This window comes from Melozone crissalis, unplaced genomic scaffold (genome assembly GCF_028551555.1).
Source record: "Melozone crissalis strain CALT ecotype California unplaced genomic scaffold, PUWL_Pcris_2 ptg000068l_1, whole genome shotgun sequence".
In the NCBI taxonomy this organism is placed as follows: Eukaryota; Metazoa; Chordata; class Aves; order Passeriformes; family Passerellidae; genus Melozone; species Melozone crissalis.
The window spans coordinates 15,503,245-15,791,602 of NW_026535846.1; the positions used below are offsets into that span (position 1 = coordinate 15,503,245).

The window sequence follows — 288,358 nt, forward strand, 5'->3', positions numbered from 1 at the left end:
TAATAAACAGATCAAATTGATCTATTTATCCAGCACTAAGACCAGCTGGAATAAAAACTGGCTTTGGACCATCTGAATATGGAGCAAGTATTGAAAAATTGAATTTTTCCCATGTTCCCCACTGAAGCTTCAACAGCCAAAGAGCTAAAAGATGTTTTTGCATGAAACTTGACTTTCCTGCACAAACAAGCCCCAATGAAAAAGTAGATGGGCCAGGTGCTGTAAGACTTCAAAATGACACATGCTGTAAATAGAGCATCATGAATAATTTTGGTCAGATCCTTTCATCCATCTCCACCTATAAAACAGTTTGCAGCAGCTCCTTCTGTAACTTCTGCAAATGGTCCCCAGGTAAAATCCCACATCCCTGGCCCAAGGATGCTGTTTGGCCTTGAAACACAATTTAAAGTCTCCTGTTGATTGACTACCCTAAATTTTCAGTGCTAGTGTGGGACTCTGAGCCCCAACCTCCTCCATGGGGAGGCTTCTGAGCAGAGCTGGTGTCTCCAGGCAGCCAAGGCCCAGCCCATCCCACATCTCCATAAAATGCATCACTTGAAAGCCCCTGTCTCCATCCTGCATGGAAAGAAAGCCAGACCAAAGCTATCAATAGAAATTATGAGTAACCATTCAGGAAGGATCCCATGCTTCCACATCAACTGCCTAGAAAAGTTTCAGTTCCACTTTTTTTTGATCTTAGAAACAATTCAGACATTTAACTGTGCCATGAGATGAGGCAGGAGTCATTTATAGAAGAAAGCTCTAAGTGGCCTTGACACACAAATAGAGTCAATTAACCTGCAAAGAGAAGTCAGGGGAACAGGCTGATGAAAAAGCAGCAGTTACATAATTTGTCCTGGGCTCGGTCTGTCTGTTCTCAAAGTCAGCAGCTTGTCCTACTGAGCAGTGTCTGCCCAGCCTCCCCTGGCCACCACTCCTGCCCCAAGCAGCTCTACTGCGCCCACATCCCCTGAAACACATCCTCAAACTCCCAATCCTCCCAGGAGTCAGATTCTTAAACTCCTTTGGGAAAATAGCCAAGGATCCCTCCCCTGCTGAGGAGACTCCCTTGTGCTGCGCCAGACCCCTCTGGCTGCACCACCCAGGCTCACCCGGCACAGCCGTGTCCCGTCACGGCCACCCGGGTGCTGAGGCTGCACCGCCACTGACATCTGCATGTCACAGGGGCAGTTACATCTGGGGGCACTTACATCCTCGGGGCAGTTACTCATATCACCAGGGCGGTTACTCACATCCTCAGGGCAGTTACTCACATCCTTGGGGTAGTTACTCACATCCTTGGGGCAGTTACTCCCATCCTCGGGGCAGTTACTCACATCCTCGGGGCAGTTACTCACATCCTTGGGGCAGTTACATCACCAGGGCAGTTACTCAAATCCTTGAGGCAGTTACTCACATCCTTGGGGCAGTTACTCACATCTCCAGGGCAGTTACTCACATCCTTGGGGCTCCGCCGTTGTCCTCTGCCGCCTGTGAGCCAGGTGACGCTGTTGGCTGGCATGCTGTGGGCTGGCACAGCCATGTGTCCTGGCCCAGGTGACGCTGTGGCCTGGCCCAGCCAGGTGTCCTGGCCCGGAGCCTCCAGCTTTAAGCCTTGGTGGAGCACGTGGTGACTGTGAGGCAGTCGAGGGGTGAAAGCCCCTCTGATGCAGCGCTATTGGTTAAGAAGGTGGTGACCAGGGTGGCCTCACTGCTGAGCACTTTTCTTACATCTAAATCTACATAATGTTACAGAAAGCACAAACAAGCTCATCAAGAAGCAATTTTCGCTTGCAGCAGCCCGGACCCAGCTCAGCCAGGGTGGCTCCAGACCATGGTGAGAGGCAGCCCCAGTTTGTGCTGGCCAGGCAGCCTGGCACGTGCTGGGCACTTGGAAGAGAGCTGGGGAATCCAGGCTGCTGCCAAAGGGGAGCTCACTGCTGTATTATTGCACTGGGACATTCAAAATGGCATCTGACACGAATGCTGAAAGAGAAAAATTAATACACACACCACTGTTCTCCAAAAGCTGCAGGCCTTTGAATGGGAGTTGATTCATTCTTCATGGTTATCTTCAAATGCACAGCTCTGATCTCCTCTCTAATCGCATCACAGACAGGGTCAGAAAGGAAGCATGGAAAAACACAAGCCAAGCAGACCACATCACATGTGTCTCCAAAGGTCTAAGGCACGAGAGAAACCAAAAGGCAGCATCTGGAAAGTTTTACTTTTTATTTTTCTAAAATACAAATGTCTGTCTTGTGTTAGTAACTTTAATATGAGAGGCCAAATGCATCCAGTAAAAAGGAGGCACTGGCTACAGAATTCAAAATACTGAATGTATTTTCTGGAAAGAAATTTATTCTGTTGATCTACACTTCAGATATAACATTGATTCAAATTCATTAGTTATTATTTTTACATCAGAATCTTTGAAGTTTGGGACTAATAAACTGGAACTTGAAAAGTTTTTAAAGTAAACTCCTATTAATGTGTAGATATGGATCCATAAAAAACATAACCAAGAATTTTATACACTTTATTAAAAGATCAAAAAATAAACAATAACAATATAGAAGTAACATACTAAAATGAGTAGCATTATGCACATTTCTAAAGCACGTACAAGCACTACAGCAATATAATGTGGCAAAAAGAAACATAAATTCAAAGCGTACACCCTGTTGGTAGCAGTTGAGGGAATGAACTATCCTGTTATGGAACTGAAATACTGCATTAACCTACGCCTGTCTGGATCCAATGATATTTTAATTTCTTACAATTCCACAGGGCTAAGTGTAATCATTTGTATATATTTTCTAAACTATTCCATTAAATTGATATCTAATGTTTCCCTTACATTGTTTTACCAGAAATGCCTATGAAAAGAAGAATGTGCTTCAAAGATCTACTTTACACAGTACAGTATAAATGTTTTTATATATTTAAATTAAAAATTGACAATTTAGGAGAACATTCTCTCTTTGATTTAGTGATTGCCTAAAATACAATTCTCTATTTATAAAAAAAAATAGTGATCTTTTGTCAGGTGATGTAATAAAGGGTGAGGAGTTGGTTCATTTTCATGATCTAAAAAAAAATAAATAAAACAAAGCTAATTGGAAAGAAAAAAAAATCCCATAATCCAATCTAAGAATGGTCTTATCATCCCCTCATCTGCTAGGATACAAAAGCCATGGCAACAAAATCATTTGGCTTCCACCACTATCAAATAGCATCTGTGTACAGTAATAAAGAACTGGAACCTTGTAATTCGGTGTCAGGTAATTCTCTCTGTTGTGTGTTTGGAAAAATAACTTCATTTTATTTAACAGTTGTGTTATTTTGCATGTTTAAATATCTCCTTTGAGAGGCATATAGAGTTATTTTTGATGATAGAGGATGTCAGTAAAGATCACTAGCAAAGATTTTAGCAGTGTTGTCATGATCATGCTCATACCCCGACAAAGTTTGACCAGCTATGATTCATTTCACATAGTGCAAAATATTTTTTCTCTCATAATCCTAGAAATGAGAAAGAACTTGATTATAGAAACTGATGATGGCAAAGGGAAGCCATAATCGTGTGGTGGCTTGAACTAGCTGATTATTTTGTATTAAAATCTAGGTTATTACATAACACCACGGAGAGAAGCAACATCTGATTTTTCCTCATTTTAAAGACCCTGGGGCTGTTCCAATTCAGCAAACCACCACTTGCACAGCCCGGTGGTGCAGAGTGGGCTGGCTGGGCACACGCTGGCATTGCCAGGGGTTGGGAATGCTGGCCAAGGAACAGCTCTTGTGCTTGGCAGCAGCAGCTCAGCCCCCAGCCCTGGGGCATCCAGCAAAATATGACAGTCACACTGGGTGCCACCCCCCACCATTCTGCTCTGGAGGACTTGCCCCTCACTGCTCGAGTCAGGACCAGACTCATGGCAAAACCAGTTACTTTTCTGAAGCAAAACTGGGGCTTGGGTTTTACAGAAAAAAAACCAAAAAAGAACGTAAAAAAAATCCAACAAAAACCGAAACTTGTTCCAATCAAAAATAAATGGGTCAACACAGGCACTTCAGCTGCTCCAAAATCCCCCAGCACTGCAGAGTCCCAGCAGTACCAACACAAACAGGAGCAAGAGGCTGCTCACTGAGGACCCACAGCTTTGCTCTCCTTTGGTGGCACTCAAAGGGGCTTGTTAGTCCCAGCCTGGAGCACCCAGCCGGCCACACTGCCACCAGCCTCCACCTCCCTGTCCCAGCAGCACTACCTTGTGCCTCTCAAATCACACCATGGCTGTCACACAGCACAGAGAACTGGTCCCAGACAATCCCAACCCATCCCTGCCCATCTATGGTTCACCAGCTCCTTCCGTTTTGTTACCTTGCCCCAAAAGGTTAAAAAAAAATAAAAATCAAGAAGTTGTGACATTTCAAATTCACTCTGGGATTTAAAACACTCACCACAATGACAGTCACCTCCCACAGATAAACACTTCAAGACAGAAATAGGATTAGGTGCTAGGAAAAATGTGTGTGTGCTGCCACGGACCTACCAGTCCTAATAGGATTCACCGAGAACACAACCTATCAGAAACATGACCTGGGGTGTGTTTGAAAATGTAGGCTGATTAAAAAAAGTAATTTGAATCTTTGCTAGTGACCTTACTAATTAATTCCACACCGTTTCCCATTCTCTGTGCTGCAGGTTGGAGCTGACCTGTTATCAGTCTGCTGTATAATAAGCTATGGCAAACTACAAAGCTTTTACAACAGCAAAGCAACATCATGCTTTCAGATAAGTTTTATAGCAAAAAACTCCTCCTTTTCAAAGCCTTAGTAATACCTATCTCTTTTACAAACTTTTCCTGTATTATTACAGACTTTTTATATTCAAAATAAGTTCCAAGGATTTCTTTCGTGGACTATGTACATAAGTGCAAAAAAGGTGTGTCTCACACATTCGTACACTAACTGAATCAGTTTAACTGCAGCATATTTGTATCTTCAACACTGTTACGGGGTCATTCCACAATATTTTTTTTCTTATGTACAGTTTTTGCTAATATAAATTAGTATTAAAATAGCTATATGCTTAATTATTTAGCCCTGATCGTAACGTAATCGTGTGAGTGTTCAATTTCTGGAGAAAAGAAAATTGCAGGCAAAGCTACAGTACTGAAACTGATTAATTCTGAATTGCCACCGCGTGAATGGATGTGAAATGAAAGCAAGACCGGTCACTACGCTGTAAATACAGGCTGCTGTGTTCCCCAAGTGAAAATACTGTGGAATAACCCTTGCCACACAACAATTTCTACAAGCTATAAAACCTGACTCTAAATCCATGTGTTGTAAACTTCTTGACTGAAAAAGTGACCTTAAAGACACAAATTCAGCGTTCACATGGGACTTTGGGATTTTAAAAATATTCAATCATATCTTTATCTGACAGTATCGAACTGTACCTTTAACAAGCTCATACTGTTACACATCACTTTTAATTTACATGTGAAAATTTCACAAATAATGTATACAAAGGTAGCCATGTTGTAGTTTTGTTGCCATAGCAACAACAACTTAATATAATTAGTTAACAATGAATCTATCATTGTAGGAGTTACATACAAAGTTAATTTTGTTCTTAAACTGTAAACTATACAAACTAGTTATGGACTGTATTCTATACCTTACCATGCTTCAGTGTTGGTTTAGAATATAACTAAATGGGCTGAATACATGTATTAAAAATTTTAAACTTTCTCTAACTCTCCTTCAAAATTAAATTCATTAGTTACTAAAGATATCAAAAAAAGCAATAATGAAAACCTTAAAAACTAATGGTAGAGAAATGAAAATATATGACATGAATTAATGCGTTGTAGCCTAGTAACAATGAGTTGTAGCTCTATTTACATTTGGATTAGGCTATCAACTATTTTTTTTTTAAAGTTATTACAGTCTTTAACATACAGTATATACTCTAAGGCCTTCAACAGGCACATGGTAAAATCAGGTCAATATCAAACTAAATCCATTCAACAGGAATGGGAAATTAGATTTTCCTCATAAATTTCACCTTTTTCAATTCTCATGTCTGTGAAATGTACAAGGGATAAACAAAACGAGGACTCCAGTTTCTCAATCCTTGTGTACCCGGCGTGTCCTAGAGCTACTCCTACCGCGTGCCAGCGCCAGCCCCGGCCGGGCCAGGGGACGTCACCGTGTCCTGCTCCGGCCGCCTGTGCCACCGAGGTGCCCCCGGGCTGCGGTGCCAGCCCCGCGGGGTCCCCGCTGCAGGGGACAGCGGGAGGAGCAGCGGGAGGAGCAGCGGGACCCCAGCCCAGCCCCAGCGCCGCGGGAGGAGCGCGTCGGGAAGCGGCGCGGGCTGCCCGGGGAGGTAACGGCTTCTAGAACGTTGCGATGCAAAAATACACAGTCAAAAATCATCAGCTAAAAATTTCCAACTAAAAAACACGGCTGATTGTGAAATCATGTTCCAAATTACTAAAAACACTGTATTTAACAAAAATAATCTTAATAGTTTTATGAATCCATTTTATTTTAAATCCCTCTTTTATTGTCTGCTTATGTTACAGTTTAGTAGTAGTACTTTTTATTGAAACTACTAACAACCTTTTTTCGTGAAAATGATCAATCTCAGCTTTCATTTTCCCTCTGCATGACCCGTTTTATCCAAGTTTCAGCATTTCTTGCATATTGTTTGCATAAGGCTGAGAGAAATGGACAAAGAGAAATAACTTTGGATAAATAAAAAATATAGGTTCATGGAAAGTGGGAAGCTTATAAAAATGTCACTAAAATTATATTGATTTAAACAAACTTACATACATCTCTTGTCAAATAAAGGATGATATTCATGCTTTTATGACATTTGTTTAGAGTCACTAACTAGCTCGGTGACTTTGTAATAGTCTATTTAGGAAATTTATAGTCTGGCGACTGGTTTTTTTTTCTTTTCTTTCTTGAACAAAGAAAATTAGAGCAAGTCATTGCACAACTAGTTTAAATAGTGCTACCTCAAAATGGCATTTTTGCCGAGATTGTTTTGAATTTGGTGAAGTTTAGTGCTTCAAGCTTTTCTTTCCTTAAACTCATTTACAAATTAACTCTAAATTTGCCAGCAATATAAAAACTGTTGTGGCACCTAATATAACTACCCTGAACATCCCTCATTGGACCTCTTTAATAAAAAATAATCCTTAAACGCCTTTTTTTTTTTTCAGTGCTTTAAATGTGACATGAAAACAGCTGTATTCTAGGTTTACATTCTATGCACATCTATGCCAGATGTTTAAGTCGATAAATAAAATAGGAGGTTACATCAAAGTTTCAAGATATACAAAAATCCATTTAGCACTGAAAAAATTTCAACCTCCTTGAACTCATAAAGCCATACAAGCTTGAATGCATCCTTTCTGGCTTAAGAAGATCAGCTCTGTTCTTTGTTGAGGCACTGGCACAGGTTGTGCAAAACCCATTTTTGATACACAAATAATTTCAAACAGGAAGTACTCAAATCCACTTTTTCCACTAACAATGTTATGGTTTTGGGAAACAGAAACACAGTGGTGAAAAGAACAGGTATGTGGTCACCAATACAAATGAGAGTCACTGATTTCACCCCTCTGCTTGTGAGCACAGATGGCTGGGGAACATCCACGGACACAAGCGACCGTCAAAACTCAGGGTCCATAAAAGAGGTCTTGGGGGGATGTTTTTTTCCCCTTTCTATCAGGGTTTGCTTCAAAGTCTGCTGAATTGAACAAAAAGATTCCTCAAAGCCTTAATGAGCTGGGCTCCTCAAAGATTCATGCTATGAGTGAGTCTCCATGGGCAGATGGTCAGAGCCTGCCCTGGGCTCACAGGCTGCGCCCTGGGTGTGCCACCATCACTCGTGGCCCATGGAGACACACACCCAGCAAACTGTCTGTGCTCATACTGCAGGAGGGGGAACAAGGAATATCTAACCAAGGCCAAGGAACTGGGAAAAGAGAAGAAAATCTGGTGTCTGAATTTGGCACTCTACAGGACCACTCTGAGCTCAGGGTGGTCACCCCTTCAGACACTGTGAGCTGGCCTCTTGCTTGATTCTCTCTGTATGGAGTTTGTGGATTTACAGCAGCAAATCCACCTCTTCCATAATGCCAATGATACTGTAGAGCTATGATAGGGATGAATTTGGCGGGATCCTCAACCCAAATGCATTTCTGCAGCCAGATTGTTCAGCAACGCAGCATAACGACAGGCGGGGCTGTCCAGGGTGCACGGGCTGAAATGGTTTTATTCGTGCGTATGAAAAGGAGGTATTGAGAACTAGCCCTTGTTGTGCAACAAACATTGCTCTTGATCAAGTAGAAGGTGCCAAAATAAATCCACTGACCGACAGGAACTCCATTAAGACAAATGTTTATCTTCAGCAGAAAGCTTATGCTGAGCTTTTTGCTGCTTTGTTACTGCTGTGTTTGCTTTAAAGGGCCAGAGATCACAGGGATGGGGGAAATAATCACCCACTTATGGAAAATGGTGATTAAATAAATGGGGCATGCTGACAAAATTTCAACAAGAGACACATATAAGATTTCAGGCCAAAATGTTTCAGCATGCTTGGTGGAGACAAGCCCAGGGCTCGGTGCTGCCCAGCCTGGGCTGAGCCACGGCCCCGGGCCCTCCCCAGCCAAGGGCTGGCACCTGCTCCTCTCCAATGCAATGAGTTTTTGCCCAACTGAAGGCGTCTCACTCCACCACCATTTTTTTGTTGTTTGTTTCAACTGCACCATGAGAACAGCGAGAGAGATTGTGCGCCGTTTGCAGCTGAGAATGCACTTCAATGGACAACAGAGCTGCAGAAATCCCTTGATGCTTACCCCTGTCTGAGCAAATTGTTCCTGTCCCCTTACTGAGCCTGGGCTTTTGTGTTTGTTTTTTTTCCCCAAAAGTTTCCAGAATCAGCTCATTGTATTGAAAGAAGAACCCTGAACTGGACTAAAATGATAGCTGTCTTTTCACATCACTTGTACTAAAAATTTGGAGACTATCTGAAGGCAAGTTTTAAATGATAAAAGGAGCATTTAACATAAGCAACTTTAGCTGACATTAACAGCAAAATCCAGCAAAGGGCAGAACATTCTGTGTCGTGTTTTTCAAGCACATAATTCCTGTTTCCCACAATAACATTTTTAGTAAAAAACAAACAAAACCCCATAAAACCTACAGTATATGAAAACTTAAGACATAACAATAATGAAAAAATGGTATTGAGTATACTTGATAATGATGTACACTTTAAAACAAATCAATAGACTATGATGTAAACAAAACAGTAAGATAACACTTTAAAAACAAGACAAACATTTATCCATCGATAGTATACAGTAAACCAACAGTCCGCTGTGCAGATGCACTTATCATGATGGTAGTCATAAAATGATTAAGTGTGTTAAAGTAATGTGTTATAAAAGTCTATTATAATTTCCTACTTGTATATCTCATATAACAGAGCGCTGTTTGTTAATTGTTTCTATAGTGCTTTTTTTTTTTTCTTTTTTTTTTGACATTCCCATTGATCAGTTTTTGGTTAACATGTAGGCTGCAACAGGCTTACTGTAGAGGTGGTAGAGAATGATAGAGGGAAGAGGGGAATATATACAGAAAGGCCATGCGCAGCTTCCCACCAAGAAGTCCTGGTGCTCCATAATTTTACTGTTCAGAATTTCAACATGGTCTGCTGCAGGGGAAAGAAAACAACAACAAAGAAATAGTGACAAGTTAATACATCTATATTTTAAAAGTCATTCTAATACATTTACATCCTCAATATGTTGCCCAAGAAGTTGTCATTAGTGTGTTGCAGACAGACATTTTATTCCATTAATTTTCTCATGTAGGGAGAAATTGTCAGTAACATACTTGGCATCCTCTTAATCTGCACTTCTCTCTCTTTCACACAATGACAGGGCAAATAGTGAAAGAGAGAGGTGAACACATAATAGTCTTGATTTTTGGATGGGATGCCAAGTAGAGGGTGGCTAAGGAGAGGGCCAAAGGAATCTCTGATCTGTGTTAGCTCTTGTTTCCTTTAGACAGTCACATTAAATCTGATCCTAAGGATTTAGGCGACTGAGCCCAGAGATCAAACACTGACACAGAAACCCTGTGCTCAGGGCCCCTCTTCTGGGAGCAAATTGCGTCTTTGTGATGTATCCATGAAAATCCTCCACTGAAGGACCCAACAACTTATCTCCTGCAGGGCTAGACCAATCAGCCTGGCTACCAGGACTACTTCAACCATGGAGGAAAAGAAAAACATCTGTCAGAGCAGCAAGGGCTTCAGTTACCAAAGCCCCACTAAGGGAAAGTCTCCTGAAAAAATGCTGAAAACAAACTTAAAGACTTCAAGATGAAGCTCTTCCAATCAAATGATCTCCTTATTGGGTGGAACAGGCTGTTTTACACGTTATGGAAATGGGATAACATGTCATGTCCATCTGCCATTTGGAACAGCAGTGCAGTCTAAGCTGAACATTTTCACTAATGTGGACAAGCTTGGTGTCACCCCTCATGAACAGGGTCCACAGCCACAGTCAGCAGGTCATGTATACACATGGTATTTAATTAAGGTCAGCAGAGATAAGGGCCGCCACGGAGAAAGTATCTTCTGTTGATTGCTAATAGATATCATTACTGAATTGATTGCTAAATTAATTTCCAGTATTTAAGGACTTGCCTGTAATATGTGACCGAAGGAAGAAATGGGTTTGCATATCTGCATATACAAAATGGCTGCTTTGAGAAAGACCTCTTGTTAAATTGGCTGAAGTCTCTTGAGGTAAAAAAACACAGCCAAGAACTGAAACTACCCAGAGGTTTTAGCTCATGAACATCAGCTAAAATTCACAAAGAAAAGCAATGGAAAAATGACACTGCTGCTATGGCTGTGAAATAGTACTCTGTAACTCCAAGGACAAATTCCTCCACCACTCCCCTCAGAGAAAACTATCATCCTAGGGAAGCCAAGGATCTGCAGGTGGGGTGAAGACTATGTTGTTCATGACATTCATTCTGGTCTCCAACCCACCATGAGCCAGGCCCTCTCTGCAGCTGACCAGCAGAGTTCTGCCCAGACTGAGCCAGCCTTGCAGATGCACAGCAGCTGCTGCTGACCCAATCCTGCTTAGCCCAGGAAAGAAAATATGTCACTAACAGCAAAAGAGAAGTTACACCTTTTCAGCTGACTCATTACCAGAGCAGTCTTTGCCATCAGCACTGCAAATCCCTGAGGTATCTGCAGGCAGCTGGGAGCTGTGCAGAACCATGTAAACCTGTAAACAGAGCCATGGGGCTGGGGGATGCACAGGGAGGCTGTGACCACAACACAGGGACCTGAGACACAGGAAACTCATTATACACCACAGGGCTAGTCTGTGTCTGTGCTGCAGCAGCTGAATTCCTGTTGAGTCAGCAGAGCATGAAGCCAATGGGGTCCCACGGGCTCAGTCCCTCTGCCTGAGCCAGCCCTGTGCTTAGGGGATGCAGTGCCCATGTACAAATCAATTCACCATAAAGAGAAATACCAAAAAGGAACTTACTGTTCTATCGGGAACTTCTACATCTGTGAAACAAACATGCTGCTACTCAGTTCATCTACTGATAACTGGGATATCTACAGCAAAAAAAACAAAGAACACAACACATTAAAACATTGCCTTGAGATCAGGCTGTTCATTCTGTCTTCAGCATTAGATTAATATGTACATCAGTGTCTTATAAAACAGGATCCACTCCCAAGTCTTTATTTTGCTACACTTAAAGAACAATGTAGCTGCACCACTACTGATGCCTTGTGGAGTACCTGGTGATTGTACTGGGATTTTAACTCCATAGACTACAAGTAAAACAGAAATGCCCTGAAACTATCTGGCTCAAACAGGACTCACACAGCCACAGAGCAATGCTGCACAGCAATTTCTGCTTTCCTCTCATGACCAATACAAGTCTGAGTAAGACCTGCTCTACCTGAAAATAACAACAAAGCACAGAAAAAGACTGGCAATTCCTACTGCAAGCAGTAAAACACTGCCTAGGACTTATGCAGGCAAAACTCCTACTGAAATCCTCATGACCTCACACCAGCAAAAGCCTAGAAGATGCCCCCAGAGATATTACTGGTATTCAGCATGGATAACAGCCTCCTATGGAGCAAAGTGACACCCCAATTCCTTTGCAATAGCTCTAAACCTAAGAGCATGACAAATAAAAATGCTAAAATTAGTCTTGGGGGAAAAATTTTTTGAAAAGTGTTTGAAATGTCTCTGGTCTAACTGGGAGAAGCTGTGTCACACCAAATTATCAGGACGCATCACTAGGACAGGTTGTGCATATACAGTTCAGGACTGGTGCAGAAGCAGCCATCACACTCAGTATCTTCAGAGGAAAGTTTTGGAGAGAATTATGGCTTGGCACACATGCATGGAATCCTGTACACTTATGGCAGTGCTACAATGGCACGTACTGCACATCCAGAGTCCTCTCTGTAGGGATGGGTGACATGCTATTGGCATAAAAAAAACTTTTCACAGTCTCACCCCCGATTTTTGGTTTTTAGTTGTTTGGGGATTTTTTGGTAGTTTTTAGAGTCCAATTTTGTGGTGGTGGGGGAAAGCCACTTTATATTTCCACTTCCACTTTCCAGCCCAGAGAGAACAAGCCAAAATACCACAGGGAAGGATGCTCGGGGTGGTATTTCTGCTTGAGACTGAAAGCAGAAGCGCTGCAGGTCTTGCGTGACTCCACACTCGGCAGGTTGTGTTTGGAGGAGCCGGGGGGAGGTGTGGTTTTGGAGGAGAGCCCGCGGCCCTGCCAATCGCCCATCCCTACGCCCCGGCCGGGCAGGCGGGAGCGGCCCCTCTCCATCCCCGGCCTCACGCTCGCACACACACGCACACGCTGCCTCGGCGGGACGGACCCCGCGCGGGATCCAGCCCTCGCCCGGTCCTCAAGATCTGAACACGTGAAAGAAAGCCATTGAAAGGGCCAAACCTGATTGGCGGTAGCTGTTGCAGCGAAGGGGACGCTGGTGGCAGGAGTTGTTGCTGCAGACACAGTGGTGGGCGTAGCACCGTGCATCATGGGCACTTTCGGAAGGGAACCATGGAAGCGACATACAGGAGGGTGGAGCGTATATATATTTTGTTTGTTTGGTTGGTTTTATGTAACCATGGCAACATGTGGTGGATTTGGGGGCGTGGCAGGAATCACAGCAACAAGCCATGTGACATCGTCATGAAGGACACATCGGGGCGCAGCATGCAATCACAGTGCAAAGCAAGACAGCGTTGGGAAAAAAAATAAACAAGAGAGAAGGGGAAAAGCCAATTACAATTATAATTAAGGAAAAAACCAAAACATTCTCAACACTTAGTACATTTATAAGCAGAACAATGATGTATTAGACTCCGAGGGCCAAATTTCCAAAGGGGGGAGAGGATGGGTGTGCTAGCAAAAGCCCACGTCAGCTCGCACCCGTGGGGAGTTAGACACAGCCAGTGCACGTTCCTTTGGGTGGGGACATTTTGGCAAGCGCACCCTCCCGCCCGCCTGGGAAAGCTTGTCCCCTTCCCTCCCCACCCCGTCCCCGCCAGCAACCAGAGGTACATGATGCACTTTGCAGCGGCTGCCGCAGCCCTTTCACCAGGTTTTCTCGCCTCTCTCTAGCAGGGACAATGTTTTGGCACGGGACAGAGCTGGAGGCACGGCAAACGAGCGGCTGGCAGACTGAGCTCTCTCCGTACAAATTCAGCATGCTCCCTTTCCACCCTAATTCTATCGGATTTGGCAAAACTCCTCTCTTGCAGGGTGGGGGGATGGAGAGGGGAAGGGACAGAGAGGGGGAAAATACACAAATGCATCTGAACAGCTACAATTCGCAGGAAGAGCATCCGAAAGGACAACACGGCAGCAGGGAGCTTGGCAGCCTCCTGAAGCTGCACGTCCCACAGAGCGCAGTGCTGGAAGGGATGCTCTGGTGCACACACGGGCATCCCCCACACCCAAGGGGGATTTGTGGGGTTGAGGAGCCCAGAGGAAGGCCCAGCCATCCCCACAAACATGCGGTGGGGAAGCAGACTTGCCTTCCCCTCCACCCCAGCAGCACGGCCAGCCCCAGCAGGGAAGGAGCGTGTGCCTGTGGCTGGGAACGCTCCGGCCACGAGATGTTGGAACGTGTGGGTTGGGGTTTCCTACAGGCAGAGGTGCATTTGAGGGACTCAGCTCCCCATCATGCAAGCAATGTGTCCTCCCTGTACTACAGGGATAGACAAGTTCAAGAGCAGAGTGTTTAGCCATTCATGCCAGAGCTTCCAGACCTGCTCTCGGAAAGCCTTGCACCCCCCAGGGCTCCTGCCTCTCTCCCTCTGGCTAAAGCAGGCACACACCTGGATGCTGGTAGTCTTGCATAACCTTGGCTAGAGGATGAAAGCTCAGCTTTCACCCGCCCTCCTGTGCCCAGCAGCTGTAGACAAGAGGGGAAGGTCCTCAAAGGCCTGCAGAGGTTTCATCAAGACCCAGATGCTGAGCCTGAACAGAGTGGATCCCTGCAGCACTAATGAGCACATACTGCCTCCCTTTATCCCACGTGCACCTGCAGTGGTACCTCCCTATGATCTCCTGTGCCTGCACACCTAACACTGTCCTACAGAGATGACTCTCCAGCCAGTCCATGGTCCAAACCCTGCTTCTCTTGCTGTACAAGCAGCACCCTGCTCTGGCAGAGGGGCTGACCCCAGATGTGCTCCTCCTTAGCACATTGTTAAATCAGTCTCCTAAAATATCCTCAGAAGGACAACTAAAAATCCAAACTTAAGTCCGCCTGTTGCTTGATACAAAATAAAACAAAAATAAGCCAACAGGACCCTCCCACTTCTATTTCCTTGTGTCAGATGACTTTAATGGGTTGTAAAGACATTTAAGTGACAGATTCTTGTCTCTGAAGCGGAACTAAATAGGGGTGGGAACACATCACCTTGGATTCTCTTATTGTAAGTCACATGAAACACTGCACTGCACAGAAATTAAAAGGGATACAACCATTTAAGCCTCAAAGAAGACAGTGGATAGACAGTCACACCATTCAGCCACCCAGGTTCTCACTGATGCATACTAACTTGCAGTCTCTTTCAGATTAGGAAAAGTTGAGAAGTTTGTGTAGAAAAACCTACCAACGCTTGCAGTGGGTGTCATGCACAGAACTGACCCTGCACACCATGCATTGAAGCGTGGAAAGATGAACAAAAGGGATATTTCATTAGTGAAGCTTCAGTGTTAGATATCACTTTAACTAAAAAGCAGGTATTCTCTTTGCAGCATTCAGTATTTAAGCACATGCAACCAGATTCTGCATATCGGTATATCAACAGTTTAAACTCAGTTTAAAGAGATCATAGCAAACCAAATTAATTCTTTAATTCTTGCGTAGTAGAGAAAAAACTCCTCCCACCTTGGTATTAAATGATATGATTGATCCCAGAAATCAGGGTTGTTTGGGATTTTTTGGGTATTGGGTATGATGATTTCTTTCTGATCGTGTCAACAGAAAACAAATTGCCCTTAGAAGAATGTCACACTCATGTTAAAATTGACTTTCCAAAAGCAATTTACTCCCGCAACCAGGGATCGTGATTCAAAGTCTCTAGTTTAAGCTGAAAGAGGCATTTATTTTTCTGGACTTGAAAAAATTGCAGTGGTGATGCAATTTTCAAGAGACAGCCTGACTCCCCCCTGCCATAGCAACCCATGATGCTGATCTCTCAACAACTGAACAGGAGATACTAAGAAAAGCAACAGCTCCCTTCCCCTCCCCACAGCGAGAGCTGCGACGTGCCATCTCTCTGCTTTGCTCCCTGAGCACTGCCAAGGCTGAGCCCAGAGCTGGAGCCTGATGTGTAACATAAATTCATCACAGACCCTTCTCTGACTGGAAATTTGCTGCTCTGCCCAGCATTAATGTCTTCAGACAGAGCAGGTGCCAGTAAGCAGCCCTGTTATGCATCAGCCCTGTGTGTAATTTCATTGCCATGATCTCAGTACCCAGCGCAGCGAGGGCAGGCACAGCTGATTTATGGTGCTCCATCAGAAATTCCTGTCCTAATGTCAACCTTGGCAACTGTGACCTTGAGGAGGAGCAGTGTGTAGCCAGCTGGGGACTTGGCATTCCCCAAGGTGTCCGTGTTTCCTGAAGAAGTATTTCACTTGGCACCTGCCAGAGCTGTGCTAAGGTCAGCTCAGCCCAGCCTTTCCAAGGTTTTGCAGAGCACAAGGTAAAAGGCTACTACTCCATCTCTCTGCATGAGATTCTGCTTCCCTAGATGAACATCTTGGTAGCTGCTGAGTCCTGAATGTTTCCAAGGGCTCTCATAACAGAAAGGCTACATGAGCCTACAGGGTTTAGGTCCCTGCCCCCTGGACCCACACTCCACCTTGTTCTCAGGACCAGACTGTCTCTAAAGCTTTTCCCCTGACCCCAAAGAACAACAGTGCCAAGGTGCAAGTCCACTGTGTGTTCACCTCCAGGGGTCAGCCCAGAGAAACACTGTGTATTTTTGTACAAGTAAATACAGCATTAAACATTAAAAACACAGGGCATTAATTTTCCTAGATACTCTGAACAATAATAATGATACTAAAATATGAGCTATCTGGAATATTCCTAATTCAGCCACTTATAATACTTTCCACTCTAAGCAGGTTTTGTTTTCCATTTGGCTGCAGTTAATTGGCCAGTCAGAAGACAGTCACATCTGCCACATTAATAGTTCCAGTTCTATAAGAATTACTGAACTGCATCTTTCAATTTAACTCTGAGACCTTAAAGGTACAATAAAAGCTGGGAGTTAAATTGCTTTTAAAAAGCTTAGGGTATTGTACTAGTCAAAAGACAAGGAAGAGGGAAATATATGCCTTTAAAGAGGATTATATAATTTGTATTTACTAAAGACTAACCATTCCCTCTATAAACATCACAGCTGCTGCAATATGTAGGTCAGTGAGATACAAGCTCAGGGAGGTGCCTACAGCCTCAAAAGAGCAGCCATAGAGGTCTATAGACATTTTAACATGAGTCCAAAAGAGCACTACACAAGATTCAAAGAATTAATTTGGGATTAACCAGTTGAACCATAAGGAGGAAAAACGGAAAGTATGAATTCAAGAAACATGCAGACATTTTTCTTAGTTTGACTGCTTAAAAAAAACCCCAAACCACACAAAAAGGGCTAAGAAGGATCTTTACATGTGAAAAGCTCTAAATTGTAGTAGGTGAAGGGAAAAAAGTCAAACAACAGATGTTAATTTTTCATCCATTTTTAACATGAAACTACACACCAATATTCTTTTGCTAAAGACTCTTACAAAAAACTGCTCATTAGCTGAACACCGAGGTCATAAAATAAACAACCATGATGATGGGAAAGCAAGGAGACACTTACCTGTAGGGATGAATGTAGGCTGTTGCAACTGCATGTTGGCTAGAGCCTGTTGGTAGTGGAAAACGCTTGGGTTAAAGACTGTGGTGGCACCATTGTTTTTTTCAAGTGCTGGCCTCTTTGGTAAAGGTTGAAGTGCACCAGGCGGCAGGGCCTGTGGATAAGGGAGTCATTAAAGACAAGTGGAGTAAATAAAGGGGCCCAGATGTAGGTCAAGCATGCAATAAATAACAGGGGGTCTTGGCTGCAAATCACCTGCAACTCTATCAACTTAGCGAGATAGGAGAGAGAAGAGCAGCTAAGTCACAGTACGAGTAGGAGGTGAAACAACAGCTTCACTAGGTAAGCAGTTAGTGAATGCACCAGGAGGAGGGGCAGAGTCCAGAAAGAGGAGGGATGCTAAGGAGCTTTTCAGCAGGACTGACTTGGGTACAGAGGGAGAAAAAAGCACTGGGAAGAGGAAGGGGAGAGGTGGTCACCTGGACAGGATGCTACAAAGAGCAGTTGCAGGCAACAAGCATTAAAAACCCCAAAAGAAACAGGAAAAATATAGTAGATGACTATTGAAAACCCAAGAAGATTAGCATAAGCAACAAATACCATGGAAAAAAAAAGCATGCTTGCCTCTGGTTCAACACCTGCCTACATGTATGTGTGCATGTGTGGAAGTGTGCACACTGTGCAGCCAACCCATGTGTCCAGATGGTAAAGCTGTAGCTGTTGCCAATTACACACATAACTTTACATTCACAGTAAAATGCATTTCCACTTGTTAGCAGAGAGGCTGAGCAACATGGTCCAGACCAGGCCTGATTCTCCACCGCTCACACCAGAGGCACAGCCCACCACCAGCAGATTTGGACCAGATCCCGCTTTACAGAAGGTGGCCTCCATCAGTCAAATACTGCTCACTCATTATTAACAGTGGAAAAAGCCATTGACAAACCCCTTCTTTTCATTCTATCACACCACCGGGCTTCTTCCAGCCCGTCAAACCTGTTTCATGATCAGACTTGGTAAAAAGCATTAACCCAACTCAGGAACTTTTCTCAGTGAGTTACTCATCATTCATCCAAGCATGTCTCAACAGCAAAGTAGTATGTCAGGTTCTTAAGAGACAGGAATGTTTCTAACGATTTACAGCTTTTCATTGTACCCAAGTAAGAAACCACACTTTTTTCTCCACATTGTGATAGAAAAGGGTCCTTTTTAATTATGCCCCGCAGTCCTTTTGCACGTAACACTCCCATTGACGTCAATGAGATTTACGCACGTGGAAGTCATGCAGAATCAGGTCATTTCTGACTAGTTGTTAGTCTGTATCATGTAGCAAAGCAATGGCTGAAAAACAGGGTTATCACTCCTACTTTTATTTTAATAGGTCACAAATGAATGGTAGGCAATGGAGAAGGTTTGGCTAATGAAGGGTTAAAGCTAAAAACACACAATACTCAGAAGGAAGGACACAAGTAAAGAGATTTTAAAGCATTATGAAGTTCAACACACAACAGAATGTGAGAGCTTGCAACAGTTTGTCGCCATCTAGAAACAGGTTTCACTTTAATTTGCTATAGGAGACTGCTCATCTGAGAAATGTTAAGCAACATACTTCCAGGCAAAACATTACTCCATCCTATCTCTACTCACATGGTTGCTTTTGGGTGGTTTTAATATTAAAAAAGAAAATGAGAAGAAATTGCATTTGCAAAACTGCCCTCAGATATGCACACATCCTTTGCCTGTGCTGGTGGGCATCCACTCTCAGCACCAGGATTTAATTTTCCCAGATTTCTTCTGGCTGCTACCAAAAGACAGAAGTCAAAGATGGGACAATATTCTCAGACACAGACACCAAAATCTTTCACTTAAGATCCATATTTTAGGATGATGTATGAGTTTTCATATCTAGGTAAGCTTTCATTGGTAGCTGTGTTAAATCTGCCTGTTATCTACAACTTGTCTATTTAATAATGGCTACGTGAACGTTCCTCCAGGCACAGGACAGAGCTGCAGCTTACACAGTCTGGAGTAGTTTCATGTACATCACAGAGGTTTTACAGCTTTAGAACAACTCAAGAACTTGCTACTTAAATTCATGCTCCTTATGGTACCCAATTGCTAAATAACCCTTTTCAGACACTTCCAAAATCTGCCTCAGAAGAAGAATGTACTAATTATATCAAAGCAACTGCACCAGGCACATAATGGACTTTTGACTCCCTGCTTCTTGGCCAAAGGCTGTCACCACCCCAAACCCCATAATGGCAGTGCCAAGAGCAGAACAGCTGAAGGCTTTGAGACCTTGCTGTCTTGTCCTGGCACATCACAGGACAACTCCAAAGCACAGCACTGCAGTCAGAGGAGATACCAGCAGGCCCCAGGGAAGTCAAGACACACCAGACAACCCTATCACCCTCCCTCCTAACCTGCTACAGCCCCTTGGGAGCAAGGGAAAGAAAGGAACTATGGCAGCCTCACTGTTGCTCCCTGAACAGCAGCCAGGTGGAGAAACACAAATAAATGCAATATTTCCAGAGTGTTCCAAAGAAACAAGCACTCTGCAGCAGCTCCTGTGCCATGGGATGTCCAGCTCTCACATGGGCTCTGTGGGCAGGGGAGTGAGGAACCCACCCTGATCTGCTGCTGGTTTGAAGCAGATCCCCTCCACCCCAGCAGCTGCAGGAGGGTTCCCACAGGACACAGGAAGATGTATGGGCTCCTCCTGTTGCCAGCCGATCTTATTTTAGATACCAAGGTGTAGGAGGGCCCAAGGACACAGAACAATCTGGCTCCAGCCCTTTTCCAGCCTGTGTGCTGAGGTAAGAGCCTCAGGAACATGCTCACTGAAAGGTCCATCTATAATGCCTTGAAGAGGCATCTAAAACTGCACACGATGAAGCTGGGTCCATACAGCTCCAGCACGGGAAGCTGGCAGGGACACAGCACAAAACAAATGTGTCTCATTTGACACAGGCTACAATTTTTGTATCACCCACGACCTGCAGGAATTGTAGCAGCTTCAGGGGATACAACATTTCTTTCTTGCACCATGTCCTAGTTCTGAAGGAATCCTACAAGCAGGATATACAAAAGACAACAGACACTCCTCACCACCAAATTCTGTAGCCAGTGTCACACTCCGGCAGAGGAATTAGACTAAACCCTCCTAGTAAAGAACTTGATGAGTTTACCTCATCCAGCTGCTTGTGCTTTCCCTCTGGACAAGCTCTGATTACCACAGCTACAGCAGCAGCTCCTGGACAGTAACTTTTCCTGACTTTATTTTTCCCTGTGTGTTTGTGTGCACACATGGGTACACAACCTTTGCAGCAGGATCTGGCCATCTGCACCAGTGAAAGGGTTAATTCAGTCCAGAATCCATGTGATAGTCCTGCACCGATCCAAACTAACAATTTCCACCAATTAAATGCCAGGCAGCCTCCCATTTTTAGGCTGGGAAAGCCACATTCCTGCTCAAATGAGAATCTGAACAAAGAGGCTTGTGCCACTGCTCTGCATGGCATGGAAAGCAACTCTTCAGCAAGACTGACAGATAAAAACACACTTCATGCTAAAGTCAGAATTTCCCACGTGCTGGTTAACAAACCTCTCATTATTTTTCACAAGACAAGAACTGGATTAAGTCTTTGCAACAAACAATTTAATTGCACCTCAAAGTTCCCCTCAGATCTCTATCTCCTGGGACCAGATCACACTTTCACCCTTCTGCACTCAGCAAAGAGGGGCTGGATCTGCTGCCAGTCACGACAAACAGAATTATCTGAGAGAGGGCAGAGGTAGCACCCGTTCCCTGGCAAGCAGCAGAAGCCAAGTGAGCAGTTTCCTCTGAAGACCAAACATGCTCTTATCACCCATGAAGGGTTCAGAGGAGGTGACATATCCTAACAAGTGGCTGCCAACCTTTGATGGGTCAGAGCAGGAAGGCTCATACAAAGCAGCTTCCCTCAGAGGGTTTGTTCAGTGGGGGAGCAGTTATGGGCTCTCCCACTCTCTGCCAGACTGTGTCTCCTCAGAGTGGTGGCCCTTGGAGAGGGCAGCTGTGCAGGTCCTGTGTCAGCTGTGAGCAGAGCAAGTGAGAAGCTGTGATGCCATTCACATCATCATTCCACCACTGCTGCCAGAAGCTGGGCCCTAGCAGGGCTTCCTACTGCTGCTGCCTAAAACTCTGATAAGGAAGCCTCTTGACTACTTTAACCCAAAATTAAGTCTTTGGAGAGGAAGGGGAGAAGATCAGCTTCTCCTCCTTACCTCTACGAATGAGAAGCAACATCAGCTTGATGGTTTCACAGCTCCTATGTGTCCACTCTTCCCTCTCCCTGCTATAGCTGGGCAACAGGAGCTCTTTCTTTTAAAATGTATTGTGTCCCTTATTCTTTGGGAAAACAGGAATGCATTGTCTTCTATGGAGCCAGGACTGACAGCACTGTGAGGAGGATAGCTTTTGCCTCACTATGAGCATCATAAAGCCAAGTAAAACATATTATTTGAGTCATAAAACAACCAAAGCCAGCATATATGAGGACAGCTTGCAGGCAGAAGCTCAGGGAGCAGATTTCATGCTTGAGACTGAAGCAAAAGGCACCCAGAGCAAGGTCCCTTTGGTGACACTATCCCAGTGGGGAATGGGGGATAACCACAGACAGAGCCAGCTGAAGGGACAGCCAAGTCCCACACTGCACCTGCTTCAGTTCCCAGCACAGATCCCCAAGGATGCTGTTTAGCCCTCTTCCCCCTAAATCTCAGTAGTGTTCACTACACAGAATGCTCTTGTGCAGGGCAGTAACCAGCAAGGCACTGCCAGGCAAGGCTGTGAAGTTGGGAACACAAAGAAAAGTTACTGGATCTGTCCTGTAACCACCCAGTTCTCTGGCATTTAGAGCACACTGCAGACCTTATGAGCTAAATGCTTAAATTCTCCCTCAAACATTGCATCTTGTGACTTCCAAAGCTGCCAGCGTTTGGAAAAACACTTCAAAAGCCAGAGCTGCCTCCCCCCGAGATTATTCACTGTCTCCAAAACACATCTAGGCTTCGGGAGGCAAAGCTCAGACGTTAATGGATGGTATGTGGGGCACAGGATTGGCATGTCTGAACGCACACTGAACATTTCTGGCTGGGATGGGCAGTCTCCCCAGGCACTAACACCACAGACAAGAGCAGAAGGCTTTCATGCAGATTAAGATGGTTACGTGCAAAGCGAGAAGGTGAAAGGTCCAAGTACCAGGTCAAAGGTTGCCTCGAGCGGTCGCTTCAGTGATCTGACAGCTGGCTGAGTCTTAATTAGCAGGCAGCGAGCACATGATGGACATGGGCCGGGGAGGGGGATCAAGCACAGTAACAAAAACAGCAAGCAGAGGTGTGTCAAGAGAGAGCAACAATTTGGGAAGGCGAAGAGAAAAAAAAAATTAAAAAGTGAATGCGTTATACAATCTATTAAAAAGACGAGGCATGCACAACATGGGGTGGCTGGGTAAATACCTGGCCTAGTGGCAAGTCAGTTATTTTGCCTCGGTAAGGTTTAAAAGCAAAGAAATGTCATCACAGGACACGTGCTTTGGAGCTTTGTCACATCAGCTGGCACGGCAGGGCAGGAGCGCTCAGGGATCGGCACCTGCACAGGGACTGGGCTCCAGCCCTCATGCTGCAGCTACACACCATGCAGAGGCCAGCAGAGCACTCGTGGAGGGGGAAGGACCACTGGAAAAGGAGGGAGCTTCAAGCACATGCTTAAGTGCTGTTCTGAACTGGGGACAGAGCCTTACCCAGTTCATCCAGTGCTGCACTGACTTCAGCCAAGCAGGAGTGAGTAAAGCTGCTACCTGTGCACATCAAGTAACTGCAGGATTGGGTCCCTCAGAAATGCTCAATTTAGATTTGAAGTCATTCTAAATCTGTTTTACAGCACAGACCCATAGCCTGGCATCTGTTTTTCCCTCCAAGAAAATAGAGCACCTTTCTCCCCTTTAATAAAGTCTTACACCTCAACAGGTACAGTAAATGCATCAAACCTTGAAAAGTCAATGAATAATGTAGGCTGTTTTGGTAGCAGGGGTGATGCAACAAGCCATCAATAAATATTTTAAAGGTTCTCGTTAACAGCATACAAATAGGGTTAATTACATTTTTAAGAGAAGCCAGCTGGATGAATAAAACATGCATTGGCTTTGGTTAAGTAGCAGTGTCCTAGATAATTAGTGAAAAAGTAAAGATTCAATTGTGAAGAACACAAGAGTTTCATTTCAGAAGGTTATTTTTCAACAGAGCTGGACTCTTATTTCAACAACAATAAAAACAGTAAAGAAACTAATAAATAAACTCTGCAGGACAAATAAATACTGCAGTATAAATTAATTGCTCAAATTGCATTCCAGGTAATATTGATGCTACAAGGAGGGCACTTGTTTAATTTCTAGAACTGCCTTGGCTCTGCATTAAATTTCATTATGAATTAAAAGCAACCAACCTTAAAAAAATGAAAAGGTATTTAGAAACATTTTAGTGGCCTTAATTCTAAATCAAAGAGGAAGCAAGAGTCTTTTTAATATTAATTAGAAAAATTTTAAAAAATCATAGAAGAGACAGAAGGGACCTCTAGAGATCAGCTAGACCAACACCCTGCTCAAAGCAGGGTCAACTACAGCAGCTTGCTTGAGACTCCATTCAGGTTCAGATACAGGTTCTCAGTATCTACTAGGATGGAGAATCCTGTCATAGTGCTAGATCTTTCTTTGGTAAATAAGTTTTTCCTTATGTTTAAATGGAATGTCCTGAATTTCAATTTGTACCCATTGCTTCTTATCTTTTCATTGGGCACCACAGGGAAGAGCTTCCCTTTACCTTCTTTACCTCCCACATCAGGAATTAATGCATATGGATAAGATCCCTTGGGCCTCTTCTTCCCTCCCCAGCTCTCTTATCTCTGGAATTAACAGGTCCCATTAAACCCAACTCAACAGAATGGCAAACATTTATATGAGCTAGGAGCCACCTGGTGAGACTTCCTTGACTCATGTACAGAAATGTAGATATAAGTAGCCACAATTCAATTTAAAATGCAAGTGGGACCATCTCTACAATGTCCAAAGCATTAAACAGGTCAGGAAGTCACCCTTGTTTTGTGTCTTGTAATTTCACTAAGTCTTGGCAAAGGTATTGGACACAAGTTTGCTAAGCTCAGGCAACTGACACCATCTGCTTTCTGCAGAGAACAGGCCAGGTTCTCCCTGAAAAGGATATATTGTGTATTGAGGAAGCTGAACTGACCCCTATGACTCAGCCAGGGAAGGTGTTGGGTGCTGCTGCACTTGCATTCCCTACCTGGTGAGATGTACTGTGCCACTGAGGGCTTCATGCTGTGGTGAGCACAGAGACAGGATGAAGAGATGGAATGCATTTTGCACATGCTCTCAGCTCTCTAGTCAGCCATTTACAAAGCTCTCTACTTTTCCACAAATGACACATATGACACATGGAATCTCTTAGCAATGGAAATGCAGCTTGAGAGGAGCTCTACTTACCATTGCAGCTGCAGCTGTCTGGTTCACCTGGTGTTGAGCTGCCTTGATTTTGGCTTGCAGGTGTGCAGGGGGATGAAAGTACTTGCATTTCTCCCTAGAGCATCGACCTTTGATGTAATCCATGCAAACTGTAACAGTATTTTCATTTGTGTCTATCATTGCAATATCTATAGGGTGAGCATAGCGGCAATCATTCTCACCACGTGTGCAATTTCCACGCTGAAACTCTCGACAAACCTTAAAAGAAAGTCACATTGTTGAGCAGAACATGAAGTTACTTTTCATTCAGTATTTTCAGCACAGAATATCAGTTCAGTTGGCCACATTAAGCCATGTGTATATTCTAAATCCATGCTCATCTGGGGTAGCACATATATCAACACACACAGGGGCAAGTGGTTCTACTCACAACTGCTTCAGGAGGTGAAAAGAACCACAACATTAATAAGGCCAATTACCAAATGCAAGTGAAGTACAGAATTTGTGCAGAATGGAAAGTGACCCCAGAAAATCAATGCCATTTGGACAAAACTTTTGCAGCTCAGGATTCCTCCCCTGCCTCTAAAGCTTAAATGTTAATAACTCTGCCATTTGTGTCTCACCTGGATTATGTATTTGTTATGGAGCATACTCTTAGGCAAGACATTTAATTTTAAATGTTACATGCTACTGCTATTTGCAACAAGTACTTTTTCTTAGTGCCTCTTTCACATAAATAGCCTCCCTGCCCTTCACAATAAATCCCCGACCCTGGCATTACGTGACAGCACATTTGGTTACACAGCAATGTGTTTGAAGGTGCTGCCAAAATTACTAGTTGTACTAGGATCTCGCAGATCCTCCTAAGTTATGACCACTGAAGCATCAGAGACAGACAAAAATGTTTCACAAAAAATCTGCAAGGTTTCTTGTCTGAGAGAAGTTGTTGAATAATACAGCAAGGGGCGTAGCTCACGTACCAATATGCAATCAGACTGAGTGTGGGGAAAGGTGAGACATCAGCAGAGCAAGATAAAGTACATAACACAAAACAATGTGTTTTGAAATTACACCCTTCTCTGCTATCTTCCTGTGTTATAATTTATACCTGCAGGGGCCTCTGAATTCAGGTCCTCAGCCCTTATCTCCTGCAGAGTCTCTGCTTAGGCTTTGAAAGACATTTACAACTCCTCCACTGTTAAGTCCCAGCATGTCCAGCCAACTGGGAAGGGAGAGATGTCTTCCCAACACCACACACTCTCCACTCCCACCAGTGTATTGCTTAAAGTTTTCTGTAAAAGCTCAATAAGCCCATCTCTAGAAAAGGGAAACATCTATTATCTCCAAAACATCTCCCACCCAACAGAATTTAAGAGCAGACCATCTACTTGGCTTTTTGGGGTTTTTTTAAGCATGGCAGATCACATATAAAAAACAATCCTAACCCTGCTCTAAAACCCACTGATACCAGAGGAGTGAGTTTTCCCAGATTGTCATTTGGGATGGATTTGGGAAAAGGCCCCGCAAAAGCGTCTGCTCTGGCAGAGAGCAGCAGCCCTGTGCTAGCAAAGCTGCAAGTTCAACTCTGTACTGTGCTGCATCAGGTCATTTTAGCAGAGAGCAACAGCTGGGAGCACATGTCCTGTTCATGCCTGTCAGCAGTATTGTATCAGATGTCCAAATACCTCCAGTTTATCCGTACGCATCAGTTTCTGCCCAGCAGAGCCTCCCGGTACTGTAACAGTAGGATTTCCAGAAACCAGGACAGGAGTATTTGGTAAAAGCTCTGCAGGAACTAAGCCCATCCCAGGAGAAACATGACTCAGGTAGGGACTAAAAGCCATTGTGGGGCTTGTTGCAAGCGATGGAGTCACAGGAAATGTTGTCTGTGTACAGAAAGAAGAAAAACAAAGTATTAGTTAAAAAGCTCCGTCTTGGATTTCCCATCAAAGCCTTGCATCACACTTCAATCCTTTTAGACAATTTGATTAGTCACATCAAAATGCTGTGCTCTCCAATCTATTCATTTATTGCCATTTATTTGCCATCCATTCGCTTCTCCTGACTCACAGATTTGTGACTCATCCTGAATACAAGGCATCTTTATTTGTCAGATCAAAGCATATTGATGATCTTTATAGTTTAATGACACAATTAAGGATTTCATGCCAGCAATTAGGGCAGGCCCAAATTAAACAGACTTCTCATTCCCAAATACACATCTCAGCTTCCTTATGCCTACACCGCAATGCTGTAGAGAGACTCCAAGGTAAACTGCAGCTTCAGGTAACCCCATTAGCTGCACTGCTATGGTAACCCCATTAGCAGGTAACCCCATTAGCTGCACTGCTGCACCACCATCAGCCTGCCCTGAGCTCCATGTTGGCATGGCCAACAGTGGGCACCATTCAGTCAGGTGAGGCAGCTCTGCTGCAGTACACTCAGTTGGTCAGGCATGCTGCACATCAGAGGCTGGTTTCAGAGTGCCAACAGAGTTCAGGCAAAAGCCATTTTGGAGAAGGATCTAAGCCTGTGCTCCATGTGAACAGCACCAAGAGGACACCAAACTCATTAATACCACAACATGATTATGTCACAACAGATGAGATGGCTCAGGTGGACTAGTGTGAGGTCCAAAACCCTACCTGTGCCACAAGGAGCCATGTTCTCTTTGGGACAGAACAACAGGCCATAAAGATCTCAACCACTTCAGGTCTCTCCATTGTGTTAGGCAGGTCCTCTGAGTGCAGCAGAGCTTCAGTGCTGAGGGCCAGAAGCTCTTCCCTGACCTGAGCTGATCCAGCAGTGCTCATGTGGAAAAGGAGCTGCTGTGCTGGCAGGCAGGTGAGCACAAGGCTCCTAAGCAGATGCTCAGTTTAAAGTCTGGGACTAGCCCCTGTAGCCAGGGGAGTTTGTGAGGTTTTAAAGCACCACATCCAAAGTATTCTTGGGAATAAAACCAATTCTAACTTGATGAAAATCTCCAACTGATCTCACTGAAGACGGCAGCATGCATGGCAGCACTCCTGCTCCTGTAGCAGGGGCTCGAGCATCTCCCAGGGAACGCAGCCTGAAAACTGGACCTTTTTTATTTTCCCTCCTGTCACCTGCTCCACTGTGAACTCTGGGTTCCAGTTAAAGCTGCTCATATTGGCAGGTGTCTATGACACCATCCTTGGAAGCTACAGCCTCTATTTGGCAATAAATACAAGTGTGCTTACACAATTGCCTGGGGCAGTTTTTTGGCCACACACATCATTCCCTCCTTTCTTTTGGTTTGGTACTTCTAGTCCTGTGAACTTCTAAAAGAAGCCACATATGGTCAGTGTGTTCCTCAACAGCACCTTCACCCTGGTACTTCCATACTTTGCTTGTTGCAATGTGGAAGAAGTTTACCCACAGTAACACCAGCCAACTGTCCTAACCCAGCTTAGCTCAACAATGCCCCTCCCTAAGGTCAGTGCCAGCAAGCAGCTCCCCAGCCCATGGGAAAGGGAATCATTGACAGAATATTTCCCATTTTCTGCTCCTCAGTGAGGAGACAGCTTCCTGAATCAATGGTCCTGGATGCTTTAAGTGCAGCAGAACCAAATGATTCTTTTTCTGGGACAGATTTCCAATTTTCCTTCTTGTGAGCCTTAGTCAAGCACTGCTTCAGCTGTTGGGAGACTTCAGTCACTAAAGCCAGAGATCCCCCAATCCACAGCCTTTTATTAAATAATTTTCTTGTCTCTTTCAATTCCCTGGTGGCTCCCAGATATTTTACATCTTTTGCTGCTAAAAAGGTTCTTTAGGATTTTCAAATCTGTGACTCCCTGAACACTTTAGTGAGGAAGCAGCATCCATTAGGTTGTTTTCTTTTATGCAAGTACCAGTAATTACAGTGGTATCTGCTGAACTTCCATCACCATTTGCATCATAAATGCTGTTTTAAGGAGCTTCTCCTGCCTGGCCAGTCTGCACAGGTTATATTGGGGCCTGACATGTTGTCAGCATTTGTTTTATGTACCCATAGTAACCCAAACCTTGCAGTACAAGTGGCTTGCACAAATGTGTGGGCAAACCTACCCTATGTTTTTCAGCACCTAATACAGCAGAAGTATCCTGACTGAGCAGGTGTGGCACAAACACTGCTCCAAAATGCCAGGGCACCCTTTAAAGCAAGCTTCTCCTGCTTGGTTGGGTTCAAACACAACCAGCAGCCAGGCCAAGGACCTCGCTGGTTTCTGAGACAAAGGGAAGATGTTCTCCCATTGCTGAAGGAAGGATTTGTGCAGACTGGGAATGCTGGGGGCTTGCAACACCTCACACTGAGTGAATTCACCTGAAACATTCACTAAGAGATGGTATACCAGCCTCTTCACCAAAGCTGCTACAAAGGTGGAAGCAGGACCTGCTCACCAAAACACAATCCCCAACTCCCTCAAAAGCAGTCCCTCTTCTCACTGGGAGCAATCAGCAAGGGTTAATGGATCCAAACCCAAGCTGAAGTGAGTGGAGGAAAGATGTGCATGAGGAACAACTGATTTGCAGGGATAACATCAGTGATCTCTTGATCACTGAGTAGCACGATCCACTTGCGGTCCTGGAGACCCACAGAGGGATGCTCGTAGGAGCAGGAGGAGTTTTTATTGCTGCTGCTGTTTGCTCACCCCTTTCTGTGCCCTGACATCTGCTGCTGCCTCCCCAAGGTTTCCCAAGGCTCCTTCTGCCTGCCTGCACTGTGTGCCTGCTGCCCTGATGGGAAGTGCCAGTTGTGCTCCACACCCTGCCCGCAGGCTGGGGCTGCACTTGCAGCCAAGCGGGTGCACAGCCAGGGAACAAGCAGACCTCACTCAACAGATTCAACCTACAAGAGCTGGGGTTTAAGTCTGGAGTGTGTGAAGCACTCTGAGAACTGTGCCTTTGTGAGCTGGCACCAGGGAGCTCTGTATTTATTGTGGCTGATGAGGGGAAAAGATGGGCTGTGCTCACTGCCAGACCCGGCTGCCTGTCTTGGATTGGGAAATCCAGTCTGGCTCATGCATCAGCACCAGTAATAGGGATGCTGCCAGCCAATGCTTCCCTCTACGTCTGTGCAGGTCCCCCATGTCCTCAGGGAATGAGAGCAAATTTCCTCCTTGCAGCCAGAACCCAAATGTAATTTTCACTCCAAACAGCACTGCCCTCCTCAACGTGCCTCCTGTCCACCTCCTGTGACAGCTTTTGGCTGGGATACAGTTAATTTTCTCCACAGTAGCTGGTATAGGGCTGTGCTTTGGATTTGTACTGGAAACAGTGTAGATAATTCAGGGATGCTTTTGCTGTTTCTGAGCACTGCTTACACAGGGCCAAGGGTTTTTCTGCCTCTCATCCCACCCAACCAGTGAGGCGACCATGGGGGGCAGCACAAGGAGTCAGGAGGGGACAGAGGACAGCTGACCCCAACTGAACCAAAGGATATCCCAGACCAAATGGCATCATGGTCCTGATATAAAACTGTGGGAGGAAGAGGAACAGAGGGACAGGAGACTTGACAGAGCAATGTTATGGCTGTACACTAAAAAAATCATACTGTCAATTTAACTGCTGATATGCTCTAGGGCAAAACAGAGGGATAGAAAGTATCAGAACTTACTCCTGCTGCCCTCCTTCAAGCTCTTGCTAATTCAGGAAATACAGAGACAGGTTTGCTAATTCCTTGCAAATTAGCTTTTATAAATCATAGCATAGAGACACTACCAGTAACTCCTGTGCAGAGGGAAACAGGTTACAGTGCAGCAGCAAAGGGTTCAGGCTGGTAGCAGCTCACAAGACTGGTTTACTGAGTATTAAAATGCTTGTAAGAATGGTAATAATTTAAAAAAGTTGAAATGGCTGTTGTGAGAACACATCTCAGGGTGAGGGTTGCCAAAGGCTTGGACAGCTCTGAGCTCCTCCCAGACCTCAAGCATGGAAGCTGTTGGGTTGAAGGTGTGAGCAGAGAGAAGGAACCGTCCCAGGGAGGGGCATTTGTCACCACTGGTGACAGCAGAACCTGGAACAGCTGATTTTGTTAACAATCTAGGAGTTGCATTGGATTTGGCTAGCAGAAATTGTGCTAAAGCTAGAGAAGAAACACAGAGTGGGTGTGAAGAGGAAGGCAGAAGAGCGGTTGGTGTTTTGTCAAACACAAGCACTGTCTCAGCCAGGAAGTGTTGATTCTGAGTTACCTCAGACCCTAAAAAAGGGAAAGCCTGAAAATGAGAAGCCCACTGTAAATACAGAGGTGTTGATAGCCTGAAGGAGGGGAGACAGGTCACTGCTAAGCAGCTATATATGGAAAGCACACAAAAAACAATGGCAGCTTACAGTCTGGGGTTAGAAACTGAAGATAAAGATCTCATACTGACGAGACTGAAAACCTTGATATTAAAAACATACTTGATGTTGTCAGAAAACCAAAAATCTGCCTTCTCTCCAGTGTAACTTCATGGGGCTGGGCTGGCTGCAAAACCACCCTCCAACATGAGGGCTGAGCATGCTGGAGTGAATCCAATGGGCCAAAGCATCCAGCTACCTACCACCACAGATGCTCATTTCCCCAACCAGACTGCAAAGACACATTCCTAGCTCAAAGAATATCTCATTTGTGGGCTGTTGTAGTGTAAAAGACAGGTGTTAACACCCCACAGCACTGTCTCTTGGCAGATACCAGCTCCTGGGTGGGCCAGGATACCTGCATTTATTCATTCCTAGCCTATCTTTGACTAGAGTTGAGATATACATCAGGTTTTTGCTGCATGGAAAAAATGCCTGTGCAAAGCACCTGTTGAAATCAGCTCTAGCACTTGCTCCAAGCATCACTGGCCAAGCAAGTTGCTCACCCTCTACTTTAACCCCTCCATCAGCACCAAGGAGTGGCAGCAGGATCCTGCTGCCCCAGGAGGGGACCAAGGGCTGGGTTAAAGTCTGGGCTGCCTTCAGGGGCATGGGTGACTCAGAACTATCAAGATAGTCCTGTCTACAAAGATCTTGGCATGAAGAAAAGACAAAGAGCTTGAAAACAAAGAGAGGAAATAGCTTCCCTAGGCAGCAGCAGAGGCAGCTGCAGGGCAGGAGTGGTGGCAGGTGTGTCACCACTGCCATGCTCCATCAACAGTTTGTTCAGGCACTGGGCAAACCAATGCCCTGCTCCACCATGTCACCAGGACCTGGGGGTGAAGCACCTCCATGGTCAGCTCCAAAAGTCTGCCCCACACTGCTGCAAAGCGATAAAGCAGGATGGAGAGGGTGGGCACTAGGCCCAAGGTGCAGCACTGGCACACACAGGACACAAAGAGACCATATCTGAGAAACCAGACATAAACAACATTGACCAAAGCAGCTCTTCCTATCAATGCCAGAGCCCAGCTCACAGACAGACACCATTTCAGGAAGCCTGGTGAAAAACTGCTCTCTCAAGTGCTGGTTTGGTTTAGATTTGGTGGGGTTTTTTTGGTGGTGTTTTGGTTTTTTTTAACTCAGTAGCTTTTCTGGTGAAACTGCACTTTAAAATGTCTAAGCATTCAGCTGCTGTTTGGAGCTATTAAGTGTGCTGTTTCAAATCTCATCTCTGGCAAGCATCCCAATTAAGCAGGCATCCTGTTGATCAGCTTTCTGATCACATGGGATTTGTTCTGCTGCTGCATCACATACAATACCTTCTGCTTTGGCGAATTTCATGTGTACCCAGAAGGAGGCCCCACCCTTCTCATTTAGAGAGAAAAAAAATCTCAAAGCCAGTTTCCACTGACAGCATCTTCGGGAAATCAAAGGCAGTTGAAAGAGCAATCTCTTGTCTGTCCTGAAATTGGTGTGGAGCAAGTTGGGCAGCAGGAATCAGACCAAGAGCTTGTTTAGTCTGAGTAAAGCGTGGGAAAGCATGAAGGGAGCAGTCACTGCAGAACAAATTTTTATTTTTCTTCTTTGCCCATGTCTCCCTCATGGCACAATTTAGAAACCAGGGGCCTTTCTCATCAGATAAGGTTACTTCTGAAATGAGAGCACCAACTAGACAAACCAACATGTTCAGTCTCAGAGGCAATTTAAAAGGCAGGAGTAAAATTCAGGAGCGTACTGGACCTGCAAGATTGCAAAGTGGGAAGATGGGAACTTTCCAAAAAGGAAATCCCAAAGATGCTTTGAATAGCCAGCAAGAGAACATCCACTGTGAATTCCTCACAGAAGAGGAAGGGTTTGCTTTTGGTACAGGGTTTGGAAACCAATGTCACTATTTTGAGGGAACTCAGGATTCCTTCTGATTTGGACATACTTTCAAGCTCCACAAAAAAGAGGTGCAAGACTACAGCAGATAAGAGTCTAAGGTACAGCAAAACTAAAGACCCTCTCTGTGGCCAATTTTCTGTATCAACTTTCCATCTTCAGAATGGGAAGAATAAACAGCATTTTCTTAGCTTATAGGGCAGGATAAAGCTACTAGCAGACACACAAGATTATCAGAGTGATGGCAAACACAGAAAATCCCCCAAAACACAGGAGGAATATGCCAGACTGAGGAAATAGCCCAGCTGGGTGGCAGACCACCATCATGAAGGGACACTGACCAGCTTCCCCTGTTGAAACACAGAAACCTCCATCACAAGTTCTCACACCAAACACCACAACAGCCTCTAATGAGGAGAAATCCTTCACTGTTCTCTGGTGAGAATAAAGCAGAAACACCTGAGCTTTTCAGCTGGGGTGACAGATGCTGTGTCCCACATGGGTAGACAGGCCAGGCACTGTAGGTGGGACACCAGGAGGCCAAGTTCAGGCTGGTTCACAGACTTGACCCCTTCAGGCTAGAAGAGCTTGCCCAAAGGATCTGGCCAGTCCTTCCATGTGGCTTAGCACAAGGAGCCTCACCCAGCTACAGCTCACTAAGTGTACACTGCCCCAGGAAAGACACTCAGTCCCAGCTTCAAACTGAGAACTCCTAATTAACTCTCAGTGCAGCTTATTCACATCAGCATTGAAGAGCTACTTCAAGACCTCTGACAGCTCTTAAAATAGAGATTGTGACAGACTAAAACTCAGCTGACAAGTGTCATCCCCTCCCAGATACACCAACCAGCAGACACAAGCCATTCTCTCCCTGGCGTAACAGGGCTCTCCAGCCTGAAACCTGTTTTAAATGACAGGCAAAAGCAGGGACAGGCAGTGAAGGCTTCTCTGAACTACCTGTTCTGCAAACATCCATCTCCCACAGGCTCCCCTTCCTACCTGAAAAGAAGCAAATCCTTCCTGCTCTAACTCTAAATCAGCATTACTGTGATAAACAAGTGACAGGGCTGTGACATTAGTACAATTCTCTGCTGGGACAACTGCAGTGAAATGGTCTCACTCCCAGACATTAAAACAAATTTAAGTCCAGGTAGGATTCATCTTCCCCAGTTTTAGTCCAACAGTGCCACACAGCTAGTCCAAGGGAGTCAGCATCATCCAAAACAACAATCCCAAACAGGATCCACTGGAATTGAGCCACTGAGAACTCCTGGGATGTACATCAATCAGCTGGTCAAAGAAACACCTGTGGCAAGACCCTTCCACCTGAAGCCCTGAATCTCACAACTCCTCAGTTATCAGAGGAAAAGAGAGACACAGCTTTCAAGGAGATGCAAAAGTAGCATCAGACACCCCTCTGGAAGATCCTGCCCAGATCTGTGCAGCACAGACAATGGCCTGAGCTCAGGCACAGGGCTGGGACCTCTGTGAACAAACAGGGAGGGACAGGGAGCAGTGTGATCCCAACAGGCTCAGGGCTGTAACTCCCAATTGGCTGCAGGTACAGGGAGCAGGGCTGTAACTCCCAATTGGCTGTAGGGACAGGGAGCAGGGCTGTAACTCCCAATTGGCTGTAGGGACAGGGAGCAGGGCTGTGACTCACAATTGGCTGTAGCTGTGCTCCTGGGAGCATGAACTGCATCTGCTGAGCAAACATGGCTGCGGCCGTCTTCTGCTGGATCAGGTTGTTGCGTCCATTTATTTCAAGTTGTGTTTTTAAATGTGGGGGAGGGTGGAGATATTTGCAGTTCTCTCGGGTACACCGGCCCTAAAAAACATAATGGAACAGCATTTCAGTGAATGTAACACCCAGGGCAGCCAGAGAAATTTAATTAAGGATTGTTTGGGTTACTGGAACAACACAATCATCGAGGCGGAGGCGGCTTGGTAGCTACTGTGCCTCTTTTGTGATTTTTCTATAGTAGGTGAAGAGAAGAGCAACATGACTTCTCCTGCAGTAACACTAACTGAGTACTATCAAGCTAAACCAAAAAGTCAGGCTTCCTGATGTTAAAATGATTGTTGTAAGAAAAAATCCCAAACAATCTAACACAAACACCAAGACTTTCAGAAACTAGTGGCAACAGTTCCAGAAACAACAACAAAAATTCCCAGTTTCCTTGCGTGGGTTGCTTTTCCCCTCCTTCCCAACACCAGACCACTTAATTGGCCCTGACAACCAGACAGAAGAAACAAAACTGTCTCTACCACTTCCCCAGCTGCACTGGATAAAACTTTAAGAGAACAGCTCTGTAAGGCAGCACCTCTGATCCACAACTGGCAAATACCCCAAAATGCTGAATGATTTTCCCCCTTCACACTTTCATTTGTCAAAAGTGAAGTGTGTTGCATCACTGACTCATTCCCTCCTGCAATAAACATGTGGCTCCTAAAAGTCAAGAGATCACTGATGTTATCCCTGCAAATCAACTGAGATCATCACTTCAAAAACATGCATAAACTGTGTCTTACTTTAATAGTGTTTGCAAGTAGACATAAGAAGATAAATATCACTAAATAAGAAAGTTAGTAACAAATGTTGTCATTAAGATGAAACAGTTCTTGAAAAATAAGGTTTTCTCTCTCCCCCCCTTTCTTTTTGAATTTCTCCAAGAAACAAGAAGCATACAGAAAACATGAAATACTTAATCTAACTTTATGCAAAAATTGTGACTTTTTTGAGGAACAAATTCCTTTGAGCTATTCAAAGCTTATTATAATAAGGCCAGACCTGGAGGCAACAGTGCTGTTCCATGACAGATAATTAATAACAGCTCCTGTAGCCAGCAAAGGCACAGGACCATCCATTACCCAGCCTATCCCAGGCACAGTCATCAAGGGCTGGACACAGAGTTCTCAGTCTCAGTGTCATTAAATTTGCTTTCCAAAAGGGGCACATCAGATGACCCCATGTACCTGCCCCTGTCAGCAGAGCTGTAACCCCATAACCAGGTCCACAAGGATATCACTGTTACACACCACTCACCCAAGGCTCAGGTGGGAGCCTCCTGGGATCAGCCCCTGATGCATCCAGGATTCTCCCCTGGCGGTTCTTTAAGGCTTTTGCAAACATTCAGGTGAAATCACCGGACAGTCCAAGTACCACTGCCAAAAGCCAACACCATGAGCCACTGCAGGGGCTGGGTTTGAATCCCCAGCCAGGCTCCCCAGCATGCCAGGCTGCTGTAGAGCAGCCTGAAACTTCCAAGCTTTACTCTGCCTCCCTTCCTTGTGGGATAGCTTCAGTGGAGAGAGGGCTGCAGAGCTTGACTGCAGCTTAAAAGGGGCTGTTTGACATGTGCCATAGGAACAGCCTCCTCTCTTATCTGCTCCAGGGAGATCAGAGTTAAACAAAAGGCAAATAATTAAATGCAAGAAGTGATGGGCTAAAGCCAGTGGGACAGGAAAAAGAACTACTTCCAAACTTTAGCAGCCTGGCTTCCTGGAATGAAACTCTGCCCTGCTCCTAAAAGAGCCCAGTGGCTCCCACAACCCAACTCAAAGGGAAAGAGGCTTTTTAATGCTATTGTTTTGGCTTCTCAGCAATCCAACAGCCCCAGATCCCCAGCAGCGAGTTAATTGCTCACAGGCCCTGAGGACACGAATCTTCATCACCAGACACTTTCTCACATCTGTGTGAAGCAGGGTAAAATGGCTCCACTGCAGCTGGCTGGTGCTCAGACACCCAGTGCCACTACAAAGGAAATAACTGCACTAATCTGCACGGAGAACACGGGGCAGGTTTGGGTCATCCTTCTCATGCTGCACAGGACCAGGCCTCTCTACAGCCTTTGCCATCACCTGGGACCCAGCAGGAGCCCAGGGTTCAGCCTCAGAGCATTTCTGAGTGTCCCACCTGCACAGCTCCTGCAGGGCTGCTGCTGGCCAGGAGCAGACCCCACGGAACCACGGGCTGCCCATGGCCAGGAGCAGCTCCAGCCTCAGAAACTCCTCCTGACTGTAACTTGGCACAAGTGCTTTGGGTTGGGGAAACACTTATTTCTACCAAATTTGGAATAAATCTGTGTAGATGTTTCTACACTGCAGGAATGGAGAAGATGAAAAAAAGAACTACTATTTTGTGTAAACAATACCTACACAGTTGACTTCAACTTGAGAAGGACTCTGCTATTTCAACTGAAATTATGAATATCATTGATACCAGCAACCCCAGCTTGGTGTGAAGCTTTGTTCTATTTTTTTTTCCCTCAAAGCAGTTTGCTTAATTCCAACAGGGGGTTCTACAAACAGAATATTTTTACTACCAATAAAAAAACCACCATACAGCACGAGGCGTTGGTCTTGCAGACAGTCTGTAAGCCGAAACCAGTGCCCACACAGTGCTACTGGTTTCAAGGACAGGCATTTGTAAAAAACAGAGCTGTGCAGGTGCTGCTGCAGAGCAAAGGCTGTGAAATGCTGTCAGTCAGGCCTTTGAGGGCTCAGACTAAATAAATCACTGCTACACTCAGATTCAAACCCATGCCTTTGGTCTAACTCCTCCTCACCAACATTTCGATCCTGAGCACCACCAACCACTGTGTTTCACTGGGCCATACTGGAAGCCACACTGAGTTGAGCTCCCCTCTACAGCACCACAGTAAGTTCATCTCTCAGACAATGAATTTTAGGAAGTGCTGGTGTGACAGAGTGACACAAAATGTTCCCAGTTTAGACATCTTGCTCTGTAACAACTTTCAAGATCCTGCTCTGTAGTGATGGGCACCACCAATACTCCCTGAACTCCAACACTGGTAGGGGTGAGCCCTTCTTCTACCCTTCCATCACAACACCCAGTCCTTGCTACTTCCCAGAAACACACACAGTCTTCAAGACCAATTTCAGCTCCACAAAAGCTGCCAGAAGAACAGAGGAGATGCCATTTTTAACTCCTCAGTACCAGCTGCAACACAGCAGGGAAAGCAACAGGGAACTGGTAGCAAATCTGCTGTGTGGATACTAGGCTGGGGATAAATAAGGACAACTCCATTTTATACCTGAGTGGCCTAGGAATACAACATGAGAAAATACAACAAGGAGTTAGGCCTCCAATTTTAGAGCATATTTATGCTACAAGGCACAGCTTTCCTGCAGGGATTAGCTGTGGCTCCAGCAGATCAAAAGCTCAGCACAGGGTACAGGACAGTTCCAGAGCTGTGCACAGAAGACCAACTGAGGAATTCTCCAAGCTGAGTGTTGCACCAAAAAGCACCATTACAGCACCTGGAGTGGCCACTGCACATGTTGGCAGGGGGCTGGTGCTCAAAAACTGATCTGTGCTGGCAAGCAGCACACAGAGCCTGCAGGCACCAGTGCACCATCCTCCTGTAACTGGAAATTTGAAATTTGCTGCTGTCAATTTAGGCTCAGTACTGAGTCCAGGACAGGCACATTCCCACCCTGTCCTGGGTGGCACCCAGGGCTGCAGCCAGGGAATCACCACCCAGTAACAGACTGCTGCTGGCCTTGGCAACACGCTAAATATAGCTCTGTCTTCTGGCTCCTCACAAAATGGAAGGAGTCTGAAGGACCACGTTCATCTGCTTCTTTGCCAACTACAACCAGGAGGGAAAAGCATATGGACTGCACTTTTCCAAGGCTTGAAAAATGGATATTAAAAATAAATCATTAAAGGATTTTATAAGAGTATCTTCTCCCCATTTCTTCCCACACACTCCCCCACCCTTACAGTAGGCTGCTGGCATGTGATTGACTCTGTGTTGCCAACTCAAGTCATGCTGTGATGGCGTATACTGTAAATGGCTGGCATCTGACACCAGCTAACGTGACAGCAGCTTGCACTGCAACAAAGCCAGCTGTTTGGAGTGCAGCACTGAAGGCAGCACACTGAAACCCAGTAAAAAACCTCCATTATACCTGGTTGTGTGGAGTTTGCACCTTGTCATCTGCATCCTAGCTCAGCGGGATGCAAATAAGAGCATTCTGGGTACTGCACCAGGCTGGATGAACCTTCCCTAAGCATGTTGCACAAATTCTCTCCTCCCTGGCTGCTGAAGTGAGTGGAACTGTGCTGCAGAAGCAAGGCTCCCAGCACAAGCCCCAAGGCTTGCTCACATGTGCACCAGTAATGCAGTTTGTTACGGTCTCTAATCCCGGACGCCAGTGAGGGGTTCCAGACACACATTTCTGGTTTTAATGACTGCACACTACATCCCATCAATCATGAACAGTTCTCACGTGAAAATCTTCAAGCTAATGCGGCTTTTCACACACTGGAGGCTGCAGTAGGTTGGTGCCTTGACTGTGCAGTCTTTTCCACAGACACTGATGACATGTGCAATGACTGACAGCAAAAAGAATGAAAAGAGACCAGGCAGGAAAGGATTTCCATGTTTTGCACAAAACCAGGCACCAAAACACAGCTTGTCTACATAACTTCTCTCTGCATGAAGCAGCAGATTTCCACCTCCCCAAGAGGAACTCAGTGGGGAGGCACATTCAGAGATGTGCTGGCCCTGCTTACTCAGTGCCTGTCGCTCCAGTGCTGAGGCATGAAATGCTCCCTGCTTTCCATCCCACTCACCACATGCACACAAAGGCTCTCCTGGCCATGGATCCTTGCTCCTGCCACAGCCTTGCATGGCCTTCTCATACACAATACAACCTCAACATCAGGGTGTCTGCTCCACATTTGCAGGGCAGGCTGCAAATTCATGCCATAGAGCATGAATTGTCCTGCAACAGTGAGGCAAAAAGTGGGAGCTCAGGGTTGCATCCCCATGTCCATGCAGCACAACTAAAAACATGTACTGAGCAGCACGTGCTGCTTTAGGTCTACACCTGCTCTCTAAGAAAAGAGATCCTGGAAGGCAGAGTTGGTACCTGGTGCCCAAGCTCTAAGTCCTCCACCCATCCTATAAGGACTTGCAGTTTTGAAGTTACCCTTCCAGGACAGCAAACCACCAGTGCACCACCTCTACTCAACTGCTCACTGCAGTTTGTCCCTAAGCAATCTGTTCCAGGGCTGAGCAAGTTGATGCTGGCTGGATTGAGTGGCTCATCCTGCCTCCTCCAATGCTGCACCACGCTCCTCTTTCCACAGCTGTCCATCTCACTGCTGGATCAAACACCTTCCACTGGCAAACATCAAATAGCATGGAAATAACATGTTTTCAACTGGAAAACAAAGGAGGCTGGAGCTGACAAGTCAGTCTGATCATTAGTGAGTGTTATGTCTCAGATGGGTGTTCATGTAGCCCAGTTGTCACTGCAGTTCAAAGCCAGCCCTGAACATACCTTTATCTGCAACTCCTTTCTACAGGCTAAGGGAATTTCAGAAATTATGCTGCCAACTGAGTCAGTGAGAACTGCAACCTCACAACCTCCCTTGAACATTGACCCTGGCCCAATACATCAAGTAACTTCTGCTGCAGAGCAATGCTTTCCTCCTAGCAGTGTTGGAGCAGCTCACTTTCACAGAGCAGTTTAAAAGTGAAATTATGTAAAAAGCACTCCTTGAATATGTTCTCATGGAAGGCTGTCAGACCCCCCTACAAGCATCCTAAAATCCAGGTCTAGAAGGATATAGTGAAGTGATACATCTCCCAATTGCCCACACAGACCACCTATTTGCTTTGTTCCCTTTACTTGTGTATTTCCCAGATACAGGACTCCAACACATCAGGCTCCTCACAGCTGATTTCCAACTGCAGTTTTGCTCCACTTGCAACAGAAACTTAAAACTTCTGGTTTAGGCCAGAATAGGAATTATTCCTTTCCTCCTTGAGGAAGGGCCCATACTTAAAGGCTGCTGTCACACCTACCCCCCCTTCCTTACTCTCAGCCCCAGACTATGCAAACCATCCTCTTCCAACTCTCCCTGCACAGTCTCCAAGCTTTTCCTGAGGCTACTCCCCCAGTCCCTGCTGGTGTGGGCACCTGCACTGTGCTCCACCTAACCCCTGCTCAGTGCTATGTAGGTACACAGATTGTTTCACAAGTCCTGCAGGTGACACTGCTGCTTTTACATCCCTGCATGGCATTTTCCTTCCTACTACCAATGTAACACTCTTTGATTCACTCTCAACAAGCCTTTCCCAGAACTACTCCAGACCCAGCTATGCTGCTCCCTGTATGAGGCAGCTGATTCACTCCAACTCTGTATTTCATACTGCTTTTATTGAACTCACTCACCTTTTTATGGATTACTTTTCCAACCTGTCAAGACTATCTGCAACTCCACACCTGGCTCTCTAAAGAGTGTCTGTAGTTCCTCCCAGCTCAAAGCACTCTACCAATTTAACAAGCATACTCTCTCTATTCCATCATTCAAGCCATCAGAACAAAACAAAACTGAACAGTCCTGCCAAGCACATCCTTCCAGACTACCACTGAACTCAGCTTTCCAAGCTGTTGTGGATAGTCACATAAAAATTTATCCTATGCTTTGCTCCCTGTCTTGTTTGGAAGTGGATTTGTGCTGCATCAAAGACTCCTAAACCTAACACCAGCACTTCATTCTCCCTCTCTGAAATAACCCATCACAAAGGCTTTCCAGTTCTACTGCTTTTTCTGCTCCTTTTAGGACAGATGTTGGGATTCTGGATAGTCTGTGCTCTGCATCCCTCCTACACCAGCAGCCCTGCTTAGACAGTATTGAGTACAAAGGAGCTGGTGGTCCAAAGTTACTTGTAACAGCAATAAAAAATACAGCACAGCTGGCTGCTGACATTTTTCAAATGCAGGTGTAATACCCATTTACAGAGAGCCCAGAGACTGCTGTTATGGTGAGGATCCTGCTGTGAACAGATCATAGCTGGAAAGCAAAAGCAAAATGTATCTTCTAGTTAGCATTACCAGATGGCAATCAGCCTCCAAGGCAAGGGAAGCAACACAGACTTCCTACCATACAGAAGTTTCAATTTCAATGTGTGTGAATAAAAATGCTACAGTTAAGGTTAATCTGGTGGTTTCCAGCTATGGATGATACAGACCCTGTGAAATTCATGTTCTAGCCAAGAAAGAGTACAGTTCATGAATACAGAATTTGCTGGAAATAGAATTCAACAGCCCATAAAAAGCACAAACCACAGTTTTACAATATCTCTAGGGTGAGTTTTGCCTAACTTTGAAATTCCCACCTCTGAGTATAAAGAGCCACCTCCCTGAGCCTGCACAGGGAAAAAAGAAAAATAGAAGAAAAATGCTAAAAACAGCCCAGGTGTTATTTTGGCCCAACTCAGTTCCCCTGCAGCCACTAGAGAATGGTTTGCAGATTTTGTGCTGTTCTGAACGATGCTCTGAGCTGCAGCAGCAGCATGTCAGCTCTGACCCAGGGCTGCTGAGGTGAACAGGGACATGCCTTTTGTCAGGGTACAGAGGACAAGAGTCAGACCTGCCTTTCCACACAGCTTCAGTGGAAAAACCAGAATAGTTATCACAAGCTCCCAGGGCTACCAATGTTCCCAGCACTCTCAAGGCAGCCCCAGAGCTTGTCACTAAAACAGCAACTGAATTTTGTGGCTTCAATGGATGTTAGGTCAAGCCCTTTCTGAGCAAGCCTAGACTTGATCTTGACTGAAATGAATGAACCTTGATGTTTTGCATGATTCCAAATGAAAGCAGGTGACATTTGGCAGCTACAACAAGAGGTTTGGGTCCTTCTGAACTGAGAGCTCAAAGCAAAGCTCAGTGGCACATGCAAGTGCAAGGCAGCTTGAAAACCCTCAGAGCACACCAAGCAAGCATTCTGTGTTCACCCCACTGAAGGGAGGCTGGTGCACTTTGCACAGTCCCAGTGTACCCAGTTTTCCTCTCCCTACAGCCATGGGGCAGAGTCTTGGGAAGCCAAACAATGCTTGAGCTTAAAAAACCTAAAACACTATATCCCTCTGCAACAGTTCAGTGAAACACAATCACTTCACAGTCCAGGTAGGCTCTAGCTCTGTGTCCAGGGAGTTAGAAAAATGCACAAGGAATGAAAAGCAAACACAACAATCCCTGGCTCTAAGACACTGATGCTGCTCTTCAGCCTCCCCCTGTGACTGTTCTGCAGGGATATTTTTGCTTTGCAGGGAAGATGGAAAGAAGGACACACAAGGTAAAAAAATCCAGCATCACTTCTACAAAAGGTATTCAAGTCCAGAAATAAAGCTGCCAACAGCCAGCTGAGGAGACTGCTGAAGTAACACTGCTAAAGACCCGTAGCACTTCCATCTCTTTGTCAATCCAGCCTTTGTCTGTGAAAGCCAACCTCTACCACAGACACAAACCAGGCTGTAGGGGCTGTGTTGTGTGCCACTGGCTCAGGGGGATATGCTGTGCTTGAAGGCTCTTTCCCATCACAGGACTGGAAAGCTGCCCCTTGCCACCAACACACGATGACCAACCCTGTGGCACGTGGCCAAGCTGACAGGGCTGCAGTCATCTACTTACTGCAGAGCTGGACAGGTCACCACCTGAAGGCGCATAAGGGACAGCAGCACTTCGCCCAAGCAGGGGACACACTCCCCATCAATGGCACAAACAGCTGAGCAGGTGAACAATTTCACCAGGATATTAAAAATGTACCCTGAGCACATCACAGCGCTCCCTCACACCGGGGTAAGAGAGTGATCAGGTGCAAATGCTGGGAACAAACAGATGCACAGCGTGGCCAAGCCCTACTGCACATGCCAGTCCTTTCAAACAGTCTGTATAAACGTGCAAAGCACTTGGGCAGGGGGGTCTGCAAGATCAGATGTGCTCTGCAGGAACTCAAACACGCTTATCTGGGACTCGCTTTAAAATCCGCAGCCTCAAAATGCTTGTCAAGCTTGTTTTTGTTACACAGCTCAAACCAGAGCAGGAGACAAAAACAAAGCAGAAAGCAGCATTTCTATGTCCTCATCTCCCTTTCTGGTAGCACCTTAACTGGTGACAGCCACTCACAGCCATTGCCAATCACTTCAAACCACTGACCTCGGCAAGCAAACCCAGCTCCAGAAAGAAACGATGCCTTGTTACCACAGAGCTCAGTACTATCACCCTGACATTTAAAAATATATTTTAATTAGGAACAGGGGGGACGTGCAACTACTGCATTCCAGTAGATTCTAAGCAGCCACAGGCACTAGCCTAAATTCCCAAATCCTTATTCACCTGGCAATTAGGGAAGCTGAGAGCTGCTGTGAGTGAAGTTTTGCACATTGCTGAATACAGCAATGTTCCACTGAGTTTCCCCAGGACAGCACAAAGAGGTCATGGCTGTCCTCCTGCTCTCACGCAGGATTTTCATTCCAAGCTGTTTGTTATACTTGAAGGTTCTTAAAAACTCAGAGCAGTTATTTTGTTGGGGAAAAGCCCTGTAGCTCCTTCATTATATTTTTACATCTTGACAACTCTTTCCAGCTCTGTTCCCCTGCCAAGCTCTCTTCTTTGAGGCCAATGGCATGCTCTGTTATGCTCAATGAAAAAAGTGTATTGATTTCAATGTTTTTGGTTTGTGGAACATTTAGCTTGCTCCAAGCAATGGACAGTGTTTACCAAGCCCAAGAAATATATATTAAAATAGTATGGCACTGTCAAAGTATGTTTTTTGAGCTGTAGAGCCACAGAGCAGAAAAAAAATGTTTATCTGAGAGATTATAACAGCAATCTCATGTCACAAAAGACAGGAATAAAGACTTGATCAAGCTCTTTTCTTTTGTATCCACCAATATATTTTGATTATGCTACATTTGTGAAACATATCAGTCTGTTACCACCACATATTTGAAATTAGGTTTAAACAGAGTAGAATTATCATCATTTAGAGTTCTGAACTGAGCATTTTTAATGTCTTCCAAGTATTATTCCACTACTCTCCTATGTTCAGGAATGTTAAAATCACAATAAAATAGGCTTTTTAAATACAGTATCAACAACAGGCTCTCTCCAAGACAAGTAAGACTTTACAGACCTGCCTGGTCACAGACCTGCTGAAGGAAATGAGAGATAACAATTACAAAAGAAGGCATTTAGTGTCCAGTAAAGAGAACACGTTTAGGAGCATGTTTAGCCCTGGGATCACTGCAGGTACAGAGCAGGATGTGGAGGAGGTGACATCCACCAAAGTTAATATTCCTGTGGGTTTCAATGTGGGACTATTTCTAAGTAAAAAAAAAAAAAATCAATTCTACCTGGAAGATAGAAACACTGGCAAGTCATTGATTTTTCTTCTATAATAAATTACAAAAAAAGCCCACGCCAGCTCTCTGGAACAATACTGCACAAGTACTGTATTAAAAAAACACCACAAAACCCCAAAGAAAAACAAACTGAATTAAACTTCACATATGTCTTCCACCTTCCATCCCCAGTTGTGTCCCTCCTGATTGCTATTACACCAGACCAGCATTTGAAAACAGCAAGTGCAGTTTCTCTTGTCCCTTAAACCATCTTTTCATTGTAAATCCCATAATCCAATTCTATAACTTTCACCAGCTGAATCTGTCAAAGTCATATGGAAAGTAGATGCTTCTGACCTTCCTCTACCTACAGTGTCTGTTGAATATTACAGTTGCAGCAGGCAAACCACACGTAGACAGAACCAGGCAAAGTACATCAAAGCCCAGGAGAATAAATGTTAAAGTACTGTGCTCATGAATACAAATATTGGACATGTGACCACCTCTGGCAGCCTCATGGCTCAAGTTTACACAAGGGAAAAGGCAAATAGGGAAGAGCAGAGATTGATAACTAAGTGTCTGACCCAAACCCTCCCTCCTGTCCTGCAGAGGGCAAAGTCATGCTCAGAAAACCTCATTCTCACCGTTTCAGAAAGAAAAAATGAAATTGCAAATAAAAAGATATGTGGCTCGGTTTGGTTGGGTTTTTCTAAGAATTTGGCAGAATAACCATTCCCTGAGCAGGAAAGGATGTGGCTGGGCTCTGCCACTCTGGCTTTCCACACTTCAGGTGGAAAAACCAAGATATGTCAGAATATGACATGAGAGTCCCTCTGTGCAACAGCTTAAGCCAACAAAGGAGGCGACTGCAGGGCAAGAGCAGATGCAGCAGCACAGGAGGGTGATGGCCTCAGCTGCCACCACAGGATTTGTCCCCTGCTATCTGTCAGAGCCAGGGGTCTGATGTTCCAAGGCACAGGACACCTTTCTGCTCTTGGCTAGCATTTGCCCCATGGCACAGAGCAAAGCCAGCTTGCCCTGCTCCTCACCCTGATGTCCCACTGATGTCCCCAGCTGCTTTCTCAGGCTATGGTTCAGTTCACCAATGACCAAGCTTTGTCCTCGTGCTCCTGTTTCAGCTACATGTGCCAGGCACATTTGTGCACAGCAGCACCTTTCTCCTCTGCTCTGGCTTTGCAGAGAAGCTACCAAGCCACAGAAAAGGGCTGACTGTGTGCCACCAACTCCACACAGCTCCAAGCAAGGACCCCAAAGCTTTGTGATCCATGCCAGGCCTCAGATTTCATGCCCACAGTATAATGAACTTGCTGTTGGTCAAAGGATTAAAGGTGCAGATACAAAAAGTACCTTTAAGAGAGGTCCTGCAGCCTGCTAGGCACAGCAGGCAAGGACCACACATCTCACATGGACCTTGGCTTCCAAAGAGGACATTCAGGCCAAGTAACATTGAATCACAACCCTCCATCTAGGAGGCAGCAAGGCTTCAAGAGAAAGGAAGAAAGAGAAAAAAAGGAAAAAACCAGGCAAAAATAAAAAGAAAGCCTGCCTTGCCCTAGGCAAGTATTCCACCTTAGTCAGCTTTTGCAGACTGATCTATTTAGTGAGTTGTTTATTACAGCCAGTAACATATGCACATTTAAGTCACAGAGGGGATTTTTCTCTTACAAAACACCTTCAGAAGTGCTCTTTAAAAAGCACCTGGCACTAGAAAGCAGATATGTGACCAGTATTTGCTACCATCTCTAGGGAAAGGGAGGTTAAGGCATTGTAAATGTTTGCTAGGAGCTGAGCCCATGGAGAAGCATAGCAAGCTGTGGCGGCAACAGGACAGGCCTTTTTCCACAGAGGCAAACATGATGGGCTCACAATGCCAAAGATAATACACTGACATCTCTGTGGGCAAAAGGAGAGTTTGGCAATGACAATTCTGGGATAAAACTGCAATTAGTGAGACATATTTAGGTGCAGTTCCCATGCACCAGTCACAAGTGCCACACCAGCAGCCAGCTTTAATGAACATGATGCCCAATTCTGTGCCAACATCTGAAAACCTGCTAATATACAATGGATTTATTACAACAACCTTGGCCAGAGCAAAACTTCTACCTGTTCTAATTACAACACTGCTCTCAGATCCTGGCTCCCACCGTCTGCTCTGCAGTCTCGTGAGGTCTGTGCAGATTCACACTCCCAACCTCAGTCAGCCAAAGCAGATCCATGTTACAAACTAACAAAGCCCTCCCAGGAACAGTAAACCAACACAGATGCTGCAAAGCACACTGCTCAAGGGGGCTTTCTGCTCACCCTGCATTCCATGCTGACCTGGATGGCCAAAATTTGGGGTGTGTAGGTCTCCACACTGACATACAGTGCAAAGACCCCAAAATCCAGCAAGAGTGGTCTGCTTTCTCCATGTGATGCCAGGAATGGGTATTAACTGATAATGCATTTTGCAGAAACCATGATTTCAGCTGCTGAGAGGTTAATTCCATGTAGCCACTGGGATCTGTTCCCTTCTGTGTAACAAGAGCTGCAGGACAGGACACTGAAAAGGTTGTATGCCTAGTTAGGTGGATGTATCCATTTACTCCTGTGGGATGCAACTTTTGGTCTGACCTAAATTCTCCTCTGCAGCACTGGGGTAAGTGCCAGAACAGCTAAGAAAGGAATGTGTCCTGCGTGGGCATACATGTGTGTCTGTCCATCCATCTGTCCCAGCTGACCAAAAGAATGGAACTGATCAGGGCTTTCCTTCCATTTGCCTGGTGCTTTGGAGTTCATGTTTTTAATAACCACCAGATTCACTCACTTAGGTTTGAGAGCACAAGAGAAAAGCTGGGGGAGGCAGAAGCAACTAAAGCATATCCATGTGGATGTGCTTGCTTATTCAGACTTGAGGCACAAAAGCAAACTGATCAAATTACCATGGGGTTTTTCTGTCCTTCCTGTACTGCTGCTATGCTTTCCAAACTCCTGCCCTGAGCTGCTTATCCTTGTCCTGCTCACCAAGTGCAGTACAGACTGCCTGAGATGCTCAACCTTTCACAGATGAGGAGGTATGCAAGGCTTACCTTTTGAAGGCTGTTTTCTATTAGAAAGCAATCTTAAACAACACAACTTCCTTAGGCAGCAGACGCCTGATCTCATGTATTTTGCTTTTGCTACTGACAAGAGATACCTTCAGATGCAGCACCATCCCTTCCTAAAAGGGCAGCAAGAAAAAGACCTTTCACTGCCCTCACCGGGCACAGTCAGGATGAGTCAGCTGCAATGCAAATGTTCATTTGTTTTTAGGTGGGATGGGCCCATATAGATGGGGCTGGGAGGGATTGGAGGGATTTTTTCTGCAAGGAAGAGTGACCTTTCTTGAGGACATCTGCAGTCTCTCTGCCACGTGAGAGGAGTAGCTGCAAAGAAGCTCCAGGGTCATTAGCAAGTCTGGAATGCAGCAGGACCAGTGCCTACGTAAGGGAACACTCCAACACTGCTGAAAAAATGCTCAAACTGCTTTAAACCAAGATAGATGGACTTCAGATAGGGCCCGGCAGAAATCCCTGAACTTCTCTTCAAGTGCCTCTGATACAGGCCACAAAGTAAGAAAAGTGCTAACACTTCTCCCCTGATTGGGCTAAGGACTGAAAGGATGCTTTAAATCATTCTCCAAGAATTAGCATAATCAAAACAGGGTTAAAAAAACAGTTTTGAGTAGGGTTTTTGTCCTACCTAATGTGAGCTCTATTCCAACTAAAGACTTCTAAAGATTTTATATTACTGTGGACTCTTCAAAAACCCATGCAGAGAAACACAAAACAACAATGAAAATCCTCTTAATTCAATCTGTGCTTTATCGCACAAGGCCGCAGCAGGGGATTTCTGGCTGTGGGAATACAAATACTCATCAATGCTACAGCTCAGGGTCCTGCTTCAATTACTACCCAAACACAAAATGAGACAGTCCCAGCCTGAAGAGTTTTCAGTCTAAATACACCAGACTTGGTGGAAAAACCCCAGGCAGCCAGGGGAAGCCTCAGCAACACCCAGACTGCATTCCAGCTGCTCTGTGCTGGGCTGCTGCAGCCGTGATGCCTCTGATGCCTCCCAAGCTCCTTCCTCCCAGCAGCCTGCTTTATCCCACCTCTGCACCACCAGCTAAAAGTGACCTGTCCATTTGTCTCCCAGCTCCCAAGGGATTTCCCCCTCTCCTCTCCCAGCTCTCCCGAGGATGGTGCAGAGCAGTTTGAGTGGGCTCTGGTGACAGGAGTGCCGTGGGCTGTGCAGTGAAGTCCACACCCTGCTGACAGATGCTGGCAGTGATGGGTGGCCAGGTCCCTGCCACATCCCCAAGCTCCCCAGTCCTATGGGAAAGTGGCTTGGGAGCTGCACTGCTCCTCCCCAGAGTCAGCCCCACCTCCTTCCCTTGAGGTTGCCCCTCGCAGCTCAGAGGTTTCAGACATCCCTGCCTTGCTTTTATCAGCCCTGATGGCTTTCCAGCTTCCAGCACCAGAGTCACTCAGCCTGCCTGCCTTGCTCCAGCTCCCACCCTGCAGCACATCGCTGAGGTTTTACAGGCAACAGGATTGACACAGCAGGGAGTCAAAGTCTGCAGGGAGGAAACCATGATTACATCTTCATCTGCAAGGGCACCAGATGCACTGAGAAATAAAAATGACTGCTGAAGCAACAGGAGAGGAGAGCAAGAGACTTCTCAGGCCGCCTTGTACAATCCCTGCAGACACTACAACAGGGACAAAGAGGACAGGGGAGCTGCATAGGGCGTGGGGACAAACAGACCCAGAGGGGAGGAGGAAACAGAGCAGAAAGAAACAGGGCATTAGAATAAGGCTGCAAGTCTTGGACCATCGGAGCAAGATTTGAGAAGGTTTCTGCATAAGCAGGAGCATCTCTACAATGTTTGGGAAGGAGCAACATTCCCTCCAAAAACAACTGTCTTGAAAGTCCACTGGTTTATGAAACAAAATTCCTTCACAGGGAGGAAAGAGCTTTCCTTTATACAGCTGACCTAAAACACTGTTATCTCTGCCATGCCTGGATGATCTTCCAAGCCCTCCTTAAAGGCTCATTTCTATGTCTGCCTTTCAACCCTCCAACCCTGAGCACTAAAGTGCTACAGCATGGGTTGAAATGTCCAACCCCATGAGGCTCTAGCTTTCTCCTGGCAAACTCATCCTGGGTTTGCTATCTGCAGCATCACGTGGAAGGGACTCTGGGAGCAGAGCCCAAGCACTGCACACAGCACAACACTGCACAAACCAACCATTTGGGATCAAGAGCACATAATGGCTGCAAGCCTTACCCATGCTCTGATCCTTTAGGAATGGACAGCAAGAGGAAGAAACACAGACCAGTGGGATCAGCCAATACCATTGGGATTACACACTGAGGTTTTGTATTCAAACTGTGCTCAGCTGAAGCAGGGCTCTTTAAGGACCTAATCTCCGTGTGACTGTTCCCAGCACCAGCCGTGCCCCTGTGGATAACAGGGAAGCACGTCATGGCAGCCACAGTCTGAGGCACACAGGCTGCAGCTCCACTGCATTGCTGCTGCCCTGGCCACCTCTGAACCCCCACATACTCCAGACTTTCCCAAATGCCCCTCTGTTTGAGAGGGGTCTCCTCTCACTATGCACCCCGAGATGATCACAGCACCCAGAGTTCCTAAGGCAAAGAAGAAGTGATGAGACAGAGTTAAAGCACCACCTTGTTTCAGGCTATTGGAATAAATCCCCATCAGAACCTGGTGTGGGTACTGCTGGGCAGAGATGTGGCCATCACTCACACAACTCAACTGGATTCCAACACACTTATCTATAGTGGTTGTTTTGGGTCTTTTTCTGACACCAGTGTAGGAGAACAGCTGAAAGTTAGTGCTGTGTTAATGCAGAGTCAGAGGCAGGATAAAACACAGAGACCACTCAGCAGTCACCTGGGCATGCATTGTGATACCACACCCATTCTGGAGCACTAGCTAAACTGCTCCTGGTTCCCATTCCCAGAATTCAGCAGAATTTGCCTCACTTTTTAATGGTGCTCTGTGCACCTACCTCAGCAAGGGTGGGGGCCAGCAGCACCCCTGCAGCAGTTATGCTGGACTGGGGGGTGGGTCTCTCTCTCTCTCTCTCTCTCCCCACAGTGCAGCCACACTAATAAACAAAGTAGCTTGTTTTAAACATTCACATTCCACTGCTGCAAGAGGAAAACTTCCCAGAGCACAGGCTGCCACCTTCCAAACAAGGTCAGACACTGACCTCCTCCCCCACCACCAATGACCTTATTAGCACTGATCATGGTTCTAATAATATCCCGCATTGTAAGCAGGCCATCTGCTGTAACATTTCACTACAAACTTGGGGAATTGCTTGATTTGAGTGTGCTCATGTCCCAGCACGCCAATTGTACCCTCTCAGGAATATGCTTCTTCCTCACAGCTTTAAGCTAAACCTTGCAGAAAGGCAGCTCCAGGTCTCAGCTTTGCAGCTTGGAGCTGAAGCATGCAGAGAACAGCCCCGAGCCATTCCCACGAGCTGGCTTCAGACAGAGGAGGTAAAAACACAGAGTTAGTGCTTAATAATCCCTGACTCCAGCATCCAGCTCCTCTGACACTGGAGACATCAAGTAACCATGTCACTGCAATCCTAAACCCAGGCCAAACACTAACCAGACGTTCAGAGAGCCAGATGCAAAACCCAGGGCTCCCAAGAGATCAGCATTACTTTTGTGCCATGTACTCTCTGCTGTGTGGACAGCAGAAAGATTTTACTATCCTAACACATTAGCTGTGGTTAAGCTGAATATTTTCACTGCCATTACAGAACAGGGGGCTTTCCTAACAGGCAGGCAAGCTTACAGAACTAAGCATGTTTGATAGCTATTCCTTTGGAAGGAGCCAGGGGTTGAAATGCTTACTCAGTTAGGACACCTGTCTAAAACACCCAGAGTCTTGCTATTACAGCAGCTCAGCTACATTCAGCCTTCAAAGACATTTTTTTATACTGCTCCTGTGAGGTCAAAAAGTGCAATTAGGCACAGAGACCGACATTACAACACTTTGAAGCAGTTTGCATCATCACAAGGCTCTGAAAGGTGGTTTTCCAAATCCTTGGTCTTTCCTCTAATCAAAAGACTGTCATCAGACATGGCACGAGGACTGTAAGGGGTGACGAAGGGGGTCAGTGCCTGGGTCCCTGCTGTTTTATGAACAGCAATAAAACAGTATTAATAAGCCAGAAGTAAAACTGTGCCTGTATGGGGCAACAATCACCCAAGGTCTTCAAAGCATTTATTTTAATACCAGCAAAACAGTATTTATAGGGGCAGAATTTCAAAGAGCTCAGCTCCTCACTTGGAAATCTAACCACTTATTGAAATGCTCTGTGGGAGATGTCAGGCGATGGGCTCTCCAAAAAGCCTGGCACATCTTGTTTATATTTGTTTTAAAGCTTCTAAACAGCTCAATTACATAAAAGCATGTTACTGCACCCTCCTTCAGAAGGGTGAACCAAGTGGCAGAAAGCTATTGTCAGCTAAGGGATTACATCAAACCGATGCTATGCCACCGAGGAAATCCGCCAACTCCACATGCTCGTTCAGTCACTCCCCTTGAAGGCATCTTTCACCACCTTCCCCCCAGCTCACTTTGCTGGCCTAATGCAATCAGGAGCAGGAGAAGTCCCTAGGTGGTTTCACAGCCAAGCATCCTCTTTGCCCCAGACCTGTAGGTTTGGTGCTCCTATTTCAATCCCAGTGTTAGCTACTGCTACACATCAGGGCTGGAAGACGTAATGTTTGAACTTCTTCCCTAGAAGAATTTGGCAGTGCCACATTTTGCAACATGGCACCATTTGAGGTGCCAGAGCTCACTGTACACACACACACACACACCCCCTTTTTGTGCTTCCTTGGCCAACTTCTGACTCACAGCAGGCAGAGCCAGCCATTTGCTACCTGGGCCCAGCACCTCATCTCCCTCCTCCCTGTGCAGAGGAAGCCCCTGGGGCTCACAGAGCATCCCTCTGCGTTATGCTGGGTCACAGAAATGGAGCTTGTGCTTGCAGATCCCAGCAGGCTTGTCAAGACTGCAAACTCAAGGTGTGCATGCAGAGAAACTCCCAAAAGCCAAAGGTGGCAGAGCAAACAGCTCTCCCTCTTTATGGACTGGCTGAGGTGACCACTTCCCATGCTCAAAACTCAATGCCACAGCTCACTCCAGCACAAGGAGCTCTTTGCTGCCCACAGGAACTCTACAGCACTTAAAATCAGGCTTAAGTACTTTGCAGAACCAGAATCTTGGTCTGGAGGGCTTTGCCCTTCAAACAGGAAAGCAAGCCTCAGGAGCAGGAGGTGGCATGCCAGGGCCAGTGGAACATTGCAATATGCCCATAAAAGGTTTCAAAATGTATCTGTTTAAGCACACACAGAAGCTTAGAATGGTTTAGAGTCAACATCCCAAAAGAATTCCTCTCCTGCTTTTTTAGGCAAGTGTGAGCAGCAGTCAGCACTTTACCATCATCCTCCCAACCAGAAAGCCAAGGTTACTCTTGGCTAATATTAATAATGCAAATGCTGCTGGCTTTACCCTTTGAGGATGGTGGTTTGCTCACATCACAGGGAGAAGAGCAAGGCAACATGAGCTGCAGGCAGGAGCAGGGGCCCTGCACTGCCAGGGCTGGCTGGTGAGGAGAGGAGAGGCGAGGCTGGCAGCAAAACCCCACTGCTGAATTTGCTTGGCCCATCTCCCTGAAGAGACTGGCCTCCAAATTGTGGTCTGAGGACCAGTTTGTGGGCACAGCTCTGCTTTCCAACATGTACAAGGGGAAAAGCACATCAGTCTGAGGCCCAAGAAAGGCTGCAATCAATGAATCAGCTGCAAGAAGATGGACAAGGATGGTGTTCCTGTCCTTGCCTCTTGCACTGGGAGAGCTTCCCAACTTACCAGCCTGTGCCTACACCTCTGCCAGCCTCTTGAACCTGTCCCAGAAACATCACACGAGACTGGCACTCACACACAGGCAACAGCATCTGCTCCTGTGTGGGCAAGCCCTCAGGAGAAATGTGGGGTCAGGAGGTCTGGGGCACAGATGGTGCTGTCCACCTACTGCACAGCAAATACCCAATGACCAAATATCCACCCTCTGCAGGAATATGAGCAATGAGCTGAAAGAGAGCATCCCTCCAGGGTAGCACCAGAACTAGACTGTACACCAGGAAACCTACAGGTATCTCACCTTCCTTGCCACGTTACCATGGACAACAGCAAGTTTCACAAAGCACATGTCCTTGTAAATGTAAAGGCCAAGGTAGTGTTCCCTGCTGAGGCTGCTCAGACACAGAAAGACCTGGCAGGGACAAGGACATGGCCAACCTCTTCACTCTCCAGAACACACCTGAAAGATCACCTCCTTGCTTTAGAGCACAGACAAGAATTCCTGTCAAGGACTCTGCCTTACACCTTTGCAAATGGCTGGCAATGAACAAGACCTCCCTGTCCACTGCTGTCCTTGCAGCACAGTCACAGGTAACACCAGCCTGCTCCAGTTCCACGAGTTCATCACCCAGCAACTCTGCAGAGAGCAGGACCAAGGGAACTCCAGCTGCTGGATTTGGTATTCAGTGCCCAAGGCTCTCTGTCCTCCTCCTAACCCTGCCACAGTGGCAGCAACCACTGCTGCAGCAGAGAAACAAGGGGACAGCTCAGAGCAGCAACCTTCTAAACCATGACTGCAAAACCCAGCAGTGCTCATCTGCCACAGTTCAGCTGTCAAAAAGTCACAGATAAATCAAATGAGACTACTGGGCCATCAGAGGAACCATTGGATAACACCAAACAAATCAAACATGCTGTGCACAGACATCTGTCCCACAGAAAGATCAGCTAGGCAGATTAAAGGAAGAAGGTGTATCCTTTCCCTGGAAAGCTGAACACACCTAGGGAGGTCACACATCATCTTCAGGCACCCAGCCCTAACCCCACAGAGAGAATCTGCAGTGCAGACAGTGGGGCAGGCCTGGGAGATGCCCAGCACAGGCAGAGCCAGGTGAGCTTCTCCATCAGTGCTCTCCATGCCAGAGATCTGCCAAAAACCTCTGAAGACACTGGAGAGAGTACAGACAGCAAGTGTGCCAGTTAAATTCAACTGTGAACACATGGAGCTTGTTGTAACCTATAAATGAGAAGGGATCAGGCCTAAATTATTTTTCCCCCACAAGCTCTCCTATTTTCCTTGAAATACCAATTTACTTCAGAAAGAAATACAAAGAGAAATATAGAAATTAACAGAAAAAGACAGAGAAATACAGTGTTAACAGTTTTTATACATAAAATTGAGTCTAAATACATTTTCCCCCACTTTAAGTTGTTTGATTTAAACAGTAGTTTTAAAAACTACTGATGACATGCTGTAAGACACACCAGCACCCAGACTGGACACAAAGCTGCTGCAAATCTGCTGTTGCCACACAGGTAAGTGGCTTAATGACCAAGGAAAAGTGGATGTTTGTCACACAGGTGACTTGGCTCAACACTGTTCCTGTGGAATATTTACATCTCCATTACACTGAGCTGAGACATGGAGTCGGAATGTCTCCAAAATTATCACTATGGCTTTGTTTGCTTTCTTCTTCCTCACTAAAAGTGTAACCATATGCTAAGTTTAGTGGGTGTTTTTAGTTGTTTCTTAATTTGGAGTTTATTTAAATTTAAAAATAAAATAGATTTGATTGCCAACCAGTAAGTCAGAAATAATTCTAGTCAAGTCAGCATAAACCAGGTACAAATTAGCATGAAAACTGTGAGGAACAGCCTCAGGTACATCAGTTTCAAGATCATATAGTACATCCATTGCCCAAGCAGTGTGAACTTTTCAGATTGCCTTGGGATTTTGAATACTATTATGAGAGAATAACACTTCTTTTAGAAAATAGACAATTTAGACAAAATTACTTTTAACTTCTTTTTGTGCCTGTTCAGAGAAAACTTTTCACCTTTTTTTTATAGAGTACTGCTTTGAAATATGCAATAGTTTAACAGTGTTTTTCACATTACACCTCCCAAAGTCAAAATTCATATTACTCAAATTTTTCACCCCACTATTTTTCATCTCAAAATGGTCCCTGAAGCTTCAATTCACATTAAAATTCAAAAAGAAAATTCAAAAACCCCTAAACAGCAAAAAGCGCCAGCCCACACCTCACAAAGCTGCATTTGTAAATTTTTTTAAACCTCAAGTCCTCAGTGCAATACCCAAACTGTGAGCAGTATAAATCAAAGCCTCTGTGAACACTTAACGTGCATTACCTACACGTTTTTATATAACATGTCACCATCTCCTAATGCCCCATCTCTCAGCTCTCTGTTCCATTAGTGACCAAAGATGATGCTTTTTTTTCCTTCCTGACAACACCAGAAACTGAAAACACAACCAATGACTTGCTGGCCAGGAACTAAGAGTCACACAAGCTCACATCCTGCCCTCCTGATCCAGCCTGAATAGCAAAGTAAATGACTTGATGAGCAGCCCACCAAAGTGCCAAAACAAACCTTTGTAGGAATTGCCATGAGGCAGCAAAGCATGTCCCAGTCCTTACAAAAAGCACTGCCTCTGCATGGCCAGTGCACACTGAGCCTGGAGAGAGGCAATGAACAAACCCAGAGGCCACCCCAGCTCACAGGGATGACATGACATTCCTCTCCTTTGCTCACAACATCTCTGAGGTGCCACAGGACCTGCCTAGGAGGTACCAGAGAGCACTGGGCACCGACCAGCAGCCCCCATGGTCCCTTCTGGAAGCAGGGTGGCCCAGCACAGCCAGCTCTTGGGCCTCTGGATTGCCCTGCAATCAAGCAGTGCAGACTCTCCTGCCATTCACACAAATTAATTCAGAGAACACTGCTTCCAGAATAACAAGGAGGGGTGCATGAGTAGAGTGAGAGCTCTCTTGGCATCTGATTCAAATAGCAGATTCTTGCAAGGAACTATTTTTAAGTTTTGTATCAATCTGCTTGAGAAAGGTTCCTTCTGCTGCCTACAAATGTGCAAACTCCCCCTTCGAAGAAATACAGCTCAGGACAGCAAGATCCAGCCTAGCACTCTCAACCTAATCAAGATCAGGTATTTCACAACCAAAGCATTGCACAACACACAACGCTCCTGCAGAGCATGTTCTGGTGACCCCCACCTGAGCATCAATGAGAGCCCCCATTCATTCAATGAGTCCTGTGTGTTCTTCACAAGATTACAGGTAGCACACAGTTAGTTACCCGTGAAACAACCCACACTGAGGCACTCTGACTGCTTCTGGAAGCATCACTGCTTTTTCCACTGCATCAGGCATGGAACTGCTATAGGAGATTAAGAAAAAAGAGGGAAAAGGGCAATTCAGTAAGCTCTGGATGCTGCACATGACCTGACCAGTGAGGTGAAACCATTGTTTGCTGGGTTATCAGAAGTTCCTGTATGAAGGCATTGTTCAAGCTTAAGAGGTCTGTGAGAGAAAAAAAACAAGCAACAGCAGCACACAATGGATGCAGATAAGCAACGTCTGAACAAAGCCCTGGGCGGCTGCAAGACAACGGGAAAACTTATTAGCCACAAGCATCCGATATCCTGCCTCCCATAAAGCAACGCAGACGTTCTGCTAATGCAGGGTGAGAAAAGACAAGAGAGCACTAAGCAGCCATTGAGCCCCCCACAGGAGAGAGGGTCGGTGTTCCACAGCTGTTGGGCACAAAGACATCCTCAGGATGGGCACAAAAAGCCTCTTAAATGGTCTGAGAATGTAACACCTCTCTGGTGACCTGTAAGGGCCACACTCATAGCCCTGAGCCCCTCAAGACCGCTGCAAACAGTGCTTTGCAAGCCCAGCTCTGGCCCAGGAACAGAATGAACATTGTTTGAGGGCTTGGTCCCCAGGGGCGTTATTTCCACTGGGAATGCATGGCCTTAGAGATGACACACTCAGGCTGGAGCATGGGGACCACAGCCCTCCATGGCACAGGGAAACTCTGATCACAGCCCTCCGTGGCACAGGGAAACAGGGCTCTGTCCTGAGAGCTGCTGGGTCCATGGGGCTGAAGGAAGTGCTCCAAGACTCACTGTCTTGTCTGCCCCATCACCTTTGGCCAAGTGCTCTGCACAGTCAGACCTCTCCTCAAGTACTTCCCAAAGACAGAGCTGTCAGCCCTCCACGAGGCTTTCCTAAGTCCAAAAAACCTGTTCTCTGGAAAATTCAGGCCACTTAACCGGCACATATTGGGCATTGCTACTGTGTCATGAGGAAACTGCAACCAGAACGTCATTTACCAGCCAGTTACACAGGAGACACTCTGAGCTGTAGGAGATCACACCCTACTCCTTCCCCTGGGTTTTTTGTCGTTGTTGTTTTCTCAACAAGGGGTTCCCCATCCCATCCCCACAGCTGAAGTGGGAGAAGTGTTTGCTCATTCCAGGGGGTGGGATTTGAACCCAGCTGCCCATGGACTCGGTCCTGCTGTGCAGAGAGGGGCTGGCACAGCTGGGTGTGCTGAGGAACTGCACTGCCAACAGCATCCATGGGCAAGTGTCACACACGGGGTGACAGCACTCAGAGCCCAGCCAAGCTGGGTGGCTGCACAGGGACACCTCCCCAGGATGCTGCAAACACCAGCAAGGAGCACAAAACTACCCTCCACAGCCCTCCTTTCCATTCACAAATATACACTATAAAATATGAACATATTAATCTCTTCATTAAAAGTATCTGCAGTGCCACTGGCTATAATTCAAAAGTTTCAATGGCATAAAGAACAAGATTTTTTCCCCCTTCAATAAAAAAATATTTGTCTCTCGCTGTCAGCAAACCAGCAATGTAAATGAACATTTGAAAGTCACTGTATAAGTAAAGAGTCATTTCACATAATCAGATTAAAAAGAGAAAACCGAATGCAAACAGAAAACTTGAGCTTCTTGGAAAAAGAGAACAGAAATGAAAACATGAAGAAGCCACTAACAGGAACAAAATGGGTAAACCAGTGTTAGTCCAGATCCAGTCCTGGTCTGAACCTCTGCATATATAACTCTACCACTTCTGTTACTCATTATGCTCATAAAAATAAACACAAATCTTTTCAAGCAATAGTTGAAGTTCAAGAGAAAACTTATAAGATTATAAAATTTTCCAGACTCTTTCTAGAAATTTTAACAGGTTGATTACTTTGGTCAAAACATTAAACCACAATGTCAAGAATTCTCATCTGTTATCAGTTATCCATATGGTCTCAGAGTAAAAAATACTTTTGAGGAGTCATACATTTGGGAAAAAGAAAAAAAAGTGGATCTTCCTTTCCCAAGAACCATGGTGAAGTGAGGCCAGAAAGAGATGCCCATATTCCCCTCCTGTGAGCTCCTCCACTCCTCCCTGACTAACAGTCCAGCTCTTTGGTATTTCTGAAAGTCATCCCTGGAACTCCAGCAGGGACAAGCCACCAAGAGCTATTTACTGCCTCCAAATTTGACTCTGTAAGGATTAAGCACCAACCTCAAGGCTCAGCCATAGCTCCAACAGGCCTGGCAGAGCCACTGAGTTTGTGTGTCCAAAGCAGAAAGCACTTCCCCAATGACCATTTCTGGAAATGTTGTTGTCCAAATATTTTGGCTGGTCCTCATCTACAGGATAACCTTGAAGTGCATTTGCAACTCTGTCTCCAGGAAATACATGTAAAGCTGATTCATTATCTTAAAATGCTGCTTTCATTTTTGCTCATTAAAAACACATTTCAGATCCCTGCACTAAATGCACAGCTGACGTGATCCGGACACTCAAACCTGAATTTCAGTTCTCTCTACTTGTCTTATTTCATTTGCTGCCCACAACCTGTGTTCTGTTTCAGGGACAGCTATATCAGACCTGAGCTATCACTGACAAATGCCCTGGATAAAATCCTCTCTCCCTGCAATGCCTGGCACTCCTGGCAATGGCACCCCGAGTCAGACAGCCTAGATTTCAGGAGCAGCATCCTCCCTGCAGACACAGAGCAGCAAACAGCTGTTCTGCACATCCCACACCCCTGCCTGAGCCACTGGGAAGGGAAAGAAAAACAAGGCAGCTAAGGCAATGCACGCGTTCCAGTCCTCACCTTTAGGGAGTCAAAGCAGGCAATAACTCGACCATTTTCCACATGGCAACTCCGTGACGGATGGGCGAACTTGCACTCTGCATCAGACCGAGAACAAGTCCCTCTCTGAAACTCTCGACACACTTCTAACGTCAGCCATTTTGTATCACGAACCAGGGACACGTTTACAGCCATATTAAAAAACAAAAATTAAAATGCAAGCAATCGCACCCTTCCTCAGGGTAATGCTTACTGCTGATCTTCTTTTTTCTTCTTTTTTTTTTTAAAAAAAGGGTAAAAAAGTGAATTCAAGTTAAACGTGAAGAAATAACTAACTTGTTGCTTTGGTAAAACTCCTATTCATCAGCACTTAGGTTTTCATTTAAGTCAAATCGTGTTTCTTTAAACAAGAATTAAACATAAAGCCAATCATAAAATAGAAATCTTATCAGAACAACTGAAAATCAAATTAGAGGCCAGCTCCTAAAAGTGCAATTGTAGAAGTTAAAATACAAGTGTTATATTTTGTGCCACTGCCAAAGTTACTTGCAAATAACTGGCAGACTTTCAAAAGAATTCTGTGCTCTCCAGTTAATGGTTTCAATTATTCTTGCAAAAAGCATATGCTGCTGGCAGCACTTCAGTTTGTGGAATGGTCTCGGTCCTTGGGGAGAAAACTTCGAGTTTGTATTTTTTTTTCCTTCTATTTCTTGCTTCTAAAAATTATGGTTCACGAGCATCAAAACAGGCAAAAGGATGTCTGATTTTTTTTTTCCTCTTTCTTTTCTTTTAAATATTTGCTACATAGTCGGGGGAAGGAAAAAAAATAAAATGGCTGAGCAAACTGCGTGTAAATGGGGAGCAAAAAAAAAAAAAAAAAAAAAAAGGGCAAGGCTGGAGGAGCCGCCGTCAGGGCACGGACTGCAAGCAACGCCGAATTAAACAGAGAGGGGGGCGAGGGGCAGAGAGAGGCAGCCCTAGACAGAAATCCAAGCAGCGGTGGCTTCAGGAAAGGCACTTTTCAGCAACCTGCAGGAAAAAGAGAAATAGAATCAGCCAGGAGCCTGCGGCCCCGCTCGGGCGGGCGGGCGCGGGGCGGCGCCGGCGGCCATTGCGGGCACGGGGGCACTGCCCGCGCCGCGCTGCGCATGGGAGGCGGCGCCGGCCAATAGCGCTCGCCGTTACAGCAGCACTCGCGGGCAGCCGACCAATAGCAGAGCCCGTTTCATAGCGCCACGGTGGGCGCCGCAGCCTCGGGACCCTCAGGGCCGGCCCCGACTCCACAGCGGCGGGGGCTGCGCCCTACGAGCCCTCCCGGGCTGCCGGGGAATACTCTGCTCTACAATATTATTTTTAAATTAACATTAACTAGCCCACCCCTTTTCTGTAGGAAACGTTGAGGCAGGAAGAGCAGCCGGTGGCTGTGTTACATGCCGGGCTCCTGCTCAACCCTTACAAGGTGTTCCATCAAACCATGCCCAGCGCGGGGCTGCTCCTGCGATGGCTCTGGAGACAAATGGCTGGCTCGCAGCCGCTCCTCCATGGATTCAGCGCTACAAAACTAAGAGCAAACCCGACGGGGAAACCTAAGCCACACACACACGGAAAAAATTAACTCATTGCTCACAGCTGTAGTTTTCCACCAGACCAAAGGCAACTCGAATTACTCTGACTCCAGCAACTCGTGTTATACAACAAACAACTTTCAATGCATTCCAGTTGAAGGCTTCCTTGGCATCCACTAAAATGTTAAGCTGTCTCTAGAGTCTCCCATTCTAATATTAGCTGTACCATTGCCGCCTGATAGGATTGGGCTGTTTCCAAATTCCCAAAATCCAGCCCTTTATCTTCCTGAAGTACGAGCGTCCACTTTTGCAACATTTGACAGGCGCGGGATGTTGCCTGTGTGACTGCTATTAAGATTTCAAGCTTTCGTAGGAGAAGAGCCTTCAAGTACAAAAAAAGGAAGCTTAAATTCCTCTTTCATTATTGGTGTGTTATTGCAATTACACTGATCAGTAACTGAAACCTACTGGAGCTGGAAACAATGGAAACAATGCTACCAAGGAAGAAGTGTGGGAAGAGGCTGTCATCGGCAGCAGGGGGTGGGGCACAGAGGCTGTTTGATTCACAGATCGAATTATTTCAATTTAGAAAAAACAACACTCGTTAAACCTACACTGCAAGTACTTTCTAGGCCTAATTAGACTGAAGTTGATTACAAAACCTGCCCAGATCCCTGCAATCCAGCTTGAGGCATCATCACAAAGCTTGGTCTGACCCATGCTTCTGGAAGGACCTTTGCATTTTTGCACATCAGGTGGGGAACAGACATTGCAAGCATCATATTTGTTAAGCGTGTTTTAAACTTCAAAGAGAAGGAAAAAAGGCACACCTAACCATGCTCATGTCTTTTGGGTTTTGTAAAGAAGAGCTGCTCTAAATCAATTCCAATTTTGCAAACAGGGCAAATTTATACAGGAATCCCATTCACTGATATGTGCTCCCTGTTCATATGAGCTCAGAAAGCAAAAGAAACGAAAAGATGGGCAGAAACCTTCTGCAGGGAGCTAAGGACTAGCTGGGTGCAGCTCTTAAGAACGAGCTAGAACAGGTCAGATATGGGTGGGGATTAGAAAGAATGCGCTCTCAGAAGTTCTTCCGAGAAGACTGAAATACAACCATCTTGTGGATTAAGTGCCTATTCCACAGCTTCAGACTCCCAATTGAAGTGAGGGTCTCTTAATGCTGGGGATAGAATATGATGGGTCTGACTTAACACACAGTTACACCGAACACCAAGATGTCCAAACAGTGTAGTAACATTTCAGTGTAGTAACATTTGCCCTTCCCAGCCCCTGAACCTCAGGAAATCCCAGTGTAACAAACCAAATGTTGATCTTGCTCTCAAGCCATGCAGCTCTGGATCACACACTGCCCCACAGGTACACGGCTGCACTAAACTGCTCAGTCCTTAAAATGAAGGGAATCACGTTAATGAAAGCTAAATCAAATGAATTCTACAAAACATTAAACTACAAATATCAAAGCATTCAGATACATGTAACATGGTGGATATTTTTCTTTACAACTCCTGGAGGAAGAAACAAACCAACTGATGGAAACTGCCCCTGCACCACACCCTGCAGAAGGGCACACTCATCTGTGCAACATTCAAGAGACAAGAAATTTTCTGTGCCGTGGAAACAACCCCACCTCCCTGCAGAAGGATTGACTCATCTCAGACCCTGGAACTAGAGATCCTGTACTGGAGGGATCCAAATTAATGAATATATTTTTCATACTGCAATTCTGCAGCCTGCAAGGCACCTGGCAGAGCGCTGCAGCAGCACACACACTGCCCCACCACCTGTTTGCTGGGCACTCAGGAGAGCAGTCAAGCACATGCTTAACTCTGAGCATGCCAACAGTCTTTCTGAAAAGAAAATCTGAAGCATGTACTTAAGTGCTTTGCTGAATCAGGGCCTAAATAAATGAATCTGCTTCCCAGGTTTGTCAGGACTGGGAGGGCAGCAAGCGCAGGCAGCAGCCATCGTGCTTCGGCTTACATGACCACAGCCCAGAGGAGCACGAGTTAGGCTTTTCTGCAAGTCAACAAATACAGTTCTGTCAGTGTTTGGATTGCTGCAAATCCCTCTCCGCGTGGTCACGGGGAAGGCTGGAAACGCGTGCATGCAGGGCTGACATCACAGCGAGCGCTGCACTCTGCTGCAGCGAGGCTCCCACGCACAGCCCAAGGACAGCACACCTCACCAGGAACTGCCACTGACAGCACACAGCCCCAGCTCTCCAGGTTCCAACTCCTGGCAGCAAACAACTGTTCTCACCAGAAGGCACTCTTACAATTCCCTTGTATTACACTTTTTTGGGGATGGAGGGTGTGGGGTGGCTGGCATTTTATTCCCTTTGTTCTCCTGTACATTTCAAATAAAAGGAATTTTTAAAAAAGCATGCATGCCAAAACCAACATACAACCTACAAGGATTAAAAAGTAGCTCCAGAAATCAGGGGCTTCGTTAGCGTGCAGGAAATACAACAAAGGGTAGGTGCTGCCTTTTGAACCCTTCCCAGCAAGCCAGATCTGTCTGGCAGGTCTCAGCTCCTCCACTACCAGATGAGCCAATCTCATTTCAACGGCATCCGCATCAAAGCTGGAGAAAGCAGCACAGCAGAGAGAAAAGCCTGTGGCCTTTATCCCTGTAAAGAAACTACAATATCCCTGAAGCCTCTGCTCCAGGGCCACTTGCTGGGCCAGGCTCTAATTCCCTGAGCTGCAGGAGGATGGGGCTTGCTCCAGATGTCAGCCCAGCCTTACAGACACCAAAGTGCAGGGGAACAAGGGCAGTCTGAGGAGCAAAGGTCACAGCAGGGCTCGCCTCTGGCAGGACTAGCATGCCCTGACTGCTCGAGGTAACACGAGGACGAGCGTATTGCACTTGACGCTTGAATTCCTCCTGCTTGCCACGAAACTGATCCCCTTCCACTGACAGCCCCCATGGATGTCAACTTGTGAGGACACTTCCTGACAGCCGAGTTCAGAAATGGTAATTTATGTGACAGGATGGATTCCAGCAGCTCCCAAGTGTAAATGATGCTATTTAAAAGAGATTTTTTAATTCTTTTTTCTCCTTGTTTTTTATTTAAGAAAAAATTACTCAGTAGAAGTGCCAAGGTGGGTTCCTCATTTTCTGTTTTTCAAGGATTTCTGGGTCACAACTGCTCAATTGGGAAACAGAAGTGCTGTTGCCCTAACTCACAGTCCAGTGAGTAAGAACAGCAGCTATTCCCTTTGCCTGAAGAGGAACAGGGATACTGCAGACACACTAGAGTTTTTCCAAGGTAAGTTCCAGCCATGCCTGTTTTTTATCGTATGTGATGCTGTCCATGCTCCTCTTCCACTCAAACCACAGCAGGTGACCATGGAACTGAGGACTGGCTCTCCTGAGTCCAAGCTCAGCCCTACACTGCCAGGCTGCAGTGTGCTTTACCTGGTTTTGCAAGTTATGGTAAATGAAAATTCAGACGCATCATGGATGGATGGATGGATGGATGCCAGGGCACAGCAATAGAGAAATTGTGCTTGCAACATCAAGATGTCCAAATTTTATGCCAATTCCACTAAAACTAAATATTACTATTAATGTTCACTGAATGTCTAGATACTGTCAGAGCCCAAAAAATACTTTAGTCTCTGGGTTTTCCTCAAAGCACTAAATTCAGCTGGCAGTACAAATGCCACACTCACTCATCAGTCCTTGCACCTTTAAGATGATTCTGTAACTTGGGCTTTTTATTGCACCTTAATGACAATGGAAGAGCTTAGTGTGCCTACCACCACATCCTTGATAAGCCAGAACAGGGAACTCCTCACCCAAACAGCAGTGAGATGTTTCCATTACCAAACAATCCTCCAAATAAACACAGTGTTCTTGGAAACACTGCGAGGCAAAGAGAAATGGGAGCAATGAAAATAGCACACTGAACTGTTTTGTTCTGAAAGAGAAAGAAAACTCTGTGGAGAATACCACCACCCATCCAACAGCCTTGCTTTCTCTTCCACTTTCATAGCAAGTAGTAAAAAACACATGAAACTATATCCTTGCTTATCAAAGGAACGAAAAAGTTATAGTCAAAGGCAAGGTTTTACTGAAAACTGTTCTAGTGTTACATTTATTGGCAGTGAGGCATGAGTTAAGATAATGCACATTTCCAAGTTAGTGAGGAGGTGAAACAAAAAACTTTAAAAATCTTCATCTAGGGTCTACCAAGCCAGGAACACAGTGACATTAGCTGAGTTGGCTGACATCAGAGAGGTTCATTTTGGGCCTCAGAAAAGCCCATGACAAGGTAGGTGCTATCACCATTGGATCACAAGGCTTTACTTAGGACTGATGCAGAAGTGCAGCTTCACGACAGCCAAAGAAACCACAAAAATAACCCCATAAAGTCCAGGCATGGATCCTCCATTGCTGAAGCACCAATGGCAGTGCTCTTTCCCTACCTCACATAAAGCACAGCAGTGCTCAGATTCCCACAGACACGGCTCCTCTGCAGATGGAACAGTGACAGTTTGCACACAGCGGGGCTGAGCGCTGGCACCGGAGCCATCCCAGCAATGGCAGCTTCTCAGGGCTCCTCAGCGCTTGTGCCCTTAATGGGCTGCAGTGTCAGGACCAAAGAAGGTCAATTTATTTTCTGTCACCTGCAAGAGGTATTTTTGCTTTCAAATTAGAAAATAATCTTCTATTTTTTGCTCTGGCCCGCATACTTTAAAACAAACACTTCAGGGACACAGCAGACACTTTGAATATTTCCTTTGTGAACATTCTGTACCTGGACACTTTCTCCCTCAGGGAGCAGTTTACTTAATTTAAGGTAGACCTTTACAGCTAAAAGAAAATAAACCTCCTTTTGTTCTTCTACCAGTTACTCAGAAAAAGAGCAAGTTTCCTCTACCATGGGCATGCATGAAAAGTTTCTGTTCAAGGTCTAATCACAGATGTTGGGGGCCGTGAATCACCAGGGGTCACAACGTGTGCCAAAGAGTCAACTCAGCTCCAAGCACCGTCTGTTCAGAACAGGATGGCAGAACCCAGACAGAAATAATAAACCCACACAAGCAAAACAATCCCCAAAGCTGCTGCAATGGAAAAGCCTCATTTTCAGGACATAAACTCACTACAGAAGTGACAGGGTGGATGTTTGGGCATGCAGGTACCACACAAACCTGTGCTGAAGGAACCACTAACACTTGTCCTTCTCCCCCCACACTCATTCTGCTGGCTTAGGGCAGCAGGGGCCTTGGGAAAATGGATCATGCATCACTGGCGTCTGGGTGCTTCCCACTGCTCTTAGCTGCCCTGACACAACCTCAGCATTCTCTTACATGCTGAGGTGGGCAACTGAAAAAAACAAAGAGGGGAGGAAAGGAAAATATGCAAAATAAAGTAGCATGAGGGAAGGAAGTCCTTCATTGCAGAGAAAAAGAATGTACAAATGCAGGGAACTTTATCCTCCCTTGTGTACATGCAATTCTCCACACTTACACCCTGAAGCAAACAATCACAGGAAAAATTAATGCTGAGTTTAAGGAAGTATGGAAAAAATCCCTTTGTTTTTGAAATCTACCATTCTTCAATGTGCGCTATGGTGCTCCTATTCCCTCAGCCACCTGAAATCTTCAGTCTGTTTTCCTTCTTCCTGAACCTTCAGCTGTTCCTGTCCACCAAAGTTCAGGGAACTCCTCTCCCCTTCACTCCTACAGGATTAGTTCCAAAATGCTTCCACAGGCAAATGGCTGGGAGTTATTTCTCACTATCTGCTGGGGATTTCTAAGCCAAAAACGCACTACAAAAACATTGCAGTTTAAGGAGCTTTTTTGTTTATTTGTTTGTCTTTGAACAAAGTCACAGAAGCTGCTGTGCTGGACCCACACACGTGCCTTGGCAGAACAAATACCTTTCCATAGGGTGTTCCAGGGCAGCATGCACTGCGGTGCTTCAAAGGGAACTTCCCCGTCTTTCACTAAATAGATTTGTTGTTAGAATAACCACACGTGCACAGTTCTGTTCTTTTGGGCTTTTGATTTTCTGCCATCAGCTTATTTGGAGCCAGTTAGAGGTCAAGACCCCTTTCACACTCCAGCTCTCTACTAGCCCTGATAGTGACCCACTGACATCCCACCCTGTGGGATCTGGGGGATGCTCTGCTGATCACAGGCAGCCAAGTGGGAGTTTTGCTTGACTAAAGCCATCACCAGTAAGACACACATGGAGAAAGATGCTCCCTTTTATTAGGACCTGCCTGGCAAATCCCTTCTGGCCTCCTACAGGAGGGAACTTCCCAGTGCAGAGGGCCAGGGACCCGCCCTACAGCGGGTGGCTGACCCAAAGGAGCATTTCCTCTGCAGTGCAGAAGCAGCTACTGCACTTGCTGTGAGACAGTGCTAAAATCCTCTCCAGTGCCAGCACCGCTTGGGAGGGGTTAGGACCACAATTACACCAGCTGCAAACACAAAAGAAAAGGGAAAAAAAAAAATTGTTGGCAGGGATCTCTGGAGGTCAGCTAATCCAAACCCCGTCTCAAAGCACAGCCAGCTTCAGAGGTGGATGCTTCCACATCCAAGCACAAAGAGAGCTGTCTCACACAAAGAGAGCTCAATTGAGTCAAACAAATTTGCAGAGGAGACAGGAAAGGCCAAGGCTCATTAAGGCTTGTTCCCCACCACGTAATCGTAAGAAATAGGATCAAGCAGATGTATCCCACAATCTATCTGATTATCCTACTCAGTGTTCAAGAAACCCCCAAGGTCCTTGCCAATCAGGTGAGTGTCTGCGTGTGTTTGGGACAGCTGAGGGGAGGGAATGCTTTTACCCAACTGCCCTTCCCAGGATTCTGCTGACAGGAATGACCTACAGGTATCTCCTAAGCTCCAAGCATGATCCTAGCCCTCAAGACAGGCAATATACTCTGACAAGCAGGAGAAAAACAGAAACAGGAGCCCAGCTCAGCCATTTACTGTGCTGCAGAGGCAGCCTGGGACTTTCAGGAGATGTGTTCTATACACAGAGGAGACCAACCCAGGTCTGGTGCTTCATAGGTACCTCTGCCCATGCCCACGTACTTGTGCTTGGAAAATTCCCACTCCAGACTTTTCAATCACAAAGCCTTCTGCTCAAAGAGACAGGTTTTTCTCCAAGAAAAAGGCACTTTCCCTGCAGGTCCCATATTATATCTTCTATAAGTACTTATATGCTCCTACAAACACTACAGCTGAAGGCACTTCAGTGTTAACTGCCCTACCTGGTCACCACAGGCCTGCAGAAAGAGGAGACAGCATTTGGACTGTGGTTTGAATTCTTTCTCAGCTGGAAGAATTCAGAGAAAACAAAAAAAGTTTTTCTTTTAACATTCTTTGTACTGAGCGCTTGGATAAGCCATAAGTAAGTTGGCAGCAAACCAGTTTGGTACAAACACAGCACACCAGAACACAATGCAGTCATCACAAAGCCACTGCTCTGGGCCAGACAGTAATTTTCCCCTTTGCACAGGGCAGGGCTCCAAAGTCTTTGTGCTCCTACATTCGAGTCTATCTGAGTTACATGATGTGTTAAAAATGAGACTCATGCACAATAGGGAAAACACCTATCATTTATGGGCTACATGGAAAGGAATACATGAGCACAAAGGTACTCAAAACATTTCTCAAACAATTCAGGACTTGAGAAAGTAAAGCCTTGACTTATTTCTCAACTCAGAACTCTAACAGCATCCTCAGGTTGCAAATCAAATATGCAATGACAGAAGGAGACTGAAAGGCTGGTAACAAAAGCATTCAATGTATTTACAATATTTTCTTTCAGAATTAAAATAAAGAAGTTAGAACATGTAGGAAAGCAGGAAAACCAAACATAGTGGCAACTGAGAGCATATCTTCCACTTCCATATACCAGTGAAAATCCAGACCAGCCTAGTCCTGAACCCCAAAGGCATTATCATTGCACAGGTAGTCATCATTTTGACAGGAAAGATGCTCTACTGGGATCCTGGAAACAGGGGCTCAAACACTGCTGCAGCCACAGGTGCCACAAGTGACAAGTCACTTAATCCCTCTGCAAAGGGGGGTTGTTACTTCCCCATCTCTCAGTGATGTCTGGCAGATAAAACACAGGAACTGCAATCGGGCATTAAGAAACTGCTGCAGTAAAGGCTGCACAAGCAGCAGATGAACAGATCTGTTCCAGACCCCACAGCCATTACAGAATGAAGCAGGATAGAGGAGAGAGAGCAGAAAGCATGCACATGCACAGAGATCTGCCCCATTAATCCAGCAGGCTGCAACAGGATGAAAGGCACGTCCAACAATTCCAATCCTGCTTGCGCAGCAGCAAACACCCTCCCAGTGTGCAAGGGAGGCACTGCTGTCATACTTACAGGGCAGCAGCCAAACCAAAAGGCACCTCAAGGTCTAAGGGCTAGCTCTGGCAGCATACTTTGGCACCGAGCACCACCCACTCTACTCTGTGTCCACTGCCCCTGTGGGAAACAGGGCTTAGGGGTGCATGCAGAGAGAAGCCAGCACAGCTAAGCCCTAAAAAAGGCAAGAGGAAGTCAAAATCACCCTTGAGGCACTTCCCAAGCCATTCAGAGTTAGTGTGTTGGCCTCTCCAGCCTTCCATGCACCCCAAAATCTGTTATTCATTACTCTTCATCTCACTGCCAGGTGGATGAATCAACTTTTCAGGGACTGAATATCCTCTGTTTTCCCTTACATGCCTGAGTCATTGACACCAACTGAAATCCTCAGATCTTCAATTATCTCATTACCCTCTTGCATCTGTAACACCACAACCTGTAACTCCTCTCCCCGGAAGTCTTAGTGACCTGAATTATTTTCAATTTCCCCCTTAATGCCTGTGGGCATGCTTTTCTTCAGAAAGCATCTGAATCAGCATGAAACCTCTGAATCAAAACCAGGAGCCCAAGAAGGTGGGCAGATGTACAGATGAACAGTGTCTTCCATGTGCCCCACTCTTCCTGCCAGCAGTCTGCAGCTCCCAGCCACATGCAAACACACAAGAACCCACCCCCTGCCTGGATGGGTGTCTGTCCAAGCTGAATTTTAAAGCTGGCAAAAAAATCCCAAGCAGGGATATATTCCATTAAACCTTGAGCACACACACTGAACCACCATCCATTAATGTACTTGTGTCCCCTCACCCAAGAGAAGGAGCTTGGGTGATGGCAGAGGGAAGATGGGATAGATGGCAAGTGAAGTCTTTGCTTTAATTGGCTGCTGTTAAGAACATTAGAAGGATGTTTGAAGGAGAATGATTACGGGCAGAGTGCAGAGGAGGTAATCAGAGGTGTCCAACAAACTGAATTTATGATGTGGCTTAGCAATCCATCACCTGGTATCATTCCCATGTCCACGCACATACATAATCCTCAAAATACATTTAGCTCAGAGAGTCTGGAAAAAAGAGGCTTTTCTTGTAACCCCAGCTAACAGTACTTTGCTCCTTATAATATTACAGAAGCAATCTTCTTCCAACAAGAGGGGAAAATCAGATATAAAGGATAAATTGTTTTAAATTCTTCTTAGTGTGAAGACAACTTTGTTTACTAAACGCATACGAGGGAACATATGTGTACAGCACAAACTCAGCAGTGGAAATTTGGCTCCCTGCAAGTCCCTGTTATATAGATGCATTTTTTCCAGAGGAAGTCCAATGGTCTTGTTTGTTTTCACCACTAATAGAGGAGTTCAATGAAATTTTCTATTGGGAAAGTCTAATGAGGTCAGAATAAGAGAACAGAGTAACTAGGAAGGAATGTCATTGCGTTTTATTTTTAGAAGAAGGATAAAGGTGGGGCCTCACAAGAGGCAGGGGATGGGCCTGTTTTGGCACAGAGGGCCAGGCTGGAACACTTGGTCCTGTGAGCCTGAGGGGGTTTAGAGCTTTTTTTGTTTTTCAACAACAAATCCCTTGCCAAAATCAGTGACTGAGTGGAGGGGTCCAGCTGGGAGAAGAGCAGAGTGGTGCCTGGGGGTGCACAGACAGAGGGGTGGCAGCAGCCCTGGGAAATGACTGAGGGGCAGTTCTCAGCCACACTCCCCTCCCCAACCTGATTCCCTGGGAACATGAGCCCCTTCAGCAGCCCCACTGAGCTGTGGATCTCACAGTGCAATTTAAAGGGAATCCAGGCTACAACAGGGTAAACACTGAGGGAATCAAGTGCAAGAAAAGCTCAATGCAGAAGTGCAGAGGGGCACATGGCTCTGCAAAGAGAGCAGTCATGACTATGACAGGAAACAGGACTGACTGTTGTTAAGGCTGGATGTCAAAACCCAGAGAGGCAGCCTCAGGGACACAAGATGGGCCAGAGTAAGGCTGTGAAAATGAAAAGGAAGGAACAAAGCTAAATTAAAGAACCGAGGCAGAGCGGAAAGGGGCTTGACTGGGATAAACAGGTAAGGAGGAAAAAGGGTGCACTGAAGAGCAAGCAGGCTGTGGTCTGTTTCCTGGCATCAGCTAATCTGATTGGCACAGAGATACAAGAAACAGAGGCTTAAATAGCTCATGGGAGCAGACCTTCAGCTGGAGAGAGCCATCATCACTCAGCAATTAACTCCCTCGCAGGCTCTGCCCTCAAACCCGAAGTGCAGAGCTGACCCTGCTGAGCACTGCCAATGCAGAAGGAAGGAGCACAAGAGGAAGTGTCTTTGCAAGGGTTAACAGACAGCAGAGAACAAGCTGTTCCATGCATTCAGGTCACAAAAAACAGAACTGGGACTCGCCACACGCACCATGCAGACGCTGCTCTGCCAGGATCACCAGAGCTCAAGTGCAGGAGCAGCCAACTCTGCCTGCTGGAAATGAGACTGCAAGGAGCTTCACCTTAAAAACGTGCAAGGACAGCATTAACCCAGGGGAGTATTATTTAGGGAACAGTGAGGCATCTGAGAAGACCGAGACTAGAATCTCTGTTCTGCCTCCTGACATTCTGTCTAGGAAAGGAGTAAGGGAAAACTCTTTAGCGGGAATGTGGACCAGGATCAGGCATAAAGCACTCTTTCACCTTCCCTGTGCTGTCAGGTGCTGCAGGCTTCCTACTTGTGCTTGTGCTGAATATATAGGTGGAAACAATCCAGAAGACTGGAATCAGAAGCCCAGGAATGGTTCAGGAAGGACAAGAAAATGTTCCTCGATAGGGAGTCATGAGAGGCTGGACTTTCCCTCCAGCATGCAAGCCCTCAAACATCATGGTTCAGAGTGGTGTGCTGTTTGTGGGTCCTTCCTCTGCTCCTGTCCACAGGCAGGTGTGGGCAAAGAAGGCAGGAGCAGGAGTGTGGAGGAATCCCTCTCCTTCCAGCTGGGCTACAGCTGGGGAAAACCATCCAGCAGCCCCCACAGATGCCCAGGACTAACAGCACAGCAGCCATGCACAATCTCCCACCCTGGTGCTCCCACTCCTTCTGAGGACTCCTTAAGCATGTCACTGTTTCCCTTTTGGCAGGACCTCCAGAGCTCCACCATGACTCATGTGAAGGGAAAGACCTCCTGTAAGTCCCGGGCCACAGGCATGCCCTTGTGATGCCCCTGCCCTTCCCCTGGCTGGCTTTATGATATTTTATGATATGCCAGAGACTGAGCATCAGGCTCTTCCCAGAGACACATGCTTTTTGGGCCTTCCAGTATCAGCAGTGAACTCAAAATCTATGTACAGAGCTTTATTTTCCTGTTAGATAAAGGGAAGGGGCAAAGTGAAACAGAGTAATTGCAGGATGAAATGCCACAATTTCCAACCCTTTCTGGAAGCTTAACACAGCAAGTCTCATTACCAACCCCAGACTTGGGAGAAAGCTTGCAATTAAAAAAATTAACAGTGACCTTGAATACAATGGCTACAGTTTAACTAACCCACATTCAGTCTTTGTGAATCAAGAAGCCCTTCTGTAAACTACAGCACAAAGGCACTTCTCCAAAGATCAGGTTACCTCAGCCCAGCCTCACCACGGTGGAAATTTTAGAGACCTTTATTTAAAAGCTCAAAAGAGTTCTCCACTGCTGAAACCACCCTATTTGCTCTTCAGCCTCTGCTCTGCAAGGAGCAAGGTGAGCAGGAGCCTGGCTCAACCCATGGCTAAGGCAGGGCTTGCAGTTAAGCAATAACAACCGCAAAGCATTTCCAAGGCACTGAAGACCAGCTGGGTGGGGTTACATCACATCCATGCACAGCACCTCAGCCTCTGGAACTGCACAGCAGAGGCTGCACCAGGATTATAAAACAAAATGAGAAGATACTCTTAAAACATGCTCTGGAGAGCCTTACAGCTACAGCTTCACAAACAATCACATCACAGGTAGAGGATAAGGTTAGCAAGGAAGTGCCCAGAGCTAATGAGACAGTTTATCCATTTTATCTAGCAGAGAAGTGGTTTTTACCCTCCATTCCATAGTAATGTTACCTTGACAGGTGCAGTGCCCACAGTAAATACTATGTCTGTCCCATATTCTGAATTATCCCTTTAGGGATGAAAGCAAAAATACATATTCAGGGAATGGATGTTTCCTGCACAGCTTGCAGCATCAGGAAATTAAGATGACTGGAAGAGCAAAGCCTGATGCTGCTCCTAAAGCAGAAGTTATTTGGTATCATTACTCATAGGCCAGTTAAACTAGAGAGCTGGTTACTCTGGACTCTTTTCTACTTTCTATTTTGTGGATTGTAGAGCAAAATAAAAATTTCAAAGAAATGTCCTGGAAATGCCATGTGCCCTAGGACACTAAGCCTAAATTTGCTCCTCTCCTTAAGTTGTTACCCTTAACAAAATATCAACTGCATGCCTTTGCTCTTATTGACCAGCTGGAATACCACTGAAATGTGGTGGCAGTTGGTAATTAGTATTTTTAACTCTTGAGAAGTGTTTTTTATGGCAGTATTTCCTGCTGGGGTTGGTTTTAACATGTTGTCCTCACTCCTCTGGAAGGCTCACCAAGACCACATCAGATGTCAACATCTGTGCATGTGGATGGACCAAGGTCTTAGAAATGTTATCAGACTACAAGAGAACTATGAGGTCCAAATGGTCTTGTTTCCATCCAGGCACATGTTCAGCATTCTAGATTTGTGCAGTTTTCCCATCATTCTCCTCTCTTGGCAGTTTTAATTGCTAGATCAGCACATCCCCCAAGCTCCACACTATTTCTGCCCAGCCTGAGCTCTGCCTGCAGACAGGAGGGCTCTTTTTGTCAGGATCTTTGTTCTTTCAACATAATCTAAATATCACTCCCTTAACACCTGATTTAGTATTTCAACCCCTCTAATTACACACAGCGAGATTTTATCGGAAATCTGATTATTGTTTGAAAGTCTGAGCATTTCATCCCAGCCTCAGAATTGATCTATTGACTGCCTCTAAATCTCACATTTTAATTCAACATTTAACACTTTATATCCGCATTAATTACATTTCCCATGATCAATATCAACAAACACCAACTCTGACCCTCTCCTGATAGAGAGACCTTGGAGACCCTGCTCTGCCAAACACTCAAGACAGCTTTGCTCTTAAACATGGACATTTACAGGGCTGATCCATCCAGTGGAAGAGGAAGAAAAAGGGAAAAGTCATGAGAAACAGCAGCAATGAGTAAGTAGCAAGGTTTAGTAAGCAACACCACTGGAGATGTGCAGGATGCACCTGGCCATGGTGGTGGCACAAGGACTGGATGTAGGGATGTAGGGATGCAGAGACTCCAGCCAGCTCCAACATCCACCTGTCCCACTCCCACCTTGGCTGGAGGGCTCTGAAGCAGGGACCCACCAGGTACAGGCTCTATTCTACTTCCTGTTCACTCCAAACAGTGGGTGAGCCAGGCTTGGCCTGTCCAAGAGCTGCATGCAAACCCTGGGCCACAGGAAATGCCTGCCTGGCTCAGGATCTCCTGGCATTTAACCAGCCTGCAGGTCTAGCCCCCCTGCTTGCCTCCACACAGCACAACAGCAAGAGCAAAGTGCCCCTCTGATCTCCAAATCCAGCAGATCTCTTACTAGCAAACACAAACTGCACAGACTAATTAAGGAGACACCCATCATGCTGCCTTTCTGTCCAGCCACTGCCAGTCTCAAAGGTGGCTGCTCTAAGGCACTGGATCCAGCTTTGCCAGGAGGACAGCACCAAATATCTTTCTCTAGGCCATGGGAAGCAGAACTGGCTGTGCCTGAGGAAGGCCAGGTCCTCCTTGTACCCCATCTGCAATGCTTTTGTGTTTGTGTTGCGACTGGAGATGGAAGATGACATTGTCCCCAGTGCTGCAGAAAACAGGAATATTTGTCCCTGAATCATTTCTCTAGCATATTAAGCACAAGTCATTCTTATGCAAAGACTGCCCTGTACAGCTGCCAAGGTCAGTGAGACCTTGCTTTATTTGCTGCATAAGGGCTGCCTGCGCAACTTTTACCTTGTACATATTTTTCCATGCGTTGTCTTAGATTTCCCTGCTGCTAGTGTCTGTGCATCTTGCTGTCTGTTCAGTAGGTCATGCTACCTTCCCTGGCTGTTAATAATAACTACCCAATACCCAGTGCTCCAGAACAGTCAAAATTCCAGCAAACCAACTCTTACAGTATGTTTAATTCAAAAGACAGCAAGAACAACATTGAATACCAATTTTCAAGGAAAACATGCTCCACAGCTTTTGCTAACAACATCAATATGTTTCTATTTTCAGGGGGTCGTGACCTGCTATCCACTCACACAGACATCACTGTTCACATTCTAGTATCTACATACAGATGATTTTTTTGTGCAAGGATTGCATTCAACCACATGGCACTGCCTGCACACACAGGCTCTGGATTACAATATCAGTGAGGGCAGTCTTCAGGAAGCAGCCAAATACCGAAGAGCCTGCATTTAAATAGATTACAGGATCTGAAAATAATTCCCTATGTTTTTTAAATTGCAGATACATTTTTACAGACTACAGCCAACAGTTACACCTAAACTAAGGATTGTCCCTCTCCCCAGTTTAGTAAATCCTGTAACACTGCAGGTACAACAGTCAAATTTAGATATTCACACAAGGAAGAAAAACAGTATTTTGAAACTATCTGTACGATATCATGATACTGAAAACTCAAAGTTCTTAACATTTAGCCCAAGCAACTCCTTTGCAGAAGAACAGAATTAAGTGATCTACCTGAGGTCAGTGGCCATTTAAGAAAACTTGGCAACAACCTGCAGTGCTCAGGAAGCACCCTGCCTCACCCCAGCCTCTGAACCCAAATCAGTGTGGGTTGGGTGATGAGGAGACGACAAACAGAAATTTCTAACACATCCCCTGATTGCCAGGAGCAGTGCAGCAGAGCCCCCCAGCAACCTTGCTGGTTTATTTCCCCACATCTGATCCACCACAGCAGCATTTGGCACTGAGCTCCAGCTTATCAGTGTGAGGAGATCTGGTGAGAACAGCAAGCCAGGACCCCAAACAATGGATCATACACCCTTCTTCCAGCTCAGAAATCAAGCTGGTTTAACTGTCTCACTTTGCCCCTCAATTTTGTTTGAACCCCATTCCCAATTTACAGCTAATAACACTAATGTCACATCACCCTGAGGGCTACAAGCTCCTCGGGGTAGAAACCCTCTTCCCCTTTACCCTGCAGCAGTTTCTGACCTTGGTAAAGCTCCACAGCCCTACCAGTAACACAAACCATCCTTCAAACTTCAACACATCCTGGTGCCAGCAGTCTCTCAACTGGAGACAGGCAGCACTACAATGGGGCTGCACAGAGGGGTTAAGAAGCACTGCTGAAAAGGGATGCAAACAAGGACTCCAGGCTCTGAGCAAGCACACTCTGCCATACAAAAGGTGAGCATCACTTGTGAGCAAGAACTGTCTGACTGAGTGTACTGCCTTTGTTAACAGAGAAGGCTGCATGATGGAGTGGGCTAATTAACTGCATTTTACTTGGGAAAACCCAGGCTTAAATCCTGGCTCTTGTCACAGTTGAATATGAATTTAGGGACCAGAATAAAGGCCAAGATAATTTATTTTCTAAAAAATTATCAAATAGTTGCCTGTCCCCTGACAGAGAGGCCCAGAATTCTATGTGAGGCCACTACTGCTTATGCAGTTATTTCTCCAAATACAAAAGTTACTAACTGACTGATGTAAGTGGAGATCACAGCTATCCATGCTGCTTAGCTGGACTGAGCACCCCAACATGATGAATCTCACCATCCAACATGGCCTGTGCTTCATGGCGCAGTGCCACAGGGGTTGCAGGTGCTACAGGGAGGGGACATCATGCCTGACAGGATTTAAAATTCAGTTTTCATTTTCAAGGGAGTCATTTATCCCTTAACTTTGAAGAACTAAAGCACAGCTCTGGTGTAACTCTAGTTACTTCACTGGAAAACCACTAGGACTGGTTGTGGTCCAAGGGAGCTGAGGGTGATTTCCCCACTTCCTCCCAGCTGAAGGCTGCCCAGCAGAGCCAGGAGGGAAGCAAGTACTTTCCCCATAAAGTAATTCTCTATTTTTATCATGCTAAGAAAGTTTTTTCACTTGGAAACTAAAACTCCTGCTACAGAAAGAAGCTAAGCACCTTCTTCCTTTCTGATTTATACCACAGAAGTGTTCATCTAATCAAATCAGCCATTTTTTCTGAAAGGAATCATTGTGGAAAAAAATGAGAACAGCAGACCAGCTCCTGAAGGTCTCTGGGCAAGATGTAGAGATAAATCACATTCCTGACCCTGAAGGTGGCATGTTCCTTCATACTACTTTTGCTGTGTCACCTCACCCATCCCAAAGGACAGAGATCCCTGGTGTCAGAGCACTTGTGAGAGCAACATCCTTAATGTGTAAGCAGCAGCTAATGATAACGAAGGACAATTTTGGGCACAATATGCTGTTCTACTACCAAAATATGGGGTTAATGCTTCTGAAGTGCCATCACCCTCCTCTTTCCTTCTCTCAAAAAAGAGACAGCCTCCAACATCCTCAGCTACCTGCACAACTGAATTTGGGCAGGAAGACACAATGGAGGTCAAAAGGAGCACAGAAACATTTTCTGAAGCAGCTTCCAGCACATAATGCTCCAGCATACACCACAGCTCAGCAATAGAGCACCTTTCATCTGCACCAAGCAGGAGACCCAGACACTTAACCCTCCAACACAACAAAGTGAGGGCTGGGTGTTGTCATCACAGCAGGGTTTTATACCAAGCCAAAGGTTTGTGTGGGAGGCTTCCCTTGAACAGCAGAAGAGGAAAGCTTAAGTCAAACTTGTATCCAAAAAGTCAGACTCAGTCAGAAGACTCCCATGAACTGGAGCAGCAGCCACAGAGAACTCAGGGACCAGGAGGTCCCTGCTCCCAGGCACAGCCAGATTCCCACAGCCAGCCCAAATTCTGCAAATAAGGGCCACACATCTCCCTCCACTATTATCTTTAAATCCTCTTTACTCTGCAGAGCTATTCTCCACCCTCCTTCCCTTTTAATCAGCCCTGACCTACAGATGTCAGCCTCATTTCGGCTAAGTCAACACAACTGCCACATCTAGGATGCTGTTACAGGGAAAAAACCTTACACTCCTGGCTGGGCTCCAGAGTCTACTTCTTGGTCTAGACCTGACCTCGTTCCTTTTCTGCAAACTTAATCCTACACCTTAAGGGCATAGGGAACACACAGTGACTCCAATGTGGGCCTGTCTGTGCTGTCTCCCCCTCAGCCTGCAGAGACTCTTTTGATCACCCTACACAAATACCAGCCATTATTGACAGGAGGCTCCCTCAGAACTGATTGTTCTTAAAACCACCCATGTTCAAAAGCCAAAAAGCAAACAAAACACACAGTACTTTCTGAAAGCTGAATCCTTACCCTAGAGCTCACTCAATGAGACATGAACCTTAAATCAATGGTCACCAAAGTTTCCTCAGAAGCAGCTCTGGCCTCACACTGAAACCATTGCCAAGTTTGGTATATCCAGCTTCATCTAAAGGTTAGAATGAAAAAAAATCATTTATTTCCAATGCCTCTGTCATGGGCAGGAATATCTTTCACTAAAACAGGTTGCTCAAAGCCCTATCCAACCTGGCCTTGAGCATTTATTCATCCTTTGTCAGAAACAGAACTCAGGACACCAGCTGAACACCAATGACTTCAGGCAGGTACCACAGCACCTTACCAGGCACAGCTCAGTCACCTGCTGCAGTGCTACAGTCCAAGAGCAGGTGGGGACACCTGGTCCCTGCTGTCCCCACCCCGTGTGGCCAACATGCAGGAGGCACAGCCTAGAGATGGATGGACAACAGCTTGTCCTGCCTTACCCAAACACACCACACAAACAGGGTATCAACACTGAGTGGGATCCAGCTCCTGCACTCCACCTGGTGACCCAAAACCCTCACATAATAGCAGCAGCAGCAGCGGGAATATCAAACCACAAATAAGGTATTAGTAGCTAATTTGTTATCTGCTTATTCCAAGAAGGCAGCTAGCTGTGGATTCCACCTTCAGGCAACAAGGCAGGTTTTTGTTAGCTCTCAAAAACATCTGCACAGTGCTTTGTTAAGTGTTTGTGGGCGATGCTCGAAACCCCAATTATCTGTAGCTGACATGATGCTGAACCAATACTCTCCTAATTCACAGGAGCTGTAAAAGCAAAACTCCATCAAGGCTAAGAAGAGCCTTTGGATCAAATTGTCTGAACTCTGAAACAGTCCTTGACTACGTGCTGCAAGAAATCCTCCATACAAACACACCTTTCATATTGTGGGAGGAGGAGGGGAGGGAAAGAAGAAGAGATTAAAACCAAAAGCCAGATCCTCAGGTAACAGAAAAATCAGAGTTCTCCCTCAGTTTACAGTACCACAGATTTGAGCCAAAGGTGCTTTTCAAGTCCTTTCATGAGATATTTTAATTTTTTTACCTGCTATGTGTGCAAGCTAGGCAGTGCTTTTCAGACAAATTATTTATTCAGCTTTACAGTGACTAACCTGAATTTCCAGACTGCTTCAAAAGAAAAACTGCAGCATTTCTTTACAAAAGGCAAAGAGCATTAGATTTCCTCCCTCCTTGTTTTTCCTTTTCTTTTTTCCTCCATCCCTCAGCTGAAACATCTGTACCTCTCATCTAATAAATAAACAAATTATGTATCTTTCCATAAAAATATGATCTTCTCTTCACCTCTATGCCAAAAATGTGCTGACAATTCTTTTTTCTTTTATTTTTCTTTGCTGATGCCACTTAAAATGGAATAAATTCCTTTCCTATATTTTTAAATTGATTTTTCAGTTTAGCTGCATACATGAAAAAAAACCCAGCAAGTCTTACATCACTGGCTGCAGTGTTTCAACATGGAATAAACTGAACACCATGGGATTACCATGGGCTTGGCATTAGTGGGATACCCTAGGAGAAACAGCCACAGCCAAAAGGAAATTACAGGGTCAGTGAAAGTGGCCACCCTGTTGCATGAACTGCCTCAATGGCACTCCCCAGTAAGTAGCATCACAACACTTATATACAATTAAGGTTTTAATCCAGGCCATGAACTGAAGGACCAGTTCCAAAGGCATGGACTCACCAGGGTCCATTTCCAGGCACTCAGGGTAGGTGTCCTGAGGACAGGGAGCTCAGGGAGCACACACCTCTCTTCACCATGCCCTCACTATGTGCCTGCCACAGAGGAGGCAATGTCACAGGTCTGGTTTAAGGCAAGGTTTAAGGTTCTTTAACTGTATTGCAACAGGAGTAAGCTCCAATTCTGTGATGTGGAGAGTACATTTCCTTGGGTGGAGATGCCCTCTACTCAACCCAGCCTAAGACCTTCACTTACATGGGGCTGTGATTAGGGGATTCAGGTCATAAGCAAGCAGATCTCACGTTTTAGTTCTCTCTCTCTCTGGTTTTGGTTGCCTGGATCTCCAGGATGAGCAACATCACATTCCTACAGAGAGCTGAGCTCGCGTGCAGCAGCTCTCTCCCTCAGAGGAGGGAATGCACGAGGCTGATCATGATAACCTCCCACCCAAAGATGTCTGATGTGCCACAGCACTCCTTCCCCACACTGAAAGCTCCAAACAATCCTAAAGCCAGTCTTGCCTCCTCACCTCCACAATCCAACTAACAATACTGCATCCAATTCATCAATACCATTGCATTTGCACCCCCACTCTGGTAACCATCCAGAAAGTTGTGCATCCAAAACTACAGCAGCCTGCACCCTCTCATTCTTTCAGTTTCCTCCTGAGACCACCCTGCTGAGAAACTCTTTGGCAACACACAGGTTCAAGACCATCCTAAAACCATCCACAAAAGGACACCAGTTTGCAGCCCTTGTTTCACTCTCCTGTAAGCACCTTGCGGGATTAACCCCTTGCTAAATGATCTGGGACTATGGTAACACGATCTCATATTTGCTATTTATTTGTGGCAGCTTTCACTACCTGCAGATGCTGTCCAAAAATACAGGAGAAAAATGTGTGCCCTTGGGAGCTCAAAGTATAAAGGCAGAGGTCAGGAGAAACACTCTGTTCTTATTAATGCAGTTCTACAGAGAGCTGGGGAAAAAAAAGAAGCCATGTCTGTATGCTTCTCAGAAGCAGATTATGGTTAATAATACAAAGATTACTGACATTAAATGAATTTAAATTCATTCTTCTATCATTCAGAATATTAAGGTTTTTTACCTTCCTCCCAGAATCACTCCCATTTGTAGTCAGACTCACTTTCTGCCTATCACAGTTATTATATTTGGACAATAATCACCACAGCGGACTTCTCCCCCTTGACAGTTTTGTTGTATTAGGAGTTTTATAAAAAAAAGTATATGTAGCATTACTTCAACCTAAAAAAAAGGAAGATAGGATGCTTACAATTGCTGCATAAATCTCTGAAGATGTTTCTGCAATCCTAATGGGTTCTTTGCCTATCAACAGGCAAGGGGAAAGTCTCACTTGTGCTGTAGCAGTGTCACTCCTGCAGACAGAACAAGTGGTGCTCAGCCTGGGCTGTGCCAGGGAGAGGGAGCTGGCACTCTGCAGTGTGGAACATGCCCCAACACCAGCACGTGTCACAGGCACACGGGACCAACAAAAAAGTGTCTGTTGCTGGTGACCAAAACTTAATTTTAAATTCCAGTTGCTCCTCACTAATGTTCAGATTCAAACTGAAGACACTGCTCTGCACCACCCCACTAGGAATTTAATGGTTTTACAGCCAGCACCAGCAAACTGAAGATGAAGCACAGTAAGAGCAGCAAAGCCAAACACAGATTTATTTTCATGAGAAAAAACTCCTTTTGAAATTTAAGTTCCAGTTCAACTCTAAAATCCCTCTGTCCCCAGTCATCATGACACTGACAGAAGTATCTGAGGATGCTCAAGAGAAAGCCACCAGTCACGTGTTTGCTGCTGAACACCACGAATGACTGCACTAAAAACGCATCTCACAAGTGTTTGAATCTACATTTTCCTGAGAGAAAGGAAACCTCATGTAAAAACCTGCAAATCACTGCCAGTCAGTCCCAAATCTGGCATGTTTGGCTGGACTGTGGCATTCCCCACTCGCTCTCCTGGTCCCTACATTGGGAAATCAAGCCAACACAAACCAGAATCAGTGGGCAGTTGTCTGAAATGTTGTGTATGGTGAACTGCCACTGCATGGGATCAGTCCAACTCTACTGTCCAGTCCTTTTGTTTCAAAAAGCAAATTACAGCTGCTAAAAGGCACCTGCCTTAGCTCATGGCCTTATGCAATGGATGCTCTAAGCATTTTTTAATTAAATCAGTACATAACTATTAGAGTGTTTTACTGAACCAAAAAAGCCCAGCACCTTGCAAAAGGCTGCTAGAGACTGACTCACCTCACCCATGCAGACGCTGTCCTGCAGCACTGGGCATCCTCCAGCTCTGCTTTCACCACCTTTTCCAGCTGACCCAAGCACAGGCTGCATTGGCCAGGTATCATTCCTGCCCTCTCCCTCAGCCATGACAAGCATTCATGGCACAGCAGAGGAAAGAGGAGAGCAGCAGTGAGGAAAGAACACACCTTTCAGTGCCAAAAAGCATCTGAAGTGTGTGAAGGAGCAGGCTTAGCTCCTCGTGGCACCCATGAAGCCAAGAGCACTGGGCACAGCCTGGGAGCTCAAGCAGCCAATGGCTCTCCCTTGGCCATGTCCCATTGTCAAGAGGTTTCTCCCTCTTGTCCCAAATACACATATTCCCCTCAAGATGTTCCAAGACCTAGGGGAAAGCTTTATCATGTAAGCTGGCATGCAAAATGGTGTCACCACCCAGCCAGGGGCACCTATGACAGTCTCTGCACCTGGGCTGAATTTAGAAATCCAGTATCTCTAGAAAAACAAGTGGGTGGCACTGTACAGAAAATAAATAAATCTGTTATTAAACACATGAGAAGCTTCCCTGTACCTTATTAACAGATCTCAAGGTCTTGTCAGAAGGACAACCTTCCATCTAACACAGGGCACAGAATGAATTTGGCATTTGGCAACAGCACCCTCATTCCAACCTTGGTGCCTGAGCATCAGCTACTGAATGAGTCATATTACAACACAGTCACCAGAACTGGAAAGTCCCCAACCCAGCAGGTCTTCCCCTTCAGCAAGGTTCATAAAACCTCATGCAGAATCCGCCCTACATGCCATATTCATCTCCACAGTCTCAGAAGAAATGTGGATCACAGCTACTCAACCCACTGCTCTGCCTGAAATGACCCTGAAAATCATTATGAAGGTGGTCAATCCCGTGAGAGAGCCACCCAAGAGAGGTGCCCTGGGCAGGCTGGTCCAAGGGAGCGTGCAGGGCAGGCATGGGGAGGAGTGGGGATAACCTGCCTGCACTTGTGAGCAGGGGGGAGAGGCTGGTTGCACCCAGAGGCAGCAGGGGAGGTGTCACCTCACTGAGGAGATGCAGGAGGGAAGGGGCTCCCTGATCATCCTGCAGGAGAGCAGCCCACTCTGGTTTCCTTATTTACATGACCTGAAGTGCAGCTTCCTCAGGCACCTTGTGAAAGGTGCTGCTTCATTAGCCAGACCACGCCTGGGCACTTGGGACAGCGCCAGCCTGAGCTCGTTACCGAGGCTCTGCTTAACGAAGGGCACTGGGGCTGTCACACCAAGTGCTTCACTGAGTAATTAGTCAAGGCAAATTCATCAGTGATGGACTTGGAACAAGCACAGTACACGGAATGGAGGTGTATGTTTGTGGATCCAGGATTCAAGTGCAAACACAAGGTGGAGATGGCAGTGTCAAAACCTGGGCAGTCTGAGGGCATGGAGGTTTCACAAAACACCTCTGCACTCTGACTTCCTCAGTCAGATACAACTCCCGCGTCTGGAGGCTTAAGAGAAAGGAGGATAAACCACCTGTAACCCTGCTACTGTTTCTTTTCTGTGCTACTGTTTCTTTTTTGTACTTCAAAAATAACTTCACTGAAAAGTATCTGAATGCAATACAAGCCCCCCTGGGCCAACACTGCTTATTACTATTTATATAAAAATGTTCAGACTATAAAGGAGCCCACTGATACCTAGTATGGCCATAAAAAGATTTATCCATCCTGACTTGCTGCTCCAGGGTAGGAGATCCTACAACTGAGCAACTTAGGAAGAGTGACCAGCACTGATTAAGAGTTTTAACCAGATTTTGGTGAGAGAAACCCAAACAACTCTGCTGCCCAACCAGGGAAGAGCCTAAAGAGCCTGATTCTTTCTTCTCCATCAGTTTTGCACCCTATGGCCTGTGGTGACATTTTCCATGCTGTGGACTAACCTGGTGCTCTGGAGAACAGCTCCCAGCAGCAGCCATGGCTCAGAGCTTGTCCTTTGCTGGGCAGGATTTTTATCAGTGACACGGGGATGTTTTACAGCTCACCATTCCAGCCTTTAGGACCACTTTAACAACTGGTCCATCAACCCACACAGGCTCCTCCCAGCATCACAGACCTGCATTGCACAACCACACCTCACCACCACACAGCCCCAGAACCTTCCACCAAAACATTAGCAAATGCTTCAGGAGCACTAATGAATTAAATCCAAGCACATCCCAATTAACTCCAGGAGCAGAGAAGCAGGCTGAGGTGTCCCCATCTCCCTGCAAGCCTGCTGAGGAGCCAGGCATGGCAGACAGACCTGCCAGCTCCCTCCCTCTGCTCAGCTACAGACCTGTGAGATATTTCAAAGGCTCTTTCCAAAACAGAGGGAAAAGAGAAAAAAAGAAAAAGCTTTCTGTTTTCCTTGACAAGCAGGTCGTGCAACAAAGAAAGCACTAATAAAGGTTTCACCGTCCAAATTAAAAGTCAAAGGCAGCAATGAAGTGCCTCTGAAATATAAGAAACACGTTGTGCACGGTGTAAAATTTATTGCTGCCTAGCAGAATGAAGCCAAACACCTTAATATGGAAAAACACCGCTTCTTTTGACCCAAACAGATTGGGAACAGGAAGTAAAAACAAATCACCCAGCTGTGGCCTCCCCACACTGAGAGGAGCAGCAGCCAGTGCTTCCTGCCCACCCTCGCCCTGCCAAGGGCTGCACACTGTTTGCTCAGGGGCCAATCCCACCTCAAACAGTCTGGTACTAAAGCTGTTGTAGGCAAGATCAGGCTGTAATTGAAAAGGATTCAGCTGGGAAGAGCCAGGAAAATGGAACTGCAGGAATCACCCCAAATGCTGCATCCATTTGCAAACTGCACAGGAACAGGCTCCCCTGCAAGGAAATTCCCCTTCTTTCAGTGGCTCTCTACATTTTCAGCAGCCAAATTCCTGACTCAGGACAGGCATATTTCAAGAGTTAATTTTGGTTTTACTACATCATCACCAACAAACCCTGAGAAATTAAGTCAAGCCTCAATTGGCTCAAAACATAATTGCATTTCTCTTAAATAATAGCTTTGCATTATTTCTTTTTTTTTTTTTTTGAGCTCGTGCATATTACATTCTAATTATATTTTAAAGCTTTCATTTGCAGCTACAGGAATAACCCAGAAAGACATACAGATGAGCTAATTTTCAAATCATCACTTGACAAAGGACATGAAGCTTTAAAAAAAGTGACACATAGACCAAAGGACTTGGAAAAAAAAATAGAAACATGCAAAACTGAAAGTTCATTATCTCTTTTGTTAAAGCCAGTAACTCAGTGCCAAAGATGGCTTTAAGACCTCAGCAGAGCGAACACTGAATATCACATACGTAATGCAGCAGAAAATGCCATTTACACAAATGCTACACACTGAACAGCAGCTCAGAACCTGGTATTCTGACTAACATTCTGCTTTCAGCAAATCTCATATGTATAATTTTTATCAGCTCAAGAAGATTTTTCCTACAAGATTTTGAAAGATTACATGCCAGGTGTAGAATACTTCATAAAGCAGAATTAGATTTTTGCCTTGCGTGATTTTTAAAAAATATATATATATTTAATAGCAACCAGCAAATTACAGCCATTAGTACAACACTGCCTTCACAGCAGATTTATGACAGCATTACCAAAAGCAGAATTTTATCCAACAACATTTCTGCATAACACAGACATCTGCAGAACCAAGGGGGAAAAACACACATAAGCATGCACAACCACACATTTTGTGCGTTACCATCCAAGACATTTACAAGGATGGGTGCTTTGTGCCACTGTTCTGCAAGACAGTACCCTGAGCACGCACAAGGGTATGGCACACTCTCCTGCACACAGTGACCTCCAGTCCTGCCTCATATTCTTTTAAATCCCTCACCTTCATGCTCATAAATACAGCTTTGGGAGAAGAGCTGCACTGCAAGGAAGGAAACTCACCCCACACTCCTGTTACAGTGCTACATGAAATCCTCCTCCCTCTGCCCCAGCAAAAATATCCAAGTTTATCATGCCGAGGAAAGAACAATAAGTGGGAGTCCGAAAAGGCAGTCAGAAGTACCGCCAAAAAACCAGAGCTCTTTCTCAAAAAAAGGCCCTCCCTTAGGAAGCCTGCCAATCAAACCTGATCACGAGGCTGTTTTCCGAGGGTGAATAGAGTTCTTATTGACACAGCTTATGTCTGCAGCATGCAGCCCTCCACAAGGCTTTCAAGAGCAGATCGGATTACACACACACATTCTCTCTGATTTTATGCATTCAGAAGCCCTCAGACATAAAATACCCGGCTCAGAAGGCCACTGCTTTTTCAGCTTGCTATCGGCCTACGTGCTTTTACAAAAAAAAAAACCCTAAGCAAACACATCCTGGCACCTCTGCTTGGGCTCCCAAAGCCCTCACCCTCACTCAGCAGGGCCTTATAATTTGCAGGCCAAGCCACAGATTTGCTCCATGTGAATAATACAAGACGACTCATTCCCATGGTGAGTACTTAGCATCAAAATGAGAGAAGGGAAAAAACAAATATCTGCTGACACCATTTAAAATGGGAGACGATAACATCGCTCTGGGTAGACAATCCTTCCTGGAAGATGGCATGGAAAAAGGGGAGGATGCACACCTTTTAAAAGAACAACATGCACTGCACAGCTTAGCAGGGAAGAGGTGACCAACTGCAAAAGCATCAGAAGCACAAATTCAGGTAAATCATCTATCCAGGGGCAGCACTTTGCACACATGGAAATCTGGAGAAAACAAACTAAAAGGATCCATTTATACAATTTCTATACTTAGGGGGCACAATAAGGAATCCCATTTCAGCAGCAGACACAGATGGAAAGCCTGGGAAACCCGTGGTGTTGTATTAGAGGTGAACAGAGAATTACAAAATGTTTTATTATAAATGCTCCAGCTTAAAGACTGAATTTCAGCAAAGAGACCAGTCTGCCTAAATCATATGACAAATTAGAACCTGAGCACTGCCCTAGAGATGGATGCATGCACTGCCCAGAGGTCTGGAACTAAAAAGAAGCTCACAGCCCCTCCTCCAAAAACCAGTCTAAAAAGCAAACCAGTACATTACACATGGATAAGTGGATCCCTATCACCTAAAAAGGAACTCCTGCATCAACTCAGCCACACTGAATTGAAACTTCTCACTGAAATATTACATATGGCAAACACAGCAAATCAAGCAAGCTTGAGCTTCAGAGCTTTTAAGGGATTTTAAGAGCAAACACACACACTGTTCAATAAAGACATCCTCTCTTCCCTGCTTCCAGGCTGCAGTTGCTCCCCAGCCAAGATTTTCTAGCATTTTGCAGAAGATTTTTCTCACATTTTCCTGATGGCTGCTAGGAGGCTGGAGCTGGGCAATGGAAATGCAAGATGCCATGTCCGTCTGACATGGCAGTTCTCTGGTTGGATGTCTGCACTGTTCTCAAAGCCCACCAAGAGAGCCATCACTCCTATGACTACCTTTGAATATTGAGATCTAAGCAAACTGTGCTTTGCAGTGCTCAGCCTCCCTCTCAGTGAGCAGCCTCATGTTTCTAGTACTCAGTTTCCACATGTGACTCCTAGTATGTTCATGGTCCAAAAAGCTTGCTCCTATGAATGCTCCATACTCTTTCCCAACACATCTGAGTCATGCAATGGTTCACTCCACCAACAAAGCCAAGTTGTAACCACCAGCACAGGAGGGGTGTCCTGCTGTGGGCATCAGTCACCAAATCCCAGCTGTAGATTCATCATCTTCACGTGTGCCTGCATTAGCCACAAAGAGAATTTTCATTTGCTTTCAGGCTGCTGACTGAGCTGCAGGCACTGGTGACCAGGCCAGCCATGGTTTCACTTGTGCCTTCAGGAAAATCCAGACATTAGCAATGCAGTTCTGCCATGGCCCAGCCTCCTCCTGTCCTGCCTGGGCCCCCCAAGTCCTTGTGCCAACACAACCATTTCTGTGGCCACGTGGAGAAGCCTGAGTGATGGCTAAAATGAGCATCCTTTTTTCCTTGCTATTCTGCAAGATTATTCTTAAATTACAAGGATGAAAGAGACTGGAGGAAAAGGCCAGAAGCAGGACCACTTCCACAACAGCACCAGATTCAAAACTGATTGCAAGCTATGCTGTAAAAAGCAAGAAAGCCATCCTCCCTCTCTGCAGTCACAAGTTTTTGAGTTGCACTTTGAGATTCCCTTAAACAGAACAGCAGAACAGACCCTCAAAACTTCACATGTGATGGCATCATAAGTGCAAAATTCTAAGCTCCACATATTCCTCTTGCCAAGATGGGACAAGCCCAGGAGAAAATTTCTAGGTCTGTAAAATTCTAAGAATAACATGTAAGGCTTATGCCAGTCATTCCCTAACACAGAATAAAAGGGCAGAGAAGGCCCCCATTGATGTGGAACTGGGCACAAAAACCACTATAAAATCCTCTGTGTGGATTCAACATCTCAGAGGGACAACTGCCCAGCACCCCTACTGTGAGTAACCTTCCTGCAGCACATGGTCCAGCACTGGAGGGAGGAATGGCAGGTTTAGATCCAGTCTCTGTTTCCCCATCTGGGTCCCTCACTCCCTCACAGCAGTGGAAAGGATGTGGCACCCTGAATTCTGCTGACCTGGCCACATGCTGCAGGAGGCTGAGCAGGACAATTTACAGCACTGTGGACTTCATTTCCTTGCTGACCACCAGGTCTGCTTTGGGCCCCTGCCAACACATCCCAAAAGGCCCATAAGGCAGCACCAGATCTGCAGCAGCCACACAGCTGTAAACAGGCTGAACCAGGTGCACACATAAAATTCAGCTGCTCCTAGGAAGGCCAAGTGAGCCCAAAGTAGACTGCTCCTCCTGCTATCACCACATCCCATATTACCTGAAGCTTCAGCACAGTCCATTGTCTTTGAAAAAGAAATACTCAAAACACTGAAATAGTTCTCAAAACTTTTCTGGGCCATCTCTACTTTAAAATGACTTCGTTTAAATATGTGCCATGTCTAAATATACACACACACACACCAGGGGAAATCAGCACCCGTGAGCAGAGCTGGTGCCCACACACTGTACCCTGCACAGCCCCCAGGTCTGCCTGTGCAGCTCCACACCAGAACAACCCCACAGCAAACCAGAGGAGCCTGAAGCCACCCCAGGAAGATCCTGCCCCACTGGCAGGAGCACTGAAAACACCACAGTCTGCAGGCTCTACACCAGACTTGCTACCACTCATCTTTCTTGATGTATGGAGAGTAATGGGGGCAGGGAAGTTTTAAAACCAAATTACAGAGTCCTTTAAGTCCTTCACTTCTGCACAAAGCTGAACCTCCAAGTCCCCCCTTCAGGATTTTCCTCCCTCCCAGGACCGAGATGCATGATTTGGATGTTCTTTAGTAAATTAAGCTCCAAGGAGCAGGACTGTGCCATGTAAGGCCTTTCTCCAACCTAGAAAGCAGCACCATTGCAGCCTCCACAATTACCTTAACAGCAAAACACCCGCAAGGAGGACCCATAGGGGGAAAACATCTCTGCAACCCCATGGAAGCTGCTCTGTGGAAACTTTAACTGCATTACTTCTGCTTCTGTATAATCCCAGAATAACTAGCTTAATTCAGACTGATCCAGCGCAGACACCCGATAGTTTCAACATGGTATAGACTATAACCTCACTCTAATTACAGGATCATGTTACATGTCCAACAACTGCTGCAATTTAGTCTTGCCTGATACACTCCAGCTGAAAATTGCTCATCCCACCTCTTACTCTCTTATTTTTTGGCAACCTTTGAATGGAGGCAGGGATACCTCTCAACACCTCAGCATCTAACACTTGCACCCCAAACCCCATAAAGATTAAGTCATTATTTCCTTGCAGTAACAAAGGCAATTACTTCCATCAGTGCAGAATAAACTAGTTTTAGGCAAACAGCACAGACACAACACTACTGTTCATACACTTCTCTATGCAAACGCAATACAGGATTACAGCTACGAGCCACAACACCACGAATTCGCACATTACTCCCCGAGCCCGCTGCTGATCGCACACGGAGCCTATCTGAGCAAAAGGGGAGTTCTCAGAGGCAAAAGCGGCAGGACCAGGCAGCCGGACTTTCACTACCTCAAAGGCAGGGGACATTCCTTACAGCAGCGCACGTCTTGCCTTTGAGCTCAAAGCTGCATCCGCGGCTCCCGCTGCCATGAAACGGGAAGGTTTGTGCCTCGCTCGCCCGCGCCTGAGCCGAATGTTAACAGGTCTGCGCCTCGCGTCAGCTCCGCCAGCGCCTCATGCTCGGCCGGGGAACGCTCCGCTGCCCGGGCGGACGAGCTGTCCGGCCATGGCTGGGCGATGATTCAGCAAGGGGGTGGCTCCCGGTGAGAAGGCACACCTCCTGCGAGCTGTCACACCGCGGGGCCGGGGCAAAATGGGAGAGAGAACTTGCTCTATCATGGCTGCACTTTTCAAAATGCGTAACCTGGCCTGCTAGGGGCGAGGGGGGCCAAGAGGAGAGGCGGGGAGGGTGTGTGTTTCCATCAGCAGGCACATGGGAATAATTGAAGGAAACATCTCGAGGCTTTTACCGATGGCACAAGTAAATGAAGGAAAAGAAGAAGAAAGGGGGGAGGGAAAAAAAAAGCCAGACACTTCGGGAGCCAGCATCAACTTTCGCCAGGCTGTGTTCTTTGTTTCTAGGCAGACTCCAGTGCGGTGGCAAGAATGAACAAATGCGCATGTCTTCATAAGAGTCAAAAAAAAAAAAAAAAAAAAAAAAAAAAAAAAAAAAAAAAAAAGGAAAGAAAAAAATCCCCCCTCCCCTCCGGCCCCTCTCTCGCCGCTGCGGCGGCCGGAGCCCTCCGGAGAGTTTGGTCTGCTTTTCCAGAACTAAAACTCCGCTTCCCGCTACTCCGAGCAGGGCTTTGCCACGCTGCCAGGAGTCCGGGGGTACGGCAGCGCCTGCAACACTTTCGGCTGCAAAAATTAGTTCTGGTGTGGGCTTTGTGATTTTTTTTTTTCCTATTCAAGAACAGAACGCCGCCCCCGCCACGCTCGTACCGCGCCAGCCGCCCTCCGCAGCCGCCCGCCGGAGCGGAGCGGAGCCCGGGCCCGCCGCCGCCGCCAGACAAAGGAGCGATGCGGAGCCGCGCCAGCACCCGCGGCCAGCCCGCCTGAGCTGCTCCCGGGACAGCCGCCCGCGGGACCGGGACCAGAACCAGCCGCCGCCGCGCCCCCTCCCCGGAGCGCGCCCCCCGTTCCCGGGCACCCACGGCTCGGGGGGGGCACCGAGCGCCCCGCGGCCGCCCCGGCCTTACCTCGCAGCGGCGGCGGCGCTCGCAGGCAGCGGCGGCCGCTCCGTGCCACGCGCGGCGGCGCGGGGCGAGCCACGGGGGCCGGTTTAGCGCGGGGGCCGCCTGCGCGCCGCCATTTTAACGCCTCCCGCCCGCCCTCCGCCCCCCTCACCCCCCTCACCCCCCTCTCCCCGCGGCCACGCGCGGCGTGGAAATGCCACCCAGCGTCCCCCCTCGTCCTCCCCGTCCCCGCCGCCCCCCGTCCCCGCCGTTACATTGACGCAGCGGCTCCTGGTCGCCGGGCCCGCCGTGGCGGAGCTATAGCAGCAGGGCAGCAGCAGCAGCCGCCGCCGTCGTGGCCCCTCCGCCGCCGCCTCCCGCCGCCGGGCGCACATGGTACGCTCCGGGGCCGCGCCGCGCCGCGCCCCGCCGGCCGCGCGCGCCGCCCGGCTGCTGTCATGGCAACCGCCCCGCGACCCCCGCCCCGCCGGGACCCGCAGGACGCGCCCGGGGCCGCCGCTCCCGCCACTGCCCGCCGTGCCCGGGCATCTCCCGGCACCCGCACATCTGCCCCGGCACCCGCACCTCTGCCCGGCCGCTGTGCACGGAGCCACCGCACTCCCGCACCGAGCCCACCTGTCCCCAAAGCCGCCGCCACCTGCTGAGCGGCTGCACCGCCACTGTCCCCAAGGCACTGCCATACCTCCCGGCCGTGTCTCCTCCACCCCCATCTGTCATCACGGCTCCCTGGCGCGTCCATGCCATCCCCAAGGCCACCATCGCACCTCCCTGGCATGTCCCCTGTATCCCTGAAGCCACCATCACACCTCCTTGCTGGGGCTCCGCTGTCCCCAAAACCACTGTGACACCCCCCCACTGAGAGGCTGCATCCCTACTGTCCCCACATCGCCATCACGTATTCCTGCTGTGTCCCCTCTGTTCCCAAAGCCACTATCATACATTCCCACTGTATCCACACTGTTCCCAAAGTCACTATCAGTGTCCCCACTGTGTCTTTGCTGTTTCCAAAACTGCCATCACACCTTATTGTTGTGTCCCCACTGTCCCTAAAACCACCATCACATCCACCCTCTAAGGAGCTGTAGTCCCACTGTCCACAAAGCCACCATGATATCTTCCCACTGTGTACCCTCAGTTCCCAAAGCCGCTATCACAGCCCCCTGGTGAGGGGTTGAATCCCTACTGTCCCCAAACCACCGTCGCATATCCCTGCTGTGTCCTCTCTGCCCCCAAAGCCACCATCACACCTTCTTGTGTGTCCCCACTGTCCCCAAAATCACCATCACATCCACCCGCTAAGGGGCTGCATCCCCACGGTTCACAAAGCCATCATCTCATCCCCCCCCCATTGTGTCCCTGCTGTCCCAAAGTCACCATCACATACCCCCCACTGTGTCCTCTCTATTGCCAAAGCCACCATTACACCATCCTGCTCTGCCTTCTCTGTCCCCAAAGCCACCATCATATGCCCCCACGGTGTCCCCACTGTACCCAAAGTCACCATCATGCCTTCCCACTCTGTACCCTCTGTCCCTAAAGCTACTCTTTCATGTCCCCACCATATCCCTGCTGTTCCCAAGGCCACTACTACACCTTCCCTCTCTGTTCCTGCTGTCCCCAAAGCCACCAGCACCTCCCCATCCTTATGTCCAAATCCATCACTGCACCCCCTCACTGAGGGGCCATATCCCCGCTGTCTCCAGGCAATCACCGCATCCCCCAAACACATCTCATTTGTCCTCAAAGCCACCACCACATTCTCCCATCGCCGAAGCTGCTGTCACTCCTTCCCCCCGAGGGGCCGTGTCCCTCACCTGGGCAGCGGCACGGCTCCTCCACGCTGCAGTGCTCATTTTCACTCCTGTTTTGCAACACAAGATTGCGTACGCCAGGACAGTCGCGAGGGAGAGTAGGCGCAATGTGAAGCAGATGAGCGAGTAAATCATGAAGCCGCCGTACATGTTCTGCATACTGCAAACGAGGAGCTAATTTCCTGGCAGCCGGCTTCAGGATGCTTCCAGCCAGTCTCTGCCGATGTGGCCCTCAAAAACCTCTCAAGCTCTGGCTGCAAGCAGCCCTGCTCCTTTCCGACTTTAGCATCTAATTCCCACAAATATAGATAATTGAATTATGTATTTTGTTAGGGTGAGCAGAAAACAACCGGCAACCACTGGATCACCGAGGAAAACAAAGTCAGTCACTTTTTTTTTTTCCTTAATTCAGCATTTTTTGGGGTTTGGTGACATTTTGTCGAGCATGAACTCAACCAGAGGCAGAGAGAAGCAGCTGAGGGTTGTTTATTGCACACAGAGTAGCCCTCCCTGACAGCAGCACTAATGGAAATAACACTGATAAAGCTGTCGTGTTCGTGGTCTGAGCAGCAAAATGTGAGCCCTGCTTTCTGTGCCCTGCTCTGACAACCACTTCCCCAGTGAGCACCAGCAGACCACTTCACCTCCCTTCCTAGTTACCACCACTGATTCATAGTTGAGATCAATTAGTTAATGTTTGCAAAGTCAGTTGAAGATGACAAAGCGTTACACGCTGCTAATAAAACCATAATGATCCCACTGTTAAACATTAAACACACAATGAAGTGTAAAAAAATACCACATTTATAGAAAACTCCTCTTCCTTCAAGGACAAAGGATTAGCTCCTAAAAAAAATAAGGATGAGCACAAATTTGCACCACAGCATTGTGTCTCAAGGGCTTGGCTTCTGCTTGGGTGTTTGCTACTGATTATTTGTGCGTCCATGGGCACGCCACTTGGGCCAGCAGTCGCTGACCCATCTGATCATGGCAACTTAATCCACAGCTAGCCAAAAACCACCAGAAGGTTTTGGAAAGGGATGGTCCTTTCCATTTCATGCCTCTGCTTCCCAGTCTGCTAAACAGGATGAGGACTGCAGCTGTGTAGCCTGATTTTTGCAGGCAACATAATGCAGCAGTTAGCAAACCCTCACAACATGGTCATTAGAAGCCTGGGGAGCTGTGCTGCCTGAGAGACACGTCACACCAGAGTGCAAGGAATAAAAAAGTGAGGGTGTGGGACTTTCTAGGAGATTTTTCTTGGCAATGAGTCTTGCTTTAAATGTGGAACTGGTAGGTGTGCCACTGGTAGGGCCGCAGGTCGCCGCATGCAGAGCAGCGCATGTCTGATGCTCTGACCTACAGGCAAGAAGGGGGAGAGGAACCAGGAAAACCACGTTTGTCTGTAGCTTTGGGCCTGCACAGGGCCAGTTCATGGTGATGAGGCACTGGTGTTTCTGGCAGGGCAGAAGCCATGGGTGGGGGGATTTGCACAGCAGGAGCTCCAGGCAGATTTGGCACAGCGATTTCAGAGAGCAGAGCTCCTCTCCAAAAAGAGCAGCCCTTTGACAGGGCATCCCTCATTTCCTCCATCAAACTGCCCTTTGCAGGGAGCACGCCTCAGCTGCAACAGCCTACTGCATCTTCCTCCTGAAATCTGATGCTGCCCTGCTTTGATGGCGATCAGTTGATGACTGCAGAAAAGCTGAATCACGAAAGAGAGGTTATAAACAAGGTTATTTTTAATGAAGGAAATGGATCCCACATCTTTCAGAAGTCAGGACAAGGGACTCTCAGCTAGGGCTCGCAGGTCTCACTTCTGCCCCGACGTTCTTTATGTCCTGGAGCAAATTAAAATCTCTCTAGCCTTTAATTTACCTCCTTGTAGCATGGACAATGCAGCAGACTCCAGTTGTGCTTTCTTTGTACAGCAAAGCTCCTGGTGTGACAATGAAGCGCTGCTGGGAGCTGTGAGATGCCAAGGGCTGGCTTGCACTGCCACCCGGCACCTTGCAGAGCTATTTTCAGGCATGCAAAATGATCACACGCACTATTTCAACAATATTCATAGGCATTTCAAATGCAGAGAGAGACTAACCAGTCTGATTCCCCTCTTCCATATTTCACAGTCTTACATTTCAATTCCCACATGAAGCCCAGTAACTTCTGCTTCATTTTGCTCACTGCAAACTCAAAATAGACAAGTTTTGCAACCCAGAGGCTCATGCTGTGTCCTTCAGGCACTGGGGTGCTGCTGGTGTGCTGCAGGTAACCAGCCCAGGGGGAAGGAAGATGGGTCTGGTTCACCTACAGCTAACTGGGAAATTTCCTGAGTATGCCACTTTCTCACATTTAAATTCTTCCAAGAAAAGCATATTTCATTTTACCCACAAAAGATAACTCCACTCAGAGAAGCAGGAGATTGAGGCTGGGGCTGGCCAGGCTTCTGCGTACTTCCCAAAAAATATGAACAACTCCACATACAGATCCTTACAAACCTGTCTTCTCTGCTTCATGCCCGAGTTAACAAGTGTTTTGGGTGTGTCTTCCCAACATTACAGAGATGGCTACCAAGGTTAAAGAACTCTAGATTTTTTTTGAAAATATTTTGTAAATATTCGTATTTAAATATATACCCACGTGTATTTACGAAAACTTGAGGAGATTGCAAACTTCCCTGCCATACTTATTTAAAATGCTGTTAAGGGGGACTTTTGCTCCTGGAGGAGCTTACCTTGCTCACTCATTTTCTTTGAGTTAAGCAGGGATTTCCACACAGAAAATATCAGATCGAACCCAAAGCAGAAATGGGTTGGATCCCAAGCGTGTTCTGCTCCCCCTGGCCCACCTTCACTTACCCGCTGTGGAAGCAGACACCAAACCTGCCCTGGCTTGGGGCACACAGCAGAGCCTTGGCACAGGTGCCCAGCAACCTCCAGCCCAGCTGTGAGAAGTGGAACAGGACCAACCTTGCAAGCCAGTTGCCTCTTGCTGGTGCCTGCAAGGACACGTGGCTGCGTGCCAGCAGAGGAATAACCATTGCCCCGTGCTAGTTATGGGGCAGGGATGCTGCAAGGCTGTGCTAATTAGTGCTTGAGACGCCTCTGTGATCTGGAGATGAAAGGTGATTTACAGCTGCTAATTATTGCTCTCCTTCATGTGAAGTCTATTATTTCCTGGTGTCCCTCACTTTGACTCATGCCACATCCCCTATTTGGCACAGGGCAGGTTTGTGGTGCTTTGCATCTCCAGCTGCTTGCACACTGGCCCAGTGTGAGATCTGCTCTCAGCATCCATTCCAGGCAACCTGGCTGTGTCCATGCTTGGGAAACTTGGGCTGGAATTTGCACCAAGTGGCAACATTTGGGCAGGTGGCTCGGCTGGTGGATGCAGAGGGGCTGCATGCAGTGCTGGGTACTCAGCTGGGTTGTGCACTCAGCTCTGTGAGCAGTCAGAGGCCCAGCTGGGTGACCCAGAGAGGAGAAACAGGAATATCCCGAGCTTCTCTGCTGGGGACTGCCCCAGGGAAGGGGAAGAAGCCAGAGAGGACCAGACTGGGGCCTCCTATGGCTTCTCATCTGTGTCCCAAACCTCCTGGGCCGGAATTACAAAGCAGGAGAAGTTCGTGTCTCTGGCAGGTGTCTGGAGGGAAGGGATATTAATGTGGTTTTGTGAACAGCCCATGGATACAGAAGGAACAGGGATATTCAATGTTCTTCCCACGTTATGCCCCATGGCACGTACAGGTTGCAAAAGCAAGTGACATTTTGCTCTTATTGCAAAATAAAACAGCAGAAAGTGACACGTGGCGTAAGGCAGTTGTAACAACAGAGGAAGAAATATCCCTGATACTCTACACCAAAACAATTCTAGCACAGAGTGGGATTTCCTCCCCCCTCCCTCACTGTGCAGCTCTCCAGCTGGGAAGTAAATGGCCACTCACACGAGCTGGCACAAGGCAGTCAGGGATTTTTACAGCTGAAAGAGATCTACCTCCTGCCTAGCCCACAGCAGTTTCCACCTTCTTCCCTGAAGTCCACAAGATTTTAAACCTGCAAATTATGAGACTCCCAGGCAGCTTCATGTACCAGAGAACAAGGAGGACTTGATGGGTTTTCCAGTCCTAGAGCAGCCCTCTCTCCATCACCCCTTGGCTCCACCAAGCCCTCCTGGCAGCTGTTTGCCTGCACACTGAATTGGTCTGGGGCTGCTCTCACTCTCCCCATGGACACAAGAGCCACACTCTAATTCCAGCTTTGGCTTGCTCTCAACAAACCCATTTAAGTCCTGTGCCACCTCCCCAGGAGCCATCGATGGCAAGAGCCCTGCCTGTGCTCTGCCACAGCCCCACTGCTGTGCCCACAGCTGCCCAGGGGAGCGGAACAGGAAGGAACCCCAGAGCTGAGCAGAAAGCAGATTGCAGAGCTGCACCCCAGTGGCAATGCCATGCAGACAGAAAGCAGCACTGCTCCAGAAGGGCTTGTGCCAAGGGGGCTGATGAAGGCTCAGCGGCTCTCAGGGCCAGTGTCACCCTCACACCCACCTGCAGATCCCCTTGTGGGGCCATGACACCCATGGTCCCTGCAGCCCATGCTGGAGGAACTTGGTGCTTCAGGCTGATGTTGTGACACCTTCCCCTGCTCCATAGTCCTGCAGGATTGTGAATCTTCTGAAGTACTAGGAGAGCCACAAGCCAATTCCTTTTCTTGCTACAAGATGATCAATGGAGTGAGCCAAACACTGCTATGGGGAGTGTGGTTACTCATTAGAGGCCCCACCTGTGCTGCAAAGGGAAAACACAGAAAGATCCCCACCATAAAATCTGCCTTCTGCCGTGTTGTATTTGTTTGCTGCAGCATTTTCTTCAGAAGGTTTTGCCCTGAATTCCTCAATGTGTCAGGGCAGAGGGGCCTTGGCTCCCAAGTTGCTTTGAGCATCACTCACCCTCATGGCAGTGAAACCCAGCATTTGCTGGGACATTGTATTCCTGCAATTCTGTATGGATTCTACTGACTATGGGAAATGCTGAAAATAAGTCTTCAAAACCTAACCTCCCTCAAGCAGAAGCTGATTTTAATGGCCACTGCTGAGTATTAACCTTAAATGTGTTACCAAGGAGTGAGCAGATACACAGGCCATGAGCACCTCTTAGAAATTGACATTTTACATAAGAGTTTGACAAACCAGGATCATTTTGACACCTTTGATGAGATAAATCATTGTAGAGTATTAGAATTCTTTTATTTTTAGCAGCTGAATATTCTCAAATAACAGTTTTTAATAACCACAAACGATGACATCAAACTGCCACACCCCTAACTGAAATAATCACTCACTTCTTCTGGCAGGTAGGGAGGGAATTCTCAGCTTTCTTCCTCCCTTTAAACAACCTCTGCAGCAAAGAAACATTAAAAGGTGGAAAAAACACACAATCTTGTGTGGTGGTGACATTGACAGATGTGATGGTGCGAGCTGTACATGACGTTGTGATTTTTTATTAATAACTCTGCACTGCAGAGCTCAGTTAGGAAAAGAAGGAGTGCCTGAGCGCGTGGGGAGGACAGCTTTGTTCTTTGGACTTGCAAGAGAAAGAAGGTAACGTCAAAGGCAGAAACACAGGAGGGGAACAAGGCTCACAAAGGAGGCAATGGGCTGTGGGTGGCTGTGAGCATCAGGCGCATGCAGAAACGAGACCCCAGCCATCAGGCACCCAGGCTTTCAATCAATTGACTTGGATCAGCAACAAGAGGGCAGGAAAAGATGCTCTCGATTTGTGGAGCAGATAAGGGAGGTCCAGTCGTTTTAAACCATAGGGTTTGGGAGTTTTTCTTTGCTGTTATGGTGGATTACCCACAGAAAATTGTTTGGTCCCTTCCTCCAGCAAGGCAGCGTTCTTGTGCCCCCTGGCCCACACAAATCACCCATGAGAGATGAGCAGAGCCAGGCAAGAAGGGGAAGGAGGAATCCCTTCTCCAAAGGCAGCAAAGGCTGCAGCAGCCCCGTTCGCCCCTGTCCCGAGCAGCCAGCGAGGAGCTGCTCTGCAGGAGGACACGGGCGGCTGCAGGAGCAGCAGAGGGCCCGAGTGCCAGCGAGTGATGAACACTCTGTCCCCAGTCACGTCCCTGCACCGCCGAGGGGAAGGAAACCGAGCTTCAAAGGGAGGGAGCAGGAGGGGCCCGAGTTTCCGGGGGCGGCTGCTCCCCAGTGTTTGTCATCATCCGAAAGAGGAGTGAAAGTTTTCGCTCTTGGGATAATTATTAAAGACATTTGGGTCTTGCTTTCACATGCCCTCTTCTTTTTTGTTTTTTTAATTAACCGTAAACCCCATCCCGACTGCTAAACAGGGATCTGTGGAACTGAAGCTTGTATAAATGTGGTGATTTATGTTCCTTTGGAAGCGAACTGGCATTTCTGAGGAACCCCACCCAAGCCTAGCAAATACCATGGGAGCGCACTGACTCACTGGCTGCTGGCGCTCGCTGCTCTCCCTCCACGGCGGGAGCCTGCAGCCAGTTTGGGCACATGCGAGATAGTGCCGGTAAGCGAACCCGGGTCCCCAGAGACATCTTGCACCGAGGAAGCGCCTGCCAGAACCTCGGGCTCCCGGGAGAGGCTGCGAAGGGAAGGAGAGCAGCGCTGCGAGGCTGAGTCAAGCTGTAATCAGCCAGCGATGCTGGAGGAAGCAGCGAGCTGCTGGCACAGCCTCTGCCTGCAGCCAGGGGAAGAGCTGCTGCCAATTAAGGAGCGTTCGAGTCACCCCGAGGCGCAGCAGAGCCCTGCCGAGCGGCCGGCCTGGCAAGCCTTGGCAGAAGCGCCTTTGCTCGGCTGCACCCTGGGAGCAGCCGGGAGGGCAGATGAGCTTGAGGAAGCTGTAACAAAAATCCAGCGCTGCCTGCACAAAGATCGGCCGAGGCAGCAATACCCGCCGAGCACCTGACACGGGGGAGCCTGACTTGCGGAAATCTGTTCAGCCATTTGCAGGTGCGATCTTGGTGAAATAAATAAATAAAAAAAGGCATCACCGCATTGTTAAAATGGCCCCTGCCTACTCAGTGCTCTGCTCCCTCACATTAATGCAATTGCGTTTGATGAATTGCGGGAGAAAAGTCCCTTTTGACTGCAGTGCTCCCAACAGGCTGCAGAGCCACCCTTACAGGCAGGCTCATGGGCATCTCCCAGCTTTTGCATACATCCCATATACGAGAAAGTCCCCTGGGACCACCTCTCACTGCCCCACCCACCCTAAGGAAACCCTTTCCCCATGCACCCAGAGAGAGCAACACAGATCATGGGTGTACCTGGGTGGTGTTTGCCTGCAAGAGATGTGCTGGGCTCCTACAGCTCCCAACGCCATACAGTGAACCAGCTGGGCCGGTCTTCACCTGCTGGATTTTTTTTGTTTGTTTGTTTGTGGTTTTTTTGCTAGCTATCCATCCAATATCAGCTGTAATAAAAAAGGCAAATCAGAAAACAATGCCGTCTGTTTGTGTGTTGTAAACTGGGAGAACAGCTGCTACTCCTGGGCTAAATGGGAAGCCTTTCCTTGAGAGCCATAAAAAGCAGGGTTTCTCCTTTCAGTTGCTGCATCATATCATAAAGAATGGCTTCTGCCAGCCTTGCTGCCTTTTTTTTCTAAATAAAACCAGGTACAATGGTCAGGAACAGCACACAGGACACAACTCTGCCCCTCAGTGCTCAGCTGTGCCTTTGGAGAGCCTGAGGACATCTGAAAAGCAGAAAAATTATTTCCTGACAATGTCCAGCATGCAGGGGAACCTGGACATGCTCTGTCCCTGGTGTGTCCCTCTGAATCATCTCCAAATGCAACCAGCACCATCCCCCTGGAGCCTTTCCCTGCAGATCTCAGCACTGAGAGACACTGTGTCTGCTGTGCATTGCAGATCACTTTGGGATTATATCTCCATCTTAGGTTAAAACAAACCTCCCTGGGTCATTGGGGGACTCAGGATATGATGATCTATGGAGCTATCACCCTTTCCCAAATGGGTTCTCATTTCTTCCTCCAGGGTCACTGCTCCAAGCAGAAGTGTGTGACAGACTTCATCAGAAATTAAAAGCTGCTCTAAATCTGCTCCTGGTAGCCCAGCCTGCACACTCCCCACCGTCCCCAAACACACAGAGGCTTTGTTTAAGTATTACTCAGCTAATATTTCTTTTTCCATGACTTATAAAAGGTGCACTAATCACTGTGGGAGCGCAGGAGAGGCCAGGAAGGATTGCCACTCCTTGCAGCACCATAGCTCCAAGCCCTGACCCTCAAACGTGACCGTGTGTGTATCCCACCCACTGAGCTGTGCATCCAAATCTGTGCCAGGGCTCAGCTGCAACCCTGGAAAGCCTTCCCAGGTAGTTACCCAGTGGCTGCTGCTGGATTTATTTACCTCAGTGACAGGGCTTTTGGGGACTTGCAGCGTCAGGCCTGGAGCCCCTTTGAAACTTTATACAGATGGGAGAACAAAAAGAGCACAGGAGCAAGAGGATATAAATAAATGGGAGATGTCTGCTCTTGGCTGCGAATAACCCTGTTTGATGGGAGAAAACTTTTGTCCTATTTTCTGTTTTATCAGTGGAACAGCACTTGACAAGACCACTGCTCGGCTTTTCTCTTCTTGTCATTCAGAGGGAAACGTTTCTGCCTTAACAGAGCTGATGTTTCCTTGCAGACAGAAGAGCAGCCTGCACCCGAGCTGCAGCAGAGACAGCTCATCAAAGCCCCAACAAAGCTGCTCTTGTGCTGTAAGGCAGCAAAGCAAACAGCCTGCTCCTGTTATCATCTGGGCTTCACACACTCAGAGCTGTGACCATCATTAACAACAGCACGGGCTAAATTCTCTTATCCGTGCTCTCTTTCTGTTCCACCAACAGCCCCACTCTCTCCCATAAAGCAGCCAGGGCAAATAGTCACTATTTGTGAAAATGCAGGGCTTGCAGTGCCTGCATGGCTCCTCCTGGCCTTGCACAGTGCATTAACCTCCTCAAGGATCCATCAGCACTCAGGGACTGCATCACCACCTCCCAACATCAGCTCCCAAAGGAGGCAAAAATGAATATCTGCCATCCTAAAGCATGCCTTATAAACAAGCATCACTTAGCTGAGGAAAATGGGGGCTCAGGAGGCTGCCAGAATGTGGGACTTTGCTGGGACCTCCCTTTCCCTGTTTCCCAAGGCAAAGAGGGCTCAGGCAGAAGGAAAACAGAGGAGCTCCCTCTCCCCCAGCCCCAAGGACTGTCCCCTCTCTGGGAATCAATATTGGGAGCACAGGGGACTTCAAGAAGGGATTAGGTGAATTTGTGGGTGGTGGGCACACAAAAATCTGGGAAGCAGGAGAAATGTGGAATTTCAGAGGAAACAGAGTTGCAATAATAATTTCCTGTCCCTTGAAACGTTTTAATTGACTCCTGGATACCTTCAACAATGGCTGTCCTCCTGAGAGTGGGATACTGTGTAAAAGCATCTCCTGGGTGTACACACAATGTTTCAGAGGGGAGGAGGAACACAGAACAACATCCAAAAGGATCAAGGTCACCTAACCTGGGACCTTCTCAAAAGGCAACATTTATATCTATTGAAATAAATGCCTTTTTTCCTTCTAAAAATTTAACCAACACCAGCATATTCAAGCAACACACTTGAATTTCAACTAACTGCTCCTACAGGGTTTTTTTGCTTGGTGGGTTTTTTTTTTTTTGGTTTTGGTTTGTTTTGGGTTTTTGGGGTGGTTTTTTTTTTTTTTGGGTTTTTCCTAAGGGTTTGCTCCTCAAAGACACCCATTATTTTCCCAGGGGAGAGTCAGGAGCAGGCAGGGCCCGGGGCTTTGGGGAGAATGGCAAGAGCCCGGCAGCAGGCTGGGGATTGGTTTTTTCATGGCTCCCTCTAGTGTGTACAACCCAAAATGGGATTGAACACAGACAATGAATTTCGTGCACTCAACGCAACCTAAAATAGATTTAATACAACAGGCATTTAAAATGTATTTCCAGAGGAGATGTTTGCTCTAGTAGAAATCCTGCCACTCCTGCACAGAAAAACAGCTACTGGGGCTGCAGGAGCAGCTGGCTGAATTTTGCATGCTCACAGTTTGATTTCCTGTGTTTCTGAACCAAAAATTAAAAGGTCAGAAAGACTCTTCTGTAATAGCAGCTCTGGCCTATTTTTCACCTATTGCTTTTTCATTTATTCATATCTTCCTCAGGGACTGATCTACCTTCTAGAATAATAGGGTTATTTTCTGAGACTAATCTAAGAAAATAAATTAGAAAGTCTAAACCTTTCATTAGATCTCAAAGAGACAGAATTTCTCGGTCAAGGAGAGCTGAGACACTCAGGAATAGATGTCCAGCAAATAACATTTATTAATTATGCATATTCATACTCACAGCCATGGACAAAGGCAGCCTCCACCAGCAGACCTGCAGGAGGCTGCCTGCAAACCAATGTGTAAAGTAAACAGCTCCTTTATTGGGCTAAGTGGTCACGTAGTAAAGGAGCTCACATTTCCAAGTAGCTGTGGAACAAAATAATAGAAAAGCTATTAAAGTCCAGAGAAAGATTGCATTATATTGCCTAAATTAAAGCCTAAATCAGCACTGATGCAAATATTACGGTTCCTACTTTTTTCCACTTCTGAATACGAGGCAGAACTTGGCCAGCACATAGAAATCCTTTCAATAAATGCTTCTTTTCCCCCTGGACCTCAGATGGGGCCAGGGAGGGGAGAACTTTGCCCTGAGGGCAGAGATGCTGGCACTGGGAGAGGACCAAGACCAGGCTGGGGTGTGATGTTCAGGCATCTCTGCTGCAGGTGGGAACATCAAATTCTGCTCCCCATGATCAGCAGCAAAGTTTTCCTCCCACAACAGCCTAAGGCAAGGAGCATCCTTGGCTTTGGGGCCTGGGAAATGGGCTCTTCCCTGAGGTCTCACAAGAAAGCCAACCTTGAGATGTGCTCCATAAGTCCCCTCCTATCCTGGCTGCATTTTCTCTGTTCCCCTGCATGCTGAGCCCTCCCTTGAGGAGCTAGGCTGACCATCAGACAAAGCAAAATAAATGAACCACACCCCAACACTTAGGTCAAGCCCTGCCTAATTATTATCTGCCCTGAGAATTAATCCGAACAATTTCCCAGCTATGGTGCTGCAATTGCAGGGGATGCACCCAACTCCCCACACAAGGTCTGTGAGGAAGATGAGCAGTGCCAGGGTCAGATGAGGACCACTGGCCTCTATCATAGCCAATATATAAATGACCAATATATAAAATGGCCACAGGTTGCAGAGCAGGACAGTTCTGTCATGCAGCTGACTGATGGAAGGCAGCTTTGCCACGCTGTCACCCCTAGGGCAGCCTCCATCCCACCCCAATGCAAAGTGCTGCACTCTCCATGCCCAGGGCAGCCTCCATCCCACCCCAATGCAAAGTGCTGCACTCTCCATGCCCAGGGCAGCCTCCATCCCACCCCAATGCAAAGTGCTGCACTCTCCATGCCCAGGGCAGCCTCCATCCCACCCCAATGCAAAGTGCTGCACTCTCCATGCCCGGGTGTCCCTTCCAGGGAAGGCTCTGGGGCTGCACAGAGTGGTCCTGCACAGCATCATCCTGCAGGGGACAGAACCTGGCAGCTCTGGCACCATCCCACAGGCACAGGGGACAGCTCCACTGCCCCAGAAGCGGTGCCAGCTGAGATATTTCTTTAAGGGCACAGAATGAAGTGACCCATGAATATTCAGAGCCCACATAGCAGCAGGACCCTTTCTAAGAGCAGTCACAAGTGTTAAGGGTGGCTGAGATGATTGGATTGTCTACACTTGGCCTTTGCACTTGTTGGGCTCCCTCCACAATCCAGAGTGCAACTTTATCTGGCCCAAGTGTCCCTCAGAGAGCGGCAGCCAGCCTTGATCTGGGGACAGCAGGAGCTGGAGGATCCCCTGCTCCCCTCTGTGGCTTGTTCCAGCAGATAATCACCCTCACTCAGAAATTTGTGCATGAACCAGAAACATAATGATTTCTGTCATCTCCTGCCTTGGCAGCCTGCTTGTTCTACTGACAACAATGATTCAGTAATCTGAAAAACATTGTACTTCATTTACAGTATTAACAACTGAGCCTACCGATACAGAGATTGCAGTTACTCTCATGGAAAGGCTGTCCTGCAGTGTGCAGAATGACTTATCTTTACATTCTAATTTCTATCATTGCCTCTGCAACCTTTGGTTTGGCCTTCTTGCTTGTGCAGAAGTGACAGGAAAGCAGTCAGGTCAAAGGGGTGAGGATTTAGGGCGTGGGTTGCCAGATTCAGCAAAGGAGGAGGAGGCAGGAGTATGTGGACCCCACTCTCCCTTTATCACAGCTCATGGTCTGTGCCTTACAAACCTCCAGCCCAAGCACTGTTGTCTTATCCACCAGCCAGGTGTCTTGGGAGGACAAACTCAGCTGACAGAGTGAGTTCTGTGGGTTCCATCCTGCTCAGGAGCTGAGCACCACTGGGAAAAAGCAGAGAGTCTGACATTTCAGCTCTGATCTTCTCCTCATCTAAAATCTGACCTGCTACTCCCAGAAAATCAATGCAGCCAAACCAGATAATGCCACCCCTCTGCCCTTCCAGAGAAAGGGAGAGATCAGCTATGACAAATGCAGAAGGCCACAAAAAGTGCACTGCCTTAAAGAGCCATCAGAGTAATTTTAAAATCAATGTGATGTGTGACAAAGAGCCAGCACGACTCCTTCCAGACTGGCAGCGCCATCTCGAAATGCCCTGGAAGGGATTGGGAATTCTGCAGGCAGCACTTTGCACACACTGATGCCAATGCAGCATTTTCTCTGCAAGGCCATAAAAGCAAATTTAAAAAAAAAAAAGAAAAAGGCAGCATTGCAATGGTGTGAGCAGCTGGTGAGGGGAAGCGGCACCGTGGGTGAGTCAGAGTGACCCTGCAGGGCCACCCACACCCCATGGGCACAGATGGCCAGGCAGCCACGGGGCAGAATGTGCTCTGAGGGGCACCAGAGGATGGCAGGACGTCCTTAATTATAATCTCTGCTCTCTCCACGATGGAACAGGAGGACAGGATGGAAGGGACTGTTTGGGAAAGCTGCTGCTGCCAACCTTTCCGCCCTGCCTGGGGTGGTCTGGCAGTGCCTCCCTGGCACGTCAGAGCAGGCCCAGCAGGCAGCACTGTCCTGGCAGAACTTGGGGCATTTGGGCTCCCAGGGCAGGATCTGGCTGGGCTGAGGATCTGCGAGCAATCCCAGAATGGATACAGCTGAAACAGAGCAGGGGTACCCAGGGCAGGGCAGAGGGGCACAGGGCTGTGACTGGGACTCACCACGGGCACTGCCCTTCCCCGTGCCCACACTCACCCGCCCTAGCAGCCCCAGGTGAGGTGCCAAATGTGAGGAGGGGATTAGCAGCTCACAGCTCCCAAATCTTAAGTGATTTCCAGAATGATGGTCACATTTCACATTCCAGGCTCCTTGGCCAGGGTAAGAGCTCTCCACCATTTCTCCTGGCAATAGCTGCCCACGTGTCACCTCTTGGCTCACCTGCCTGCCAAAAATGGTGGGACCTGGCACCACCTGGGCCATCTCCAGGTGTGAGTCCTCCCTGTGCAAACTCAGGCACTGGAGCACAAGACCTGAGGGAATCAGTCCTGTGATTCCATCCTCATTATTCCCATACATTTGTACTGTAAGAATATATATTTCTGTATTTTAAAAATTCAGCATATCACTACTTTTTATTCTCAATTCATTACTTCCAGGAAGCACCTGTAACTTTTATATATATAAATAAGCAATACAATACACCCAAACCTGCTCATTGCATCCATCTGTGCACCCCAGGAATTAGCTGCTCTGATATGAGGGGCTAACCATGTGATTTTCTATTGAACCAAAATAAACACATGTCCATAAGAAAACATCAAAGGATTACAACAAATGGGGCAAAGGCAGCAGCAGTAAATGCACTTCCCAGCAGCAGCAGAGGTTATCCCACATCATCATCAGCCCTGGGAACTGAGGAAAGGGAATTCCTGCCCTTCAGTCCAGCAGCAGGAGTTATCCCAGGTGTGGCAGTTCTTCAGAGAACACAAAAATCCTGGTGATGACTGTGAATCTGTGGCTGCTGTCTGCAAACAACCATGGGCACACTGGGCAGCAGGCAGTGGCACCTGGGGCCCATCTGGATGTGGTGGCTTCTGCCCAGACCAGGACACACAGCCTGTGTTCCAAGGGGGGATCTGCACCTTCCCTGCCGGGAGAATTTGGGCTCTTTGTGTATTTACAAACCCATAAAACTGTGAAGCTGCTCCTGGGAGCAGAAGTTCCTGCCTGGCCCAGGCTGTGAGCCCTGAGCAAGCACCAGCTACAGGCAGCCTGGGCTTTGGACAGGAGGGGTTGTGCTGAGCTGATGTTTGGGATGGGAGCTGGTGCTGAGGGCCCCTGCCCAGCTGTGGTTCCTCACCCAGCCATAAAATGGCTTTCTGCACCCTCTCTGTCCCCAGATCCCTGTGGGGCTGGCTCAGGGGCAGCTCTCAGCCACATGCAGAGCACACCTGCACATGCAGGGATGCTCCAGCAGGGCTGGGCCCCCTGTCCCCTGTGTCCCATCTCCCAGGGCATCCCCGGTGGGCTCTCACCGACCCCGGACAGGGACAGGGACCCATTAGCAGGGGATTGACTCCAGAGGCTGCTGCTGCTATCCAGACAGCTTTATTCATTAGCAATTAGGCAGGCGTTGTCTGGCATCTAGATTAATCCCACTTTTAATTATTTTGAAACTGTGTGAGATTTCCCAGGCATTAAAGATTATGTACGCGCTTGCTGATTCCACAGCAATTATTCTAATGTAATGATGTCTATTAATACTCTTCCCAGCTTGCCATGCCCAGAGGGGAAATTCCCATCTCCCCCTGTGGAGATCACATCTCCCACGAGGCATAACCCCCCTATTCACCTGCTTACATGGCACAAAAGAACATTTTCCATGTGCTTCGCCTAATACTAATAACATTACAGAGCTGCTGCTGTATCAAGTACCAAGCAATGATAGCAAAGGGGAGAGAGATCCTTTACAGCCACAGCCCACCCAAAAACCAGCATCTTGTATTTGTGGGATGTTTTGAAAGGTAAAGGTCACAATATTTTTATCCCAAGTCAGGCTAAACCATTTAATCAGAAATCAAAGGTTTCATTCAGCTTCTGCCTCATTTGAGCTCATTACAGATTGCCTTTACAATCTACAGACAGCATTTAAAAGAAGAATGTAGTTTCAAAGAGGGACAATGGAGTGTGAGCTGACAACCTCAAACCATAGAGCTATTCCAAAATCTCACCTTTCCTTTGGTATAAACATCCCCCAAACTCATCAATTTCCCACTATAATTCTCATAATTCCCAAACTTCATGTATCAGAGAGTTTGCTATTCCCTGGCAAAACAAGTATTGTGCCATTGGCCACCAACTGACACTGTGGGGCTGAGACAGTTATCAGAATGAGGGCTCAAGTGAGCGCTGTGCCAGGACCCATTTACATCCCTCTGCCCATGAATGCCCAGCAGAAAATACATATATTTGACATTAATCTCTAGCTTATATAGAGGTTTATGTCCACAACTGCTTGTGCACATCCTATCAAGTGAAAACCTTATTTGCAGTCATATGAGGGAACAGATTAAAATAGCTGAGATACCAAAAGGCAGTGGTTGTAGTGTCCTGAAAATGAACACTCAGCTCTCACTATAACTATTTTGATTATTTTGCATATATATTGTTTCAGCATTTCATTGCTCCCCAAACAAAAAGCGATATAACCTCTCCTGCCTGGCCTAATGTATCCTCACAGAGCTAAACTGCATGACAGAGCTGCTGGGTAGAGACCACGGGTAATTTGGCTGATAGATCCTCTGGAAGCTCAGAGCTAAATTCGATTTCAGGCCCAAACTCGTCAGCCCGTCTCTGGAGATGGCAGAGCAGTGATATTAGCATGATGGCAACGCCGCTCACTCTGAACTCAAGAAATGGATTAAATGAAATTACACTCTTCCCTGATGAGGCTGGTGGAACAGGGAGATTGCTTTAGGAAACCCAGAATTGAATTTCATAGGTAAGAGTTCAGATGCTGGGCTATTTGCTCAGGAAGGTTTGTGCAGGCTGCTCCTCCCTGGAGCCACAGCTGCCAGGAGGGCAGGAAGGACACGGTGCCAGTGCCTCCAGAGCCTGCAGCCACCCTCACTCACACCACTGCTGGCTTTGGCAGTGCTCCATCCACTTTGGAGGCAGGAGATCCCACAACCCCATCCCAGCACCCCCATTCCCACCTGTGAACTCTCCATTTTCCCTTCTCAGGCACTGCCACCCCAGCAGGGTTCAGCAATAACCAAACCACCCCCAGCTCCTCCCAAATGCTCTGGAGACAGGGAGATTTCTATTAATTGGAAGATTTAAACTTATCACCTGCTTGGAAAATACCTCTCCTGCAGAAGATATTTCTGTAAGGATGACCTCTCCACCCAGAGCTGCTCTCTGTGCCTCCCTGCAGTACTGAGCCAGCCCGGCAGCCCAAGGTTTGCATTTGTTTGACAGGTTTCCTCAATTACCTGATAATTCTGGCTCAAATTTAAGAGAGGAGATGGATCAGATTTTCTTCTCCTCTCATCATGAGCAGAAACAGCTGAAACAGCAATTGCACTGGTATCTGTCAGGTGTTACTCATGGCTCTGATATTTTGAATTTTAAAAACTACACAAAAAAGCCCATTAGTTCATTTTCACTCAAAATTAACATCATTGAAAGCAAATGTATTATAGCACACTAAAAGGGATCATTTGCCATATAAAGAGGATGCAAAGGTCATTGACAAAAATCAGCTGAGCAGTTCATGCCCAACAGCCTTTACACACCAGGTACTCTTTAGGAAAGCTTTAGTCTCACACTCTAAGACCCAAATACAGCCCTTTGCAAGGCCACGCAGGTCTCACAGTTATCAACATCCCAAGTTTTTGGAGGGTAAAAGGAACCAATCATGTTAAACTTTCTCTTTAACATGAATTTTAGCACTGCACATCACCATCTCCTTACAGCCCTGGGCTCCACCCTGACTGGCCCAGGTGGGTCTGGCAGTGCCAGTGCTGACATCCCTTTCCATCCTGGAAACTTAAGAGGCATCCCAGTGCTCCAAAGAGTTTTCCTAACGTGTCTCCAGGCTTTTCAAAACTCACCAGAGGCTTTGAGAGCTTCTTGACTCACTGCTGCAGCTCCTCAGCTTCTGAAGTTTGTCTGCCCAAACATCCCCCACTCCCCCATCCTTTCCCTCCCGCTGTCAAATGACTCCCCTCAAACACAACCCCGATTGGTTTAATGCCAGATTTCACTGCTGGGTGCTTTTTTAGCTGCAGGGAAGCCTCTCACACGACCTCCATCCCATCAGCAGCTCCTGCAGCACCCTCTCAGTGCACTAACAGACCTGTCTGTTAAATAAAGCCAGTCAATGCAGATCTGCTGGCAGACCCCTCCACCCCTGCCCCCAGGGCTCAGAAAGCCTCACAGAGGTAGGATGCCCCTGCAGGTACTCACAGGAGAAGGGCGGCTCTGTCCTCACAGGGGAGTTCCAGCAGATCAAGGCAAAGTCTCCCGTGGGCACCTTCATGACAACTGTCCTGCTGCAAGCCTGGCAAACCTGTGGGCCTTTTATAGACACCAAGAAAAAATGCTTCCATCCAAACTGTCAGAAAGTGTCTTTGTGGCATCTCTGGCCAAGAAGATGCTGAGAGGGCTGGAGAACCTCAGCTCTGGAGACAGGCTGCGAGAGCTGGGGGTATCCAGAGCATGGAGAAGGCTCTGGGGAGATCTCAGAACCCCTTCCAGTGCCTAAAGGGGCTCCAAGAGAGCTGAACAGGGAGTCCTTGACAAGGACATAGAGGGATAGGACAAGCAGGAATGGCTTTTAACTGAAAGACAGAAGATATACCTAAGATATCAGGAAGAAATTCCTCTCTTTGGGGTGGTGAGACCCTGGCACAGGTTGCTCTGAGAAGCTGTGGATGCCTGGAAGTGTCCAAGGCCAGGTTGGACAGGGCTCGGAGCAACCTGAGACAGTGGAAAGTGTCCCTGCCAATTTTTTGTGTGTCCCCAGAAGGGATACAGTGGGATGCATGGGAAGTCAGTGGATAGGCAGCACCCTCCAGAGTCAACATAGAGGGTGGGGATCTCATAAAGGATAAAAATAAATCATATACGTACACAAACATATATGTACACACAGAGAAAGAATTCCTTAATGCTTCAGACCACTAACAATCATATTTAAAATCACCAGAAACCACAGCTTGTTTTTCTGAGGGCTGCTCATAAGTTGAAACCTCTGCAGTAAGTCCTGAATCAGACAAAAGCCCAAAGTGGTTTTGCCCTTGAAAGCTGTAGTTTAAATACAATTCAGAAAAGATATGACTTCAAATTCACATACTTGCTGTCAACTGCTATTTCACTCATGTGGGAATTACCAGCCATTCTCAACTGTGCAGCTCTCAGCACATCGTCAGAGAAAGAAATAATCACATGAAAATCAGAAGTCTGTAGTTAAATTTTATTTATCAGTTCTATTGTTAAATGACACAATCAAAGTCAGTGGATTGGCCTGTAAATCTACACAATAAGACAGCGTCTACGGTGGAAATCAGTAGAATTTGATATGGTTATGACAAAATGGTATCCTTATATTCGTACATCCCCTATATACAATAAACAGTATACACAAAGAAAATGCAACTAGTCTCTGTAAACCATGCACACCACAGCATAAAAACAAGATGCACCTCCTGCAACAGGCCTCCAGCTCGCCCACAGTTAAGTCCTGTTTACAGCAGTGCCTTTCAGTTTCAAGAGCAAATTATTTTCCCCCGTGAAAACCAAAATACAACTGAGACATCATATTGGCAACTGCAGTTCTCATTTAAAAAAAAAAATTGCTGTACATGAAGTTATTCTCTTCTCAAAGCTGCTAATGCAGGGTATTGGTTTGCTGCTGCTTTGCTCTCCCCTTGCCCTTGGCAGGGTTGCTGCCCCCAGGCAGCCACACATCATCAGATGTAAAACCACTTCCAGATAACTTAGGCGTGGAGCCCTAAGGTGTTTTAAAGCCTTCTGCCTCATTTCCTGCCCCCCTGCCCTCCTGGTGTATAGAGTATTACAGGTGAAAGGCAACAGTTCAAGTGAGCCTCGTGAGCATCGTGTCCCCGGGGCCACAGAGAGCCCGCCCAGCTCAGTGCCAAGCTCGGCAGCACTGCAGGACAAATGTGCTCAGCTTGCTGAAAGCCTGGCCCAAGCCTTGCAGAGGTTTGTATTTTTTTTTTTTTGCATAGAGATTTGTAGGAGCCCCTCACACCACGTTTGCTGTCCCGTGGGCCTGGGGAGGCTGGAGGGCTGCAGGACCCCGCTCCAGCTCCGACCCTGAGCCCAGCAGAGCCTGCTGGGGAGCGAGCTGTGCCCCCCATGCACCTCACTTCCCTCTCCCCCTCTAACTATGGCTATGGAAAAACTGGCTTCCCTCATTCCCAGTCCTCATCTGTCATCATCGCTATGAAGGGCTCAAGAGCATAGGAAAAAAAAAAAGCCCTGTTCTTATCTGGTGTAGCAAAGATTTACTGGAAGTAAATCCTAATTCAAGTGTAAATCTACTTCCGTTGAGCAATTCTCTTTATAATATTGCTGGGATTAGAGAGTTTTATGACTTCTTAAAGACACTACACAAATATCAGCAACATAATTTCATCTAGTTTATACCACCAATTATTAAGGAATGATAAATTCAGCATTATGTATTCTAATGGGTAAGAAAGACTTAAAATGAGACACTGTCACAGGATTATAACTTGGAGAAGGCTTTATGAAAAAAACATGAGAATGTGCTGTAACTTTTCCAGAATGGTTAAAATCATACTGCCCTGAAAAATTCTGGAAACAGTGTCTTATAACGTTGGCATTGAGTTCAGAAAAGTATGCATGTATTTTTTTTCTTTTTTTTTAAATATGAGATAGACCAAGCTTAAAACTCTAAACAGCAGTAGGTAGAAAAAGTTTAAAATTTTAAATATTTATATAACTAGAGAAATTACTTCTATTCATTTTAAAAGCCAATATTATACATAAAACTAGTCGATAATTTTTCTAGACCTTTACTGTTCCCTTCATCATTCACTCATTAACTTGGTAAATATCATAAGCAGTTGGTGCCCTTGAAAACACATTATTAAAATAAAATTAAGATAAAATCAAAGGAAAAGGATTTGTTCATATACTGTATTGTGAGAGTATGCTAAATGCTCGTTATTAGGAAATGAGTTTGCTTCCCAGATAGATTTCAGCCGAGCATCATAAACATTTTCCAGCATCCCATTTTGTACTCATAACTAATATAAGGATTTTTTTTTCTTTCATTTCTTTTAAATAAATGTCCAAGCAAACATTTCCGATGAGCCGAGACGGCTCCCGTATTTCATAAATAACCCAACAAACCTAAAAAGGACAATTTAATTACACGCTAAGATTAAGTGTTCCACGTACAGTACAACATTTACTGCAAAGGCAACTGCAAAGGCAACATTTTGACCTCTTTTTGCTTCAGACCCTCGAGAAGCATCACTGGGTTTGCAGGCTGGCTCGGGCTCTGCTCATTTTCTGCCCTCAGGTGCGCCCCACTATCGCCGCCAGCGCTCCACGTTCCCCGTGTAGTCAGTGCTGGAGCTGTTCTCCCCCTGCTCCCTCAGGTGCGCCTGCTTGGCCCGCAGGATCTTGCGCTGCTCCTGGCGCTTCCGCCGCGCCTCCTGGTGCTCCTTCTGCCGCATGTACTGGTACCGCTGCAGGAACAGGTCTTTTGCATAATCGTACAATTCCATGTCTAAAAAATTGAGGGCCTCGATGCGCTGCTGAGTCTGCTTGTCTATCTCCACGCTGGAGGCCCTTGTGCTGTTGTACTGCGTGAACGGCGAGATGAAGTTCATGTTGAAAGTCTTCTCAAAGAGATACTGAGTCTTGCGCTGGAACTCGGTCAGGCCGAAGAAGGCCATGCGCTTCAGGTTCTCCTTGGCACTGTCCAGCAGAACCTTATTCCTCTGCTCCTCGGGCATCACCGACAGGTTGTAGCAGCCCACCAGGCTGAGGTCGGAGAGCATGCGCACCTGGCGGTTGTTGGCCAGGTTGTAGGGGCAGTCCATGAACTCCTGCAGGGAGCAGCCCGACCAGTCGTCCCCGCTGTAGCAGCTGGGCAGCTCCTCGGTGGTCGGGGAGCGGCCGTCGCAGACGTGCAGGGACGCCTTCCATGTGGCCCCGCGCTGCACGTGGCGCCACTCGCTCAGGTACCGGGACACGGGGTCACGCAGGATGGTGATGTAGTAGAAATTCCTGCCAAGGGGAGAGGAAAACAGAGCGTTCAGTCCCGTGTGTGTCTCCAGCACACAGCGCATTAACGCTCGCAATCAATACAAACAGGCAGAGGCACTTAAGAGGCTTTCAGCAGCCCTGCTGCACAGGCTCCTCTGTGAGTTCACCTCCACAGGGTGAAGGACGGCTCAATAAATCCCCGGGGGAGTGTGAGGGGGCTGCATCTACCTGCACACACACAGAGCTGTCGCTGTTACCTGGTGGTGTCTCTACAGAGGCCAAGGGAACCCCAGACTCCCCTCTGTGCTGGGCTGTCCCTGTGGTAACACCCTCCTGCTGGTGCTACAACCAACTGATGGTTGCCCCAGACCTTGGGAGAATACTTGGAGTATCTCCCAGGATGTAAGCCATGACCCAAGCAGGACACAGGTAGCTCCGGCTCTTTTAATTTCCTTGTACCAAAGAGCTGCACTGACAGGTTTCCACAGACAGCAAAGAGCTGCCTGTGCTGTGTTCCTGATGAGCAGTTGTGGGTCTCAGCTGCACGAGCCCCAGAGCAGCATAACACCTCTGAGGAAGGCATTTCCTACAGGACCTTTCCTTTTGCAGATCAATGGGGTGAGCCCAGAAGCCCCAAACCACTTCCACTCTAACAAGTACTTTGGCAAAGCCCATATAAAATCCTGTTTTACTCTACTGCCTTCATCTGATACAGGACTGAAATGATGAGAGAGGAGAGCTAAGCGACTAAAAAGAAATTAAAGGATACATTACAGCATTTTGTAAGAGAAAACATTTTTCAAGAGAGGTGCTGGCTTTGGTTTGAAGCAACAGGATAGCAGCACATGTGGGGGTGATGCTGCCACAGGGAATCCATCAGGCCACCAGCTGGAAAAGCTGCAAGTTCAACCACAGAACTCACCCAGAGCTCACTCTGGGCTGCACATTAATATCCACCATCAAACACCATGATATCCACCATCATATCCTGAGGATGGACACAGCTCTTTGAATCTCCACTAACATGACCATGGCCTCACCTGGATGATGCTGGAGGAACACCATCAGGATATCAGCCATCTGCTTAAGCAAATGGAATTAAAGTAGCTCAATAAGCAAATTGTCCTGCCAGGGAAGGCCACTCCTCCAGGAGGAGGACACCAAAGAGTGTGTGCCCAGGAGCCCTGAGCCCCTGGGATGTGACTGCCATGTCCTTGGTGCTGTGCAAGGAGGAGAAGCACATTAATTTGCTTTCTCAAGAGACATTGTGACTGGTCACCTTGAAGTCAAACTTTCGTTCCCTGTTGTTTCCTTTGGCAGAAAAGCCACTAGATGTCAATGTTTTACAGAAAATCGTCTTTGAACGGACTAAAATGTGAATCACAAGCACAAAAAGGATCCAGCTGCACAGGGAAAGAAAACCTAGAGAATCACCATTCTCCTTCCTATTTAGAGCATCCACACTCATGAATAATTAAGTAAGTAGAAAGTACAATAAACGTGCAAAGCCAAATAAAACCAATGAGCCCAGAACAGAATCAGTGGCTGGAAAAAACAGCATTCAACCCTTGGAGCTGGGACACCACAATCACACCACCCCTCTGCTCAGAGGGATTTGGCCACAGATTCACACAAGCAAAGGGAACAAAAGTCCCCACCACAACCCCCAGGAAGGTCCTTATCCACAGAAGTGCCATTCAGTGATTTATTTCACTGTGAGAGCTGGGGGTAAGAGTGAGCAAGAATAAAGCTCACTTTCATGAGTGAGTGGCAGCTGCTAACCCCACACTGTCCCTTGCAGAGATGGGGAGAGTTTTGCTCTGTCTTATCTCAGCAGGTCTCTGGTAGCTTTGGAGAACCCAGCCTGGCAAAGAGGATGCGCCACCTCAACCAGAGCTGTCCCTGACAATGCTTGTGCCTCAGGCTCCTCTGATGCAGCAGCAACCCAGCCTTGTCAGGATCCCCAGCACGGGGAAATGGAACATCTCTGGGACAAACCTAAGCCCTTTCTTTACCTTCTGCCAGGACTCCTGGGCCTTGGATCAAGTTTATTGGGACACTGCACTGAAATAATGACCCAACCATACAGCACTAACCTCTACACTAACTATACATTAACTAACATACAGCAACAAACCTCTGATGACCGTGGGGACAAAAGCAAAGCCCTGCTTGCCCCAGAGCCCCTTGCAGGAGCTGGGCCATGAGCAGCTCAGCTCAGGGGAGAAGGGTGCAGGCACAGGGGGGCTACCAGCTGGAGGAGAAGGCCAAGCAGACTGTGTGCTCTAAGGTCATCACAGAAATCGATGGGGAGTTAATGCAAGAAGGGAAACAAATCCTGAGCCAAGATCGATGCAGCGAGCGTTTTATTACAGCCCAAACTCTTCAGCCACTCTCCCTTTGTGCTCCTTGGTCACAGGCGGTGACAAAGCATCTCCCTTGGCTGCTGTTGTAAAAACAAAAGAATGAATAAAAAACTCAGGCTGGGGGAAGAGGCTGTGCTGTAACAGAGCCCCGCCAGCCTGGGCTGCCTCACCTGGGCAGGTATCTCCATCTGTGCCTGCCAGGGAAATGCTGCAGTCCAGGGACGCTGGGGGGGATGAGGCTGAGCAAAAGTGCTCACTGGACTCTGCAGTGAGCATGGAGCTGTCTGGGCCTCCCCAGCACCCTGAGCTCAGGGTGCCAGGCAGGGACACTGATGGGATGGCCCAGGCAGGGACACTGACGGAATGGCCCAGGCAGGGCCCTTATCCTCCCTGGCCTAAGCACAGCTGGCTGGAACAGGCTCAGAGCTCTTATTTATTCCACCTTGTTATTTCCTAGATGAATCCTGCTTTCAGAAAATGAGAAGACATGTCTTAGAGAGAGATGCTTTGTCAGCTGCTGGGCCAATCTCAGCAGTTTTATGCATTTCTCTCCTGCCTATTAAAATGTTACCAAAAGAGGCACTGCCCCTTTGGGGAACATCAGCTTTTGCCCCAAGCCTCTCCTCTTGAGTTAGGAATCATGGCAGCTCCAGGAAAGCAGCTGTGCTGCTCTGTGCTCATCTGAACTGAGCTTCAGAAAGTCACAAAAGCTTTAATGCATCCTCAACTCAGAGCTGTGCCAGAGATGAATTCGGCCATCAGCACTTTGAGCATCATTCTGCTGCAACTGAGGAAGACTTCAAGCATTGCAATTATTTTTAGCTCTGTAGGTAACAGCTTGTTCTTTCTGCTGCCTTACCAAGGGGGTGCTGAGCTCCTGCCTGCTCCTTGAAGCGTGTGCTTCAGAGCCCAAAACAACACGTTTGCAGGTAGAGCTCCAACTGCTGTGAATCATCCCTCCCAACTCAGAGCTGCACTCACCAGAACGTGGCTTTTCTGATGCACCTGGGGGGCCATGAAGCACAGAGAGGGAGCTCGAGGGCAACTCACAAAGCAGGTTGACCTGGAGGCATCAGGAATGTGGGATAATGTAACAGTGACTTGCTTCAGTCTCTCCCTGAGCACTGCTGTTCCTTGAGGAACACGGGGACTGAACAGTCCCACAATGTTGAGTTTGCTCCCCATGCTGCACCTGTTTGCTTTGAAGGATAATCCTGTGGTCACAGTGTCCATTCCTGCCAGCCCTTTCCCCACCTCTGCCTAACACAGGGACAGAATGAGATTCCCTTTTTTCCCTTTTTTCCAACCTAATCAGTTTTTTAAAGAATCCAATTCAAACTTCGAATTGCAAAAAAAAAAAAAAAAAAGAAGTTCAAGTAAGAAACTGTGAAACCCCAAGGGATGACAACACTGAGTAAAGCCAGAGACTTCAGATTCAGAGTCTGGAGAAGCTGCCAGCGAAGGGATATGCAGGTACTCACACCACAGTGCTCAGGGGGCTCATTGTGTGCAGAACTAAATAGGTGAGGGGCAGGGGACTCTAATTATGCATCAAAATGGGTCAGAATCTCCCAAAGTCAGAGCACAGCTCATCCCAACCCCGCTGCCCCACTGTTTAATGGCCTGCTGAGGTCGAGGGAGGCTGGAGGTCAGATGCTGGCGCTGCCATGGCTTCAGCCTGGAAACCTGAGCCTGGCTTGATGGAACTATGAGGTAAGGACTGGAGAGAGGAGCTGAAAGCTGAACATGCACTCACCATTACATCCATTAGTGGATTAGTAGGTGAGGGACTGAGTGACCTTTTCCCATTGCTGAGAAATGAGGCTGCAGCAAGAAGAGCTTTGCAGGTTACTGAGGGTGAGAAACCTGCAGCCTTTGCACAGGGAGCACTGCAGCCCCAGAAACATCCCCATCTCCCCCACAGGCTGTTCCCAGGGGCAAACTAAGGCAGGAAAACACAGCTTCAGCACAGGGCTGAGGCAGCAGAGCTGTGATTTCCAGGGAAAGTACTGGGGCAGTCCCATTCACCATGCAAAAGTAAAGCCATGCTTTAAGCTGGCTCAAACACACCCATTTGTATCTAGGTCAAGCTCAGCCAGATGGCAAGCCTGGCTAGGACGTTTGGAGTCACAGACTGGGCTCGTGCAGTGAATGGGAGGCAATTTTATACAAGTGCCTCCATCTCTTTGAGTGGAGATGGGGGAGACAAGGAAATTTGTTAAGTTTCCAAATCGGTGTGGGTTTTTTTCCCTAGTTCATGGACTTTGTGGTACGTTAATGGGCCAGTGTGATTCCAAGTTCTGCTCCAGGTGAAAATGGATATTTTGAAAGAAAAGTTCACTCTGAAGGTGCAGGGGCAAACGGATAGACCAGGTTTGTGCCACATCCAGCAGAAATGCAAATAAAACAAACTAAAACCCTGCAGCAGAGATTCTGCATATGATGCAAAGGATTAAGGATGGAGCTACTGGAAAAAGAAAAATAATCATAGGGTTGGCACTTCATCACCAGAAACAATGCACAATCACCAGAGCCAGCAAGCAGCACAAGGACATCCATGTCCTCCCCCCTCCACACAAACTGCTCATGCTGCTGAATAAAAATCTAGAGAGCTTGCTTATAAAAGAGTAGCCACATACTCATTCTTTTAAAGGCTGAGCAATTTGGGATTTTTTTTGAGATGGCAACTTGTCTCAGCTCATCTGACCACAGGAAGATGCTCCCACACTGTGGCACAGATCTGAGATCCCATCTCCTTCTCCTCCACTGCTCCCAGCAGCTGTGGGGAAACTGAGAAACTGTGTCACAGGCACGTCCTGCGCTTCTCCCTCATCCCACACCACCTGGAAAACGTCCCTGCTCAGGATTATTTGACCCTGCTCAGGATTATTTGACAGCAAAGTCACAGACAATGACGGAAGGTCAGGAACACGAATGGTGCGAGTCTCACATTCCTTGTGCTCTGAGGAACCTCCCCGTGGGCTCCAAAGCTGCTGATGGATTTCAATCTCTGGCAGAGGGTCTCCAGCCCATCAATCATGGCCACCACATCTCTCTGAGAAGTCAAACTCAATTACGCCATGCCGGGTGCCGAGTGCTCCGCTCCCAGAAGTTGAGGTTAATTCCCATCAAGAGTGGCCCACTGAGAATTTGATTTGCTAATACCACAAATTGTTCCTCCAAGAGAAATACCACTGCTGCCTAATTTGTTGGAGTCAGGCATCTGTTTGGAGATCACTCAGAGAGAGGCAAAGTGTTCATTTGATACTGTGACTCATCCTGGTTCTTGACAAACTCTGTCACCTACAGACACATTCAGAAGGACAGAGGTGAGCATCCTGTGAGAGCCTCTCCTGCCTCAACCATCCCTGCTTGGAACCTCCCCCTAAAATGAGAACACCTCTTCACTGCCAAGAGCTGCTCCTGCAGCACAACTCAGAGATGAGGCCAAAATATTTGGCAAGTTTAGTGGGCAGTGTTGGAATCAAATGTTTGCATCCACTCAGATTGGTTCCAGATGCTTCCCAGCAGTGATGTGGACGGCAGTGGCAGCAGTGGAGATGCATTCATGGCCCATGGGCTCCCCACAGTGCTGCTCTGCTCCAAGGCCTCCCAGCCCCACAGACAGCAGCAACAAACCCCATCTCAGAGTGGGAGAGGAGCAAGGGGGGCTGTTGAGTTCCCCTGAGCTGCAGGGAGAAGATCTCATGCCCAGTGTTCCATGGCTGCCTCCATGCCCTGGATGTGGATCTGCATGCCAGGGTACCCCCTGGCACTGTCACAGCTCGTGCAAGGAGGTGACCATGGAGCAGGGGCATTGGAACAGGACTGATCCCCTTCTCTCCTCTGCCCAAAGACCTCAGAGCAGCTCAGGCCCAGCTGCACCCTGGGCTGGCTATACTTGCTCCTACGAGACCTCTCTATATTCAGGCATTTAAATAAAACCAAACTTCCAGGTCCACCTCATCCAACATTCAAAGTATAGTGAAATCTAAATGAACAAATCCCTTCTTCATTAAAGAAGTGATGGATAAAGATTATGGGGAGGGAGAGGAGGAGGAACAAACACCCCTTTCCTCTGCAGCAGCCTGCAAGACTACCCAGACTGTATTCCTTTACTCTGGGTCTCAGGGTGGCAGAAGCAAATAGCGCATTAGCTCTGAAAAAGGGCCTGGAAGGAAAGGAGATAAGTATTTCAGGACTGTGAATTAAAGCTGTTAGCAAATGCAAATTTACATTTCCTCTAAGTAATCATTATGTTTTCACTTCTATCAGCACCCAATGAATCACAGAGATGTTTTGTCTAGAAACACTAATGGTGGGGGTAGGAAGCCAGCAGCCTACCCACAGCAACGGCAGCAGGGGAGAAGTGCCAGAGAAACCCATAAAAAGGAGCTGGATTTTTCAAGAACAGCAATTACATCAGCCCATCATTGCCCATGAAATTACCAAAAATGAAAGATCTGCGGGGAAAAAAGCATTTCAGGCACAGAGGAAGGCAGCGATTTAGCAGGTCAAGGTACACATTCATATATGTGCAGGCATGGCATATGCAAACAAAGATAATGAAAATAAGGCTTTAAATAAGTAAAAAATATGCAGCCTCACACACACACATGCTCCCAGCTACCCTCACGCACAAAATAATTGTCCACAGTGTTGCCTGCAGAGGGGAGAGCAGCCCTGCAGATCTGCCAGAGTGGTATTAATTTCATAATTGCCTGTATTATTAAGATCTCTGCAGGACACCCCTGCTCACAACCAATTCAGCAAGAATAGTGACCTTTTAAATTACTTTTTTTTTCAGTAGTGCATAAAAAGAGAAGCAAGTTTCTGTTTTTAGACTCCGCAAACAGAAGAGTGACTCAGCTGCTGGTGCCATTCCCACTCCTCTGCCTCCACCCTGGAGTCTGGCATGGGAAAGGGTGGCAATGGGGCCCAGACCATCCCAGCCACCTGACCTGCTGGATAAAGGACTGAGCTGCCCTCTGGAAACACCCAGCTTCCATCACAGCCTATCTAGAGCAGTAAATCTTCCCACCTCATGAGCTTGGTTATATGACAGAGGCATCAGGATGGAGGCAGCAGTGGTGTGGAGGTAAAACACAAGGAAAGGAGAGAGAAGGTCACAGGAGGATCAGTGTGTGCCATGTCTCCATCGTGCTGGATGACAACCTCAGCACAGGTGACACTGAATTTGTGAGGTCTCAGCAGCAAGGCCTTGGCTTTGGAAAGTGCCTTTCTTGCCTAAGGTGATTATCCCTTAATAAACAGAGGCAGAGCTGAATTTTGCTCTTAATGTACACTAAGAAAACTCAAGGTGTGAGCGATGTCTTTTGAAACACTGAGCTCTGGCACCCACAGAGTGCCAGGAGCACCTTCCTATTCCTGGTGTGAGGAGCTGTCCCTGTCCCCTGGAGCTCCTGGAGCCACATCTCCCACATCTCCCAGGAGTGATACAGCATGGCCCCGATCACAGAGCTGTTGTGGATTCATTAAAAAGCATGGCAGATATCCCAAAGCAAAAAGGAGGCCACTGCAACAGAGCTGCTGAATAACCACAGGATGCTGCTATAAATCAGATCTTTACAACAGTATTTACCCCATTTAAATGCTGCTGCAGGAATTAGTTTCAACGTGTAACTGATATTTCTGCGGTAGCAAAGATCGAGGTTTGCAAAGCCTGCACTCCATAAGCAGCGGGTTACAGAGATGGAATAGTGGCAGTTTTTCATTTTCCAGAGTCCACTCACCCTTCCAAGAATCTTAATGCCTCATTGATTCATAATACAGTACATAAAGATTTCATTTTTTCTTGCACACAGTGATATATTATGGAGGCAATCTATTTTGCCACTGAAAAGTTTGCTTAGTAGAGAAATTTGGAGTTTTGACATTCAGGAAATTACAGTCATCTGTAAAGTGCGATTGATATGCCAAGGCTAACATTTTCATTGCACTTATGGAGCCAGAATAACGATGCTAAAATATTTATTATATTCTAAAAAAAAAAAATCCAACTTCTTGTTTATAAAAAGCATATATTTGGCAATAAAAAAGCTTTACCCTTATATCCATATATATTTTAGCTATGTCTTAAATGGGCAAAGCCACATTCTCTCTGACCAGATTAAAATACTTATAATAATTGAATAAAACCAGTGTTTTAGACAGGCTGTGTGTGCAAGCAGAGGGCATGAGCTGACACGTGGCTGCATGGAGCTGCACAACAACAGAGAAATGAGATAGGGGCTGTCACAGTGAACCTGCCCAAGGTCCCTAAGGGGATGTGGACACTTGTCCTGCCAGCCACCAGCCACCCACAGGAAGCAGGAGATCACTGAACCCTGTGTGCTTAATTTGCCAGTTCTGTGGCTAACACGATCCAGGAGGAAATGGGTGTGGAGAGCTCCAGTCTCAGCTTGGCACGCACACTTGTCTTCTTTATGAACACACCGATGTGTATTTAGAAGTTGTGATTTATCCTATATCCTGAGCACTCACTACAAATTCATAATTGCTGCCTGGACACCCAGCTCCTCTGCACATGAGAGTAGCTGCTATTGAACATCCCTGCCTGGGTGCTGGAGAAACCTTGGAGCTCTCAAGGAAAAGATGACACAATCAGCCCCAACAGCTCTGCATCTCCCACAATGGGAAATTAACTCCAGAGAGGTATTTATAAAATAATTTTTTACTATATCAGAGCTCAATCAATTCTCTTCAATAATACATAAAAGGAGGAGGTTTGGCTCACACGAAAGAACGTAATTCCTTCACAAGCCATTTGCAGATAATCTTCCCTACTCCAGTTAATACATCCCACGATAGGCTACACAAAAGTGCTTTTAAAAACTAAACTGAGGATATATAGCACATGAAAAAGGCACATTAGTGCAACTTACATTTTGCTTATCATGACTATTGCTCATACAGAAATCCAGGGAAAATCCTTCCCAGTCTTTCTAAAATTTTGTCAAAAGCAAGCATCTATTGAAAACATCTTTGCAATGTAATTAATGAACTGATACTAATGAAATTCTCAGCCTGCTGCCAAAAGAGGGTAGAGGAAGGGACAGTGTATTTACAGCTGCAACTTCCACAGTTTTAATTTCAGCTCTCATTGATTCCATTGAGCACCATGAGACTGCATAATGAAGAAATCTGTATCAATTGAAAATACCAAGTGTGCTCCTGCCCCACTAGGGCACTACTGTAATATCATGTAATGGAAGGGGATTCTCATTTAATTGAATTGGAAATGAAACACATATTAGCTAAGAAAACTTAATCAGTGCAATAATATTAAAATGGGCCACTCAGACAAACTATACTGATTAAGTCACTTGCAAACATTTCCGTAATCATCACTGAGACTTGTGGTATTAATGATTTAAACTCACTTTTCTACTCCAGGGAACAAAACTGCAATTTCATAGCAGACAATTAGAATATTTTAAGCCCTGCCTCACACACTACAATACAGTCTCCTGGCAGAAGCACAGGACCTCATCCTGCAAGGATACATCTTGAGCTGTGACATACAAGGTCTGCATGGATGCTGGGATGTTTAAGATGGGAGACAGCCCTGAAAGCACCTGGCTGGCAGGGAAATGTTTCTGAGGCACTGGCTGTGGTTTCTTTGCAGACTTCATCTTTAATCCTGACTTGTTACTGATGGCACACTCTGATGCACTGTAACACTGAGCTCCAAATGGCTCCCAGCAGACCAGGATTTTAAAACTTGTGTTCACACACAGTTGACATAACTGGATTTAAAATTTTCATGGAACAGCAGAGTGCATTTCTAGTAAAACTCCATGGATGCATTTGTTGTGTCAAAACTCAGCTGGGAGGGGTTTTACATCAGCTAGGCAAGCAAGACTAAGTAAACATTACAAGATGTGCAGAACATCTTCTTTCCCTCTGCTAGTTCCACCCCAAACATTTAGTACAAGTATATCTAAGTATATCTTACTCAGTCTGAATCAGTGAGGACAATGCCCTTAGAGGGCCATGTTAAAAGAAAATGACACTTTAGCCTCTCATACAACCCTGAACAAACCCAGGATGTGTGCATTGTGTTGTGCTCAGGACTATCCATACAGTCCAAGCTCGGGGTGTGCCTGGAAACTGGAGACTGAGCTGGCAAAACCTCATCAGATGCTTTACTGGCAGTCAGTGACAGCACATTCAGCACTGACATCAGCTCAGACACATTGCATTTTTCTGCATTTCAGATGCTCCCTATATTTTTAATTAATTTGTAGCATTAAGACATTAAAAACCCTACTTACAGACAGTCAAAAGCAAATTCAATTTTTCCATCTTTTCAGTGCCATGAAGCAAACTCCAGCCAAAGTGGCAGCTGAACAGAGGCCACCACAGAGAGGCAACAACCTGGGCTGGGCAAGGAGAGCAGTCAGCTCCCCTCTGTGCCAGCTGAAGGACTGGCACTGCAAAAGGCACTCAATTCCACTGCCCATGAACAGTGCTACTTGCTTCATCCTTTACTCTGGCTGTCTCACTGTGAGGGTATCACAAGTCTGGGTCAGATCTGACCTTTCTCTGAGCAGCTTCTCACTGCAGCTCTTGAGCCCTGAGCTCCCAGCCCTCACCATCCACAGCCAAACAAGCAGGCAGCACACTGAACCCTCAGCTGGAGGGAAGTCTTGCTTAGGCTAGCTGAGAAACCCTTAAAACCAAGCTGATTTCAGCTGAAGCCAAAGATAACCTACCCCTGCCAGAAGGGACATGATAAACCTGGTATGATAAACCTAAAGCAAAATAAACCACATGACATGTAGGGTTATTCACTAAGGTCACAGCTCCTTCCAAAAGGATCTGCCACTCCCCCAACCTTGTCCTCAAAATATGAAAGAAAAAAAGGAAACAAACAAACTAACAAAAAAGACAAGAAGCAAAACTCTTCTATGAGCAGCAAGAATGGTTCAAAACAGTTTAGTTCCTATCTGTATCTCTTTGAAAGATTTTCAGAAGACACAGTTCTACTCCTCCATGGATTATTCTGGCTAAAAATGTGTGTGACATTTTAATTATCAAGTACAAATGTTACTGCAAGTAAGCAATGAAACAGATGGTGTCCTGAATTTTACAGTACAGCCACATTTTCCAGCTCAAATTTACAGTTCACCAATCATCAGCTTTAAGTTCTGTCTCTACTGCATCTCCCCTACCCATCTGAAACACCATAACCCTCCAACGCTGAGAGCACAGCTTTGGGAAAGTTGGGAAATTTTGGGAAATTCAACCCAAGCTGTCTCCCTCCAGGCAAATGTTTCCAGTGAGGAAACAAAGTGGAGCACAGCCCTGCACATCAGGAAAGCATGGCAGGTAAGGAGGGGGAGAGCACTGAGGAACTGCCCTACTCAAGCAAGCAAAGAGGTGATCCCGATATCTCCATCTCCATGAAGGACCTGATTTATCTCATCCTCTTCCTCAATGAACTCCACTCATATTGGTTATCAGTCCTGAGATTTCCTTCTTTACCCATTTGGAGTACTCAGCAGCCCCCTCAGAGGGTGTCCCCAAAGGGAAGGGACAGGATGGAATGAGTGTCCCTTCAGGATCCACCAGTGCCAAGTCTCACATCACCAGAGAACAAAATAATAGTAAAGCCAGAAGCTTTTCCATTAATTGTTGGTCTATCATCTTTCCAAAACCCCTCAATGCCTAAGATCAGTTGCAGTTTCTCATCTTTGTTTCCCCCTCACACAAAACATGAAATAGAATTCAACACAGGAGCCACACATGTGGATGGGAACAAGGAGGACCTGGGGATACTCATCTCCTGGATTGACAGCACCATGGCAAATGTGGTCCTTGCTTGGAGGAGCTTTATTATCCAGCTCAGACAGCACACTAGGAGAGAGTGAGTCTAGAGATTCCTGGGGAACACATGCAGCAGCATCCCCAAATTCAAGCAGCAAACACAGGGAGTTTTCAGCTATCCCTCTTAGCTGTGTGTGGCCAGGCTGAGCAGCACATGATGCCCTCATTGAACAGGCCCTTGATTTAACAGGCTGTGACCAAACTGAATCCTGGAAAGCTTTCCTGATACTCCACTCCATTCATCTCCACTAAAAGGGAGCTGCTGCTGGGGCTTATGGCATCAGTGCTGCAATTATGACAAGGAAACGTTTTCTGGGAAGGTGTCCCAGAAAGTAATACACTGAACACTTCCTCTCAGCACACACAGTGCTGAGCAGTAACTCCTCTCACCATTAGCATCAGCTCTGAGCCAGGTCTCCAAGGAAGGGCACCCCTGCTGTCATGCCCCTGTGCTGGCACAGGGCTGGGACCACCAGCTCTGCTCTCACCATTCAGCTTCTGCAGACACCCCTGGGACATGGAAGTACTCCTGCCAGGATCAGACAAAGGGAGATGCTGCACAGGCCAAGGCATGCATCTTTTGGACCCCAGACTTTTCCCATTTTGCTTTGAAATGGACTGGAGCTTTGGAGGTGGAGGGGCCAGAGCCAGCTCTGCAGACAGGCAGTGATGCTCAGTCACAAAAGCATTTGCAACATGGGCTCTGCCTCTCGTGTGCAGGTTTGCTCACTGCCACTTAATCCAGCACCACGCTGGCACCAGGGTGAAGGTGCAAGATCTGTGGTGTTCCTCTATGCCCACCTGGGAACCTCTTCCTAAAGGGAACTAAACAGGGTCCTCATGGATCAGAAGGGATTCAAGGACTGAGCTTGTCTTGGAGCACAGCTGCTTTAACAAAACTTTCCAGTGAACCCCTGAACCCCCAGGGAAACACACCTGGGTGTTCTGTCCCCAGGGAGAGAAGCCAAAGCAATGTCCAGTGCCTCAGGGCCAGGGCACGTGGCCTGGCTGGCAGCAGATTGATGCTCCTGCATTTGAACTCAGCAAACAGGAGCTCCAGAGCACGGTGAAGTGCATGGCAGCAGCTCAGGCTCTGCTCTCAGTCACACTGGCAGCTGGATTGCTGCGATAAATAAACCTGAAAATCGACTGTCTGAGCTGCAACAGCTTCTTCTTATGTCTTCATCCCTGGAGGGGTTAATCTAGGATAATCTAATTTATTCCCAAATCGCAGGCAGCAGTGTCTTTCCCCATTTAGCAGATTAAGAAACTCTGCTCTACCAAATTTATCTGAACAATTCATTCCCTCAAAATTACACTGGGCTTTGAACTGAGGTTAATATACTCCATTGTATCTGCAGGCTAAGCAATCCACTGAGGGGCCAGATTAAAGCACAGCTAAACACCACCTGAGTGGGCTTTTCTGGCAAAGCATCTGTGCAGGGATGGGGCAAGAGCAGCAGGTGCAGAAGGGATCCCAGCAGTGACAATCTGGGCCAGGGCTCAGGCACATCAGCAGCATCTTTGGCTGCATCTCACCAATCCTGTCATTAAAATTGCAGCACCCTCATAACTCATTTCAACATACGGCAACTAGGCTCCTCTTCACATTATTTTAAACAAAATGACACTTTCTCTAGACACTTAAATGCATCCTGGTCTCATCACATCAACAGAGGAAGCATATTTTTTCTGTTTATGTGAAAGGTGATATTGGATGCATCACACATTGAAATCGTTTGCTGGCTTCCTCTCTTGACGTAAGTAAGGGGAAAGAAAGTCAGAGAAGACAGATTTTAAAGATGTATGCATATGCATGATCATTTTCTAACCTAGAACATTATTAAATTCTTCCATATATTCATGTGAGAACTGCAAAACATTATGAAAGTAGAGATGCTATCACTCATACTTTCCCAGAGCAAGGATTAGGGAACTTTTCTTCTTAGTATAAGTGATATATTTAAATACTATCTGTTTGGCCAAACCCTAGTTAGTACTGGCCAACAGAGGTACAGCTCACATCCCTGCTTTGCAGAATAAACCTCTCTGCAGGTCCAGCCAAACACAGGGCAAGACTGAGCAAGAGATGTCCCACGGTTGTCAGAGCTTTGACCTTTTTATGGCTACTAAATGCATTTTAATTTCTTCAGTTTCTCAGGTCTAGCACCCTCTACCAAAAATACACCCCACATAGCCCATGCAGCTCCTTCCCAGCCCTTGGAGAGCTGAGCCCTGCCAAACCCTGCCTGAGCCATTTTACCCAAAGGCGTTGCAGAAATCCTCTGGTTTGTAAGTGATGCTAAATTCATCTAAACAGCTTTATTTATGAGTGGTGTTACATCCCACTTCTTGGGGAGACAGATCTGCCACTAGAATTGCCTTTTCCTGCCTGCAGAAACTGTAACTCTGCATCAACATTACACAATTATTTTAAAACCACTATTTAGATAGCTCTATGGTAATGGATATGTACACCAACTCCAGTGCCACAGAATTTGCATAGCAGAATTTTTTATCATGCTTCTTAAAGATTAATAATTTAAAGCAAGTTGTAACTGTGCTGAGATTTAGTCTTATGTTTTCATCACTGCTTTATATTCTCATAAATATCCAACATTCCCAAGTACATAGGAATCTGAGATGGTATTCAAGAGGAAAAACTGCAACCAATATATCTTCCATTTATGGAATTGAATATAAGATCATATTCAAAGTGCTGCATTTACTGACTGATTTTGAATACATAAAATATATAGCCATTGCAAATTCACCTTTCATTGCAAAGCTTTGTTCTTGTAGTGACATAACTTATTGCCAGATTAGAGCCCCAAGTACAGCTGGGTCATTTTTCGTGTTCTCCATTCCCACAAACACGACTGGGAGAGACAGGTCGTGCTCTCTATCAAAGTTGTGCTTACCACACAGCAATATTGCAACACGTCCCATTAGAGTTATGTCTGCTGAGACTGTGAGCACAGACTTGGCTGCAGGCACCTCCTAATGGAATTACATAATTGGAGGCATGTCATCTAAATCTGAACAAATTGGATTCCCTTGTCATGCACTATTGAATCAGAACGGGAAGAACACTCCATGCTGTTATCTATGGTAAACCAACGGTGGCAAATCCAGCGTCACTAATATTTTGATAATGTGATGTTTATTAAAAATGGGGAAGGAAAAAAAAAAAGATAAAAGTTTCATGTAAGGCATGTTAAAATCATGTTGTACGGAAAAATGAGCTCATCTGAGCTTGGTTTCAGACTGGGAATTACGTTAACGGCTTATGACGCTTGTGATGTTAAGAAGATGTAACTGAAGAATCACACGAGGCTGGGTGCCTGTAGCAGGCAGGGAAGTGCAGGCAAGGGTTTGAGACAGGCCCCACCACCAGCTCTGCATCTGGCAGCAGTGACAGCCACCAAGGTGTTTGCTCTGCCCAGCCTGTGGCACATCACGGCATTAACATTCCTATCCTGCAACTGAATTCTCCAGCCCTTGCAATTCACAGGCATGCCCTGCTTTTCGTTTACAAGTATATCAACTTTAATTTGGAATTACTGGAGGAATCATAACGAGGGAGCAATAATTTTGAGCACACTGAACTGCACATTCAGGGCAAATTTTCACTGAGCGCTCAGCTCGACCTCCAGCTCTGCACGTATGAAAGAACAGAGGCATTAATTACATTACCAGAATCACTAATCAGCTCACTGCATCTTTACATTTCATCAGCTAAATGCTGGTGCAAAATGAGAGGCTTTTTCCCCCTGTAATTCAGCTCTTCAAGCCTCACCAGGATACTTCCATGAGCACATGGAATGAATTCATTAACAAAAACAGCAAGAAAAAAAGAAATGAAGAAATTAATTGTGAAGCCTTACAGAATTCATGGTTCTCATAGTTAATTAACTGTGGGCCAGCTCGGGCTCCTGTGTCCACATCAAGCCGTCAGGGCAGCTCATGGATGAGCTGGCCCCCAAGGCAGAAGGGATGAGTTGGAAGGGCAGAGCAGACACCTACTGTCTGGTCCAGGTGATGGCCCAGGGTCTGTGAGGATAAGAGGGGTTGTTTGCAGTATGACTCTCCTGGGGCTGGCACACTGCAGAAATTCAGGTTTCAGCATGCCAGCAGCACCTTGGCTGCACACTAACAGCACTCTCTCCACTGCTCTGCCCAGCAGCACTGCAGTCCTGCAGGACTGTGCCAAATTCTGATTTTTATTCAGCACAAGGGAGAAACGCTGTCAAATCACCAAATTACCTCAAGTTGTGAGAGCACACAGCAGGGGGAAAGTGTGAACTACCCAGTGTGCCTCTGCCTGTAGATCAGCACGGAAAGGAGTCAGGGGAACATGTACTGAGCTCTGGGGTCAGAGCATGCCCCCAGTCACAGCACAGGATCACACCACAGCCCAGTGGGATCACACCACAGGCAGCTCCACTCTCCAGATGCACGGTCCCACCTCGGCAGCTCCTTGCAAAGAGACCAGCAAAAACCTGTCCCCTAAAATCTGCACAAATGCCTGGTCTAAAGGGCCATTAATCTATATGGACAAAAGAACTGCTTGAAGAACTGCTTAATCCAACACCAATCCATTTTTGTTAATCTGCAGCTTCAGCCTCTTCTGCCACCACATTGTGACCTGTCTCCTCACGTGCCCATCTCCACAGGGCTCTCTTCCTTGATGGCAGTGCCTTGCTCTCCTTGACCAAAAGGATCCTCTAAAGCGATGGTCACACATGCAAAAGACCTGAGAGCCTAAATTACATGATACACCCTTTACATCCTCACAGCAAGCGCCAGCCTGTCTTCAAGCCTCAGCACATCTGCTTACACAAATGACCTCAGCCACGTTGCTGAGGCTGAGTCCTTGCAGGGCTGGATGACACTGTGCTGTGTCCTCGAGTGACACCACTGATGCCATCACACCACAAGGACTCCACACAGTCGTGTTGAAGGGAGGCTGCTATTTTGGCAACAAACCTGGAACTGAACTGTGGCCCTTCAGGATGGGCAACAGCAGATCTGTTCTTGGCATTAGAGCAGGAACTGGGGCTGACTCAGGCTTTCAATCTGATAGTGTTTAGAAGGAGCCATGACAAACACCCCCTGGGGCAGTGGTGTGGAGTCAGGACGACTCACCACCTTCTGCAACACCACTTGCAGAGCTGAGCCAGCAGAGCCCTCAAGCCTCATGGGCTCACCACAGCATGACAAACCCCCTGTGCACCACAGCCAGAGAGGGCAGGTGGGAAGGGCACCCCAGGATGCTGAGCAACAGAAATGTCTTCAACACATAGGCAAGAACAACATCCACTGAGCTGGGAGACAGCAGCACAGCTGCTGTGATCCTGTACATACAAACAACATCATTAAAATCAGTATTTTAACTTCTAAATTGTAGGATGCTCCTGCTAGCAGTAATGGACAAAGCCACCTTTGTTACCTGGCAGGCATTTCCAGAACTCTCCAGGGCACCTCTGATATTCAGAAAGAAACCTTTATTCATCCACAGAAAGGTTATGAACCACATTCTTGCATTCAGCCTCCTTTGCTTTAGAAGTATCAGCTCGCAATTAATACGACTAATTAATATCACTAATTAATGAATTGAACCAAGGGCAGGGAGCTAGGAGAACATTGCTTTTGATAGCTATGAAATGGACTAACAAGAGCCAGCTGGATAATTACTCCCCTCTTCAGGAGTTTTTAAAGAGTTTGATTTTTCCATCAAAAAAGCTCCTGTGAATATTTAAAGAAAAAAATTGTAAGGGTAAAGTAAGAAAACTGCTTTCCAGTTTTGCCAGTTTGACTCATCTTTCCCCCCAGAGATGCTGTCAGGTTTTAATGGACATGAGGGAGTCCAGATGGGAAAGGGATGGCATGTGCTCCAATTAGCAATCACACCTCTTTAAAACCAACTGACCATGAGACATCAACCCCCGAGGAGAAGATCCTGTCAGTGCTCATGGGGATGGTCTGCCTGGAAAGGGCTCATGGCACAGGCATGATGCTGAGCTGGGGAAGGAAACACTGAAAACATACCTGGTGTCTCCACAGGACCTCATTTTCCTCCTTCATGGCCAGGGCAGCCTTGGTGTCTCCCTTGGATGCCCATTTGGGGCTGCTGGTCACCCAGCCTACAGTCATGCCATGGCTGGGAGAACACCCAAAACCCACACCTGAGCCAGGGCTGGGTTCTATCTGTGTGGAGGGGTGGGTTACACAGTAATAACAGCTGGCTGGAATAATAAATTAGCACCTAATTAACAGGAGTGTTGGCTGCAAAACACTGAGTTAATGGAATAGAAAAAAAAAAAAAAAGGTAAAGAGCTGGTGCTGTGAAATAGGGAGACTGCTTTAGAAGCTGCTTTGTCAAGGACGTCTTCGAAGTCGAGGGTCTAAAAGCTGAAGGAAGAAAGTGCTTTTGTGGGGGAAAACTTGCCCAGCCCTTATCCAAGGTCGGGATTTTTTTCCCAAGCAGGCATTAGTGGCCAGCACTCACCAGACTCTCCCTGTCAGGCAGAAAAAGGGGCTGTAATGTCTTTAAGTTGCATGCCAGAGGACAAGGTAAGCATTTGGGATGCAGATAATACAGTCAGGACAAATATTTATTGGGTCAGTAGTCACTGGTGAGAAAGAGGAGCTATAAAGTGGAGATAACAGGGAATAATGCTGCCACAATGGGAAACTGCACTAATGACTTAACAGCTCTTTGCACCTCTCCACAAAAACCTCCTAAGGGAAAGCTCCTATTCAGTGCAGAGGAAACAGTGGTATAAATCTGCTTCCTGCTCCATCTGACCCCCTTTGCTCTCGCAGCTGCTGCCAGACCAGCTTCTGCCTTATTTTACTGTGTTTCTCCCCTGGTTTTGCTGCCCTTCTCCACACACAAACCAACATAAATCCTCTCCCCAGCTCCATGGCAGGTCGCAGCAGCCCTGGTGGAGCAGAGCAGGGGGAGAGACCCCTCTCACAATTCTCCCCTGAGCTGGGGGACAGTCCCAGAGGGGACATCGGAGCTGGCACAGCAGCAAGGCTGACCTGCACCCTCCCACACCAGCCCCACTCCCCAAACCCAGCCAGCAATTCAGGGGACTGTGCGTGAAGGCAAATGCAGAGCAAGCCTCTCTTCCAGGGAGGAGACACTAAGGACACAGTTTAAATAAAAGTGCCGTTTAACTGTCTTTAATTAATATTCTGAACTGCACGTAGGCCTTTAACACACAGCAGGATCACGGTGAAAGATTTATGAGATTGGTTCACCTTTTGCAAAGTGCTGCCTTGGGTCATCAGCACAAACTTATCATCAGCCCACACCACACCAGTGGGGAGCTGGAGCGAGAGGGGAAGGGGAACAGCTGCACGAATATGATGTGACCTACTTTCACAGTAATTTGAATGCATATCTGGGAAAAAACCCCACCCTCTAAAATTTTAAGGGAGAATTATAAATCAAAGCACGACAGTAAACAAGTCGTTTGTGAAGCCGTACTGTCTACTCTGTACAAACAAGAGATTCATCAAATAATAAAATACTACTTTAGAAGAAAACAAGCACAATTATTTTATAATTATGGCTGCTCTAGTCTTCTGAGGGCAGGAAACCTTCCTACCTCCATAGAATCATAATCAAGACTCATCAAAGTCCTGTAAAAGCAAATCAATAGCTGCTCTTGGCAGGACGAGTTAATTAATACCAGAGTGCTCTCCTGCCTGGCTGTCAGGCTGATGGTGCTCAGCACAGCTCTGCCAAGATGCTCCATGAAAAGCCACCCAGCACCACTTGGCTGCTAGTGAGAAAGGATGCCATCCCTGAGGGCCTGGGTGCAGGGGCACTGGGGCTGTGCCCTGCTTTGTAAAGGACACAGACACCAGGCTGTTCAAATCTCTAAAATGCAATCGACTCCTCGCTTCTCTGGATCCTTACTTCCATCAAGCAGGAGACTCAGCCAGCACCATATGGCTAATTTTATGAAGGGAACTCAAAGCCATGTCCTTTTCACCACTACTGCACTTGTGGAGTTGGTCCCTGGTTATGTGTGGTGCTCTGGGGTGCTGTGCCACCCCCACATCAGGCGTGCCAGGGGGAGCTGGCTGTTTGTTATCAGGTAACTGGCTCACACCACCAGCACTGGTGCCTTAACACCCTGCCAGAGACTTCTGAGGTGCCACTTCAAATGTTGGCTACCAGAGTGCAAGCTTTCATCTCTCCATGGCAGATTCACTGGAGCTCAATGCCTTTTACTGCATGACTTCCTTCTCTTTTTTTGCTTATTAAGAGACCTTTAAAATGGAAGGTTTGTCTGCCCTCTGTGATTAGCAAAGATCTCACAGCCTCTCTAAAAGTGCAGAGAAAATTACAGCCAAGAACGTGATAGCAGTTAGAAGCCCAGAGCAGGAAGCAGTGAGACACACTCAGCAGATTGCTTTGAAGCAAAAGCTCAGTAAAACATTATTAAACTTATTTTTAGTCTAATTTTCTAAAGAAATCAGCCTCTTACAAGCACACTGTCTACCTCCCTCCTCTCTCACCCCATTCCCCATAATTTTTTAATTGGTTCCTTTATCTGGAGACTCCTCTGTCAAATTGGGGTGGAAGATAAATAAGCATTGAGAAGGGGTTTAGGGGAAAACACCCAGCTGGCTATGGAGAGCAGGAATTGCTGGGAGCTGCAGTTGGCCTGACAGCAGCAGTGTCTCCTGTCACCTGTGCCTGACATGAGATGGACATGCAGTGTGATATTTAGCGTGGAAGGCTGGCAGATGCAGCAGGGGCAGAACACAGAGGTGCTGCTTGATGGCTCTGCTGAAGAGCAGCATTCAGCACGTCCCAAGAGTGCCAGTGACGTTTCACAGACCTCCTGCCAAGAGCAGCTGATGTGTCACCTCAAATCAGGCATAAAAATGGGACAAAGATGCAAAATGCCAGAAGAGAAGGAAAAGCCAGTTCTGCTGAGTGCCACTGCTGATGTACTTTTATTGTTGTTCAATGGCTTTCTTGGGTCAAACAAGGGGGAAGATACAAGTGTGCAGACAGAACTGGCTGTTCCCCGTCACAAGGAAAAGGCATCAAACAGAGAAGGGCTCAGCAACAAAAACACATGGGTCAGAAGAGTACACACACAGGAGAAAGGGGTGAGGAAACTGGCTGCCAGGTAACAGGGGTGCAGGAGTACAGCTGCTAGTCAGCAGAGAGGCTGGAGCCAGGACCAGACTGTGGGTGCCAGCATTTGGCTGGCAGAAACAGTTTTTCTCTGCCCAGTTAGCACAAACTCCACCTGGGTCAGAGTTTTACTAAGAGGATGAGGAGAGATTGCAGGCTATTAGTTTGCCAGAGGGCTAAGTGATGTTAGAATGCATTGCTGGAGCTCAGGTAAGTGGCTGGGTAAACACAGCCCCCTGCCCAGCACTGCCTGTCCATTAGCTGGAGAGCAGCAGGGACAGCAATCCATAGGGATGCTGCTGTTCATAACCCAGCTCTCATTCCAGTGCAGTCTCTGAGCAGACTGAAACAGTGCCAGGAAGTGGATGGTCAGGAAAGGGCTCCATCTATATCCTTTCTTTTCATGTAGCCATTCCTTCAGGGAGCAGACAAGGACAGGCACACTGCATACTCACACTGGTTTCAGCTCATTTTATCCCCTTTCCTCCCATTTCTTAAGTTTTGTTCTGCTCTGGGATTTAAGTAAAAAATAAGTACAACCTCTCCAAACCTTCTGGGACCAGCAAGGGCAGCCAGTCCCCAAGAACACCCAGCACAATCACACACATCCTCAGGCTTTCATTCTTCAGAGCAGGCTCACAGCACTGCCAGTCTGGCTCCCTGCTGCCTTTGGCTGAGGGAGGAATGCAGTGGACATCACTGCACCATTCAACATCTGTTAGGGACTTTGCTTCCAACACTTCTCTGGCAGATGTGGCTGAGAGGCTCACATTATCCATGAGAGAGACACTGAAGGAGCATGGCAAAGAGCCTGGGTGCAATTTGTCTGCAAACAGCCCAGCATCCCACTGCAGAGCTGGCTGGCCCAAGACAGTTTGCTATTTCTGTGTGCTGTTTTCTGTTCCAAATAAACCTCTCCATGCTCTTCTGCATCCAGACAGAGAGTCTGGATACACACCCCACTTTCCTGTGGTGAGCAAAGGGGGCCTCCCCACAGGTACCTGCACCAGGCAGCTTGTGGGGGATAAACCATTCTGTAGGCTCAGGGTTTATTTTAGAAGATGCTCTGTGCATTCGTGACTCTGTGGTGCCCCAGGAGCCAAAGGCAGGAGGAAAGCTGCCCCATCACAGCTCCAGCCTGGTAAACAGAAATCTCCAGCCTCTTCTAGGTCACTGCACACAGAGATGCCCATTTGTTTTTGAAACTAAATTTTGCATGGATCGATACAGTAAAGGCAGCATTTTCTGCTATCTGGGCATCTTCCTTATCTCTGCTTTAGAGAGACAACAGCTAGAGCAAGCTGAAGAAACAGAAAGGCACAGGGCAAGCACACTTCCAGTGAGGTTACCAGAGCAGTGGGGCAGCCCCAGGGTGGGACAAGCCCTGAGGAGGAGCAGGGAAGGAGAACTGCTCCCCTCAGCACCAGTGCAAGCTCCTTGCAAGCTTGGCAGTCAAGCCCTTCCAACCAGACAATCACATCTCAGGTACAGGCTTGGTGTCCTGTGCCAAATCCCACAACAGACCAGTGCCCCACAAAACTGCTCACACGAGAGAAAATGATCTGATTTTTCCAAGATGCAAGTTCTTGGACTTGGCAAGCCAAGCTGCCTTGATGTACACAAAGACCAGACTTTGTATTCTTGCTATTTCAGGCAAAAATACTTCTCAACAATCTAAGCATCTCTCCAAGCACATTACCTTCCTTTGCATCCAGGGCTCCTATCACACTGCTGAAGGAGGTTGTGAGAATGGCAAATACCACAGACATTCCTTTTTTGCAAGTCTCATCTTTCCTGTGGATTTGGCAATTATTGCAAACAACATAGGATGAGTTCAATAGTAGGTGAGTGAAAAATTGGATCTGACAGCCCTAATTGAGCCTGAAGTCCCATTTACTGAAAATGATCTGGCATAATTAAAAATTCACAACTGGAGACCAGTTGTGAACACTATACATTATAGATTCTCTGAATTACTCTGGGAAACATATGCTCTCCAGGCTTTGGTCTTGCAGCCAAAACAGCTCGAGCCACACTGATGGATTCATCTGAGAGGAGTAGCTCTGGATTTCAGGGAGGGAGGGATGGCAAGAGGGTGGCTGTGCTGAACTCACACCAAGTACAGGTTTACAAATATTCCAAATATTACAAAAAATTCCTTCTGCTTCCAAGATTTCTTCTGCAGCAATGTGTTGCCATCCTTACGCCATGGGGAAGTGCTCTTTATTAGCATGGTAAGGCAGTAACAGGACAGCTCCTGCTTTTCTATCCTATTTCAAGTTTCTCCTGTTGTCTCAGTATAAAGCAAAGGGACAAATTTTCCTGTGAGCACTAACAGGAGCAGCTCTGCAAGCTCAAGGGCTCTTGAAACCTCAGCCCTGTGCCTGCTGCTGACACTCAACATCCTCAGTGCCCCAGCACAGACCCACATGCAATTTTCCAATTGCTTTCTCCTTATTAACGTAATTGGGATTTAATTCCAGCACATCATTTGCAAGTCTCACTTAGCCTGAGACAGCTTAGGGGAATGTGACTGAAAACATCTTAATTTCTGCTTTTAACAAACCACCAAGCTATGGCCAATAAACAGAATGTTTGAACAAACACAGGGCAGCCTTCACTAGGGCAGGGTGTGGGACATGAATCCAGTTGCAGGATGTTAGGGAAGTAAAAGCCTCAATAAACAAAGCACATTCTGTTCTGCACACATACATACCAATCACAGCTAAATAACAGGCTTTAGATAATTTATAACAAGACATAACTTTATAAGTGTTTTTAGGAACAGCTCTCAACCAGGAGATTTAACTGAGCTGAACACTGAAGGTACTAATCAAATGCTCTAGTGCTGGATCTCACTTGATAGGCAGGATACATGTGAAGAAAAAAGAGTAATTACCTAACATTAGCATTTTTGAGAGCAAACATATCTAAAACTGTAACTCCATTATATTTTTATCTGGCCTAGTGTAAGAATCACCCCATCCTATACCAAAGGCTGCAATGAACAGAACACGCCATTCAGTTTTCTTCCCTAGCAGGGTTTTGTTGCGGGGTGAACTTTTTTCTCCTTCTCTGTGTCAGCTGCTGAGAGCCAGCATGACAACCAAAACTTTCCAATAAATCACAAGGCAGTGACTCATTGAAAGGCCTCACTTCAGAGGAACAGCAAGGTGTCACCCTCCCAGCAGCGCCGCAGCCGTCAGCGGTGCCGCTTTTCCAGGCACGTCACCTGTGCTGCAATCCAAAAATAGGCAGCCCAAAATAGGCTCCAGAGGCAGGAGAGGGATCTGAGTGGCACACGCAGCTCTTCCAACAGGTAATGCAAAACCTACTGCATGCCCAGGATGGAGAAAAAAGCCAAACACGTTTAAATCCCGGTTAATCCTGCAGAGCATCTGGACCTCTCCGGGCTCGGCTGTGATGCTGATTTGAGCACCGAGGTGTGAGACAAGCATTTATGCACCAACCTGCTCATCTGCTGCCAGAGAAGAGCCCACAGCAGTCACACCTTGTCACCTTCCTGTGCTGGAAGGTGGAATGATGCAGGAGCCAGAGCTGGGCACCTCTCCACATGCTGCTGCAGCAGATACGGGGCCACTGAAGAGAATTCCACTGTGGTGGGGGACAGCAGAGCATTGCCAGAGTCCAACACTCTACTTGGGGCTATGAAACATCAGGATTCAGCTTTATTCCCTCATTTAACCAGAGACAGCTGCAAGTGGGTTCTGCTTCTCTGACAGCACCGTGGGATCAAATGTGTTTTAGTGAGGGAACCTCAAACTCCCCAAAACTCTGTTTCCTGTGCACCAGATTACAAAGGATAAAAGCAGGTGCAAGCCCTCCTGTCAAACTAATGCCCTTTTATATTTCTTTTGCGGCTTTTTGTCATCACCATCTAAGGTCTCCCTAAGACAAATTGCAGAGAGGCAAACTGAAGAGACAGGAACAGGGCTCAGATCAGATACTTCAAGGGCTTGTGAAAGGATTTAGGAAAAGGCAGCAATCTGAACACTGAATTTTCATGAATTTCACCATCTTCTGGGCTATGTACAGGCTCTGGAACAACAGATGAACCAAAAGCACCTACCAAGTCTGCAAAAGCCTGACTTAGCCCATGCTCAAACTGCCTAGGTCCACCAAAGCACAACAGAGTCCAGAAGACTCAAAAAATAGTAATCTGGAAGGAAAAAATGACACCCAGCACAAACTCCTCTGCTGCTTTCAACCACAGAATTTCATTACTTTTGCTGCTGTCTTGCTGATTTTCTGGCACAACACTCAGAACACTGGAACAGACTATTTTGCACAGCATCTGCCATCATCGAGGGACTCTGCAGTCTGCAAACTTGCAGGCAATTTATTGCCCATATTCTTCCCCTGGACAGCCCCTCCTTAAGCTTTATGCAGAAAGCATTTGCAGCAAGCCTGCTTTGATGCTTTCTGTACAAACTATGACCTCTAACCCTGTCCCCAAACAGTGATACTTTGGATGTTCTTATTTTTGTACTAGTTTGGTTAAAAAAGAGGTATCTCAAATCTGCAAAACAAGAATAAAAAAAATCTCCTCATGCCTAGGTTGCTGCTGCCCTTAGCCAAGATTTCCTTCTGTCCTTTAAGGTGTCATCTGATGTTGATAGCAAAATATTCTCCTGAGATCACACACAGCCTGTCCTCATAAATTGCTGGCAAGGATCCTTCTAAGCTTGCCTGAGAAGCATCTTGCCTCAAACAAATCCATATTTATAGGCTCCAGATATGTTTTTCAGCTTGCGTTTATTTATTACAAACAAGGCTAATAAAACAAGAAAATTCAGTTCTATGTGCATGCTGGATTCAATGAAGAGAGCAAAATTTGCATAACTTTGAAGCATAATCTTCCAAAGCAACAGCTAATCTGTGAGTGATTATCTTTCTATTTGTTTATCACTGCCTGTATTGATGGGGAGATGAAACAGGACAGCACTGCATCAATAGAGGGGCATCCACAACAGAGTTCAATAAATATGAAGCTCAGGCAGGTATCTAGGTGTTTGTTTTTAGTAAGGCTAAAAGTTATTCTACCTTATAAATACCTGGCCTTTCCCAAGCTGCTGGATCCCAGAGTGTTCCACAGCCTTGGGAGAGTCTCCAGGGTGTGGGTTCAGCTGCCAAGTGATCAACTTTCTATCTATTAAACATCTGAAACGAGCCCAGATCTGGCCAGCCGCCACTTCACGAGCCCACAGAATAACAAGCTCATTGTGAGTCCTTTTAGCATGGATTAATTGGTGCACAGAGTCGGCAGTGTGAAGAGGGCAAGAAAACAACCACCCAGCTCCCCCTCAGAAAAGGCAGAAGGCTCATCAGATTTCATTTGCTCCGGATCCTGGGTGAGTAAAGACTTCCGTGCTACACGAGCAGGCACAAGCTGTCACCGAGCCCGGCCTCAGCTGTGCAGCACCCTGGCTGTCTGCTGCTATTTCAGCGTTCCCTGCCATTCCAGCGGTTGTTTGGGAAGGGAAATAAAATAAAAAAGCATCTGCAAACACTGCAGCTATCAACACGTAATTAAATGAAGGGAAAACAGCCCAAAGTGCATCGGTGAAGAAAGGAAACCAGAAATGTGAAGTTCTGTTAAGTTCTGGCTAAGCTCTGTGGCTCTGTGTTCTCCAACTCCCTCGCATGTTAAAAAACAGCATTAATAATGTCTTAACATACTGCAGGAGCATGGGAAAGAGGTTTGTTTACACAAGATTAGGATGCTGTCACCAAGGGTTTTTTAAAAATATTTTTGTGGGGCTCTGGCTGTCAATAATCTGTTAAGAATATCCCTGGTGCCAAGTCAAACACATGAATTACAAGGTTTTCTGCAAGTCACCACTGGGTCCCATGTCCTCCAAGATGCACTTGCTGTCTTTCAGCCTGGACTTTGGCCATGTGAGTACCTCAGCTCAGGAGACTGCATCTGTTCTGCCAGGCAGATCTGCACTGCACAACTCTGGGCAGAGGGTTGGCTCACACTTTTTGGGTGCTCAAAAGCCCCCAGAGTGTTACTACCAGCAGTGTACGATGTGTGTGACCCCAGGGAGCATCAGAGAGGAGAAAGAACTGTGACAAGAAACAGGAGGAACATTTTGACATCCCAAGATGCATTTTTCCTGACAGTTCACTGGGCAAAGGACAGCCAAAGGATTGTGTTGTCTAACGAATCAATAATTTTTGGAGAGAATTTCATTAGCTCTGACACCTCTTGCCAATAGAGGGGTAACTGGAAGTCATACAAGTCACTGGACCCCGTGATAGTATCTGCATACTGATGGAGTGCTAATTGTATTTGGGACATCAAAAGGTCATAAATCAAACTGGCTTCTCCCTGGGAATACAATAACTCAATTCATACACAAAGGATTTAAAATTTAAACTTATGATCAAATGGGGAACTACACTTATTAACATTTCTTCCACTGTGCTCCAACCCCTCAGTCAAGTGGCTGAATTGTCCAAACAGGCTTAAAACTACAGTTAATCAATACTGAACGTGTTATTAAGCAGTATGTGGCCAGAAAACTGCCTGCTGGTTTGTGTCAGCCCATTCTTCTTCCAGAGACCAAATGATAGAAGCAGTCCCTTTATTCCCACTAGATGCCTGCAAAAACTCAGACTAAACCTCAGCTGATTTTACACCTCTGCCTGCCTTAACATTTCTCTTCTGGTTGCAACTCAAAGCCTGGCTATGCATCATGTGGCTGAAAGAGCTTGTGATGCTGGCAGCAGGGGGCTGCTGGTGCCACCTTCCCATTCAGAAGGTGTCTGAAAGCGTTGCTCCAGAACCAGTGCACCAGCAATTATTGACACTATAAAAAACTTTTACTTTGTCCAGACGACAATTAAAAGTAGTAGATGCAAAGGAAAACAAAGGGGGAACACTCGAGTGCTAAACAGACTGCAACATGCAGATTTGTGTACTGCACTGCAGTATGAAATCATGGGACAAATTAGCTGCATCATAAAAGAATTGGGCAAGTTAGTGTCAAAGAACATGAATCCGGCAGGAATATATACCCACAGTGGAGCCTGCTTTAGATATAAATGTAAAACCATGCTGACACTTCTGAGGGCTCCAGTGGAGGAATAATGCCATGCCCTTATTTTGCAGTCAGATTCTGACTTAGTTCTCTGCTCACTGATCAGGGCCATGAAGAGGAGTGAGCTTCAAGCAAAGCACAGCACAGAACGATGCCCATGGGCAAGTGTACCACTAACCAGGACACTGACAGATTGCCCAGGGAAGAGGAGGAACTCCTGCTCTTTGCAGTTTTTAAGACACTTCTTACCAACATTGAGGATGGCAAAGGCACAGGAGAGCCTGCCTTGCACAGGAGCACACAGGAGGAAACTTGGATCTCCAGTGAGGCACATACAGCTTTAAAATAAAGCAAAACCCAAGAATAAGGCAGCTTTTGGAGTTTGCAAATCTCCTTGCTCCCGTGCTTTGGGAAGTCCCTCCTGCTGCAAAGCACATCCAGATAATTGGCTTTGCCCAGCACCGGCTCTGCAGCTGCCTCCCTCCCTGCCCCAGGGGTGTTTGCACCGTCAGCAAGGGCTCCTGCCCAGCACAGCTTGTAACGGGGATCAGAGCAGGGTACACAAACCCACTGCATGCTCGGCTGCCCCAGCCGGGCTGAATCAGCTGTCACACACTGTCTGGATCACAGATAAGCACCTTCCCTTGTCTCACAGCAATCTCTTCTTCACTGTGCTGAGCAGCAAATGTGGCTCTAAATACAGCCCCATAAAGGCTCCCAGATCCTTGTTTCAGCTCACAAATCCAAAGGAAAATTCCCACACTAATGACAGCTCGTGCTAGCCACGCTCATGCAGGTGGCAAAGGGGGAGTGAATTAACTCCCCTGGGGTCACACAGAGCAGAGCTTTGCAAGCACAGCCAGCATCATGTCACAGCGAGCCTGACCAAGAACAGAGCACCAGAGCAGACCACCAGGTAGGGCAGGAGCTTTCAGAAGCTTCTGCCCTGGACCAGAGTGTGGGATGCTCCCCTCCTTGCCTAGCACATCGCTGTTCAGCAGGGCAGTCTCCCAGGCTTATTGCTTGAAGAAAGGGGGAAGGAGAAAGGAACTAGCCTTTAGACAACCCCATTCCTTCCCTTTTCTGCAATGGTAGCCTCACTCCAACAGGCTTTAAATTCCACATAATTTTCAGACATCTGAAAGACGGAGGAGATGAACTCCCTCCTGCTGACCCGAGACTGACTCAGCAGTAATCATGTTTAACAGAAGTGAACCTGCAGGCTGAGACTGTGACACCTGCAAGAGGAGCAGGCATAAGAGGGACAGTCTGTGTTTCACCAGCTCAGCCTCCTTCTACAAGCAGGGGGAGCACATGGAGGAGCAACACAGAGCAGAGCAGAGAAGCTGTGTCAGAAAGGTGAATGCCAGAGCTGCTGACCCCAGCGAGTCCCCGAGCTCTTTACCTGCACACTCAGGTTATGGTGCAGCCATGACCCAAGCAATAAAATGCATGGAAACCAACACTCCTGTGTCCATCCAGAGAGGCACCCAGATGTCCATCAGGGACCTCAGCCCGTGGTGCAGGTGGCAGGGTGCACAGCAACACAACATCAGATAAGCCACACCAACAAGGTGTTTTTGCTTCCCCAAGAAACATATTCACATCCAAAGACAGAGTCTGTTCTATGTATGTTGTATAGATTATAATAAAGGCTCTGATAAACATTTTCTCTCAGCTGCTTTATTCCAAAATTTGTGTGATTTTTCTTCCCTCTCTTTGTATTTTTAATTAAACTGAACTCACACAATCTAAATGACAACATAACTTCTTGATCTATGCAACAACAGACCCACTCAAAAGAACATTGTTTGGGTATTCCCAGACTATCCCTCCGGGTTTCTAATAGCCAGGGTGGTCAGTGGAGCATGAGATTATTATATTAATGGGTTCTAAATGTGCAGGTATTTAACTGGAAAACTATGATCAGAGAGAGGGTGGAGAAGCTGCAGGTGCATTTATTTAAATGGCTCATTTCCAACTTCTCCCTCTGCTTCAAGATCTGCACCCTGCTGAATGACTCCTCCATACACTTCTCATAGATTGTGTAGCCAAAAATCAGAACTGGCCTGCATGGCCACCTCTTCCTGCCAGATTATACAGGATACACAGCACAAGGACCATCACTTTCAGTGTGGGCACTCTGATGCTGAGTCTTGCATTTACTACCTGAAACACTGCCTACTTTTATTCCACTGCCTTATTCCTTCTGCTAGCCCCCAAGTCCCATAAGATCAAAGCATCATCCAACATCGATGAGCTACAAGACTCGGGCTCACACAATGCCTTTGGCATCTGTAGACTGATAAGGTTAAAGAATAAATGGTTGGGGTTTTTTGGGCAATCTGCAGAGAGCTCTGCCAAGATGAGACACTGGCTTATGAGGCTCATTATGATCATACTGCAGCAGTGACCTTCAGCACGCAGCAAAGGAAAGCAGGATTTAGTGTTCATGTCAACAGCATAATGAAACAACTCAGGGGAAGGCCAGCCTCAGCCACAACTTTTATCCCACTAAAGAACTTGCAAATCCGCAGCAGTGAGAGGGAGTTTGCAGACAAAAATAAAAGAAAGCCTTCAGCTTTTTCATCCCAGGTTCCTGTGCTACAGAAGTCATAAATAAGGCAACAAAATATTTTTCTGGATAAAAAGCCATTAGAGAAAGCAATTCTCTGCCTTTCACATCTGGAGCTTTCCTGGCAGTGGCCATCTGGGTGAGATCAGCTCCCCAGGGACCGGCGGCTTGTGCTGGTTGGGCACACCAGAAACTCAGCCCTGGTCAGGCAGCATTACACACTGAGGTGAGGTGCCTGAACAGGGCTGGACAGAACCAGCAAAGAGGAGGAGTCCACCAGCATCATCAGCTCCCAGAAAATCCCTTCACCCCCTGGTTTCTTTCAGAGGAGGACTGAGCTACAGTACCTTCTGTAACCTCTCACCCGATCTTCAAAGCAATGTGATCAAACTGGTGCAGCAGTGAAGTCAGCCAGACTTCCCTCAGCAACATTAAAAGAGCCTGCATCCAGCACTCTGAGCCATGCAAACACATCTGAAAATGCAGCAGGCCTTTTAGTTCCCTCTCATTAAATCAAACACATCCCCACTCCCTGGGAACACGCTGACAGGCCAACTACAGCCACAGATGAGGGACAGGCCACAGCTTCAGATGTGCTCCACAGCTTAGCAGCCCTCTGCTCTTGAGCCCTGATGACTTTTCATCCTGCTAGTGACTGAACACTGTGTGACAAAACAAAAGGTACTGGAGAGTCCTTCCCAGCCCTCCTGCACCACATGTGTGCAGCTGGTTCTGCTGTAGTGGCTTAAGCGTCAGATGATAATTTATTTTCCATATGATTTAGCCAGCTTGCAATTATAGAATTGATTGACTTACTGGAAATCCCAGAAGACCACCTGCCTCAGAAGGAGAGTCACCCTCTAAGACTTCAAATTAGTAGCCAAATTAATCAATCCTTACATAGTGATTTCACTAATTTGATGAATTACCATCAACACTGCATTGATGATTTACCCTGGCTTTGATACTTATTTGATAAGCATATTGCTTTGTTGCTGCTTTAACACTGTTGACAGCACTGGGGGGGATATGTCTTTCTCACAAGTGTGTTAAAACACTTTGCCAAGACAGTGGTGCACTTCTGTATTGATAAACTGCACATGAGCTAAGAAGGAGGGACTTGGGCTCACCTCTCCTTATGATCACTGCCACTGCCTTGGGTTAAACCTTGTCTGTTTTGCAGCCCAGAGCAGCCCAGGACCTGAGTTTGGGTGATGGGAATGATCACCCTTGACCTCTCCCAGCCATCAGCTCTGCTGGATGGGGCAGGATCAGGACAGCCTAGGAACCATCTGCAGAGGAAGGAGGGAATTTTCACCAGTTACTTACTCAAGTAGGTCTGCTAATGACCAGACCATTCAGGGTTGAGCAGCAGAAAAAGAAGAGACAGAAGATGACAGCTTTTGTTCTTCTGTCAGGTTATGAATGAAAATAAGATGCAAAAGTTTGTATGATCATGTACAATGGATGGGATGACCAGCCATGACCATGTTTTAGTGTAACTGTGAACAATATTTCCTTTCCCAGGCAAAGCTGAATGCAATAAAAGAATGTTTCAAGCATTGTATTAGTTTTCCTATATATACTCTACTTTTAGGTCACTTTAGTCAATTAACACCGAATTCTAAGTGACTTTCTGGAATGCCTCTTTCAACCCAAGGCAAGTGGTGAATCAAAAATCAAACCCAGCCAATTAGCTGCAAAGGTAAGACAAGGGGACCAAGAGCTACCAAACAATCAGAGCAAAGCTCCCTTCAGGGACACCACCAGCACACATGAACGGAACAAGAAAATGAAACATTGATTATTTAAACCCGAGGTGCTGTTGGCAATGCAAATCACAATTACAATCAGGAATTTAACAACCCCTTTCTATTGAAGAGCAGTGCATTGGGATGGATGATTAATGCTTGTTTACTTGTGGGGTGGCTGTATTGGGGGAAATCAAGCTGCAGCCCCTTCCCTTTGCTGCAAGTCTGTCTGCTGGGGGAGCAGGAGGACCTGTAACACATCAAGGTCAATTCCCTGTGCCAGGTTCAGCATCAGGAAAGATCTTTAAAAATCTGCCAAAGTAGTAGCAGCAATTCTGGAACAGAACAATGACCCAAGCAGTGCTTTTCCATTATACAGATGATGCAGTCCAAATCTCAAGTAGGTTTGAACACTTGCCTTGGCTGTTTCTCCTTTTGCATAATGAGAATCTGCTACTGAAATGAAAAATAGTTTATTGCAAAAAAACCTCCCAGCAGCCCAAAACTGCTGTGTTTGAGCAACTGGTGACAACTGTGCAGCCAACAGTCTTCCCAGAAGACAGGGAGATGTACAAAAAAGCAGCCTGGAAGGCAAATCATTATCATATCACCTGTGGTCCTTTATAACTGATTCCTAGAAAAAGACCCATAGGTCTTTTAACACACTTTTCTCTACATAAAAGTAGTCTTAAAACCTACCAGCATTGTTTCATAAACCTGCAATGATGGCACATTTGTGAGGATGCTCATGTGTTCACAGGCTTAAATTTGCTGTTTCTGCCTGGTGAACTTTTCTGGGAAGAGAGAAAAAGGCATCCATGCCAGGAGAGGCTTGGGAGAAACAGCTTCTAAAACTAGGAAAGCTGATGGACAGGCTCCAGTTTTTCTCTACATGAAAATTTTGTTGCATCTCCCATATTTAAGATGCTCAACATGCCTGAACTCTCAGCTGGTTTGAGCTCAAGTCTCTGGGGACTGGTGGTGCACCAGGCTGGAAGGGATCACAGTGCATGATCCTGCATCCCACAGTTAATTCTCACACCCACAGAATGACACAGGCATCGTCCAGCTCCTTACAAAGAAACCCTGGTTTGATTTCCTCTGTCCTCAGGCACCACCAAACAGGCCCTCATCTTTGCAGAAGGCTCTAAGTGCTGCTGTAGCAGACATGAAAATCAAGTTAACATTCCCTTTCAGTTTGATTAACGTGCCTTAATGCAATCCAATTAACAAAGTATTATGGTTTCTAACATCACAGCTTTTATATCCTTTTCTAACCAGGAAAAATCTATGACATATGATACAGCCATTAGAAAGGAGCAGATAGCTCTCACTCAAAAGGCTCCCTATCACCTGATCCAAAGCCAGATAGGGTCAGCAGAAAGACATCTGCTGACTCCAGCAGGTCACGGCTCAGGCAGTAGAGAGTGAAATCTATAAATGCTCTTTCACTGGGGAAGTCACATTACTGAGGACCATGAATTATGTTGGGGGAAAAAAAAATCCCAGCTAAGAGCTGCAGTATTTACAGCACTGTCTCAGCTGTAAAAACCTTTCCTGGGAATCAGAGGCTGGGCAGTGGAGACTGCAAAGGACTTAGTGAGAATTACGATCAGATGGATTAGCTAAGCACCATCAGGCCAGAACTGTACAGGAACATTAGACAAGGAGTATTTGAAAGCCAGCACAAAGTCTTTCCAGGATTAAGTCTTTCCACTGTTACTCCTTTCAAAATAAGTAAAAGCAAGGTAAGATTAATTCCTTGTCAAGCCCATGAAGAACAGACTCCAGCACAGAAATAAACACAAATTGAATTTACTTTGGTGGCTTCAGATAGGTCACATCAAGCCAGAACTAATGCAGTATTGACCTGCTCTTACTCTAGGACTACATAACAAAGCAGCCAACAGCATTGCAGGCACTGCAAATTCATTTCCTTTAATAATGTCTGGGCAGCAAAGTTAGCCTGGGACACAGGCTGCATTCAATAGGCACCTCCAGCAGCAAGAAGCAGGATGAATACTAAAAATGGGACATTTAGGTGCCATCTGAGACAGACAAGTGCCTGCACTGCTCACCACAGCCCTGGCCACTGAATGGCCACACTGCTGCCCTCACCAGTAACACCCCAAGGCCTGAAGGGCAGCCACAGCCCAAGGGGAAGGCAGCATCTGCAGGCACTCAGTGCACATTCTGAAGCCACACAAAGCTGCCAAATTTTAAGCAGCACAGGCACCAAAAGAACCCCCCATCCTGTGCAGAGCCAGGTTTTGCAGTGCTGTGCTTGACCTCTGCTGTGCATTTCCTGCAGATGCTGCTGGGATTTCATCCATCTCTGCAGCCCCCACTGGAAATCAGCTGCCATCACAACAGCTGGGCTGGGAATCCCTCCCCTCTTAGGCCCCAAGAATCACAGAACCACAGAATGAACTAGGCTGGAAAAGACCTTTGAGATCATCAGCTCCAATCTATGACTTAATAGCTCCTCATCAACCAAACCATGGCACCAAGTGCCACATCCAGTCTTTTTTAAAGATGTTCAGGGACGGTGACTCCACCACCTCCCTGGGCAGACGACTCCATTGCCCAATCACTCTTTCAGTGAAGAATTTTTTTCTGATGCCTAACCTAAACTTTTCCTGGCGCAGCCTGAGACTGTGTCCTCTTGTTCTGTCAGCTGCTGCTCTTCTCTCTGAGAAGAGACTGACCCCACCTGACTACAGCCACCTTTCAGGCAGTTGTAGAGAGTGATAAGGTCACCTCTGAGTCTCCTTTTCTCCAGGCTGAGCACCCCCAGCTCCCTCAGTCGTTCCTCACAGGGTTTGTGTTCTGAGCCCCTCACCAGCCTCGTTGCTTCCTCTGGATCTGCTCAAGCATCTCAACATCCTTCCTAAACTGAGGGCCCAGACCTGGACACAGCACTCAAGGTGTGACCTCACCACTGCCGAGTACAGGGGAAGGACTGGGGGTTCAGGTCTGATGTTTTATTTATTGATTTTCATGCAAGGCAAGGAACATGAAGACAAAGAACAAGAACAAAGCATTATGCAGTACCAAGCTGATGGCTTAAGGAAGTTTTGAACAATCTCCCTGCCCTTGTACTGGATGACCTTACACAGATCACACAAAAACATCTCAGAATAAAATATTTATCACATTCTCCAGTAAAGCAAGCATGCAGCTTTTAATGGAAATGCCACACAAACTTCAGATGGAGCTCAGTGGACACACACCTTCTCTGCCCTTCCATCAAACCAGGGCACTGGCCTCTCCTTTCTGTAATTAAACTATTATCAGCCATGTAACAGAATGGAAACCAGTGTGAAAAGCACAATGCACCAACAAGCACAGCCACACAACACCCAGAACATGCCCATGTCATTGTATACTTTAGAGAGATGCTTATAAATTAATTTCTGCCAGCTATAATTCCACCAAGCAGTCCCTGAGACTTTGGGTTGTTCCCACTCATTAATGAAATGTTGGGAAGCATCAAAGAGTTGCTCCCACAACTTACTCACAACCATGGTTGCTTTCAATGGGAATTGCACAATACATCAAAGGGCAAAATAAATCACACCAATCACACCTGCTTCTGCAAATAAAGGGCAAGTAAGACCAAAGATGCATGTTCCTAAGAAGTTTCCATCAGAAGACTTTTGAAGGAAAACTCAGCTGTTGACAAAACTATTTATCACAAACCGCTTCTGTTCCTCAGGGAGCTTCCACAGATCGGGAAGGTAAACATTTGAGACAAAACAATCAGAAAACTTTCAGCCACAAAGAGAAGCTGTGCTGCCACATCTCAACAGGCAGTCCTAGAGCTGCCTTTTCTCTGCATGTTCTTCTTTCTGAATAAATTGGTTTGGGCTGCATCTCTTACCAGGCTGCAGTAGCAAGAGGGGCTGTGCAGCACATGCTGGGAGTGCTCTTCTGGCCCTTGGGACACAACAAGCAAATGGTGAGAAGAAGGATGTGAAATAAGGATGCAAAGCCTCTATGCAATTCCTGTTTCCTATCTTCTCCTTGATAAAAGCTAGATTTTCAGCAGGAAACACACACACATTTCTCACCTGCCTTAGCTATTGCTATTCCAGAGTTGCTAATTTCTTCCCTTTCTTGAGTCAAGATCTCCCAGTTGGAAACAGAGAACACTCCAATAAACAACTTCTCTCTTGTTCTTATTCAATCTGCAACCCCCTCCAGAGAGAGATCCCTTTGGGAACCCAACTTTGTACAAGAAAATGGCTCCATAAATGGAGAAAAAAATTAAAAAGGAGCAAAGAAGCCCTAAAGATGTCTTCCCTTCTCTCTCTAGTGATTTACGCCCAACTCTTCTCCTCACATGAACATTTATTACTCCTATTACTTGTGTTACCTGATGGCTGAGGAAAGGTGGGAGAGATAGATGAGGGTAAGGGACACTGGAAAACATCACCATAAGTATCTCCAAGATCTCTCTTCCCAGTTGGACTTCTAAGTTCCCAGTGAACAGAGAAACACAGGTGATGCCCCAGAATACCTGTTTCAAACCCATGCAGTCAGAGCAAGACCCTATTTCAGAGGAAATGGTACAAATGCTCCAGAAGAGCATCCTCACAGCCTGATGAATTGAGTTGGTGGCTCATCTGCATTGCAAATAGGCACTGCCTTGCACAGCTCAGCCCCAGGAAGGGCTGAGGGACCCACTCACACAGCTTTACCCTTCATGCCTCTAAGCAAGCATTATTTATAGCCTCACACTCAACCTCTAATAAACGCGGATCAGATTAAAAACCCGTTAATAGTTCATATTTATTAGCAGTGCATGGGAGATGCTCATAAAAATAAGTAAATTACACTGGTGCAGGCCTGCACATTCACTTCTTTAAATGAGATTTTGGGTTCATTGCATATTAAATCACTCTGCTCTTGGATTACACAATATTCTCATTTCAAGCAAGTTCTCCAAAGACATTGTTTTGCCCTTTTAGCCACCATGCAGCAGGGCCACCATTTAAGAGCAGTCTCAACCTCATACTGAGGGCCCCATGATTTCAGTGGCCTGTGCTTCATGGCTCTTGTAGCAGCAGTGGTCCCTTTGCCATGACACTGTAAATGTTTGCTACCACTAAGGACATATGTTCCACAAGTAAGTTACTTTTCTCTAGCATTATTTATACAGAAAAAGCTGCAGCTTAGTACAGGAAAAGATCTTTAGAGGATCCTACATTTCAGGATTGCCACCAAAAGCTTAAAAGGAGCTTCTCATCCAATCACTTTTCTAAGCTGCTCATTTTCTTTCTAACTCTTCACTGCACAGACTCAGCCACAGGCTCTGCAGACCTTCTTGTGATGTAGGCACAAACTTGCTGCCAGCAGGGAGAGATGTGCTCCTTCCTAAATACCAAGGAGAAAGTGGCCATGCAGCCCTACAGCACAAGGCTGGGCAAAAAAAGGACCAGAAAAAACAGAACTTGTGTTTTTGTAAGGATCCAGCAGCTTCCTGAGGAAGAGCCATGTGCTTTTTAAAATTCCCAAATAAAGCCTACTGCAGCTCAGAATTCAGCAGACACTCAAAAATTGGATAATTCCTACAGTTAGGTTCTTTGCCAGCTTATCCTTTACTCCATCTTACTAATCCAGCTCTACGTCAGGCTGTGTGACACAAAACAGAACTCACCCAAGACCTACACTTAAATGGCTTCAAAAGGAAATGCTGCTCACAGAGGTGGATTTCCCAGCTCCCACGATTTCCAGTGTACAGGAGTGCAAATAGAACCATAATTTTGTACAGGGTCAGTCTGGTCCTTCACATGGGCACAATCAACTTTGCACCCCATTTTCCAAAGTCACACCCAGATATGCAAAATTTCTTTTCCAGAGGTATATTTTATCATCTGGAGTGCAGGAGCAGAACAGGTAAAGCCAGAAAAAAAAGCAGGTCTCATCTTCTGGCACTCACTAGGCAGGGATGCTCTGGCAACAAGCAGGTACCCAAGGTATCACTGGTACCTTGGCTGAGCCCTCACTTCTTATGACAACAGCAGATACAAGGATCCATTGTTGAGAGTCTGAAACACAGCCATGGCTACATACATTCACATACATTTCACTGCTCAGACAGAACCTTGGGAAAAGACAAGACTATTGCAAACACAACAAATATAATCTGGTTACAACCGACTGCAGAGCCTATGATACCGCTGGCTGTGGGGAAAAAAAGAGAGAGGTACTCTGAGAATTAATGTTCTTCCAGTCTATAGAGAAACAAATGAGTTCCTGGTGCTGAACAATTAGTACCCCTGTTAATTATGCGTGCGGGTTAGAAATAACACCAAGCATTTGGGACTGCTTCCATTTCGATTGTTTTCTTTCTGCACTGGATAACAAAAATATATTCAGACAGCTAAATAAATCCTTCATAACACTGATGGGACTTCTTGTTCACAGCAAGCAGTTATGCAAATTGCTAATTATGAGGCAGAGATAATCATAATCTAGCACATTTATGCAACCACATGTACAACAGGGATAGCTAAAGCAATAGTTGCCTTATTGTCCTCACTGCATTTTTAAAAGTCATGCCAATGGCTAGCTCACTGCTTGGCAGCACAGCCTGGCACAGTGGGTGCTACAGCCCAGGAGCAGCCATATGCCCCTGGGATGCCACAAAACAGAAGGTTTAATATACTGGAAAATAACACAGTCACAGGAATAAAAACTCCAGGTACCTCCTAGAAAAATAAATCAGACAGTGGGTCTCACAGCATCCCTACTGGTTTTGAATCATCTCTTGAGAACTTGCTGCACCCTAAGCTCAGGTGGGTACTCAGCCACTTTTCAGTGGTGCCAGGCTTCAAATCCTGGGCTCACAGGACACCACTGGGTCAAGTTCCCCCCACTCAAAACCTGTCTGAAATCCAGACCTGGTGTGCCTGGGACAGAAGCACAGGAGATGGCAGGGATCCTCAGTGCTAATTTTGCAGCATGAACTCTCAGGCTTGAAAGGAAAAAGGCTCAGAGCTACCCAAAAAAGTGATCCTCTCACCCCTAATGAAGTAGGCACATGAAATGAAAGCTTGAGTACCTATCCTGAACTGCATTTCATGAAAAGTATTGGCTTCAGGGATGTCCTTTTGCTTCACACTTGGGGAGACTGATTTAAAACACCTAACAGTCATAAAACAAAAACCAAAAACATGAGAAGGAAGGAAGACTGCACACAAACACAAACCTGCCCAGCCTAGAGCAGTTCCTGCTCATTTACTCTCATCCAGCACACACTACCCTTGCTATTTCTGTCCAGTTTCCCAGACCAGTTATTCCAGTTCAATAAAACCAGCAGTGCGTTATCATTTTCACTTAAGGCTCCAAATTCCAAAGTTTACACCACTTACTGCAAAAAAAATGGAGGTAAGAGCACAAAGTACTGCAATGCTGGGGAAAGTGCATGGTGACATCCACAAAAATCCCACAAGGGAACAGTCTGGAAGGTGGCCTGCTCCTGCCCTAATTAGCTATTGTTTTGGCAAACCCAAGGGAAATGCAGTGAAAACAAGCCTGTGACTCCACATACCCAAAACACAGAGAGAAGCTGTGGATGGGCTCTGAACTGGAAATGATGGATGTGGCTCACTTGCACTGTAATTAAAGCTCCTTCCACAAAATAAGAACAGCGATCTGCGTCCTGCCGCAGAAACCTGCTGCATCATGGAAATGGAAAAGACCAGACAGACCTGAGAGGAATTGCCAATGATTTTGTTATGCCTCAAAAAAAGAAAAGTTTGCTCAGACCTGGCTGTCTCCGGTGAGTGAGCAACAAGAGCAGGGATCAGGAAGGAGTCACAGCTGCAGAGTCCCCCCAGCTGGCACTGAGAACGCAGCCACCACACCTGGGTGCAGCAGCTCACTGCTGCTCACTCCTCTGCTGGCAAGGAGCTGGAGGTGAGCAGCTAAAAGAGTAAATTTAAGCAGGGCTGGACCCCACTCATCTCATGCCAGCCAACATGCCCCTTGCCTGGTGGTGCTCATGCATGTGCCAGACCCAGCACACTCACAGCAGGCTGTGCAGGAGAGCATCTCAAAATCAGCAACCAGAGGCAGTCCAGGATCAAGCCTCTGAAACCTGAAAAAACCCCCAAGAATCCTTCAGCTACACAAACACACATCCATGCTCGGTTATTTGTATTTGGCTTTAGCTTGTAGCATTTAGGTTCTTGTCTTCGTGCTGTTCTTATGAGCAGGAGGATTAGAAATTTATTTTGCTCCTTGAAGAAGAATAATGCAAGTAAAATCTTAGTTCCTAGAGAGGACCCATCAAAAAAATAATTTCAAGAGGTTGCATTTGGTAGGTTCCTAAATGTATTATGCTGTGTTTGACATTCACATGGCCCACCAAATTCAGGTTTACCCTGGCTGGTATTTTGCAGCATTAATACCTAATCACTGGGGACAGGATGGGACCTACCACAGACCGTTCCATTTCAATTGCTGACTATTTCCTCTTCAAAATGTAAAGTAAAAGCCAGGTTAGACAAAAGATGCTAATCTGCATGCATTGTGTGATAACAAAGAACTTACCTGCAAGTAGGAATTTCCACAAGAGTTAAGATGAAAACCAGAAGATACCAAATATCCAATCATTTCGAGTGTTTCCAATCATTGCAGGTGAAAGGCATTAGGAGGGAAACAAAAAGACACTGATTAGCATAACAATACAGTGTTTGCAACACATTTTTAACACTCTTAATTGCATTCATAATACCAGTGAGAACCAGGAGCTGTCATGCCAGTTTTCCTTTACAGGATTTGCTTATATTTCAGATTGGATTTTCACCATTTTTCACAACACTGGGCTCCAACGTACACCCCTCACTCAGGTAAAGCTCACACAACAACCACAGAATTGCAGACTAGACAAGGAAAGCTTTGCAAAGCTTGGCCTGAAGGTGCAGGTCCTCTAGCCAAGAAAATACAAAAAAACCCAAAAAGGTCCAGAAAGGAGACAGCTGTAATTTATACCTTATGGCAAGCAGAATTCAAAGTCTGTTCTGCTTTTCCCAAGATTTCTATCTGCAGCTGCATGGTGCATTTCAAATTCCTTCTTTTTCCTTGTGGAAATCAAAACAAAGCCATAAGAACTTCATTCCAGCACCAGTCTGTTGCCCATATAACTTTATGTGATCAAGCCTCACATAACTGTAATAAAAGAACTCTGTAAAACATAGTTTTATAATACTTGAGCATACATTTAAACAGCTGAGGAGTTCCTCCAACCTGATGGAGCACATTGCTTTCCATCTATTCCTGGAGACTGAAAATTTCAGGTGGCTTTCACTGCTCCTCTGTGGCTCACATTCCTGCCCAGCAGCTAGATGGAAACTCACAGGGCAGTTACAACTGACCTGGCTCTTGGACAAGAAGCAATTCTCATTTGAGCAGCAAGAGGAATCTACCTGTGCAGTGAGTGTATCCTTAGGAAAAGACACATTGGGGGTCGCTACACAGAAATTCTGCCTGGAATTTGTATTTCTTTTTCTTGTGTTTATTTGCTGGTTTGGGTTTTTTTTCCCTCCTTCTTTAAAAGTTAAGGAAAATATGTGAACTGGTATCTCAAAGATAAAATAAGAAACACAAGGTAAACAGATAGTTCCTTAAAGTGTTTCTATCTCTTTACATTTGATTACACACCAGACAACCTGAGCTCCTGCAATCATATGAAATCACAATCTGAACTACTGTTAAACACACAAATAGTTTTTACTCCCTGATTACTAGGAAAAACTTGAAAATGTGATCCCCACAGACTGTGGAATAAGCAAATTAAGAAAAACCAAGTTTGGCTGTGATCCTGCAAAGCACTTAACCCAAGCTTAGCTTCGCAAAATCAATGGGACTTTGTGAGCTTCTAGAGAACTTCAAGCTCATGAGAGATTTGTGGGATCAAATCAGGAAAAAAAATCTGAGGGTCTTAAGTCTTAACCTAATGGTATTTCAGTTTCTCTAATGCCTAAAGTTTTAACTTAAATGCTGAGGACTAAGCTTAATATGTTTGCATAAAATTATTTACTCAGCAGTCTTTAAAAAGGTGAAAGGTCTTGGAAGACCTTCAGTGGAGGATGTGACAGAGCACCTATCAACCACCACCCCAGTGCCTCTAGGTGGGATGGCAGCAGACCCAAAAATGTAGAAGACAAAATCCCACTTACATCTATCATAATTACAGCATTTTATCCAGTGCTTTCAACATAAATATTGCTTCCATGCCTGTGTCACTTCAAGTCTGCACAGTTTAAAATAGAAAAAACCCTTCAAAATTGTTATTGCACTTCACTCCAAGCTGTTACAACCTTGAAAAGTAAAATAACAGAAACTGTCTAAATTTTGAAGCATTTGGGAAGAAAAAAATTAAAATGTATAAGGAATTTGCTCAAATGTCTTCCAGGCACTGTGTGGCCCAATGAGTCTTCAATCAACATGTTTGCTCAAATCAGCTAACAAGAAAGTGACTATGAACAAGGGCTCAGAATGAGCTTAACACCGTTTTTTGTGTGGTTTTTTTTGTCTTTTAATTCAAATAATTCAGCCCTTGAAACAGACATCTTTCTGATGGGAATTCACTGGTTTAGCATCTCCCCAAGGGTCACTGCACGCAGTTACTAACAACGGGAAAATAAAAAAATCAATGCCAGACTCAACAGCAACTTCTTCTTTAACTACTGCTGGTTTTAATGAGTCTGAACTAGAAAGTCAGGGGGAGGTACCTATGACAGTGAACAGCCCTGATGGTCCCTGCAACCAAAGGGGGAAGGAGGAGGGAAAGGCAAAGTTCCTCTCCCACCCAAAGCCCCCATTGCAGCATCACGGCTCTTCGTCCAAAGAGCCCAATGAGAAATGTCAGCAGATCATATCAAAGCTGATACTGTACAAGAAAAACCATAAAAGAGTGACTGCATAGAATTCAAGGAGAGGAAATAAATCCTGAACAAAAAAGATATTGTACTGTAAAGCAAGCTGAAGTGCTTTCCAACCAGTATTGAAGTAGACTAAACCTCTGCTATCCTCTTGTTTTAAACCTGACTATTTGCAATCAAAAGAGGATAAAGACTACACTTGAAAGCCATTAGCAAACTACATTTTGAATTATTCCTTTATAGTAGTTGTTAAACCACAAACACACATTTTGCTAATGCTCATTTCTCATGTTTTTCCCCAAATGTTGTTTTTACTGCTGGATTGCAATGATAAACACCAGCAACTCCGATATTTCTTCCACTTTCTTTGAGAATGAAGGCACATTCCCCCAGCAATGTATTCACCAAGGTACCAATCACATTTTTTAAAGTAAGTGGATTTGATGATGAGAACTGCTGAACAAATCTTCAGCAAATGGTGTTTATTGCCTATGCGAACGTTAACCGTGCCACGCCAGCTGATATACTGGTCCTTAAAGCACTCAGCTCCCTGTATTTATAGCAACAGCTCTCCTGATCCAGAGCACGAATTAGCTGAGCAAAGCTTGGCCATTTCCATCCCTCACACACCCTCCAGTGCCACCATGATTTGCATTGCAGACTTCACGCTCATCCCTGCGCATCTTCCCTCTGAAATACATTTCTGCCTGAAGCTCCACAAAGATTAAAGAGTCTTACATCCTGCAGTTGGTTTTCCTAAAGTGCTTCCTGCCTACCTTAGCAAGGGACATTTCTAAGCAAGAGGGTTGAAATAATTTCTTTCTGATGACAGGTTATGTGATGAGTCATTTGTCCAAGTGTGGGGATATCCACGTCCACATGTGCATTTTTGCCCCAAAAGCAGAAATCACCTTGCAATTCCTGCAGGCCACCTGACTTGACTGTGAAGCTGGCTCTGCTACAAGGAAAGGATTGAAAAGGTGGCCAGAGACCCCTTCCAACTTCCCACCTCGTCTGATTCCAAGCAGACAGCAATGCATCCACAGGCAGCCCCTGCCAGCATGCAGAACCCACAGCCCAGAAATGCAGATGTGCAATTCTGTGCCCAAGCACTGTGAACAGCACCAGCCAAAGGCAGCTGCAGGGTGCTTCAATACTGCAAGCAGTGCAATATTCCCAGTTTACAGGCAGGTTCCTCTGACACAGACCAGTTATTCTGCCATCTCTGCAGCCTCTGTAGAATGGCACATCTCCCTAGAATGAACCACAGGCTGGAACAGCTCTGGATGCACATGCGGTCACTCAGTTTGGACAGGACAGAATCTGCACTCACATTCCTCTGTAAAATCAGTCTCTCTAGAAACATAAACTTTGTATGCCACAAGGCCAGGAAAAAATGTTACAATAAAATTGGAATATTAAGAATGATTAAAAGTAAGTCCCTAAATACCTAAAAATCAGCCTAAGCTAAATTTTAATAGCCTGAATACTTCCCAATTTGTCTGTTTTTCTCAGTCAAGAGTTTGCATTTGCAGAGATCTTGAGAAATTGGAGAAACTGTGCACACAGTGAAACAGAGCAAGTCAAGGACAAAGCTACAAACCTTAGCGTCCATTTGGAGTTTGCAAGATTCTTAAGAGATATTTTTTTCCAGTCAGGCTGATTAATGCTGTTTTAATGTGCAATATTTTGTGTTTAATAACCCTGGCCTTGCTTCTGAAAGGAGGAAAAGGTTTTACAGTTCAGCATTTTACAGTCAGTTTTGCAAAGGGCTACCACTAGATTGCATCCATAATTTTTTATGTTGCCACCTCCGACAGCAGATGGCAAACTGCCAAGGTACAGTCCAGCTCCCTGCCTGGAATGGCAATGTTTTGGGGCAGAGGGGGACAAAATGTGGCTGCAAAAAGAAGAAATGCAAAACCAAAAGCAAAGCAATGTAACTTGGCCAAGGCTGCTAAAATTAATTATGCAAGTATATATTTATTTTAGAAGTCTCCATCCCCTGGGAACTCCTCAAAAGACAAAAGAATGGAAAACCATTTTGCTCCTCCCTCAGTCAACGCCCATCCCAGCCTGAGATTATATGCACTAATAAAAGCAGGATGGGAAGAACATCTGGCAAAAAGCACTCAGGGTCAGTGTTGTGCATCACTGCACGGAAGGAGCTGAAGGTGAAGAGGGGAGAGCTGCCCCAGGAGAGCCACTGCCCACCTGCCACTGGTGCTCATGAGAGAGATGCCACTGAGGACAAAAACCCCATGCCAGGGGACAGGCTATTCCTGCTATACATTTCCAAACCATCTCTTGCAGAAGGTTACACCCAGACCCAAAGCCAGACCCAAAACACAACCAAGAAACCTGTGCTGAAGATGATTTGCTTTACTTATAACTTTCCATCCCCACAGAGCAGAAAGCCAGAGTTTTACTACGATAAACTACGACCACAGGAAGGGCTTCACTTTTAATTACACCATTTTAACTTTATATATTGTTTTCTGGCCCTTAGATGTAATTAAATATAGATGTTCTCAGAGCTTAATGTCAGTTTAAATTCCAGGCCGGAGCAAGTAATTTGTTTTCGTGTTCAATGAACAAACCATTTCTCCCATGTTTCAAAGACCTGTGCTCATGTATCATGTATAAAGGTTGCCTTTCTCCAAGCTGAAAGGTCAAACAGACCTGAAATTACACTTGGCCCTCTAAGGAGGAAGCAAGGTCCCTAAAAATCAGAAATCAAGATTTTGATCTTCCTGCCTTGAAAACCTAATAGTTCCAAATCTTCTAGTCTAGTTGGTGCCTGACTTAGTAGTGTGATCTCAAATGCTTCCACACTGGCTTGTGTCAACCAGAGCTGCACACAGCTAAGGGTGCACAGCTACTGGGGTGATTGTGTAAGGGTTTGGGATTATTCTTTCTGGGGTCATCTATCTTGATGTTGATGGTGAGCCACAGTCCAAAACAGACAATCAGATTAGATGTAAAAATGCCCATAAAATAAACACTGGCATCTCCCAGCCTTTGCACCACCAATGTTTGCTCAATTGCAGCGGATTGAAACTGGTAGCTGGAGACTTGTGAGAAATGAGCTGATGAGGACAACTCACAGCAGCAGCCCTGGGGTCCCCTCACCTCAGAGTTCCCAGCTGAGCTCTGTGTGGGACAGATGGCAGCAGGATGGCACACAAACACTGACATCCCACATGTGCAGTCACTCCCCAGCTAAGCCAGGACTACAGCCCTCTATAACTAGGCTTAGCTTGATCAAAACCCTCCTTTTTTGAAAATTTTCTTCTCTGAATGCCTTGCCCACTATTTGTTTATTTATAAAATTTATTTAAGGTTGCTCCTCATAGACGTGTCCGAGTTGCAATGACTCCTGCACACAAGCAGCCACCACCAAAGAGATGTGCACGTCAAGACAGTTTGCCTCACAATTTCAGAGGAAACTTTCCTGCTCTGCAGGGAGCTTCCCTTTTCCAGCATGGGGTCACCATGTACAGAGGCAGCCCCACACGGAGCCGGCTGTGTTCTTCCTGTTCCCATGCCAAAAAGCCTAAGAAAGCTTCTCCCATGAGCCACAATGAGTTACTAATCCCAGGTTTCTCTTATCCACTGTGAATGCATCCTTTTCTAAAAAGCATTGTTCGATCCCCTAAAAAACCACTGGAAAGACACCAAAATCATTGTGTTGCAGTAATTGCTAGCGATTTTGCTCAGCTTACAAGTACAGGGCCTTTATTTCAATACCACTTCAAAAGTCAGCTGGCACAGAAGATTGGCCCATTTCTTGATTTACTTTGCATCACTCTTGGTAAAAAAATGTTTTACAAGTCAAGTTCTCCATTGAGACTGAGTGGTAACTTGTTTGTTCTCAGATGCTTCCTCCACTGGGATCACACTGCTGTCACTAGAATTGGCAGTGAGGGCACTGGGGTGAAATCACACCTTCACAATTCTGAGACTTCCACAGGACTATTATTTAAAGTTGCAAAACTTTATTCACCTAGGGAGGTAGAGGCGCTGTGCAAGCAGACAGATTCATTCCAGTCCCTGGGATCAGCCTCCCCTCTGACACCAGCTGCACAAACCATGTCTGAAAACAATTCAGAATGTCAGAGGTCCCCTTGCACTTGACCCATGCAAGGCTGTGATGCTCCTGTTGATACCAGCAGCTTCCCACCCACAGCAGCACCTTGGAGAGGGAGCCCTTTACAAAACACACAATTCATGACTCCTCCTGGTGCCCACTGCTCATCCTTCCTTGCCATTCTTATATTTCCACCTCTGAAAGCATCTGCAGCACCAGGGGCTCTGCAAACACCACCCGTCCCAGAGCCCACCACATAAAACTGAATTTTAGCTATTTCAAAGCACAAAGAGGAGATCCAGCAGGAAAATCAGGAGCATCCTGGCAACTCTGAGGCTGCATCAGTATTTCTTATCTCCTCTGTTTTGCTACACTTTTTGTACTGAGAGTTAAAGCATGGACATGCAAGGCATCAGGCCCAGGTTATTCAGCTTCTGGCCTCTGGCTCTTGCTATGGATCCTGCACAAGCTTAAAGAGCATTTTAATAGAAGTGATTTTCTCTGCAGGAAGGTATTTAACCACAGTCCCTTGGCCACCTTTGTGGCAATTTGAAAAGCTCAAGGAGGTCTGCATCCCACTCCAGCACTCACTTTTGGGTATCTTTTATAAGGAGGTGGTCCCCATGGCACCCTGATGTGGATGGTGGAACACAGTGGGACAAAGTGCCTCCAGACTGTCCAGGGAGCCCAGGGTGCCACCAGCTCCCACATCATCTACCTTGCATCATCCTTGTCAGGGACACAGACCATGGGGGAAACACTCATGCTGGGGGACAAGGGGGACTTTCACCCTGTGCAAAAACAAACAGGGATTTGGTCAAGTGATTTTCTTCTTCTCACTGAGGGTTTTCTGAGCTAAAATTAATTAATTAAAAAAAAAAAGTCAAATCATCTGATAGGTTGCCTCAACCTATTTACTTTAATTTTTTTTAAAAAGTATTTCCCGATCAGCAGCACAATAAATTATTTGCCATGACATTAAATATGCATTATTTACTTAATACATGGTAATTTATGTTGACAATGGCAATAATTCTCTGTGCTGAAGGTGCTGAATGCTGACTAGTTACCAAGGGAGATGCCACTACCTAGGCTGAACAAAATACTTCACAGTCATTTCAGGCATTGGTAATTTGATACCAGCTTTGAGGAGACAGAAAACAGCAAAAATGTCTAAAACAACCTTCTAAAATTTCCCTCCACTGAGGTATTTCAGCACCTACTTCACCACAGGAGCAACAGGATTTAGCACTACTTGATCATCTGGGGTTAAAAGGGAGAGGATGGAGGAAGGTTAAGTGACAGTGGTACAGGAAACTCCGTATTTTGCTATCAATAGTTAATCTACTGTGTCACATTTCTTAGAGAACTAAATGAAATGCAGCAAGCGCTGTGTAAAATTTGAGCTAGGGAGCAGAATGATTTTGTAGAGCAAATAACTGTCTCATACTGGCTGTTTTATGCCCTATTGAACAACCAGCAGTTTATGAAAACAAAGTTTCATAAATACCGGTGGAGGTTTCCTACTCAGGAAGCGTCTGTGGATTTAGAGGGGTTCAAATCAGAGTTGGAAGAGCAACCTGAGGGCTGAGGAAGGAGTCCCTGGCCAGTGCAATGGATTTGGTGAAGAGAGAGCAGCAAGAAGCACAGGGCAGGGAGGCTCCTTCTGCAGCAGCATCCCTGCTTTGCTCCAGGCTGTCACAGCTGGACAGCTCAGCAGCTGGAGTGGCCCAGGGAGCAAAAGGAAACCCAGTGGTCAGGGTTTTGAGCATCAGATAGATTAAATATCAGGAAGAAATTAGAAATTCTTCCTTCTGAGGGTGAGGCACTGGCACAGGGTGCCCAGAGAAGCTGTGGCTGCCCCATCCCTGGAAGTGCTCCAGGCCAGGTTGGACAGGACTCTGAGCAACCTGGGATAGTGGAAGGTGGCCCTGCCCATGGCAGGGGGGTTGAAATGATTTTTAAGGTCCTTTCCAACCCGAACCATTCCATGATTCTGTTTTAAACCTTGCTGCTGCTGGCTGGGGTCCCTGCACCTCCGACTAAAAAGGGACAGAGCACAGCACTCAGCACAGGGATGCAATTGCAATGGGGGAAAAAAGGGCTGCTTTGAGGGCTCCCCATGTCAATTCCTGGGAACAGGATGGAGGAAAACTTCTGGGAATACCCCTGAGAACTGTGAAAAGTAGTATCTTAATTTTTTTTTTTTTTTCCAAGAGACTGCAGGGAAAACAAAACCCACCCATGCAAATCACATACAGGCTCACTGAGGCTTCTTGCCACATGCCAGGGCTCATCCTGGAGGAGAAAACACACTGAAACTCGTAGAGCATTAAAATCTGAATGGAAAAAGCCTGGTCATTAAATCACCTGGTGTTGTGGTACACATGGCTGTTTGCATTATTGAGTCATTTTCACATACAAGCCCCAAGCCTTTACCCAGAGCTCTGAATCCTCTGTATCATCCATGGCACATGATCTTGGGCCTCAGCATTTGCTGAGAGAACTTGGCAGACACAAAAATGTATTACCTTCATCTCAACTAAAAACCTGTTGCCTCCATGACTCAGCCTCACCTACAGCATAGGAGTAAGTCTGACTTTACTTATAAACCCAGGATTTTTGCCAGATGCTATTGCAATTAGAAATACTATTTTTAATACCTCAAGTGCAGCTAATTTTTTTTTAAGGTTAAATCATGGTGAACCTAAATTAACTTCTACTAAATGAGTCAGGAACAAACACGTAACACTGCAATCAAATATTTTCCTCTATTGCCCTCTTGCCGTCCTCACCTCCAAAAACAACCAACAGCATCAGCACAACATGCAGACACACGCCAGCTTAGTTTATGGGATGCTCCAAGACACACAAAACAACTTTCTGTGTGGATTTCCCAAGGACAAGCAAAATTTAAGAAAAACAAAGAAACCATTATCATGAACCACGTTGGTAAAGCTTCAAAAACCCAGATTGAAGAATTATTGACTGCCTCTGAAAGCCCTTTCACTGTGAGAAAAACACAGCCTGAGCGTCACTGGGTCTGAGGAGAAGTGCTAACTCCCCAAGTATCAAGGCCCTGAAAGCAAAGCAATAAAATGTATGTTTTATGAAGTTTCCCTGCAAGAAGGCTCCATCAGTTACAGCCCCCACGGGAAGCGGCAGGCGGCCAGCACCAAGGGCTGTGTTTTTGCCATAATGTGCTAATGCTGGCTGTATTTTACACCTCTCTGGACACCACCACAGCACCCCAGCTCTGTGCTCTGCAGGACATAAGGCTGAGATTAAGCATACCATCGTTTTCAAGCCTCCCTTCATCTCTCTATTCAAGTTACACCACAAAACCCACCCTGCACCCCTCTCCCCTGCTGCAGCCCTGCTGGGCTCTGCCTTGCCTGCTGGATGCAGTCAGCAGCATGGCTGGTGGGAGAGAGGGCGAGTCAAGGAGAAGGTTGCTGTCGACAGCTAACTCTCCTGGCCTGACCCTCTGATAGCTTTTTTAATGTTTAAATGATGTGATAAAAATCAGCAATGAATTATGCAGCATCACTTGATAAGTCCAACCCCAACAGTTCTTGAAGAATCCCATTTTAAAGTTAAATTGGAGTTTGATCCTTTATCTCAAAGCTTTAATAAACCAAGCAAGCCATGTGCTGTAGTCTTTACTGAATGTTCTTCAGCAGGCTGGGGTGCTCTCTCCCTCCTCATCCACAAATGCACAGGAAGCTCAGGAGCTCTCCCTGACCTGCACAAGAGCAGCTCCTGCAAAACAAAGATCTTGTCCTCCTCCCCTCTGCTGCAAGCAGTTTAATTTGCCAGCCAAGTTCTTCCAGCCTGGTATCCACCAGCTCTCCCTAGGAAACACCCATTACAAGCCATCACTTTGGGAAGTGCAACCATTTTTCCCTGGCCTTTGCTTGGTTTCACCCATTCTTTGAAGACATCTTTGCAGTGTCTGTAAGCCAGCAAGTCTTGCACCTGATCTTTATCTCAGTTTCACAGAATTTAACCTAGAGAGCATCCCTGCTCCTACCCAACACTGCTCTCCCAGTCTGGGAGGGTGATGATTCCTGACTGATTCCAGGACAACTGGTCATTTTCTCCTTTGTGGAATCATCAGCAAGAAAAATGGCTGTAGCCATTAATGGGACAGGTATATTGATGGATGAACTATCACAGCACTGCTTGCTGTAACATTTCATACTGCAGCCAGTTCCTCTCTTGCCAAATGATGGAAGACCAAATCTGCAAAAGTAAGGGTTTCTACTTGTCCATCTGTTTCCCCCACTCTGGGCAGCAATTTTAAAGATTCCATCCATGAGTTCTTTAGTGGAAAGGCTGAACAGGTGCCCTGCTGGAATGTTAACCACAGTTCAGGTTTCCAGACTTCTGGGGCTTCCCTTTGAGCACTTTTTGGAGAGGGGGTGGAGAGGTGTAAGACCCCCAGGATCCCAGCATTCAGCACTGGAGATACAAGCTCAAGTTTCATCTTGTGAAAGCAGAGCAGAGCACTACTGCAGGATCATTTTCCATTAAAGAGGCTGGAAAAAAGGACATTGAGAGTACAAATCCAAATGTCCAGAATAGGAACACCTGCCTTGGCCTCACTGCAGAGCTACAGCATTAATGGAGCCACCACTGAGTGAAAACAACAACATACACCTCTAACAGAAGCCTTTATAAAGCGCTAAAAGGCTGTGTTAGCCTGTGCCACTCCAGGCCCTGACTTCCTGTGCCTCGTCCATGACGTTACCAAAATGGACAATGTAATTAATTAAATTAAAATGCATTAAGCAATCCAGCAGGAAGGCAGAGCTGCCTATTTCAGTTCTCCTGAAGTAGCAATTATTACAGCAGGGGGAAAGAAAACAGCCATCATCACAGCCCTGGTGCCATTAAAAATAAAATCCAGGGGGAAAATAAGCATAAGGAATAGCAAAGCACAATATGCAATTATGGCCCAGTAAAAACTGGGAACAAGAACAGTCACTGCAGAGAAAACCAGGCAGAAACAGGAGTGAAACAGGCCAGCTGCTTGCTCCCTGCATGACTCCAGGGCAGTCCTGAATGAGCAGTGGCCAGTGGCTCATTACACCCACCCACAGACTGTGCTGGACAGCCCAGTCATGAACCCCCAGAAAGGAGGCAAGGCTCTCCATAATTTGAAGCCAAATTACCTTGGTGAAGCAGCCAGGAACAGAACCTGTGCTGGGGAAGGGATCAGTTTCCTCGTTAAGAAAATTCATCTCTACACCAGCAGCATTTTTACAGAGGAGGATACCCCAAGAAATGCCAGAGGATGAGAGTGCCTGCATCCCAGCTGGAACACCCAAGCACCACCACCAAGCCTGCCTGGCTTGGTGACAGACGTGAAAATAAAACACATCCTTGTCAACTGATGCTGCACGTAGAAGGAAATTCACTGTCCTTGCAGGAAACAGCCTTCAAGTTGCAGCCAAGGCTTTGAACAAGCCATTTGTTCCTGTATCTATGGCAGCAGCCTTTGGTGCCTCCACAGGCACTGGGACAGACCAGTGGCTCTGCCTGCTTGGCCACACAGAGCCAGCCTGGAGCCAGCTGAAACCCAGCAGAAGTCTGGAGGATTGTCTGCCAAGGAGGAAGTCTCTTCCTGAGTAATTCTTTTGGGTGCAATTCTTTTGAGCTCTCAGCAAATAAATGGAACAAAATAAACACTAAGATATGCCCCTGGATGTGTGGTTGGAAGCTGGCCCCTGGCTTTGTCCATAGCATGGTGGTCCCTTCCTTGCCCAAACCTGCCTGCACCAAAGCACGGGACCAAGTGATGCCCCCTCAATTCTGATGCATTGTTTGAGCCAATTGTCAGAGAGAGGCTGCAGCATCCATTCATTTGGTTAATTTTTAATTAACCAAATTATTCTGCAATGATGCTGAGATACAGCATCATCCTGAACCCTGATGCAAAAGGAAGAAGCACTGGGGGTCAGCAAAAGAGATTTCCCATGGAGAGCATCCTCCAGTGGGTCTCTCTGCAGCAACACCAAGCTACACTCTCATGCCAAACCTCCTCAGTTTCAGCAGGGCCACCGTAAGGCAGAAGGCTGCATGGATTTTATTAAATCCAGACCTTCCCTGCCATGTCCAGAGATCCTGACACACAGCATCTGCTATTAGAACATTTATCTTCTGGCACGAGGTGTGTCATACATACACCCCCAAGAGCCACAGGCAAGGGATGCAGGCATGAGGTTGGAATAGCTTGCTGATATTTTACTTTAACAAATAAAACCAGAGAAACGATTGCAGGCATGGGATGCCCAGCAGATAGCTGAAAGAACTGATTTGGATCGACAGCTAGAGGCTCCTGCAGCTGCAGGAGAGAGGTTAAGACAGAAAAATGTTCCCATAAAATACCAGTTTATCACAGGCACCTCCACCAGTCCTCCTCCATCTTTCCACAAGAATAACAATAAATGGTTTCTCCATTACTTTGCTATTTCATGCTGCACAGTGCAAGCACCACCACCAAGATCAGAAAGTTCCCACAAGAGATGGCAAGCCTGATTCCTCTGCTTTGTCCTGCAGACTTCTGAGAGAACCTGCAGAGCCATTATCAGGCCTGGCTCCCATCAACAAGCCTTTCATCTGCTAAAGCCTCATATTGACACTTGCTTATTTATAGCAACTGCACTGCACCATTCATTGAAACACATCAGCATTTGTGAATAAAAGATAAAGTGGACTTTGAAGCACTGGCCTCAAAACACACCAGGCAGAAACAGGAGACAAAGCTCTTTAAACGTGGAGATGCAATTGGTTATTGTCCCTCAGCTCCCTGCACCTGACCTGTACCTGCAGAGGATGCACATCCATTCCCCAAACCTCCTTCTTCCCAGCCAATCTGAACAGCACCAAAAGGTTGCAAGGTCACCAGTATTTCTTGGCTTTACCCAACTCACCTTTAAATAACGTGCTCTTAATGACTTCCTTTGATTTAGTACACTCTAGGTACAAAATGCCTGCTACAGAGCTTTGCCATCAATGTTGACTGTTTGCTGTCAACATTTCCATCATCATAATTCTATTTAATCATCACCTCTCATTGAGACTTACCAGCAGAAAAACAAACAGAACTGTTCACAACTTGACTGCAAAGAACAAGCCAGCTGAAGGGAGAGAAGGGCTCTAATCCCCTCCAGCTGCAGCAAACATAGCTAAGACACAAAGGTAATAATAAAATATTGAAAAAATACAGGGATAACATGAAATATTTAGTGACCATGGCATGAAGTGTGTGTGCTTTTCACTTAATATCATGTGCTAGCGAAGCCAATTTTTAATTAACCAAAACCAGCGATAAAACTCCAAGCCTGGATCTCTGAGTGGCAGAAGGGCAAGATCAATGCCAAAGAAACTTGGATGCAGACAGGAGCATCCAAGAGCGTGGCATTTCCAAACCCTGTGCAAACATGAGAGCCCCCCCAGGACTCAAACAGCCTAACTCAGGGCCCATCTCATGCTGGCCTGAGGCAGATGAAGAGGGTTAATTTGGATTTAAGTGAGTAAAGGAGATGAAAATCAATCCTCTAGGATTCAGCACTGATATTCATGTGGTTTCATGACACAACTCACAATATTGTATATTCTTATAGTTTCAGCTTTTGGCATCTGGCTTTCCAGCTATAAAACATTTGGGTCTTTGTCACTCTGGAAATGAAAAATGGAAAAAACAACCAAAAATTCAATGTGATTCAAGTGCATTCAAAGAACTCAGGATACAAAAGAAGTTGCTGCTCCCTCATTCCTATGATTTTAGTATTACAGTCAAACATATTTCACAGGGAGAAGCTGCTGCGTGTGAGCTCAGGTCATGGATGCTGCTATGTGAAGCATCATACACACATTATTAGTCATGCAAATCATGATCCAATTTGAGCTTAAATCCTCACAGAACTCAAATCTCTTTGAGAATAGTCCAAGAGCTCAAATAAGAGACTGAATTTCAACTTGGCTGAGCCCATTAACAGCTGATCAGCAGGCACCTTCAACATGTTCCTGCAATCCCAACTCTGGGTAGATTTTAACTCACAGGAGTCCAGTGGGAGCAGCTCCCACAGCTCCCCAAGTGCAATCAACACTCCAGCATCCAGATGTGCATGAGTGGTATTTATGACCTGGTATTAATATTAGTGATACTTTTCTGGATAACTTCTGAATCACAACAAAGGGAAGCGCATTCCGCAGCAAAGGAAGTTGAGCACTGATTTTTTTAAAATTTTGTCTTGTTACTTTGCTTCTGAAAAAAAGTAAGAAGTACAAGCAGGCAAAAAAGCACAGGCACCATGTGTGAACCATGGGAGCTATTTTTCTCTAGGCACAAAGACCACAGCCTTACACACTGTCTGGCTGCATCACCAAACCTGGGTGAGTGCCACTGATGGGATATAGGAGGAATAGTTGATTAGGATAAATCTTCACACATGAATCTGCATAATGGCAATGTTTATAACCATGGCTTTTCATCAGTCTGGTTTACTCCACACCACGAGCTCGGTGTTGTCAGCTGCCTGCCTTAATTATGTCAAGAGCCTGTGTGGGCCTGAGAATAATTTTTTTCTCCTCTCTCTCCTAACCCCTTTAAGACCATCATATTCTTTTCCGTCACTGGCACCTGGATGCTCTTCTTGGTAGCAGGATGCTCAATTCCTTTTCAAAAAACAGCAAAATCCTGCATTTAGCTGGCCAGTAAAAAGGAGGAAAGCTTGCTTTTTTTTTCCTGCAGCACCACAATATGTGATAAAATGTTATGCTTTTAAAAGCAGAAAGATTTCATTGGAAGCAGCATGTTACCTAGAGCATTGTTTTCAGCAAAGAGACCGCAGGAAAACACTCCTTCACATGGGAAGAGCTCTCTACAGGAATAGGGAAGGTTTGAGATAACCTGCTTTTCTCTTCACCGAGATGAGCAGCACTCTGGCAGCCAGAATGAGAGGCAGCAACATGATGCAGCAGTTCTGATGGTCTTACCAGACACAGAAAAATACACATCTCCCCATTAAAAATCTTCTGAACCCTCTCTCCCACAAGTGAATTGACAGCATGCAGGAAAAAACCTTAGTTTGCTCAACACTAAGTGCACAATTTTGTGCTAATGCACAATTCTGGGTCTGCAGGAGTACCACACTCCTGTGGCCAAGAGCAGCAGGGAACCACTGCTGAAATCAATATTGCTTATCAATGAAGGGGAAAATACATCCAAGTCTTTGAAGACTTCTAAGCTCATTGTAATGAAGCTTCCTGCTCTAATCTAGCCTGTGCACACAACAAAACCAGCCAGAGTTCTGTTTGCAATTCCTGCATTTTAAATAATTCACAAAGAAATCAAGACAGCTTATCACAGCGCACAGGGAATCACGGTGGATGCAGTCTTGCTGCAGTGCTCTTCTCTCTGATGCCTGTTGCTCCTGGTTCTGCAGGACAGCCCTACCCTTTGGTGCCATAAATGTTTTAGGAACAGCCCAGGGCAAAGGACCACCTAGACTCTCTGCTCCAGATGTCCTCTGGAGACTTCTCCCACCACTGAGGGAAACACTGAGATTTTATGCAGCAGACTCCTCTAGCAAATGAGCAGTGCTGGGAAAAAAGGTGAAACCTTCAATAGACAAAAGAGAGGCAAAGGCAGACCTTGCCAAGCCAGGGCTCTGCATCCCTGGGGGAGCATAAAGCCTGTTCAGAGCACAAAGCATGAAGTTCAGAGCAGTGGGATCTGCTACAGGACCTCAGTGCTGAGCAGGATGCAGCCACCCCTGACACTGCTCCCTGCCTGGGGCTGGCCTCCATCGCTGCCCCAGCACAGTCCTGATCTCTGCCAGCAGCCCAGGCAGACAGGGTGGCCAAGGAGAAGCCTTGGAATAACAGAAAGCACAGAACATTGGTGCATGGGGACACGTGTGGGGACACGTGCAGGATGGGAGGGAAGGCCAGGGAAGCCCCCCAGGGAGACCCAGCCTGACACCACAGTGAGAATGCATCTCCAGTGCAACGTTTTCCCCTGCTCTCTTACGCTTCAGCATTTCCACTCAACCATGTCCAGCCAAGCTGTTGTTACTGGCCACAGCACTGCTGCCCCAGGGCTGAATTAGTGCTTCTTCTGCAGCCAGCTCTGCTCTTGCCTGAAGGGCTGCCAGGGAGGGAGTGCAGCAAGGCTCCTTCCAGCAGCCACCCTCGCGCCATGGACGTGCAATTCTTGTATAACTCACTTTGAAGCTCCCTGCCTCCGGGCACGAAGCGGCAACTAACATACACTTGGTCTTGCTCTGTAAACTCCCAGTCAACAGACAGCATTTCTCAGCACTGGTGTCTTCCCTGATGAGTCTGTCAACAGCTCTGCCCCTCTCAAAGAACAGGTTTTTTGGAGGAGAGGAGGCAGCAACCCTGTACCTGGGTTGGATACCAGTGGTCCAGCATCCCTGCCTATTGAGGCAGGGGCAGCTGGGAGTGTCAGGGTGCTTGGCACACACCTACTTGCAGCTTCATCTCTTGCACCTCTATGTTTTGCTTTCCCATGACAAGCACTTACTGCCAGCAGCTATTTTTCTTCTTCCAGTTTTGGTTTTAAAACCAGGAAAAAGTCGGCTTGCTTTCCTGATAAAAATCAGGAAGCCTTAGAAGCAACTTTATCTAAAGAAACTGTTTTTAAATGATGAAGAACTGTGGGAAACTGTTCTCACCACAGTTCACCTGGCTTGGAACCAATTCTCTGATTCTTTTTCCTCCAGAAACCTCCCCAAGTGAGTATATTCATCAGCCAAGTGGCACAAGCCCCATCAAAGATATCTCTGCAGGGACTTGCCTACCCAGATCCTCTTCCCTGGGCCCCCCAGGGCTGCATGTCCTGAGCCCACCTGAAGTCAGCACTGGGCTACAGCCCAGAACCCCTGAGGTACCAGGAACAACTCATTTCTCCCCAAATTGCTTGTGTAGCTGCCTCCAGCTTACAGAGGGCAACATGTTCCTAATGTTCTTCTTGCATTTCTGGAACCTGGAGGATGAAGAGCAGAAGATGCCATGAGGGGACTCCTGGAGCAGACCTGAGCAGGGGAGTGGGACAGGCCAGTATTACCTGCAGGAAGCAGAGCCTCTCCCTGCCATGCCTTGGATAGAGGGACAAGCAAACACCCAGAGAAAGCTGCTGGTACTCTACAGCCTATTTCCTTAAAACTAGTGCATTTCCCCCTCTCCTGACTGAGAGCCACGGTACTTTAGCCCCAGCTTTTTAATCTGATCTCACATTTAAGTGTTCTGCTAATTAAGATTCCATTGCAAAGCTGCTGTTGGATGCCTCCCTCTCCCCTCGCCAGAGCAGGGCAGAACTGTGGAGCAATCTACTCTGGAGCAGCCTGACAGTCCTGATAGCTTTGGGAATAAGATGGCACTGGTCCCAGAGAGCACCAAACCCCCACATCTTGGGGATTATGTTACACTTCAACCTGTCATCCATCAAAACCCAGAAACCAATCTCACCCAGTGGAAGAAAAATCAATAGCTTTCTCTTTCAGCACCAAGGGATGTATTTTGTCTCCTATCCCAGGGTCTTAATCAAGGGACATGATCCCAGATAATTTATCAGTGATGGGTTTGTAGCAGCTAAGGACATCTGGCACATCACAGTGGGTTTTAACCATGGGCCACTTCTCTGGTTCGAAACTCATTCCTGTTAAGAGAGTTTCACCCAAAGCATTAGACAGAGCACTGCAGGTCAAGCCATGCAGGTCCCTGCTAGAGGGAGAACACCACATACACTTCAGGAGCTGAGCTGGAGACAGCACCAATGACAATCTGGATTTCTGAATGGCAGCCCAGCAGCACCCCTGTGCCAGCAGCTCACCTTGCCCTGCACTATCTCTGAGATGAGATGCAGCAGCACTGCAGTACCTGGGAGCACCAGGAGGCTGGGAATGCTGAGTATGACTTGGCAGAAAGTACTCATAACTCTATCACAGAACACCCAAATGGGGCTAACTGCTACATTAGCCATCTGAACAAACAATCACCACATTAAACAATTATAGTTAATGCTGTGCTGATGAGCAGTGCCACACTGCCCTCACCTCCAGTGCCCTGCATGACCACCCCAGCATCAGATCAGCTACAGGGTCTGAACTGCTCCCAATAACTCTGGACATTCCTGCCCACCAAACCCATGGTGGGGTCATTTCCCCTGGCAGCCCAGGAGCAGAGCAGCAGCACACAGCATCAGTGACCTGCTTTCCTTCTTTTGGCATGTCCTTTGCAGAACACAGCTGCAAAGTGGGCAGAGATGTGTTGCTGAGTAGTGGTTTATTTTCAAAACCTTTTGCATTTTGCTTCCTTCTTCTGGAGCAGAAGGGGAATACTCTTTGGAACAGAAGGGTGTTTTAGCACTTTGCTAGCATCTAAGCTCCTGGAGGAAGTGCAGTGACACGGGACAGACAAGGGCATGACTGCTTTTGGTCCTGACACTGCTCACAGAGCTGGATCCTGTTCCCACACCAGTGGTGCCCAAGGCAGTCCCATAACTCTGCTGGGATCAGCCAGCATGACTGAGCCTCCCATTGACCGGGAGACACCAGGGAGAGCTGGACTGTTTTTAGAGCCTCTGGCTGGGCAATGAATTTAATTTCATTTATTTACAGAAACTGCATTTTTGCAGCAAGCCCGGGTTAAAAGCATAAATAAAACATTTTATGTCACACTGGATTTTCACAGAAGGAATCAATAGGGTTTTGATTTAGTAATAATGAGAAGAGAGCCCTGTTTACTACCTGTCAGAAGGGCAACAAAAAGCTCCAAAGAGTCTCCCTCCCTCCTGGCACTTTCAAGCTGCCACTTTGCACTGGCAGTGCAGGGAGCAGCCTGCGGTATCCCACATGGCTGGGAGAACATTCCAAACCAGGCAAAAGCAGACACAGCTCACTCTTACATTTTTCCCCTTTTAACTTTTCCCCATGGCCTCACTGGTTTGAGGTCTCTGGCCCTTTTCCATCAGGGTTTCCAAGTGCTCATATTGAGGGGGTTTGCATTAAAAGTAGCACCTACACCTGAAATATCTTTGCTCCACACACAGGACCTGCAGCCAGGGATGGTAAGGAACAACTTAGTCACTCCTCTGCAGCAAGGGGCCCAAATCCTACAGATTGGGTGTGTTGCACTCTCCCTGCAGATCATCACCACCCTCCATAGCATCTCCAAAGCCCCACATCAAGGGCTGAAGATGATGCTGCCAACTAAAAAGGGGCCTGGAGCACAGCAGAGCAAGAGCACAGAGTTGCTAACCTCTGGGGCTTTTTCCCCCCAAAATCCATCCTGAATTGACCAATGCCAAATCCAATGAAGAAACAAGGCAGCAGCTCTCCAGGAATGCATTACGGGGATGACAAGGTGCCACTGAGCCCTTTCCCACTGAAGCCCCATCCACCCTTGTGCTGCTACTGCTGGATGGAAGCAGGAATGTGGGAGAAGCCAAACCATTCCTGGCTGGAGGCTGTTTTGCTGCTAATTAGGCTGGAAGCACAGCGTTGCCTCTCTGTGGCCCTGGCAGACGTCACTCAGTGTCACCTGGGCACAGGGGAGCAATGGGCCAGGGCAGGCACCACCTCATTAGCACAGACCCACTCCCAGCCCTGCTACATCCTCCTCCCAGGGGTCAGCCACCAGCTCCCACTGGATCCTCGTCACTGGCACTGGAAAACAGGAAGCATGAACTTGTTTGCTAACTCACTCATCCCTGTGTTTCCAGGTGAGGAAAAGGAAAGGTTACAAGCCTAGAACAGCACCAAGCCCTTGCTTGGGCTTGTCCCCTCCATACCTGAGAGAATAAAAGCCCCAGTCCTCTCCACAATATCCAGAGCGATTTTCAAATCAAGTCTGCTCACGTAGTCATCATCAGATACATGGGACTTCCAGTTAATTAGTTTCTAATGTTATTAATTACCTGTCTTGCAAGCATTTTACATCAGACGCACAATGTTTAATTTCATACATAAGAACCCAGAGCACTCAACTACCAGCATTAATTGGGAGGATTGTTTTTAATGCCAGTCTCATTTTCACAGCACAGTACTAGTGCTTACACGAGGAAAGCTCTGCTACATCCCATCATCTGGCACTCGGTTATCACCACGAAGCACAAGAACCACATGCTGTTGTTTAATTAAGTCTCTGCAGCACAAGGGGGGTTGCTGTGTTTTTTGTAAAGAGAAAGACCCCCTGGGTACTCAGCACTGCTCCTGTGGTGCCCTGAGCCCCTCCACAGAGCACAGCCCTGGGGACTCCCCAGGCAGCTTTTGTATTTTCCTCAGATGTTTGCTCTCACTGCCTGCCCCTGAATGGGCTTGCTTCACAGTTTATTTTGGGAGGCTGAATATTGCACTTGGAGCACGTTTCACAGAATGCTTATACCCCACTTTGTCACGGAGTTGACATGCTGCTTCCTTCATCTATCACTCACCCTGAGTGGAGGCAGGGAAGAAAGGGTGGGTGTGGGAAAACCATGGCTTACCACTGTCTGTAAAATAAAACAGGGCATCTCTCCACGGGTCCATTACACAGAGAAAATGCCCAGCCTCATTTGCCCATACTGATAATGACCACAGCCATTAACACTCCAAGCCACAGGCTCTGAGCTCAGTGTTAGGAAGGAGGAGACCGCTCCTTGCAGACAGCAGCCCCATGGGCCAAAGGAGCCATCACCAATCCCAGTTGGTGAGCTGGTACAGCTGAGGGTGGACCAGCAACATCAGGGGGCTCCCAGCCCTTGCCACACTGCACCCTTGTTCCCCAAAGCACCCAGGGGTTCCCCTGTGCTCCAGACTGACTTCAGGCCAGCTGGGTGTTCTCTTTGCTAACTTGCTTGGAAAATCCCCATGATGCTTCAAGCCAAGGGCTCTCAGCTGCTTAAAACAGCTCTACAACTGGGTGAAGTATGAGACAGTATTGGCACAATTCTGATGATGAGGCACTGTACAAACTCTGTTTCTATGGCAACACCACATCACAAAGCTATTTGGATATTCATTATAGTTTTCTAATTCTTATAAACCTACTTAGTCCATAATTCCCATTTATTCCAAGATCCTCTGTGCAATCTGTGTGATTCTCTCCAAGCTGCACAGCAGACCCTTGCTTTGAAACACTCTGCTCACCTGCCCCACCACGGAGGAGACCTTCACTCCAGGTGTGCTGGGGCCAGCATGACTGCAGAGGGAAGTGAAAGATGCTGCTCTGTATCTGGACTAAGAGAGTCAAGAAAACAGTGGCCTTCTGTGATGCTCCTTGAAACTCCTGTCATGGCACATTGAACGATTTAAGCCTTAAAATAGACTGAGAACAAAAGGATAATATCATTAACCAAAAAAAAAAAAGACTAAACAAAAATCAAGGAAAACCCAGACAGCAGAAAGGTTCACAACCATAAATCAAGAGAAGAAAAATGATCACCAAATCAACACCACTGCATTTAGACAATAACCAAAGGACAGAGCACAGCCATCTGCTAGAAAATGGGTCTCATGAAGCAACAGGGCAAGAACCTCACTGCTTATGCAAGGAAAGTCTTTGTTTCAAGAAAAATCACCATCATCAAAGTACTGCCCCTTGCACCATGTCACCCCAAAGGCACAATCTCCTGAACCCTGGGTTCCTCATGAACCTCAGACAGCCACAAAGAGGAAGAAGTCCTTCCCCATCATAACCAGGAAAGGAGAAGTGGCTCAACACGCTAAATAAATCAAAAGAGCAACTAAAACTGGATCCCTCACCCTTAAATGCAGAGATTGCCTTTTTCTACCACCTTTTCCCTTGCAAAGAGAGCAGATTGAAAGAGCAGCCTCAGGGTACTTTCACAGGCATCCAGCTCAGTCTGCAGCACCTCAAGTAATAGCAGCAATGAGGTCAGCTAGGAGCAGCTACAGCCCTGAAATGACAACATACTTTTATTAAACAGTAAAAAAAAAACCCCAAAAAACACCAACAACTTTATTTCTCACCCCAGCATGTAAGGTTAAAGCAGAACTCAATGCTGGAGGCAGAGGGAGGAGGCAAGGATGTCCACAGGTCTGAGAGAGGCATCTGCCACCCCTGGGCATCACCAGCATCTCTGGGCTTGCCACAAAATACAATATTTTTTGGAACAAAGACTGTGGTTTCAGACCTTGCAAGTATCTTATCTTCCTGGGTCTAGGTTATGGTCTGTCTGCACATGGCTCTGAACCACTGTGGATTTGATCCCATTTAGCAATTCTCTGTTTACTGCTGGGCTAGTATGGGGACTGTCCCATTAACACCTTGAAAACAGACAGAAAGCAACTGAAATCTTCAAACATTAAATTATACACCAAAGAAAACCTGCAATGTTATGCTGCAAACACCACAGACAGGAATCAAGACCACTTTGCTGGTTATTCAGGGTGTTCAAGGCTCCATCCCCAGCACTCACTGTCTGCAGTAAGACCCATGGCTGTATCAGCAGCACCATCTGTGGCTCCATCTGAGCTTGTAAGCTAAGCCACACTGGACACAGAGCTCTCAGCTAGAGCAGCAATTCCCTGCTTCCCTGGTGTGCAATGCCAATGACAACAAACTGTGGCTGCCTATTACGTCCCAGAAATGGCCCCACTGCAGCAGCAGAGCTTACTTAAAGTTAAATCTAATGTAACATGCACTTCAATATGCACGTGCAAAAAAATCCACGTGGCACTTAAGGCACAAGTATTACTGAGTCTAGATGTCCACTGCCAATTTAAGGTATTAGTTTAAGAACAGCTATAAAAATCATCTCTGCAAACAAAATGGCCATCTCTAATAATCTTGCCAAAAGTAAAAAATTTATGGTGCACTATAATTACATTTCCAAAGTTAGAGGAATCACCATGTGAAACAAGAGTTCATGAGATGCTACAAAAACGTGTCACCACAGGAACACATCTCTGCTGGAGCAGGGAGTGATGGAAAGCTGTTTGCTTATTCTTAGCCTCTAGAGGTCACAGCCTCACAGTTAAATCCCTGAAGTCAGACAAGCAGTCGCTATTTTTGCTCCAATACATGATTTATAAGACGTTGCAATCTCTTAAACAGCCCAATTTAAGGTCTCAATTTTGTGGAGATCAAAAGAAACTTTGCTTGGCCTTTCTAGCTCCACATAATCCACAGGAAGGGCGTCGCAGCAATGCCTCAGCTCCTGCAAGTTGCTCCTGTCCCATTTGCAACCCATGGTGCTGAGGTGACAGGAGTGGGTAGAGCTGCCGAAGCATGAAATTGGTTTAAGATGATGAAGAGAAGATCTGTTTTTCTTTGAGATCAAGCCACATCTGAGAACACTAACAGCAGTCTATTCCCTGCTGAAATCTGATCTGTACCATTGTTCTTCATCCTCTTATTTTCTTGTTTGGAAACCAAAACCTACCTATACTATTACCCATGAGTTTTTCACTTGACCAAATGCCATCAGGCAGTTTGCAGCAAGTTCTTGAAATGGAGAGGACAAAATGCCTCCTTGACAATTCCTCCAGACTGTGAGATTCAAAGCACCATGACCTGTCCTGTGTCATTCTGGAGATGCTACCCAAGTCACTGTAAGTCAGGGCCACTCAGCAGCAGCAGGGTCAGCTGAGCAGAGCAATATTTCTGTCAGTGATGGACACCTCAGTCCAATCACCCAAGCCTAGCTGGAGCCATTTTAACATTCCATGAAATGGTTAAAGGCAGTGTGTCCTCCTGAGGAGCAAGGAGGAAGCTGAGGATGCTCAGATGATGATGGATGCTGGGCTCCCCTGGTGCCAGATGTCTACCCACACACTTGAGTGCCAGACTCATAGTGCCATCCCTTCTAGACTTTGCATTATCAGAATATACAACATAAATGCATGCTCCTAGACCTTAATAGGACTTTCTTCCAGAGGCAAACAAGCCCTCTCTTTTCACACTGTTCCTGCTTATAAATAGTTCAAACTCATTAATAACTTAAAAGCAGGTGATGCTTGGTGTGGTTCAATTACAGCTGCAGCATTTAGTGTACTACCACTCTCCAGCACGCCTCCATCATGTACTAGCTTGTAGCCAGATAACAGGCTTCCCCAGAGGGAGCAAAACCCTGACTTCCAAGTAAGAGAACTGGTTTTTGTCTAAACCAGAAATTTTAACATGAAAACAGTGCTGCAGGTTCTTTCTGGACACAGAAAAGATGTGTCAGAAAAGCAGAAGCCAAGCCCAGGCCAAAGCTGAATGTACAAAATGAGGTTCCTGTCTTTCAAGTATCACCAGTTAGGCAGTGAACCTATTCTTCCTCTCTTCTGCCTCAGTGACTGCCTGCCCACATTGAAACACTGATACAGAAGTCAGACTTCAAAAAAATCATGAAAGGACCCATCTGAGCATTTTTGCAAATTTCTCTGAGGTCTTCAACAAATGGTAGAAGCTCAGGTCATAATACAGCACTTGCATAAGCTTCATTAAGGCACCTTCATTTAAAACCTGCCTTTCCTAAAATCCTTTTCCTGTAATCATTTGTACAATAAGCAAAGCTCATTCAGGCCAGACAGTCCTAAAGAACCCACACAACTCTAATGTCTTGAAACAGCAGCCAAGAAAACATTCTGATGGAATAAAAATCAATCCATTCCCACTCCCTTCAAACATTACATTTTATTGTTTGGCTGTTAAAAACCTCAACACCACACCAAACACAGAGGCATCTGCCAGGCACTTCAGCCTCACTTCAAGATTCACTGCTGGGAATGAGCTGTTCACTCCTCACAACTCAGTATAAAATGCTGTGTTTGCTCCCATCGTCCTGGGGAGCACAGCCTCCCCTCCACCCCAGGCTCTCTAAGCAGCACCCACTGCCAGGCACCTTTCACAAACCCTGGCTCGGCCACCAGCAATTTTGTTGCCTCAGAAAACTGGACTTGGAACAAGAAGAAGAGATATTACTTGCAATTATCAGATAACCATGCTCTTGCCATAATGTGACCACAGGTCCAGACCAAAGTAAGACAACAGCATAATCCAGCCTATGTCACCCCACAGAACCCATAGAAACAATGGTTTCTCTTAGGAAAACTGTTAATACAGTGGCCAGATTCTGAATCCTTTAATCAGCTGAATCTGATGATTGCCATTTGTGCTTTGTCAGTCTATCAATGACATACCTGCATTTCAAACTGCCTCAATGAAAGGTACATAAATGGAGGTAAAGCAAAGCTGACAGGTTTGTCTCCAGGTGCAACAGACCAGATTTCCAAAATTTAGGCCAGCATTTCTACATGCAAACAGGGATGATTTCCTACTGGAATCAGCTGCAGTTCAATACAGGAGCTGATTAGGTGCTCACTGGGACTGCTCCAGAAATCAATGTTCATATTCCCATACTGAAGATGGAACCCTGCTCCTCCTGTGTCACAGGGCCTGGGGTCAGGTCTGCTGATCATTTTTATTACTACAAGGATGTAAGAAGGGTCTGAGAGGAATATATATCACCATCACTTCCAAATTTCTCTTTTTTCCCAGCTCCTAAGCAACTTCTCAACCTCAAACAAATACTAGAATCTAGAAAATATCCTCTCTGCCCATGTTAGCTAGGCTGAGAGGGTAATTAAAACAACTGGATCTTCAGTACAAAGGAAAAGACCAAAACCTGCCTCCATCACCTCTGTAACATCACATTGCATGGAGCTGCTAAACAGTGCTGGTCCCTCTACCCATCCCAAAGGAATCCCACTTGAAATAGAGCCTTTAACAACTCTCCTTTACATATGATGGTCCAGCCAGTTCCCTCCCATCTTGCAGTGCACCCATCTCCTTAGTTTAGCTACAAGGATGCTGCAGAAGATTAGAATCCAGCTGGCATTGAGGTGATCCAAATCCCCACCATAAGTTCAGACTGCAGCTAGGAATCTTCCAGCTATTAGAGCAAGCTTCACTCACCTCCTCCCTTTCAACCTCTGCCCACTGCTTGCATCCCCTTGCTGACCCAACATCTGATCCTGACCCATAAGCTCTCAGCAAATATTTATAAAGCTACAAATGCCAACATAACCCATAGCAGAAAATGAAAATAACACATACCTACATCTGCACAAGACATTCACGTGATTTGAGCTGGCCTAGAAATACCCATTTCCCCTCAAATAACTGTTTAATTAAAAAGTAGTACCTCATCTCAGTACCATAAAAATGGTACAGTAAATCTGCATGCTGTTGGCTTAAATCAGTTTAAAAGACTGCATTCAGCCCAAGCCCATTGAACTGAGCAGAGATGGAGAGTTGTTTCTCTGGAGATTGGTTCTGGTATTTTTAGGAAAACATATACTAAAATCTCTATTAATAGCCACATACAAAAATTACTAATAGCTATGAGGTCTTTTTTTTCTTTTTAATAGGTGCCTTGATACAAATAACCTTGAAAAACCTGAATCATCTGCCTGCTATCAGTTTGAGCCCAACGGCTGTTATTTTGTTATTTTCTTATTGAACACTCAGGTGAATCAGTGTTCATCCATGCACTTAAGAAGGTGAAATCTGGAAGAATTGCATCAGGATTTCCAGGGTTTTGGGAATGCTCTAACTGCAGATTCATCAGATTGTGCCTCAAAACCAAACCATCACTCTGCTAAAAATGACTCAGTTGTACGCCCCTGTTCATTTGGAAAGACGATGCTATTGTTAGGAAAACAAGCTAATTAGGATTCCTGTGCTAGTTTCAGCCTGAGTTTCTCTTTAAAATCTGCCCCTAGCAAATGCTGAATCCATTGCTTTTGTTTAACTAAAACAGGCTTATCATTTCTTTTTCCTTTGCTATATTTTACAGCTCAGATTTGAGTAAGAATTTCGGTATAGAAGCGAAAGAACTCTTGCCAAGAATACATTCCTGTAACATTGCAATTTGACGGTTTGTTTTATTATTTTTTCCCCACGTAGATGTTTATTTGCAAATGATTAACCACCCCATATACACACAACGCAAGTTAGTGTTTTTCACCTACTCTTTGTCTGCAAGAGCTTAGCTACCATAAGCCAACCTGCATATTTAATGTACTTTAAAACAGTCATATTTGTTGCGTTATTGCTGTGGAGTTTTGGACGGCATCCAAGGGTACTAAGTTTAGCTACAAAACAGGCTCTTTTAAAATAATTTCCTTGTTAAGAAGCTGACTGCAGAGCCTCTGGCCTTGTTTGGCATGGCAAAGCAATAGGCTGGGTGCTGCCAGCACTAGGAAACAGCAGCAATCCACAGGCACATGTGGCATTTCTCCCCATGGGTGACATCCTGAACGGTGCATCTGAGGGAAGAAGCCCTGCTGTCCTGTCCATTCCTCACCTGTGCTGTTTGATGAAACACCCAGCATTGATCACATCAATGCTGCCTGGCTCTGACACAGTGATTTACTGCTGGGCAACCTCAGAGAACCCAAATCCACCTGTAGCTGGAAAGAATTTCAGTCACTTAACAACAGCGAAGAGCAGGAAAAGCTCCCTGCGAACACTCCCATGTCCCTTCCTGCCTTCCCCCAGGCTTGCTGGAACACGTGTGCGCAGAGCAGTGTGGCAGGGTGTCACACTGGCACAGGGGGACAGCTCCTCCTCCTCCTCCTCTGGGCTGTCACTTCAGGTGAACAGCACACACAACAAGCCCGTCAGGGCCGGGATGCTGGAGGCCATCCCCCAGAGCATCCCCGGGGCTCAGAGCACGGGGCAGTGAAGGCACCTGACAGCTCCAGCAGAGACTCATGTCTGAACAGCCCTAAGCCAGTCCTAGCCAAAGGAAAAGTGAGAACAGACCTGACACCTCTTCTTGGTAGATCTCTTTGACAGACCTCCACACACTGCACAGTGCTGCTGCCGAATGCCCAGAGCATACAGATATCCCAGGTTCTTCCCTAAGATTTGACCACGTTCAGAGGAACCAATGACTTGTAAAACAGTACACAGCTCCATCAAGAGAAGTAGAGTTTTCTGTAATTAATTACTCAGTATTATTATTTCTTTTATGATTTCTGATTTAAATTAGTAATATTGCAAAAACACCCCACTCCTAACCTTTCTCAGCTGTGACTGGCAGAAACAGAAGAGGTTTCAGGATTTTTCAAAGGTTTATGCTTAGTGTCTCCTGAAAACAAATCCTTAGTAGTTTGGCCCCAATCCCAGCAAATATGTAACACCACTCCAGGTGAGATGATCTCCAGGCCATAGAATATTATATTCAATTCTTTCTCCTTAGAAAAAACCCACGCTATAGTTACTTCCTTGGCCTCTGCATGAAGCAGCTTTCTTCCACCTAATCTCAGCTTTTATGAATACATTTATAACTACATTTAACTTTCACACAGATCATCCTCTACTAGGAAAACTGAACACTGCACTAATCCCAATTAGATTTGAGAGAAAGAATAGTCTATCTATCTCTTTATAATTATTATGAGAATGTATTCAATTTGCTACTTTCATCTAACAGCAATTACAACTGTTTACCAGTTCTAAAGCACATCCTTTAGGAAGCCATGAGTCATATTTCATGCTAATCACTGTTTATTTGGTATTCTATTCCAAAAATAAAGGGATCAGCTCACAAACCCTTAAACAGAAATGATAAGAGAAAAAAAATATCTAATGAAGCAGTGCATAAGAAAGAGATAAAAAAGCTAAGATCTTCCACATGCTAAACAGTTTTACAAAGCACCCATTGTAAAATTCATCCCCAGGACAAATGCTGCCTGCAAGTAAGACTGTTTAAGGCACTGCTTTGAAGCTACTTGGAAAAAATTAGCAGGCTGCTGGTACTGCAAAAAATATCTTCCTTCAAGGAGATTTAAGCTAAGTTTTAGAAGAAGAAAGATTCCAGCAAAGAGATGAGATAGCCATGAACAGACCACTAGTGAATGCACTGTGTCTCCTGGGCTGTAAAACAAGTCTGTCTGCTCCTGTTTGGTACAGTCTGGGGGTGATGATTGTGCTCCCACAGCCCAGAAATGCCCTCTTGCTTCTGACATCCTGAGGCACAGCAGGTTGCTGTGAGCACTTTGTATCCAGGATTTCTCCTGCTCCCTTCCATCAGCACGTTTTTGGCAATGTCCTTAATGCCAGAAACACACACAGAACTTCTCCTTTGTTGTTGAAATCTACAGACGTGAAAATATCACAGAAATTGAGCGAGAGATTGATAAAGTACGATTGGTGATTAGTATGGATTGAATGAGCAGCTACAGGTTGTGCATCTCAAGGAACAACACAGCTGTGTGGCAGCTCCGTGTGTTCTGGCAGGGATGTGACCTGAGACTGACCCTGCCATGCCATGGCTGGCTGCAGGCATGCAATGCTGACCAGTCCCCCAGCATCTCTGTGTGGTGGCTGTGCTGGGGCAGAAGGTCAGAGCCCAGCCAGGGAGGATTAATTTGACCTTATCTGGAGTTGGAAAAGACCCAGCTGGGTGTAGATAGAGCCCTGCTGGAGGGTCAGTGGAGCTGGTCTGCCAAAGGCAACTTTCCTCTGGGGTTGGAACACAGCCTAAGATAACTCTCCCAAGGCTGAAAGCCCTCACCTGACTGGGTGAGTGACTGCACATTCTGGGCTATGCTTTTTAAAAACATGAGAATGCTTAAGTGAATGACATAATGAGTTTTGACATCACAAAATCTGTACTCACACGTTGATGGGGATTAAATTGGTTTAATTTGTTTAGCTGGTTTATAAAATATATCTAATTTGAAGATATCATTTGTCTCAATTTCATAAGCTGCTGCAACAGGTTGTCATGTCTAACCACCCATCATGTACACACACAAATCAGGAAACCAATAGCTGATGGATCAGCAGTGCCTGGCAGCCCTGCTCAGCTCCATGTGGCACTGTGGCCTGTGGTGCTTGTACAAAATCAACTATTTGTATTGGCCATCTAAAACTAATGGGAAGCAAATTCCACCTTAATCCAATTATTTGTGGTAAATTAAAATCCCTCACTAATCCTTCATCAGTGCCTGGTGATGTTACAGAGGAGAGAAGCTGGGAGTTCCTGTAACTGATGGGAAGCTGCACAAAGTAATGCAAGCACAGGGCTTGCTGCACACCAGGCATGAAAGGGTGTGAACCAGCAAGAGATCCTGGGCTCCATCCCAGCCCTGGGCTGGACACAGGCAGCAGGGCCACACCACGGAGCAACCAGGCCCTCCTCTGCAGGCTGCACAACTGGCCATGCCACAGAAAACCAGGAAAGGGGGAACTACAGAATTACTAAGGCTGAAAAAGACCTCTTAGCTCATTGAGTCCAACCATGAGCCCAGCACTGCCAACCCCACCACTGAACCAGGCTGCCCTTTAGGCTTCCATATGCAGATGTGAGGTCGGTGTGGCACAAGCAGGGCACAACTGCCTCAAATAAATAATTGTGGCTGCATCATAAAATAATGAGAAACCTGAGCACACAGCAAAGATAAACAAAATCTCAGTTCTTGTCCTGATGCAAGCAGCTCCAACCAGGACCACAGTCCAAACTGGGGTCTGAAACCCCATCCTGAGGTCTGAGCACGCTGCTCATCCCTCTCCTTTCTTGGGCCATCTGTCTCCAGCTCCTCCCAGCTGCCTGTGCATCCAGCCGGGGCAATCCAGCAGGGCAGTGTAAGCACTTCCACAGACCCTGCCCGTAGTGCACTTGCTGTGGGGACACACAGACGTCAGCACTGCCATCTCAAGAGGCTTCACAAGACAGCCATTCACACCAGCACAGCCCCCCCAGCAGCCACCACCCACGCCTTTTCCACAGCACCAAAATAAACTCATTCATTAGAACATTCAACAGCATTTTCCCTGCAGAGGAGGAGGATGCATGAAGGCTTCTTCTGAAAGCAGCATCATTCAGTGCTCAAGTTGCTATTTATTCGGTGGATGATGAGCAAGAAAAGGAGACATCGATGTACAACAGCTCTCTTGAGCAGTGTTGTGAGTTTATTCTGAATGTGGACGACGACGGAGCAAAGCCAAGAGGTGCTTCTCAAACCACAGCAAGGCAAAAAACCCTAATTCCAGCGACTCCAGAACCTAGCAGATTTCCAAAAAGATTCCCTTGCTGGGTCACAGAGGCCTTGCAGCACATGGGCACATCCCTCATCCACCCACACTCATCAATGACCCAAGGCAAGCAAGACAACACAAACCACAGGAACAACTCCAGAAGCCCACGGGGCAACAGCTGTAATAAATTAAACATAAAGCTTTTCAAAATGGCACCTTTCTGAAAGGACAGAAAAGAAAAAAATATTTCAGGCACTACTAAAAAGATAATGTGGATTATATTTACTATGCCTATCCAAAAAAGTGCTCTTCTGCTTTAGGAGATGTTGGCAAGGACATGACCTTTAATGCTGTGAGTTAGAGCAAAGGGTGGATTTAGTGTCAAAGGACCATCTCCTGTGGAAAGAAGTAATTACAGCAGAAACCTATCTCATGGGGATTTTTATCCAAGAAAAGGTTTTAAAATATAAACCAAAGGTGCTCCTGTTAAGTACAAGCCCTAGAAAATACCTGGAGATTTTGCTCTGATCACCATAGGCTGTATTCAGAATTAAGAAACAGTCTCACTGTTAAAAAGAACCTGTTGGAAGTTCGAATTTTTCTTTTTCTCTCACGGAATTTTCTCCTATCTGCTGCCTAAGGGATAATAACTACCAGTATTGAAGAGCGACAAAAGAAGTGGCCAGGTTGGGGTGAAGGGGTGCAGCTGGCTGCAGCCCCTTCGCTGGGGGCTTTTCTTTTGGGAAGGGCAGAGATACTTTGACATTTTGGCTCAGGGGTGAGGGGCTGGGCTCCATTGTTGTTGTTTGCCTTCTTATACATATATATACTAGTAAAGAGTTGTTGTTCCTTCTCCCATCTGCTTGCCTGAAAGCCCCTTAATTTCATAGCTATAATAACTCAGAGGGAAGGAGATAATATTTTGCATTCCAAGGGAGGTTCCTGCCCTCCTTAGCAGACACCTGTCTTTCAAACAAAGACAAACCAAGAGCCAAAATCAAGCAGCAGTGACTCATTAAATGGTTACAAATCAAAGTGGAGGAAAAAAGATTTCTTATCTTCTGGACATCACTAAAAGGAGGTGTTGCAAGGTCATGTGGTAAAACATTAACATTAAAATAAGACCTCAAAAACATACCAAGGAGAATGTTACAAGAAATCTGTGCATGCATCCCCCTCTGAAAACACGCTTTTCACTAGCTCATGGAGATGAGAAGTCAAGGCATTGGCTCAAATAGCTCATCTCTCCCATCCATACAGCTCAGGGCAGAAATCAAATATTTGGGACATTCATAATTCAAGCTCCTTAAATCTCAAAATTAAATTAAGTTTTCTTAATAAGCTACACACCATGCACTTCTTCTAAAGGGCTTCTTTTTTGAAAGATTTAATAAACCTTAAATAAATAAATAAAACATTGTACATCAAGAAGTCATAAAGTTCAAATATGATAACCTTGAATTTAGTTTCCTGCACATGGTAATGAAGCTCCAGAGTATTGGAAATTCCTGCTGCTGCAGAGAAAAATAAATTGGGCAGACACAGTGAGTGCTATCCCTTAGTACAAACGAACATAAACAAGATGCAAGAATGCAAAGCCAGCATGTGCGGCCAGCTATAATTTTCTGTGATTAGAGACTAAAATGAAATGTAAAACAACATCCCACAGTGTCAAATTAGTGAAAAAAGTCATGGACAACATAAAAAGAGGATTTTTGAAAGTCTTACAACCTCTTATAAAAATGATGAAGATGAAAACCAGACTCATCTTGGTATATTCAAATGGGTTTTCTCCTTAGCTTCCTCTTGAAACCACTGCTGGGTTTTTTAAGAGGAGGCTTGGTGGGGTTTGTGAGGTGCAGGCAGGGTCCCAAGCATTCCTCTACTCTCGTTGGGACAAGGTGCTGGGGTGGCACAGAACCCACAGCCCTGCAGTGCCCTTGGCTTCGGCTGCCTCCCACACTTGCCCTCCCTCAGTAGCATTGAAAAAGAGAGGGATGATAGATGACTGGGGTGTCTCAGGCAGAAAACACTGCAAGATGAGCCCTCACTCAAGAGCAATAAAGCAAAATACTGCCAAACAGAGAAAGATGTCCAGGAAAATGATTTGGGGCTAGAGAGCATTCCTTCATCCAAACCCAGATACCCTAGCAGATGTTCCTGCAGTGCTCTGGCTGAGGTCACCAGGAACACCACCACGCTCACAGGAGGTGACACAGCACCTGGCCTGCACATAAAACTGAGTGTTTTCCATTGAGAGCAAGCCTTATCCAAGGCCAGAAGCACCTGATGAGCTCAGAAGAGGACGCAGGCCCACCCATGGGAAATGCTCAGTCCAAAAGGAACAGTGGAAACACAGGGTCAGTGTAACCTCCTCAAACTGGCAGACAGAGCATACAGGCAGGTAGACCTGTACATGTGCAAATCCTCATCCCACTGTTCCCTCTGCAACCACAAACATGCCCAGCAAGGTGGCATGCTGCTACCTTAACAATGCACAGCAGGGCACAAAGGGCTGTGGGGGCAAAGTGCCAGCCCAGGGAAACAGAAGATTTATCACTGTGTGCCATCTCCAAAAATCTCCCTGTTACCTCACTGTATGAGAAGCCTGATGCTAAAGAAGGCTCCAAGATTTGGAACAAGAATCTTATTCTGCCGTGGGAATGCTGTAGGAAGGCTAGGACACCAGCCTGGAAACATATCCTTACACTGAGCTCTCTCCTAATCAGCTGCATGGCTTCCTCCCTGCCTCTAAGAAATAAGCAAGCTCTATACTGAAAATGAGCAGGATTTGTCTTCCCCAGGAGGCTGTGAACAACTGCTTGGTCTAATTAACATTTCGACATCCTTAATTTCTAGCCAAAATGTGTTTCTGGGCAGCTCATCCCCACAGTAATACACTGCCCATAAGCATTCAGCTTCAGGTCTGAAGCCTTGCTAGCAGATGAAGATGCATCTGCTTCCCTGCAGATAAACAGCTCTGCTGAGGAGGCTCCAGACAACACATTAATCCTCCTAAAGTCAGTTGCAATTTAAGGTCATTAAACAAATTTAAAATTAAAAAACTCCATGCAGAAAACTGGTGTAGTGGGCTCCTATGGACTGTCACATCTATCAGCACATCTGTGCATCAGGCTGCTTCCCAACATGGTTCTTCATTATCCCAAGATCTAGAGAAAGCAGTCACTGAGCTCTGGAGTCAGAGCCAGAGGAGGCAATATGGAAAGATGTGTTCTCTCCTTCCTCCTTTCCATCCCAGAGTGGAGACTTCAGACTATATGGAGCTGAAAGAAATGAGATGCATCTTCACTCATCCCTTTTATCTGCTTCAGGAGCCCAAGGGCCTTGACAGATAACTTTTGTTAGTTTCTCTCTTGAGAGGGCAAGAGTATGCAGTACAGAAATGTGTTCAGATCACACAGGGAGCAGAGCCTCTCCTTAAAAGTAGAAGTAACCTCCAGCAGAAAATCAGAGAAGATAGGGCTGAATGATCCTGTGAGGCCACCTGACTTGCCAAGCTGTATCTCATGGGCAATGCTCACCCTTTCCCACCCAAGAACACCTCTCAATTGCTAACACTTGCAGCTTTTGCTGACAGTCTCTTGTCTTTTCTTAACCTTTCATCTGGCAGCAGTATCAGTCATTACAGATTTTTCTTTTAAGACATTCAGCTCCAGTACACGTACACCTGAAGGTGAAACAAAGTGGGAGGTTATGAATGCCTGGCTCTGTCATCAACCCAGTTCAAGCTACAGCAAGTCTCTAAACTTATTTTACTGCTGCCACAAGACTTTGATATGAGCTTTTCCAGGACAGAACTACTAGAACTGCAGCCAAACAGCACCGTGCAATAACCCTGCACAACATGCTTGAACCAAGGACTCAGTAAATTCAGGATGGATGCCCTGGGGACAGACCAAGCTTTAAAGACACCCTGCCACAACTACAGATCATCTAAGAAATACCACAAATGCCTGTCTTGTTATCCCTGGGTTTGCCCAGGAGGCTGCGCATCACTGAAGGCACAGCTTGTCTCTCTCAAGGAAGAACACAGAGAAGAGCATGGCTGATTTCAGCAGCAAAACTATAAAGCTTCTTTAAAACATAATGACTGTGATACCTGTGTAGGCCAAAGATCTCTCTAGCCCAGAATCCTAAGGTGATTTTGCTCAGTCTTTGAGCTGATATAAATTTGGAGTACCCACAGTGAAGAAGAGTCATGAGGATCCACCTCCCACAGGTTGTTTGAAGTTGATGCCTGCTGGCCCTTGCACGGTGAGACAGCAGCCCCTGTCTGGTCCCTCCAAGCCACACGTGGTGTTGCAGGTTTTGATCACATTCTCCCTGCCCACCATCAGTTTCCCAGGCAGTGTGAGCTCTCCTTTGTGTGCAGCTCTGAAGCTCAGCCCTGCTGCTGGCGGTACAGCTGTCACAGCTGCTCCCCACGGGGTGTCACCTGTGCACAGAGACTGCTGTGGTTCTGGGAGGGATGGGACATTCAGAAGCCAAAAGAAGAAGTCTCCTTAACTGAGAGAGGCTTAAGGTGACAATGGTAAGACGCAGAAAAAGAATAATTAACCTGTGATCAAATCTATTCATCTTTTTTTTACTTCAGTTGCATAACTGAAGCCCAAAGACACGGCTGTATGAGATGCTCAGCAGCGCCCTGTGGGAGAGGGAAACCAGCAGAGTTGTAACCTGTCCTTCAGGCTGTTTACTACATAAAAAACAAGTTTTGCTCCCCTCAGACATAAAACTCACAGATTGCTTCTCACACATGCTGCAGCATAAAATCTGAATCCTTACAAAAACAAGGATGGAGGAACAGACAAGAACCCTCCCGTGCTGCAGCCTGGATTGGGCAGGAGCACCAGCAGGTCTTGCTTTTCACAGGGCTGCTGGGGTCTCAGCCTGACCTGCAGCCAGCCTGCAGAGGGAACCACCATGAAATTCACCCAGGGAAAAAGGCAACAGGCCTCAAAGGTTTTACAAGAAATAATGCCAGAAACATTGCTCCAGTCCAGTGCTTTCCATGGAAAACAGAAGACTATTTTTTGCTTAGATAGAAGATAATGAGTAAATACAGAGTGGTGGGGACAAAGGTTTTAAATAGGATTTTCCACTAATGACTTGGTCTTTATAATTTCCATTTCCCCACCTCTGCAGGAACAGAGCCTTCTCCTGGGAAGCATCACATGATGGTGCTTGCACAGCACCTGGCAGGGTGAAAAATCAGACCCCAGCTGAGCCCTGGCACATTACTTTTTATAAATAAAAACTTTATTTGAACTATAAACATCCCTAATTTAGAATTTTGTTTAAGACATAAAAATCTTGAAAGACTGTGTCCAGATAGTGTTTTGCTTCTAGATTCCTCTCCTCCCCCCAAGCAATTTGGATGTCTTCTTAGCGGTTATTCTTTCCTTTTTCTTTAGAATAGAAAGTATTCCTCAGCCTCCAGGAAATCTGTCTACACAGAAGGGCAAAAAGAAAGGAAAATGCTTCATGGGCAAAAAAAGCAGAGCTCTACAGAAACACTTTATATTCTCTCAATAAAGAATCATTTAAGTATTAACAAGCTGCAAATGTTAGAGAACTAATTTCACATGTTTTCTTTCCTCCAAATTAGGCTGTTAGAAATAATAGAAAAAATAGCATTTTGCATTGTAAATTACTTCCACTTCTGATCCATGCAGCCTCAACAAGCCACACTGAAATTCACACGCACAACAAAATCTACACTGTGCCATGAGCCTGAGTATACACCCTCCTCCTCTCAAGCCCAATTCCTAGTAATTCTGTGAGACTTTTAAAATGCCATTCTGAGCACAAAAATCCAGCAGCTTACTCCTGTCAGAAGGGCAACGTGGGAAATGGTGTGTGTGCACCAACTTTCCAGATTAATTGGGGTCCGATGGCACACGGAGCAGCGGTGTGCAAGGAGAGGGGGGTGTGTGATTAATTAGCATTTCCCTGCTCCCCAGGCAGGGAGAGATGTGACTGTGCCTCCCTGCCCTCCACATGGCACCCTGAACCCAGGGCTCCCTTAATGAAACACACCACCAGGCAGGGGCAAGGATCTGGGGGGGGATTTTGTCAGGAAAAGGAGAAAGGAACCCAAAATATGGTGGTATTTCAGATTTACTTCCACTGCAACCTATACAAAATGTATCCCTAGTGGCACTAGTTGCTTGTTATCATCATACATGAAGGAAATCTACATCAAAGAGCTACACTCATTGAAAATAGGTTCAAGGTCAGGTATAATCCCATCCTGAGCTACCTAGAAGAGAAGAAGCACCAGTGTTCTCTTTTGTAGTGAATATTTTGGGATCTACTCTCCTCTTACAGGGCAAGGTACACCAGGCAGGCCAGAACTGAAGACTGACAGCATTTCAACAGAGGAAATATTTTCATGCTGGTACATCCCACATCTTGAGTCAAACGGGTATAGAATTTTTTTCTATGAAAGCCTTGCATATTGAGCAAAATGTCAACTTCTTTACAAAACAATACCTTAAACCCACCCTATTAGCACAGCAAGTACTCCACACATATCATCCTGAAATAATTTTCATTCATAAAGCATCTCCTTCAACCTTTAAGATGTTCCCTTGCCATAGATGCATTCAGTGACAGCACTGTACATTGCCAGTGAAAAATCAGAGTTGACATCTACATTTTTAAGTTTAACAGAAAATGCAGTTTACAACTTCCATACTTCCAGATGAAAGAAATCTAGTTATCTTTTATGAAAGCAATTATTTAAGCTATCAGAAATAAAACAAAGCAACAACGCACTTGACAAGCTACATGCCCCAAAACAGATGGAAAAAAAGCAGGTAATACCTTTTTTCCACTAGCCTACATTAAACAGGAGCAAGAGGAAAGGGAGGGAGAAATGCCCCCACCTTTTCAGGCATAAATTAAATTTACACATTCAATATCATCTGCATTAGGAGCACACTTTAAATGACAAACAGCTCAAGCTATGAGAGAGCCCTTGCCACTTCCCCAGCGCTCAGAAAGGCGCGTTGATACGGGACCGCAGCGCACGCCGCGATGTTCCGCACCCAGTAACTTAGCAACTGCTTTTATTTCTCACGGCTTCTCTGAGAGAGAGGGGCAAGAGGGGGCTGAAGGAGCGTGGAGGAAGCAAATGTCATGTTTGGTTTCTTTCTGAGTAGCTGATGAGAGGGAATAAGGACACGTGGTCGTTGGGGACGGGAAGGATGCGGTGCCGGCGAGCGGCAATCCCAGCCCAGCAGCTTTGCTGCTCCCTCATCCTCGAAGGCACAGAGAAATAATCTCACCACGTCTAGAGCACAGCCAAAGTAGAGCAAATGCATTATTTATTACCAGAAGCTTGGGAGGAATAAAACAAAAAAAAGAAAAGATGCTCAGAGACTCCTTCCTCCCTGTAGCTCTCCAGTTCTTTGGCCACATCAAAATTCTTCCTGCTTAATCTCTGCTGCCTGCTTGAGTGGGGAAGAAAAGCCTGACTAACAAAAGCCAGAGTGTGCCCAGGCCCAGCAAGGCTCTGCCTCCAGCACAGCAGCCCACAAGCACCCTGTCTCACTTCCAAAGATATACATATTATTACCAGAATACTTCACCTGAACAGCCTTAATAAAATACGAGGGGATATTAACTAAGCTGTAAAAATCTATAAAAATTCTGCTTTACAAGAGATATTTACCTATGAATCAGCAGTTGGGTTAATTCATTATTCAGTAGGCTTGTTATTTACAGTGTATTACAGCTTTGTAAATTATTTATATGTGCTTGTCTCTGTCTGTGCATGGTTTTCCCTTAAGAGACAAGAAATGTTTATTATCTCCCACACAGGGAGGTTGTTTCAGTCAGAGGTAGGATATTAAAGCATCTGAGGCTTCACTCAGGATTTCTCTAACCTGCATTCTGTTGTGTATGGGATTCAAACACACTGAGCACAGGGATCCCAGGCAAATCCACCCCAACATCTGAGAGATTCCAACTCAAACCCAGCCTTTCTGCACCATGTAACCAAGGATCCATTCAGCCAGCCACCCCAGGGCCACAGCCAGCTGCAGCTCCAGGAGGAAATTACTTTAAAATTTCATTTCGTGCCAAAGTGCAAATATCCACCATCAAACCAGACTCCTTTTCTTAAAAGGACACTTCTTATCTGCTAATGGTAGGTTGGGTTTTAAAATCTGTTACCTAATTGCCAAGCATGTGAATTTTATGTAGCAGACACCGAGAAAACCATTGGAGGGACCCTATCTCCATCCTTCCAGATAGAGAACTGAACTATAGCTATGGAAAAGATGAGCTATGAGGAAAAAATTCTTTACTCAGAGGGTGGTGAGGCACTGAACAGGTTGCCAAGAGAAGTTACGGCTGCCCCATCCCTCCAAGTGCTCATGGCCAGGCTGGGGGGACAAGGAGCAATCCAGCCAGTGGAAGGTGTCCCTGATCAGGGCAGGGTGTTGGAATGGGATGATCTTTTAGATCCTTTCCAACCCCAAATCATTCTGTGGTTCCAAGAAAAGTCATCAAACACAAGAGCTCTGCAGCACTGCTGCCCAGGGCCAGCTGCTCTGGGCACCCAGCAGGAACTTGAGAACGCCAAAAGCTCTCTTAGACCTGAAAAATACCAAAAGGAGCTCAGACGATTCTTTCATGCATCCTAAAATCAGTCAGCCACCAGCTCCCACAGACCCCAGCTGCACAGGAGACTTGCCAGTCCTCACACAGGTCTAACAAACAGGGCTTGGCACCCACGTCTCTTGAAAAGTACTCCAGTGACTGCTGTGATCCCACCATTCCTTTCCTTAGTAAATCATGGGAAAATAATGATTAAACATGGGTTTTTTAAGGCATCTAGCAAATTTAGGACTTTTCATCAATTAAAAAATATGAAGCCCACATTCCTGTATTAATGAATTTCCAACCCCCGTGCAAATGCAGCTTGGTGCTCATCCAAGATAAGCAGTTCATAGTAAACATGAGCCATGGCATTTCCATTCCCAACATAAAAATACGTGCAGATGGACATGTGCTAAGCCACATACTAGCTCTGAGTGTGCCTGCCTGTTCAGCAAGTGTAACAACAAATTTAGAGCAGGAATGCTAACAACTGTAAACAGCATGTTTTAGTACTCTATCCATCGATAAATGAGAATTACTTAAAAAATAGCAATTTAACCTGGAAGATGGAAAAATATTGACTCCAAACATTTCTCTTGCTGGCTCGAGTATTGATGAGAGAACTCAAAGGTGGAGTGAATGGGGAAAAGAAGGGGTGGATGAGCTTCAGTGCAAATAAAGGTACCAGAAAGGCACCACTGAGATAGAAAACATCCAGAGAAGAGCAGCCAAAAGGCCTGAAAGGTCAGAACAGAGATGCAAAGGGCCAGACTGATACAATCACCCCTTGGGGCATCTCTGATGTTGGAGGCAATCAAAGACCAAATTTGCTCAAATTTCAGGCAGACAAGGATGTGGCAGCTCTGGAGAGGCAGGGGAGCCCCTTTTCCATGCAGAGCTGGGCAGGCTGTGAGCAGCCTGCACTGAGCTGGCACGTGCTGGCAGCTCTGTAAGGTCTCACACCAGCCCTGCCTGCAAAGCAGACACAAAGTGTGTTTAACTTGATTAAATATTAACAACGCTCCTATGCAAAGCCAGCATTAAATCACTAATCGCGTTACCAGTTTTTTAAATACCATTGGCAATGTCTGGCCCAATTTATCTCAAGCCACTCCAACAAAGAAGTACATTCTTTTCATTACCATTAAAATTACAAAATTTCTGACCTCAGACAGGTCTGTCACACAGCTATTGTTTTTTATTCCCAATCTACTGATCGTGAAAACTTAATGAAACTGCTTAGAGATTACTTTCTCCCTTTTGAATTAAGTGAATGGATTTCCTTCCCATATCAGAAACCACAGCAGCCCTGAGATGGCCCATTTTTCACTCTCACAGTCAGAGTTCCTATCTTTAGGTCTTAAAGAACATAAGTTTGTTGTCTTGCAAGCCTTTCCTTAGTAAATACTCAAAATACAGTTTATTTATTCTTACACATTTTGATGATATTACGGTTTCTTCATTCATAACTGACTTACCAAGATAATGAAGATTTTTATTGTCAGAAATTTGCTTTTCCCTCAGCTGCCTGAAAAGTGAATTTATTAGAAATACTTCCAGTGGCTAAAAGCCTGCACTTACATCTGGGCAACAAATTTTCCAGCGAGTCTCCTACGTGAAAGTAATGTCACTGCAAGACCAAGACCAGAATCTGAAGCAGCAATTTGCATTGGGAATCTGCATGGCTGGTTTATTTTGAAAAAAGTATTCTCAAACCACATCAAAACACATTTTGTAATACTCTTTCACTATCAGCTAAAGATTTCAAACACTTCTATTCGTTATTTGTTACCAGAAATGAGATTTCGAACAGAAAACTTTTTAAAAATAGGCTTGGTGCCAAAGTTTTACAGAAACCATGCCACCAAACTGGATTAAAGGTGACTTCTGTGTGCAGGGCTCAGCAGATCCACCCTGTAAGAAGGAACTACACTAGTCCCAGACTTTTCAAACAACTTTATCCTTTCACACTTGAAAAACTAACTGGATTTAGGCAAAGTGGGGAGCTTAGTAGAGTCTTCTCTTACGAAGAAACAGTGAGATCTACTAATCCTCAGATTTGCAGAAGCATGGTACAGACAGGCCATCAGGCCATTTTTTTCATATTCTAAACTTGCTCATTAGAAGCACAGCCCTAATGCAAAGGACAATATTGTGCATCTGATATGCTTTAGATAATGATATTTCAGTACAGCTATGCAAATGCTATTTTTGTGCATAGTAATTGAATTCCAGTTTCTTTTCAAAGAGAGTCTGAGACAAAATCACAGGCAAAACAACAGCAATTAGTATATCAGGAATGCTACAAATCCTAACACACACATGTAAATCTATACAACTTATTAAATATGTATGCATGGGCACTAGATTTTTTTCATGGATAAGAAAGAGGGAACACCAAATCCAATTTAACACAGCCTCTCTTCCTCAGTATGTTTTATGGCTACCAGCCCATAAGAATCACTTAAATAAATATAAATGCAAACCCAATATTCAAGTCAATTATTTAAATGAAGTTTGTTGCCTTCATCTGTTGTGACTAAACCCAGTGGTTTAAATCCATCAAGCCCAAGTCTGAAGCTCTACACAAGCCTGCCCATCACCAGACTATTGTTGCTGTGCTTTGCTTGCCTCATCATTTTTAAGCAAAAGGGGTGAAATCCTGTCTCTGGAGGAATCCAGGGGATTTTAACCATCCTTTTACATGCCCATTGCTCAAGGATTGTCTGGGAAGCTGCCAACCCAGCCTCAAGCCATGCACAACTCCCAGCCAGCCCCTGGCAGCAAGCAAACCCCTCAGCCCTGACACTGGGGAGGGTAACGGAGTCCTGGGGCAAGGAGATGGCTCAGCAAAAGGCACAGCTGGCCACAGCCAGGACAAAGCCACAAGCATGGTGACGAGGGCAAGGAGAAGGTGCCCACAGCTCCCCATGGATGCGCTTTCAAGGATTCCTGCAGATGCAGAACTGGGTGCAGCCCTCATGACTAAGCTAGAAGCACCACAGGCACCCCAGATAACTGCATGCCTGCTCACAATCCATAAACTCAAAAGCTCAGAGCCACGCATGACAGCAGAGGACCTTTCCTGCAACTGCTTGGCTGCTTGTTGACAACCCTCAAACTAAGTTAAAGATGGAACCAAAATTGTGCTTTTCTCTCTTCCTTCCCTCCCCACACCTACCCCACCAACACATAACACATCCCTCAAGGCAGCTCCCTGCCCAGGAGCTGTTTCAGCATTTAAACTCTAGATGGGCTCTAACAGGAATCATTCAACTGTCCTCAGAGAAAACCTGGTTTCCCAGCTGTGTGTATCGACCGGGTATCTGCAGTGCAGAACACTCTGTAAGCAAACAGACAACGATGCCAGCTCTTCCCCCTGCAATCTGGTCCCTATTAATTTAGAATTATTTGAAAACTCCAATGAAATATTGAATTAAAATGTAATTGCAGGGGTTGGGAAAGGTTGTGGCACTAAAGCTCTTATGAAGCTGCTTCATCTACATGACATTTTGGCAGCATTTACTGCCAGCTATGCAATTTAAGTGTGGAAGCTTAATAGCCAAAGGGAGAAAGATCCCAAAGCTGCACATTTTGGAGCATCACCCCACATTGTAAGATAACCCTCCAGAGGCAGGATATCTCAATATACCAATCCTAAGCCTCCCCTGCAGTGAAAGAGAGTTCATTCAAAGGAAGAGACATTCCAGCAACAGCAAGAAAAAGTGTAAAACCAGCTCTTGGTTGGTTTCCACGTGCCATCTAAGACTCAAAACATGCAATGTTCTTGCTCCAGCCCTGTAGGCACATTTTGGCGAGCATTTCCCTCAGTGGTATGGTGTGCCATAGCTGCACTCTCCCCTCCAGCTCAGTCATTTTCACTCTGCATTGACTCCCTAGCCTGGTTCACCACAGAGCCATGATGAGGAAAGCAGCAGGGCAGAGGCAGCTTCAGCTGATGAAGAGAAATGCTCTTTAAGCCATGGTCTGAAAGAGCGTAGGCAGACAGTGAGTTAGATGCATGTTCTGCTGCTCCTGTTTCATATTCATTATCATCCAGCAGCAGCCACCAACGCACTCGCCCGCTCTCCTGGAGCTCAGCCATGCATGGCCACCCTGCTCCCTCCCCAGCACATGAGGCACGTGGCCTCCCTCCTTGCTGGGCTGTGCCCAAACCCCCTTCTGTTTCTGCAGGAATAACCCCACAGCACCATCACACCACCCTCTTTCTACAGCTACAGCCTGCCTGGTCAGAGCGTGGCATTCGAGGTGAGTACTCTGCTCCATCTAAGTCACATCCTGCACGTGCTGCAGCCAGAGTTAGCAACAGGACAGCAAATACAGCAGGTATTACGTAGAGCCCCACTTTGGGAAGGCAGAGCATCTCTGACCTCCCCAGGATCCATCTGGCTGTTTCCTATCAGCACAGACAACAGCTCACGCAGGAGCCCGAGAGCTTTCACACGCCCACCATCAGCTGCATGTATAAATAGAGACTCGTCTGCTCCACAGACACTGTGTCCTGCAGCCCAAAGTAACTCAATATCCTCCCACCACGCCACCAGCCTCTCCCTCAGACCTCCATATAAAGAAGCCTTCGCAGGCATCTTTAAAAAAAAATCCCACAACTCCGGCAGAGCAGAAGCAAGTTGTAAGTGAGCAGATCCCACACGAGCCTCACGTTTCATCCAGGATGCTCTGCCCACAGCTCCCTGCTGGCATCTACCCTGCTAAACTGGGACACGTGGAGCCAGTCAGACTCCTGTGGCACCCAGCCACATCCTGAAATAAATCCTTATCACCAACCAGCATCTCACTGGAAAGCAGTGGGTGCCACTGGGACACACAGTCCCATCAAGGAGAGAGGCTGAGGAAGCACTGCCACAGTTTGTGCTGTCCCCAAACACATCCCTGTGTACCCATCAAGAGCTGACACTAGGATGGCACTGAGTGCCACTGACTTGGCCTCCCTGGTTGCAGGGACGAGTCCCCCTGTGCTGTTACACCACCACACTCAAGAAGGGTTAGCAGAACTTTTCATCTATACATGTTTGCCAGAAACACCGTGGCTGTTGTTTTATTCAGCCACAAGGAATGCAAAGACATTTGCCACAGACATGGCAAACATACCACTTGTGCAGCTGAAAGTACTAAATCCTGTTTCCCTTCAGGAAAAAGCAGATCCAGAATACAAATTAACCCAAGTCTACTAAGGCTCTAAACAAGAGCTCCCCTCTTACCCCCTAGCTCTCCACCAGCCCCAGAAGGATACAGGAGGCTTCACAGAGATGGATCTTTATTTATAGACACAGATTAGCATACAGGACTCCACTGTACAATACGTCCCCATGAGAGAGAGTCCGAGGCGACACCAGCCACAGACAGTTATTGATTACGAGTCAAAATGAAGAACGGTCTGTTTTGAACCAAACAATTTTATTACAGTCTTTGCTACCAAGACACAGTGGCTCTGAAGACTGGCTTCAGCAAGCAAATCTCCAGGCAATCTGTCAAAGGCAATGCCAGCATATTATTCTACAGGGTTATGTGAGTGACCTTAAAGCAACTGTACGGCCCTCTGATATTTGTGCAGGTCAAAGACTGTCTTCATACATTCTGAAGACATATAGTAGATATACAGCATTGTGTCAAAAGAGGAACTTTTTTTCCTACTAAAGCCTTTTAGGTCATTTAGTCACCAAGAACACGGAAAGTTGAGAAGTACCAAGATATCCTGAAACTCACTTTAATGTTCATGTTTCTATTCCCACAAAGAAGCTACCCTGCTTCATGGCAAATACCTTACAGAGCCCAATATCCTCCCACTCTTCAAAGGTGGTTATTTCACTTGGCTGGACACTAATTCCAGTTTCATCAGATGAGTATCAGCTTCTAGAGTCACACTGAAACCATAACATGACATGGAAACTAAACCTAGTGAAACAACTCCCATATATTACCACTTTTAAAATAATCCTCCTGCACACCATTAGCATGACAGCAGCTCAGCTTCAGTTCCTTCATTCTCAAGTCAAGGGCATTTATTTAATGTCTGTCTTAGCTGCTTGGGTCAGTGTGTATCCACCCATACTAACAGATTTCTGCACAGCACAAAGTAGTGATTTTCTCCTAACCTATCAGCCTAACCTGGGCAGCAGCTACACCCATGTAGGCAACAAAGCCATGAGCCTGCTCCCAAAGAGCTCTTCCCACCTGTCAACAGATGCTTATAACACCTTGATGAATATCAAACAACCAACTTACACACCAATGTGCAGCTAAGCAGATGCTTCCTGCCTTTCTAATAAAACAGCTAACAAAAACAGTTTATTTCTTCTGGATCTGATGGCAAACAACAGCGAGTAGTCCAAATATACAGCTTTCTACATAACACACCCACTCTGTTGTTCATAATACTTCAGTAGAAAAATAATCACTTTCAGCAGAAGAATAACCACGATAATTGAAAGTCTTGCAGTTCAGGCCCAATCCCAAGCACTGACCCATGCAGGTGAGGGAACACGAACATGCAAAGGCAGGGATCTGCCCCATAGCTGAGATCATAGCAAGTGCATCCTCACTCATGGGTTAAGCAACATGCCAGTGGCATTCCCCACAGCAGAGAGGCAGGAGAGCAACCTTCATTCTCCCAAGGACTCAACAGAGAAGATACAAGCATGACTTATTCCCAAAAGGGAAACTTGTGCAACTAACCTATCCTGCAAAAGCACTTCCATATCTGCCGCTTTCTGGCTACAATTACCAGGCATTTGGTATTTTGAGAAAAGCAGGACTGCAATTAGAGCTCAGAGCCTGGAAAGGCTGTTGGATGAACTCTGCAGAAAGGACCTACTGGGATGCATGGGTTTCTCACTTAACCAGCACATAAAATAATGATCCATCAGCCGTAAGAAATACACTGCTGTTTTGTTTCTGCTGTTCCCAACTGGTACATTCTCCTGCTTCAGCTACCCGCCATATTCAGAAAAGCAGATGGCATAATTCAAACAAAATTAAAATAGATAAGAGCATGCTAACTTTTTATGCCTTATGACGATCATCTTTATGATTTTGATTCGAAAGTGCGAAAACTATACCAGATCCAAGGTAGTATAAAGTGCGTCAAGGGAAGAGGATTAACAAACATCCTTCCATTCCTACAGCAAATGCAGAGTCCATAAAGGTTTTGCACACCTATAGTTTTAATATTAATGGGACTAAGGTTGGCCACAGTTGGGAAAAGTGAATTGAGGGCACAAGCATTTATGTATGATTATGTGCACACAGCAGGGAAAGTGTGCAACACAAACATACACTGGGCTGCATCACAAAATCCTGGGGCCAAGCTGCCTTGCAAAAGTCACAGACACTCAGGGGTGAGGGAGTATTAAAAGCACATTTTAAAAAAAAAAAATTTACTTGGAACTGTTTTACCAACACAGCAGTCAGCACTGTGGGAAGTGAATAGATGGACAGACTGTGGCACTTTCACCCCTTCAATATCCTGAAAAACAGAAGAGAGGCAAGGGTGGGTAGGGGAGGAAAGCTTCAAGAGAGAAATCCCTCCAGTACAGACAAGTTCATCCATTTCCAAACTTGCCTCATCTCTAAGACCAGTGTCACCAGAGGTGGGTTTTCATGGCTGTGTGCACCTGGAGCTCAGACTGCAGACACCCACCCCACGCCAGGAGCCACAACAAGGGGTGGTTATGGCCCTGCAATCCTGCTCCACACCTCATCCCACAGGCACCTGCAGCCTGTGGAAAGGCTCTGTGTGTGTTTGTTTTTCCAGTAACAGGGGAGTGGAGAAAGGAAAAGATTCAAAGTCATTGCAAAGGCACATCTGAGAATACAGCTTTGTGCAGAGATGTTGTGATACGTGGAAAGCAGCCGAACTCATTTCTGAAAGCATTTTTCTTCCTCCTAAAGGCTCTGCTGCCATCCTGGCAAAGTGTACCCTTGTCAGTCAGTGGCTAACCTTGTCAAGGGGAAGAAAAGGCTGGGATGTGACAGGTTTGACAACCTGTCGGATGCCTGGTGCTCTGCTCTCCTCCTGATCTGATCACTATCAAACATTAAACCATTGTTCCTCCACACAGGAGCGCAACTTGATGCTTGCAAGCCCCAGCCAAGAAAGATAGCGAGGCTGGTGAGCTGCCAAGATCCTTGCTTTGTCCCTTCCTTGCATGTTCTAGACTTCACTTTTATGATCTGATTGTTCAATGTGTCACAGTGGAAGCAGTCCCACAGGAGTCCCAAAACAGGGGCACTGAAATTGCCATTGGTTTTCAGGAATCTGAGAACTAGAGGTGGATGTATGAAAGATGACAACCTGGGTGACAACTGCCTGGATATCAGTCTGCACAACCTAGCTTGCAAACCAAATCCAAAACTTGGAGAAACCCCCAATAGACCAAAATCTCCCCCATCCCTTCAGAAAAGCAGAACAGCCCTGCCCCATGCAACATGTACTGAAAACCCTGGCACAGTGCACATCGCTCAGCCTTTAGACACCCACTGAATGAGATCATCTAAACATAAGGACGCTCTTTCTCTGTGTTCAGGAGGGGATAAAACATTTTAATTCATCTCTTCCCTACACACACAAAACCTCTGCTCTTCCGGAGCAGCTTTCAGGATTCAGGAGTAAAAGCAGCAGCACTGACTGTAAAACCCTGCTCTTTATGCTCTCTAATTCCACTGACACTGCAAGAGTCAAAGGCTGAATAGTCAGGAGTAAAAAGCATCCTGCAATCAGGAGCTTAGCTACAGCAACTAAGGTTGGAGCTCTAGTGCATATTTGAAGAGGCCATTTAGCCAACAGATGCCAAGGACAGACAACAAGGAGCACTTAAATTGTTCTTTCATAGAGTTCATATTTAACTTATGGCAAGACTGTCTGTTATCTTCCCAGCTCCCAGTGGGCTTAAGTCAGAACTTGCATCTGGTTAATTTGCTTCATGAAGACCTCAGCAACAAAAGCAAGATGCCTGCTGCAAAGCCCAGCTGCTTCAAGGCAGCATGGCCACCTAACAGCTAAGATGGGGGTATCCTCAAGGGTAAACTGAGGGTTTCCTCAAGTCTTAGGAGGCTTGTTAACTCTTCACAACCTTTTCTGTGAAAATTCAAAGCAGGCTGGGGAGCACCATGCCCAACAAAAGAGTCTTCAAGTTGTACCATGCCAGGAGAAGGTACAACTAGACTTTCCAGCACTTTTGAATATGGTCTTGCCCAACCCATCCTGACAGATCTGAAGTGGGGCAGCAGATCCACCACTGTTCAGCACCACAGCTGCCCCAAGACACTGAGTGGATGGGCACAAGGCTGCAGCATCCATTCCCTGGGGCTGGAATGGATGGGCTGCTCCTGCTCCCAGCTGTGGCAGGTCAGGAGATGGAAACTGCTGGGCTTGGAAGCACAGAGACCTGCTGGGTGGGGACAGGACAGCAAGGCTGGCTCTGTGGGGAGCTATCCTCCTTTAGATAAGACCAAACACACTAACTCAAAGGACCAGACAAGCTTTATGGAATTCACAAAGCCTTTTCATGTCTTTGTAGCTTATTTGCCTGAAGACTCGTGGATTTTCTTCCCCCTCTAACAGAACTAAATGCTGTTTGATTCTGCAGCTCAGGACATTGCCAACACAAAGGATGGGTGAAGCTGCCCCTTCCTGCTCCACCCTGCAGCCTCCTCACCTCTGCTCCCCACTGCAAATGGGTGCAGAGGTCCCACACCATACATTCATCCAACCACAGCATTTCTCTGCTCTGAACAGAGCCAAACCCAAGCTTGTGCAAAGTTTAAAACACAGGTAAGAATTTGGGGAAGAAATACAACAGCAAGAATATTTTTCTCTTTCATAAATGAAGTTCCACATCTCTCATCACTCACGGATTTCCAGGGCTGCTCCCTTGCTGCAGACAGCTCACTGCTCACTTAGCTTTAAGGATCCTCCCTCTCTCTTTATGCACCAAATTTGTTTCTTTTTTTAAACAAATAAAATCTAAGGCTTTTTAAGACTGATTTCCCTTTTCAAGGCAGTGAGGAAATAGATTCCTTTTAGCATGCTTCATGCTTGAAAAGGTTACAGTGGCCTTTCAAAATACCACATGCTGTGCATTCTGTACAGCATTAATGACTTGGAGGATGCTCTGATACTTTCTAGTACATCTTAACCTTTTAAGATTGGGGCTTCATTGTCTTACCTTAATAAGCAGTTTGTTCACCTTATGTCACTTATGTCTCACAAAGGCCACCCCAGCTGAAAATATATATTAGATGTAAAACCACTTGTCCTGTGTGAATAGTTTAGCACATGTGGCAGCAAAGCAATGGCACAAAATAGAATATGCTTATTCTCTCCTCCCATTATTTCTCTCCACTGTGACTAAAGCTTCCCAATAATCCCAGAGGAGCAGTTCCCTGGCTCTTCACAGCACTTCTTTTAAACACAGGGCAAGAGGGCACCAAGAAAGGTGTAAGATTTTATTCACTGCACACAAGTTGATGGGCCAGTGTAAGCACAATGGCTCTCTGGGAAAAGGGAGGGCAGGAATCAATAAGACATCAACAGTGATTAAAGCCGTTTGACTATTTTTTACATTAAACACATTTCCATGCTCTTGTGAATGAGAAGTGCAAAATCTATAGTCATAAAAGTGTAATTGGGAACACCCTATCTGCACTGATAGGTGGGAGAGAAAAATCTTAAAAAACTATGAAATATATAATTTTAAGTGATACACACAATAGCACTTATGCAAAGAAAACCTGGAAAGCAAAGAGAGCACCCTGACATCCTCCCTGTCTGCTGCAAGCCCTCCCACTTTAGACAACACTGCCTTTGTCCAATCTGCCAGCTCTACCATCAACAACCTGAGGAGAAAAAAATCATTAAAACACACACCTAGAAGCTAAGATACAGCCACAACAAGAAGTCAATCACTCTTGCTGGAGAACAAGTTACAAGATGCCATGGAAAGCAATGATGTCTTCATTAGCTTTTACAGTAAACATCCCCTTGGAAAGCAGCCTTTAAAATCCACCAAGGGCAATAAAGATGTCTTTACAAATTGATGAGACAAATACTTTAGAGGCATAGTTTCCTCCAGAGCTAGTGGGAAACAGAAGATAATAGCATTCTCTAAAATCATATATAGAGGAAACAAAAACTTATTCATCGTTATCACGGCATGTTCACACATATAACGAAATTAGGGTCAAGCACAGAAAGGGCTTCAACATCAACAAAGAGTGAGGGCAGTTTCTGCCCAGGGAGGGCACTGAGGTGCCTGGAGAGGAAAGGTGTGGTTGGCTCAGTGTAAGCTGGATACCCAGGGATCCAGCTGTACTCTGGAGTCTCACCTGTAGCCGTGAGGACCATTCTGTGCGACGGCTTTTCGCCATTAATTTGGGGACGTTCCTGAGTGACAAAACAAAGGAGAAGGAAAACAGAAAGATAACAAGCATCTGATACACAAGACAGCAGGTCTGAGATTCTCCTTGCACTAATAAGATATGATGCTGACCAACCTCATTATACAGAAAAGCCATTTTTGAGCAAGGACTGAGTTACCAGAAGCTAAAGAAATTAAATTTCCAGGTCTCAACTGGCAGTCTTAAAATTTAATTTTATCCAAGGCCTCTGCTAGCATGAAAATGTGGAATGCCTCAAGTAGAATAGCTCTGCTCTTCAAAGCAGTTGTGCTTTTCAGAACGGCACTGAAAGCAACTGGAAGGCAGCAGCACAGGTACACCTGGGGGAGGGGACAGAGAAGCAAAACAGAGCTAAGAACTAAGGTTCTTTCCTTGAATTTTTTGCTCCAACTACACTAATTATGGATATTTCAAAATCACATTTTGGGCCACCTGGAGCAGCTGGGGCTAAGCCCAGGGACACGGAGATCTGGCAGCAGCGATGCCCAGCACAAAGCCTGGCCACCCCCAGAGCTGGCTGCAGGACCAGAGGGTGTGCCAGACAGGGAACCTGAGGAAAAGCACAGGCTGAAGAATTTGTCACTGTTTCTGTTACAGCTTTGCTGCCAAATTAAATACACTGCTCCCCAAAAAATTACATTTGCCATAAAATCAACTCTGAGTGCAGACATCACAGACAGCTCTCCCTTGCAAGGATCCAGGGATGTGTATGCTCTCCATACCTTTTTTACCACACTCCACATGCACTGGATGAGCCAATCCCGTTCTGCAAGATGTATTGCTTAATTAATAATTTTGATGTTGGCAATTAAGGTGTGTTTGAAAGAAGATAATGAATATTTTTTCACATGAAAGCACCACCTTTTTAGTCTAGCAAACCTCTGTGCAAACTATAATTGATAGTTTGGTTTAACGTGGAGTATTCCTGCTGCAATTATGGGGTTTTATTGCTCTATGCTACTACACTTCACACAAAAAATATTTTCATTATCATAAATTCCTTTGCTAGCAGATTGCTTAGGATGGGAATGGAAAAAAAGCATCAGTTTCTCCAGAGCTGGAAATCTTGGCTTGTTTCTTGTAGCACAGCAGTGGAGGAGCTCTCACACGAGATGCTTGTGCCTGTCCTGACTCTATCCTGAAGGCAAAGCAAGATTTCAGCCCTAGGGTATTCCCTGGATGGGAAATGTTAACCCAAACAGGTTTTTCAGTTCACTGCTAGATATGTTTCTGCCTTAGCTCCAGGAAGGAGCCTGCAAGGAAGCAAACCATCACCAGCTCCCTTTGTACCCCAGCACAGCTTCAGGGGCTGCCACTGTCCTTGGCTGGCCCACAGGTCTCTGAAGGACTCCCTAATTCTCTCTGCATGAGCTGCTGTTCATGGCAGGACATTTATCCCCCTTCTCTTGGAAAAACATCACTTCTCTCACCAAAATGACACAGCACTGCCTGCCTCTCCCAGAGCTCCAACATGGTGCCAAAGAGAATTCCCTTTTATCTGTGGTTCCTACCCGTACAACAGGAAAGCTGCTCTTGCAAGATAGCAGAGCCTTGCAGGAAACCAGCTCTCCATCCAGAAACCCATCTAGGGACCCTGACCCCAACCCCTAGACCCAGTTTCCAAGGGATGGTGCTGTAACAACGGGGCATGTGCTCCCAGAGTCAGTGGATAGCGACACTGTCATCTCCCACCACCATGACAGCCAGTTGATAACACATCTTCTGGAGCACTTTCTACCATCTCCTCTGCCATGATCAAACCACTGCTGGAAAAAGCCTTGCCCAGGTCCAATAAAAGTTATCCATCTCCTCTCAGGAGAGATGACATTTACTTAACTTGAAGAGGAGTAAATACAAGAAAATTCACAGTTTCAGGGCTTAGAGGTGGCACATAGCATTTGTTTTCCAGAGCTCCTTGGTGCTGCCACCAAGCCACTTAAGCTAAAGCTCTTCCTCCCCTGCTTAGCAAGAGGGTTTACCAATCAAGAGTTGCAGAATACACTCTAATCCAGAAAGCAAACATGAATCAGCATGAAATACACACAAAGGTATTTTAATACAGGGCTCTCTGAGGAAGCAGAGCTCCAGCCACACTTGGCCGCTCTGTCAGGACCAGCAAGAAGGCTGCTACAACCTCACAGCTTCTGCAGGACCATCCCAAACCAGGAAGGAAAGCACCCACTCAGCCAGACACTGACAGAGCCCTGTGTTCTTGCCCAGCCTCAGCAGTACGAATGTGCTTGTACATGAGGTGCACAAAGCTGCTCAAAAATTCTGCTAGACTTGCTCTAAAATAAGTCTCGGAGGAAATGGCAAACTTCACTTCATAAGCACCTAAATAAATTTAATGCTATCTATAGTTGCAGTTCTAACTATAGCTACAGCTCAGCAACCCTGCAGAGTTGCATTTTAAGACATTCCTTAACTAGAAACAATTTGCATCAAGCTGTGTAAGGTGCTGCTTCTTACCAAGAACAGAGAGGTAATTTGCGCTTTTCCCCTTCCTCGTGCTGTTTAATTTCCTAGGAGGCTCAAAGGCTCACCTGGCCATTAATATCACAATACCACTGAGTTTGCAGAACTGCTGTAGACTGTGATCATTAGAACAGCTGTGCCACAAGGACAAGCTTCCACAGTTCTGTCCCAAAACTCTGCTCTGCACACCTATAAAAGGACCATGACAATTTTGCAGCACTTGTGAGAGTGCATAAACCTATTGTGCATATGGCACAGCAGCCCACACCACTTCTGGGAGCTGAACCTTTGAAGCCTGCACTTACAGGAGAACATGTTGTGTTGAGAAGCAATGTGTCCACTGCACACCTTGTGAAGAATGACTTCCTTTCCATGTTACACTTGCAGCAGCAGCCCAGCTACAATTTCTCCACAGTGAATTGGGCCCTAATTACTGAACAGTTTGTGAACAACTGCCCTTAAAATGTTAACAGCTGAAACGATGATAACAATAATTCCATTTGCAGTTATAATGGCCCCTCATTAGAGCCGCTTAATTAAATATTTTCCAAAACTATCCCAGAAAGAGAGTCTGCTCTCTCAACTGTAAAAGCAGAATCCAAGGCAGCCTCAAGGAAATGGTGGCTTTTCCAGCTGAAGTATTTCCTACAGCCAAAGACAAGGAGTGCCCTCACCCACGTTCCTCACACAGCAAACGTTGCCATCATTAATCCGTTCATTCAACAGGAAAGATGCTGCAGGTCTTACTGAGCATATTCCCCTGTGAGCACTGTGCCATAAATTAGGAACACTTAAACCATTTACACTTCTTTAGCCTTTATGCTGTCTCTCCACCCTGTTTGCAAACTGCCTTTGGTAGGATGACGCAATTATTTAGCATTCTCCCAAAGTCAAAAGTAATAAATGTGCTTCCTTCAACCCAAACACAGCAGGATAAAGAGAGAGTTTCTTTCAAATAAGTGTTCATGGAATAAGCAATACTATGGCAGATGCTCTTCAGCCACCCTAGCTCCCCATAATCTGCCCCCACCTTTGCAGAGCAACATCTAATCCTCTTAGCCATGCACCAACAAATAAAATCTGTACACTACCTTCCACCCCATGCAAATGAGACTAAACAGATATAATGTAACACATTGCCATTTGTTAACTAATCAAGATTTAATGGCAAACCATGATTGTTTAACTCCAACACAACCAGCTTTTTAGAAGCAGAGAGATGGCCTGGAAAATCAAACACACACTTGCTGTTGGGGTTGAACTCAACCTCAAATGAGCTATAAGTACTTCTGGCACTCAAAGTAGGTGTCCCTTTTTCATCAGTGCAGTTGACAGAATCACAATAACTACATGGGCAATAATGCTCCTTGTTCTCCCAGGCATCCCTGCCTTCCTTCAGGTCTTTGCAATGCTGTTGGTAAAATCCAGTTTTATCAATGAATGCTTTCCAAAGTGCTAGACATAGCAGCAGGGTTAAAGCATCCATTGAAACCCTGGATAGTCACTTGGAAGCAATATGCAAAATGTACCATAATCCCTGAAGGGGATTACACCTTTGCAGTCTGACTCAAAACAAATTTCCATCTTGATTATGCATCACAAAAAGACCCATCCTGCTCTATTAATCTAGGGGAAAAAAAGCCAAACAGACTAGCTTGGACAGGTCTGAATTAATTTTTATTACTTCTCCAAATGCAACTTCAAAATATTTAGGGTCTTTCTACTACCTACATCAGAATATGAAATAATCGACAGCAATTTTTCCAAAGCCATAGCTGTATTACCTTGAATTCAAACTTCAATTTAAAGCTATTTTAATAGTCAAAAACTGTCAAAGCCCCAACATAAACTGCCCTTAAGGGACACCCATATGGCTGGGAATTAAAGTGGAAGGACACTGAGCTGCAGCCAAGAGGTAAGAACCAGTACCAAGAGGTAAGAGCCAGTACCCTCAGTGTGATTTTACTCTGGCAAGATCTGTGTCAAAAGCCTTCAGTGGAACCAGTAAACACTTCCTGAAGTACAAGAAAGAAACCGAGTCAGGAGCCAGAACACAAAAGCGCTGATGCTAAGGAAAAGGAAGACTGGAGAGGAGAGAAAGCTGCTGGGGCCGGAATGGGGAAGGATCTGCAGGTAGCCCAGCTTAGGAACAGAGCCCACACTCAGAGCCCCTGCACAGCACACGGGGAGAGGCTCCAGGAGCCTGTGTGACACAGCCAGCTGTTAACAGCTCCCCCTGAATTTGGGGCACAGACACAGGCAGGAGCACTAACCAGATCTGAGTGTCGCTGCCTCTCCTGCAGACTCTGTCAGGCAAACATCTGTCAGAACGTCTCACTTGTTTAATCACATAAAATGTTTCCTCTTCATTTCTGGCACCTTATACCGACATAGTCTATGGCAAGATGTCTCTGTATCATGCTCCATCGGCGTAAAGCAAAAGAAAAGCTGTTTATAAATAAAGGAGGCACAGTTTGAGCCTGATATTAGGTTTTCATGTGCTTGCTAGCAGCCAAACATACATTACAGCAGAATAATGGCAAATAAAGCATGAGCATATGCACAGTGCAGGAAAAGCACCCCTGAGCAGTTCTGTAGCACGCTTTAATTTCCTCAAACATTATCTCTGTAACGAACTGCAAGCATGATGAATGATCTTGTTCCCCTGCCTGGCCATGTTCAGACTGTTTCAACTGCTGTCTGTTGGTTACTGGCTCTGGACACCTGAATGTAATTGTTTTTTTCAAAGCAGCACTCATTCAATATTGATTTTAACACCAAGGGAAACACAAAACAAAACAAAACCAAAAATAAAATAAGAAAAAGTCCCTCCCCCACAAAAAAAAAAACAAACCCAAAACCCAGAAGGAGAGAAATGCATCTCCCCCAAATTACTACTGCAGGTCTCCACCTGCAATTCAAGAATATTTCTGTGACATTATACATATTGAAGATCCTGCCAAATACCAATTGCATGAATGTAAAAAGCTAACAGGAAAGCAGTTAACAATTCCCCCTCCTTCTGCAACTCCTATCCTATGCAGAATCTGAGATAGTAAATCACAGGACCTCTGTCTCAATAGCATTGCTAAAGGATAAAGCAGAAACAGCCAACATCAAATGGTTTCACTAACACACTGTCGAGTTATTTTAGAAGCCATCTCCTTTTTTAAATAAACATAATTTAATCAGAGGTTGAAAGCAGGGCATAGGAAGGAAGAACTAGTTAGAGCCAGGGAGGTTGATTTGGTTTTCCAAGGAGCATCTCTCTCTGCTGAAGACTCCCTCTCCTGCCCACCCCAGCTGCAGTCACCACCACCCACCACAAATCAGCTTCCAAATAGCTGCAAGGCAAATTGATCACAGTATCTCAGTCATTTATTAAAGTCCGACTAAAATCCAGCAAACCAGTGAGAGGGAACCAGCAGAAAACCATCAGTGGGTCAGACTACCTGCACTGTTAAACACTTGCTTTTCCTCCAGCTTTCTGTACAAGCACCCTGCATCCTTAGTGTCAAAATACTAGGATTTTTGTTCCTTTTTGCAACACAACACATTAGTTCTCCACATCTGTCACCAGAAATGGAAAGCTCTGGGGAGCAGCACTGTAGCCAGAGTGATGACTCCATGTACCTGTGACTCCCAGCCCACCTTCCTGCTCTCCACCTGCTTCTTTCCCTTGCCCTCCACAGACTTTTCCCTCCCAGGCTTGGATGCACTTGTCTCTCCAGCTGTTTTCCCCATCTTCCCTTCACCTCTCCACTCATCAAACATGCTTTTAACAAACCACTTGAGATCCTCACAGCCAGCCTGAATCTAAGGACTGCTGATTCTTTCTGAATAAGATTTAAAGAACAGCTTTTCCCTACCCAGCCACTTCCACCCAGGGACAGCTCCTTGCACAACTCAATTACAGCACATTTCTTGACCTCTGCAATGGAATCTTGCCCCGCTCACATCCAATCTTAGAGAGCTGAGAAGATCCTTCTCCGTGCCAGCAATTTCAACTGCATCTCCACTGATACAGTCCTCCATTCCTGCTTTTCCACTCAGCCACATGTTTGGCTACAGATAAAGGAAAACCTTCCCACCTCTCCTGACTGTTATCTCCCAGTTCTGCTGGGAAAAGCTGAATCCCACCTCCAAGCCACCCACACCATCCACAAGCCAAGCAAAACAACCAGCCTCTGAGCTTTCTTCCACAGCAAGATCTTCCATACAGTTAAAGAAAAAGACCTGGAGGTAGCTCTGCTTCTTCTACAAGAACACTTTCAATTAAAAAGTATCTTCAGGAGCCTCCAGCTCCTTTAGGCCTCTGCTGATGTTGCCAACAGACCTGGTGGTCCTGGGCTCTCCTGTATCCACTGACAGCATTTTGAAGGTGAGAACATCACACACCTTGGAGCACTTTCCAAAAGAATGGGAAGACCAGCTGGATCCCAGGACTTCACTGCTTTTTAACAGTAAAAAAACAAGCAAATACCACTTGAAAAATAAATCTGCACTGCTGAGGGACCCTGACAGCCAAGCCAGTTTTGAAGATGAGCACTACTTCTTACACATCCCATTACTTTTTGGACCCATATGCATTTTCTACCATACAGTGTTTCTGGCGACAGGAGGATGGATGGTCATGGCACACCTGCACTGCCCAAGAACAGCCCAAATTTTGCTATTTCATTAGGGCTCCAGCAAAACTACTTAAAAGTAATTCACAGCAATAGATTCTTTTTCATCCAGGCATCCTAGAGGAATTTCCAGACCTAAAATGCTGCCTTACTTGCATCTGTTGCTAGACACAAACCCATTCATCTAAGTCAATGATACAAGAGAGTTGTGTAAGCACTCCTTCTGTCCATGGACAGCCTCCCCACAGCCAGCCTATTTCTTCCTCTCTCCTACAAGTCCATCTGCTGCATGCACACACTGGCATAGAAATTTTGAAGTCCCCATCCCAGCAGCTTCTGCTTAGGATGTGGCTGCTCAACCACATTCAATAGCAGTGGTTGAACAGAACCAGTTGCAGTGTCTGAATCGGTCCACAGGTCTGTTTAATTACAGCAGGAAGGCTCATTTATTATTCTCTTTTCAAGTGTAATTTTTCCACTTCTGTAGGTTTTTTACCTTAAAAAGTTGGTATAACTGGGTTAACATCCATGAAGAATAGGCAGTTAGTTCTATGGATGAGATTAGCTAACAAGCTTGAGCAGGTTTTATGTTTGACTATCAGCTGATCTGGGCACATTAAGTCATTTATGTGGTCTCTGCTGCAGACACTCATTACCTCACTGTGTAGGATTCCTCAGAATTACTTTTCCATTTTTTTTTTAAGTAATACTTGAAGTAACCCTTAATTACTTGTGGTCTGGCAGAAGCTGTAATACTAACCTACTAATGAGAGAAATACAGCACACACAATAATTATCTGCCACTATGTGCACTGAAATGAAAGTGAGCACGTTAACTTAAGCCTGAAAGACTGTTTTAACTCTAAATTTGAAAATAGAATTTGATGGTGCATGATTAAACCTCAAATTCTGCAATCAGGCAGGCGTTATTGGAGCGAGAACATGTTAACTTTTTAACAGCGGGAAGTTTTATGAAATCTTCCTTTAAAACAAAAAAAAAAAATCAAGCTAAAAATAAGTACTCACTCTAAAACACCGTTTTGCTCTCCTTCTACAAATCTTTATGATTTACTTTTGAGTCAATAACTCACTAAAATTAACAAGATGAAATTATGTTTTGACAAGTTCCAGTGCTGATGAACAGATTTTTATATCACGAATCCAGCTTCACCTCATTTTTCCACCACAGCTGACAGTCGAGACGTGAATCATTCATTCCTTCTGGCCTTTGTGTATTTTATCAAATGCTACAGGGAACAACTAACTTCAATTCCCTCAAGTCATTTCATAAAATGCCAAACTTAATGTTCTTTCATACTTTGATAAAATGAAGTTCTATAGGAAAGAAAACATACATCTAGAAAAGCTCAACCATTTTGACCAGATTCTGCCATCAGACCAACCTTACCAACACAGATCTACTATACACAATCCTGCCACTCAGTATATATATAAAATATACCACTGGATAAGCTTTCCACCATGATGTGGCAGCATGCAAGGTTATCTTCTGCATATGGCTTTGCAGAATGGGTGGGTGGGTCTGATGGATAAACTTCATTTAGGATAAATATTTGTCCCCAGAGCAAAGGAGCTGAAGTAATTACAATAAACCCATAAGGACAGGTACACATAGGACATGCCCAAAACTTAGTGGAATTCATACAGAGGAGTTTTGGAAAGCTTCTGAAAGATGCTTAACAACCAGGACAGCAGCCAGAGCACTCTCAGAAGTATGTAGACCTGAGACTCCAAGGGCAGAAAGAGCAAGGACCATTTCTAGGCTGAGCAACAATCAGAAAGGATGAGCAAGGAAACTGTTCCCTCGGGTCAGTTCCCTCCTGAGTTGGTCTCCAGCTTCATGAACAACCTCCCCTCCTTGGCTGGACAGCTCAGAGAACTTCAGATTTTGGGTAAATCGTCAAAAAGGAAGTAATTCCCTTTGGATAGGAGTCAGATACCTGCAAGCTTCTTGTTTCTCCCAGAAAACTGGAGCTGTTGGGATTCTGGCAAGCTCCTGCCACACCAACAAAATTCCAGGGGAAAAAAAAACCACACCATATTTTCACCATAGCCACTGAGAGAGGCAAATCTTAAGTAATTCTACCAAAGTCAATGGGCCTGCAGCAGAGAACATGATCCCTGTGATAACTCACCAAATCCATAAACTCTCCATTTTCTTACACAGACTGGATGTTTTCCAGTTAAAGCATTTAAATGCAGCACCTGAGGTGCCCTGCTGAAGTCAGCAATGACAGCAAGTTCCACCAACTCCTATACCCCACACGGACATCATCCAAGGTCAGGCAGTGCGGGGAGACTTGAAGGATGCTTCCTCCTCCTCCCCAAAACTGAGCATCTCCTCCTCTTGTACCTTTACCAGGAACACCACCAATTGGAGTCACCCGAGGGTGTAAGAGGCTGCTCTGTTTGCAGCTGCAAACATTTTATTTATTCTGAAAATTCAACCAACACAGCTGTGAGATCTGAAATATGACTCGGTGGAGTTTGCGTCTTACTGCAGGCAATCACATTTATTATAATAAATAACTATAAATAAATAATGAAGTTGCTTAACAGGGACACTGGTAACCTGTCTAGACAATTGCAGTGGTGACGTACTCTGCACTGGAATGTCCTCCACATTAGCAATAAGCCTTGATTAAAAGAATTATTTTTTTTTAAGCGAGGCAGTGATTGCTTATTTAAAAACACTAGAGCCTGCTTCTCAGCTCTGCCAGCATGCACTCGGCAAGCTTAGCTAGCAACACCTCACTCTCTAGCAAGCCTTCAGCAAAGCAGACCCTTAGAAAAATCAGGGAAACACTCCAGCATGCAGAATTTCTTACCACGTAACCCAAATTTTCCTATTTGAAGCAGCAAGCACAGCTTCATCAATAGGCTGGCATATCCACAGCTCAACAGCACCCTGTGACCATCACCCCAGCCATGGTGGTGCTCTGTGGGAGAGCTGCCCTTCCCTTCCCTGGCACTTCACAGTCTGCTTAATGGAGAAAAGCAGTGGCCAAACTAATAGCTGGGACATATGACCTTAATTAATTAGCAGACCTAGTGGAAAATGCCAGCTCTGCACTGTCACTGCCTTGCTCTCAAGGACCCTGTGCCTGCGTCAGCAGCACAGAGACACCGCAGCCATTAGCGGCTGCTCGGGGATAAGGACAGATGATGCGAGGGTGGCTTTAGCAACCTGGAACACAGAGAGGAGGTCTGGGACAAAGGAGTGACCTCCTGTGAATCTGTTCGTGGGGAATGTCTTCCCTCTCCATAGTGACGGGCCCTAGGAGGAGCTCACCAGAACAAAGCTAAGGTCAGCTGGAAGGGATGCGGAGCGAGCAGATGGCCGCCTGCCACCTCACCAATCAGCAAAATCATTCACTTCAACTGCCTCATGAAATATTTCCTCACTTCTTGCTCTCCCTCTCTCTCTTGCTGTTTTCTTTCATCCATGCAACTGCGTCCATTTAGGTTACAAAACCCATTTAGCACATAGAGGGGAACAGCTGGGAAAGCGACCAAAACAAAAACAATCAGACCACGACCTCCTCCAATGACTCCCAAATCCTAGAGGCAACTGCAAGAAGCAACACTCTGGGAACAACACAAAAAACATTCTTACTCTATAGAAATATCCCTTGCCCTCAAACAGGTCTGCAGTTAAAAACCATTTCAATGCTAAACTTTATCAATACTGGTCACCACTCTTCAGGAAAATATCTTTTTTCTCCTAAGCCATTTGTCTGCCCATGGAGGAAAATACCAGTGTTATGGACTTTGTAGAAATAAATGCTGCAAGCATCAGCTCCACTAATGTTCACAGGGTGGCCACAGGAAGCTTGACCAAGGATTTGAAAGACTATGCAGGATAGACATGCATTCACATGGGCACAGTTTCATCAGTCAGGTCCTAGCGCTGGCTCAAAATCTTGTGCATCACAAAAATGAAAACCACTATCACAGCTCCCAGTTGGGATATACATATTTATTTCTATGGTCCATGTTAGGGAATAAATATTGTGTAGTTTTGCAACTAAAAAAAAAGGTTCTGTTATTGTTATAAGCTCTAAATCATTAAGGCACATCCAGATATGGGTTAAGCACGTTTTGAATACCCGTAATAAATAAAACAAGTAGATTCCACACAGACTACATTTTTTCAGTGAACATGACCTTACCCAGCTCCTCCAGGACCACAGGCAGCCTTGCAATTTAAATCCAATTTCTCCCTCTAATTTCCCCATCTCCTTTTTTTTAAAGCTCAATTCCTTCAGTATCCATTGCACGTTAGATTTATAATGCTAATCAAACTTCTCCAGGTAGAGACAGAGTTTATAAATTAATCCTGGGTAAAATAAATACATCAGCCAATCTTGGTACAAACATCCCTGCTTCTGATTAATCTGAATTCCAGCACATGTGGCATGCATTTCAAAAGGGAGAAGAAGCAAGAAAGATGCTCTCCCAGCACTCAGCACATCGTATTTGCATCAATGTGACCTCAAAGCCACAATGCCTGGGCAGGTGGCAGGATGAGACTCGTAGTTATTATGCAGAAGTACAACTTGCTGTGCTGTTCCTTCACGCCTCCTTACCCAGGCAGGGAACTCCAGGTGCACGGTGCTTGCTGCTGCCAGGGCTGAGGGTTTGGCTCTGAACCCCAGGTACAGGAGCTGGGTGACCCAAGTGCACAGCCCCACACCAAGGGGCACAAACTGAGCCTTCCAAGGTTTCCTGGCTGCTCTAAGATATTTATGAATAAGTGCCCACAACTCCAGTTGTACTTTCCTGTTTTATGCTAACTACAGGCACCTATAAGAAGCGATCAATAATAGTCTGTGCCATACCCTAAGAACCCTAAAATGTTAAGTGCAGGAACCCTCACAGACAAGACATTACGGCATTTATAAAAGCTATTTATACACTAACTCAGCAGAGCTAACAAAATTGGCTGGCGGGTTTAAACAGGACCCAGGGCAAGGAGTCTGAGCAGCTCTGCTGCCCCGTATCAGGTGCAGCTCTACACTGAGCCAGCTCCCAGAGCAACCAACAGAAAGAAAATGCATGGAAGCTGCAACTGAGCATTCATACATGAGGAATATAAGGGCATCAGGGGTATCTCAACCCACTGGGAAGAAATTATCTCAATGATACCATCTTACTGAGTGCTAAGGCGAGGCTGCACAGCGTCCATGCAAAGCCCACGAGCACAGAAGGGGGCACAGAGCTGTCCATCAGTCAAGGTGGATTCAGCCTGGACTCACCCACCTGAGAGGCAGAGAAGCAAAGGCTGCTCTGGCCACATCCCTACCAGCCATGTCAGCCCATACCTCCCATGACACTGGCACCACTGGCTCTTTCGTGGTTGTGCCATTGCACAAAGTCTTGGTTAGTTGCTATCAATGCCCTAATTTCTCATTCTTTACAGAGTGTTATTACCTATCTGATAGGCTTCACTTGAGTAGACACCACTTGTTGGTGTAATAGGTACAGTCTGAAGAGAAGTACTAAGTACCTTCCTCATTAAATGAAAACACAGTGGTCCCAATCTCTGCCTTCAATTCCACAGTGAAATTCCCTCTCTTTCACCATGGACACGATGCGATTGCCAATTAAAGAGTGAAAGCAGAACTCAGTGCAATGCTAAAGCAATTAAACAGGAAAAAAGTCACGAGAGCAGGATGAACACAGTCTACTGGGGAAGAAAAAAAGAAATTAGTCCTCTAAAACCAACAGTAAAAAACCTGTATGTACTGCATTTGATTTTAAGAAAATGTTAGCAATAATACATATGCTCAGTTGAGTTGCCCAGAAGAATTAGTTTTAAAGAGAAAACAGAGTTTAAAAAATACACTTAGAAAGCAATAGTATTGTTCTGGTTTATGTACTGTCACTGCCATACACTGCTGTACTTCCAAATGCTTCAGAGATCACAAAGTGCTCTCCCACCCCCAAAATGAAACCCAGCAAATTGCTAATGACAACAGTTAAAGCAAGACATGGAAACCAGTCCTACAAATGAACAATGTCAGAAACAGCACTCTGGTTTAACAGCCCTAACAGGGCAGCCAAGTGCAGCTCACAGGCTTGTCCTCCCAGCAGACTCCTCTAGAGAGCCAGGACAAATCAGGAATTGCTAATTATGAGTATCCAAGGAGGATGCAGTGACATTTCTTTGTAAGGCTGCAGCATTTTGTGGCTATTACACTGGCTCTTAACCTCTCATCCCATCACACAACTCCTATGAGTTCTGTGGTCCCAGCATAAACCCTGTGGCAAAGAGCTGACACTGCAGAATCCCAGCTCTTATCATTAAAGCTAACCGGATCCTGATCTTCAACCAATTTAAGACAGGGCTGATGCAGGGCATGAATTATCTCCCTTCCTGGCAGGCAGCCTCTCCAGGGAAGGGGGCTTTTGATGCAATCAACGGGATGAGCACCATTGTCTCTAACAGGGGTGATGTGGGCCATGAAAGCACCACCCCTGCCAAGTGCAGGGCACACACAGCGGGGAGCCTGCAGATTTTGGCTCCACAGCAGCCAGACCAGGCAGCTCTGGAGATCAAATCGAGATCAGACCTGGCAGCATCCCAGGGCACAATATCTCCTTTGACATTTCCAATGCCCTGTGGATGCCTCCAGGAGCAGGCTGAGGGTGAGCTGCCAGAGGCATAACAGCCAGTACAAACTCCTTCCCCAGGTACTTCAAACTCACAGTAACCTTGCTGTTAACTCCCAGAAAACCTAATTTCAAGACAGACTGCAGTCCTCTAATGTTATCTCTTCTAAAAGCTTACCTTGTGCTCAAGAACAAAAATAAAGTTCTAAACCCAAGGGAATGAAAGGGTTACATGATCTGTGTGTTAGACAGGTCTTAAAGTGCTCTCATGTCTGGGCAACTGGTAAGAAGGGAGAACTGACCTAAAATATCTAAAAATTCCTATGTGTTTAGGGAGCTTTACCAGTAAACTGAGCTATCGATCAGAGTACTGACCCTTTCAAGCTTGCACAAACCTAGAATTTTAATATCTCCTCCAGGTATCAAGAAGAAATTCCAAACTTAGGCCAAGTCTTAACACCAATAATGTTCTTTTTAAATGTGCCATTATATCATGTTATTAAACTACTGACAGTGAAGCACTTTCAGGTATCCTGTGAGCATCTCTAGCATTAAACACTGTGGAAACAAGTATTCTTGGACAACAAAGCAACCAAAGAGCTTCAGGATGCCCAACTGCATACGTTCATCCCTAACATAAATATTGTTCTGAGACTCTAACATGCACAAATTCAATGAGACTTACTTGCTCATCCTCTAAATCTCAGGTTAATTTCATTTTGACCACCTCCACCCTTGGCTTAAAACCCAAGACAGAGCGCAACAACAACCTTCAGACGAGTTTGCTTTCAACTCATAGGCTGAGAGCAAGGAAATAGTCAGCCCTGCAGGTCATAAGCCTCTCCTCAGCAAACAATACCCAGCAAGATGCAAGTCATTCAATTCAGAGCAATAATTCCCACCCCAGGAAGGCAGAGAAGGTGCAGCTCAGGACACTGCACACAGCTCCCACTGTGGGATGTGGGAACACACAGCCAACTGCAACAAGCAGGGAGTTATCTCAGGGAAAAGGTGATGTTTCAAAAGCAAAACAGGCAACAGTTTCCACTCTCAGGCTTTGCTTAAAGCAGATGCTATTTGATTTTTAAACCCACACCTATATATAGTTAGAGTAAGTGAAAATGTCTGTTGACACTTGTGTTACTCAAGAGTCGCTCTAATTATTAACTACAGCTCCAAGGCCTATGGTGCCTTCTCCAAAGAACCTGCAGGAGCATCTCCACTACCATTAACAGAAATACCAGTCCTGACCTCAAGGGGACCTGTCTGGGAGCAGCCAGAACCCTGCAATGTGGCAGGAAAGAGAAAAGTTTGCAGCACATGGGACTGTCCTGCTCCAGCTCCATCAGTCATGGAAATCAGCACACCAACCCACTGCCACCAAAACCCTTTGGACTTCAGTGAAGCACACATGGAAATAACCACACCAACCCACTGCCACCAAAACCCTTTGGACTTCCACAGAGCACACACGGAAATCAGCACACAGCAGCCCACTGCCACCACAACCCTCTGGACTTCAATGGAGCAGAAAGTAAAAGGCTCAAACTCTACAAGGAAAAGCTGCCTGCTGGTTTGCTTCTTACGCCGAGTTGTTCCTCCAGCATCAGCCTGTCCCCTCCAAATTGCTTTTACATCTTGCTGTACAAAATGTCTTTTCCTTCTCAGGGAGGCTGGAACATCTCATAGGAATGATGACCGGATTTCACAATATGTGGTTTTGAAGGTTGGTGTTAAATGTGACACTGTAGCTCCAAAGTAATTGTGACTAACCACTAAATCAGCATGTGTAATGGGTTCCTCTGAACATTTATAGCTAGCAGTTCCATTATGCTCTAATCTGGAAAATGTCTAAACGACTCTCCACAAAAATTAGATGGGAACATAAATGTCTTGATAAAAACAAGATTCCAGAGATACTCCACTTAACCACAGTGACTTCTAAAACATAATGTCTAGTGCAATAGCATCCACTGGAGTGCAGTCATTTGCTATTTGATTTTTAAACCCATGCTTCAAGACATCAATCTAGAGAGCCTCAAGTCTATGTGAAAGGTGAAACAATTAAGAACAAGCCTCTGGGACAGTGCTGAGATCTGCAAGGAGAGTGAGTGGCAGCAAAGGAAATGAGGAGCACCAAGGGGCTGCCTGGGAGCTGTGCAGGGAAGCTGCCTCTCCCTGCTGCCAAAGGGTAAGCTCAAAGTCATCCTGTGCTCCTGCACGCTCATCCCTGCACATCATTTGAATGAAAACCCCTCAGTCCACAGGAGAACAACACGCTGTTAGAACTGTCTGTCCTTGTTTAGATTCAACCTCTTCCTAAAGCTGTGATTCCCAAACTCTGAAGGTCTGGGGATAACAGAGGGAGAAGCACCACCTTAGAGATCTTGTCTGCCCTCTCTTATGCAGAAAATGATGCCAGAAAAAGGCCTTTATGCAATCAAAACCACAATAAAAATAATACAATTAGCTAAGCATACAAGAAGCAGAAGAGGGAAGCATTACTGATTCATTCCATTTTCCTGGAAAAGCTTGAACTGTGCTTAAGCAGAGGACAGGCTGAAATTTCCCATTAGTGAAAAAAAAAAGGGGGGGGGGAAGGCTTGTTTAAAGAGAGAAGGGAAAAACCCACTAGTGCTCAAGTACAGCACAATTAATTTTACCACAAAACCTCTGCTAGCCAGAAGCCCTGCTCCCAGCCAAAGGAGCAGTGGAGCTTGCAAAAAGGCTGCTCATTTAACACAAAAACTGTGTATGAAATAAAAGGCCATAGAGAACCCCAATCTTCAAGCAGGGAGGGAACAGACAATTTTTTGACAGTCCTCTCAGAAAATTTTCCTCCAGTCTCCCTGCCTGGGGGGCAGCTGGGAGGGGGGACAGGAGGTGAGGAAGAGGTGGCTGGGATGGGGCTGCTGCAGGTGACCCCAAAGAGCTCGATGGCATTTGCAGCCTGGAGTGGTCTCATCTCACCCTGGGCCAGCAGCACAGGTGTCAGCCTAAACCAGGGACTCAAACACTTCCCCACTCCACTTTCCTGAGCTGTACTGTGCTCTCCTACACCACAACCAAGGATCAAAGCCAAGTGATTGCAGCACATCCCAGCCCTGCTCCCTGCATTAAAGCGGAGGGTTTTGCTTTTGTCCTTAACAGAAAGGGATATTTCATCTCAGCTGCTCAAGCAAAGATGAAAAACCTCTTGCAAAATAAAAGAATGTCGTCCACATGAGCTAAAAAGTCTGTCTTCTGCTCCTCACTTCTCCAAACATCCAAGACTGGCTCCCACAGCTATCACACCACAAATTTTAGGATCACTTACACAAGCACAGATCATGCCCTTGTACACAAGGACACAATGTACTCTTCAGCTTCCATAAATCCTACAGTAACCTAAATCCAAAAGAAAGCACATCTCCCAAGTCCTGTAACAGAGCCCAACACAAACTTCCACAAATACAAAAAAAGGAATGACTTCTGGCAGCCCAGATCTGCAATTCCTGCCTTTGCATTGCACCCCAGACACCTGCTTCTCCTTTCCATAGGAAATTACATCAGCCCTCTGCTGTAATCAAAATTATTAACCATACCTTATAAGATACAGTCCTACATAGGCAAGGCATCTGTAAATGCTCATGTGTCCAGTGACTGCTGTCTGCCAAGTGCTTGGTGGGAGGAGATGAGGTTCCCACCCCAAAGCTGTTCTCAATAAGGGTCTTGGGAAGCCAAATACATGGAAGTCACAGGAAAGCATTTTGGTAACACCTGCTGCCAAAAAAAGAGCAACTCACTTCACAGACTGTGTTACCTTCTCTTGATGATCAGATTTCAGCTTCAGTGCCCATCACCACCATTATACCTCAGGTTTAACCAACCTAACCTCTATTCTAAACAACTAAAGGTACTGGGAACTCACACATGTTCTGAGACACACAAATATCCTTAAAAAGAGTTTTAATCACAAGAGTAAAGAGACCAGAATATCACTTATCTTGATGGACCATTTTATAAGACATTAAATACTTTTACTGTAAGGGAAAAAATAAAGTATGATACTGCACTTTATACCCATAACTCTTCTATGATTATAGAGGTTTATTGCAGGAAGCAATTCACCTTCCTGACATCAGATGATACATGAGGAAAAAGCAGAAGCAAAAATGCTCTGCTAATTTCAGAAAAATAACATAACATGACGGGAAAAGCAAAACCAGCTCTTCAGAGAATAAACAAGAGAGCCTTAGATTTCTTTAAAAAAGCCTATAATTGCAATTTCCAAAGCACAGTTAATTTGTAACATTTAATACACAAGTTGTCATCAGCCTTAAACCTCAATTTCCAGACTCAGCTGTACCTGGCAGAGCAGCAGGATGGGCTGAGCACACAATCAAATCCTCCAGCACAACTGCTGAGCCTCCACAGCCGAGCCAGAGAATCTGCTTATATATTTTACAAATAACCAGATCCCTCCCTAATCCAGGCTCTGAGAAATTTTTATCTCACCATGAGCTCAGTTACTCTTAAGTCCTTTCTGTGTTTTTTTTCTCCAGGCTGCCTGATACACTGACCAATTTTATAAAAAGGATTGGCTGATGGGAGGTCTGGATTCAGGTCAAACAGAGTTGGCCTTTTCAGTGTGCTCTTTCAGAGGCTGATGGAAAACGGATTTAAAACTCCCATTTTCACCTGTACCCTCAAACAAACCAGGATGCTGCCCAGGAAAGGCATCTCTTCCCACAGCCTTCTCCTGCAGACGCCTGGCTGTTACAGAGTCTGAATCAGGTGCTGCTTTTGATTCTCCAGGTCCCCAAACCAAGGCTGATCTACCAGCCAGGATGGACAACATCACATGGATCCACCAACTTACCCAACCTCTCCGCAGGTCTTTGGGTCCTGTAACAGGGAATCTCAACTTTCATTGTCTCAGCAAGTCTCTGGACCCTGCACCCTCTGCTTGGTGCACACACAGCTGCAGCACTGAGCACCCCAAGGTATAAAACAACAAGAATTGCGGCATCCCAAACATGAGAGAAAACACTCAAAAGCCCAAGTCTGCAGAGCACACTCTTTGTTTGCCACTCCAGGGCAACAAAACGTGCTGATATTGTTACTGATCCCTATTCTGCAAAGCCCTGAGCAATAAATTTAAACACTTTGAGCCTAAGCTTAAGCAATATATTTAAGTACTTTTGGTAGCACAACAGAGTTCAGGCTTGACAAGACATAGTTTGTGTGCCTCTTAAACCTAGTGATGCACAACCTCCTTCTGATCCCATCTCCAGAAATATCAGCACCATTATGTGCTTGCACTTAACTGTCCCAATAAATAAATTTAAAACCATTTATGGCAGATTTTTCCAAAAGCTGTATTGTACCAAACCCCAGGCCACATGCAATTAGCACTTTCATCCTTGCAAGCAACAAAATAGCTCAGTAATTCAAAACACAGAGCAGTGCTAACCCATTTCCTGTACAGTATTTTCTGCTGATTGTATTTCTAGCAAAACTGCAATTTCTTCTTGCACATGGCAGCATGTTAACTATACCACAAGATACTGGGTGATAAAGCAGCTTGTAGAACTGCAAGTCAAACTCATCCCTAGCCACTGCCCTCTTGTTCAGCTGTTCTGCATCACTGCTGGCAAACTGTGAGCTCCAATCTCCAGCAGGTATTATCAGCAATACCCCATAAATCTAACTCAGTAAGGAAGTTGTCTCCATCCATAAAATTCTGAGAGGGCTCGTATTCCAACCCAGAACACTGCTGACGTCCAAAATGCAACCATCAGCATGGAAAGTGAGCCGGTAGAAGGCTGCCTCATCTCAGGAAAGGCAGCTGCAGGTGCAACTACTCTTTTCATTTGTTTTCTGCCTCTTCTCTGGAAATGGGATGATAAAAAAAGGCTTTCATAACTCTGCTTTGCCAAATCCATTAGTTGTGTTTATAGGCTCACCTGGGGTCTATCTGAAGCAGGACTGACTTAAATGGCAATACAACAGTTTTGCAAATTAACAGAGTTCAGGAGATACAAGGAACTGGCTTCTGAAGGAAGTCTCATGTCAAGGAACTGAAGCTTCTCCTAGGTCTCTGCTACCTCTGTGCCTTCTGATGGTCTGGTCCCCTCCACTCTGAGCAGCTGCAGCCTTCACAGCCACCAGACAAAGCAGCAGCTTAAAGCACAGCACTTTCATTCCTACTGACTTTGGTCAGGACATCTGGTGTCAGACAGCCAAAATCTCCTGTTTGGAGGCAGGTCCTGGCTTTTTTCACTACACCCTCCAGTCAGAGCACCAGGTTCACAAACACACCTTTAGAGCATGATTAGATCTTACTTTAGGACAACTGTACTTAGGATCTTCCTAAGGTGTTAATTTCAAAGAGCAAAGTTGTACATTGCTTCATTCATGAAAAGGGGTGAAACCAACATGATGCAAGAGGTCTGGCCTGGAAACACTGAATGGTGTGACCCCACAGCAGCAGCCACATGGACAGGGAGCTTCCCTTTTACCTTCCTGGGAAGGGAAGGAACACCACAACCCTCCCAGGACACCAGCATGTACACAGCAGGCTGCTGTCACCTGTCCCTACAGCATTCTATTTAAACACTACAGCTTCCCTAAACTCAAACTGAACACAATATTTCCACTGCCTCTACCTAGGACAAGTCACATATAGGCAGCAAAGCTACTACATGCAGCCAGGCTAGGAAATGCTACATCCTTTATTCTATGTACAGATGGAAAGACATCCTCGTGCAAAGAGCTGAATTACACAGACAAGGCAGTGGCTGAGAGGAGATGACAGACTTGGTGATGAAGACAGGACTCACCCCAGGTAGTCCTGGCTTCTCAAATCCCACTCTCATGTTTATGTACCACTTTTCCTTCAAGCTGATCAGAATTAAGCAAAAACATACCACATGAAAGCCAAACAACTGACCTTTATAGTCAGCTGCATTTGAAAGCAAAAATTCTACCCCATATTTTATTGACCTATAGTTATTGGAAATCACCAAAGTAAAAAAAAACAAACCAAACTTACTGAAGTTTTGGCTAAAGATGCGCACTTAGTAAAAGAGAAAATGGGGTGACCATGCCAAGACAAGCTTTTACTCTTACCAGAGACTGACTTGCAGCACACAAGAACTGAATGAGTTAAAGACTAATTTATGCCATTTATGTTCTTGCAAGTCACTCAGCTACCATCCAGCAGGCACATCCTGTTGTGTCTGACATTTCCTTGAGCGCTTTTGTCTTCTCCCTTCTCTGTGCTACCACTGTTCTGATTAGATCCAACACCCCTCAAAGAAAAAGAAACAGCTCTCTGAAAGGCAGAAGCCACAGAGCCATCTTCTACAGTTGGTGCAATTAGTTCCAGGCGGAACAAAACCTGCCACTCTTCTGGAAATGCTGCAGGGACAGACCCCTCTGAGTCCTCCATGGGGAGGAGAGCCCCCACAGCACCTTCACCATCACAATGAGTTAACTGCTGGCAAAACACATGATAAAGTTAGTACCTGGCAGGTTTTGCTTGAGCAAAGCTTATTCCAAATAACTTTCTCTGAACCCGCAGTAAAAAAAAAACAACTTGCTACCTCAGAATGGTTGGGATTGCTCCAGGGACTAACTTTCCCACAGGCAAAAGGAAATGCTCTCCCCTCAGTTACCCTGAAAAAGAAACTCTCAAAAGCAGCTTCTCTGGCTCTGACCAAGGAAACATTGTTTTGCTTAACAGGGGGGGTTAAAATAGTTGCTTTTCTCTGAACCCAAGGAAGGCTGAAGGAAATAATCAGTGGCAGAGAGTGTTTCAGCCACTCGATTTGGGCGTCTGCCGAAGGATCTTACAGTTCAAACAGCACTGAATGAGCAGATTGCCATTGCTGGGAGCTTTGCAATGTTTTAACTTAGCCAAAAAAAAAAATGGATTTATGGCAGAATTGATCTTCCAGCTACTCGGACCTCTAAGAGCATCAAAACTGCACAATCCTTTTGATTACAGGAAATTAGGAGCATTTGCTACAAGGATCTCATGAAAGGCATACTCTTCTTCATGCCTTTATGGAGATGTGCAAGATCATTTATGCTGCAAGATTATCTCCCTCGTAGCTGCATATATTTAGTTATATTACATCAAAAGTTTGGCTCCTTCAGAGTTGGATAAGCAGCTGAGAAGCAAGAAGTAACATGATTTGAGTCTCACCCCTAATGGATCTTATGATTTATAGGCCTCTAAAGACTAATGATTTTTTTCAAGACTAAAAAAGAGGAGATTTCACTCAAAGCTGTATATAATAGTTTAAATGGATTCTGTCTTTAAAAGCATGAACAGCTGAGAAGGAAGGCTAAAGTCAGGGAAGAAGAAAGAAAGCTGGTCCTCATTGCCACTTATTCAAAAACATTATCTTGTTATATGCATATATTCACTCTCCACCCAGAAATATGGGAGTGGATGGAAAAGGCAACAGCACATTAAGTGTTTAGACTTTCTATTTCCACAAAACCCACCCCACTCGATGTTAAACACAGGTCCCACCCAATGAAAACATATTAAAGGAAATCTACATTGGCTGTTTACATCAGCAGTATGAACTTAAATGCAAAAGAATGGATTGCTTTGGCTTCTTAGTCTCACATTAGCAAATGCAATTATCTTTCATTAGTTTTACAGAGTGTTCACAGTAGAAATTAAATAATTTCTTCATGTCTAAGAAAAACTTTACCGTGTTAATTATTCATAAATACCAAAGTCTCCTACTTATTACTCATCACAAATGTGATTCGTTTCAATAACGCCTGAATAACTCGGTGCTACCCTATTAGTCCCAGAACACAATGTACAATTGCCAGCATCAGCAAGTCAATCACAAACAATAATCCACGCTTGCCAGCTGCCAAGGAAGAAGAGGAGGAGGAAGGAGGAGGCAGGAATGGCAGGAATGGCATTTTCCCCCACCCCAGTCACCGTGCTGCCTCCATCATCCCATAGAGGAGAGTCCCACATCTCCTCTCCTTATCCGCTTTGCTGCCACCCAAAATGCTGCAGAGTCAGGCACTGCTCAGGCAAGAATTCCATCCCCAAACCGGGAGCAGGGAACCAGGCTCCCAAGGGATGAAGGCAGCAGCTGGGGATGCTCCACAGCTTTGCTTCCCTGCCTATTTGCATCTGGGCAGGCAGCTCTCCAGCAATGGGAATTAACTGATCGAGAAGGGAAAGGAGATTAATCCTCACAAGTATGTAAGGAGCCTACAAGGATAATTCCAAAAATGGCTGAGGGCTGCTCACCCACAGTAATCCCTGCAGAGTGAAACAAAGCCCAGGCACCATTGCTGCAGCAAAGTGGTTAAATAAGGGAATTACCCAGAGTTTTGTGCCTGGCCGCTTGGCTGCTCAGCTGGTTGAGCTTATGGGAGGGGAAGAGATGACTGAAAAGTTACTGCAGGAATAAAATAAGCTGAACATGCTGGAGTGACAAGATTTTGTATTATTTCTTCAGTAACTTAAAAAAGACAAACTTGTCCTCATCACCAAAATCTTAAGAGTTGCACCAAATCACAAATACATATATATATATATATATGAAAATACACATATATTTTTTTCCATTAAAATGTCAAGAAAACCTTTGACACAAGGTTCATTTGACACAGGTTCCATCCAGCCCAATTGTCCTGCCCTTGGCTGCACTTCCCAAAGCCTATGTCTTCTCAGAAAGACCCATTCCAACATCCCATTTTCAGCCACATATCAATGATTTTTGCTTTCTAGCAAGTTATGTGAGCTAATTTGGGCCAAAGCCATACAGAAATGCTGCCTTTATTATTACAATTGTGGAGAAAGTAAATTAATGCAAAGGATTGCACACAGAGGCCTAATCCATTTGAGGTAAATCAATGCATTGCACATTTAAATTGCTCTGCTTTCCTTCAGAAAAGTACATTGAAGTGATTCATTAGGCACTGAACTGTTCACAGAAACAGACCAATTCTCTTAGGCATGCCAGTGCATCTCTGCTAGTTAAATTTAAAAAGCAATCAAATCTACTAATAAGTCCTTTTTGCCGACATTTACATCAGTAGAGAACATGATTCCTGACAATTCAGATTAAATAAATGAAGCACAAATTAATCTCAGTTAATATGTCTCAGAACGAACGCTCGACTTGTTAAACTTAAAAATCTGTCTTTTAATAAAAATAACTTATTGGTAACGCCTGACTTCCAAGCGCCTTTGATAACCTTTATTAAAGGTTATAAAGTTATCAAGAGGGATCACAAGGCACAATCTGTGTCTATTTTAATACTGTCAAAGCATTTATTTATAGTTTAATTTGAATATTTATGCATTCCAAAAGAAAAATTAACAGAAAGGTACCCTTTTAATGAAAAGTTATCAATTCTTAGTAGATCAGCACCATGCCACAGTGTTCAAATTCCCACTCTCTTCTTTAGGGAGGATCAGCTCAGATAACATATGGAATAAACAATTCAAGGTATAACACCTGTGCCTCGTATCTTGCTCTACTGCAATCACTGAGGATTATTTCTGCAACAATTAATGCCTTCCCTCTACCCTCAAGAAATTCTCAAATTTAAAGTTAAAGCCAGTATGAAACATATACTTTCAAATAACTGAAAGTAAATTTGCACCTTATTAAAGACTTAGAGAACTGAAGAGACCTAATATGAAAAATTATTTTTTAATCCCTTTAAGAAGTCCAACACTTTATCTGCAAAACCAGCAATATCAATTTAGAGAGCTTTACAACTCCTACTAGTCCAAATCTAAAAAACCCATGAACTTAAGTTTATAAGGAAGCCTTTCAAGGTTAGTCCTTGTAATGGGATTAGGTGAAAGAAACACTTGTACTTATGAAAATAGTCCCTTGCCCTACCCCTCAAAACCCCTTTTTCACTCTCTAGGCTGGGTCACTGCTCCTCCTGCTTTGGTCCCAAGAGATGCCATGGAGGAAAATTCAGCTGCTGGAGGTGCAGGTTTGTGGGTGGCACGATAGCAAATCCCACCCTGCAACCAGCAGGCTGAAACAAGCAGGGGCATCAGGAAATCTTGCTAAACAATGAAACAGCTCAGAGCCACTCGGGCCTGGCAGCATCTCTGCAAAAGCTCTGGGTTTTGGTTTTGTTTTTGGGTTTCTTCGTGGGTTTGTTTTTTGTGGGGTTTTTTTGTGGTTTTGGTGATTTGTTGTTTTGGTTCTTTTTTTTTGCTTTATAATTGTTGCTCGGTTTTTCCTGGGGAGTTTTGGGATGTGTATTTCAAGGGCAGGCAGGCAGGCACCCTCCTGGTGCTCTGGCCAGAGCCCAAGTCACAGCAGGTCACCCCATCTGCTCACTCACCCTCCAGCTCAGCTGGGCTGCTCCCCTCTCTCCCCAGGGAGCCCCCAGGCTCCACCCCAGCACTGGGGACTCTGTCCTGGGAAATGGTGTCTGCTCCACCAGCTCCAGAGGTTCTGAATTGTCCTCCTCCTGCTGCAGCCTGCATTATCCACCCAAAGTCTTGGGGCACCACGGGACCCTAAAGCATCTCTTCAGTCTACAAGGGGTCTAGTGCTGATTTATGGGGCTTAACTATTCCCCAACTTTCACCACTGCAGGTGAAACACTGAGTTCATCCACTTGCACAGCTATGTAACACCTCTGCAGCAAGGAGAGGCACACTCAAAGGCTGCTAAGAACCAAATCCCACAAATGAATTTTCTCTCCCTGGCAGTGCTTTGGTGATGGTTTTCCCCTTCCACACCAAAGCAGTTCACTGGGAAACTGTTACCAAGACCTTTGTAGCTACCTACACACTCCACCATAACAAAAACTCACTGTGGGAAAACTAAAAACTAAACTAACCCCACCTCAGTTAGAGCCAGTAGTGCAGAGCTCAGAGTAGATGACTCCACATTTTCAACAGCATGTGGATTAATCTGTTCAGCCAACAGAGACACACACTGTGTTTCCAGTTTGCTAGGAAATGTTTCAACCTTTTTTTTTTTTTTTTCAGATTTTTGTAAGACTCAGCTTGGAAGGGTTGCAGTAACACGCAGGGACAAGACAAGAACACCCATGCATTGCCAGCAGCCTCTGCCCCACATCACAACAGTCTGGCGCCGACATCAGGCCTCCCAAAAAGCCTGGTGCCAACATCAGGCCTCCCAAAAAGCCTGGTGCCAACATCAGGCCTCCCAAAAAGCCAGCAGGCACCAACCTGGCCCAACAGGCTTGTACCAGCAGCACAGTTTCCTCCAATCTCAGACTTTCTGGCTCCAGAGGCAGCTCTACAAGCTCGTTCTCCTTTCAACAGGGAACATCTCCTTCCTTTAATGCCACCCAGGAGGAACATCAAATACAGCCTGACCTTCAACCACAAGCACATCTCTCACCCAAGCAGGGGACAAAGCCATGACACCACTTAAGAATGCTGGTACCTGCATTTGCTCCTATGTCCCATTACAGTTTCCTGTCTAACCTCGAGGCCTTTTGTTTCTTGCAATGGTGTCACTGGATTTACTGCTATAGACAACTTCAGTAGACACTTCCCATAATAATTAGCCAGAGCTGAGAGAAAACTCAGTCCTGTGATGCACAGTTACTTTGGATGCCGCCTCTGCTCAGTGTGCCAAAAGCTTTGAGGCTTCCACAATCAATCAAGTGACCCAAGTCAGTCACTCATGACCAGGAAAAAGCACATTTCTCCTTTCTCACCACTGGTGCCAAGAAGCTGAGACAATCCCCTCCTTTCTGCCACCACCATCAGCCCATTCCACACACCTCCCAAATGGCAGATCCAGAGCACTGAAAGCACCAATTTTGCCTATACCCTTGCCCTTCCCTCTTCTGTGATTTCTGGATGTTGCAGTGGTGAGCAGGGCTGATGGAACAGGAGACAAATGGGAACAGGAGCCTACAAAACATGCACATCAATGGGATCCAAGAAGAGAAACACAAAAATCCCTCCCCCCACACCAGAAAACTGTGTTCCTCCAGGGGAAAAAAGAACCAAAGGAGGAGAAGATCTATTTACCTTCTTGCTATTTATTAAGGAGCACAAGCCACCCTTACAAAGAAAAGGAAGTTTTGGGAACCTACATGCTCACAGACAGGAAAGCACCATGGTGTTACGTCCAACTCAGGATTGTGTTCAAGCACAACAGCCATCCTGGGTATTTCTATTGCTCCACTGAGGGAATCTGTGCTCCAAACCTGCAATTGCCAGAGAAAACAGAGGCAGACTACTAACAGAATTAAGAGCAGATACTGCAGGATGACTGCTGCAGGCAGCAAGGTTCTCATGTGCACATCCTCCAGGCTGATCCCATCCTATCCCACCACAGAGATGCTCTGTACCTGGTGCTGAGCATTGCATGGTTCAGGTCAGAGCTTCCTCCAGAGTAACAAAGACTCAACTTTTAAAGAAAACAAAAGGCCCCTAGAGACCAGCCCAGGGAACCAGCAATCTGACAGGCAGACTCGCCACACCTGAAAAGACAAACACCTGTGCAAAGTAATCACACATAGGTGCAAGCTAAAAGGTTTGATGGAAGATTGGGGTATTTCCAGACAAGGCTACACAGCCCCAAGACAGTAACTACAGACTGCTTGATGCAGCTGCCAAGGAGTTCAAATCACTCTTACAACAGGTCTCACTTTTCAATCACCTCAACTATAAATGCCTTCTCTGTAAATTCCTACCCTTATCAAGACAAGGTTCACTTGTGAAAATTCTTCTCTGCTCCTGATAGAATTCTTCTCCCTAACCTTACAATGCTCCCCAAATGGGCCCTGCACTCCTCCAAGCTGCCTCCCCTTCTCTCAGGATGTGCACACCAGGGCTGTGAGTTCCCTTCCCTTCCCACCAGCACACATGACCCAGGATGGTCAGGCCTCCCTCTAAAAACCTCAGGAATAGCCAGGCTGACCCCACTTGGAGCCAGCACGGCTCCCCAGCTTAGACACCCCCATCCCACACCTACTGCTGCTCTGAAAGCAGCTTTTATCTGCCCAGAAAGCGCTCAGACTTCCTGTCTGCTACTGGCAGTAGGTAGAGCTGCTAATTAACCAGTTGTCAGCTGAACCACTGCTAAATCGAGAGCACAAACTAAAATTAAAGATGAGGTATTAAAATGGGCAGAAAGACTTGAAAGGACTATTGTTCATTTAAGAACTTCTCTTCCTGTATTTTTTAAACATTTAGAAATTGCAGTCCAAATAATTGCTTGTCAAGACATTTTTTTGGAGAATAACTGTAGCTATTCAGCAAGCTGTGTAATTAGGTTATTAAAAGTATAATATCATTTGGAAGGCTTTGAGAGAGTAGACCTCTACCTAACAAAAAATCATCAAAGCTTCATTTTCCTCCCTCTCTCCTGGCTTCAATCCCAAATCACAAGTCCTAGCGACCTCTCAGAAGTCAGCTGTGACAGCAGACATTGTTTATAGGATGAGAAGCCATCACTCTGAACTCCTGAGCAGGAACATGCACTGCTCCCATTCCAACTCAGGAAAGCACGTCTGGCATCCAAAAGAGGAAAAAAAATACAAAGCCAAAAGCTGCAGACAAAATCCCAGCTCTCTGAGCCTGATGCTCCCTTCCCCCTCAGGTGGTGGGTTCAGGACAAGGAGCCTCCCCTTTTTCTGGAGGGCACAGCTAAGACCAAAGCACAGACAGGAAAGGAAGGAAATCCCTGACCCACAGGCACAGCACTGCAGGCCAGGCCCATCTCTGGAGGAGGAGGAACACTGGAAGCAGTACAGCAAAACAGAGCACATGTTATGTGATTTACATTTCTGCTGACAAACAGCATGCTTATAGGACAGGTAAAATAAACTACATGGCTGCAAGGCTCAGCAGCCTGAAGCCAGGAGGATAATAGATCCAGAGGGCAAGGAATTGGTCCTGATGTTAGCAAATGGGACGTCACAAAAATTAGACAATTAAAATTTAAAGCAGTAGGGAAGACAAAAGAGCAGGAATCACAATAGCCAAGTCTGATGAAGAGCTGCTCCTTGGGTACAGGACCATAACGATGCTAAGCATTTTTCTACTAGATGGCAGTGTAGTGTCACAGTATATAAAAGGAATTCTAGAAAGAAATTGCTTTGTATTACAAGTGAATCTGTGCTTAGACTTGACTTCAGATAGCATGATATATAACAGCAGCCTCTTTGTAAAGGGACCTGCCGTTAGTCTCACAGTGCAATAGGAGTGATACTCTAGTTTCTAATTTCCCACAAAAGCAGGGGAAAAGATGCTGAGACCCTGAGCAGTTCTGCTACTCAGTACAGCCACAGACAAGCTCCTGAGTCTGCTACAACCGAAGGTGGGCTCTGATCAAAGAGCTCTGGGAGAGGGGGAAGCAAGTCCTGACTGCTTCTCAAAGGCAGGGACAACTTTTAGGCAACACCCTTACTATGGTCAGGGGAGGATGGCAACTTCGAAGATCCAGGGATAAAAAGAGAGCAGTGCCGCTAAAATCCAAAATGCAAGCACAAAATGATCAAGGTTAGGGCTGAAGAACAATGCAAATATTTGCAGTAACTCAGCCATAACAGTAACCTCTACTTTGCATGGCCACCATCCTAAAGCCAAACTTCAGGCACCAAGAAGATACCGCGGCTCACCAACACTCCCAAAACCAACCAATTAATTCTTGGCGCACCCTGGAGCTGCAGGAGCTCCGTACAGCCAAAGATGGAAAAGCTCTGGGGGAAGCTCGCAGGCAGCCGAACGAAGCACCGTCCCTACTGCGAGAGCCGCTCGGGGGTCTCCAGGCTGCGGGGCTGCCAGGCCTGCTCCTGTGTCACCGGGCTCATCACCCCCGGCCCGCGGCCACAACCGCGACAGCCGGCGGGACATCGCTTCCATCACCCTTCCGTCACCTCCCTGCCGGCGGAGCGGGGCAGCTTTGCCCGCTGTGCAGAGGTCGGGGCACGCTGTGCCCGCCCCGCGGTGCCAGCCGCTCCGTGCCGGGATGCCGGGCTCACACCGCGTCCCCCTCCCGCCGCATCCCCGGCACGGCTGCGCCCCGCGGGCCATCGCCCGTCCCGCCGCGGAGCGCGGGGAGCCCCCCGGGCACGGCCTCACCTGGAGGGCCGGAGCCGCACCTCCTTCTTGCTGTCCACCACGGAGGGCACGCAGTTGGTGAGCTCGGTCCAGTCGGCGTGCAGCCCGCAGCTCCAGCCGGTGGAGAAGCGGGAGAAGAGCCAGGTCTCCCGCTTGCCGGGCCGGTGGCAGGTGCACTTCTTCTGCCCGGCGCGGCACTCGCAGGGTTGCTCCAGCTGGATGTTGCGGACCAGGTGCCGCCCGAAGGTGGTGCCGCCCGTCTTCTGGATGTGCAGGAACACGATCAGGTCGTCCCCCTTGATGTTGAAGTCCACCCGCCGCAGCAAGTCGTCGGCGGAGAAATTGAAGCGGGGAACGAAACGCGCCGGCGTCTCGTCCTCCGCCCGGTACGGGTCGGCGGCGGCGGCGGGGCTGAGAGCGCGGAGCCGCAGCAGCTGGCACTCGGTGCCCGGGCAGACGTACTGCAGCACGATCACGGCGAAGAGGAAGAGCATCACCAGCGCCAGCAGCACCTTGTGGGACCGGTCCTCCATCGTCGCCGGGAGCGCCGCGCATCGCCGCCCCGCTCAGAGCCTCCGCAGCCGCCGCCGCCTCCGCCGCGGCGGGACCCGCGCCGCCGCCATCGCCCGCCGCTGCCCACGGCCCTTCCCGGCAGCCCCCGCGCCCGGCCCCGCCGCTCCTCCGCCCGCCCCGCCGCGGCCGCGCCCCCTCACGGGCCCGCCCCGCCCCCGCCGGGACCGCCCCGCACGGCCGCTCCGGCACCGGCGCAGCACCGGGACAGCACCAGCACCGCTCCCTCCCCCCCGCCGGGACCGCCCCGCGTGGCCGCTCCGGCACCGGCATCCGGACAGCACCGGGACAGCACCGGCACCGCCCCCTCCTCCCTCTCCGAGACGGCCCCGCGCGGCCGCTCCGGGACCGGGACGGCACCGGGACCGGGACTTCACCGGCAACGGCACCAGGACTGGGACCGTACCGGCACCGCGCTCCACGCACGGACCGGGACTGGCACGGCGCCGGGACCGGCGGCAGCACCGAGTGTGCTCTGAGCGTGGCCGGCCCGGGGCGCTCCGGGATGGCCCGTCCCGCTGTGCCCGTGCCGGAGCGGGCGGCGGCCCCAGGAGCGGTGCGTGCCCCGTGCCCGCCGTGCCCACGGGGCGCAGACGGACGGGGCTGTTCGCAGGGAGCGGCCCGGTCACGGTCAGCGGCCGCGGAGTCACCGTCCCGTCCGCCCAGCGCACACACACACACACGCACACACATACACACACGCACACATACACACACACACGCGCACACACACACACGCACACGCACACACATACACACAAGCACACATACACACACACACACGCGCACACACGCACGCACACACGCGCGCGCACACACACACTCACTCCCATCCTTGGGCACCGAGCTGTCCGCTCTCTCTCCGCCCCTCGCACCAACACCCGGTGTTTTGGTTTTGTTTGGGGTTTTTGGGTTCAGAGGTAGCACACTGACTGCTTTTTTTGATGCTCCAAGTGGTTTCTGTTGTTTAAGGTGGCAAATACCTGCGCTATCTGTCAGCACATTTCAAACCTCTCTGCGCAAGGAGAGTGTTCTGTAAATAAAACAATAACAACAAGGACTCTGTGGATTTATCTCTGATTACAGTCCTGTGTATTTTTGTATGCAAATGTTGTTTAGCCCTCCAGCTGCTGTTCAATGAGGCCCGTGGGTGGGAGCACATGGGTGCTCACCCCATGTTCACCCCGTGCCCTTGCACAGGGACACAGCCCCACACCATGTACCAGGACCTGGCAGGGCCATAGAGCACAACACAGTGAGCCCCTCAGGCTTTCCTTTCCCTCTTGGTGCAACTGATGTTGAGGCAATTAATGCCTGTGGCGACTGCAGCCTTGCAAGAAAAAAAGCAATAATAAAAAGAAGAGGTTTCTAGCTAAAGGAGGTTTTCACCCCATCCCCTGTCAGTGTCCTGTCCTTCATGGAAAAGCAGCTGGGGCAGGACCATGGGTTTGGGCACCTCCAATTTGATTGATTGCTCCAATACTTAACTGATGTTACACAGGAACCCCCAATCTCAGGCAGGGCTGGAAATGTCTGAGCTTCTCCTTCCCCCCCCCATCACAGCACCTGAGCTTTTGCTTTCCTGTCCCTTGTGATGCCTCTGTTCCTCTGCCTGACCAATCAGCCTAGAGCTGAATTTTCTATTATGCACAGCAGGCAGCAAAGAAAATAGTTTGTAAACACTCTCCCCAGACCTTTATTAATCATAAAACCTAAAAAAAATAAGACTTGCCTTCTTTTTCCCCTCCTCTCAAGCAATTCTCTCTAAATAATTTCAGCAGGTACATGTGGTGTTTGGAGGTGATTTCGTTATGGTTTTCATCCTTGAGCAACCTCTCCTGTCTTCTGTATTTTTTCCAGTTGTCCACAATATTTTGAAAACATTTACACTCACAATAATAGGCAATTTTATCACAAAGATTCTATGTATGAGAACTACTGAGTTCATTTACTTCCATTTGGATCTCCAAAATGAATGGATCGCACCATTTAATGAAAACTCAGTGTTCTGAAATTCAAGCCTTAAAATTATAAAAATGTTTCTGTGCTTTATATCCATCGCTCTCTCACAGTCATTCATATTAAAAATGCTTGCCTCCAGTTTTATTTGTTTTACATTATGAAATAACAAAGATGCGTGGTGAGTTAAAAGCAATCCTGAATGCTAATACCTGGGAATTAAATGGAGAGGATAACTGTGGCCCAATGTCTACACTAAATTAATATATACTATAAAAGATATGATGCATACTGGGTTGGTGCTCCCAGCAGAGCCATTATTTTGGAATGGGCTAAACAAACAATGATCATCTTTTCAGTAATGAGTGATGGTCTCCAGTCTGCTGCCTTCTCACTCACAGTATGTAAATGATGCTCTCCAGCTTTGATCCAGGGACCCAAAACATTTGCTTAGGCACTAAAGAAATGAAAATTGCTCTGAACTAGATAAAAGTAGGACAGAGCAGAGCTGTTAAGGTTTCACAGCACGGGCAAGATTCGATGGCTGGCAGGGCAGATGGTTTAAGCTAAGAGGTCAAGCAAAAGCACTGAGCACCCAGTAACAGCAGTGAGAAAAAAATCTCCCCCTCCTTCTCCACACACAGCATCCCCAGACACCCCACACTCATGATCCCTGTTCCCACTCCCCACACATGACCCTTCTCTGCTGGCACAGGGGGTCCCCTCACCCCATGTCTCAGATGAGCACATGGGTATGGCCACTGCTCCTCTTCTCTCCCACCCACAAGAGCCCTCTGCCCCTGGCTGGTCCCCTCTGCACCCACCCTGTCAGCAGCTGCCTCCCTCCAGTACAGCCGGGCTGGTAAAAAGTCTCATTTTGGGCTGACCCTCTCTTATTACCCACGGGAAGGTTCAGAAAATCAGGGCTTGTTATGCAAAGGCACGGGGTGTTTGCCCAGAGACAGATCAATAAAACACCTTGTGCCTCAAGCCCTAGATTGATCTCTGCAGCTTTAGGAAACTGCTGTTAGCTCATCAGCTGGGGCTGCTCATCACATCCCTGTGTACTTCCTGAAAACCTTTGTTTCCACAGCATCTGAATTTCACCTCTGCATTTGGCTGGCAAATGGCGACTGCTTGGCTCCAACAAAAAGAAAACACACGTCAGCTTTGAGATAAGCAGGCTCTCAGTGGGTAAAACAGAGCTTTAGCAGGCATTGAGGCCATCAGCTTATTGAGAGGAGCAAGGTCTCATATCAGTTCAGCCTGAGGAGGTCCCAGTGTCACTGCAGGTACAGGTAAGGGCAGGAGTGCAGCAGCTTGAACCCCTGGGGCAGATGGGCAGGGCTGGGCTGTGGCAGCCCTGGCCAGGGCTGGGGTAACCCCTGCTGCTGAGGCATCCACAGCTGCTGGCAGGATAAAGTCTTTTTCAGATGAGAGGGGAAACCTTATTTGCACAATAGCACAATTAGAATAACTTGATTAAAAGAAATGCAAACAAGCCATTAGGTTTGCTTTGTCTCCTTGTAATGTGATTCATCTTATAGTATCTGTGCAGGAAGGGGGAGAAGATAGATGAAATAAGTACAGAAAAGCCTCCTGTGTGATGAAAATAATATATTTATTAAAATAACAAACACAATCATCACCAGCCCAACTGCTGCAGCTTTCCTTTAAGGAATTGTCTGTCTTGTCTGGAATAGCTGATGGCTAAACAGGATTGTGGCCTGGGCATTTAAAACCACTTTTCCCATCATTTATCATCAAAGTGATGAAGTGGATGCTCCAGCCTTGTCCCCAACTGCCCCTCTCCTCCACCACTTCCATAAGATGTGCAAACCAGCAACTTTGATAATTTCACTTCTCCTTTGAGACTAGGTAAACCTGGATTATGGAGTCAAAAGGTATCACCAGGAGACAGAGCATGTGGAAGACACCACTCTACTCCCTGAGGAAACAAGTCTTAAAATGAGTGGAAAAGCACAGAGCAGTGAGATGGTCATTGCATGAGAGAAGAAGCGAAGCCAAGAGCAAGGAAATATCTGGGAAAGGAGCAAAGAAATGCTGTGGTGGGAGAGAGGTGGAAGCCCTGCTAGCCCCTCATGGAATAAGACCTTATCTAGTACAAGGTATGCAAATGAGTGAAGGCATGGAGCAGTGGGGTGATGAGTAAACTAATTGGAAAATGAGGCTTGATTATTCATGGACTTGACATATCAGAGAGCAGCTAATCAAAGGAATAACACAAGTTTGCATGTTCTTTGTGATGTGGGCATCAAAGTCTTCCTTCATGTCACTGTGGCATCACTGCTGCTCATTCCTAAAACCAAACACACTTCGTTCAAGTGTAACATCTTTCTCCATAATAGGAGATGGGTCTTGGAAAGGCTGAGATGCTCAAAAGAGCTCTGATTTTTCCAGCTATTGAACTGATCTTGCATTTATCTCTACTTATAGATCTTGTCTCCCTGAATACAAACATTGCCCAAAGCTCTTTGGGTGTGTGGTACACTGGGCAGCCTTTAAAAGCTTGAGCCAAAGACCCTGATACTCAAGGGACCCAACTTGCAAGATAATTGCAAAATAATCCCTTACAGTTTCATTTTGCTATGGGCTGACGCTAAACAAACTTTGTGTAAATGCCACATAGCATTCAGATGGACTTGGCAGGAGGTGTTTGCACAGAGCTGGGTGCAGGAAGCTTTCAGGAGTGCCTCCTTCCCAACACATGGCATCAGAAACCTCCTGTCCAGGCTGCTCACTGCAGCAAATCTTGGAGCCAGACAAAAGGCAGGCTGGCTTTCAAGTCACAAGGCATCAGCAGAATTTCCATTTCACACATAGATCTCGGCCCTGTGAAAGGTTTTAAAGGAGGACCTGATGTGGGACTGACACCTGGCCATGTCCCAAGTGTCTGGGCAACAGTTGGAGGGTGAATGAATGATACTGCCCCATCACCACTGATTCTTTCCCAGCATGAAACTGGCTGAGAAACTGCTGAAACATCAAATTCCCTTTTGATGAGGACAGCCTGGGACAACTCCAGGGAACAGGATCCATGGGGATGAAAGGGCTCTTTCAAGTATGCCTCTGAATCAGTGGGAAAAGTGAGAAGTTGGGATTGCTCCTGCCACTGTTTGCTTGTCTGGATAATTACAGTGATGGGTATATTAATACCATCTGGCATCAGATCCAAAGAGCAAGCAGGCATTGATAGAGATTACTGGAGAGGTGTGTGAAGAACCCTTTTGGAGGTGCTTATGAGCAGATTAGGAGGAATTAGAAGGAGTGTGAGCCAGCAAAGCCCAGGGCTGCAGACCATATGGTCCAAGGGACACTTTGTGCCTGCTTTAAAGATATATAATGCAAAACTGGTGTATCTGACCTAGTTCAGGACAAAACCTGCAGCACTTGCCTGATTAAGGTGGGTAAGAGACTAAGATAATGTACAGTGGTCTTCAACAGTTGTTTTACACTGAAGAAAAAGGCTATTAAAAGACTCATATAAATATTTGTTGAATCTTCCTAAAACCCAGGGGAAGCACATAGCCCTGAAAGAACAGTGAGAAAAGATTTAATATCACCTCACACTATCTCAATATGTAGTCCTGTGTGGAGTGAAAGCAGTGGAATTTGGTCCAAAGGCATTCAAGACATCTGAAAGGTGAAATCTGCCCTTCACAGTGAAATTATTCCAGTTTAACAACACTGGTTTTGAAATAGATTTGGTTCAACTGGTGCCACCTTTTGTCTGCACACTCTTCAATCCTAAAGCAGTTAGTATCAATTTATCTTAATTTGGTGTCATTCTGTGTACAGACTGCATCTTGGATGCTGAATAAATATTTGCTTGTTGAAATTGATGCTGAATTTGGGTGACACAGTGTTGTGGAATTAACCTATGTGACAGAGGATCAGATGCAGGTGCAAAAAAAAAAAATCTCAGGAGGAGGTCTCAAATTTCAGATGACTTGATGCAATTACCTAATTTTTAAAATGAACAGGAGAATAAATGAAGGTGAAGCAAAAATAATCTCAAGCATTACCAAACAATAATAATAAAATAAGCTTTGAGGACAGCTTCTTCCAGCAGTAGGGCTGATGAATCTTCAGGGAGTGATCCCACAGTCCAGTGAAACAAAGAAATGCTCATTTTGCAGTGAGGTTTTGCAACTGCAGATTTACCAGGAATAGCAAATAAATAATTCACACTTTCTGAGCATGCAGAGATAAATTTTCTTTCTTTTACTTCAAATCTAGGTCTGACAAGCTGCTAAAGGCCTACAGCAAGCATCCCCCTATAAAATAGAAAATGAGGGACAAAACAGGAGCTTCACATTCCAGTTATGTGTAAAAAAAACTCTTAAAAAAGAAAAAGCTCCCTTTCCTCTGCACCCCACCCCACACACACACTGCTGCCATGAGCCCACAGGGAAACAGAATATTTGTGCTATATTACACCGAAACTTCTGGAAAAGAAAACAAAAATACAATTAAACATTTAAAATTTCATCACAACAGAATTGAGTAGAAAATCCCCAGCTGGACTGGATGTAAATTACAGATATTGAGTGCAGCAATTTCTTGCAGTTTCCCAAAAACACTCAGTGTTCATAGCCTTATATCACTTTGCAATAACTCACAGAAAAGCAGGGCAGTGTGAATTTGTACCTCCTGATCCTAAATTCTGCCACCTTGGCCTGGGCCAGCCCTGTGTTTGCACCACTGCAGCCCAGGCTGCCCCTGGAATCCCTCTGTGTGGAGATGCTGCCAGTCCTGCGTGTGCCTGAGCTGCCACTTCACTGGATCAGAATAGTAGCAGCTATTTCCATCTGCTGCTGCAACACATCTGAAGAAATTCCTTGCAATCCCTTCCTCCTGTTCCCAGCTGACACAGAGCCCAGGGCAGGGAGTGCAGGTGCAGATCATGTCTGCCCAGAGCCTCCTCTCCTTGCTTGGACAGGGGATGGGCTCGCATCCTGCTCTCAGCCTCCTGCTTGGAGCTTTGGGAATGCTGGATCCATGGAAAGGATGGCTGGGGACCAGCAGAGGCTCGCCACAGCCTCAACACCCCCTCACCCATCTGATGCCAAGGTGAGTTTTTAATGGCCCAGGCTGAGGGCTGCACAGTCCAACACCTGCTGTGTGTATTACAGCATCTTGTCCAGCACTGCTTAGACCAGAGGAGCCAGCAGATGAACCTCCTTTGGGTCTTGAACCTTTCTAACTGCTCATTGATATAACCAGAAATTGAGTGGGCAGAGCAGAGGGGGTCAATGCTTTCTTTCCTGCCTTCTCGCAGGGACAGCTCCACTGCTGTGCGTGCTCTGTTACTCACAGATGTGCACGAGGTGTCTGTGCAAGAATTACCTGTCCAAAGAAGTTAGGAGGTTATATTATTATAATGTATTTTCCTGCTCATCTTTCCCTATTAAAGATATACAACACATAATGCTGGCCTTGCACACTGAGGGGTGGAGGACAGCACCTCTCAGCATCAAAATTTAGGAGATTCCCTACAAGAATATGTGTGGTCCACAGAGCTTTATAGACCTGCCTAAGTCTCAAGTGATATAACAGTTTTCCAAGAGCTCCCTCTAACTCTGAATTTTTGAGAGACTTAGGATAATTAATCTGGCTGTGACACTATGCAGAACACTGTAACAACCAGAAGAAAAATAACTTGTAAAAAATATTGTTTTCTTTCATGCAAAAAATCAAACTTTAAATGATTCCATCTGTCACTTTCATCTGCACCCTGTTTCATTGGCTGGATTTTGCTCATTAAGATAAATTTCAAGCCAGCAGATCATTTTTACCTTCAGGGCTTTGATGAAATGTAGTGTTTGGGACTTCCTCCCCTCCAGTTTTGACAGCCTTGACAGAGGAATAAATGTTTCTCTCTTATGCTGCTTTGCAATTGTATGGAATGGCTTTGACCTTCCAAAAGGGAAACACACTACAGTCAAACTCCTCCTGCTTTCCCCATGGGACTAGGAGCTGGCCAAACCCTTCCAATAAAAGTTTCCCACTCGACCTTGCATCATAAAATCCTCTTTACTTTATTACTCCATCTCCTCAAAACTTCCTTAGCAAACCTCTAGCCCTTTCAAAAGGTGGGCTGGAGAGCTTCCATGCTATGCAAATGCTTCAAATATCTTTGTTTCTTCCCTGAAAAGACATAAAAGCAATTTGTTGGATTCCTTACCCCATAACCAAACACAACTGTACACTGTGCACTCTGTGTGTTACAGCTCCCTGAGCTTTCAGTCCCAGTGACTTATTTTACTGTAAGTGTTAATTATACATTGGGATGGTTTCATGAGGGATGTCATAAATCATCTGCCACTTAAAGTCTTTAAATCACGGCTGGGTGTTTTCAGTGGGGTCCTGCTCTGTGCCTGGGGCACACAGGGGCTCGCAGTGCATTTACAGAAGGGTAAATAATCACACGGATATAATCGCATGGTCATGGTCAGCCGGGCCATTGAGGAATTAGGGGATGGGCGGGATGGCCTTTGTCATGCAGGATGTAAGATTAGCCGGACTTAATGGTCTGTTTTGGCCTTTAAATCCATGAATAGGGAAAAGGAAAGAGGAAAAAGAAAACGAAAAAGAACAAAAGTCCCTATTATAGCTATTATAGCCAGCATCTTTCTGCCTTCTGAAAGCAGAGCCGGAGGGACTGCAGGCAGCTGGGGTGAGAAATGAGTGCTGGGCGCTCCTTTGCACTGCCCCTGCTCCCAGAGCTCCCCAAGCTCTCCCAAACTCCCCAAACAGGTCCTGGCAAACAAAGCCAGGAGCCCAAGCCCACTGGGATTTGCTGACGTCTTTCTTCAAACAACAGACGTGAGCACACACACAATGCTCAAATGATTTTCAATTTCTTTTCCCCCTTGAGGTCATTATAGGTGTTCCAGAACTAGAAATCTAATGCTTTTTCTATTTCTAAATTAAGCTAATTAAAATTTTAATCTGGTGGACATTATCTTATTGCATAATTAGAAGAGCTTATATTGCAGTGGTTTGGTTAGTACCGATCCTTTTTGCTTTAAATTGTATTTCGTTAATTGAACAGGGCTTAGATAGGTGCTTATGAGGACCTAAGCCAACTATCCGTTCTCAACAAAATACTCAATTCTCCCTTTCAGCTGTACCTGCTCTGAGCCTGCCTGCTTTATGCTATAATAGCTTTCCTTTAGTGAAGGGTGGGTTATCACACCCAGGATCCACATGGGAATTTCAGGAACTATAGGCACCCTCACAGACACCATTGTAGACTGACTTCACAGAGCAAACACAAAGGATCCTTGCTGGAAAATGGCAAATCCAAACCTTACCCACTGACTTGCTGATATCATCTGCTTAACCCTGGGTTATGGCATAATCAATTATTCTCAGCTCACTATTAAGTCCCAAAGAATCTTTCTATAGACTAGACTGGTTTTACTCTGCTGTACATTTGAAAGAGACTACTGTTAATTAATTTAGCTCATCTGCATACCTAAAATTCAGCTAAGTCCTCTATTGTGTTACCTGCTATCATTTCAGACATGAAGGGCTTCCAAATTCCTGTAAAAATAGAAAGGGATTAAACTCATCTATAAAGATATAAAACAATTTAAGAAGTGGCTTTTCAACCCTTCCCACAGGGCCCTGTGCAAAGCAGGTCCTGGGACCTGGCAGAACCTTTCCTGCTGGTTATCCATCCCACCAGCAGTCAGCTTCCCTCCAGGACTTTTGACCCAGTGCTTTGCAAAGGCTCTGAATTCCCTGAAAGCGTAAATAACACCTTAAAGCACAATTTATCTACTCCTGGGGCTAAGGCACCCGAACTGGTGAGCGTAAATCACTCGGAATATTTATGATGTACTGACACATTTCCATTGTAAAATAGGAGTCCAGCACACATAAATCCTCATAAATGCTTCTCTGGAGCCATCCCCATCCCATTCACCCCAGACACGGTCACCAAATCTGCACGGGAACCTCCACAATGCCCGAGGCTGACATGGATGGGCCCGGGGCTCTGCTTTACCCCAACAAATGAGTAAATAATTACATTAATAACGAGCCAGACCTTCCAGCTGGCCAAGTCAGAGGAGCCAGGGCACTTTTGCTAAACAATTTCAGATTAAAAAAAAGCAAGAAACCTTCTGTCAAAACTAAACAGCTCCATGCAGCAGAAATCCCTTGGATGAAAGCTGCTATTTCTCCATAGGGAAAGCAGGAAACAATTCAGTATAAAAATTCTTGGGTTCTTTTTTTTTTTTCAAAACACAGACAAAAACCCTCAGAAGATTTGAAAACACTGATTATTGAAAACACTAATTATTCCTCAAGTAGCAGCTTCTTTTGAAAAGATGGAGAGTTTTAGTAAGAGATTGCATCCAAGGTTAAAAAAAAAATAAAAAGCACAATTTCTTTAGGCTCCATTTTCAGCTCCCCTTCATGAGCTGCTTTGGGATTAAGGGGGTGTCTGCAGCAGGGAATCCTGTGGATCTGTGGGGATGTGCAGCTCCCAGCATGGCAGTGAGCCCTAGGGCACAGCAAACCTGCGGCTCCCAGCCCTGCAGGGTTCGGGAGCTGCTGCCAGGAAAGGTGAGGAAATCCCGGAGCTGCCTCTCACAAAGCTCAGCTCAAACATTCCCTGCTCCTTCAGGTCCTGTTTGGAAATCAGCACAAAGTTACTCCACAGTTGCAAAACAGACAGCGCTGAAGCAGAATCCATTTCCTAGGCAATAACTCATTTCCAGAGCAGTCACTCTGCCCAAGGTGAGTCCCAGCAGCCCTCTCTGTGTTTAATTTGCACGCTGGTTTTGTTCAGAATGCAGTCCCTGCATCGCCTCCCCTCCAACACTGGCATTTTCCAGGCTGACAGCCAAAGGGATGCTTAGGCAGACATTCCTGCAGACAGAGCGCTAAAGCTGCTTTGCTTTACATTTGCTCCAAGAGGGGCAGGATGAAGAACAACGGTTTGCATCCAGGCAAAATATCTGAGCTCATCACTCAGGCAGAGTTTGCTTGTAGTGAGAGTTCCACCATGCTCAAGGCAGGTCCCCTCTACCTCCCTGCCCTCTCTGCCTCTAGAGTTATGTCTCTCACTTAGGTGATGTCAAAACTCAAGGTGTATTTGCTGTGAAGACAAGGATTCACACCCCATTGTGTCACCCTCCTTGAATTGCCTCTCAGGGATCCTGGAGAGTGGGACCACAGCTAGGTTGATGGGATGAGCCTCTCATCCAGCCTCCCCCTCAAAGCAGGTTTATCACCAACACTAAAATGCTTGGCCATGGCTTTGTCTGGCCAGAGCATGGAAACCTTCCAGGCTGTCCACAGTCCCACTGGATGACCATGCATTACCTCACAGAGAAGTTTTCCTGATCTCCAGTTTGGGTCTCCCAAGCTGCTCCTGCCCTTTGTAACACCATTTGCCTTTACCAAGAAGAGTTTGGCTCTGTCATTTCTGCAGGCAGCTGTAGGTTGCCATGAGCTCACTCCTTCACCAGCCCAAACCAGCCCAAGGAACATCAGCCAGAACCTTGAAGGGCACCCCAAGCCCCAGAAATCTCCCTGCTCTCCAGTTTCTGGGATCAGCCAGTTCTGGTAGCAGAAGTCCAGGTCTTGGTCTGTACTTCACAAAATGCATCACAGACCCTTTGACCCAGCCAAGCAAAGCCTGCTCAGGACATCACTGAGGGCGGCACAAAGTTCTCCCAGACATACTCTCCAAGAGCAGTGCTAAGGCACTCATGCTAAGCAGGCAGAAAACAGAAACCATTCAGTTATTATTTCTCCTGCTCACTGAGTTGTCTGAAAACTGTGGCTTGGGCAGGCATTAAAGCAGCTACAGCCTCAGTGGCTCAATAGATGTCCTAAAGCCTTCTCAGTCTCCAGCCTGACTAAAGCCCACCCTTTCCACTTAACTTCCCAGTTTACATGGCAAAACAGCTTCCCAAAATATCCCTGTGGCACACCAAACAATCTTGCTGTTAGGACTCAGATTTCAGTGTGATTGGTAATGAGTGCACCAGGCATCAGAACTAGGTTATTAAAATATCTTTCATGATGAACAATGTAAAATAAATGTGGATAAATTCTATTATTCTGGGTCATTTAATTTTAAGTGCAGCAGCCTCTGTATTTTTTTGCCATTTAAACGATATGCAGCATGAAACAGCACAAATAAATACAGATGTAGAGAACATTAGATACACTTTGTAAGAGCAAATTATGCACATTCACATTTCATTCTACTTAGATCAAAATTAGATGGTTTTCCTCCATTATCTCAGTGGATACACTAAAAATCAGTGATTTATGAAAGAAACCGGTGTGAATGCCATTATAATTGATTAACCTAAGAGACTGGTGACCTACTTATAGATATACAAATATGATTATAATTGTGCAGTAAGTAATTGAGTGTTCTGCAGGACTTCTTTATAATGTGACTGTAATGCATAAAAACAAGAGGTAGAAAAAAGGCTTCAATGCTGTGCATGGTCTGAGATCCTAGAGAGAGGTGCTGAGTGCTTCCTGCTCTCTCCTGTCAAGGGGAATTTGGTGTTGGGACTCTGCAGAATCAACTCCCTCTTGAGCAACAGCATTTCCCTGAAATAGCCTGTCCTGTGGGCAAAAGGCTGCACTGCTTTGTGGCCAGGATAACTTTGGCCACCCTGAGCAGATCTCATTGTCTGGGAGATGCTGAGCTCAGACCCCTCCTGAGTCATCTCTACTGGAGCCCCTTTCCAAGGCTTCCTTTGAGTCAAGAGAGGGGGACAGGCCAGAGGTCATGAAGAAATAAAATGAAGCTATGGGTTCCTGCTTCTAAACCAGCCCTTTGCAGTGGGACTCAGCACTGCCCAGTGGGTCTGTGAGTCTGCCAAACCCCAGGTCTCTGCCAGCTGTGACTGAGCCCAGCACTGCTGCCATGTCTGCTAATGGATACGAGCACCCACTCGCCTGTGCTGCAGCCACAGGACAGAGCAAAGAGCATCTCCCTGCCTCCAGAGCTTTGCAATCCACACACAGAACAGGGGGCAAGAAGAAGACAGTCCCCAGGTGCTGGTAGCTCATGGGTTGAAGCCTGAAGACCTTCCCCAGGCCATGCACATGGGTGTAATCTGCAATCCCAGGCACTGCTCCTTGCTCAATTTCCCAACACCTGGGCAGGGTGTATCCTGCTGGACAATGAGCCAGCATCACCCAGCCCACAGCTGCCTGCAGGCTCTCATGGCATTATTATGTGCCACAGATTTTGCTGTATCTTTTGCTGCCAGTCATTTCTTCTTACTTAATTTGCCTGAACTCCTTTGCATGGACACGGGCAGCAGAGCTAACCTTTGACAATGACACACACCAGCTCTCTGCAGAACAAAACTCTAGATTCCCAATTTGAATGACTAAATATACCAAAGCCCAGTGATGAATTATTTAAAATCTATACAAATTTTGATGCTGCATACTGAGCTAGAGACTTGAATGCACCTCTGCAATTATGAGTCCCTCTGCCTACAGCTCCATCATGGAAAAGCATCCATTTAAAGCCCCTGGGATAAATGATCTGTTACAATTCCCTGGACTGGAAACCCTGGAGATGATGTGGGAGCCAGGAGTTGCTAGGATGGGATTGAGTTAATTAGCACTGTGTCTGAGGAGAGCCGTAACAGCATAATGAAACAAATAGAATAAAAGCAGTTTAAAGTGACTCCAGTGGATTGATGGGCACGCTGCTGACTGTGGAGCAGTCAGATTGTACCCATGGTTGCATGGCTCTGCATTTGTCATGCTTTGCTCACGCTGGGGGAGAGGGATGAGGAAGAGGGTGGGTCTCTGCAGCTCTGCAAGAACTCTCTGGCTTGATGTGTTGTTAGGGGCAGAAAGGTGGAAACCATTGCCAGCAGCCCCTTGCTGCCACAGCACACCTGGCTCAGTGTCAGCCCTGCTTGTGAAGAACCAAAGCCACCACCCCCTAAATCCTCATGGAGCATGGGGCCAGGTCCAGCACACACAGCCCCTCAGAAGCCACAGCCAGGGATGCTCTGTAGCAGCAGGGATGCCTGACTTCCCAAGATAACCTTGTACACAGCCCCTGCATCAGCTGTAGGTGTCCCACTGCTGCTGAGGGTCCTGGCAGGGCTTGCAGGACTCCTCTCTCCTTGCATCCTGCCATGGCTTTGTCAAGCAGGTGCTGGCGATGGCTTTGCTATGCCCTGCAGCAGAGCAGTGTGTCCATCCAGCTGCAGAGCCCCAGACATTTAGAGCCCATCCCAGAGAAAAGTTTGTGTCTCACCTCCCAAGGAGCTGCCTCTGAGCTCAGCATTCCAGTGACTGCATATAGATGGCCATGTTTGATTTCTTCATCCATCCTTTCCAGTGCTGAGAGCTGCCAAGGGATGACTGACAGGTTCTGCTTTTTCAGTGTGTTTTGCATTCTTTTCAATATTCAGTTGTCTGGAAGAGGAATATGTTGGCCCCAGCAATGCTGCATTTGAGAGAGATGCTGGTTTCTTCAGCATAAATTGTTCAGGGTATTTTTACAGTCGGCATAAAAATACTGACACTGCTGGTATGGATAGCTCTGTTATCATGCCTAGGGCCAATAAAGAAAGTGTAAGGAAAAAAAAAAGAAAGCCACAAGTTAAACCCGTGCTTTACAGCAATCATACTCTTCCTTTTAATTTTTAAACTTCTCAAATTCCAGCTTCCATTAAAATGAATTGGTAAAAGATAAACAGAACTGCCAAGCTGCACTGTTTTGAAGCAGAGAGATGACTCCCAGCTTGGCCAACTATCCTCACTGCCAAATATAATATACACTAAAATGATAAAGCATAACAATGCAAAAGATCGCATACAGTCTCTATCTCTCCTACGGGGAACTGGAGCTGTGCCCAGCAGTGGTATCTAGTCTTGAGCATTGCCTATCTACCAAAAACTAGAGAGAACTGCTGGGGACAGGTAGCAGCTATTAGCTGAGCTACCAAAAGGACATCTGCAGCTTTGCTTAAACAAGAGGAGCATAAATAAACCCAGTCTGACTTTCTCCTTAGTCAAAGCCCTCACTGCTGCTGCAGAGGCATTTATGTTGAGGCTTTGCCCAGCCCATTATTGCCAAAGAGCCTGACCCACACAAGCCACATAGGAATTTTCATTGCTCCAGCACCGTGACATGTCACTTTCTACAGAGCTGTTCCTCATTCCTACCAGCAGCAGCTGGGCCAAGCTCTCGCTTTCTGCTTGCTCCCTTCACATCAGTCCTCTCCTTTCAGCTGCACTCCACAAATCCAAGCTAATGAGAGCAGTGGGGCCAAATAAATCCCTATGTGTAGTACCTGTGCCACTCTCATCCCTCCACACACATCAGCTGCTCTTCCCTCCTGAGCACTGCCTGGAGTAAAGACAGACCTGCAGTGGAATAATCCCAGTTTCAAGCCCTTTGCAGAAATTACAAATGACTTGCTTCCAGCTGGATGCAAGGCTTACTAATTTCCCACCAGCACTCAGGTGGCAAGTTTGCCACATGAATAATTGTGCATCCAGAAAAGTGTTCCGCTGGTAGGGTTATTAGCAGGGAAACAGGAATTCAGTTGGAAAGCATTAATAAACCTTAAAGACAACAGCTGTTATGGTGATTGATCCACTATCCAAGAGTACACAACTCATACAGGATGAAGGAGCAGAGGTTATTGCACAGGGAGGACATACTGAGCAGTGGGAAAGGAGGCAGGGTTGCTATAGAGGCCAGGGATAAAAATTGGTACTATCAGGTTCAAAAGCATTTTAAAACCCCACACATCTTTTCCAAAACTGACTCAAAATTAAATTTTAGTACTTTGCAGCATTTGTTACTTAGAATGTTACTTATTTTCTTTTAATACACATGGGCAGTGGAAGCAGAAGAGTTTTGTGTGTGACACAGAGAAATCTCTGTTTATTCCTCAGGATCAGCAGATGCTGCAGCGTGAAGACTGCAGATGCCCCAAGGACCAAATCCAAATGAGCTCAGTGCACCCATCCCTCCTCCTGGGGGGAGAGATGAAATCACCAAGCTCCTTCGAGGGCTGAAAGAAGGATTAAGGAGAGAACTGAATTGCCCATTGGAATGCCAGGAATTTCTGGCCCACTGTGTCTGATCTGGTGCAGGGCTCTCCTGCTCACAAATAGCTGCACATTGGGAACATGACTCCTTTCTGCTTGTGTGCATCAGGAGTTTGTCCTTTGGCACTCACTGAAATCAGTTTTTGGTCTGTCTGGATAAGGATGCTGGTAAGAAAAGGAGAAAGTGAACCTAAGGTGGCATGTTTGGCATGTAGGAATGCTGTACTCTTCTGCAGCTCCCTTTGCCTCCCTGAAAACTTCCTTTTCTGCAGGGATATCCCTTCCATCGCAGCAGTATTGCCTTTGCAAGAGCTGAAAGGACAATTCATGGTCACAACAGAGACAGAACAGGGGGAATTCAGGTCTCTCCACACACAATCATCATTAGGGCTGGGGGCAGACTGTGATACACCCCAAAGTGTTCACATCATAGCATTACAGGTTGTGCCAACTGCACTATAGGGTGTTGAGCTCACTGCAGCATGTTTCCTTCCAAAAGGAAACAAAAACAAACCCTTTCCAGTTTATTATTTCAGCTAATTATATGAACCAACAGTATTTCATCCAAACCATTTTAGGAAAATAAGTGGAGAATGTTTGCAAAACCAAAGCAACCATTTTTCTCCTGCCAGGGTGGCAGATGCAAACATAAAGAGTAACATGTCCATACATCTCCAATCTCAACTTCTTATGAAACAAAATAAAAGCAATCTGGTTGTGAACTGATCCAAAGCAAATACAGTATTTCAAAACACGCCACATTTAGTTGGTGGGGCTGATTTATATGATGCAATTTAAAGACCAGTGTGCAAATATGGAGGGGAAGACTATTTCCCCTTCACACTTTCTTACCTCACAGACATGGTTTTTGTTCTGCATGTAAGTGAGGAGCCCTTGGCCTGTGCAGCAGCTGCCTGTGAAGGATGATCACTGACAGGTTTCTATGGCACTTCCAAAAAGGGTTGTTTTACAGGCCAGAGGTTCCCTTTGTCATACAGAATGCTTCGCCATTTATTGTGTGATCTGTGAGATATCAAATCACAGTAATTGTGATATCACAGAGATATCACACAGAGGTCTTCAAAATAAATACTGCCAAAAGCATCCCCTGCCCAACTTCAATTAGCAGGCACTACCTCTATTCCCAATTTACAGCTGGAAAGAGAGGCAGGGGGAAGGCAGCAGGAGGCTCCCTAGGGAAATGGTGGAATCATCAGCCCTATAAGTGATCAAAAAATGAGAAGATGTGGCACTTCACAATATGGTTTAGTGGGAATGGTGGCATTTGCTCCAAGGCTGGACTTGGTGAACTTGGGGGTCTTTTCCTACCTTAATGATTCCATGGCTCTGTGACCTTCCTGAGGGCATCTCCGTGCACTGAATGTCAGAGCTGGCAGGGCTGCAGGCACCTCTGAGCCTGGGGTGGCAGGTTGGGATTGCTCCATGCTGTACAATCTCCTCTGTCACACATCATCTGAGAGGCAAACAGCTCATTGTGTCTGACATTTCCACAACTCTTTTTCTGAGGAAGTGTTGCTCCAGCCATCATCTCTGCTCTGTTTTTAGATTTCATGGTCAGTTTCCAAGATTTAGTGGCTTTTCAGCAGGCAGAGGAGCACCTCGGTTGTGTGGCACTGCAGTCCTACTTAGGGATAATTGCTGAAGTAAATCAGAAACAAGGGGAGACCTAGCAAAAAAATGGAAATCACATGTTTTAAAAGTGAAATTAAAAATAAAGTGAAAAGGAGGAGAAACAAATACCATCGGGATAATTGTCATTTTCATCAAGGACATCACTATAGAATTTCCAAAACAGGTCTAGTCTCAGTTTTCAGTTTGCATTGCTAGACCTTGATCCATCATTTTGCAATGAACCCAGGCATCCATTTGTTAGGGACCTGCAGGCTTTCTGAATGAACACCTCCAGCCATCCCTCATGGGCTGCAATCAGGAGGGATGCCAAGTGCTCTGCATGATTGCTGCTGCTGCCTTGAACAGAAAAGCTCCTCAGTCCTTCCCCAGCTCAACCCCAGCCCACTCCCTGTTCTCTGGAAGAACCAAAGCTTGAAGTCTACACGTGGCCAAATCTGTGTTTTACATCCAGAAATCCTCATTATTTTGGGCTGTATCAGCCCCACAGCATCACAGGTAGGGCAAGACACCACCAGGTTGGGATTGCTCTAAGTTACACTTCCCAGGAGAGAGGGAGGTCAACAACAACAGTAAATACATGAATTTAGATCTGTCTTTGCTGTTTCCCTCTTGTTTCCAGCAGTTGCATTTGGGCATTATGCACACTGGTGGTGTGAAGGGAGCTCTTGAAAAGGGCTGAACCCCAGGATTTGGAGAGCCCTGATACCTGGATTTCATGAGTAAGGCAAAAAGCCACCTATGGCCATGTCAAAAAACAGATTTGCTAATTAATTCCAATTCAATTTCTCTCATTTAGTACTCAGATGGCTGACCAAAGCTCCTCTTCCCTCACATCTGCATAACTTCAAGCAAGGCTGGGCTTTTCCCTCAGCTTCAGGAGGAACCTGGCAGGTCCTGGGCAATGAGCTGTGATGGAAACTGCTGCAGTGCCCAGCCCTGCTGGTGGCTGCGGGACACCCAACACATCCCAGGACCTTTCTGCAGTGAAATGTGCTTGATATGGAGCTCAGGGAAACTGTGCTGTGCTGCATTCAGGAGCTTTTCCCAATTAGCACTGAAGACAGGCTCCAGCCTCAAAGTTCAGATATTCAGAGTCTGAGGGTTGTTAAGGTTGAGCTGGGCCAGACCTCCATTATTTTCTAAACATTTGTTTTTCTGTCACCTTTATTTATTATACTTAGTACTCCCTCAATGGAGACTTTCCCTGGACTTCTGGGATGTGCCATACTCCTTTTTCTTGTGATGAGAAGCATTCCCCTGCCAGAGCACAGCCACAACTTGATGACTCAAATTTGCAAAGTCACTTTGTTTTTCATGAAAATCTGATTATCAGTGCAAGAAGAGGCCCCTTCATTTTCATAGCAAAGTGGCCTGTTCTGCTTCAGACAAAACTCTGGATGCTTCCATAATTACACACTGACCTGTGCTGAACAAGGCAGCTCAAAGGCTATTTTATCTCAGCATGGCCAGACTTTATCAGATTTATTCTATCTAAAGAAAGTTACATCACAAATAAATTACTTCACTGGTAGACTGCAGTATGAGAAAAGCAAATTATTTGGCAACTATTCCCCTTTTCCCTCTCCTCCTTAGTCACCTGGTTTATAGGGCTATTAACAAATTCACCCTGGCTAAAAATGCAGCCTTAGAATAGAAGAGACAACCTCACTGCTTTTCCACTTCATGAAGTTTTATTCTGAGTCCCCTTTCCCTCTTGCCCTCTGGAGACTTCGTGTCTCTGCAGCACTTTCTGAATCTCTGCTGCCAGCCTGGGAGGGTGGCCAGGAGATGAAGGCAGGGGAGGTTTTGGTGCCTTCCCTGAAGGACAATGGCTCCTTGCTGTAACCACAGTTCTGCAAAGCATTCTGTGCATCACTGGCACCTCTCCTCCTTGCACACAACCTCCCTTCCACCCATCCTTACCCCAGATGACTCCCATGGAGGGCTGGGGCTGGATCTGCCTGCAGGCTGGAGGCACGGTGTGCCCTGTTGGCTCAGCCCAGGCACTGCCTCTCCATGCAAGGTTTCTCCTTTTATCGCCATGGTCCCTTCTTGCTGCAAGCATGATTAATGCCAGAGCTCTTCAACCAGTTTCCTATAGGAGAATTAAAGTTTTAATGATTAACCTTTATAAATTACAAGAGCAATACTCTAAATAACAAATAGTTTCTAGCCAGGTCTGAGCTATTATGCTCCAGCATGATATGCTGAGCCCCCATCTGCATTTATTTTCCATACTGTATTCAAGTCCTCTTATGTCATTGAGATAAGCAGTCAGGAGATATGTGTTTTCCAAAATGATGTCCTCATTCATCATTTCTTCCTCGCTGCTCAGCCTGATTACATTTAATTCAAGAAGAAAGAAGCCTTGCCTGGGCCCACTGAGCATATAAGGTTAAAAAAGCAATACGAATGAAGCAACAGCTTCCTGGAGAAATGGCTACAGAACACAAAATAACAGCATCCCTTATCAGCACTGGTGCTGTGTATTTTCCTCCTCATTTTCAGAGAAAACTCACAGCACAAATGACCCATTCATCAAGATCAGCAGGTACAGCTCTGCTTTAAACACATATGCACAAAAGCTACCACCCTCCCCATTAATAGGGAACAAGCTTTGAGCATTAATTTCATCTGGTGTTAGTGCAAAGCTTAATTACAAGTGGAGATAGGAGAGCAAAAGCTTGCTGCAGCCTGAACTGTTTCCAGTGGCACTTGGCTTAGGGAGAAATATCTTTTGTTCCTACAAGTTCTCCTCTGTCGCAGTATTTGGCTGCTCTGGGATGCAGCAGGGAGAAATAATGCCAAAATGTGCCTATGCACCATGTGAGCAGCAGCTTCCTAAGCCTGATGGAAGATTGATGGTGACTTTGCACACTCACCCTCTCTGAGGCAGCCTGGGATGAGGGTCTGGGTGCAAGGAGCCTCCTCAGTGAGCACAGGGGCACTGGGAGAGTGAGAGGCAGCCTCTATGAAATGCTTGCTCACCCTCTGCAGGGATGCGGCCACTGTGAGCAGCTCTTCCCCAGTTAGTGCAGAGCAGCCCAGCCTGAGCCATCTCTGCCCTGGGTCCAATCCTGCCCTCTCCAGGTGCCAGCAGAGCTGCTGCTGCTCATTCCCACATTGCCCAGTGGCCAGGGTGATGCTGTTGGGAGGAGTTGTCAGTGGCTTGGCTCAGCGTGGGAGTGTGCACACGATGGGAATGGGCACTGCAGGTCCTGGCTCATGCAGAGCTCTGGAGAGGCAGCCTCTGGAGAGGCTCCCCCAGACAAGCTGGGCTTGCTGCTCCACAGCCAGACTGGCACCCTTGTGTTTGTAGAAGGAATTTCCCACTAGGAAAGGTGGTTTGCATACTCACTCTAATCAGACTTCAAAGAAATGCCAAAGGAGCCAGGGAAATGAAACACGTACTGAGCCAGCCAAACAGGCAAATAAACACAGGGAAAAAAAGCCAGAGCCTCTGACCAAATGAACTCAGACCAGCTCTGAATTTAAAATGAAAATTGAAAAGGACTTAAAGAGATGGGTTGCTTCCAAGCAGGTCCAGAGGGCAGCAGATCACAGCTCCAAGCTCTGCCCCACAGCCACAGCAGCAGTGTAGGTGAGCAGCACCTCCAGGGCAGCAGAGCTGCTCATCCCACCCCTCCAAGGAGCAAAGATGCACTGGGGTCCCAGCTACCACTGACTACAGGGTTCAACATGCTGGTTTGTTCCCAGAGAAATTGATGTTTGCTGTAGAAAAATCTAAAATAAATACCTAGCTGGGATGTCCTGGGTTTCCCAAAGCTGCCCTCCTAATACTGTGACACAGCCAACAAATGGTGTCAGCTGCATCACTCAGTTTTGGGATGTTTTTCTCAGAGTGCCCCATGAATGCCTTTGAAACACATCCTCAAAGGAGCAGTGACATGGAATTCCCACTGAGGCAGCTCTGAAGGATAATTTCTCCATTTTTCCTCTCTCCCTTGGTATGGTTCAAGCTGTTCACAGGTTTAGGGTTTCACTCAACAGCCATGGCCCCCACTGGAAATAGTTACAATGACATGACCTGTCTCTCCCTTGGCCTGGACCAAGCAAATCTCTATTTAAGCTGCCCTTGGAGAGGAACCCTGGTCACAGGGGTGGGGTAGTGCAGCTGCTGGCACTGCTGCCCTGCATGGCAGGCAAGGAAAGCAAGGCATGGAAGTTCTATTATCCCTCTGAAGCTACAAAAGCAGGCAAAATGTAATTATAATCACCCAAACTGGAGTTCTGCCAGGACATCAGGGCTAATGGTCTTGTTCTTGCAAGAAGTGCCATGGGATTTTTCTAATGATCACAAGTGGTCAGGACCTCAGTTTCACATCTCATTTGGAAGATAATGAAGAACTCTCCCATTTATTTATGGTCCAAAGGGAGGTAAGGACAAATTGACTGTGTCAAAGGGCAGGAGGACTTAGAGAGGCAGATTCTTTTGCTCAAGATATCACTGGGAGCTCTGACAGCCAGGAGGGATAGCAGAGGGAAAACAAGAAGCAAGGAAGAAGCGTGTGTGATTTCATATGACTCCTGTTAGTGTTTCAACTTTTTCTGAATCTGCTGTGACTCCAGTGACATTGCTGAAAGGAAGGTGAATCTTTTTTCATGTGAGTTATTCCCGCTGTAAAATATATTTGGAGGGAATGAGTTTATAAAGCTATCTTTGAGATAATTGGCAAGGATACTCCACTCTCCCATGAAGGTTATGAGTGGGTTACAAGAGGGTCTTCACTTTAAACTCAGAGCAATGAGAAATTAATAGATCTTGCAGTGTCAGTCCCAAGGCAGAGGATCATGATAAACTGGAAACAGGCAGAGAGATTCTTTTAAAGTTATGAAGCGAGAGAAGAGAGATGTATCAAGCTCCTGGGATTACACGAATTCAGACTGATACATCTGCCAAGCACAAGCGTGGTGATTGCCAATAAAAGGTCAGTGCAATTGGAGAGGACAAATATTGCCTTATCCTCTGAGAAGGAGAAGCATGAAACCTCCAGAGACCCTGCCTGTTGCTTCCCTGGAATGGGGAGCTCTGCTGGGGAAGTTGCACCACAATCAGCACATAAGAGCTGCCTTTTAAAGTGAAAGCTGCTGTGATACAGAGAATGATTTCCCTCTTTCCAACCCTGATTATTTCCATACCTAAAACCTTTGTGGAGCCCCTCTTTTTCTGTTCTGAGCACAAGAAAAATGGACCATAACCTAGAAAGCTGGAGAAAAGGGTTTGGACAAGAGGAAGAATTGGAAAAGGCTGTTCTGGAAGGTCATTACGTGGGTATTGGCTGTTGTATAGATGGAGCTGCTGGAGTGGAGAAAGAACTGGCTGTGATATTGATGGGAATGAGTGGTTAAATGAGAGCAGTTTGGGTTGCAAAATATAGACTGCCACTGAGAACAGCACTGGAATCAGTTTAATTAATTTATATGATCAATAACCTGGAAGGGTGAAGGCACAGAACAGCAATGCAATTTGTTCTTGGTACAAAACAATCACAAAGGAGCCATCAAAAGGTGGGATGATGCTCTCAGCTTGGACTGGGACAAGGTGCAGACAAAGAGCACATGAAATGCTGGTAGGAACAGCAACCAGAGTCAGGATCTGTCTCGGTGATCTCACACAACAGAACAGAGACAAATAATGAGCAAAGTTCAGCCCTCAAGCACAGCACTTGGATGCAGGGTGCATGAAAGGCACATTGCAAGGGTGTGCCATGTCAGAAAAAGGGGGAAAGATGGGCTGGTGTCAGCAGGGAAATGGACAAATCCTGCAGCTATGCAGACTTGGATTTTTTCATATAGGGAAGAGTATCAATGACGCATCAAAGGTAATAAGAACCCACATTTAGACATGTTTGCATGGAGCAGAGGCTGAGCAGTGAGGATTAGTGCCCCAGGATCTGGCACAGCAGCTGGGAGACTGACCTGTGATTCCCAAAAGATGTGATGGACAGGGCATGGTGCTGGTGGAGGAGGAGAATTGGGCTTCATGCTCCTCCTCTGTGCCCAAGAACATCCAATTTCAGCCTTCAGGTGAGCAGACACACTGTCAGGTGAAAGCATCAGCATCAGGGCTGTCTCTGGCTACATCTCAGGAGCTACAGAAGAGCCCTGCAGAGAGGGGGTGTTGCTGGTTAGGTGGATTCCTCAAAAGAATTTCGAATAAAACAAGTTTTCTCCTTTTTTTTTTTTTTTTTCCTGTTTCTCCTTACCCCCTGGAGGGGGAAGCCCATATTTCCCTGACTCTGGAAGAGCCATATGCACATCTCTCCTGCCTGCAGGGCTGAAACCCACCCCAGAGCCACCTGAGCCTGTGGGATGATGCAGAAACCCTCGGATCACCCTCCCATCACCGGGGCTGGCAGAGGGAACAGCCCCAGCCATGGGCAGGGGACACTCATGAGGGTCCTGATCCTGGAGCAAAGGAAAGGGAGAGAGCCTACAGGAGGGCAAGCACATGAATGCCAGTCCCTGGGGAGAGAGGCTGAGAATTCCCCTGTGTCTGCTGATCTGCAAACCTTGTCAGAGGCTTTCGATTCTCCCGGAGCAGAGGAAGAAAGAGACAGATGCTGAGATAATTACTACCCTGGCAGAGAACTTATTCTTGTATCCAGAAGGAGAATTACAGCCTCACAGCTGTCTCCAGGATAGAGTGAAAGCGTTTTCTCCATGGTACATTGCAATGGCAATTAATTTTCTTGATAAGCTTAAACTAACCTTTATTTTAAAAAGGAAGATAACTTGTTGTGCGAAGCATCTCCTAATCTGGCATTTACCAAGGGCAATGGGATAGTAATTTGAAAAGCAATTAAAGGTACCTTTTTTAAGCTTTCCAGTGCCTTTTTAAGGTGCTGCAGAGTCTATGGCCCCTCTTGCTCAGGATGACTCAGTGCTTCTCCTTCTACCGCACATTTCCAAGTGTGCAAAGCCCAGGCTTTGGAACCAAACTTTGGTGCACAGACTCTCTAAAAGAAGCAACAATTCATCCTCTAGGTTTGATCAGAATGTTGGACCATTTCCTTGCACAGCAGGCATGTGAAACCAGGAAAATTCTTCCAAAATATTATTTGGAAGGCCTTTTTGAAATGTTCCAGTCTTTCAACAGATGGTGATAAAATGTTAAATTCTGAGAGCTGTCCCCCTGATCCAAGTGCTCTCTTCCAGTTTTTATAGAAGACCTTTTCCCTGGATTAACATTGCTAAAGTGCTTTGAAGAGAAAGAATGCCACATAAATGCTCAGCAGCATTCTGTTATAGTAAATAATCCCTTTATCTGAATGGAAACAATATCTGAACTACTTTAAATAACGTATTCTAGATTTTTAATCAGCAAGACCTTTATAGTACTACACATGTAATTATTGCCAAGAACATGGGAATATCTCATTCTGAACTAAAATGGAGGAGGCAGCAACAAACTGAGAGGTACAGTTCATGGAAAAATGATCAGCTTGGTCTTGCTGGTGAAGAATTTACTCAGGATTTAGCAAACAAATGTGACTAGCTCCAAAATCAAAGCAGATATCCCCTCAAGAGCAGCAAGGTGTAGACCTTTGGGTCCAACTCTATGCACATAGCAACACATCTACATCTAGGAGTGGGAAGGAGGAAGGGAAGGGATCAGACAAGTTACCCTAGGAGCAGCTGCTAGCCCTGGAAGCATTGTTTATTCAAAAGTTTTCTTACCATTGTGTCTTTGACGTGTAGCACACCGAGCAACACAATAAAATATCTCCAGTCTCTCCTAATTGTTTTGTGGGATGACCTGTCAGAGCATAATTAGATCATTCCAAGCACTGTTGTTATGGGGAAGCTTTGTGATCCTTGAATGTCAAGCTGCCACGGAGATAACCTAACCTTTGAAACAGTACTGTGTTAAAACCAGGAGTTATTTATTATTGGCAATGCTCCTTACACAATGTTAGTGCAGAGGCACTGTAAGGGAAAGGCAGACCAAAAACTAAAAGCTTAATAATGACCAAATGCAGTAGTAATTACAAGTGTGCAGCAAAATGGGATCTGCTAATGTGGGCTCTGTACAAGTCAGCTGCACTGCAGAGAGCTTCAGAAGCCCTCGTGGTGCATCAAACTGCATCCTGACCCTTCTGTTTCAATAGTTGATCTTTTGTACTGCCCCAGCATGATACCTTGGTGCTTCAGATCTCCAAAAACTGTACTGCTGGATTTTAGATGAATGTGGAAAGTCTGGATAAGACTGCTTACCAGAGGGAACTAGGTTACAGCATTGCTTTAGGCAGAGAGACCTATGGGAAAAGAGGTTGTTTTATATAAATAACTCCTCCAAAAGTGTAAGGTGGGCCTGGGATGAATTGATAAGAGAAAGCAAATTGCATGCAAAAGGAGATTTTAACAGCTAAAAATACCTAGGAGTCAAATCAGCCAGTGAAGGGGGCATGGTGGGGGAGGTTGATGTACACTTAAGGAAATGCACACCACAGACAGATCCCAGCCACACCATCCCACTCCCAGATAATCTGCCTGAGTCCCTGTGCCTACACCACACAGCTGCCTTCCTCCAACACATCCACTGACGGTAATTCAAAGTTCTCCTTAACCTTCAGTCTATAAATGAAATGAGACAACTCTCACACACTCTACTGGGCAGTTTCTCAACACTCTGATCACCCTTGTGCCTCTCCTGCAGCATTTTGCGAGTTTTCTCTGCACTTTGTGAAGCGTGGACACCCGAGATGAGCGCGGCCCCCAGCAGCTGTGCAGCAGTGCCAAACCCGGAGGTAATCCAACCTCCCTCCTCCTACTGCCTGCTAAACTTAGCCATCCATCCAGGGAATCTCGCTGGTCCTTCAGCTGCAGCCACAAGTGGGAACTCATATGCATTTCGTTTCCCACAACCCCATTCCTGGTTTTCTCTTTCCTCCTCCACCAGCCAGACCTACATTCCTTGTTTTTAAGTGCTTGACCTTGTATTTGCATGTCTTCAAATGCATATTTACCTGCTTGTCCTTGGCTTAGTGAGCTGCCCATGTTGTCTGTCGGTGATCCTCTCTTTGTTTACCACATTACCGATCTTCAAATCACTTGGGAACCTTATCACAGCCCTTTCAGGATATTTTTTCTCCATGCTGTAGATAAAAACATTGCAAAAAAGCTTAGGAACAAGAGCTGATCTTTAGGAATAAGAAATTAGAGAAACAACTTTCATTTCTGCTGTTGGCTAGTCACTCTTTAAACCATTTAATGTGTGCCCTAATGACTAAATATCATTCTTGATTGATACTTAGAATTTGCAAAATCATAAATGCTTACAGACCTCAACGTATACTCGGTCAATACTATTGCTTTTATTGATCCCAGGAATAATCTAATGAGAAAACAAAATCATGTTAATGTTCTCACACCCCTGCATTGACTGATACAAATTATCTCGCCTTCCTTCAGCACTTTATTCACCAGAATCTGCCTTTCATTGCTTTCCCGCTCCAAATGTCAGCTCCAGTCCCTGTCCCTCACCTCCCCTGGACACTGGACAGATGAAGGCTTTTCTCCAGGCTCTTCAAATTGTCCCCGATTTCAAGATTAGCAATTTCTGTTCAGCCTAATGAATCAGGACATTTTTGAGAAAATTGAGAAATACAGCTCCTTTTGGGACTCTCCATCAGAGTGAGATGTCATTTCCACACATCCCAGCTCCTCCAGTATAATCTTACTCTGTGGAAACCAGGAGTGCCACAGTGAAGATATCTGTGTGAAAATCTCTCTCCTAAGTTTGGATCAGCACAGTAACACCAACACAGCCTCTGGTGGCCCTTCCTACACTGCAAAATTAGGCAGCCACTCATGCAATGGTCTCATGAAAGTTGCCCTGGCAGAGCCCCTGCACCATCTCACTGCCTGCCTGTTTCTCACAGAACAGCCTTTGACCACTTCCTGGAAGGGAATTCCCTCCACATTCAATGGTGATGGTTATTTGACAGGAAATCAGTTCAACTTTAATAGGATGAGTGTCAGACATAGGATTGTTATTACAATTGTCAACATGGTTTTGCTAATTGACAGAGAATTTAGGACAAAGTTTTGTCTTGCCTTCTATCTGTGATTCCAAAGAAGTTAACAAAATGAAAAATGAAAGAGCACAGGTTTTTATCAGGGCTTCCCAAACTTTCTCTTTTTTATGAAGCTAAGCCATCAGTCTGCATTTGGCTGGGCTAGTTAACTTTTTCATAGTAGCTGGTATGGGGCTGTGCTTTGGATTTATTTGTTGATAATACAGGCATGCCTCAGTTATTGCTGAACTGTGGGAATGGACAAAAAATTGGAAGGAGATGCAGCCAGGACTGTTCACCCAAGGGATATTCCATACCCTGAGATGTCCAACTCAGCAATAAAACTAGGACAAGGTCACCAGAAGGGTTGCCAACCAATTGGTGAGCGATTGTTTTCATTTGTGTTGCTTGTCTTTCTTGGTGTTTATTTCTCTCTCTTGGTTATTTTCCTTTTCACTACAATTTTTGTTACTATTATAATAATAATCACCATTATTATTACTGCTATTATTATTGCTATTATTATTTTTTTTTAATTTAAATTATTTAGCTGTTCACGTGTCGACCCCTTCCAATTCTCTCCCCACCATCCTGCTGGAGGGCTGAGCAAGCAGCTGTGTGGTGCTCAGCTATTTTTAATAGGTATGGTCATTACCAGCCAGTTCAAAGGCTGTGGTGAGTCCCTAACACTTACAGTTTCTACTTCAAGAGATGTCAAGTAATTTCTTGGCCAAGCACAAGAAATCTGGTTCAATGCAAGGCTCAGTGGAAGGACCCATCCTCTCCCTGGGATTTCCAGAGCAGATCAAACTACCAAGATGGGTCTCATCTAAAGCCCAGGCATTTCTCACCCTTACCCACCTATTGAAAAGGCTTCCAGACCGCTCACAGCAAGTCATGCTGTGTTCTCACATCCCTCATATGATGCATTCCTTCCAAACTTCAGTCTGCACAGGGTCAGCAGTTTTGTTTGCCTCTTATGACACTTGAGCAGACGTGACCCATGAGATGATCAGCACTGGATTTCCTCTTGCCCTTTGCACATGCAGCACCAAGGCTACGACTTTGTGCCATGCTTTTCATCCAGGAGGTTATTGATATTTATAGCAGTGATATAGCAGATCATTTGGACATGGAAAAGAGACAGGAAATCAATTAGCATCAATACATGTCTCCAGACTGTTAACTTGCTCATACAGATACAAACGACCTTCCCTCTCCACACCCTGTGGTGCTCAGGAGGGAACAGACCCTGAGTGTCCTCCAAAGGGGTTCAGAAACCAGGAGGAAACACAGATGGGAACTTGTGGAAGAAAACAATTTCTTTGCACATATTGAGAAGTGTGAGGGCCTCACTGAGCACTGAACAGAACTAACAAAGCACCAGCAGAATAACAACAGCACAAAACCACTAAAACAGAGGCCTAAAAGCAGCATTATGGATTCACGTGGCAAGCACAGCTTTTCTCCCTCCCTTGTGCCTGGTCAGGGTTGCACAAAGCAGGCAAGACACAACACCACACCTGGCTCCTCCAACCCCACTGCAACCAAACTCACTGCAGTCACTGTCCTCCACTGAGGCAAAACTTCCTTTGCCTGGAACCCAGAATCACGAGCTAAAACTCTTGTATGACAAAGAGGAGGGCTGAGAAGGTGGTAGGATCTCTGCTACATGGCCCTGGGAGATGCTAAAGGTCCCTGGAAATCTCTCTTGAAATCACATTGCACACTGTAGGTGTGACACATGTGGCCACCTTTGCTGCCATAGCATGGCAGTGCTTTACCCCGAGACACTCCAAGAGGCTTTTTGATAGAAAATATTCCAATCTGTGGGAGTAGGGAGGTGAGATATACTGCCTGAAGATAAATCTAGTCTTCCTAGAAGCTGTAAATCCCCACAGCTAAACTCAGGGAGCTGCAAAAATCAAACCACAGAGGAGCTGAGTGATATAATATGAAACCATTCCTTCTGAGTATCACTTGAGAGTGAGAACATTCTCACTGGAGATGGGGATAGATGTGGGACCCTGCTCCATATGGGAGGAAGAAGGACAGCAGAGCAAGCAAACAACACCCCCATGCTGAGACACCCATGGATGTCACAGGGCAGTGCCAGCACCCCGAGCTGGAGGGATATGGACAGTCTGAGCAGAGCATGGCCAAGGGCTCTCTCCTCTATAGGGGCACCCAGCAGCTGGGACAATGTGGGTCTCACCTTCCAGCCATGGGTTTTCACCACAGAAAGTCGCTCCCTGCTTCTCCAAGGTTCTTTCTTCCGTGAGCAGAACTCCTCCTCTCAGGTGAGGCACCTCCCAGCCCCCGTGGGAAAGCCCATGCTCACACATCCTCAGGAAATCCCTCCTCGCTTGGGAGCCAAGGCAGAGCTCAGCAGGAGCCTTGGCAAGACACAGGAGTGTGCTCTGTGCTGCTGGGCTTCCCCGAGGAGGGCTGACTGCATCCCACGGGGCTGAGTCACACTGAGACATCTCATGTCTGCGGATTCCTGCCTTGGCTCCTGCTCTCCTCAGTCCCTGTGAGATCCCAGGCGCACTCAGCCCTGCTCCTGTATGGAGGCAGTGGCATGGAGCCACACTGTTTGGTCTGAAGCAAAAAGAGGGCTGAGTCCTGGCAGGAGTACAGCTGGTGGGTGTGCAGGGGCACCGTGCTGCTCTGCACACACCAAGGAAGGGATGGGATGTTCCTTTTCCCCGAGCTTTTTGGGGCCACATTGCTCCTGGCATCACCACCAAGGGCTGGGGCTCGCACCCACCCCACTCCCACTCCCCTGCATCCACACACTGCAGACAAGCTGTTCCCAAATGTGCTGCAGCCACCTGCCCTCAAACCAGCAGGCTTTGAAAACATTCATTAAAAAAATCAAAATTTTCAAAAATTAAGGAAAGAGCTTCTTGCAGACATCTGAAGGATACTGTGTTGCCCAGGACCAAACCCTCATCCTGGTTTCCTTCCTACACCAAACCCCTTCAGGGGTCTACAACCCCCTTCAGACTGAGCATCTCATCACCCCGAGCATGTGGTGATCCACCAGCCTGAGCAATCCTGCATATGTCTGCTGTTCCTGTCAATCTGTCTCCTTGTGTACTGACAGAGAGAGGGAGAGAGAGCAGAGATCTCTGACAGTGGGCAGATTAATAATACATTTAATTTCTCCATGCATCATGAGGAAGAGGAAGAGCCATAATTCAAGAGCCTCCCTGAGAGCTTTGAGAATTCCTCACAATAGGAGACAAGAGCAGGAAAGGTGCTTTTGTGCTTCAACTCCTTAAAGCTAGTGGCAATCTGTATTTTAATGTAACATTTAAAAGGCACAGAAAGACTTGTGTGTACTATAAATATAAAGTGAAAATATTAAACCAGTTGAATACAACCAGGACATCATTTTTCATAAGCTGTCAGGATCAGGAGATAGCAGCAAAATGTGGGTCTCTGTGACATTGATGGCTCCTCAATAAGGATGAGTGTTTTGAGCACCCATAAGGAGTCCAAATCAGAGCACTATTCCATGGGGAAACACCCTGGCAATGAGAGCAAGGATGCTCTGTGGCACCACAGAAGGTCTGGTTGCCCTGCACTGTCCTTTACATGGAGATGCATCACTTGGAAAATGAAACATGAGCTGTGTTTAAGGAGAAGTGATAGTCCTAAAGAGCCAAGGTGGGAGCCTGGCGATGCCAGCAATGATTGGCATTGTTTCACAGCTTGCAGGAGCATGGCAGCTCCTGCCTGCCTGTGCAGTGCCCTCTCCTGCCTTTCCCACCAGCCAGGTGCTCCCTGAGGCCTCCAGCTCTCCCTTCCAAGATGGGGTTCTGCCCCATCTCCTCTTTACCTGCCTAAAGTTTCCACAGTGCCTGGATGAAAAACATGAGGCAGCAAGAGTGCACAATGCATTTCTGTCTGCTTAAACACTGGCATTTCCATTTTGGAGAAGGAAATTGTTGTCTAAAAACCCAAAGCTATTTCTTACAGTGCTTTTATACATATACCTTGCTTATACATTCACCTACTTTCAAACAAAGGGAAAAAGAAGATGAGATTTTCTGATACTGGCGTTACTTTACATATCTGACAGGTAGGTACAAAACAGGGAGATAATGAAGGCATGTTGGTGTGTATTCATCAGAAACACACATGGAAAGGCACAGGCTGAGACAGGTAATTTATATGTCTCTTTCTTCACAGTTGCCTATTTTTTTTAAGCATCAGGAAGAGAAAAACGTAGGGAAATCAGAATAAAAATTAGCATTAGATGTCTGCATTTCAGAGAACAGATCTGAGCAGGTCTCCCCAAGGGTGCCAGCCCTGCAAGGTCCTGCTTTCCTCAGGGCTGTGCAAACCTGAGCAAAACCAGCAAACTAGAACAAAACCCCAAAATAAAATATGCAGACAGGGATAAGTTGGGAAAAGCTGAGCTCCTGGCTTGGCTCAGAGGCCCTCAAGGTAACTTGACTGAGAAACTCTCTTTCAAACATACAGTTTGGCCGAGAGGTTGAGCAGAACAGGATGAAGAGCACCCTTGTCTTTCCTAAAGGCCGGCTACTCCCCTGAGACCACAGACACTGCCCATATAAGTACTAAAATAATTTTTCTTTTCAAAAGTCCTTTTTTCATACTGACAGTCCAGGATAATGCTGTTCCCAATAAACAGCAAAGCCATGCCAGATGCCTCCCAAAGCCAAACCAGCAGCAGGTGTCCTTGTGAGCCAGTCTGAGTCCTTACAGTGTCACACAGAAACCAGATGCCATAATGATAAGCGAAAAACAATTTAAAACTGAATTTAGGTAAGAGTATAACCCCCAGTTTCCAACCTGCCTGCATTATCCAGAACTCATGATCCTGACAGAATTATGCAGCTCCATGTATGCTTATGTTAGACACTGTGAGGTCATCGTTTGAGTCAGTAGAGCTGCTGTTCCATCAGCATTTCAATTATAAAACTCCTTTGCAGAGATTAGTAACACAGCTCATGCTTTAAGCCAAGAAGCAATTTTTTCCCCCTTAAAAATTTCATTAAAGTCTGCTGATATAGCAAAAAGCACAGTAACTTTCTTGTAGTTTCAGATACTACTTCTATACTCTCTCTCACTGTAAAGAAATTTTGCTCCAGGCAATTAGTTCTTTGCTGGGACTGGTCCTTGCTGTCCTCTAACATTCCATAGCCAACATAGCCCAGACACCACTGCAGTCAGACTGTGCACAGCAGCAGCAATTCTTGCACTGTAGCCATGGCTGTAGCCTATACAGCAGAGCTGCATGCATTATTCTCAATACTGACCATGTCTCATGCTGGATACAGCCAGTTCCCAGTAAAACATCACATGAAGCCTTAATTCTGCAAATGCCAGATGTGTGTTTACAGACCTGAGCCACACGTGGGTCTAACCTGCTAGCCCAGAGCACATTGGAACATTGCATTCCCTGTTTTCCATCAAAGGAATGGCTGCAGACTATGAGCAAACCACATTGCCACACCACTTCAGTCCATTATTCCAACCAAGCAGCACCGGGATTTACTACCCACACTGTGTTCAAAACAATGGAAAGAAAACACCATTTGTGAGAAAGATCATGCTAGAAAGTTGTGGAAGCAGAGACTGAAGGAAATCACCTCCCAGGCTGTGCCCATGCTCCCTTCTTCCCAAAGCCTCCTCCATCACTGGCCAGGCTTCTGGGGGGCACCTCCACCCTGGTCCAGCGAAGAGCAGGAACTGTGTTAGAGCCTAATCTCACCCATCATGTGTGTGTAACCCTTTACAGAAACCACCAAACTCAGGGAGATGCCACGAGCATTATTTACAGACTCTACTGCTGTTCTTTAAAGAAATACCTGCGCCTCTTCCAAACCAAATTTGTCAGGTGGATTTGTAATATTGTCCCAATTTTTATGTTTTCCTTCACGTCTGTATCTTCTCTCCCTCCAAGTTCTTTCCTGGGCTTCAATAAGCCAAGCAGCAGGATTGCAGAAACAATCATATTTTTCTGAAAAGAAATTGAATCATAACGTTATAGGATTTCTGTCTGTAAGCATCCAGTTCTCAATTTCAGCATATTTTGTCTTGCTTTGCCTTAATGGTCAATAGAAAGGTTCCCTAAGACCTTGCCAGGATAAAAGAAAACTTGTTAACATAATAAGAACATCTCAGGGATTTCATTTCAAAGCCACCAAGGGCTTTCTGCTCCTTCCAAGCTGTCTCAGAGCCTTAGCCCTGAGTGCTGATGGCAAAGACCAAATCTCATTCTCCCAACAGGGTCCTGGAGGACTTTGTTCCAGGGCCACTTGTTCATTAGAAATTCTCATTATTAGGTGAAAAGATGACTGCTTATGCACAAAAATACACCTGCTCCTGTTACTAGAAAAACTCTACAAAGCACAGCATACAAGGAGGTTGCAGATGGGTAGGAGCCAGTCTTTTCTCCAGGTAACAAGAGACAGGACAAGAGGAAATGGCCTCAGGTTACACCAGGGAGGTATTGATTGGATGTTAGGAAAGGTTTTCACTGAAAGGGCAGTCAAGCATTGGAGCAGGCTGTTCACTGTCCCTGGAAGTGTTCAAAAACCCTGCAGATGTGCTGCTTAGGGACATGGTTTAGTGGTGGACCTGACAGCGTTAGGTGAACAATTGAACTCAATTATCTTAGAGGTCTCTTCCAACATTAATGATTCTATGATTCTAAGATGCTAATTCCAGGAATTTAAGCTTACCTTTTGCTAGCTGTTTCACACAGACTCCTAGAAAAGGAGCCATACACCTCCAGAGGGTGGCCTGAAAAATCCCATCACCCACAGCCCTCCCTCCTGATGCCCACTGAGCGCTTCAGCAACATGAGTGCAGGCAAAGGATGCTGAGCACCAAGACCACAAAATTCCCTTTTTGTTCAATGAGAAGCCTAAAGCAGAGAGCCAGCAGCTCCATCAGGGCTTGCCACAGCACAGCTCAGTGTCCTGGAAGGCTGACATGGGACACAGCCAGCTCAGCAGTGTCACTCACAGCCCGACCAGCTCCACAGCCTGTGCGGAGCAATCCAGCCCTGCTTTAGAAGAGACAAAACCATGCCATTAAATCACAACCTGAGTGTACTTAAAAAAGTACAGTAGCTAGTTTTTTGGTTAATTAAACTATTAAATTATGCTGGAAAATAAACATTTGGAAGTTTTGAGCAAGACAAAGCCATGAATACTAAGAACTCCCCAACTTAGCGTGATTGATTGCACAAACAAACCGTATGTATTGGAGAAGTGTTACAGAAAAACATCCCTTTCATCAAATTTTAAGTGAACAGTTGTAGAGTGGGGAGGGGGGAAATTAATTAATTACACCCTGAAACATTTTACTGATTGAATCCATGACCCCAGCACTTGTAAGGTCATCAAATGATAGATTAGTGCTGCATCGAGTATCACAAATGGCATTTGCGCTGGGAAGCTCATTATATGAGATGTCAGGTCATGTAAATCATAGGAAACAAATACAAACATCCATCAGAAAAATGCAGATAGTCATTACAGGCAGCAGAGAAGAGCTGAATTATTATGCAAAATTTATTTTGACTATTAAAATACAAAGAGGTGACACAAAATTGTCCTTTAAGCAAACATAAACTACAAGTACTCTGACAGGAGGCTTTGTTTATAAATGTTTCATCTCTTCAGTATTCCATGTCTGTAAATATTACTTGAAAAACAAAGAAATGGGGGAAAACTGGAAAAAATATAAAATCAGCAATCCAGTGTTTGGGTCTTCAGAGCTTTTTTTAATCCAAGAGAGAGCTATTCTTTCCATATCTGAATAATCAATGCAAGATAGGGAGAAATAGACTGTAATTATTTCATGTGAGTCATTTGTTACAGATCCTGTCTGCTCCAAGAGAGCAGAAGCAAGCACTGCTTCTTGACAAGCAATATTTTTTTTTTTTTTGGGAGATGCACTAAACAATTTGGCAGAAATATGTGGGTGCTCAAGAAGAGAAAACCAAGCAGTGGGAGATACTAAACCAGAGGGGCTATTAGCAGTCTCCAAATGGCCCAACAGGAGCCCAACCACCTGTTCCCAACACCATCCATGACTCCAGGAGATGGACTGGCTTCTGCTGGAGTTCATTTCCTTGCTCATTAAAACAAACCTTTGGATGTTCTCCCTATTTCTGTTAATATGCTTGGTGAAGCCCAATTCATACCTGTTAACAGGACAGATGATTTTTGATTTGGATTAGGAAAGTAAGCATTTTCTAAGTCCAGATACAGCAGCTAAGCACTCAGGCCATAACTAATGTTGATAATTTTGAAGCACTGCAAATTACACCCAAGGTACAGTTTCCTCATTTTGAATGCACATTAAAATATCTTCTCCATTTTTGAAAGCTTGGTGACACAGTATTTAAAGGACACTATTTTACAACAATATCATGAAGAAGACCAAGATTTCAGAAGGGACTTTTGGGAGCTTTCAATCTGAATTTCTTGGTTGATTCTATAACAGATAAAATACGACTAGTGGGTTTGTTGGGTCATGCTTTCGGTGCTGAAAGCCCTCAAAGGTACATCTAAGTCCCCTAGACTGCTTTGGAAAATTGCAGCACATCTTCCTGAGTGAAGCAGGCTCCTTCCAACAGCCTCGGGATTATGTCTAATGAGTCACATCTCCTCTTAGTCTTGTTCCATTTCTCACTATTGTAAATCACTCTAACCTCATTTTATGAGCACTGCATAAGAAGGCAGGCACTGAAAATTACAAATAATAGGTCAAACTGTGATTTGTGAATAGAGAATGCAATATCCCTTCCATTACCTGGAAGTTGTTTGTATGATGGAAAGGAAGAACTGGACCCCACAATGAAACAGAATGAAGCAGATATATTGGATCTTTTACCATCTTAAAAATGTTTAGAGTGTTACTAATGTAAGACTGATTGATACCATCTGCACAGCTCCTGTACGGCTGCTCTGTGGTGGGATGAATTAGTATGCTCTGAACTTTCCTTGGGTAACAAGCCATGAGTGCCCAAGCACTGCCAATCTCAGTACATTCAGTGCTGCCAGTATAAATTGCTCAGTGCCTTTGCCACCAGACAAATGGAGTACAATTCCAGTAAAATAAATACAATTCCAGCTCTGAAAGAAATTGCATCTGCTGGTGATGCCTTTTCTACTGATGTACAAAGGAGGTCGTGACAAGGAGCTAAACACAGTTGTTAAAGATGCAGTGAGCAGTTCTTCAATTCACCCAGAGACAGAAAAGAAAAATAATACTGTGGGATCCAGTTCCTCCTGGCCTCGTTTCTGGAAATCATTGACTACAGCTTTTGCAGGGAGTCTCACTAGCACCTGGGAAAGCCCTTGGCCTGGTGGGCAGTGAGCCCAGCACCTGCAGGTATGGTCCTGCAGAAATGCTGAGAAAATCAGAATGATATAACAGAAATGGGAAGGTTGGAGGTGGGGATATTTAAAATCAGTGCCATCAGCTGTTGTGCCATTTTGTATCAGGAAAGGCTGCTGTCCTTGTTAGAGATGGTGACCTTGAAACACCATGAACCCTGGTAAGTGCGGCTGATTTGGGCAAAACATTTCCAACCTCTAAACAAGGGTAGGCTCCTGGATGTCTTGTTACCTGCTGGATATGTTAATTGCCAGACCTGCAGCTGAATCCCTTATGCAGGACCACGGCAGGGAGTGCTTGTGCCTCAGGGTGGTGTTGAGGATTAAGCCTCCATAGAGGCGCTGGCAAGAGAGCAGATAGTGTGATCTTCCCTCTGGGAAGCACAGCAAAGCCTTTCCTGGGGAGCCAGCACTGGCACAGACATCCCTGCACACCTGCCTTGCTCAGCCTGGGGCTCTGGAGTGTCCTCGTGCTGCATCACGGTGTGGCTTAATATATAATCCCAAAAGAGCTCACCTGGTGACATCTTTATCTTGAAAGCAGCAACAGCCGGTGTGTGCTATTTTCAGCCTTGCAGGCTTGTTTTGAGCATCTCTCCTGCTGTTCCTTGAGTTGAAGCCCCAGACGAGTTCATCCCAAAGGGAAAACAGCGCTGGCCCAGGTGAGCACATGGAAATGCGTCCAGACTCTACTGGTCTGTCCTGAGTCACTCCCAAACACCAGCTGGAGACAGGACCCACAGCAGCTCACCCTGTCTTTGGCCAGGCAGGGCTTGTACTGGTTCATGGTGGAGATAATGCCGGCTTGGAACTGGAGGCACCGTGCCCCACACCCTCTCCTCCTGCCTCAGACAGGCACTAGTGATAAACTATTGCTGTATCATTTTAAATAGGGGAGGTTTATTAGAATCCCCTGTAAATCAGGCCTGAAATTACCACTGTGGATTTGCAATAAGCCTGAGCCTTGCTGAACAGCTCATCCAGCTTCTGCATGAAATTCCTATTTTAAAACCACTTTTGCAGCTCCCCCATGAAGGCAGCTCGATTTGTAGCTGTACACAGGACACAGCAGGGCCTGCCAAGCTGGGAGAGGCTCTTTCCCTTTAATGACAGCCATCTGCAGGTTCCTATAACTTAGCAATGTTCCCAGCCATGATTTATGGAGGGTGCTTAGCTTTACGGTACAATCTTTACTATTTTACAGGGTTCCTTTTTTTTCCTCAGTTAAATGTTGTTTTCTGAATAATTCCAAGCTGCCAGTAGGTTTACAGAGGAGAAAACTGGAATGAATCTCTCCTTGCTTTTATTTACTCCTATTTGAGTACTGTGTTTCTGCATCCATTTTGGAGATTTACAATGGTATTAAGGTTGCTTCCCTCATCCTCATTTTATGGATTTCTGCTGCAATCATTTTGAAAACCAGAAAGCTGACAGGAAAATTAGGAAATTAGATATCATGTTCCTGTTCCTTCCAGTGCCCTGATGAAGAAGGGGAGAAGAAAAATCAGCTGAAGGCATAATAAATAACACCATATATCCTGGAGTCCCCTCACTGGTGCTGGCACCTCCTCTGGGCATCCCATCCCACAGCACTGCTCTGACCCCATCAACACTGGGCTGTATCTGCAGCTGTCCAGGCAGCAGTCATCCCAGTGCCCAGTTCACAGGCTAATTGCTCATCTAATTTTAATTGCTAATGGTGGCCCGTGGAGCAGCAGCTCCCTGTGCTGAAGTTAGCTCAGCCTATTGTTCAAGTTTATTGAAAATATTCGCCCCAGAAAGAGAAAAATATTGGTGGTGACCATCAGCTCTGGGGACAACAGCGTGGTTTATCACATAAAACCTGAAACCCATCTCCATCACCACCAACACCTGAGGGCAGAGGAGTCTCATAAGCTTTTGGAGGACAGCAGACAGAGAGAGACCCTCCTGCAGCTCACTGCACACAGGAGTAGCACTGGCTTGCTCCAGCATCACCAGCTCTCCAGAAAAACAACCTCTAAATCAACATTTCAAATCATCCATGCAATTGTAGGGCCAAACTTAGGGCTTTCCAATGAAAATGAGCATGCAGAGCCTTTCAAAAGGCGTGGCTTATGTAGTTATGAGCAAAGGCTGGTTATCTCATGGGGGAGCTTGTACCACCAGCAGCCAGAGGCAATCCAATCCATAGCAAAATTCACCTAAGGAAGGTTTCTGCTGTCTGCTGTCACAGGCAAAACAAAAGAAAAAATTGGAAATAGTTCCAGGTCACAAAGTGACCTATTTCTACTGATTTCTTCCCACCATGGGTTACAGAGATGGGCATTCTACATAGTTTCTCCCACTGCTGCACTAGTGTTATGCTGACGAGGAAAAGGGCTTTCCTTGCTCATTTTACCCCAGATATGGGATTTTCCACCTCTCTAAAATCTGGCCCATCATTTTGTGCAATACATTACCCTTGATTCAGCTGAGAACAGGTATTTCCATTGAAACAGGGAGAGCATCCATTCTGTCTTTCCTCTTTATGGAAACATCTGTGAAACGAAGCAACCAAACACTGCAAAATGGTGAAATTGCACAGTGAGGGAAATTCTGAAACTGCATACTGCAAAAATGCCATTTCCATTTAGCCCAGTGAGTTAGAAAGAAATTTAAAGTATCCTCTTGGTTTCATGGGCTCAACCTTTGTACATCAGAAATTATGATTTACTGTTAATATATGATATGGTATGATACACAAATAAACCCAAACCCAACTCTTTCCTGTATGTGTTCTTTATTTTTTGTATCTTTTTATCCCACAAAATGAGTGTTTAAAACTCATTTAAATTATAATATAAATTACTCTCATTGAGTGACTTCCACTTTGATTTGACACCTGATGTTCTGATGGGCAACAGGGGATTTTTTAATGCTGTAGCTACACTGGATTTAAAATATAAAGATGGAAATGTAGGGGGAAAATGCAATATAAATAGAACAACGATGGAGTAAAGAAAAATCAAATGGGCTGCTGGCTGCAGTGCAGGGGCCCAGCTGTCCCAGAGAGGCAGCCAGCTGGGCAGCAGGCAAGGAGGCCAGGCAGATGTCTGGCTTCTGCTGCTGGCTTTGGTGGCATTGATGTGTTCCCACAGAGCATCTCGATGCCATTGAATCAGTGTTTCCAACAGAAAGTAGCTGGGGAAACTATTCTGATGGAAAACTGTTGACATGCTTCACTGGCTGCTGATTGTAGAATAACTCCATAGATTAATACCAGAAGGGACCTTAAGGGTCATTGAGTCCAAGCCCTGCTCCTTGCAGGACCACCTAACACTGCATCACAGGACTCAGAGCATCCTCCAAATGCTCCCTGAACTCTGACAGGCCTGGTGTTGAGAGCCTGTCCCAGGGTCTGGCTGCCCTCCTAGTGAAGAATCCTTTCCTTTCTGAACTTCCCCTGGCACAGCTTCCTCACGTTTCCTCCTGACCTACAGCTGCAGCTCTCCCTCCACTGGGGAAGCTGCAGACTGGTGAGGATCCCCTCAGCCTGCTCTTCTCCAGGCTGAACCAACCAAGTGACCTCAGATGCTCCTCAGAGCCTTTCACCATCCTGGTTTCCCTCCCCTGGACACACTCTGAGCCGAGTGCTGCGCTTCCAAATAAAACAAGAAATAAATAAACAAGCCCTGTCCTCCCCAAACAGGACTTTGTCTTTTCCCTCTTGCATTACAAGCAATGATCACCCCTATCCACCTTCACATCACTCAGGATGGTGCAGTCTTTCCCCTGTCCCCTTTGGCCATGCCCTTTCCAAGCAAGAGCCCTGACCATACGGAGCTTTTTGGGTCACAGGGGCTGGTTCCTATGCCCAAAAGTTCTTGCCTTCCCTTTTCCTCCTCCTGTTCTGCTGCAGCCTTTCTGCAATAAGTCACCAGAGGTGTGGGTGTGCAGGGATTTGGCCTTTGCACAGTGGTGCTCCCCATTCTTGGAGCTCTCCTCTGTCCTCTCCATGGCCATGGGGATGGTGCCAGCCCCTGGAGAGGAGCAGCTGCAGAGGCTCCAGCACATTCTCCTGCTTAAGGGCAAGTGCTAATTCAAAGCCCATCACTCTGGGTATGTGGGCAGACCTGTTTTAGCAAGGGCATTAATTTCCACTTATCAGTACTGAATTTCACCTGCCAGTTTATATCATCCTGATACTTATTTCTGTAAGATCCTTCTGCAAACCTCTGCTTTAGGTCTGGCTACTCTGGACAAATGTGTGCCAGCTGCAAACTTCACCATCTCACTACTTGTCCCTTTGTTCCAGGTCATTTTGGAATATGCTGACAGTGTCCAGCACAGGCACCTGCAGGATTGCTATTCTAATTTCCACACACTGTTAAAATTGATATAGGACATTTTTCCTAGCCCTTGTTTCCTACCTGTGTAATCAGTCCATAGAAGATTAATCTTGTGAAAATCTAGTCCCATTAAGCCCTTTCAGTGATTCCCTTCTGTGCTTTAGCCCTGCTGGCTGCTTTCTGGTGCATTTGCCTGCTTTTGGAAGCATTAAATAGACAATCTCTGCTTGTAGGTAGTGTAGTAAAGGTCACTTGTCTTGGTTTATTTTAAACTTTTTAATTTAATCCCTTTCCATTTCATCTAAATCTGTTTCCTCATTCTCCTCTCGCTTCTTCATTTAAAATGAAATGTATCTGTGGTGGGATGGTTTTTCCATAAGGATGCTGAATTTGATAACCACAGACAGTACTAGAGCAGCTCATCAGTACTTACATCTCAAATAAGGTCCTCAGGAATAAAGCAAGAGTTGATCCTCCTCACCTGGGCTCTCTAATTGATGTCTGACCCCCTAAAAAATAAAGAGGATACTTATGGTACTTCTAAACGTGGTCTGTGAGTGATCACCCCACATGACATCACCAACCATGGTGAAAACTGAAGTCTCCCTCTCAGGGCGGGACATTTCCTTCACACAAATTCTGAAAGTCTGTAGGATTTAAAAGATCCTGATAAAAGCCCTGGCATGAGGAAGCTGGGAAGGAGATCTCACACTCATCTTGGCAAAGCCAAGCCCCACAACATGGGGACTGTCCCAGGTGAGTGTTCTCCATCCACCTCCCAACCAGCCTGGCAGGGCTTCTCTCTCTTGACCTGTTTGGGATGAGAATTGATTTCCACAGAATCACATTGTTAATCCTGTGGGATCACTGAGTGGCTGCATGATTTTCATCTCTGGCTGCTTGCAAGCTCCTCAGCAAAGCTGGATCCCACTCCACTGAGTGTTTGGCTGTGTCCAGAGTTCCTGTTAGAGACCTGGGGGAGATGGGAAGGGGCTATGGCACTGGGAAACAGGCAGTGAAATACTACACAAATCCTTTCTAGTAAATCAGATTTAATACTTTTATGCTATTACAAGCTCCATTGAAAATAGTGCAAAAACTCTTAGTAAATCTGTCCCCTAGGTGCCTTATATCTGTATTTATTCTGTCTTTTGAAATTCGTCCATTTACCCAGTTCAGTTTCTGCTTCTGGGTGTTAGTTTTTATCCAACATGATTTAATTTTATACTGGGGATTGGGTTTAAAGCTTGCACCATGATATCTAAATAAGTTCATTAAATGCTCTAAGTTTCTCTGGTTACAAGTATAAATTCATCAGCATGGAAATAATGACATCTTAAACCTATTAAATTTAAAATATCTTTATGCTCAACCCCAGAGCTCAGATATGCCAGCCAATGATAATCAAATGCCACCCGACCACTCAAAAATTCCAGAGAAGAGAAAATGAGCTGGTTTGAGGATGCCTGTGAGGCAAATCAGGCTGTCAAAATCCTATCATTCTTGGGAGGAATTTACATAGCTCATATTAAACTCACCAGAGCGACTGGAAACCTGGAGCAATTAATGCTGTGGGGGGAGGCAGGATGCTGGATGTGCCTGAGCCAGGAGGGCCCTGCAAAAGGAGGAGGGTCAGGAAGGGAACTGGGGTGCCCTTGGGAATGGGGAAGGTCAGAGCTGGGAGCAGCAAAGGAGAGAGGAGGTTTGGGTGGTCAGGGTGGATGGATGTCCAAGGGAGGAAGGCAGAAACCTCTCTGGCCTTAGGAAAACCTTTGGCTTCCCTCCCAGCACCCTGATTCCTCCCCCTGCATGGGCTGGCAGGGCTTCCCACGCTCCTGCCCTGCTGCCTCACAGCCCAGCTCTCTGCACACACACTGCTCCTGGATTTCAGAAAGAAAACACTGCTTTATTTACACAAAGAGAACTGGGAGCCACTCCCAGGCCCCTGGTTTGCTCCTCTCTCCATGGCAGATGGCCCTGGCTGCAGCCACCCTTGGGCACAGGAGCAGGTGAGCCTGGGGACAGGACACCACCACTGATGTGCTCAGGCATCCCTGGGTACAATAAATGAGGGCAGAAGCAGCTGGCCCTGTCCAAATCACTGCTCCCCAGCCCCAGAGCACACCTGCACTGCAGGGTGTTTAAAGGTGATGGCTTTTGTCTCCCAGAGGTTGGCAGCAGATAGACTCTGTCACTGCAGCAAGTGTGAGGGACCTTAATCCTCCTCTTATTGACATGACATATTGTAATGGCTTCTTTGGTTGCCTATCAAGTCACTGTGTACTCAGAAAGCTTTAATCTGTAGATTATTTACTCAATAGACTGTAAAGGCTTCACATAATAGCACATAACAGCTTCCAGCAGTTCCAGCCTATTGTGGCATGGGGAGTTTGTGTTGATTGTCCCCACCTAAATCTAACCCAAGGCATCTAGGCAGCAATAAGAAGAATAGAAACTCCTTTCCCCCACAAACCAGAGAACTGGATTGTCTCCATCACCTCTCCCTTGGATCTCACTGTGCTCCATCTCCCTTCACTCTTTTCACCTTCCCTGTCCCATCTGTGAATTTTCACAACACCTGTAGGAATTCTTACAAACCTTGAGATCTTTGTCCCACTACTCAAAGTGCCTAAAACTGGGCATAAATCTCACATATACTGGAGGCTGAGTGTACAATACCCAAATCCCAATTCTGTTCAGCACTCAATATTAAACCAACTCTCTTGCCCACCTTCCTTACCTGGTAGTGCAAGTTCTATGTTGCACCATGATAAGCCTTAATAAAAAGGGAAAACAGTATATTCAAGATTCTACATGCCAGATTTGACATGGGTGCTGCACATCCAAAAGATGTATAAATGTTGGTTGATAGCAGACAGAGCCTAAAAGGCTCTAATTTTACTCTTCTAGCAATGACAGCAATGCCAGATCATCAGAATACTGACCATTCTCTGAGAAAAGGGAACCATGGGGATGGGATTTCTTAAAGGCATTTTTAATTTTCATTGTCTTTAAGATGTTCATAATTTAAAGGACATTCCCTACCAGGTGAAAACAACATTAATTTTGAGCCTAACTCCTCCAAATTGATTTAATTTAAAACATAGCTAATTAATTAAAACCACTCAACAATGCCCCTTTAATGTTTAACCAAAGAGCACACCATACTCCAGCTGAGCTGCTAAATGTTTATATCTTATTAGCAGGCTTCCCAAAGCTTAGAGAAAAGGATTTCCATGCAAGTTCTCACTCCCATCTTTTAATTACACCTAAACAAGTCAGCTCATTATAATTCTACTACAAACATTGCTCTCAAGAGCATCCTGCAACATGCATTTAGCAGGTACCACCAATACTTACTCCCACACCCATACTTGCATGTATTTCTCCATTTTTAGGTGGCAATTCCTCAGCAGAAGATCTCAGAAAGCGCTCACCATTCCTGGCACAGCGAGCACTTCGGAATTAATTGCCAGCATGAAATAAATACAGCGTGAAGACGTGCATTAAAACCGAGTTATAATTAAGCAATATGGAGATTTGTCCCTGGTAATCAATAAGCGCGGGGAGCTTGGAAGTTTCTGGGGCTGTGGGCGGCACGGGGAAGGGGTGTGAACGGCTCTCCCTGTGGGGTGTTTCACCATCTGCTCCCCTCTGTATCCCCCACAGAAGCTGTCCCTGTTGGCTGAGAGCTGTGGTACCCACACAGAGCTTGCCTCTTCCAGCCACTCCCTGCCTTGGGCATCTGTCCCCATGCCAGCATCCTGCCCTGGGCATCTGTGCCCATGCCAGCACCCTGCCCTGGGCATCTGTGCCCATGCCAGCATCCTGCCCTGGGCATCTGTGCCCATGCCAGCCCCTGCCCTGGGCATCTGTGCCCATGCCAGCACCCTGCCCTGGGCATCTGTGCCCATGCCAGCACCCTGCCCTGGGCATCTGTCAGCACCTGCCCAGCCACCCTGGCAGCACCCACAGCCACAGCAGCTCCCAGTGAGGGGCTCAGAGTGAGGAGCAGAGCCCCAGTTCTGCATCTCCCTGGCTGCAGGGGAGAGGAGAGCCCAGCACTGCTCTGCTGTACCAGGGTGTGACCGGACTTCGAGCGCTTCCCGTGGTGTTTTTCCACCGTGACAGATTCCTCCCAGCTTGCAGATGGTTAGTCATGCAAAGCAGATATAACATTGAATTCAATCTTCAACAGTCATCAGATTGGACCTCGCTTCTTAGCTCAGCCTGGGGACTGGGATGGTGATTTGCCTGAGATTAAGGAGTCCTTTTTGAAAACGTAAACAACATCTTGCCATGTGCTGGCCTTTTTCTGTTTACAGGGTTTGATTTCACGCCTGAGAAACAAGCCTATTGCATCATCCTGGTGGAGGGATTCTGTAAGAAAGTGTCGGCTGAGTGAGGAAAATCACTGATGCCAGCTCAGATGTCCTAATTGCCCCAAATGAATTACAAGCTAAAATAGTCTGGCCCAGTTAGCAGCAACCATCATACCCATAACAGTTTGGCATGGCAGCACAGAGGGAAAGCTTCATGTCAGACTCCATTCTCCACCCTCTCCCTTTCCCTGTTGCTTTCCTGAACAATTCCATTAGGATTTATCCTGTTGATGTGGGATTATTTCCAATACTTCTATTCCTTGCTCAAATGTATAGAAATTAATTTTCTGGTCATAATTTCAGTACCTCTGGGACATTAGCAGGCTGGAAGTAAAAATAGAACGTCATTACAGTGTCAGGTAATGCGGATGAGTGTGACTAATAACCTGAGTGTCATTGATTTAATAATCTAATAATGTCTCTGCACACTCAGCGCTCAGACTCACTGAGTGAAGATAAAGATTTAAGCCCAGATGAAGCTGCAGATAAGAATCAGCACCTTGGCTTTAGGGATCAGAACCAATGATAAGCAACACAAGGCTGGCATCCAAAGAATTAAAGCAGGGGAAGGAGCTGGCTGGTGTCTGCAGCTCAGGCTGCACAGGAGGCAGGGTCTCCATTCCCCAGGGTGACAGCAGCAGGAGGTCACAGCTGCCCACAGGAAACACTCATCAAGCTCAGAGAGAGATGCTCACTGTCTAGCAAAGGTCTGGCAGCTCTCAAATAGCCGCTGGCCTGCCAACAGCTTGGTCTGTGGTTGTCTAAAATGCAAAGGAAAAGCCCATTAAAGTCAGTGACAACACCAGCCTGGAACAGTCTGGTCCACAGCCTGGAAGCAGGAGGTGCAGTGAAGGGAATGGGCTTTCAGCTGGGACACAAACCTTCTGACTCTGTAATCAGTTATTCATTCAGAGAAAAGCTGCCACACCAGCTACCAAGCTCCCTACAGAGAGAAAGCTGCAGAAAGGATCTCTTTCCCTGGAGAGCATCCCTCCAGCCAGGCCCATCCTCCCCCTCCTCTGAGCAGCACTGCTGGCTCTGGCTCCCCATGCTGCTGATGGATGGTGGTGAAGGTGCTGCTTCACCCTGGATGAGCTGGGAGATGGATCTCACCCCCAGAAACCACACAGAAATGCCTGCTAATGAGACATGACACCAGGTTTGTTATAATTTGGTTGGAACAGGGACAATCGATCTTCTCAAACTGCCTGTGAAAATCCCATTCCCCAGAAGGCACCTCTAGGCTTGGCCAGTTTGAGCTCCATATGCTTTATTACTAATGCAGAAAAATTTTCCTGTACCTGGGACTGTGCTGGCACAACAGAGGACAAGTGTACTTTGGGTAAAATCTTTGACTGCAGGAGCTTCAAGCTTCTTACAGCAAGGAAAGTTCTGCAAATTGTTCAGCTTCTTTTTCAGATCATGCTCTGAAGGCCTCATCAGTCTTCCCCAACACCACTTCATCTCAAGTATATTTACTTGTTTCCAGTTAACTTCACCCAGATAACAGGAAAACTCCCTGGGGAGTTGCTATAGAAACACCCAATGGAGGCAAGGAGAGATTGGGGCAGCAGAGCCAAAAGATGCCATTAAGATTAAGGGAGATTTTAACTCCCGCTCTGTAAATACAATTTCCCTGGAAAAGTTGCAAAAATAGGAGTTAAAATGGAAAATTTCCTGCATGGTTAGTGATGGGGTCACTGCTGATCACCCACCCAGGGAGATTCACCACCATGAAGGAGTGGAAAAGCCTTTCCAGGGATCCTCTCTGAGGGTTTCCAACCTCAGGGAGACTCTGTTTGCTCTCAAAAGGACATCTGCAAAAAGGTGGCTAAAGTGCCCCCATATCTTTTCCAGTGCCTGGTGACATTATAACCCTTTAAGCAAAGCAGTGTCCTTCTGCATAATGATCTGAGAAGGATTAAATGCAGGAAAGAAATAAAACAAGGAGTCAAGGAGCTACCTACCATTAGCAGCTATCAGGCAGTTTTGTTTCAGGCGATTTACCAGTGCTTTTGTCCAAGCCATTCATTCCACAAAACACTATTATGAAAATAGATGGCATTAGAAGCACTTTTTAATACATAAAATAGTCTTTCTTTTTGCAATTCAACTGTGTATTCAATCTTCCTCTTACATTTCTGAGAGTTCAGAAAGCCCCAACAATAAGAAACAGGTGTTCTGATCTTCTGCATAAACCAGATTTTTGGAACAGTTAGTGTCCTTTCTCTTATTTGATGCTCACAGACATAAATACTGAGGGTCATTAGAAATGAATTATCTCTGACTGTAAAATAGAATGGGGATTCATCAACTATATTGATTTTTCTCATCTATGTGTATATGTGTAGCTCCTTTGGCAATTAGTCATTAACTAAACCACTGCTTCATTCCTGTGAACCAAATTTTAGTTGCATTTTCCTTCACTGTATTTGTGAGCTTTTCTTTGCATTGTTTTTCTTCATGTGGATTATCAGCCTGGATTTGCAGGGGTATTTCTCTTACAGCCAGCAGGGTGGTTAATTAACACAAGCTCCATAAGCCAAAGGTGGAGCTGCTGGGGGAGCCTAAAGAAAACAAGATCTCCATCAGGAATGGATGTGTGCCTGCCCAGGAGCTCATGGACACACAGCCAAAAACACAGGCAAAATTACAAAACTCTTAAGACAAGAAAAAACTAGTTGATGCACACCAAACACCTAAAAGAAATTTGGAAGAAAAAGCCCCCAGAAATTAAAAACCTCAATAATTTTATATAAAACACACAGACTACAGCCAAGTACCCACCTTCAATGCTAATTATCATCCAGGATATTGGCTGGGCTGGCTGGAATCTGCTGGGGGT

General features: G+C 46.0%; 2 protein-coding genes across 5 annotated transcripts; both read right to left on the reverse strand.

The window, feature by feature from the left end:
- Window positions 1-2,217: 2,217 nt before the first annotated feature.
- MBNL3 (muscleblind like splicing regulator 3) lies at window positions 2,218-93,592 on the reverse strand. 4 transcript variants are annotated; one of them, XM_054289362.1, is made up of 10 exons: window positions 93,509-93,592; window positions 60,551-61,558; window positions 34,899-35,063; window positions 26,698-26,898; window positions 25,034-25,270; window positions 17,499-17,649; window positions 15,234-15,269; window positions 13,057-13,151; window positions 11,607-11,680; window positions 2,218-9,745 (listed from the first exon to the last, which is right to left on the reverse strand). In XM_054289362.1, exons 2-9 carry the CDS (start codon window positions 60,722-60,724, stop codon window positions 11,624-11,626), a joined length of 1,116 nt encoding a protein of 371 aa, XP_054145337.1. In that variant the 5' UTR covers window positions 60,725-61,558; window positions 93,509-93,592; the 3' UTR covers window positions 2,218-9,745; window positions 11,607-11,623. The 4 variants fall into 4 exon arrangements, 3 of the variants coding, with proteins under 3 accessions (XP_054145337.1, XP_054145338.1, XP_054145339.1); XM_054289363.1 differs by lacking the exon at window positions 93,509-93,592 and adding an exon at window positions 93,258-93,312; XR_008483885.1 differs by lacking the exon at window positions 13,057-13,151.
- Window positions 93,593-114,328: 20,736 nt separating this feature from the next.
- Window positions 114,329-239,689, reverse strand: HS6ST2 (heparan sulfate 6-O-sulfotransferase 2). The gene is made up of 2 exons (XM_054289585.1): window positions 239,126-239,689; window positions 114,329-116,477 (listed from the first exon to the last, which is right to left on the reverse strand). Exons 1-2 carry the CDS (start codon window positions 239,635-239,637, stop codon window positions 115,775-115,777), a joined length of 1,215 nt encoding a protein of 404 aa, XP_054145560.1. The 5' UTR covers window positions 239,638-239,689; the 3' UTR covers window positions 114,329-115,774.
- Between the last annotated feature and the right edge of the window lie 48,669 nt (window positions 239,690-288,358).

Coding starts and splice junctions, on each gene's coding strand:
- MBNL3 (XM_054289362.1), bottom strand. CDS start 60,724: ATGGCTGTAAACGTGTCCCTGGTTCGTGATACAAAATGGCTGACGTTA. Junction 35,064..60,550: donor CCTGCTTTGACTCCCTAAAG/GTGAGGACTGGA, acceptor TATGTTTTTTAG/GGCCGGTGTACCCGAGAGAA. Junction 26,899..34,898: donor GAGCACAGCTACAGCCAATT/GTGAGTCACAGC, acceptor TTCTGTACACAG/ACAACATTTCCTGTGACTCC.
- HS6ST2 (XM_054289585.1), bottom strand. CDS start 239,637: ATGGAGGACCGGTCCCACAAGGTGCTGCTGGCGCTGGTGATGCTCTTC. Junction 116,478..239,125: donor GTGCGGCTCCGGCCCTCCAG/GTGAGGCCGTGC, acceptor TCCCCTTGGCAG/GAATTTCTACTACATCACCA.